General features: G+C 48.4%; 3 protein-coding genes, 3 long non-coding RNA genes and 1 other non-coding gene across 30 annotated transcripts; 4 read left to right on the forward strand and 3 right to left on the reverse strand.

The window, feature by feature from the left end:
* The first annotated feature begins 1,812 nt into the window (after positions 1 to 1,812).
* EXOG (exo/endonuclease G) lies at positions 1,813 to 28,185 on the forward strand. 7 transcript variants are annotated; one of them, XR_015150922.1, is made up of 10 exons: positions 1,813 to 2,083; positions 5,308 to 5,457; positions 7,915 to 8,054; positions 9,740 to 9,816; positions 11,819 to 11,933; positions 23,018 to 23,498; positions 23,938 to 25,146; positions 25,799 to 25,994; positions 26,166 to 26,244; positions 26,337 to 28,185. XR_015150922.1 is itself a non-coding variant. In XM_086365950.1 (6 exons), the coding sequence occupies exons 1-6, from the start codon at positions 1,921 to 1,923 to the stop codon at positions 23,477 to 23,479; spliced, it is 1,107 nt and encodes a 368-aa protein (XP_086222076.1). In that variant the 5' UTR covers positions 1,813 to 1,920; the 3' UTR covers positions 23,480 to 28,185. The 7 variants fall into 7 exon arrangements, 2 of the variants coding, with proteins under 2 accessions (XP_086222076.1, XP_086222077.1); XR_015150921.1 differs by having other exon boundaries at positions 23,018 to 25,146; XR_015150920.1 differs by having other exon boundaries at positions 25,799 to 26,244.
* Positions 28,186 to 67,795: 39,610 nt separating this feature from the next.
* Positions 67,796 to 83,673, reverse strand: LOC147348044 (uncharacterized). Of its 8 annotated transcripts, none has more exons than XR_015150928.1 (5): positions 81,524 to 83,673; positions 74,295 to 74,391; positions 72,477 to 72,685; positions 69,989 to 70,020; positions 67,796 to 69,579 (listed from the first exon to the last, which is right to left on the reverse strand). It is a non-coding gene; the product is annotated as an uncharacterized LOC147348044 (long non-coding RNA). The 8 variants fall into 8 exon arrangements; XR_015150929.1 differs by having other exon boundaries at positions 81,406 to 83,673; XR_015150930.1 differs by lacking the exon at positions 81,524 to 83,673 and adding an exon at positions 81,306 to 81,514.
* On the reverse strand, positions 70,034 to 72,470 carry LOC147348045 (endogenous retrovirus group K member 7 Gag polyprotein-like). The gene has a single exon (XM_086365952.1). The coding sequence runs from the start codon at positions 72,404 to 72,406 to the stop codon at positions 71,342 to 71,344; it is 1,065 nt and encodes a 354-aa protein (XP_086222078.1). The 5' UTR covers positions 72,407 to 72,470; the 3' UTR covers positions 70,034 to 71,341.
* LOC147348046 (uncharacterized) lies at positions 78,223 to 81,213 on the forward strand. Its single transcript, XR_015150931.1, has 2 exons — positions 78,223 to 78,536; positions 78,899 to 81,213. It is a non-coding gene; the product is annotated as an uncharacterized LOC147348046 (long non-coding RNA).
* A 10,167-nt stretch (positions 83,674 to 93,840) lies between the features above and the next one.
* On the forward strand, positions 93,841 to 94,868 carry LOC147348047 (uncharacterized). The gene is made up of 2 exons (XR_015150932.1): positions 93,841 to 94,389; positions 94,482 to 94,868. It is a non-coding gene; the product is annotated as an uncharacterized LOC147348047 (long non-coding RNA).
* Positions 94,869 to 108,778: 13,910 nt separating this feature from the next.
* On the reverse strand, positions 108,779 to 216,822 carry SCN5A (sodium voltage-gated channel alpha subunit 5). 11 transcript variants are annotated; one of them, XM_086365959.1, is made up of 28 exons: positions 216,662 to 216,822; positions 199,482 to 199,807; positions 196,694 to 196,812; positions 187,849 to 187,938; positions 186,395 to 186,523; positions 179,536 to 179,627; positions 176,118 to 176,357; positions 174,667 to 174,730; positions 173,366 to 173,507; positions 172,677 to 172,874; positions 171,433 to 171,612; positions 170,441 to 170,812; positions 164,786 to 164,918; positions 163,604 to 163,842; positions 153,078 to 153,251; positions 151,419 to 151,775; positions 145,862 to 146,302; positions 144,320 to 144,478; positions 141,356 to 141,476; positions 140,340 to 140,494; positions 130,218 to 130,391; positions 126,322 to 126,444; positions 123,967 to 124,248; positions 121,278 to 121,331; positions 120,536 to 120,673; positions 119,798 to 119,902; positions 118,165 to 118,435; positions 108,779 to 112,334 (listed from the first exon to the last, which is right to left on the reverse strand). In XM_086365959.1, exons 2-28 carry the CDS (start codon positions 199,752 to 199,754, stop codon positions 111,094 to 111,096), a joined length of 6,066 nt encoding a protein of 2,021 aa, XP_086222085.1. In that variant the 5' UTR covers positions 199,755 to 199,807; positions 216,662 to 216,822; the 3' UTR covers positions 108,779 to 111,093. The 11 variants fall into 11 exon arrangements, with proteins under 11 accessions (XP_086222085.1, XP_086222090.1, XP_086222081.1 ...); XM_086365964.1 differs by having other exon boundaries at positions 108,779 to 108,936; positions 144,320 to 144,481; XM_086365955.1 differs by having other exon boundaries at positions 144,320 to 144,481.
* LOC147348049 (U6 spliceosomal RNA) lies at positions 211,102 to 211,208 on the forward strand. Its single transcript, XR_015152019.1, has one exon. It is a non-coding gene; the product is annotated as a U6 spliceosomal RNA (small nuclear RNA).
* Positions 216,823 to 239,915: the final 23,093 nt, after the last annotated feature.

The raw sequence follows: 239,915 nt of genomic DNA on the forward strand, positions 1-239,915 counted from the left end.
TAAGTGTTAGGAAGTTCACCTTTTATCCGTGAGTGTCCTTAATCATGAGAAGGAGAGGAAGACAAAAGGCCAATAATGTTTTTGAATAAAGACCTTGGTGCTAACAACATTGGAAGTTTGGACTGCAGGGGCCATCTGGTTGCTTTCTCTTCAGCAAAGGAATTTTTTTCAGTTAAAAAGAAATGGAAATACAAACCAGTTCATAAAAGCAGGCTTGCCCACATGAGCAAGAAGAAGGCTCAGGGGCCATTCAGCCTGCCTCCCCTCCTTCCCTGACTTCTGAAGCACCCCTATGGAATACTAAAGTTTCCCTAATGACAGTTTTAAAACTACTAGTCCTTCATTTTAAAGGTAGGCCAACAGGCTCAGAGGCGGTACCCTACCCAGAGTCAGGCAATCTTTACTTCTAATTCTTGACTCTTGGGACCCAATATGGGGTCCCACCATTGTTTCCAAGTTCAGGATGTAGACGAGGAGAAGTCACCCACCATTCCCCTCTCTAGTGCTTAGCTCAGTGTATGGCATTCGGGAGGGCCTTGAGAAATACCTCTTAAGTGAATGTGTATATTTTGTAAATTCTGATGGAAGCAGCTTTGAAACCTGCAGATAACTAATGCTGCCTGGTTGTATTTGTCTGGATTCTTGACTGCAGATGCCAGACACCACTGAACAAAAGGGGGCTTTGCTGGAAGGATCCTGGGACAAGTGGCCAGCCCAGCTCTGGGTAAAGGCAGGATATGTCTGAACTTCTTCAGGGGCCTTGGAAACGGGGTTTGGCATCACAGACCTTCACCTGTCTCAGCATTTGCTCCCCTTGCGTTCTGTGCAAAACCAGATGCATCTGCTCTTTGACTACTTAGCAGGAAAAAAAGGCCTTAGGTGCCAGAGTTCCACTTGTCACAACTTTGCTACCTGGAGAAAGTTCCAGGTTCAAAATCCTTAGGAACACTCTGGTTGACCTAGCTAAACCAGTTAGTGTCAGAGGCCCAGGGGATGATACAAAATGACTTCATGACAGGTACTCCTGGGAGGAGGCATGGAGTCATGAAACTCAAAACAGTGTCTACATTGAAGTTAGCAATGGCTTCCTGCTTAGTGAACTAAGTCCACATGAATGCTAGAGATTATGCTGCAAAATGAAGACCTATTTGTGAGTGGGAGTGTATAAAACATCCTTTTTTAGACAGCAAGCATTCAGCAATCTGGATTTCATATAGAAAGCAGAGCTAAATAACAAATTGTAAATATTAACAGGGCATTTAACAACATGCCTCAGGTTCTTCTCAACACACTATATGCTTAATCTTTGATCCTCACAAGAACCCTAGGGGCTAAGAAGTATTATTATTATTCTTGTTCAAAAGAGGAAGCAGGTGGAAAGTGGGTGAGTGGGGATCCAAAACCCTGTGCTGTGATTGAGTCCTGAACTACCATGGAGTACTGTCTTGTCAAGAAACTCCTTAGGAGGTGCAAAGCTGCCTTTGGAAGTTAGGATTTGTGTACCACGCGACTTCAAAGCCACGTATCATGAACACACCTAATGTGGCACAGGGTTTAGAATCAGATCTGAGTTGGAATCTCGGTTCTTAGGACCTTACTGTAAGCATGTGCAAGTGGTGTACTCACCTATTAAGTGGGACTAAAAGGATTGTATGTGCACACACTGAGACCTCACGGCGTCATGCCTTCACGCATCACCCGGTCCAAGTGGACGAGGTGGAGCCTGCGTGTGCCTGGGCTTCCAGGTCGGTCACCAGAGGGCGCGAGCTTGCGCTCCAGCCCCCGGCGTCCGGGAGAGCCTCCGTGCCAGGCGACTCGAGGTGGCGCATGCGTGTCTGGGCGCCGTGATTGCGATTGGCTTTAAAGCGGCCGACCTGGAGCGTGCATGCGCTGCGGCAAAAGGCTAGCGTCTCGGGCAAGATGGCTGCTAAAAGTTTTGCTTCCCGTCTCCGTGGGTCCCGGCGCTTTTTGAGTGGCTTCGTGGCCGGAGCTGTCGCGGGCGCTGCAAGCACTGGGCTCGTGGTCGTGCAGTTCCTCTGGAGTCGGGATGCTGAGCCAGCGGTGGTGGTGAGGGAGCCGGACGGTGAGTGTGTGGGCCCCCAGATCTCGGGTCCCGGCTACTGCCTCGGCCGGGAGCCGTAACCATGGACGCGCGCTGTCGCTACTCGCCCAGCCCTTGGTCATCCGCTGTCCAGTCTCTCGGTTCTGCCTCCTCCCCACGGCGCGTTTCACCTGCCGGCTCCGTGTACTCCTTCCCGCTGGGGTCTACTATCCCCCAAGTACTGATCCCCACACGTGGTTTTCACTATCTTCTGTCCTCCCTTCGATTGTTAGCTCCATAAGCGCTCGGACCGTGTTTAAGTTTTGTTCTCCACCGTATACACGGCCCAGTACCTGGTACATAATTGGCGTCTAGTAAGTATAGATGAATGAACGAAGGACCCCATAGTTTTAACACAAGGGTCGCAAAGATCCGGGATCTAATGGCTGATGATCCGAGGTGGAGCTCATGTAATAATAATAGAAATAAAGTGCACACTAAATGTAATGAGCTTGAATCATCCTGAAACCATAGGCCCACCCCCGAGTCCTTGAGAAAATTGTCTTTCAGGAAACCAGTCCCTGATGCCAAAAAGGTTGGGGAGCGCTGTTTTAGCAGATCCCGGAGCTGTCCTCCTTTGATCATTGTTTAAATGAAGAACATCTGCTAGCCTTCTTCAAGGCAAGTAAATCTGCAAGTTACCAGGTGTACCTTATGTTTAACAAAGTAGATGAGCTCATGCTCATTTCTGTCTCCAACATGTACATTTCATTTGCTCCTTCTGACACTTGGCATTTAGCGAGAGGGCTACTCTGGTGAGGTGAAGCCTGGAGAGGGCATCGAAAGAGGGTTATTTGGAAACGGACTCCCTGTCCAGTGGGTGTTTAGTTTCTCCCACTAGGAAAAGCCGGTTTTACCACTGTCCTGCTGCAGCATACATCTCTGCCTCAGTACCAGCACATTGAGGAAGCGTGTCAGTAAGGTGGTCTTTTTGTTGTTGTTGTTGTTTGGGTTTTTGGCTTTTTTTTTTTTTTTGGCTGCGAGGCATGTGGGATGTTAGTTCCCTGACCCTAGATTGAACCAGCACCTCCTGCATTGGATGCCTGGAGTCTTAACCACTGGACTGCCAGGGAAGTCCCTGAATGAGGGTCTTAAAAAAAAAAAAAATTAAAAAATTAAGTCTATATGCTTTTGTCCCCACATTAACTCTTAAAGCATGGTGAATAGGTAGGCTGTCTCCCATTCAGTTATATCGATGACAGGAGTTTTTCTTGAGCACACTGCATTGTGTGGTGCAGAGATTTGAAAATTCGATGTGAAAGCCCAGTAAAATCGGATTCTTATTTAACAGTTAATGAAATAGCTACAGTTTCAGATCAGATCAGTCGCTCAGTCGTGTCCGACTCTTTGCGACCCCGTGATCGCAGCACGCCAGGCCTCCCTGTCCATCACCAACTCCCGGAGTTCGCTCAGACTCACGTCCATCGAGTCAGTGATGCCATCCAGCCATCTCATCCTCTGTTGTCCCCTTCTCCTCCTGCCCCCATTCCCTCCTAGCATCAGAGTCCTTTCCAACGAGTCAACTCTTTGCATGAGGTGGCCAAAGTACTGGAGTTTCAGCTTTAGCATCATTCCTTCCAAAGAAATCCCAGGGCTGATCTCCTTTAGAATGGACTGGTTGGATCTCCTTGCAGTCCAAGGGACTCTCAAGAGTCTTCTCCAACACCACAATTCAAAAGCATCAATTCTTCGGCGCTCAGCCTTCTTCACAGTCCAACTCTCACATCCATACATGACCACAGGAAAAACCATAGCCTTGACTAGACGAACCTTTGTTGGCAAAGTAATGTCTCTGCTTTTGAACATGCTATCTAGGTTGGTCATAACTTTCCTTCCAAAGAGTAAGCGTCTTTTAATTTCATGGCTGCAGTCACCATCTGCAGTGATTTTGGAGCCCAGAAAAATAAAGTCTGACACTGTTTCCCCATCTATTTCCCATGAAGTGGTGGGACCGGATGCCATGATCTTCGTTTTCTGAATGTTGAGCTTTAAGCCAACTTTTTCAGTCTCCACTTTCACTTTCATCAAGAGGCTTTTTAGTTCCTCTTCACTTTCTGCCATAAGGGTGGTGTCATCTGCATATCTGAGGTTATTGATATTTCTCCCAGCAATCTTGATTCCAGCTTGTGCTTCTTCCAGTCCAGCGTTTCTCATGATGTACTTTGCATATAAGTTAAATAAACAGGGTGATAATATACAGCCTTGACGAACTCCTTTTCCTATTTGGAACCAGTCTGTTGTTCCATGTCCAGTTCTAACTGTTGCTTCCTGACCTGCATACAAATTTCTCAAGAGGCAGATCAGGTGATCTGGTATTCCCATCTCTTTCAGAATTTTCCACAGTTTATTGTGATCCACACAGTCAAAGGCTTTGGCATAGTCAGTAAAGCAGAAATAGATGTTTTTCTGGAACTCTCTTGCTTTTTCCATGATCCAGCGGATGTTGGCAATTTGATCTCTGGTTCCTCTGCCTTTTCTAAAACCAGCTTGGACATCAGGAAGTTCATAGTTCACATATTGCTGAAGCCTGGCTTGGAGAATTTTGAGCGTTACTTTACTAGCGTGTGAGATGAGTGCAATTGTGCGGTAGTTTGAGCATTCTTTGGCATTGCCTTTCTTTGGGATTGGAATGAAAACTGACCTTTTCCAGTCCTGTGGCCACTGCTGAGTTTTCCAAATTTGCTGGCATATTGAGTGCAGCACTTTCACAGCATCATCTTTCAGGATTTGGAATAGCTCAACTGGAATTCCATCACCTCCACTAACTTTGTTCGTAGTGATGCTTTCTAAGGCCCACTTGACTTCACATTCCAGGATGTCTGGCTCTAGGTCAGTGATCACACCATCGTGATTGTCTGGGTCATGAAGATCTTTTTTGTACAGTTCTTCTGTGTATTCTTGCCATCTCTTCTTAATATCTTCTGCTTCTGTTAGGTCCATACCATTTCTGTCCTTTATTGAGCTCATCTTTGCATGAAATGTTCCTTTGGTATCTCTTTCGTAGCTTGGCTAGAATTCTGCGATTGATTTTAGGCCAAACTAGTATTTTGCTTACTCTCTTCTTTGCCTTGTAAGTAATTGCAAAAATTAGATCACCTGATTAATGTTATGGTCGAGCCAGTCCTTTGTCTTACCCCCTTCATTATTATTTTTTGTTTCTAATAAAATTCACTAACTGTTATGTTTGCACCCTTTCTCATTTTTAGGTTCTTCGGAAAAGGCTGTCTTGGAACAATTTGGATTCCCTTTAGCTGGAACAGAGACAAGGTGTTACACTAACCATGCCTTGTCTTATGATCAATCAAAGCGGGTGCCTAGATGGGTTCTTGAACATATATCCAAGAGCAAGATAACGGGTAGGTGGTTAGAAGCAAAGGTATTGATGAAAGATGTTTCCAAATTGAGAACAAGGAGGGTTATGAATAATTTCAACCCTTTCTACATTACTGCACTTGTAGAAAATGTTTGTATGGCTTACTAGATAAATGGACCCTGCCTGGCTGTCTCAGGGGTTGAGAGGATCTGTATCTTGACACATGAATTGGAGGCTTTGTCACAAATGTGGCTGCTGTGAGCACCACTCATTCATAACCTCCACACATATCTTCAAATGCCTGCCAAGTGCCTGGCACTGTGCTGGGCCTTGGGGTTCTCTCGGTGACCAGAGTAGATGGTCTCTACCCCCAGGACACTTTGGGTCAGGGAGCGGGTGTGTTGACCTATCAAATACTCATGACCGTGTAGTTACACTTGGCAATAACTGTTCTGGAGGAAAAGCGATTGCAAGTTGGGTTTGTGCAATTAAGGAACAATAGAGAAGATGATGAGAGATTATAACAGGAGAACCTGATGCTGCTTAGCGAGGCTTCTCTGAGAAAGTGGCCTGAAGAGTGGATGGCAGTGAGCTGGGTGGGTAGCGGGATGCGGAGAAGAGCATTCCAGACAGGGAAGGAGAAGCACAGTTGCCTCTCCAGAGGCCTCCATGTGAAGAGTGTTGTTCCACTGGGGACCTAAAAGAAGGCCAGCCTGGCTGTCGCGAGGGGGAACGTGATTGGAGATTGCAGAGGCAGGCAGGTGCGTGCATCTGTCCACATGTCCTCGTGTCTCGATGCACTCCTGTGATTAGGATGGCCAGATTTTGCTGTTTATGGTTAGAGTGAGTTTTAGGGAGCCTTTCCAGTTTACACTCCCACTATCACTCTCTGTCCTACTTGTTGTCACACTCCCACCATTCCTCTGTGTTTGTTACCAGGGTTAATTAACCCTCACTTTGAGGGTTAGTATTTTGTGATTTATTCTTTCTTTGTGAATTTTGCTTTACCATTTTCAATGGGGATATTCTGTTTTGAATTTTGTAGGAAATTTTTGTTTTAAGACTATTTGTCAAGAGTTGTTTTATTCCCATTCTGTTATTTGCCTTTTAATTTGCTATATGACCCACAAATTATTTCTCCATTGCTGTATACTGCATACTGTGTTTAAATATATTAAAATGAGCATGTGCCTTCGTAAAGTACACATTAACCTGCAGGATAGCAGGAGGATTGGAATATGCATGGCCTCCCTGGTAGCTCAGTTGGTAAAATATCCAATTATTCAATTCCTGGGTTGAGAAGATCCCCTGGAGAAGGAATAGGCTACCCACCCCAGTATTCTTGGGCTTCCCTTGTGGCTCAGCTGGTAAAAAAATCCACCTGCAATGCAGGAGACCTGGGTTCAATCCCTGGGTTGGAAGATCCCCTGGAGAGGGGAAAGGCTACCCACTTCAGTATTCTTGCCTGGAGAATTCCATGGACTGTATTGTATAGTCAGTGGGGTCCCAGAGTCAGACATGACTGAGCAACTTTCACTTTCACTTTGAAATATGCTTACTGCTAGAAGAGAACTGATGTAAGTGTAAACTTTATCATAGCAAGTGAAATTGATTATCAATTTAAAAAGTTATTTATTTGGCTGCCCCGGGCCTTAGTTGCTGCACACGAGATCTTTAGCTGTGGCATATGTCATCTAGGTACGTGACCAGGGATTGAACCTGGGCTCCATGCTTTGGGAGCGTGGAGTCTTCACTGCTGGACCACCAGGGAAGTCCCTGATTATAAACTTACATCAAGAGAAACTCACTTGATTTAGTCTCAAGTCTGATAAATTTCCTTTAAATACAGCAGTTTGCCCAAGATGGGATTTCAGCTTTACTAATTTTATCTTGTGCTTAAGTTATTATTTTCAGAGGTATGTAAGAAAAAGCACTGTGTTGCATACTGTTAATCATATGAGCTCTATGGTTTTGATGAGGTGAAATAGAGCTAATTAATATTATTTGAGAACAGGAAGCAATATACCTGTGATTTCCTTGATTTTAGTGTGAAGTATTTGTTTTACAGTTTTTGTAATGACAGGCTAAGTTATTTAGATTAACTCTCCTGCCGAAAACAAGAAATGTTATTAGCAGTATATAGAAAAAAATCACTTAAAAAAAAAAATATATATGAAGAACCTATATGATGGTAGAGCTTTGCCAGACCAATATTTGGGGGAATGCCTGAATCCAGAGAGGGTCAGAGTGGCCCTGGTAAACTAAAGCCATATTGCTTTTGTTTCTGTAGCCTTATGGGGTGAGGGGGACTGAAGGCAAGACTTAGTTCTTGCTAAACTCAAATGAAGTATCTGAACTATCCCAGGAACTTGAGACGTGCCTGCGATCACTAAGGATTGATACTACGTACCAACTGCTCAAAGAGATAGCAGCTGGCAGCTTGCCTTAGAGAATCTTGAGAGATATTTGTGCACTTACATTGTGTGTCTTTTTTCTTCAGGTGCTGCAGACAGAAAACATTGTAAATTCAAGCCGGATCCCAACATCCCTCCAGCCTTCAGCGCCTTCAACGAGGACTATATTGGCAGTGGGTGGTCACGAGGCCACATGGCTCCAGCAGGAAATAACAAATTCTCAACTGTAGGCATATTTTTCAGGAGGGATGGGAACATGGGGCTGGTATTATGTGTTTCCTGGGACTTGGAAATTAACATAAGACCCAAACCCTAACCCTTGAGAATTTTCTTATTTTCTCCCTGATTACACTTCTTTTCTTTGCTCAGATGCTCAAGCATTTTTAAAGGGGTGGAGTGACGAACATTAAAAGCTATGCAAAAGGGAATTGGAAAGCCAATATGAGCTTAAACGACTCACTCATTTTTATCTCGAAAAATTTCAGACCTGTAGAAAAGTTGAAAAGAGAGCACAGCAAAAATATTTTGACTTGGAGAAGAGTTGAAGATAGTACATAAAATGCATCTTGATACGTTTACTTTATGTATGAATTTTCTTAAACCATGGACAGTAAATTGCAGACATGGTAACACTTCATGCCTAGGTAGATTGTTTGGGAGATTATATTATCTGAGGATGAAGATATTTGAATATATATCAAGTTGTATCATTATCCTAAGAAATGTTTGCAGATGTGTTTTTGTACAATAATATCTAGTATACAGTTCACATTCAGATTTGCCAAATTGTCCCAATTATGTCATTTACAACTTTTTTAAAAACAATTCAGGATCTAATCATGAGTCACATATTACATTTAGTTGTCACGTCTCTAGCCTCTTTTAGTTTAGGATACTTTTTCTGCCAAAAAAGGGGAGAAATGACTTCTCTGACGTTGAGATTTATTACATGAATTGTTGGTGATTATTGTCTTTAAGATAGTGACTCTCAACCTTGGATACTCATTATAAGAAGCTGGGGAAGTCTTAAAAAAATCCTGGTACCCAGACTGTAACCAGAGCAGGTAAATCAGGAATTCTAGGGCGTGGGACCCAAGCATCCGTTTTTTTCAAGCTCCGTAGGTTATGTCAGCATGCATGCAAGCCTGAGAGCCACTTTTTGAAGACCAAGTATTTGGTGACCTTGGCAGTTAGTGTAGGTCAATGAAAAGAAACCTGGCCAGAGCCTTGGGCGTGCAGGCCAGAAATGGGAGGCGAATGAACACATGAAGAAGTGTTGGTTGCTCAGTCGTGTCTGACTCTGCAGCCCCATGGACCCGCCAGACTCGTCTGTCCGTGAAAGTCTCCAGGCAAGAGTACTGGCATGGGTAGCCATTCCCTTCTCCAGGGGATCTTCCCCACCCAGGGATCCAACCTGGATCTCCCGCATCGCAGCAGATTCTTTACTGTCTGAACCACCAGGGAGCCTGAAAGAACACACAGTGGCCGGAAATTCAGAAGAACAGGACTTTTTTGGTACTGCTTTTGAACTAATGTGTTTGTACCATACTACTTAAATACTGCTGTGTTCCCGAAAGCTGACCTTGGTTGAAAAACTCTTTGCCAGAGGCTTAACACTAGAATTTACCTTTTAGCCATATGTTGGAAATTTTTTGCTCATGTAGTCGACATTACATGTATGAATTTAATAAATTGTGAAGTAAGGTAGCACGCCAAACGACTTCTTTTGCTACAGTCCTTATTCTGATAATAATCATTGAGCTTTCTGTCGTGGAGCAGTTGTGGCTTTCATTTATCTAAACAAATAGCGGCTGTAATTGCCTGGAGCTAAGGTTTGACTAAGGAACTGGTAGTCTGTCTCAGAGGGGAAGGCATTTCAGCGCATGTTCCTGTTTTTATTTCTTTCCACAGAAAGCCATGGCCGAAACCTTTTACCTCTCTAATATTGTGCCTCAGAATTTTGATAATAATGCTGGATATTGGAACAGGTGAGCAGGGAGAGTTTTTAAAATGTGATTTTCTGGGACATGAGGGATATGACAAGGAGAATGCGTGCCTGAGCTGTTCCTGTCTTTTGTTTTTCAAATGCTAACAATACTGAAGATAAATGCTTTGGGCTAGTTTGCTTTGCTGGATTTGGGCATGGTTTTCTATGGAAGTATAGACAGCAATCCATAGCCAGCCATTTTGGTCTTGTTTCCACTGATCACAAGTCTGGAAGAAAGTAGTGAAAACATTCCCGAGGCAGTGGAGCGCTGTGCATTGGGCACAGGACTCTGTATTTTGCTCTGTTTGTACTTAAAGATTTGCTGAGCTTTTTGAGAAACACACCTTTGAACGTAACCATTACCAGTCTTTGATAGAAGCTGTCCACAGCAATCCCTTCTTATCTGTGGTTTTGCTTTCTGCTGTTTCATTTGTTCACCACCAGCCGCAGTCCAAAAACATTAAGTGGAAAATTCCAGAAATAAATGATAAGTTTTGTTTATTTATTTGAAATTAATTTTCTTAAGTTTTAAATTGGCGCCTTGCCCAGTAACCCGATAAAACCTAGTGCTTCCCGGGCTTCCCTGGTGATCAGTGGTTGGGAGTCCGCCTGCCAGTGCAGGGAACACGGGCTTGATCCCTGCTCAGGAAGGGTTCCACGTGCCGTGGGGGACGAAGCCCACGTGCCACAGCTGTTGAGTCTGAGCTCGAGAGCCTGCTTGCTGCAACTAGAGAAAGCCCATGCACAGCACTGAAGACCCAGCGCAGCCACATAAATTAATTACAGTTTTTTTTAAAAGATAAAAAATATCTAGTATCTTCTGCCTTGTCCTGCCCGGGATGTGAATCTTCCCTTTGTCCAGTGTGTCCCACCTGTTGGTCAGTAACCATCTCGCTTTCATAGTGCTTGTATTCACATTACTTACTCATGGCCCCAAAATGCAAGAGTAGTGATGGTGGCAACTGGGATTGGCTGGAGAGACGCTGTAAAGTGCTTCCCGTAAGTGAAAAGGTAAAAGTTGTTGACTTAAAGAAAAAAAATTGTATGCTGAAATTGCTCTGATGTAAGAAGGCATCTTTTTATCTATGAAATTGTGAAGAAAAACAAAACTTGTGCTGGTTTTGCTGTTGCATCTCAAGCTGCATAAATTACAGCCACTAAGCATGATAAGGGCTTGGTTTCGATGGATGGATTTGTACAGTAAGGTATTTTGAGAGAGACTACACCCATATAACTTTTATTATAGCATATTGTTATAATTGTTCTATTTTATTATTATTATATATAATCTCTTACCATGTTTAGTTTATAAATATAAACTTTATTGTGGATATATGTGTATAGGAAAAAACAGTATATATAGGATTTGGTACTGTCTGCAATTTCAGGAATTCACTGAGGGTCTTGGCATGTATTCTCTGGATGAGGAACTATTGTATAAAATCATCTGGGCGTTCTCTATTTTTCAGATGCTTTCGTTCAGTTCTGTTAGGGAGTTTTAAGTATTTAAAACTAATACTAATATTTCATTTTACACTAGTAATATTTCACGCTACTAATATTTCATTTCTATTAATACAGTGTGACAGTGTTTAAGAAATGCTAGGATAAACCTGATCGTCCTACAGTAGATGTAGTTACATAAAAAAATATCAATTTGTTGAAATGATACATAATTCTTGAATAAAGTTTGAGAACTACTGGCATAGAAGAATAAGGGAGGAAGCAAAACAAAATTTCAGTCATAAACTGTATGTTGAATGGACACACAGGAAAATGTAGATAGTTGTATAAATGCATGTGTTTAAGTTTTTGCATACAGCAAACTGGGAAGAACATTGCTTATTTATTTGCTTCTTAGTGTTTTAGGCCATATTCACTGTTTACATTGATTTCTGTAATTCAGTATTCTTGTTACCTCTCCCAAGGACTTGATACGGTTTGCTTCTTTTCTACATCCAGGTATGAGACTGTCACGTATCTTTTTGCTTTCTGTTTTTCAGAATAGAAATGTACTGTCGAGAACTGACAGAGCGGTTTGAGGATGTTTGGATAGTATCTGGACCGCTGACCTTACCTCAGACTGGAAGTGATGGAAAGAAAACAGTTAGTTACCAGGTAGGAACATGTTTTACAATTCAGGCTTATGTGCGTGAGATTATAAACATTCTGTATTGTACTTTTTAGAATTATTATTTTTAAAAATATTTATTTATTTGACTGCACTAGCCTTAGTTGCCGCATGCAGGCTATCTAGTTGCGGCAGGCAGGATCCAGTTCCCTGACCAGGGACTGAACCTCCCTGCCTTGGGAGCTCAGAGTCTTAGCCACTGGACACCAGGGAAGTCTCTGTATGCAACTTTTTAGTTTCATTTATTCACAAGGATTTATTGAGCAGTTGGAGTGATAGCCATAGAGGATATAATGATGGCTTACAAAGCAACCATTGACTTCAAGAATTGCACAGTTTAGACAAGGAGACAGACATGTTATCAGCTAATTATGTTGCAGTGTGAGCTGATGTATACATGCATAGAGGAAGTGGTCTCAGAAAGAAGTGACCAATCCTGTTTGCAGGGGTCAGGAAGACTTCACAGAGGAGGGGATTTATTTATTTATTTTTTTGGCCTGTGGGATCTTAGTTCCCTGCCCCGGGATTGAACCCTAGCCCCTTCATTGGAAGCACAGTCTTAACCACTGGACCGCCAAGGAAGTCCCCCGAGGAGGCGATTTTTGAGCTAGATCTTGATGGAGGAATAACAGTGAGCAGAGTCAGGAGGGGAGCATGGGAACTCCAGAAGATGGAGCGGTGTGAGCTCAGAACACTTAGGATCAACAGCAGAGTTGTGGGATTTAGGTATTGTTATAGATACAGGCTGGACTCAAGCAGGTAGGGTGAGGAGAAATAGAGAAGGACAGGAAAGAGTAATCACGAATTCAGTTTTTGGGGTGAAGAAGAGGGAAGCTTTCAGGAAGACATCCAGCTTGCAGTTATTAATAGTTGAACACGTGCTCAGGCACTCAGTCGTGTCGGTCTCTTTGTGACCCCGTGGACTGCAGCCCACCAGGCTCTTCTGTTCATGGATTTCCCAGGCAAGAATACTGGAGTGGGTTTCCATTTCCTTCTCCAGGGGATCTTCTCAACCCAGGGATGGAACGTCTCCTGCAGCTCCTACACTATAGGCAGATTCTTTACCATTGAGCCAACCTGGGAAGCCCAGTTAGTTGAATAAATAGGAGGAAAAGCTTTTCTTTTTAGATGCTTGGATTTTTTTAAAAAACAAGTGAAAAAAAAATTTTTTTAACATGCATGATATTTGAGAACTTTATGGATTAAAGGAAAGGGAGAATGAAGATATATGACAGTATGATTAGTGGTGTGAGAGAGGTAGCCGCGCCTGTTGATGGGTAAGATGAAGGATTCTGCCAAGAGGGTGGCTGGGTTGATGTACTGTGAGACGTACCGAGTGCCCAGGAACGAAGTGGGGTAAGGAGGAATAAGAGAAGTGGTCGAGGAAGTAAACAGAGATTGAAGGACTTCCTGGAAAGTCAAAGAGTGGGTGTGTTTGGAGGGAACAGGTGTTTAGTAAATGCCGCCTGTTAGGTTACATAGGTTACATAGTTACTAAGGGGGTCTGTGATAAAACTGAATGAGCTGAGAAACAGAGTTAGGAAAATTACAACTTTAGGGTATATTCTGTCCCCCATGACTGGCTTGTGATCACCCTGTCTGGCTCTGAGGAGCAGTGATGGTGGGTCTTTAAGGCGTCCACAGAGGTGCTCACACACTCAGTGTTCCAGAAGTGCTTGTGGGAGTGAAGGACCGGCAGCAGAGACTTCCTGATGAGCTGCCTCATGGCGTGTCACACTGGGAAGGACACAGTGGCACTGCTGTGGCATTTCTGCCAAGATGCGTACTGTTGAGTGTCATCACTCAGCAGTAGTAGGCAAACCCCAACTCAGGGGCATGCCATGAAATAGCTGACGGGCATTCTTCAAAAAATGTTAGTGTCGTCCAAGACAGAGGCATGTCCTCAAAGACAGAGGCTTGAGAAATTAACCGTTCGAGATTAATGGAGACTAAAGAATTGCTACTTTTGAACTGTAGTGTTGGAGAAGACTCTTGAGAGTCCCTTGGACTGCAAGGAGATCCAACCAGTCCATCCTAAAAGAGATCAGCCCTGGGTGTTCACTGGAAAGAGTGATGCTGAAGCTGAAACTCCAGTACTTTGGCCACCTCTTGTGAAGAGTTGACTCATTGGAAAAGACTCTGATGCTGGGAGGGATTGGGGGCAGGAGGAGAAGGGGACGACAGAGGATGAGATGGCTGGATGGCATTACTGACTCAATGGACATGGGTTTGAGTGAACTCCGGGAGATGGTGATGGACAGGGAGCCCTGGCGTGCTGCGATTCATGGGGTCACAAAGAGTCGGACACGACTGAGCGACTGAACTGAACTGAAAGACTAAAATACATGAAATAAAATGCATTGTGTTATCTTAGATCAGATCCTAGATCCGAAAAACAAAAGTTGCTGAATAAGACTTTATTTGGACAATTGGTTACATTTGAGGTCTGTAGATAATTTTATTTTATCAGTATTAAATTTACTGACTTTGATTATTATACTGTAATTATGTAAGTGAATGTCTTTGCTCTTAAGAAATACAAAAGATTCAGGGAAAAAAACATAGAAAAAGGTTGAGTGATAAACGAAATTGGGCAGAATGTTCAGAATTGATGAATCCAGGTGAAGGGTGTACAAGTGTTCCACATGCCATCCTTACACATTTAAAATTTGCAATTCAGAATGAAGCAAATGTATATACCTCTTTAGTATATCTTTTGTATACCGAATTCTGTTACTCTGGGTTATATAAAATTAACTACTAAAAAGACTTAACCTTGCTTTTCCTACTAAATAGTCGATCAGTGAATGCCATACAGGCGTGTATAGGTATTCTCAAAGAGAGTTTTAGAAGAGACCTGTCAGCTCTTCTGACCCTGATTAGCATCATGGTGACGAATGTGTGAGGGCAGTCATGGTGCGCTTCTTGAAGGGTGTACTCTGAGTAACAGTCTTGTTTTTTTGTTTAAAGCATTATCGGTCTTAGGCCTTCTCTTTCAGACTGTGGGCCTCTGAACCTGTAACATTAGTTTTCCATGTCTGTAGTAATTGATAGGACCTATTCATGTTCACACTGGCAAATCTTTTAATTCAGCAAATCTTTAAGTACTTGTTACATGGGAGGCATGTACATGGAATTGTAAACGACATGCTTTGCCGGGGTCCAGCCCTGGCTGATCCAGGGTATTCGAAGGAGAGACGGCCTAGGCGACTATTTATATGTTAATTAGAGATATAAAAAGTAATAGAATGAGGATAGCTCAGTAGGAAAATTCAGTGGAGAAAAGAGGCTGAGTAGCTTGGTTTACGCGGAAAATCAATATAACCCGTGACACCAGGTTAGCTCTGACCACGGAGGCCACAGGCGCCTTCTCGAATAGCGGAAGGTGCCCCACCTTAGACACCTTCTCGAGTGGGTCTTAGAAGCCCAGGCAAATAAATGGTCGCAGAGGATATCCGCGCTCCAGATGGAGACTCAGCTGGAAGTTAAGGGGAAGAATGACATGGGGAGACCAAGCGCTGGTGAGCAAGGCCCGTAGCTTTATTTTCAACAGGGGCTTATATACCCTAAGTTACACATAGAGGATAATAGGGGATGCAAAGTCAGCAGTCTTTGACCCTTATCAAAAACCAGGGTTTCTTTCCTGCAAATTTATCGTATACAAATGGTTTGGGTGATTTACATCATCTTCTGGCCAGAAGGCCTATTAACATTTTATGACTCTTGACAAGGACTTATCAACAAAGACTTATTTTCTCTAAGAGTAATTATTTTAAGGTTTGGCGCCATCTTCCGAAGATAAAATTGCATTCCTATAGGGTGGATGTGTAATGGGTTTACAACAAAGGAAAGAATTTATTACCTTAAGGGTCTAAAGTTACTAACACCAAGGCCACTACTTATTTTTTCTATATACCAACTATATTAATTAATACATATTCAAGGATACAATTCAGGGGATGTGAAAACTTGGCAACAAACATTGGTTCATCAATGAAATCTTTTACTAGTTTTATTCTGACAGTTTCTAACTCTCTGAGAGGCTATTTGAATATCTTAAGCTTCCCTTGCCTTTTGAGGCTGGGAGACTGTAAACAATCGTATGCATAGCTGAGGAGTCCGGGTAAACTTGTCAGTTAGAGAGCCATCTGAGGGGTTTGGATTTAAACACTCCTAATTGCCCAGGAACTTTATTAATTGGAGCTGTAAGTTAACTCTTTGACAGAGAGAGTGAGATGGTGGTGGGGGACAGCCCCCAGTAAAGTCAGAGGTAAGAGCACAAAGCAATAAAGTAGGCAGACTCTGGTTTTTTGGGGGCAGATGCTCGAGAATATCCGGGGGGACTCCTGAGGCTCGATCCCGCCTTTGCGTATATCGAGCCTCCTTCCTCATGACCTTTGTCACGAGTGGAATGCCTCACCGGCTCCCGGCAATGCTTCAAACTGTGTTCTTGGATACTCTTCCCCTTCTTTCCTCTCTTTCACATCGTGGAAGTCATCTCTCTCTCTCTCTCTATGTCTTTGAGTCAACAACTTTCATCAGTTCCTTTACTTAATAACTTGTACTCGGGTTTTGCTGAAGCTGTGAACAGCTGCTCTGTTGTGGAGGCCTCCCACAATATTACAGGGCATGGCAGGTGTATTCTTAACCGCTGGACTGCCAGGGAAGCCCAGCATCGTTTTTCAGATCAAACTTGACTGCAGGTGGAATTTTACCTTTAAAAATCTTTAGTGTATTTTTTAGCATGAAAAACTATGATCCGTTAGTAAATTAAATTGGAAAAATTGTCTCAGAGCTCACCATTTTAAGAATTGAGTTGGGACAGCAAGAGAGACACTGATGTATAGAACAGTCTTATGGACTCTGTGGGAGAGGGAGAGGGTGGGGAGATTTGGGAGAATGGCATTGAAACATGTATAATATCATGTATGAAACGAGTTGCCAGTCCAGGTTCGATGCAGGATACTGGATGCTTGGGGCTGGTGCAATGGGATGACCCAGAGGGATGGTATGGGGAGGGAGGAGGGAGGAGGGTTCAGGATGGGGAACACATGTATACCTGTGGCGGATTCATTTCAATATTTGGCAAAAACCAATACAATATTGTAAAGTTTAAAAATAAAATAAAATTTAAAAAAAAGAATTGAGTTGGGCTAAAAATATATGTATGCATATAAATCTACGCGCATATGAACTTGGGCGACTTTGGCTAAGGAAAACAGACATGGGAGGCAAAGCTAGGCAAGGGGAAGAGGGAGGAAAAAGTAGGATGTGTGCTAAGAAACAGTATGTCCCTCAGACAGTTGGATTAGAGCACTTGTGTAGGGAAGAAGGCAAAAATGAAAGGGTAAACAAGGCCCTGCTGTTTACAGTTCCCAACAGGGAACTGTATTAAATATCTTGTAATGACTGTAATGGAGTAGAATCTGAAAAAGAATACCTATGTGTGTGTGTATACAAAACTAAATGACTTTGCTGTATACCTGCAGCAAATACATTATAAATCAATTACACTTCAAAAAGAGTTTTTTGGGGGAAAAAAAAAAAGATTTGCAGCAGGTGCAAATGCTCAACTTGAATGCCCAACTAAAAATTCAGGTTATTTTCTGGCAATTTGTAATAAAACTATTATGGATAAAGCCATGTCCTTAAGAGATGCTAAGAAAGGGCACGTGGCATTGCCCAGCCCTTGAAGTGGGTCTGTTCCTCTCAAGGAATAAATACATATTTGAATCATGGATCCTATTTCCCAGGGAATGCTTTGCACTTATGTATGACAGTTCATGATTTGTTTTCTTAAATCTGTCTATTTAGTATTTCCTTCTTGTTTACAACTATACTCTGAACCTTATTTTAGTAGAATATAGCTAATAAAAATGACATATTTGTTTACTTTTCTATCTAGTGGTGAAGCTTTTGTGTATCTAGTATGTGCACTTTGGAGGAAGTGGAGCAGATGAACTGGGATTTATCAAGGGCCTTGTATACCTCCCAGTATGTATGTGGCTTTGTTCATGCTATCCTGGTCCGTCCTTGCAAACAGCTATTACAAACAGGTAGTGATTATCTTCTTTTATTGGAGGAAATTGAGGTTTCAAGGGGTCACATCCAAGTGACATTGCTAGTAATTGTCAAGGGGTAAATCCAAACATGGGTCTCTCTCCTTGTATGAGAATTGCCCGTCATTCACAGTGTTGTTCTTTAAGCTCTCGAAAGTCTCCAGTGAAGGGATGGTTCTGCTCTTCATATGTAGAAACTTAAGGCCAGGAGGTAAAACATGGTGTGGATGGAGAGCAGTTACAAGTGACAGTTGCTGGCGTGCAAAGATAAGAGCAGAAAATGGGCCAAGAGGAGGGTTCCTTCTAGCCAGGCAGAAATGTCTGCTGGAATATGTAGGAAAGAACTGCAGCGTCATAGGACCGGAGCGAACATGAGCCCGCGGGAAGATGAGAGGCAGTGATTTTATCAGAAGTGAGTCATCTGACAGCTCTGATCACAATCACCCCCTTTAATATTATAGCTTAGGTCAGCCACGTGCCTGTTTCAAGAAGAGATGGAATCCAGGCAAATGAAACATACCTGAAGATTCCAGCCTGAACATTATAATTGTCCTGGCAAGAAAGTGAGCTTCAGATTTGACGGCTCGGCAGTGGTGGGGTTGTCCTGTGAGAAGTACTTAGTAGTCTTTTTTCCTTCTACAGCATTATCCAAACTTCCACTAATTCCAGAAGGGGAAGGAAATTAAAAATAATGCCTCCAGGGATTTCGAGGCCATCAGCTGTTGTGATCAGCAATTATTTTTTTAAATCTCCTATTTCATCTTTATGTAGTCTTAATTTCTATATCTATTTAATTGGAATCAACTCTTGTATTGGATGAATATTTCCTTATGGAACTTCCCTGGGTGGATCCAATGGTTAAGACTCCCAAGTTTCCAATACAGGGGGCAGGGGTTCAATCCCTGGTCGGGGAACTAGTATCCTGCATGCCATGTGATGAGGCCAAAATAAATAAATAATAAAGTCTTGGGAACTTCCTGGTGGTCTAGTAGTTAGGGCTCCGTGCTTTCACTGCTACAGGCTGGGGTCAAAAAGTAAATAAAAATAATAGTCTTATTAAAAAAGCAAGCAAATCTATAGATATATATATTTCCTTATCCCCATCCTAAATCACTCAGTAGAAGTGACCGTCTGGGCAGATGTGCTTGTTTCACTGGCTTGGCATCTCCCGCCCCCTCCCAGGGCGGGTGCCCAGTGTGAGAAGGACCGTCTCCCGAGGTTTGAGTGTCCGTAGAGGCTTCACAGGTGGCACATGGGGCGGCCACACCCCTGTTGACGCCCTCACTTGTCCCTCTGTTCGCTCAGGTCAGGATTTCCTGTTTATCACACCATCACGGTCTCTTTCACTTGATTAGTCTGACTTTATTTTAAGGGCTTCATCTCTTGATGTGTCTAACAGTTTTATTTTTGGAATATCTTTTTATTGTCTTACCAAGGGAGTGTAACCAGATACGTTACATCTGTCTGAGTCTTGCAGGCACATGTTTTTTTCCTCTTGATGCTGCGTATATGACACGACAGAGAGCGGGTTTAGCCTGGGTGTGTGTGTGTGGCCAGTCTCTCTGGCACGGAGTCAGCATGAAGGCCCAGCTTTGAGTGTGAGGAGTTAGTTGGGGGTGAGACAGGGGAAGCAAATTGTCATCTCTGTCTCTTGGGTGGGAAGAAACAAGCTCAGGCCAGCAGGTATGGAAGCTTATCTCAGGTCGTGAGCGAGTGCCAGCTTTATGATTGTTATATGTATTGTATTTTCTCGTCACTCCCGGTTGATTTCCAGTTTTCATTACAGCCTTGACACAAGTTCAGTGCTTTTTGGTAATTTAACAGCAGCAAGAATTTCCTTTGTAAAATATTTTTATACCTAAATATTATATGAAAAGGACTATTGCTGATTTACTGATAAATCGGTTAAGCCCTTGGGTCCTTTGGCATCATTTATGTCCAGCCTCCTTTCTTCTGAATCCCTTTTGTCCACCTTGAACTGGCCTCATCTTGCTTAATCCCACATTTCCCCTGTCCCGGTGCAGAACCATCTTTTGTGCCAAATGCAGTTTCATTCCTGTCTCTCGAATGATGTCTGGTACAAAAATAACTTTTCACATAGGCCTTGCAGATTTCAAAATCCTTTTGTCAACTAATGTGTCTTTGTGTCTACGGAACTATTCAGAGATGGACTGCTTGGGGATCATTACTAGCCATTTTATGAATGAAAAAAGAAGATACCGTGGCTGTGACTTGCAACTTAGTGCAAAGCCTTAGGTCTCTGGGGTTTCAATTTGCTGAACTATTCTGTTTTGGTGCCCTGTTTTCTAGAAACATATTCTGAAAGTCTTCCAATTTTCCTGAAAATAGGAAGAATTTATGTTGTAGGTTGAGTTGTCTACAAAGAAGTTTTAAAATATTTTAGGGTTTGTTTTTTTTTTTTAAGTTTTAAATGCAATGAAGAAATGAGTTTTCTGAATTTCCAAATAATACTGGTTCCTGTATTAGGCAGCTTAAAGATGTTTACTTTCTGAGAACAAAGCAGACTGAATCAGCAGATAGTGAGTGGCTAAGTTTCTATTTTTCTATTTCTGTGAAGAATATCTTACTCCCCTTTTGTTGAAATACTGCAAGAAGATCACGGGTGGAAGAGTCACACTTTGTGGTTCTTAGAAGGAATTCCTGTGTCCATGCAGTTTCTGAAAAGCAGTATTGGAGGTTCCCTAGGTGTGTGAGTGTTTTTGAAAATCTAATAGAAATGGTAGATTTCCATGAGGTTAAACAATGAATCTTAAAATGTCAAGCTTCTTTACTTTTGCCTAGAATTTAATGAACCGGGGTTATTAGAAACCCTGGTTGGCAGCACACAGGCTTGACCTACTAATTATTTTTGAGAGTTGTCATTTGTGTGTGTAAACAAAGAGTCCATGAGGAGAGAAAATATTCAAGCGACTGGTCTTGAAGGCTCATCATAGTGGCATTCTGAGGTCTGCGCTGCAGTGATGGAGATGTCCACCAGGTGGCACCAAGGATTTGCTTAACTGTTGGCTCCCAGCTTGAAGGCCATTTAGACTCCCCTCCCTGTAAACCCTGGCGCAGCTGCTGCCCTGCCCTCAGTTCTGGTTCCTGACTTCCTCTGCACCCACGCCCTTAGCTCAGGCCTTGATGCTCTATTGATATCTCACCACATTCTGCCTGCAGTGAAAACTGTGGGTGTTGACTTCTCCCCGCCATGGGACGCTTCTGAGAGCAGCGCGAGCTGTATTTACTTACTTTCAGCCTTATTCCTTTAGTATTTCCAGCGTGCCGGGCACAGCGCCTGAGTTGCATTCTTGAGTGAACATCTCTTGGTGATCTGTGCGCTCGTTGTGCACCCCATCGGGTTCACTTCGGTGTGTTTTTTGGCCTGTGAGGAACACGCGTAAATGACTTGTTGGAGGGGGTCACGTAGGCTGTGCAGTTCCGTGAACCTTACTCTAAACCGCACCCTGACCAACCGCTTGCACTAACTTCCAGGACAGCTAGTTAGAGATCACTCCTCTGGGTGGGTCTTCCCCGCACCCCTGTGGTGGGTCATGGTGGGGCCCTCCCTGCGTGCTAGGCAGCAGATGGCCTGAGTCGTTGGGCTGTGCCGCGTGGGTAGGAGCTGGGGAAGGCAGAAGCGAACCCTCTCCGGCTCTGGTCCCTCTGTCTTATCTGGGCTGCCGGCGGGGCCTGCCCAAGCTGGCGGTTTGGGTCTGGAAGGGAGGCCTCTTAGAGGGCGGGCGGGCCTGGGAGGACCGGGGCCAGCACAGCATGCCGTTGTGGCATCGCGTCATTTTATTGGAGGCCATTAAGGAAACGGATGCTCACTTTTTCTTTTGCAGAAAACAGATAATGGCTCTTAGGCCAATTGGAAGGAAATCTGAACAGGTTTCCTAACAGTGTTACTTCATTATTACAGCCAGCCCGCACAGGCGACCAAGTTGTCTGCAGGCCTGAACCGGGCTCTGGCTGCTTCATCGTGTGGAGACCTTTACAAAGTGTTAAATTTGATGACACATTCAGGAGTTGTGTGTTTGATGGCAGATGCGAGTGTGCAGAGCTCTGAGCAGACGGCGTTTACATTTACCTAATGTAATTTTTAAAATGAGCCGCAGTCTAGGTGACACTGGAGATAGCGATCCTGATGTGGTCTGTCTGGCTGCTTCTTGAAAGGCTGTTTAGCTCCCTAGTGAATTTGATAAACTAGGCCATATTTTTATTTCTAGAGCTGGGAGTTCCTGAGCTGGCAGTTTTGACTATTGAATGTTAGCACCGAAAGTTCTGATTATGAGACAGAGAAGGCAACGGCTTTTCTTGTCCATTGAAACACCCAGGACTCACTCCTGGCATTCCTTTGTCCTACAAAGAGAGCAGAGAATGGGAGCCCTGGTCTTTGGTGTGACCTTACTTTAAAGATGATCAGAATCTACCTGTTAAATGCTCATCTTCTCTGAGAATCTGTCTTGGTTTATTATTACCTTTGGCAGTTGAATTGAAATCCATTGGGATGGGGTGGAGTAGCTTGTTAAGTGCATTTTTGGAATTGCATCTGGAAGTCTTTTCAGGAAATATTTGGGACTTGCTTCCCTGGTAGCTCAGAGGGTAAAGAATCCACCTCAATGTGGGAGACCTGGGTTGGGAGGAGGGCATGGCAACCCACTTCATTATTCTTGCCTGGAGAATCCCATAGACACAGGAGCCTGGCGGGCTACAGTCCATGGGGTCTCAAGGAGTCGGACACAATGAGTGACTAAGAACAGTACAGTGCAAATTGGGCTTCCCAACTGCCATTAGTGGTAAAGAACCTGCCTGCCAGTGCAGGAGACATGAGTGACCTGGGTTCAATCCCTGGGTCGCAGGGCAACCCACTCCAGTATTCTTGCCTGGAGAATCCCATGGACGGAGGAGCCTGGCAGGCTGCAGTCCGTGGGGCTGCAAAGAGTAGGACATGACTGAAGTGACTTAGCAGTGCACATTAGCATCGCTGATACAGCTGCTTTGTTCCCTAGGTGATCGGCGAGGACAACGTGGCAGTGCCCTCCCACCTGTACAAGGTGATCCTGGCACGCAGAAGCGCGGGGTCTGCTGAGCCCCTGGCCCTTGGGGCCTTCGTGGTGCCCAACAAGGCCATTGGCTTCCAGCCCCAATTGAGTGAGTTCCAGGTGAGCCTGCAGGACCTGGAGAAGCTGTCGGGACTGGTGTTTTTCCCGCATCTGGATAGAACTAGTGACATCAGGAACATCTGCTCGGTGGACACCTGTAAGCTCCTGGACTTCCGGGAGTTCACCCTGTACCTGAGCACAAGAAAGGTAGAGGGGGCCCGATCGGTAGTCAGACTGGAAAAGGTCCTGGAAAACCTTCGGAACGCGGGCATCGAGCCCGACGAGTACTTCATGACTCGCTACGAGAAGAAACTGGAAGAACTCCGAGCTCAGGAGCGGTCAGGCGTCCTGGAGGAAAAGCCCTCGTAGTTCTCTCAGAAGCGTGAACGTAAGGAAGTGGGTGTGGCCTCTTCGGGATACTGTATTTTAGCGACTCTGTTCTTAAAATGGTGGAATCCTAAATTTCAGACCAAATTTCTCCCCAAAAGGTGAAAGATGTCAGATTTTTCGGTTGGCATAGTATTTGACACAGGAAGTGATTATATAAGGAAACTGTTAGCACCTGCCGATCATGGGCTGGTCCTGTGTCAGGCTAACCGGAGGGCTGTGTCTGCTGATGTGTCCCTTAGGAGGTACTGGGTGTGAAGGTGTTACACTTTCTGTCTCCAAGTCGTACAGGGTCTTTGTATCTGCTCAGCCTTCTTGGAGCCCAGTATTATTTATATGTTTTTGTTAATTAGATGTGGGTTGGTCTAACGCCTCTAGAGTTGGTCTAACGCCTCTATGCATTATCCTGGCCACATGCATTGTATATTTCTTTCTCGTAGCTCCTCTCGTGGACCCGCTGTTTCTCCTCTTCTGCCATGTAGAAGCACCCAGCACCTGCATTTTCTGCTCACTTAGTGGGTCGTGTATACAAAGCTCATTGCTTTCCATGTATTATCCCACAACTACCCTCTGAGGGAAACGGCACTGTCCTCATCTTACCCGTGAGGAAGCTGAGGCTTGGAGAGCTTAAGTGTTTTGCCCAAAGTTCATCTTCCCAAAGAAGTAATCCACGAGGAGCGAGGCACCCCACGTGGGGTATGTTGAAGTCATCTCTGACACAGAGGCTTTGACTCAGAAAGACGGTCTTCCACGGGTGTCTGTGAGCCTGAGGCCCGCTTGGTGAGAGCGTCTGGTTTCTTGTCTGCCGTCCAGCCAGAGAGACTTGAATGTCCTCTGACTTGAACCCTCCTTAGTTCTTTGGGAAGAAGTAGTCACAGTGATTAAATGGAGAGGTCAGTGCTTTCTGGGGTTTATCAGAGCCCTACTTGCCTTCAGAAATGCGGTTCTAGTGACCGGCTGGTGCCAAATCCATGGGTTTGTTGCTTTCCAGATGGGCCTTTTGTCCCATAGGTTGAGGAACCTAAGAAGGGTCTGTGCCTGCAGAGTCACCAGCTTGTGACCTGCTCACCTTTGTCTTGCTTGTCTACGTGGATGGCAGCGGGCAGGTGGTTGGGCCAAAGACCCGAAGACAGCCAGCTCTAGGGGAGGCAGTGGCTGTGTTTCTGAGCCAGGTCTCCAGTTTGGGATTTGCGTGGGATCCTCTCATGGGCTGTCATCAGCGTAGGCAGTAAAATATCTTAAAATATCATACAGGCACTTGTCTGACTGTGTCCCATCACTGCTGTCTTTCCAAGTGGTGTTACCAGAACAGTTTTCTTGGTGTTGATGTGTTTATCTCTAGCAGAAATGCCAAAACGTTAAGATAAAGGCACAAGGGATTTCCCTGGTGGTTGAGAGGTTAAGGATCTGCCTGCCAGTGCAGGGGACACGAGCTCAATCCCTGATCTTGGAAGATCCCACGTGCCACGGAGCAGCTAGGCCCATGCACGCCACAGCGTGAGCCTGAGCGCCTAGAGCCCGAGCTCTGCAAGGAGAGGCCCCCGCAGCAAGCAGCCTGTACACGGCAATGAAGAGCAGCCCCCTCTCACCGCAGCAAAGGCTCAGCACAGCCCAAAATAAATAAAATTACGTTTAAGGAAAAGATAAAGGTAAGATGGTAATGGTAGATCTTGTTCTGCTTTCTTTGGGTAAAAAAGAAAGAAGTTGGGAAGGAGGGTCAGAATGCCCCAGCCTGATTAATACCGGCCTCTCTTAACACACTGTTCCCCATTAGCTTGTGCCTGTCTTTTTCTTCTCAGGGAGAAAAAGCCAAAATGTCACTGTGGAACCAAAAAAGAAATCTGTTACTTTCTCTCCTTATCGGAGAGGTGATACAATCTGGGTGTTTCTCCAGGAGCCCAAGGGTGGCTCTGGGGCAGAGGTCCTGCTGCCCTTCAGGGGCGAGCCCCATCTGATGTCCCCAGGCCCCCGCGGGCATTTCTGTCAGACGGGGCGTTATTCCCATGCCATTCTCGCTCCTCTGTCTTCACCTGGATGGTAGAGAATCTTGATTTTTAGATCCGTCAAGTGTTCTAACGCATTTTATAACGTAATTAGAAAATGTTAGAAATTTTCTAATTAGAAAATTAGTCATTAGAAAACGTGTTAGAAAATGCTACCTGGTTGTTGTGGAACATAGAGATAGCTACTCATACTAAATATATATATATATAAGTGTGCCGTCTCCCAGTCCTCACTATCGTATACAAAAGTTGTGTGGGCATACAAGTGATGCCTGAATTGTTGTCTCCACACTTCCAGTAAGTCCCTTCAAGACAAACTTTGAAACGGAAGCACTGTGTAGATAGAGCTCAGGACGTTCCTCTGAATCGGATCACTTCCGCCTCCTCCCGTGGGACGTCTGAGAACTGGGGCTCAGACGCAGCAGAGCCGTAGGCCAGGTGTCTCCACCTCACTACTGCCCTGAGCCGATCCCTGTCCAGCACTCCTCGGTCCTGTGAGTTTTTGGGCTCCTGTACCTGGGACTCTGCCTTCCACCCCAATGTACCCAGGGAGCCCCGGGTGCTGCCGGGGAGAAGGACCAGGCTGGGGGCTCTGCTGCTGAGAGCCCGCCTGGGGGTGAGGGGCTCCCTACTCTCTCCACTCACAGTGACATCTTTATTTCGAGGCTTCGGGCTCTCTGGTCTGTGCACTGAGACTGTGTCACCAGTATCGTGTGGCAGGGGGACCTCACACAAGTGGCCAAGGTAGGATGGGCATGCGAGCCCCTTAAACCCCTGCCAGCGCTTCTGGCCTCAGGCCTCAGTCTTCCAACTGGAAACCTCTGTCCGACCTTCAGGACTTAGACTGGAGCCCAGCAGGAGAGGCAGAGTGTGATCTGGAGGGAGCGGCTTCCTGCGGGGCCGGGTGCAGCCTGCAGCCCTGCTCTAGGAGTGACCGTGAGTGCCCACAGGCTCCCTGGCCTCATCCTCCTGAGCCCCTGTCGGTCACTGGTGTCAGCATGACGCACCTCGAATTTCCCGTCAGCGCCTGTCCCCACCCAGGGCCTGCTGTTGTGTTGCCCGCTCACTCCCCCATCCACCTGGTCTACCCTTCCCCTTCATGGGCCCCTGGTCTCCTCCTCGAACCTCTGATTCATTCTGGTGGAGCTGGTGAGGGGTGGCCTCGTATCGGCTGTGGAGCTCCTGCTCTTGCCTGCCTCTAGGCCCGCTGTGCTGGATGTTGTCATGGAGACGACCTATCACAGGATACCATAGGCCCCCCACCTCTAGGGACCAACCCTTAGGTCACAGAGCTGACGAGAGGCACTGCACTCTGTATAATTTGGGGCAAGGGAGATTGGATGCTTGGTTGGTGGTTGGTGGGGCTTCTTTTTCGTGTTCCTAAACTTTACTGGTCTGCCCTGAAACCACAGTACCTTTAGGGGTCACTGTAACATAATACATTTGAGTTAATTTCAGGCCTTCAGAGAAGTTGCAAGTACAGTGAATGTCCTCTCCCTCGATACTGTCTTATTTGCGTTCTTTTCTTGAACCATTTAAAATTGTATTAAAAAAATAAGTTGTAGACACAGGACTGTGTCTTTTTTAATTGAAGCATAGTTGAGTTACAGTGTTGCATTAATTTGTACTATACAGCTGAGTAATTCAGTTACATATATATATATTTTCTATTATAGTTCATCATAGATACTTAATACAGTTCTCTGTGCTATGCGGTAGGATTTGTTTATCCATTCTGTATATAATAGCTTACATCTGCTAACCCCAGCCTCCTCCCCGCTGGCAGCCACAGGTCTGTTCCCCACGGCCGTGAGTCTGTTTCTGTCTCATAGGCTTTTTTGTGTTGCATTTTAGATTCCACTTAAAAATGACCTCATGTGGTGTTTGTTTTCTCATTCTGATGTATTTCACTTAGTATAATAATCTCTGGTTGCATCCACGGTGCTGCTTGTGGCATTATTTTGTTCTTTTTTATGACTGAGCAGTAAGTACTCTGTTCGATACATGCACCACGTCTTCTTTACCCCTTGCTCTGCTGATGGACATGTAGGTTGCTTCTGTGTCTTGGCTGTTGTGAATAGTGCTGAATGGAACACTAGGGTGCGTGTATTGTTTCAAAGTTTGGTTTTCTCTGGTATGGTGTGCCTTTGGTTTTGCCAGCGAGTGTTTGACACACATGGCAAGCACATCTTCATTTTGATTCCATCTGACAGCCTCCTAGGGAAAATTCTGGCAGACTGGGCAATCTATGAACCTGCAAATAAGGGAAAGAGAACTAACGCCATGTGGTCATATGTGGTCACAGTATTCTTTAGGTGGAGAAAATTGGTTGAAAGTGTTTTGAAATTCCAAAACTGATCCTTTTTGCATGTACAATTAGAGAAAACTGGCTTGATAAAAATACTTTTTTTCAGAACACTGACCCTGAGAGAACAAAAATATTCTTAGCAGAAAGTAAACTCTTACCGTGCCCTTGAAGTACAAACACAGCCCACTTTGCCTGGGACTTCAGCCTTGAGTTTTAATTGGTAGAACTTCAAGTCAAAGGGGGGGAAAAAGGAGAGAAGAAAAAGATCCTTTTAAAATCAAACGTGCAAATTTGACTATTGTGACTGTTATTCATAAACTGATAAATTTAAGTGCAGTGACTGAGTCAAGAAATACAAAAAGATTTAAAAAAAATGAGATCTGTCTGGATGTATTTATGTCAGAGTATGCGTCTGAATAATGTTGCTGAAGTTAATTTGTACATGAGCTCTAATTGGCTTAAAGAAAAGTGTTTACAAATGAAATCTGCAATTACCTGCTTTTGCAAGAGGGAAACTAAGGATAGTTGTGTTCATTAGACTCATGTCTTATACCACTTTGAGAAAAGAAATTGTAGTTAGAAAAAATGCCTGTTTTTAGAGGTTACAGAATATGTTCTTAAGTTTGCTGACACCAGTATGACAGACAGTTCACAATTGCTTGCTTGCTTGTTCTCACTAGAGAGGAAGGGTTTTTTTAGGGGTTGAAAATTATAATATGATTTTAAAGCTACTAAAATGGGAAGGGAACCATTTCGGTGTTTAAAGCATGTACGAGATGCATTACCAGCTAAAGAAGGTATAAGGACTGGAGATTTTTTTTTTTTTGAGGGAAAAATATGATGATGATAATTTTGTCCTACAAGTTAGTGGTTGTTTCTGGATGGAAAAAATAAGGGAAGAATTAATACGAATCCAGAAAGTGATAAAAAGGGTTGTGAAAAGGGTACTTCAAGAAAAGAGTTTTCTGTGTTGTTAAGATTGATCTCTGTTATAGCACAGAAATGGTTTACTCCTAAGTCAGGGAATTTAAAATTAATAAACAGTAGCTGTAAAGTAAAAAACTCAGGGCCGTGGGACATCCAAGAGGGCCACTCGGCTTTTCCTGGCTCCCCAACAAACCTCATCTTCATCCAGTGGGTTATAGCTTTCCATCCTGCAGGACAATCCTGTCACAACGAAGAGGAGGAGGTTAGAAAATGTGTCTCGCACTCGGAGTATAGTTTCTGCAAGTTCCAGTGACCAACACACTCACTCCACAGGACAGATCATATAGTCCTTAAAAACGTCACAGACTTTTTGAAATGATCACTGTCAGTAGCGTCCTCAGTCACCAGGCAAGGTCAACAAAACGAATGAGAAAACCGGACTCAAACAGAACAAAGATGAATTATCTGAGATTAAGTGAACTGCTCAATATGATTGTGATTTTTACAACTTGTCTGACATACTTCGGGCTACTAATCATTGTTTTTCAGATAAAAGCTCCTTTTCTCTTGTGATTTACAACAATATGGTAATTTACACCTATGGGTAAAATTAAAATATTTTTGTTTTGTCTCTACCTGGTTTCTCCAGAAATTGGAGGAACTCTTAGGTTCTGAGCAACCTTATCAGGTGAATGAAAAAAACTCCCTTGTCATGTGTAGGAATCTAGAGATTATTGGGACCTGGAAAAAAGACAGTGTACTCAGTCTATAGGTATCACAGGCAGAATCTGAAGGCAAGCCACTGGCATGGCTTTCCTGGCCTTGAGAGGCCTTCAGAAGTTCAATGTGAGATTCCTACTGAAAAGTTCCAGTGCAACCAATTTTAAAGAGCCCAGGGACTTACCTGGTGGTCCAGTGGTTAAGACTGTGTGCTTCCAATGCAGGAAGCATGGGTTCAATCCCTGGTCGGGACTAGGATGTCACAAGCCACACAGTGCAGCATAATAAATAAATACAAGCCCATATAAGCAATTAAGTGTATATAAGCAATCAGGCCACGTTTATTGAGACCAGACTGACTTTGAACAAATCAGCCTTAATTAGTCTGGGTTTAGTAAAAATGAAGATAATCTAGAGAGAAAAAAATGATATTGCAGTTTTATACACGTGTTGATGTTGCAGTTATGTGTTTACTGAGGCTTTGTATTTATTATCTATGTCCAAAATGGCTCTTTATTGCTATATTAGTACACAGTTTATTGGAACTAGTAAAAGGGTGTTTTAAGCATGTTTCCAAAGCCAGTCACAGTCCTCTCTCTCTGGATGAAGATCAGATGCCGTGTGACCTACAGCTAAGGGATTATGTGCACTGGAAAAGACACGGCCAAAAGGGTAAGCCAGAGTAAAGGACCCTGGTCAGGCACTTTTTTTTTTTTTTAGGAATAGATCTGTTTATTGTACTGTGAAAATGGTCTTGATACATGTGAGAAACATTATATACTTTGAGGACGCATTCAAAACTGTTAAGACAAAAGACAAACTATAATTTTAAAATCTTGATTTAAGGGAAAGGCTATAAATTATTGGCTGGAATGCATTCAGCATGAACTCAGATTCTATATAACACAAAGCACAAAAAGAGTACAAAAGATGTTGGAGTCCAGTAAGCCCATACCTAGATTTTAACTGTAAAGCTGCAAAGACTTTTTTGTTTATTCTTATATACTATTTTTCTCCTGAGACAAGTTGATTTTATCTCCAAGACTTAAGGCCATTCCCTGACTCTCTGCACGGATTCTTATGTGGCCAGTAACAGGGGCACTCTTAACTAGCATCTGTACGACAAGAATGAAGGACACTGACTTGAGTTTGCACTTTGCATTTAAGAAGGGCCTACAGAAAAGCTTGCTGACCCCAGATGACACCCGCACCAAGGTGAAAAGACGACAGCGGCGGAAGAACAGCCGACCTGAACAGCTGACCCAGGCCTGTAAGAACCGCCCAGCTCACTCAGCCGCACTGTCCACCAAATGTTGTCTCCCTATCAGAACGGACAGTTACTGTTTTACTTCTGACCCCAGTATTCAGGATGAAAAGAAAAGTCTCTAGTGAAGATGCCACAGAGTCTAACTGTTCAATCGGTGCCTGTTTTCTGTGCACTGCCAAAAGCGTGCGTGCAGTGCCTGTGTGACAATTAAGTGATAAAGTGCACAGCCTGCAAAGCACTTCCCCAATAGCACAGCTCTGAGCTTGTTTGTGATATCTGATTCATTCTCCCCGAGTGGAGAACTAGGCAGGAAAAAAAAAAAGGCTTAGCACCAAGGGACATAAGTGGACCCAGAGCAGGCAACTGAGCCACCCTGGCAGCGTCGGAGAAATGTCGTGCTTTATCAGTGGTGTTTATGGAAACATCTGCAATCGAATGGGGAACATGCTGAAAGACATTTTCACATGTTGAGGTATGGGGACATCATTCTGGCTTGCACAGGATTGAATTTGAACTTGGGGTGATCAAAACAGCCTGTTTGTGGCCTGTTAAACATGCATTGTACATCTGCTTTAGCCATTTAAAAAACTTACATTAAAATGAAATAACTGTGGTTCAGACATCCAAAGTGGGAACTAGCTGGCCATAATGGACATGGGTTCAGACACATTTCTATACTCCTGGAAACTTTATCAGACTTAAGGATATCATCAGCCATTTTCAAAACAGTATATCCACTGCCAGATACAACCTTATGGTTTCAAAGTCTTATAATCATAAAAGCTTTCTCCTGCTTTAAAAACAGTAATAACAAACGAGAAAGCTCAAGCTACCGTGTATGTGGTGCTCAGTCGCTCTGTTGTGTCCCACTCTTTGCGACCCCGTGGATGGTAACCTGCCAGGCTCCACTGTCCATGGAATTTTCCAGGCAAGAATACTGCGGTGGGTTGCCATTTCTTTCTCCAGGAGATCTTCGAACCTGTAGCTCCTGCATTAGCAGGCAGATTCTTTATTGCTGTGCCACCTGGGAAGCCCAAGCTCAAGCTATAGCCTCCTAGGAAAAGGTGACTTGGTTACTAAATATAGGTAAAAAGGAAACACTTTAAAAATTATTTTCTTATTTGACAACTAAAATAGGGCTCTTTTGAAAAACACTGCCAAGGTGTACTTTAACCATTGTCTTCATGGTATTGTCATCCAGTTGCTAAGTCACGTCCGAATTTTCGTGACCCCACCAACTGCAGCATGCCAGACTCCTCTTTCACTGTCTCTTGGAGTTTGCTCAAATTCACGGCCATTGAATCAGTGATATTCTCTAACCATTTAATTTTCTGTTGACCTCTTCTCCTTTTGCCTTCAATCTTTGCCAGCATCAGGGTCTTTTCCAGTGAGTAGGCTCTACGCATCAGGTGGGCCAAAGTATTGGCCCATCAGTCCTTCCAATGAATACTCAGGGTTGATTTCTTGTAGGATTGACTGGTTTGATCGCGTTGCATTTCAAGGAACTCTCAAGAGTCTTCTCCAGAACCACAATTCGAAAGCATCAATTTTTTGGTGTTTGGCCTTCTTTATGGTCTCACTCTCATATCGTACATGACTACTGGAAAAATCGTAGCTTTGATTATATGGACCTTTGTCAGCAAAGTGATGTCTCTGGTTTTTTAGTATGCTATCTAGGTTTGTCATAGCTTACCTTCCAAGGAGCAAACATCTTTTAATTTCATGGCTGCAGTCACTGTCTGCAGTGATCTTCATTGTAAAACATCTAATAGTTTCCAAATGTTTGTCTAGGTGATATGGCAAAGCAATTTAAAAGAGAGTTAATATTTTCTTAACACAAAATAGTGATGCTGAGCTTGGAAATCAAGATTATTTCCAACTCTGTGTCCATTCCCTAATTAGGCAGGATTATTCCCCTCTTCCAACAACACAAGAGAAGACTCTACACATGGACATCACCAGATGGTCAACACCAAAATCAGACTGATTATATTCTTTGCAGCCAAAGATGGAGAAGCTCTATACAGTCAGCAAAAACAAGACCGGGAGCTGACTGTGGTTCAGATCATGAACTCCTTATTGCCAAATTCAGGCTAAAATTGAAGAAAGTGGGGAAAACCACTAGACCATTCAGGTATGACCTAAATCAAATCCCTTATGACTATACAGTGAAGTGAGAAATAGATTTAAGGGACTAGATCTGATAGACAGAGTGCCTGATGAACTATGGACAGAGGTTCACGACATTGTACAGGAGACAGGAATCAAGACAACCCCCAAGAAAAAGAAGTGCAAAAAAGCAAAATGGCTGTCTGAGAAGGCCTTACAAATAGCTGTGAAAAGAAGAGAAGCGAAAAGCAAAGGAGAAAAGGAAAGATATACCCATTTGAATGCAGAGTTCCAAAGACTAGCCAGAAGAGATAAGAAAGCCTTCCTCAGCAATCAGTGAATTCTCCAAGCCAGGCTTTAGCAATACGTGAACTGTGAACTTCCAGATATTCAAGCTAGTTTTAGAAAAGGCAGAGGAACCAGAGATCAAATTGCCAACATCTGCTGGATCATCGAAAAAGCAAGAGAGTTCCAGAAAAACATTTATTTCTGCTTTATTGACTATGTCAAAGCCTTTGACTGTGTGTATCACAATAAACTGGAAAATTCTGAAAGAGATGGGAACACCAGACCACCTGACCTGCCTGTTGAGAAACCTGTATGCAGGTCAGGAAGCAACAGTTAGACTAAACATGGAACAACAGACTGGTTCCAAATAGGAAAAGGAGTACGTCAAGGCTGTATATTGTCACTCTGCTTATTTAACTTATATGCAGAGTACATCATGAGAAATGCTGGGCTGAAGGAAGCACAAGCTGGAATCAAATTGCCGGGAGAAATATCAGTAACCTCAGATATGCAGATGACACCACCCTTATGGCAGAAAGTGAAGAAGAACTAAAGAGCCTCTCGATGAAAGTGAAAAAGTTGTCTTAAAGCTCAACATTCAGAAAACTAAGATCATGGCATCCGGTCCCATCACTTCATGGGAAATAGATGGGGAAACCGTGGAAACAGTGGCTGACTTTATTTTTCTGGGCTCCAAAATCACTGCAGATGGTGATTGTAACCATGAAATTAAAAGATACTCTTTGGAAGGTAAGTTATGACCAACCTAGATAGGATATTAAAAAGCAGAGACATTACTTTGCCAACAAAGGTCCATCTAGTCAAGGCTATGGTTTTTCCAGTGGTCATGTATGGATGTGAGAGTTGGACTGTGAAGAAAGCTGAGCACCAAAGAATTGATGCTTTTGAACTGTGGTGTTGGAGAAGACTCTTGAGAGTCTCTTGCATTGCAAGGAGATCAGTCCTGAGTATTCATAGGAAGGACTAATGTTGAAGCTGAAACTCCGATTCTTTGGCCACCTGATGCGAAGAGCTGACTCATTTGAAAAGACCCTGATGCTGGGAAAGATTGAGGGCAGGAGGAGAAGGGGACGACAGATGAGATGGTTTGCTGCTAACTAATCCGAGACTTGTCTGTGAGCTGTTCACGCCAGCTCCTTGGATGGTATAAAACTCCCTACCCTCTCCAGTGTGGATCATACGGTCTTGAGGACATGAGCCTGCTGTGGCCCCCTTTGCCAGGCAAAGCAATAAAAGCTGCTCTTTTGTGCTTCACCCAATACTCTTGTCTTCTCCCTTCCATTCCATATGAGTGAGTGGATGCTAGGTTTCAACAACAGTATGATTCACTTAGAAATCATCTAAGTTGCTGCAAAAGCATGATTTCACTCTGTTTTCTGGTTAATACTCCATACAAATATGTAATTTTTTTTTTTCTGTGGAAGGACAGGTCATTTACATTGTTATGTTTCTTTGAGTAGAAACAACTTGATTCAGTTATGTATACACATGTTTCTTTTTTAGATTGTACTCCCATGTGGCTGAGGACAGAGTGTTGAGTAGAAGTTCCTGTCCTATCCAGTAATGCCTGATTCATTATCCATTCTGTCATATTTACATACATTCATGTATATGTATTATAGTTATGTGTGATATGTATAGTATATATATGACACTAATATGTGTGTTTTAATCCCAACCTAGTAAGTTCTGTGTATCCAGATATGTATTGCTCTACCTATATTTATATCTGTATCTATGTCACTGTCTATAGATTTCTCTATATATCTGTATTTATATCTGTATATTAGTATCTATATCTTTCTATCCAACTATGTTTCCAATTGTCCAGCTCTCTATCTATATCTATCTTTCTATATAGATATCTATAGATCTATGTCTGTATCTCTATATTCAGCCATCAGTTTTTCTGTATTTGTGTCTCTGTCAGTCTCTCCAGCTGCCCACAGATCTCTCTCTGTGTCTGTATTGTTGTTTAAGTTGCTAAGTTGTGTCTGACTCTTTGGCAACCTTGTGGACTGTAGCCCGCCAGGCTCCTCTGTCCTTGGGATTTCCCTGGCAAGAATGCTGGAGTGGGTTGCCATTTCCTTCTCCCTATATTTTTATCTGTATCTTCCTTTCCAGCTATCTCTGCTCTCTCTGTTTATATACACACACACCCAGCTATCTATATATCTGTGTCAATCTCTACGTTTATTTCTATCTACTGAATACATATCTGTTAATGTAGATGAATAAGCTGGAAGGGCTTTGGGACGTCGCCTGTCTCCACGTCTCCTGGTGCTGGCGTGCCAGTTCTGGTCGCCTGCTTTCCAGTCCCCTTGCCATCCTCCCAGTGCCGCGTCAGCCGAGTCCTTTGGCAGGACCTGGCATGTGTGTGGGGGGTGAAGGGTACCGGCGAAGAGATGACGACTCTCAACCCTTGGCCCTCTGTGTTCCTTCTCTCTACTCTACACTCAGGATCCCAGCTTCGCCTGGGGCTCCGCGTGCCCCGCTTCCCAGGAGGAGGCATCAAGGATGTCGCCACCTTTGGGAGCCACTGTTGGGAAGCCATTGCCTCAGGGGATCTCCTGGGCCAAGGCCTGCGGGGTTCTACATGATGCCGGCCCTAGGGCCCTAGATAAAGCACCTGAGGTTGCTAAGACAAAAAGAAGAACAACAGGGCTGAACTGCACAAGCCAAGTGCCATCAAGAGGGAAATTTTCCTCACACTTAAAAATCAGCAGGAAAAAAAAAGTCGCTGGAGATTTGTCAGCATCATTACCCCTTAGAGAAATGGAAACCAAAACTGCAGTGAGGTCTCCTCTAGCACTGGTCAGCAGGCAGTCTCGAAACGATAAGGGGTCGAGTTGGGGGAGGATGAGAGGGAATCCCCGTTTCCAAGTAGAAGGAAGGCAGACGGCTAAACACCACTCGAAAACACAGTACGCCACATCATTTCAAAACTCGAAAGACAGCTAACCACGGGGTCCTGGAATCCCTTTCCAGGGACTACATCTGGAGAAAACTATCCTTCCTACAGACACGTGCACCCCAACGTGGCTTGCACCGCCACTGACAGTAACCACGGGCGGAATGCAAAAATGTCCATCGTGCACGTGAATGGACTCGAGCAATGCCTCAGGTGTGTGAAGGGCCGTGACTCAGCAAAGAGGGAAGAAAAACATGAGGCCAGGAGTGGATGGACCTGCAGAGGATCACAGGGACCCACGGAAGTCACACTGAGTCGAATTCCATATGCTACCGCTTCTAGGTGGAATCTCAAATAAATACAAATGGACTAGTCTCCCAGACTTGGAAAATACACCTAGAGTAACCTGCAGGAGATCTGGGGTGGCGGGGGAAGAAATAACCAAAGTGGCAGGGATTCAAATACATAAAGTTACACTGACATAGACCGAGAAAGAAAGACGTGGCTGGATACATACAGAGCTGGGGGGAGAGTGCAATCGACTCTAGCCTACCAGGCTCCTCCATCCATGGAATTTTCCAGGCAAGAGTACTGGAGTAGGTTGCCATTTCCTTCTCCAGGGGATCATCCTGACCCAGGAATCGAACCTAGGTCTCCCGCATTGCAGGCAGATGCCACCAGGGAAGACCTAAATTTTATTTTTTGGTCATGCCACAAAGCATGTGGGATTAGTTTCACACCCCCTGCATTAGAAGCCAGAGTCTTAACCACTGGGCAACCAGGGAAGTCCCGATAGTTAATACATTGATGTATACATTAGTACTTCCTAGCAGGATATAAGGATACCAGGATAGAGTGATGTAGACACAAATATGAATACAGATGCAAAGATATCTAGCTATGTGGGCGGAGAGAGACTTCCCAAGAGAGTCATGCATACACAGCTGGCAGAGAGATCATAGATACAAATCCAGAGTGATCCATAAAGAGAGAGCTGCATCTACAGAGCACGTGGACCAATAAATATATGGGAAGAGATAGTGTATAGAAATAGATATCAATACAGATTGACAGACTGACATGTAGCTGGCTGGAGAGAGAGAGGTACAGTGGAGATAAATACATAAACGTGGATAGACAGGTGGGTACCTGCAAGGAGACAGTTCACATATATAGGTGTAGATACAGAACAGAGCTGGGCCAAAAGTAGCCAGAGAGATGTAAATATCGACTGAGATATATATCAACGCATAGATCTATGGAGAGCTAAAAGAGATTAGAGCTACAATCAGAGAAGAGAAACTTGTGTCTATTAAAAGCAAGAGAGGTCTAGTTAGAACTTAAGATGGAAAGTTAGAGCTGGAACACTGGGGAGCTGACGAAATAGATGTACACACGGATAAATACATATATCGAGAGCTGGACCGAGAGTTCAAAAGAGAAGATTTATCAGGTATATAGACAGATAGATACAGAGCCGGCCGGGTGAATGTGGACATCAGTGTACAGAGACAGCCGGGTAGAGAGACAGCAGCAGAGACATCAACACAAAGGCACACACACTGGACGGTACAGGTAGGATCCCAGATAGATCTGGAGACAGCTGCAGAGAGAAACAGAGCGAGAAACAGAGAGAGGGGTGGATAGCGCCATACCTGGAAAGCTGGATAGCAAGAGAGCTGCATGATAATTTGTAAAGAGGAATCTAGGGATACAGGAGAGAGGTACAAGGGCAGCATAATGAACCGGGGCATACTGCAAACAACAGAGAACTCAACACTCTCAAGCTACAGGAAAGGGGATGTTCAGAAACATAGACTGGGGTACATGCCGAAGCGAATCCAGTGGCGGCACCCCTCAAAAGAGCACAACGGTACAAAGACTACTCCAGTCCCCAGTAAACAGGCCATGAATAGCAGAAAATGAGTACAGCCGTCTACTCTGTAGCCCTCACGAGACAGGCTGAGCTGGGCGGTGGGCCATCCCGGGGGCCGAGCAGGCGTGGATCTCATATCAGCTGGGCAGGAGGTGTATGCCAAGGAGCCCTCCCTTGGGTCTCGCGGTCCTGGCCCCCTCTGCACGGGACAACAGTGTGGGGATCCTCGGGGCCCCCCACGCCTACACCAGCAGGCCTGTGGTCCTCAACACACGGCGCACACTCCAGGCTGGAAGGGCCTCGGGACGGCACCCTGTCCACGTCTCCTGTCGCTAGGCGTACCAATTCTGGCCTCCTCCTTTCCAGTCACCTCCCCATCCTCCCGTGACAGCTTCAGCAGGGCCCTCTGGCAGGACCTGGAATGTGTGTGTGCGCGCGGGGAGGGGTGAAGGGTAATGTTGAAGAGATAATGACTCTCAACCCTTGGCCCTCTGGTTTCTCTCTCTCTGCACTCTACCTCCCAGGACCCCAGCTGTGACTAGGGCTCAGCGTGCCCGGGTTTCCAGGAGGCGGCATCAAGAAATGTCGCCTCCTTGTGGCCATGTTTGGGAACTACAGTTGGAAAGCCCGTGCCTCACGGCATCTTCTGGGCAAAGGCCTGCGGAGTTCTACATGCTCCCAGAGCTAGATAACAGCCTGAGTTTTGTAAGACAAAATGCAGGAAGAATGGCCAAATTTTAGAAGCTGTTTTCCACCAAGAGCATAATATGTTCACACTAAAAAACAAAACAAAACAAAAGCACCCCTGGGTATTTTTTTCAACATCATCTCTTAGAGAAATGGAAACCCAAAGGGATAGTGAGGTATCATCTAGCCCTGGTCAACATGCAGTCTACGAGAAATAAATGGTCGGGGGGATGGAGAAAACGGAACCATTATTTTTCTTCATAAAGGGGATGCAGATGGCTAAAAGCCACTCAAAAAAAGCAATAAGCAGCTTCTTTTCAAAACTGAAAACATAGCAACCAGGAGATACTGAAATACATTTCTGGGGCTGTATCTGGAGAAAACTGTTCTTCCAAATGGCACATGCACCCCAACGTTCCATGCTCTGCTGTTTACAAGAAGCAAGGCATGAAACCTAGGAAAAAGTCCTTGGACGCATGCATATACGTCGACAGTGAGGACTGGGTGTACATGTGCAATGGATGTTACTCAGCTGAAAGGTAAGAGTGAAGCCTCCCAGTAGAGGCGACATTGCCACACTGCAGAAGACCACACTGATCCACGTATTCACGGGAAGACCAGCTCTGAGATCGAATCCAACATGAATACAAATGATCTACTTTATTAAACAGCAACCTACTCCCAGACTTAGGAAACAAACTTAGAGTTACCTAAGGGAAGTGTGGGCCTTGGGGGTTAGGTAATCTAAGTGGTAGGAATTAAAACATACACAGATACAGTTACATAGATAAATAAAGAGATACCTGAATAGCTGGGTAATACGTAGCTGGAAAGATAGATACAGAGGAGGATATATAGATAGCTATGTATGTAGTTACTGATATACAGACAGATGAGTATATCTGCATATAGATAGATGTATACAGAGACAGATATAATTATACAGCTTAATGTATTAATTGCAGCAGATAGTAATTATGGTAGATACATCTATACATAGCTTGAACGATATGGATATAAAGAGGGATAGACAGATAAAGAGATGGCTGGATATATAGAGATTGGATAGATAGACATATATGCTGTTATTATTCAGTCCCCCAGGTGTTTCTGACCCTGTGACCCTGTGGACTGCAGCACACCAGCCCTCTCTGTCTCTCACCATCTCCTGAAGTTTGCCCAAGTTCCTGTCTGTTGCATCAGTGATCCCATCCAGCCATCTCATCCTCTGATACTCTCTTCACCTTCTGCCCTCAATCTTTCTCAGCATCACGGGCTTTTCGAATGAGTTGGCTGTTCCCATCTGATGCCCCAAATACCAGAGTTTCAGCTTTATCATCAGTCCTTCTAATAAGTATTCAGGGTTGATTTCCCTTAAGATTGATATATATGTGTGTATGTATGTGTGTGTATATATATATATATATATAAAATATATGACATGTATATGTCATATATACAAGACATATAAATATACATAAAGAGATAGGTGGTGGGTAGATATATATTTATAGATAGATCTATAGACAACTGCATAGACAGAACATAACCAGAAATAAGTAGATAAACTGACAGTTTGATAGCTGTAAACAGTTGGATCTAAAGATAGAGTATAGAGAGATAGCTGAGCATACAGATAGCTGGACAGACACAAATATGCGTGTGTGCTCACTCGCTCAGCCATGTCCGACTCTTTGCAACCCTATAGACTGTAGCCCACCAGGCTTCTCTCCTCCTGGGATTTCCCAGGCAAGTATGCTGGCGTGGGTTCCCATTTCCTCTTGCTTGGGAAGTTTGCAACACAGGGATTGATCCTGCACCTTCCACGGCTCTTGCACTGGCAGGCGGATTCTTTACTGCTGAGCTACCTGGCAAGCCCATAGACATAAATACACATATATAGATAGATTAATAGATACATGTTGGGCTTTCCTGGTGGCTCAGTGGTAAATAATGTGGCTGCCAGTGGAGGAGATGCGGGTTCAATCTCTGGATCGGGAATATCCCCTGGAGAAGGAAATGACAACCCACTCCAGTATTGTTGTCTGGGAAACCTCAGGGACAGAGTAGCTTGGCTGACTACAGTCCATGGGATGGCAAGGAGTGGGACACCAGCTTTGTGACTGAACAAGAACAAATAAATAGCTTGAGTTGTAAATATATAAAGACAGAAAGATACCTGGATATATAGAAAGCTGTATAATAAAAATAGGGAGAAAGATAGATAGCTAGACAGTTGGATAAATTGATACTTAGATATATATCAGTTCAGTTCAGTTGCTCAGTCGTGTCTGACTCTTTGCGACCCCATGAATCACAGCACGCCAGGACTCCCTGTCCATCACCAACTCCCGGAGTTCACCCAGACTCACGTCCATAGAGTCAGTGATGCCATCCACCCATCTCATCTTCTGTCGTCCCCTTCTCCTCCTGCCCCCAATCCCTCCCAGCATCAGAGTCTTTTCCAATGAATCAACTCTTTGCATGAGGTGGCCAAAGTAAGGGAGTTTCAGCTTTAGCATCATTCCTTCCAAAGAAATCCCAGGGCTGATCATAGGTATAAATAATTGTTGTTGTTTAGTCGCTAAGTAGTGTCTGACTCTTTGTGACCCCATGGAGTATAGTCTGCCAGACTCCTCTTTGCATGGGATTTCCCAGGCAAGAATACTGCAGTGGGTTGTCATTTCCTTCTCCAGGGGATATTCCCAATCCAGGGATGTAACCTGCATCTCTACTGTATTGCAGTTGGATTTTTTACCACTGAGTTACCTGGGAAGCCCCATAGATATAAATATACATGAAAAAATACATAGATAGCTGGATAGATATAGTATAAATATATATATGTAAATAGATGTATAGTTACATAGGTAGATAGCTGGATAGATATAAATATAGACAGTTGTATACAGAAATAGCTGGATATTAATAGATAGAAATATAGCAAAATAGACAGTGGTTAGTGTGTGTGCCTTAGTTGCTCAGTCATCTGATTCTTTGTGACCCCATTGACTGTAGCCTGCCAGGCTCCTCTGTCCATGGAATTCAATATACATAGATACATTGATAGATCTATAGACAGCTAGATAGAGAGATATAAATACAAATAGGTAGATACAACTAGATAGATATACAGTTGGATAGCTGATACTTAGGTAGCCTGGATAATAAGATATATAGGTAGATAGCAAGACTGAGAGATAGAACAAAAGTGTAATGAACCAGGACTTACTGGATACAACAGGAAGCTCCTCAACCATCTGTCTTAAGCTATACTGAAAAAGAATCATAATAGATAAATGTATATATGAATCAAGTTGCTATAGACCTCAAACAAACATAACATTGTAAATGAATTATATGCTAATAGAAAATAAAAATTATATGAGAAGAAAATGAATACAAATGCCTACTCTAGAGCCCCCAGGCCTGGCAGTCTGAGAGTGTCACATCCCTGGGGCTGGGGCAGGCATGGATCCCAAGGATGGACCGTCACGTTGCTTAAGGTGGTGGGGAGGATGTGTAAGCAAATGAGCCCTCTCCTGTTGGATCTAGAGTACCTGGTTCCCTCTGCATGGGGCAGTCATCTTCAGATCCAGCAGGGCTCTCCTGCAGTCACACCAAGCCTATTTTTTCCCCCCAAAATGGTGCATACTCTGGGTCAGAAGAGCTCTGAAAAGTCATCCTGTCTCCACATCTCCTGGTGGTGGCCTTCCCACCTCTAGCCTCCTACTTAATCATTTCACCATCCTACCACAACAGTCTCAGCCTAGCACTCTGGTAGGACTTGGGATATGTCTGGAGGGTGAAGGGTAATGAGTAGGAAGTAATGACCTTCGACCCTTGGCTGTTTGTTTTTCCTGTTTATCACTGTACACTCTACAACCCACGGATAGGACTTTGGCTATGATGAGGCTTGTCCTTGTTACCAGAATGGGGCATGAAGAAATGCTGCCCCCTTGAGGCCATTTGCCAGAACAACAAATTTTAATGTGGTTTTTATGGACACTTCACAGGGCTTGGGCTTTCCTGGTGGCTCAAATGGTAAATATATGCAAATGTAATGGCAGAAAGTGAAGAGAAGCTAAAGAGCCTCTAGATAAAGGTGAAAGAGGAGAGTGAAAAAGCTGGCTTAAAACTCAACATTCAAAAAACGAAGATAATGGCATCCGGTCCCATCACTTCATGGCAAACAGATGGGGAAAAGTGGAAACAGTGTCAGATTTCATTTTCTAGGGCTCCAAAATCAATGTGGATGGTGACCTCAGCCATGAAATTAAAAGACATTTGCTCCTTGGAAGAAAAGCTATGACAAACCTAGACAGCATGTTAAAAAGCAGAGACATCACTTTGCCGACAAAGGTCCGTCTAGTCAAAGCTATGGTTTTTCTAGTAGTCATGTATGGATGTGATAGTTGGGCCACAAAGAAGGCTGAGCACCAAAGAATTGATGCTTTCAAACTGTGGTGCTGAAGAAGACTCTTGATAGTCCCTTGGACAGCAAGGAGATCAAACAAGTTCAATCCTAAAGGAAATCAGCTCTGAATATTCATTGGAAAGACCGGTGCTGAAGCTGAGGCTCTAATACTTTGGCCACCTGATGCAAAGAGCCAACTCATTGGAAAAGACACTGATGCTGGGAAAGACTGAGGCATGAGGAGAAGAGGGCAACAGAGGATGAGATAGTTCGATGGCATCACCGATTAATGGATGAGTTTGACCTAACCCAGGGAGATAGTGAAGGACAGGGAAGCCTGGTGTGCTGCAGTTCATGGGGTTGCAAAGAGTCAGACACAACTTAGAGACTGAACAACAAATGGTAAAGAATCTGCCTGCAGTGCAGGAGACCTGGGTACAGTCCCTGGGTTGGGAAGATCCCCTGGAGAAGGGACTGGCCACCCACTCCAGTATTCTTGCCTAGAGAATCTCATGGACAGAGGAGCCTGGCAGGCCCCAGTCCATGGGATCGCAGAGTTGGACATGCCTGAGCCATGAACACTTTTTTATGGGCTCTCTTGATGACCTTGGCCATCAAGAAACATCATGTGATATGTAATAATAAAAAGAAAAGTAATAAGAAAAATAAGAAGAAGAAGAAGAAAAATAATTCAAAACTGGGCCAAATTTCTGTTGCTTATTTCAAGAGGTAAAATTTATTCTTTTAAAAACATGGGAGGGGGGTGGAGAAGGAAATGGCAACCCACTCCAGTATTCTTGCCTGGAAAAGTCCATGGACAGAGGAGCCTGGCAGGCTGCAGTCCATGGGGTTACATGACTAAGCATGTGTGCGTGAGGGTGGAGGGTGACGGGTTGGTAGCAATAAACTGGTAGAACTAAAAAATAAATAAAAATAAAAACATGGGTGGGAAAAAGCAGCTGAAAAGATCATCATTTAGGTAATTCCTAGAAATGCAAACCAAAACTGTAAGGAGGGACTTCCCTGGTGGAACAGTGGTTGAGAACCTGCCCATGCAAAGCAATGAAGACCCAGCACAGTCAAAAAGAGAAATAAGTAAATATAATCAAATAATTTAAAAAAATCAAATTCTGCCGCCTGCAACAACATGGCCTGGCCTAGAATGTATTATACCTAGTGAAATCAGTTAGAGAAACACTCTATGTTCTCACGTGTAGAGTCTAAAAAAATGGAAGAAAGAAATGTACATAACAAAACAGCTCAGAGAGAACAAAGTAATGGTTACCACGGGGAGAACGAAGCAGGGAGGGAAAGATAATTGGTACCCTATGCAGAAAATCCCCTTCATGGATCACAGCCTCGTCGAGGTGAAGTGGCTTGTAAACTCAGTGAAGCTATGAGCCATGCCGTGCGGGGCCATCCAAGATGAACAGGTCATAGTGAAGAGTTCTGGCAAAATGTGGTCCATAGGAGGAGGACATGGAAACTCACCTTGGACTGCAAGGAAATCAAACCAGTTAATCCGGACTGTTCGCTGGGAGCACTGGTGCTCCAGGACTCGGGCCACCCGATTTGAACAACTGACTCACTGGAAAAGACCCTGATGCTGGGAAGGGCTGAAGGCAGGAGGAGAAGGCGGTGGCAGAGGATGAGATGGGTGGATGGCATCACCGACTCAGTGGACGTGAATCTGAGCAAACTCCGGGAATTAGTGAAGGACAGGGAAGCCTGGTGTGCTGCAGTCCACGGGGTTGCACGGAGTCAGACACGGCTTAGTGACCAAACAACAACAAACGTAGAAAAGAAACACACATGGAGTTCAGCAAGGTCCCAGGAGACAAAATCAATACACAGAAATCACTCGCATTCCTATACACTGACAATCAGAAAGAGAGATTAAGGGATCAATCCCAGTTACCACTGCAACAAAAACAATTAAGTATCTAGGATAAACTCACCTAAGGAGACAAAAGAACTGTCCACAGAAAATTACAATACACTGATGAAAGAAATCAAAGATGATATAAGCAGATGGAGAGAGATTCCATGTTCCTGGGTAGGAAGAATCAATATTGTGAAAATGACTATATTACCAAATGCAATCTACGGATTCAGTGCGATCCCTATCAAATTACCAGTGGCATTTTTCACAGAACGAGAACAAAAAATTTCACAGTTCATATGGAAACACAAAAGACCCCGAATAACCAAAGCAGTCTTGAGAAAGAAGAATGGAGCTGGAGGAATCAACCTTCCTGACTTCAGATTGTACTACAATGCTACAGTCATCAAGACAGTATGGTACTGGCACAAAAACAGAAATATAGACCAATGGAACAAGATAGAAAACCCAGAAATAAACCCACGCACCTATGGGTACCTTATTTTTGACAAAGGAGGCAAGAGTATACAGTGGGACAAGACAGCCTCTGCAATAAATGTGTTGGGAAAACTGGACAACTACATGTAAAAGAATGAAATCAGAACAATTCTAATACCATACACAAAGATAAACTCAAAATGGATTAAAGACCTAAATGTAGGACCAGAAACTATAAAATTCTTAGAGGAAAACATAGGCAGAACACTTGACATAAATCAAAGCAAGATCCTCTATGTAGATCAGAAATAGAGTAACAGAAATAAAAACAAAAGTAAACAAGCGGGACCTGATTAAACTTAAAAGCTTTTGCACAGCAAAGGAAACTATAAGCAAGGTGAAAAGACAACCCTCAGACTGGGAGAAAATAATAGCAAATGGAACAACTGACAGAGGATTAATTTCCAAAATATACAAGCAGCTCATACAACTCAATGCCAGAAAAACAAACCACCCAATCAAAAAGTGGGGAAAAGACCTAAACAGACATTTCTCCAAAGAAGACATACAGATGGCCAACAAACACATGAAAAGATGCTCAGCATCACTCATTATCAGAGAAATGCAATTCAAAACTATAATGAGATGTCACCTCACACCGGTCAGAATGGCCCTCATCAAAAAGTCTACACACAGTAAATGCTGGAGAGGGTGTGGAGAAAAGGGAACGCTCTTGCACTGTTGGTAGGAATGTAAATTGATACAGCCACTATGGAAGACGGTATGGAGATTCCTTAAAAAACTAGGAATAAAAGCACCATATGACCCAACAATCCCACTCCTAAGCATATACCCTGAGGAAACCAAAACTGAAAAAGACACCTGTATCCCACTGTTCATTGCAGCACTATTTACAATAGCTAGACCATGGACGCAACCCAGATGCCCATCGACAGATGAATGGATAAAGAAGTTGTGGCACATATACACAATGGGATATTACTCGGCCATAAAAAGGAACACATTTGAGTCAGTTCTGATGAGGTGGATGAACTTAGAACCTATTATACAGAGTGAAGTGAGTCAGAAAAAGAAAGATAAATATCGTAGTCTAATGCATCTATGCAAAATCTAGAAAAATGGTGCTGAAGAATTTATTTACAGGGCAGCAATGGAGAAACAGACAGAGAGTAGACTTACAGACATGGGGAGAGGGAAGGAGAGGGTGAGACATATGGAAAGAGTAACATGGAAACTTACATTACCATGTGTAAAATAGACAGCCAACAGGAATTTTCTGTATGGCTCGGGAAACTCAAACAGGGGCTCTGTATCAACCTAGAGGGGTGGGATGGGGGGAGATGGAAGGGACGTTCGAAACGAAGGGGACATATGTGTACCTATGGCTGATTCATGTTGAGGTTAGAAAACAACAAAATTCTGTAAAGCAATTATCCTTCAATAAAAAGGTAAATTTTAAAAAAAGAAAATAAACACACATGGATATATTATACAACATGGAAATATGACCACTATTTTGTAGTAACTAAGAGGGGCATAATGTATAAAAGTACTAAAATTTTGTACCATTGAGACTAATGTAATATTACAAATGACATATACTTCAATTTAAATAATCCATAGGGTGGCTGAATGGATTCACAAAAATCAATTACATACTGTGTACAGGAGATTTGTGTAAATTTTAAGGCCATGTATAGGATAAAACTGAATAACTGGAAAAAAGATATTCCATGCAAATGATACTTGCCTCACTATTATAAGGCAAAGAAGACTTAAACCTCTCAAAGAAATGAAGGTTATCATATAATCATAAAGGGACTAATTCATCAAGCGATTATGTATGTAACCAACATACATATATTGTATCCTACATAAATATGTATGTATCCAACATTGGAGCATCTCAGCATATAAAGGAAATATGAACACTGTGAAAGGGAAAACATGGAGAAATAAAATAATGGTAAGAAATGTCAGTACCCAACTTTCAACACTGTATAGATCACCCAGGCAGAATACCCACCCAGAAGCACAGAACTTGAATACGCACTTGATATCACGTGACCGTAACAGACGTTTACAGTACATCACACTCAACGGCAGCAAGATTTTCATCCTTCTCAAGTATTCATAGAGCATTTCCCAGGATAGATTAAATGTTATACCACAAAAGAAATCTTCAAAAATCTAAGAAGATTGAAATCATGTCAAGCATCATCTCCTACCACAATGGTTCGAAACGGAAACTCAAGAAGAACAATTAAAAATTCAAGGACACTTAGCAATTTGAACAACAAGCTCTGAACAGCCACTGCACACGAGACTAAATCCCTAGGGGACATCCCTGGTGGTCCAGTGGCTACGACTCTGTGCTTCCAGTGCAGGGGGCCCGGGTTAGATCCTACGCACCGCGACTAAAAATCCCGTGTGCTACAACCAGGACTTGGCAGAGTCAAATTAATAAATATTTTAAAAGAATAAAGCAATAGAGAAATAAAAACTACATATCTTAAAGCAGACAAAATTGGAAATGCTAGTATCTAAGCTCATGGTGTACAGGTAAAACAATTCAAAGAGTTATGTTTACAGTGTTAAGTGCATATATTTAAAAAAAAAAAAAAAAAAAAGCTCTTGAGAGGCGATCAAGAAGAGAAGAGTAGGAAGATACTGAGCTCACCTCCTGCCACAGACACATCAAAATCACAATAATTTACCCAGAAATTATCTCTGAAATGACCTGAAGACTAGCAGAGAAATTCTCCACAACTTCAAGTATAAGGAAGGAGAAACCACAGGTAGGACAGGAGGGTTGGAATCACAGTCTAATGGTACCCACACCTCCAGCACAGTGACTCCCGACTGGAAGGTGTCACAGCCGCATGAGGGGGCCAGGGTCTGAGGCCTCCATCAGGCTGCTCAGCCCAGCACAGCAGGTCTGACTCTGAGAACCTGCCGGGCTCATGTTCCAGAGAGCCGGAGGCTAAGGGAAACTGAGACTCTGCTCTCAGGGGACACCATACAAACTCTCCCCCGTCCTCAGTCCCCGCTCAGAACCAGCAGTTTCAAAGACACCGGGGTCAGACCTACTTGCTCAACTCAAGAGAGCTTCTTGGGGAAGGTGAGAGGCAGCTGGGACTCCTGCTAGGGACTGAGACGTTGGTGGGCAACATTTCGGTCTTCCCTCGACCTGGGGTATACCCTGGCGTACCCCAGCTGCCAGCATGCCTACGGCCCTTCTGCACCACAAGGCCTCACACCCAGACGCACTGGCGGCCTGGCTGATCCCCTCTGCACCTGAAGCCCCACACACCACCGCCCATAATCCCACAAAATGCAGGACCTCCTGCCAGTTTAGGCCGGGGTGCAACGCCGCCTACCAGCCGGCCCACAGTAGCTGGCCCCGCCACGCAGCCCACAGAGGGGTCGCCCCTGGGCGCCTGCAGGTGCTGGCCAGGGAATGTGCTGCTGGGCCCTCCAGGCATCTCCTGGGTAAGGCCACTTCTCCAAGACCGGGAAGTGGAATGAACAGAACCTAATGAAGAGAAGTGCACAGAGAATCAGGACACGTAAGGAAACAGAGGAATCTGTTACGAATGTGGTAACAAGATACAACATCAGAAAAAGAACTAGATAAAACAGAGATAAGTGTTCTACCAAAAAAAAAAAAGTGTTCAAGGTAATGATTATAGAGATGCTCATCCAAGTCAGGAGAAGAATAGATGGACAGAGTGAGAACTTCAGAGAGTAATAAAATATAATAAAGAACCAAACAGCTGGAAAATACAGTAACTGAGATCAACACACACACACACGAGGGAAGCAACATTAGCTGATGTGATACAGGAGAACAGTGATCTGGAGGACAGAGAAGTGAAAATCACCCAAGCTCAATAGCAAGAAGAAAAAAGAATGGACAAATAGAAAGTGGGACCTCTGAGACAACATCGGGAAATATCAACATGAGCATTATAGGGATCCAGAAAGAAGAGAAGAGAGAAACGGGCAGGGTGAAAGTGAAATCGCTCAGTCCCGTCTGACCCCCAGCAACCCCATGGACTGCAGCCCACCAGGCTCCTCCGTCCATGGGATTCTCCAGGCAAGAGTGCGGGAGTGGGGTGCCACCGCCCTCTCCTAATCAGAAGGTATAATAACTGATAACTCTCCAAATCCAGGGAAGGAAGCACAGAGTCCCCATCAAGGTGAAGGGGTCCACACCAAGACATTTTAAAGGGTCAAAAATTAAAGATAAAGAGGGATCATGGATGTAGTGAAATAAAAGCAACTAGTTATGTGTAAGGTATTCCCCTAAGACTGTCAGCTGACTTATCAGCAGACGTCGCAGACCAGGAGGGAATAATAGGGTATATTCAATGTTCTAAAAAGAAAAAAGCCTACAATAAGGACACTCTACCAGCAAGATTATGATTCACAATTGAAAGAGAGATCAGGAGTTTCCCAGACTAGCAAAAGCTAAATGAGTTCATCACTAATAAAACAGCCTTACAAGAAATTGAAAGCAATTTACTTCAGCTTAAAAGAAGTGTCACTAATCAGTAACAAAAAAACACACAAAAGTAAAAAAATCTCCCTGGAAAAGGTATACGTATATTAAGGGTAGTAGATCAAACACTTATTAAGCTTCTGTAAAGAATAAAAGACAAAAATAGTATTTTTTTTTTAAAAGAAAGGGCCCAAGTAAACCGGAAATGAAAGAGATAAAGTTATAAGACACCACAGTACGACGAAGAGATTACTACAAACAGTTATATACCAACAAAATGGACAACCCAGAAGGAGTGAATAAATTCCTAGAAACATAAATCTTCTAAGATTGAATCAGGAATAAATAAAAATAGAAACAGAGCAATTATTAGAAATGAAATTGAGTAATCAAAAAATTCCCAATAAACAAAAGTCCAGGACTGGGTGACTTCACTGATAAATTTCTGTCAAACATTTAAAGGAACGTTAACATCTATCCTTCTCAAACTATTCCCCCCAACCTGAAGAAAGAGTGTTTTCAAACTTATTTTCTGAGGCCAGCGTCACCCACAGATGAAAACCAGAGAAGGACCCTATTAAAAAAAAGGAAATCACAGGTCAATATCAGTCATGAACACAGATGCAAAAACCCTTAACAAAACAGTAGGTAACTGAATTCAACAATACATTAAAAGAACCATACACCATGATCAAATGGGGTTTAGCTCACCAATGCAGGAATGTTTCAATATATGCAAACCAACAAGTGACCCACCAGATTAACAGAACAAAGGATAAAAATCATATGATGATCTTCCTCCAGCAAAAGTATTTGGCAAACTTCTGTATCAACAAAATTCAAAATGTGATTTATGACAAAAACTCTCAGTGTGGGCATAAAGGCAACGTAACTTTTATACTAAAGGGTGTGTATGACAAATCAGAGCTACTATCATACTCAGTGGTGAAAAGCTGAAAGAAATTCCTCTAAGAACAGGAGCAAGACAAGCATGCCTACTCTCAGCACTTTTATTCAACACAGTATTAACAGTGCTAGTCACAGCGAAAAAATAAAAATAAAAACTTGGATCTAATTTCTAAAGGAAGTAAAACTGTCACCACTTGCAGATGACATGATAACATGTAGAGAAAACCCTAAAGATTTCACCAAATAATTAGCATAAATAAATTCAGTAAACTTGAAATATACACAAATATAACAGAAAAAGTTATTTTTCTCTGTACTAATAACAAACTATCAGAGAACTTAAGAAAGAAACATGTGATTGTATCAAAAATAATAAAATACCTCAGAATAATTTTAACTGCAGAGGTGAAAGATTTATATACTCCAGAATAAATTTAACCGCAGAGGTGAAAGATTTATATACTCCAAGTATAAGACATTGATAAAGGAAATTAAAGGTGACAAATAAATGAAAAGGTATCATATCCCATGCTCTTGGATTGGAAAAATTACTCTTTTTAAAAGAGCCTTATTACTCAAAGCAATGTACAGATTTAAAGCAACCCCAATTAAAATACCCATGACACTTTTCACAGAACTACGACAAATGATCCTAAAATAAATACAGAACCACAAAATACCCACAATGCCAAAGCAATCCTGAGGATAAAGACCCAAGCTGGGGACAGCACGCTCCCAACTGTGTGAATGCAGCCAAACAGGCCTCTTGCTTTCTTGCCCCATCCAGTGTGCTCAATTACGAGTTAGTTTCATGCCTGGGGGCTGGGAAGAAGACTCACAGGATTCTCCAAAGACACTAATGTGGCACAGATGCTACTAACTGTGTCACGGACTCCTTCAGGAAGCCCATCCATGAGTCAACAGGGATGCTTCACTCAGACAGCCTCCAAACTGGACAGAGGGCACCCTCGGCATTCAGCACAGCTTACCACCACAAATCCTCACGGTTTGGTGGTTGGTTCACCATGTGCGCTCCCCACCAAGGCCCTGAGAGCAAGCTTTGGGCAACAGCTTGAGAACACACACAGAAAGCTGGGTCACCTCTGCAGGACAGAGGCAGACCATACATTTCTGCAGTAGCACCATCCTTAGGAGAAGAAAAAAGGGGCTGTCAGCACCCAGCCTATTGTGTTGCAAGATCAAAAGATGGTATATAAGCGCAAGAACTCTGCCAAAAGATGTGATAAGAATGTGAAACAGGTTTATCCATAAAGGCCTAAGAAAGCCGAGAAAGCCCTCTCTAATTCTAGAGGGCTGACAGAGGGTGTTTCCTTCCTGAAGACAATCAGTAAACCCTGAAGCAGGTGGCTGCTACTTGGGAAGTGAATATAGTAGCACAAACACCCCAGGAACATTAAAAAAAACAAAAGTAATCTAACAATACTAAATGACTTCACAAGTCTTCCAGTTATCAACCCCAAAGACTTAGAAATCTTCAATCTACCTAATTAATAAGTTTAAAAAGCTGTTACAGGAGATCTCAGTAAGCTACAAGGAAAGACAGAAAGAGAGTTCTGCTACTGCTAAGTCACTTTAGTCGTGTCTGACTCCGTGTGACCCCGTAGACGGCAGCCCACCAGGCTCCCCTGGCCCTGGGATTCTCCAGGCAAGAACACTGGAGTGGGTTGCCATTTCCTTCTCCAATGCATGGAAGTGAAAAGTGAAAGTGAAGTCGCTCAGTCGTATCCGACTCTTAGCGACCCCATAGACTGCAGCCTACCAGGCTCCTCCATCCATGGGATTTTCCAGGCAAGAGTACTGGAGTGGAGTGCCATTGCCTTCTCCAACAGAAAGAGAGTTCAATGAAGTCAGAAAAAAAAAAAAAAAAGGAAGAAAAGAGCAGAAAAACATAACAGGCAAAAACTGTAAAAAAGAACCAAAAACCAGTCTGGAGCTAAAATGAATGAAATGAAAAATGTCAGAGAAAAGTGGATTACTTATAGCATTTTGACAAATATGCAGGTAAAATGAGGTATTTTGTGAAATAAAAAACATAAAAGGAGAATAAAAGAACAGAACGCTTACAGGCATGCAAAGATAAGTTTCTGTCAGCATAAAATGGACTGTTTTAACTATGGGATGTTTTCTGTATGCCCTACGGTAGCCACAAAGCAAAAAGCTCTTTAGCAGAATCACAAACAGTAAAAAAAAAAAAAAAAAAAGCAAGCATAGCATACCAACTTGGTAAACTACTGATTTACAGAAATAGACAGGCACAGAGGGGGGAAAGAAACAATGGAGTAACAAAACAGTCAGAAAGCAATTGATAACATGTCAGTCTAAGTCCATACATGTCTAAAATCACTCTAAATGTAAACAGATTGAGTTCACAAATCAAAGCCACAGAGTGGCGGGCTGGATAAATAAGGCCTAATTATAGTCTGCATATAAGACACTCATTTCAGCTCGAAGAACACAAATAGGCTCAAAGTAAAGGGATGGATGACTGTATTTCATGCGAGTGGAAGCCAAATAACGTGGAGGCAGCCACACTCACATCACATAAAACAGACTTAAAGTCAAAACCAACAGCAAGACACAAAGAAGCTGATTTTATAATGATACAAGGATTAATACTTCAAGAAGATATAAATGAAAAGTCAGCCCTCAGGATGGGAGAGAATATTTGCAAATGAAGCAACTGACAAGGGATTAATCTCCAAAATATACAAACAGCTCATGCAGCTCAATTAAAAAAAATCCAATCAAAAATTGGGTGGAAGATCTAAATAGACATTTCTCCAAAGACATATGGATAGCTAAAAAGCACAAGATGCTCAACATTATTAATTATTAAAGAAATACTAGTCAAAACTATTCAGTACAATGAGGTATCACTTCATACCAGTCAGAATGCCCATCATCAAAAAATCTACAAACAGTAAATGCTGGGTAGGGTGTGGAGAAAAAGGAACCCTCCCACACTGTTGGTGGGAATGTAAACTGGTACAGCCACTTCTGAGAACAGTAAGGAGGTTCCTTAAAAAATGAAAAATGGAGCTACCATCAGTTCAGTTCAGTTGTGCAGTCATGTCCGACTCTTTGTGACCCCATCCCCTGCAGCACGCCAGGCCTCCCTATCCATCACCAACCCCCAGAGTTTACCCAAACTCGTGTCCATTGAGTCGGTGATGCCATCCAACCATTTCATCCTCTGTCATCCCGTTCTCTTCCCGCCTTCGATCTTTCCCAGCATCAGAGCTACCATATCCAGCAATTCCACTCCTGGGTATATATCCAGGGAAAATCATAACTTAAAGAGACACATGCACCCCAATGTTCATAGCAGCACTATTTGCAATAGCTGGGACATGGAAGCAACCTAAATGTCCATCAACAGGGGAATGGATAAAGAAGATTCAGTATGTACTGTGGAGTCCCATATTGAGGTCACAGGTATGAGGCCACAGATGCGGAGCCCAGCACTGTTATCTCTGGAACTGACTGAACTCTACAGCAACCATTGCTAAGAGCTCCCCTATAGTCCTTACCGACCAGTTCCCTGACCCCATATTAGGTAAAAATACCCATCCTGGTACTCACCCAAAAGTGCCCTAACCAGTCACCTAATGCCTCACTTTCAGCAAGAATTTTCTGTCTTGAGGCTATAATACTTGGCTACTGGCCCACAAAAGGGCTTCCCTGGTGGCTCAGATGGTAAAGAATCTACCCGCAATGTTCAGTCCCTAGGTTGGGAAGATCCCCTGGAGAAGGGAATGGCAATCCACTCCAGTATTCTTGACTGGAGAATTCCATGGACAGAGGATCCTGGTGGGCTACAGTCCATGGGGTCGAAAAGAGTCAGACACAACTGAGCGTCTTTCACCCAAGTTCAAGCCCAGGAAAGCGTTGGCTCTCCTTTGAGCCTGCCGACCGTTTATCCCCTTCCCCCTCTCTAGTCTCCCTTTGGTAGGTGCTCCCTGATCTGTCAGGAAGTCGGCCTGACTGTGCTTGCAGTGCCCACATTATCTCTGATATTTGTGCTTAATAAACAAGCTCCTTTCTGAAATACTCCATGTCTGGAGATTCTTTCCCAACCCTCGCACAGACCACAACACATATATACAATGAAACATTACTCAGCCATAAAAAAGAATGAAATAATGCCATTTGCAGCAACATGGATAGAACTAGAGACTGTCATACTGAGTGAAGTCAGAGAAAGGCAAATATCATATCACTTATGTGTGGAATCTTAAAAAAAAAAAAGGGTACAAATGAACTTATCTACAAAACAGAATTACAGATGTAGAAATCAAACATCCTTACTGAGATTAGGGTGGGGGAGGGATAAATTGGGAAATTGGGAATGACCTATATGCTGCTAAGTCACTTCAGTCGTGTCCGACTCTGTGCGACCCCATAGACGGCAGCCCACCAGGCTCCTCCGTCCGAGGGATTTTCCAGGCAAGAGTACTGGAGTGGGGTGCCACTGCCTTCTCCTGGGAATGACCTATACACACTATAATATGTAAAATAGATTACTAAGGACCAACTGTATAGCATAGGGAAATCTATTCAGTAGTCCATAATGGCCTATAAGAGAAAAGAATCTAAAAAAGAATGGATATATGCAGATGTATAATTGATTGCTGTACACCTGAAGCTAATATAACATTGTAAATCAACTAGATTAGAAAAAAAAATAAGATCAAATTATATGCTGCCTATCAGAGACTGACTTCAGTGTTAAAAACACAAATTAGGCTCAAAGTGAAGCTTTAGAACAAGACATGCCACACAAGTGGAAACTAAAGGAAAGCAGTGGTAGTGAGAGTCACACCAGACAAAACAGAGTCTCAGCCAAAAGCTGCAACAAGAAAAAAAATTAAGGTCATTATATGATAGGAGAAGGGCAAGATGGCAGAGTAGAAGGATGTGTGTTCATCTTCTCCTGCGAGAACTCCAAAATTCAACTCGCTGCTGAACAACCATCAACAGAATGTTGCATCCCACCAAAAAGAGATACCCCACATCCAAGGGCAAAGAGAAGCCCCAGCAAGAAGGTAGGAGGGGCGAAATCGCCTTTAGACTCAAACCCCATACCCACCAGAGATGCTCAGAGGGCTCAGACAAAACACCAGGATCCAGAGACCGCCTCCCTGCCAGAGACTGAGCCAGACCTGTGTTTGAGTCTACTACTGTGGGGAAGAATCCCTTAGAAGAAATGGAGTAGCCATCATAGTCAACAAGAGAGTCCAAAATGGAGTACTTGGGTGTAATCTCAAAAATGACAGAATGATCTCTGTTCGTTTCCCAGGCAAACCATTCAATATCACAGTAATGCAAGCCTATGCCCCAATCACTAATGCTGAAGAAGCTGAACGGTTCAATGAAGACCTACAAGACCTTCTAGAATTAATACCCAAAAAAGATCTCCTTTTCATCATGCTGCTGCTGCTGCTAAGTCACTTCAGTCGTGTCTGACTGTGTGACCCCATAGACGGCAGCCACCAGGCTCCGCCATCCCTGGGATTCTCCAGGCAAGAACACTGGAATGGGTTGCCATTTCCTTCTCCAATGCATGAAAGTGAAAAGTGAAAAGTGAAGTCGCTCAGTCGTGTCCCACTCTTAGCAACCCCATGGACTGCAGCCTACCAGGCTCCTCCATCCATGGGATTTTCCAGGCAAAGTACTGGAGTGGGGTGCCATTGCCTTCTCTGCCTTTTCATCATAGGGGACTGGAATGCAAAAGTAGGCAGTCAAGAGGTACCTGGAGTAACAGGCAAATTCGGCCTTGGAGTACAGAATGAAGAGGGCAAAGGCTAACAGAGTTTTGCCAAGAGAATGCACTGGTCATAGCAAACACCCTCTTCCAACAACACAAGAGAAGACTCTACATATGGACACCACCAGATGGTCAATACGAAAATCAGACTGATTATATTCTTTGCAGGCGAAGATGGAGAAGCTTTATGCAGTCAGCAAAAACAAGACTGGGAGCTGAATGTGGCTCAGATCATGAAATCCTTACTGCCAAATTCAGATTTAAATTGAAGAAAGTAGGGAAAACCACTCGACCAATTCAGGCATGACCTAAATCAAATCCCTTACAATTATACAGTGAAAGTGACACATAGCTTCAAGGGATTACATCTGACAGACAGAGTGCCTGAAGAACTATGGACAGAGGTTCGTGACACTGTACAGAAGGCAGGGGTCAAGACCTTCCCCAAGAAAAATGCAAAAGGACAAAATGGTTGTCTGAGGATGCCTTACAAATAGCTGAGAAGAGAAGCGAAAGGCAAAGGAGAAAAAGAAAGAGATACCCATCTGAATGCAGAGTTCAAAGAATAGCAAGGAGAGATAAGAAAGCCTTCCTCAGTGATCAACGCAAAGAAATAGAGGACAACCGTAGAATGGGAAAGACTAGAGATCTCTTCAAGAAAATTAGAGATACCAAGGGAACATTTCATGCAAAGATGGGCACAATAAAGGACAGGAATGGTATGGACCTAACAGAAGCAGAAGATATTAAGAGGAGGTGGTAACAATACACAGAAGAACTGTACAAAAAAGATCTTCATGACCAAGATAACCATGATGGTGTGATCACTTACCTAGAGCCAGACATCCTGGAATGCAAAGTGAAGTGGACCTTAGGAAGCATCATTACAAACAAAGCTAGTGAAGGTGATGGAATTCCAGTTGAGCTCTTTCAAATCCTAAAAGATGATGCTGTGAAAGTGCTGCACACAATATGCCAGCAAATTTGAAAAACTCTGCAGTGGCCACAGGACTGGAAAAGGTCAGTTTTCATTCCAAAACCAAAGAAGGGCAATGCCAAAGAATGTTCAAACTACTGCACAATTGCACTCATCTCACATGCTAGCAAAGTAATGCTCAAAATTCTCCAAGCCAGGCTTCAACAATATGTGAACTGTGAACTTCCAAATGTTCAAGATGGACTTAGAAAAGGCAGAGGAATCAGAAATCAAATTGCCGACATCCACTGGATCATCATAAAAGCAAGAGAATACCAGAAAAACATCTACTTCTGCTTTATTGATTATGCCAAATCCTTTGACTGTGTAGCTCACAACTGCAGAAAATTCATTTTAAGAGATGGGAATACCAGACTACCTTACCTGCCTCCTGAGAAATCTTGGTGCCAGTTAAGAAGCAACAGTTAGAAGCGGACATGGAACAACAGACTGGTTCCAAATCGGGAAAGGAGTACGTCAAGGCTGTATATTGTCACCCTGCTTATGTACCTTATATGCAGAGTTCAGTTCAGTCACGTCCAACTCTTTGCGACCACATGAACCACAGCACACCAGGCCTCCCTGTCCATCACCAACTCCCGTTCACCCAAACCCATGTCCATTGAGTCAATGATGCCATCCAACCATCTCATCCTCTGTCTTCCCCTTCTCCTCCTGCCTTCAATCTTTGCCAGCATCAGGGTCTTTTCAATGAGTCAGCTCTTTGCATCAGGTGGCCAAAGTACTGGAGTTTCAACTTCAACATCAGTCTTTCCAATGAACACCCAGGACTGATCCCCTTTAGGATGGACTGGTTGGATCTCCTTGCAGTCCAAGGGACTCTCAAGAGTCTTGTCCAACACCACAGTTCAAAAGCATCAATTATTCGGTGCTCAGCTTTCTTTATAGTTTAACCTCAGATACGCAAATGACACCACCCTTATGGCAGAAAATGAAAAGGAACTGAAGAACCTCTTGATGAAAGTGAAGGAGGAGAGTGAAAAAGTTGGCTTAAAACTCAACATTCAGAAAATTAAGATCATGGCATCTGGTCCCATCACTTTATGGGAAATAAACGGGGAAACAATGGAAACAGTGACAGACTTTATTTTCTTGGGCTCCAAAATCACTGAAGATGGTGACTGCAGCCATGAAATTAAGACACTTGCTCCTTGGAAGAAAAGCTATGACAAACCAAGACAGCATATTAAAAAGCAGAGACATTAGTTTGCCGACAAAGGTCCATCTAGTCAAAGCTATGGTTTTTCCAGTGGTCATCTATGGATGTGAGAGTTGGACCATAAAGAAAGCTGAACATTGAAGAATTGATGCTTTTGAACTGTGGTGTTGGAGAAGACTCTTGAGAGCCCCCTGGACTGCAAGGTGATCAAACCAGTGAATCCTAAAGGAAATCAGTCCTGAATATTCATCAGAAGGACTGATGCTGAAGTTGATGAAGTTTGGCCACCTGATGTGAAGAACTGACTCATTTGAAAAGACCCTGATACTGGGAAAGACTGAAGGCAGGAGGAGAAGGGGACGACAGAGGATGAGATGGCTGGATGGCATCACCGACTTGATGGACATGAGTTTGAGTGAACTCCAGGAGTTGGTGATGGACAGGGAGGCCTGGCGTGCTGCAGTCCATGGGGTCGCAGAGAGTCAGACGTGACTGAGTGACTGAACTGAACTGAAATAATGATAATGTTGTCAATTCATCAAGATGACAAACAAATAAATATGCACTCACCAGTGTTACTGTGTTAAGCAAATACTAACAGATTTGAAGAGAGACATAGAGAAGAGAAAAAAAGTGTTTGGATCTTTAATACCCAACTTTCCACAGTGCACAGATCATTCAGAAAGTACATCAGTAAGGGAGTACTAAACTTGAATTATACGTTAGACCAAATGGACTTAACAGGCGAAAACACAGCAGTGCATCCAATAGCAGCAAAATTCTTCTCAACTGCTTGTTGAACATTCTCCAGGACAGATCAAGTAATGTCCTGAACATTCTCCAGGACAGATCAAGTAATGTCCTGAACATTCTCCAGGACAGATCATGGCTCATTAAACAAATCTTAGCAAATTTAAGAAGACTGATATCATACTAATTATTAGTGAGTCTGTTATATATTTATGTGTGTGTGTGTGTGTGTGTATACACACACACACATTTTTTCCATTATGGTTTATCATAGGATAGTGAGTATAATTCTCTGTGCTATACAGTACAACCTTGCTGTTTATCTATTCTATACATAAAAGCTTACATTTGCTAACCCCAACCTCCCACTCTATCCTGCCCTGAACCCCTCCTCCTTGGCAACCACCAGTCAGTTCTGCACGTCCGTGATTCTGTTTCTGGTTCATATACAGGTTCATTTCTGTCATATTTTAGGTCTCACATATAAGTGATATCATATAGCATCTGTCTTCCTCTTTCTGACTTGCTTACTCACATACTAACCACAATGGCAAGAAACCAGAAATGAACAACAGGACAGAGACTAGAAAGTTTACAAATATGTAAAAACTAAACAACATTATCTTAAAAAATCTATAGACCAAGTAAAAAGTTAAAAAAGAAAAAGATTGAATCATGAAGAAGTAAAACAATCTGAACAGATCAATTTACTATTACGGACACTGAAATAGTGCTCAGAAATCTCCCAGCAAATAATACCAGGACTATATGGCTTCACTGGTGATTTCTACCAAGCTTTTTTCCCCTCTATCAAACGTTTACAGAACAATTCACACTAATTATTTTCACCTGGGTAAATCTTGTCACTCTGTGGATGATACACTTTACATTTTACAAATACACTAGGGGACACATATGCACAATATCAAAAATGTTAGAGCTCTTGGTTCTGAATCTTTGAGGTCTTTGAAAATATTTATCAGTTGAGTTCAAACGTATTTCAGAAATTTAACATGACTGAGCATACATTAAAAATATGATTCTTTTTTAAAAATTTTATTTTTTTAAATTTTATTTTATTTTTAAACTTTACAAATTGTATTAGTTTTGCCAAATATCAAAATGAATCCGCCACAGGTATACATGTGTTCCCCATCCTGAACCCTCCTCCCTCCTCCCTCCCCATACCATCCCTCTGGGTCGTCCCAGTGCACTAGCCCCAAGCATCCAGTATCGTGCATCGAGCCTGGACTGGCAACTCGTTTCATACATGATATTATACATTTTTCAATGCCATTCTCCCAAATCTTCCCACCCTCTCCCTCTGCAACAGAGTCCATAAGACTGTTCTATACATCAGTGTCTCTTTTGCTGTCTCGTACACAGGGTTATTGTTAGCATCTTTCTAAATTCCATATATATGCATTAGTATACTGTATTGGTGTTTTTCTTTCTGCCTTACTTCACTCTGTATAATAGGCTCCAGTTTCATCCACCTCATTAGAACTGATTCAAATGTATTCTTTTTAATGGCTGAGTAATACTCCATTGTGTGTATGTACCACAGCTTTCTTATCCATTCATCTGCTGATGGACATCTAGGTTGCTTCCATGTCCTGGCTATTATAAACAGTGCTGCGATGAACATTGGGGTACACGTGTCTCTTTCCCTTCTGGTTTCCTCAGTGTGTATGCCCAGCAGTGGGATTGCTGGATCATAAGGCAGTTCTATTTCCAGTTTTTTAAGGAATCTCCACACTGTTCTCCATAGTGGCTGTACTAGTTTGCATTCCCACCAACAGTGTAAGAGGGTTCCCTTTTCTCCACACCCTCTCCAGCATTTATTGCTTGTAGACTTTTGGATCGCAGCCATTCTGACTGGTGTGAAATGGTACCTCATAGTGGTTTTGATTTGCATTTCTCTGATAATGAGTGATGTTGAGCATCTTTTCATGTGTTTGTTAGCCATCTGTATGTCTTCTTTGGAGAAATGTCTGTTTAGTTCTTTGGCCCATTTTTTGATTGGGTCATTTATTTTTCTGGAGTTGAGCTGTAGGAGTTGCTTGTATATTTTTGAGATCAGTTGTTTGTCAGTTGCTTCATTTGCTATTATTTTTTCCCATTCTGAAGGCTGCCTTTTCACCTTGCTAATAGTTTCCTTTGATGTGCAGAAGCTTTTAAGTTTAATTATGTCCCATTTGTTTATTTTTGCTTTTATTTCCAATATTCTGGGAGGTGGGTCATAGAGGATCCTGCTGTGATGTATGTCAGAGAGTGTTTTGCCTATGTTCTCCTCTAAAAAATATGATTCTTGTAAACTGTTTAGAACATACAAAGAAGTAATAAGGAAGAATATTGTCTGTTACGAGAGTGTGGAGAGTAATGGAAACCTACAGGAACAAGCCTGGATTGATTATAAGCTCCGCTTGAAAAGCCAGTGTCTTTAATAAGCAGAGGTGACTGTTCATCTTGTTTGCAGTGAAGTTGTTTGCATTGCAGTTTTGGTTGAAAATAAACCAATGGCAACAATGGAGGGTGGATTAGCATTTTGTTCTGGGAATGGACAGAAGCCTTTAAAAATGATGTTGTGAATACATACTGATAATTCACAAAGGAAACTGTGATCTGTGTTAATAAAGCATATTATAATTGAATCAGTGATCAGCATTTTTTGTTTATTGTGTGTCTATGTGTGTGGTATGAATTGTGGTGCAACTCACATATTTATATTTTCCCAATTCTCTGAAGTACACTGGTTAAGAGAAAAATTTGACAAAAGCTTATCTACTTTTTCAAATATTCTTTGAGAATAAAAAATCTTTAAAATTTTTTTATTTTTAAAAATTAAAAAAATTTAATAGAATTTTAAAGGTTACTTCCCATTTACGGTTATAAAATATTGCTATTTCCCCCATTTTGTAGACTATACCCTTGAGCCTGTCTTTTTTTTTTGGCTGTGCTGGGGCTTAGTTGCAGCATGTGGGATCTAGTTTCCTACCAGGGATCAAACTTGGGCCTCCTGCACTGGAAGCATGGGAGTCTTAGCCACTGGATCACCGGGCAAGTCCCCCTCGAGCCTGTCTTACAGCCAACATTGTGCACCCCCACTCTGCAACCCCTACACTGCACCTCCCACCTCCCTCCTGGTCACCACTGGTTTGTTCTCTGTATCTGTGAGTTTGCTTTTTTTTCCTCTAGCTATAGTCACTCATTTGTTATATTTTTCAAACAGTATTTGCCTTACTTCACTTAGCACAATGCCCTCCAAGGCCATCCATGTTGCTACAAACGGCAAAATTTCATTTTTTTCACTGTTAGGTAGTATTACATTGTGTGTGTGTGTGTGGTGTGTGTGTGTGTGTGTGGTGTGTGTGTGTGTGTGTGTGTGAATACACATCTTCCTTATCCATTCATCTGTTGATGGACACTTAGGTTGCTTATATATCTTGGCAATTGTCAGTACTGCTAGTGTAAACACTGGGGTACATCATCTTTTTGAAATAGTGTTTTGGCTTTTTCTTCAATATATATCCAGGAGTGGAATCACTAGGTCATACAGTAATTCTATTTTTAACTTTTTTGAAACTTTAGTATATCCCAATAAGCCTCTCATACTCCACATGCCAGTATATTTAAAATTTTAAGTGATTTTTAAAACAGCCTTTTAAAACAATGTTTTTTGGCTGCATGGGTTGCAGGACCTTAGTACCCCGCCAGGGACTGAACCTGGTTCACAGCAGTGAAGGCGCTGAGTCCTAATCACTGGACTGCCAGGAAATTCCCAGACCAATTAGACTTTAAAATAAGGACATTTAAAACAGACAGAGGAAGACACTACATAATGATCAAAGGATCAATCCAAGAAGAAAATACAACAGTTTTAAGTATTTATGCACCCAAGATAGGAGCACCAAAATACATAAAGCAAGTATTAACTAACATAAGGGAGAAATTGACAGTAACAATAAAAGTAGGGACCTTTGACACCTCACTGATAACACTGGACAGGTCATCCAGACAGAAGATCAATGAGGAAACACTGGCCTTAAATGACACATCACACCAGAAGGATATACACTTCTATCTATATATTTAGATATAGATATGCAGTCACTCAGTTGCATCCAATTCTTTGCAACCCCATGGCAGTAGCCCACCAGGCTCCTCTGCCCATGGAATTTCCCAGGGAAGAATACTGGAGTGGGTTGCCACTTTTCGCCTCCAGGAGATTTTCCCTACCCAGCAATTGAACCTGTGTCTCCTACATTGCAGGCAGATTCTTTACCTGCTAAGTCATCAGAGAATACCATATTTAGATGAGCTATTTAAAAAGGCTTCCAAAAAATGAAAGTGCAGGAGCAGATGGCTTCACAAGTGAATTCTGCCAAATATGTAGAGAAGAGTTAATTCCTTTCTTCTCAAACTATTCCCCAAAATTGCAGGGGAAATTGCAGAGTCAGGAATTATAGTTCAGTTCAGTTCAGTCGCTCAGTCGCGTCCAACTCTTTGCGACCCCATGAATCACAGCATGCCAGGCCTCCCTGTCCATCACCAACTCCCGGAGTTCACTCAGACTCACGTCCATCGAGTCAGTGATGCCATCCAGCCATCTCATCCTCTGTCATCACCTTCTCCTCCTGCCCCCAATCCCTCCCAGCATCAGAGTCTTTTCCAATGAGTCAACTCTTCGCATGAGGTGGCCAAAGTACTGGAGTTTCAGCTTTAGCATCATTCCTTCCAAAGAACACCCAGGATTGATCTCCTTTGGAATGGACTGGTTGGATCTCCTTGCAGTCCAAGGGACTCTCGAGAGTCTTTTCCAACACCACAGTTCAAAAGCATCAATTCTTCGGCACTCAGCTTTCTTCACAGACCAACTCTCACATCCATACATGACTACTGGAAAAACCATAGCCTTGACTAGAAGGACCTTTGTTGGCAAAGTAATGTTTCTGCTTTTGAATATGCTACTAGGTTGGTTATAACTTTCCTTCCAAGGAGTAAGCATCTTTTAATTTCATGGCTGCAATAACCATACACAGTGATTCTGGAGCCCCCCAAAAATAAAGTCTGACACTGTTTCCACTGTTCCCCCATCTATTTCCCATGAAGTGATGGGACCAGATGCCATGATCTTCGTTTTCTGAATGTTGAGCTTTTAGCCAACTTTTTCACTCTCCTCTTTCACTTTCATCAAGAGGCTTTTTAGTTCCTCTTCACTTTCTGCCATAAAGGTGGTGTCATGGGGGAAATGGTGCAGGAGACTTGGTAACTGAGGACTGGAACATTTGAGGGCATTAGGCACACAAGACATGAGAAATGGGCAGAAGTCCCTGGAATGACGAGAGGACAAAGGGCAAAGGAGAAGGAGGAAACAAAGGATAAAAGGCTTGGGAGAGCAGAAGGGGAGGAGGGCTGGGCTGAGAGTTTGGGATCAGGGGATAGAGGCTTCATGGAGATGAAGGTCTGAAATGCACAGGATGGGTGTGGGAGAGCAGTAAAGAGGCTGAGAAGGGAAAGCCTTAGTTCTAGAGATATCTAAAGGTCACAGGCAGAGAGAGTGAGGTCACCATGAGGAGCAGAGAATGAAGGAGGAGAGGGAAAGAGGCGGGTGATGGCAGTTGCAGCGGGTAGATTGGGGGTCACTAATTTTTTCTATTTACTAATCCCATGATTTGCATTTGAATCATAACCTGTGAACAGTTTCTAGTTTTAGACCTTGAGGTAATAACCTTTCTGACATAAAATACTTGTGATGATCCTTTCAACTGAATATACTGTAAAAGATTAGAGAACCAATGAGTCCACAGGGACACAGTATTTCTTCTTTCCTTCAGGGACACCAGGTGCAAGGTGTGACCACGGAAGCACGACACAGAGACCACCAGAAGGAAATGGGTCCTGCTGAGCACCTGAATGGTCCTGGAAGTGGACTCTCTCTTGGAAGCTGCAGACAAGAACCTATGCCTCATGAGCCCCCTCCTCACTGACCTTCTAAGACCCGAAACAGAAAGCCCAGCCAAGACTGCTAGATTTCTAACTTATGAACTGTAGAATGTTCTTTAAACTGTGAAATGTGTGGTCGTATCTTAAGGTAGTGATAGAAAATTACAGAGGAACAAGTTTAATTATAAAGTAATACACATTATGAATAATAAAATCAAGTAAAAATGTCCATAAATTAACCACCCCCCCCAGAGGTAGTAAAATGTTATCTCCAGATTTCTAGTCGCTACTAAATGTACCCTTCTTGCTATGCAATTTCCATGTGTCACAAACTGCTTTTGAATTTGTATAGTGCACATCCACCCATATACCACTGCTAAAATACTACGTACATGGTTCAACATTGACATATTGTCAAATCAAACTTTCTGTCAATGAAATCGCTTTCCTTTACCAATGATATTTGAAGGTGATACTTTTGCACCAGTAGCAATGGATCTCCTGCATTCCCAAACAGCGTCTTATTCCATGGTAATTACGAATAAAACGACTTAACCAAAACACTTCGTAATATGCATTTACATAGCTGCACATGTTCTTTTTCCTGCTGTCACAGACGTGGATCCTTGGTTTCTACACATGTGGCTTATCTGGTGAAATTGCTGCACCAACATGCCCGTGCATTTCTGTGTTAGGTGGACAACTGCTAAATTACCTTGCAAATGGATGAGAAGTGTAATATTCTGCCTACTGAGTTCCCACTGTTAAAAGTGATTAAACAAGGAGGCCACTAGGCTGAAGTGACTCTCATGCTTCGGTAGCCTATTTAAGCACACAAAACTTAATATCGAGTCAAGGCATGTTAACCTGAGAACATAAATTAAGAACAGCCAATCACACCCAGCCAACTAGGCTTTCCAAGACCAAGGTGGCTGGGTAAGATACAATCAAATAGTATCCTTGCTTTCATTTGGCATCTTCTCTAGAAAAACCGGACTTCCCTGGTGGCTCAGACAGTAAAGCATCTGCCTACAATGCGGGAGACCCGGGTTCATTCCGTGGGTCGGAAAGATCTCCTGGAGAAGGCAATGGCACCCCGCTCCAGTACTCTTGCCTGGAAAATCCCATGGACATAGGAGCCTGGTAGGCTACAGTCCATGGGGTCGCAAAGAGTTGGACACGACTGAGCGACTTCACTTTCCACTTTCCTTTCCTAGACAAACCTGTCCCCTAGTTCCTGCAGATAAAGTGCTCTTAACCACCTTTGATTTGATGCTGCTGGAACTGAAAAGAAGTAGGTTCAGATTAACTCTTGAAAACCTGAAATGGGCAGAAATCAGTATTCTAACACACAGTGCTGCATTTCACAGGGAGCACACGCCTCTAGTCCCTGAACACCTCGCTGAGGGGCACGGGGGGCCGAGGACCCTCAGTGCAGTCTCTTCCCACTCTTCCTGGCCCCCCTCGCTCATGCCAACCTCTCCCCAGCACCTCTGTGCCCTACGATCAGAGACTTCGCCCTTGATGGTAACATCACTCCGCCTGCCTTACCCGTCTCCCACCACATGCCGAACAGCGCACGGAGGACTTCCGGCACACGCCAGCCCCTCCCAGGGCCAAGACATCCCGCCCTGGGCGCAAGACCACCAGTCCCGAATCCCACTGTAATGAGGCCCACACACCTCAGCCTGCAGTTCAGGCAAGCTGGTATCGCAGCATGCAGCACAGACCACTTCTCACTCTGATCTGTGGTTACCCCACCTAGGGTTTTCCCTTTTTGCCTTTTCTTTATCTCAAACCTCCACACAGGCACACACAGGGAATCCAGGTGGAACTCACGGTGACTTGAATCTAGTAACTCTAACAATGCATCTGCTCCAAGAGCAGACTGGAATCAGGGGCGCTGGTCACCCAGGATCAGTCCCACCTCCTGAGTAGCCCATTTGATGCCTCAGATCTCTGTTTCTCATTTGAGGCTTAACATTCGGGCACAGAGTTTCCATCCAGAATATAGTCCCTCTTCCAAAATCAGACTTGCAGAACCTAATAGGAAATGTCAGTTCAGATTCCGTTTAAAGTGATCACTTAAACGACCAAAAAAGGAAAAACTGTCCTGCCATGGCTCCGCCCCCATTCCTTGGTCACCCTTCTCAGAGCAGCTCAGAGACCAGAGCTCCTGGCAACTCTGCCACCTTTGTGAATGGATCTGGCACTTCCAGTTTTTGATGCTCAGACTCAGTTAAGGAGAGCAAAGGACTTGAAATTTGGTGGGTGGGTTTTATCTTTATTATCTGCCGGAGCCAGCCGGCAAAGTCAATCAGGTCCCGAGAACATGCATGACGCGGCTGAGAAAGAATACTACAGCAAAGATGGGGTCGAGAGGATCAGACACGTCTTCACAAAGGGAAGCGGTCTGACCACGACTTTATTCAGCATCTTATATTTATACAGGAGAGCAAGAGAAAAACAAGACAGTTAGCATTTTTCTTGGCTGACCTATACATCTTACAAAAAGTCACAAGAAATCTTGAGAGCATGGGAATGGCACCCTGTTATTATTTCTTACACCAGATAACATTTCCTTGTGTGTGAGAAGTTTGTCCAGAACTCCAGGTGTCTGCAGTTAATAGTCGCCTAATCTCTGGGGTGGCGGGACAGAGAGCTATGTTTGCAAGCAAACCCTCAAAGACTGAGGCAGCTCCCAGGGCTGTGTCCTTTAGATAAAGGACCCCGTTCTCATGGGCAGCTCCCCGCATCTCCCCCTTTCTTTTTATATAGGCGCACGCTTATGTTCCTTTAACCTCAGACAATTTCCGTAGATGGAAGCCTTTATCACCCATAGATCATCAATCAGTTTTTTAATTAGACAAGGTGCAAGAAATAAAACAGTTAAAATGATTAAGAATAGTCCTCCTATGGCTGCTCCCAAGTGCCAAATACTATTGATGGTAGGTACATGTCGAAAAAGTTCTTTAACAAAAGACTCAGCTCTTTTTGCAACATCCAAATCAGGTCTGGGCACATTTTCAATGTTCATTATTTCCTGATGTAGATGCAGTAAATCTAAGGAAATATTTTCATTATGCCAAATACCTTCTAAATGAGCTTTCACCTTATCCCAAGCAGTTACACTACTATTATATTTTTTTGGGGTAACACAGATCCATCGAAAATCGGCATGACATTGTACCTGTAATCTCAACTTTATACCTTGAACCTCTTTGCCTAAAAATCTTATAACATCATAAAGGGCATTCAATTGGTCCTCTAGCTTTTTATCAATATCTTCTTGAGTCCCCGGGGTAAAGGATACATTTTGTGCCAGATTATCAACAAAAGTTGCAGTTTGCACTGATTGTGCCAGGGACAGGGCTGCAGTAATCGAGGAGGCAATAAGGGTTACCAAAGCTACAAATCCCAGAATTATTAACCCTATTCCCCTGTGATAACGCATTAAAGCAACCTCTATTTCTCTCCAAAGCTCAAGTCCTTTTTCATCACACCAAGACCCATTAATCTTTACAGGAATCATAACAAAAGCAGGCTATCTTAAGACTAGAACCCTAGTTTGATTAGTAATTCCCCTGACACAGTTAGTCAAAGTACAATTGTTACAAGTTACATTATAATTTCGTGACCCAAGTTGTATATTGATAGATCCTACTAATAAAACATAAGGGTGAGGTACACATGCTCGAGGGTACCTCATGGTGAGATTCCATAAATAACCGTGTCTCACTTTCGATCCCACCTGAAGGTAGGAACCCTCACATCCAAGGGCGGCAGCTAGTTTCCAGATTTCTGTTTGGAACACTTTAGAGCCACCCAAGTTCCAAATACGGGATGCAAACTTTCTATTATCTTGTGCTCCAGGGTTTCTGTTCGAATCTGGAGACCAGTCCCACAATGATTCATTTGTCCCAAATATGTTATAAACCGTGGCAGTCTCATTTCGACACAGTTTCCATGGTGCAGCAGTGACTCTTCCCCTTGTTCCAAAGTCGCAGAAAGGGATATCTAAAGGACCAGTTCCACTACGACGTTGAGGAATTCCAGATTCTTTCGTTACTCCAGGAATATATAGGCGCCAACCATTGTCATAATCAGCATATCCTGACTCCCCAACAAAAAGGCATCCTGTGGAATTAAAATATCTAGACAGACAGATAGGTAAACGATCAAACACTCCATGATAAGAGAAATTAACTTGATTAGGAATAATATGTTTATCTGAAAACCCCCCCAAAGCCACAGTATCATTAGTATAAATGGGAATGGACTGATCCTCCCAGCCCACCGGTTGGAGAAGGGGAGGGTCGGGAAAATAAGCCCAGTAAGCATTTGAATCTTCTTCAGAATGTGCAGTATTAATCTGATTTAAGGTAATTAATAAGGTTATCAGAAAGCTTAAAGGCGATATCGGATCGCCCTGCACAGCAACACGATTCTGTGCCTCTTGCATCAATGCCTGGAGTTGTTGCCGAGATGGTAATTCATCATGCTCTTGAATCGTCAATCTCCTCATCTGGTTTACTAGAGATTGTCTCCACCGTGCGTACCAACCTTTCTGGCAGCCATCGCGGCGCTTTGGCATCCTGTGGGAAAACACAAACATGCCCTCGTCCCCAAATTATTACAGGATCTGGTCCATACCATTTTCCCACAAGCGGGTCTTTCCAAAAGACTTTAGGTCTTATTGTTTGCGCATCAAAGTTCCAAAATCGCTGTGCTGCTGAACAGCCATGTATATCCAATTGTAAAAAATTTAGAACAAATAAAGCATGATTTAGAGAGTTGGAGGGGGTACTGACATACAATTCCCCCTTCTTTAGTTTTTGCAATTGATGTTTGAGAGTTTGATATGCCCGTTCAATAATGCCTTGACCTTGAGGATTATAAGGGATACCTGTTTTATGTGAGATAGACAACTGCGTACAAAATAGTTGAAAATTTTTTCCAGTGTATCCTGGACCATTGTCTGTTTTTATGGTCTTAGGGGTTCCCATCACAGCAAAACATTTAATGCAATGAGCTATACAATGTTTGCTAGCTTCTCTGGATTGTAGAGAGGCATGTAAAAAGCCAGAGAAGGTGTCAATAGTAACATGAACAAATTTTTGTTTACCAAATTCAGGAATATGGGTAATATCCATTTGCCATATGTCGTTTGGCAACAATACTCGGGGATTAACTCCATAATAGGGTCGCTAAAAAATTGAGGACATGTTTGACATTGCTTAACAATCTGTCTGGCAGCGTCTCGAGTAATGCCAAATTGAAGTCTTAAGCTATTGCTGTTTTGATGGTGTAAGCTGTGGGAAGTTTTTGCCGTTTGTTCCAATGAAGGAAATATCATACGTGTAGCTTCGTCAGCCAAAGCATTGCCTCGTGCTAAAGGTCCAGGAAGTCCAGAGAGAGCATGAATATGACCAAAATAGCATTTATTAACTCTGGAGCAAATTAAATGTTGTATATCACAAAAAAGAGTTTGGATAGTAGAATTCAGGATACCAATAAGTGGAACAGTCTCAATACTGTTTAAGGCTCTTATGATATATTAACTGTAGGAATATAAATTAAATGGAGCAGAGATTTGTAATAGAGCCTGAAAAACGGCAAACAGTTCTACTTCTTGAGCAGACTTATAATTAGTATGCCAGGCGGCAGTATTGTCCTGTATAATCAAACTAGCTATTCCATTAGAAGAGCCATCAGTAAATACAGTTAGGGCGTTGGCAAGGGGCTGAGAAACAACGATTTTGGGGAAGAGAAATTGGTGATAGTGAGCAAATTGCAAAATTTTATCCGAGGGATAATGATTATCAAGCCGTCCACTAAAACCAGCTAAGGCAATAACCCAATTGTCGTGGTGTTCAGTCCCTGTCACCGATTGATATCCGCTGTGATCCCACACTGCTAAGCAAACTCAGATTTCCATAGTAAATAATCTCCTCCAGATAGACAAGCCCGAGCAACCTGTTTCCAATCATTAGGTGGCAGATTTTGATTTCCTAAAGCCTCTATAATAGCCTGAGTAAACGGCGCAGTTGGGCCGTATTGTGCACAAGCCATTTTTAACTCTTTTAGTTGCTTAAAGGGTAGCGGTTCATAATACCTCTGCTGTTGGGCATTTTCAAATACTGGATAGATTCCTGAAAACCCGGGAATATGTTCTCCTTCATCATTAGCTCGCTTAATCGCTTGTTGAAGAAGAGATAATAATATCTCACTTCTAGTTTTTATGTTTTCACTGGGCAAAGAAGCAGGGATAGATATAAGCTCTCGCAGTTCTACGAAAGGCAGACGTGGGTCGAGCCCAGCAAGAACCGAGGGAGGATATGCTGGAGGCGCAGGCTGGCTGGAGTGGGAGTCTCCCTGTGCATCCTTTTTTACTGCTATAACAATTTTCTGAATTAAATTCTCCAGCTGTTCTTTGAAAAGCCCTGAATGCTTTAATTCCCCTTTTCCTGAGGGGGGTTGCATGCTAACCATCATCTCCCAAGGCATATCCTCTCTATGGTACTGAGCCGCTTGTTCATTTAACTCTTCCTGTTCATCAGAGCTTAACACAGCATCACTCCCTCCAGCCTTACAAGCTGTTCCCTCAGGCACGGCATAAAGCGGCTCAGGCAGAGGGGCGGAAGGCTCTGCAACTTCGGGTTCTGTGGAATCCTGGAGGGCCGTTTGAATCTTATGTCCCTCATGTTCAGGATCCAGACAGTCTCTTATGAGGGTCCACAAAGAAAAAGCATCCACAGGGACACGATTGGGACCATGTAAGGAATAATATGTCTGCAATTGTTTTCCTACTTTTTTCCAAGTTTCCAGACTAACTGTTCCTTCCTCTGGGAACCAAGGACAAACTTCTTCTACAAAAAGTAAAAACTTCTCTAGCTGTAACTTATTTACATGAATTCCCCTGCCTTTTAACATAGTTTTCAACGTATGTACAAATAACTGGCGGCTATTGCCTTGTCCCATGACTTACTACTCTCGACAATAACACTCCCTGCCCCTTACTTCAAATAATTAGGAATTCCTCGTTACTTACCTCAATCCTGACGGGCAGCGGCTGTCCTCACGCTCCGATTCTCAAGTCCCTGTTCGGGCGCCACCTGCCAGAGCCAGCCGGCAAAGTCGATCAGGTCCTGAGAGTGTGCACGACGTGGCTGAGAAAGAATACTACAGCAAAGATGGGGTCGAGAGGATCAGACACGTCTTCACAAAGGGAAGCGGTCTGACCACGACTTTATTCAGCATCTTATACAGGAAAGCAAGAGAAAAACAAGACAGTTAGCATTTTTCTTGGCTGACCTATACATCTTACAAAAAGTCACAAGAAATCTTGAGAGCATGGGAATGGCACCCTGTTATTATTTCTTACACCAGATAACATTTCCTTGTGCGTGAGAAGTTTGTCCAGAACTCCAGGTGTCTGCAGTTAATAGTCGCCTAATCTCTGGGGTGGCGGGACAGAGAGCTATGTTTGCAAGCAAACCCTCAAGGACTGAGGCAGCTCCCAGGGCTGTGTCCTTTAGATAAAGGACCCCGTTCTCACAGGCGGCTCCCTGGAATTATCCATAATATGGAAAGAGAAGAAACAAAGATAATCTCTACTCCCATGAAGGCAAGCCTGACCTCTAAGTCCTCCTGGTAAAGATGAACACAGAACACCCAGTCCCCAACACTGAAGACCCCATCCCCAACACTGAAGCCTCCATCCCCAGAAGATTACAACAATCAAGTCTCGTAATGTGTGGATCTTAGCACAGTGTCTTTAACACATATGTGTGAGCACGAAGTAAATCCTCATGAAACATTCCTTTCATGAATGCATACATGTTGTTCCCCCACTGTTCAGACTCCACTGCTTTCTCTAGTCCCTACTCATTTTGCAAGTGGTGAGCAGAGAATGTCATCTTTCCAGAAGTTGGTGGTGGGTCTTCACTGGGAGCAGCACTATTTGTGTTCAGATAGGGTGACTGTGTGTAAGGCACTCAGGCACTGTTCTTGATTTCTCTAGATTAATGCTGCTGGGAATGAGGTCTGGGGGAAGCAACTTCATTGATTGCTCAAATTGCAAATTAATGACCCAGACTTGGAGAGTCATAACCTCTGAGTATTAGGCCCCTATTACTGTTTTTAATGGGATTCAAAAGTGATTCATAGAGATGGGAGATTCTGAGCAACATTCACCAAAGTCATTTTCACCTTTGACTCTCCATTGGGATCATTTCTGTTATTTTTAGAACTCTACAGTCCTCTGTGTTACATCCCCAGAGCTTCTGTCAATTAGTCCTACGTAAGGCCCAGGATCAATGATATCTTAAAGAAGTGGCCCAGGTTACTCTATTGTGACGCTGGGTAAACACTGGGAGGCTCCCAGATTCATTTCTGAGGACCCAGTGGAGGGTGTGGGTGCTGGGGAGGCCTGCTCGGCACAGACGTGAATGGGGGACTGTCAGTCTGCCTCACGCTCCCGGTGTCGTAGTGGAACATTCAGGTGTCTCTAGGAGACGAGGACAAACTCACACAAACTCCATAAAGGAACTCTGTAAACGCACAGGTTTTCCCAGGCCCCCAAAAGCAACGGAGGAAGAGCTAGAACATCCCTGCTGGGCGTGGGGAAGCCTCTGGTTCTCACTCCGATTGCCATGGAGATCATCGGAGCAAAAGGAAACCCTTAGAGGATTTAGGAGCATGGGAGTGGAGCAGGAGAGGGACCTCTGTGACAGCGGGACACAGAGGCCTGGACTTCTCAAAGGAATCCCCAGTGAAGCAGAGCCGCCCAAACCACACTTTAGGCCTCGGCTCCTCCTTCACCTTCGGACATCACCTCTGTGCGATCTGCTTATTCATCCCCACCTACCTGGGTGCATGACTGTTGTCTCCTTTTCTTCACATCCCAGAGCTCTTCTTGGCTCAAAAAAAGGTGACCAGGTTCAGCTTAGAGACAGCAAGACCCCCTTATTAAAAAAAAAAAAAAAAAAAGGGAACATATTACTCATCCTGGAGTTTCTACAATATCCAACCCAGTAGTGTTCAGTAGTGGAGAAGGCAGTGGTATCCCACTGCAGTACTCCTGCCTGGGATCCCAGGGACGGAGGAGCCTGGTGGGCTGCAGTCCATGGGGTCGCTAAGAGTCGGACACGACTGAAGCGACTTAGCAGCAGCAGCAGTGTTCAGTAGAGATGACACTATGTAACCAGCAAGAGTTAATTTTAAATTTACACTGGATCTGCTTCAGTGACTTTAACTCTTTTTTATTGTAAACGTACATAATTGCCTGCCCCAGGGAGATAACCGGAGCTGCCCACCTGTGAAGGACTGTAAGGAAGTGCAACTAACACATTCCCCTGCCTGAGGCTTGCCGTTCTAGGAGACATTTGCAAGGGTTTAATAGTCTTTTTACGTGGTTTCCTCACCTCCCCCTATCTCCAATCCATAAATAACCTAGCAACCAGGCCCTGAGAAGATGGTTATTACAAGGCACTAGCCTGCCATCTTCTCTGTCAGCCAGCTCCCGAATAAAGTCCCTTCTTGATCCCAACACCTCTGAGTAGAGTGAGCCTGGACTCTGGTAACAGCTGTAAGTTATACAAAATGACTTCACCAAATAGTATTTCCTGACAGCCTCTTTAAAACACTTAGGAAGCATTTCTCATTTGCAGATCCTTAACTCTACTTCCAAGTACTACTCAATCAAAAGTAAGGAATGGTTATTTGATTTTAAGATGTGGGCAACAATATCTTATTTTATTTTAAATATCTAGAATGACCACTCATCTAGAGCGAAAGATGCAGATCGGCTCAAGAAATCAGGACAAGATGAAACATCATGATTTTTTTTTCGCATCAACAAATTGTTATTTTCTTGAAATGATTTCATTTTTAATTTGTGATTATATTACAGCATTTTAAGATACTTAAATATATACTGCTGCTACTGCTAAGTCACTTCAGTTGTGTCCAACTCTGTGCGACCCCATAGACGGCAGCCCACCAGGCTCCCCCATCCCTGGGATTCTCCAGGCAAGAACATGGAGTGGGTTGCCATTTCCTTCTCCAATGCATGAAAGTGAAAGGTGAAACTGAAGTCGCTCAGTCGTGTCCAACTCTTAGTGACCCCATGGACTGTAGCCCACCAGGCTCCTCCATCCATGGGATTTTCCAGGCAAGAGTACTGGAGTGGGGTGCCATACAGAACTTTTTTTTTTTTCCCCTGGAGAAACAAAAAGAAACAAGAAAATAACTGTGAAACAGTAATGGAATTGAAGGAAATTTACACGGATTTCCCTGGTGGTCCGGTGGCTAAGACCCCGCTCTCCCAATACAGGCGGCTGATGTTCAATCTAGTCAGGCAACTGGATTCCATATGTAACTAAGTGTTCGCGTGGTGCAAGGAAGACCCAGCACAGCCCAAATAAAAAAATACATAAATGTATAAATAAATAAAATTTTTAAATTAGAAAAAGGAAATTTATAGAACACTTAATAACAAAAGCCTGAACAAAGATGAGAGGCTTCATTTTCCAAAGGAATCTCCAGGCAAGGGAAATGAAGTAGAGAAAGACAATTCCCATGAAACGCGATGGTTCATGCACAGTTCTCAGTAGACCCCTCCAAGACCCTGTTAATGGTAATTGGAAAATTATTATCTTTTCAGTTGAGGAATCTAGCCAACTGCCCCTGATTCAAGTGAACAAAATTAACATCAGCTGTGCTGGGACAAATTGCTATTAGCTGCCTGCATGCAGGACTCATCGCCATTGTTGGGACAGTTTTGCAAAATAAAAAAGTGAATGAAAACATTAACCCTTGAAACATTAATCTGCTTATGAGAACAGGGTTAACAGCTCATTTAAAATCACATGTAACTCTCAAGTCCTGTACTGTCGTGTATTTTGAATAGAAAGTCTTTCCTTGAGGCAACTGAGAGCTCTCTTTGGTTTTTAGAACTCTGTGTTATTTCTAGGCCATACAGCAATCAGCTTTATCGGAGCATTTTCATTATCCTTGTCTATATAGACCAGGAGTCCCCAGCCTCTAGGATCTGATGCCTAATTATTTGAGGTGGAACTGATAGAATAATAATAGAAATAAAGTGCAGGATAAACGTAAAGCACTTGACCCATCCGGAAACCACCCCCTGTCCCCGATCCATGGAAAAATGGTCTTCCATGAAATCAGTTCCTGGTGCCAAAAAAAGGTTGGGAACCAATGATGTAGACTGATGCTGAATCCAAACAGGACCTAGATATTACATATTCTCCTTCTTCACTGATGTCCCACGACCTACCCTTATATTCAGCAGGCATCTTCTGTATTAACGCATCCCCAAGTTAATAAGAAAAAAGAACATTTTCAACATGTGCACATCAGTAACTCATGGCAGGAATTTGTCATGCTCTAAAGGGAGCCTGTGGAGAAGGCAATGGCACCCCTCTCCAGTACTCTTGCCTGGAAAATCCCATGGACGGAGGAGCCTGGTGGGCTGCAGTCCATGGGGTCGCTAAGAGTTGGGCACGACTGAGCGACTTCACTTTCACTTCTCACTTTCATGCATCGGAGAAGGAAATGGCAACCCACTCCAGTGTTCTTGCCTGGAGAATCCCAGGGACGGGGGAGCCTGGTGGGCTGCCGTCTATGGGGTCGCACAGAGTCGGACACAACTGAAGCGACTTAGCAGCAGCAGCAGCAAAGGGAGCCTGTATGGAGAAAATGGAGAGAAGACAGTGGGATATCCTAAAGACCTAACCTTGGCTATCATTAGGAGGAAAAAAAGTATCAAAAATAAATGTTAGGCAGGACCACCAGAGATACAGAAGTAAATGTTTACAAGGTCTGAATACGTGGGACTTCAGCAAGAAAAGAGGGCACAGCTGCTGATCTGAGTCACAAATTTTATCTGAGAAGCTACCATTTCTTCCTCTTTCTCCTCCATTTCTAAGTTTCTTTCTCAGATGCTATTATATAGAGAAATCACACCTGTACATCTTTGAAGGCATTATCAGCACAGCATTTTCACCTGCTACCTATACACTCAGGAGGCCTGTGAAGTGCAGAAAGACCACACTGCTCTGTCCTTTGCCACGTGGCATATTCAGGAGAAACGAGCTTCTATAGGGAGACCACAAGGTAACGTTCTCCTTCCCCGTTTTCATATGCCCTTCCGTCTCACGGTCCACTATGCTGCCACAGCAATGGGGAGGGTGGGGAGCACTGACCTGGCCCACCCACACAGACTCTGTTACCTTGAATCAAAGGTTATCAAGCAAAGGTTACTCAAGTCTCACACCACGATACGACAGCCCTCCTGCATAATCCTGGTTTCATCTGGGAATTGCCTGGAAAACGTAATTAGTATTCTATATAGATTATGTTGGTCACCTAAGACTATGTTATACAATTTTGTGAATCAAATACAATATTGAACGTCAACTATGTGTGTGTGTTAGTCACTCAAATTGTGTCCAACTCTGTGACCCTATAGACCGTAGCCAGCCAGGCTCCTATGTTCCTGGGGTTCTCCAGTCAAGAAGACTGGAATGGGTTGCCATTTCCTTCTCCAGGGGTTCTTCCTGACCCAGATTGGAACCTGTGTCTCCTGCATGGCAGAGAGATTCTTTGCCACTGAGTCACACGGGAAGCCAAATGTCAACTATATTTTTTAAAAAATGTACTCTCGCCCAGACCAATAGACAGAATCTGAGAGGAGTCACAGGAGATAGTAGTAATTAAAACTCACCTAGTCATCTTTACTAGTAAGCCTAGGGTTAAAAGCACTTATGCAAATCTTGCCTCTCAAACTTGAATATGCATACAAAGCAGTCCGCATCCAAGGAAGAAACTGATGCTGCAGGTTTGGAGTGGGGCCCATCAACTGGCATCTTTAACAAGCTTCTTCCTTGTGTCTGCTGCTCGCCTAGACCGTTTTGAGTAGCAGTGGAGCAAGCAGGCACACCACACCTCAGCCATGACCACCAAATACCCTGTCTCAGGACAACTACTGTCGTCGCCACCAAAGACCACCATTTCACGTCTTGAAGGCTCACACGCCTGGCTGGCACTTTAGGGCATACGGAAGCCTAATGAAGGCTGTAACACCTGAGTAAGTTTCTGCTTGGAACACATGTATATCGTCATCAGGGCAATGACTACTGAGTCTCCACCGTGTGTTTGCAGTAGGTTATAATGCGCTGTTTTGGACATCTCACAGTTGTTATTAGAGTTAACCGTTATGATACCCGAGGGTTTGGGCATTAGGAGTCTCACAATAACCATGATGATGTAGGTAGAGACTCACCTATTTTTCTGTTTCTCTATCATTGACTTTTATTTTTAATATTTGCATACAATAGAGACTACCTACAGATGGCTGGAGGAATACAGAAAGGAAGGCTATCTTAGTTCAGAGTTGTTTTTAGAAATTTATTATTTTGTGTTTACTTTTACTCTTTTCTTTTCTAATAGTGAAGGAGGAAACAGAACAGGGCCAGACAGTGGACTTTGAGCTGTATGCCCTGTATCTGGAAACGACATACCAACTGGAAACCAGACCCCGCTGCCACCGCCCCCCCCCCGCCCCGCCCCCCACACCTGCCCATGGGAGAGCCCCAGGGCTTGTACCTAGACTCTCTGCCGCCTAAAACAATACCCTAATTATCTGTGTAACCCGAATAGAATCATACATTCTATTATGCTTACTGGGGTATGATCACAGGACTATTGATAATTGTCCACTGTTATTAATTGACCACCTAGGCTTAAGGCATATGAATCACAGGGGAACTTTGATTGTGTCTTTCTTTTCCTTTCTTCAGACTAGTTTCAGAGAATTTGGGGAGGTGGGTTTTAGCACGTACACTTAGGGTATATAAGGTTTTCATAAAAACTGGTCGGGGTCCTTGGCTAAGAGGAGACTCTGCCTTGGGCCTGCCGGTGTAATAAACTGCACTCCGCTATCTGCATTGTCCTTCTGAGTGAGTTTGTTTCCCGAAACACGTGGCTACAACAATATGGTACAAGATTTAAGTTCTTAAGTAAAAGCCAATTAGCTTTCCTGACTAGGTGTATTTTTTATACTTCCATAACTCAAAGGACATGAGTTTGAGCAAGTTCCAGGAGTGGGTGATGAAAGGGAAGCCTGGCGAGCTGCAGTCCATGGGGACGCAAAGAGCAACACGGGACACGACTGAGCGACTGAACTGCAGCTATACAGGGTAATTTTTATTCCTCTATGTTCTCACTAAAATTTGACGTGACCCATTTTTGGTTTATTTTTTAATTTAGGCACCCAGAAATTTGAGGTGCATCTTTTTCTGTTTCCCTGGTCTAGCATAAAGAAAATGTGACATATTTATACACACACACACACATATATTTCACTCAGTCTTACAAAAAGAGACATCCTTCCACTTCAGACAATGTGAATGAAACGGAAAAACATTACTCTAAGCTGAAAAAGCGAACGCAGAAAGGAAAATAGTGTGTCCTCTCAATTTTGTGTAGAATCTACTAAAGTCTAATTCACAGACCAGCAGGCTGTCTGGCCACTGAGGCACTTGCCAGGCTGGAAATGCCCCCAACACATGCTGTAGTCAGACCTCTGCCCCCTTTGTGAGGCGTGCCGAGAGTCAGAGCCGCCTGGTAACCAACAACCATTACTCTGGGCATCGCCTTGTTGTTCACCACTCATGCCCCATCTCAGAGCCTGCAAGTCTTACCTGGGAGCCGCAGTTGCGTTCCGCCGGCGCTCCTGCGCCCTCTTGCGGCCATCCTCTCTAACGACCACTCCCATCCCTTCCTCCTGACAGCCCAGGCCCAGGGGCTTGCTTGGCCTTGGGCACCTTCCAGCCTGATTTCGTTCCTCTTCTCCCTCTAAGAGCAACGAAGTCTCTACATAGGGGCGTATTTCTCTCTCAAAGTCTGCCGAAGCACTCACTCACCTCTCCCTTCTCCACCACACTACTCCGTTCACCCTTCCGCCTCCACCTCTGGAACCCACGGGGCAGCACTTCTTAAGTTCCAGCCCCCAGCCTCCCTCCAGCCTGGATTCTTCCCGGAGCCCGGAAAGTTCTGGGGCTGGAAGCCAGGCTTCCAGGTCGCTGGTTGCGGGATCATACAGGGAAGGCGAGGAAAGGATGGGGAACTGGAACTTTCAAGCCCATCCACCTCCTTCCAGTGGAAGGAGGAAGGCATCATTTTAATAGTACTTTTCATGGGTCAGCCTGCTCCCCCACGCTATGGTGATTAATACTTGAGGCGGCAGGGACGACCTCTTAACTATCTCCCTCGATTCCGCCAGAAAGGTCCGGGGCGTCTGTGATACCGCTGGTCCCGACCTCTTTTCTGGGCGGAGGCCAGCGCTCCAGGGGTCCCTTTAGTCCAATCCCCGCTCCCCTGCCCTCGGTACTTGCATCTCAGAGAGGAAGGAGCGCAGAGAGATTTGGCTGAATCCAGGGACCTGCTAGCCTAGGGATGAATTTTAAGCCAGAACGTCCCAAGACGCAAGTGGAGTGAAGTGAAAGTTACTCAGTCGTGTCCGACTCTTTGCGACCCCATGGAAAGTCCATGGAAGTCTCCAGGCCAGGATACTGGAGTGGGTAGCCTTTCCCTTGGCCGGCGGATCTTCCCAACCCAGGGATCGAACCCAGGTCTCCCGTAATGCAGGCTGATTCTTTACCAGCTGAGCCACAAGGGAAGCCAAGACGCAATTAAAAGTTATTAGAACCTCCTGTAAGAGGGGGAGGGGAGGTTAGGAGGCTGAGGCCCACCGCAACGAGTCCAGCCTCGGAGGACCCCCGCACAGCCTCCCCCGACCCCCAGCTTTCCCGCCTTCAGGAAGAGGGGCGCTGCGACTTCAGCCCGGACTCTGCACCTGCCGCTCCCCAACTCCAGTTAGGACGCGCAAGTTGGCCCTCTCCCCACCCCGGGAGGCCCGAGTCAGCCGGGCGGAGGGTACCGGCGACAGGACGGACCGAAGTTCCCCCGGAGACGCCGCGCGTAGCTCTTCCTAAACAGCAGCAGCGACTGCGAGCGACCCCGCGCGCCGCGCGCAGCAGCCGGGGACGCGCCGCAGGGGCCGGACCCACTTACCCGGCGCGCGGCCCCGAGGGCTGACGGGTTTTGGCCGGAGCGGTGAGGCTTTGGGTGGGGTCGGGGGTCGGGGTGTGGGTCAGAGTCACGCCCTCCCCCTCTTCGTTTCCGGGGCGGTGAAGCGACGAGAAGCCGAGACGCGAACTGAGGCTCGGCGAGGATCCCCGGGGGGCGGGGCCGCGTGGCCTCGGGTCAGGCGCCCCAGCCTAACTGCCTTCAGGTGTCCCGAGGACGGTTGACCGCAGTGTCCTGGGATTTAGGTGTTGCTCCATCCTGGATGACACTTATGGTACAAAAGAGTATGGACGGCTCAGAAGCGGGTTGAAGATTTCTATCACAATAGGTAGGACAGGGGGCCGAATTAATAGACGGCTTTGTATTCCTTGAAAGCATCTTGTCGGCTTTAGTTTTTAGACATTGGGAAGTCATAGGTTTTTAAAGCATGGGTGACTTGATTTGTGGGTTTTGTCAGGAAGTATTCTGGCAGCGCTGTGTAGAGTGGTAGGGGAGGAAGCCGGTGCTTGCAGGAGAGGTCTGAGACATGAGTGCAGAAGTCCACGTGAGGACCCACGCGGGACTGAACCCATGCACGTGGAGTGACCGAGGAGAGAGGAAGCATGAATTTCGTTTTGGGGTGAGGAAGAGGGAAAATTTTAGGAGGGCATCCCGATTGCACTTAGTTGATTAAATGGGAAGGAAAGCTTTTCTTTTAGACGCTTGGCTTTTTTTTTTTTTTTTTTAAGGTGAAGTTTTTTACATGCAAGATTTTTGAGATCTTTATGGACCAAAGGAAAGGGAGATGAACACGGGAGAATAGTTGGTGGTGTGGAACTGCGGACAGCTCCAATTGATGTCTAAGATTGAGGATTCTCCCAAGATGGTGGCTGAGTTGATGTACTGTGGGAAAGAAAGACTTTCTGGAAAGTCCAAGAGGTGTATTTGGGAGTAAATGCTGCTTAGGTTACATAGTTACTTAACAGGATCTGTGATAAGACGGAATGACCTGAGAAACAGAGTTAGGAAAACAAGAACAATTTTAGGGCATATTCTGTCACACTTGACTGGCTTTTTCTCAGCCTGTTTGGCTCTGATGAGCAGTGATGTGTGTCTCCAAGGTGTTCACAGGGGTACTCACACCCTCAGAACATTCCAGGCGTTCTTGTAGGAGTGAGAAAGTGGTAAGAGTGTTAGTATTCTAAGCAGATTAATCTCTCTCCTCTGATCAACTTGCAGATTTTAGTATTTTTTGTAATATTAGAAGAAAAATGGCTTAAAGTTCCCTGCTGCTGCTGCTGCTAAGTCGCTTCAGTCGTGTCCAACTCTGTGCAACCCCAGAGACGGCAGCCCACCAGGCTGCCCCGTCCCTGGGATTCTCCAGGCAAGAACACTGGAGTGGGTTGCCATTTCCTTCTCCTAGACTCACTTATTTTTCAAATACTTACTATTCTGGAGCTTTGGTAAATCCTCTTCACTCTCACCTTTGGAAAATAGGCTCTCCCAGCTTTCACTTCTACACCTTAGTGAGCAAATTACAATTTTGTGTGTGCGCTGTTTTCATAAAATTTGTATGACTAGCTTCCTGTGTAGTAGAAGCAAAACATATACAAAGTTTAAAAGGGAAAATTAACCAGTAATTAAGAGCATTTCATAAAACAGCTTTTTGTGTGTGTGTGAATATTTCTCTTAAATGTGTTTTGAGCAAATGCTGTCATGGAAAGTGTGTTGTTTTTCTTAACCTGGCTATAATTTGTATGATCTATCCGCTGAAAGGGCCTAGAAGCAGTGGTAGGCTATTAGCAATGAGTGTACCTTGAGACAAGATCTTGGTTTCTAAAAAAAAATCTCCTGCTGAAAGGGCCTGGCACTTGCAGAAATGGCTGATTCCAGGGCTGGTGAGGGAAAGTACATGCTGGAACATCTTGTGCCAGAAAGCAAGAAAGCGGTCAAACAAATGGCGAGGGCATGTCAAAGCGATGCAGGAATCAGGTTTATGGAGTTCTAATTTAACGTGTCTGGAACTACTGGATATCAAAATAAAATGGATTATAGACCTCTTAAATAGGAATCCATATTTTAATATGTAAGTCAATACATGGGTGTAGGAGAAGCTTCTGCTTACTGTCAACTAATAAGTTTGTTAGCATGAAAGAGAAAAATCATTTTGTAGCCGTTAATGGCAGTAAGTGTTTCAGACAGTCATCAGTGGTTGTTAAAGCTGGAAAGTGACATTTTATGAGGAATAGGCATTTACATAGTCCAAAAGATTTCCTCCACAAATTACCTATTGATAACAAAGCAAGAAATGATAACTTCACAGTGGAGAAACTGCCCTTTAACCGAGTGATCAAGGTTAATATTAAATGTGTGGGACTTACTGATAAACTGTACCTCCTGGTGTGATGCATTAAAGTGAAGTGAAACTCGCTCAGTTGTGTCCAACTCTTTGTGACCCCATGGACTACGGTCCGTGGAATTCTCCAGGCCAAAATGCTGGAGTGAGTAGCCTATCCCTTCTCCAGGGGATCTTCCCGACCCAGGAATTGAACTGGGGTCTCCTGCATTGCAGGTGGATTCTTTACCAACTGAACTATCAGGGAAGCCCATGATGCATTAAGGAGGATACAATATCATTTCTATGATATTTCTGCCCCAGATGCATAATGCTGAGTCTCATCATGCGGAAGTATTAGGCAGACCTCAACTGAGGAATGTTCCATGAAATAGCCAACTTAGAGCCTTCAAAAATGTCAGTGTCCTCAAAGACAGAGGCCGAGAAATTAGTTCCACATTAATGAAGACTAAAAACTAAAGACTCAAATACATGAAAATAAAATGCCTTGTGTTATCTTAGGTCAGATCCTGGATCAGGAATACAAAAGTTGCTATATAAGACTTTATTTGGATAACTGGTAACATTTGAGGTCTATAGATTAGATAATTATATTTTATCAGTGTTAAATTTCCTGATTTTGATCATGGTACTGTGATTATACAAGTGAATGTCTCTGCTCTTAGGAAAGAGATCCCGAAGGTTATCTTACGACTTATTTTTAAAAGGTTTAGAGAGAGAGAGAGAGAAAGCAATAAAGTGTATTGGGCAAAGTGTTAAGAGTTGGTGAATCTGGGTGAACGGTATGCAGGTGTTCTATGCCAGCCGTACACATTTTAAATTTGCAATTAATTCAAAATAAAACATGTATATTTGTACCTTTCAGTGTATCTTGTCTATGCCAGAATTCTTATTACACTGGAATGTATAAAACTAACCATTAAAAAGACTTAACCTTGCTTCTCCTGAAGAGTCAATCAGTGAATGCTATTCAGACATGTTCAAGTAGCCTTGAAGAGAGTTTCAAAACAGACCTGTCCGCTCTTCTCCATGTAATTCGTGTCAGGATGATGAATGTGTGAGGGCAGTCAAGATAAGCTTCCTGAGGAGTATACTTTGAGTAACAGTCCTTTTTTTATTTTAAAGCATTATCAGTCTTTTCTTTCACATTCTGAGCCTCTGAACCTATATCGTTAGTTTTCCATACCTATATTAATTGATAGGACCTATTCATGTTCGGGCTTCCCTGGTGGCTCAGTGGCAAAGAATCCACCTGCAATGCAGGAGACACAAGAGACACAGGTTCGATCCCTGAGTCGGGAAGATCCCCTGGAGGAGGGCATGGCAGCCCATTCCAGTATTCTTGCCTGGAGAATCCCATGGACAGAGGAGCCTGGTGGGCTGCAGTCCATGGGGTTGGATGCGACGGAAGTGACTGAGCACACGCTCATGTTCACACTGGCAAATCTTTAATTCAACAAATTTTTAAGTACTTGTCAAATGGGAGGAATAAATGACATGCTGCAAATGATGTTCTTGGTTGCCTTTTCCTTCTTCCCTCTATTTCACCTGGTGGGAGTCATCTCTCTCTCTCTCTCAATTTCTTTGAATCCAAAACCTTTATCAATTCTTTTACTTAATAGCTTGTACTCAGATTTTGCTGAAGCTCTGAACTCCTGCAGAATCGCTGAGGACTCCGCTACGTTTCTCTGCACTTCCTGCTTTCTGGTATGACGGGATGTTCCAGACTCAACGTATGCAAACTCTGGAATCAGCCATTTCTCTTGGGTCTTTTTAACTAGGATTGGTGTTTAGAAACCCAGATCTGGACAAGTTGATTCTTGAGTACTCAGTCTGCCGTATGGCTTCTCACCTGTGTTCACCACATTTATTTTTAGCCTTTTATAGTGAGTGAAGAGAGCCCTCAAGAACACAGTATGTGAATTTTATTGCTTTTAGTGGCTCACTGTTCAGAAGACCTTTTTTCTCCACCTTCAATATTCCTGTGCTTTTTGAGAAGGAGATTTATAGATATTGGTTGTAAAGGAGGCAGATAACTCTGTGTATAATGTATGAGGACATAAAGTTGAATGTTGATAGGAATATATATCTACTATGGGTATGTAGTTTTTCATCTTTCTTAGAATAATATCAAAGGGACATCAACTTTTATATATGTATTTATATTTTTCACTCAATTTCTATTATAGCTTTTGTTAGATTTGGCAACATTTTTCAGATCAAACTTGACTTCAGGTGGAATTTTGAATTTAAAAATCTTTAGCATATCTGTTAGCATGAAAGCATAATAAAAAGCTATTTTAATAAGTTAAATTGGAAAAAAGGTCTTAGAGCTTGCTAATTGAATTTAGTTGAGTAAAAAATATTATATGTATATGTACAAACATCTACATGTAGAAACTTGGGTGAATTTGGTTAAGGAAAACAGAAATGGGAGGCAAAGGCAGGCAAGGGGAGGAGGCAGGATGTGTGCTGAGAAGCAGCCCCACGGACAGTTGGCTCAGAGCACTTGTAAAGGGAAGGAGATGAAAATAAAAGAAGAGGATAAACAATAAGGGCCTCCTGTATGGCACACGGAGCTATATCACATATTTTGTAATAACCATAATGGAATATAATCTGAAAAGGAATATATATATGTATATATATAAAACTAAATGACTTTGCCATACACCTGAAATGAATACAACATTAAAAGTCAACTATATTTCAATAAAAAGTTGCTTTGAAAAAAGGGGGGAAGGTTTGCACCAGATGCTAGAAACCTTGAATGCACTGCTAAAAATTCAGGTTATTTTCTAGCAATTCATAATGAAATCATTGTTAGTAAAATCGTGTCCTTTAGTGATGCTGACAAAGAGGACATGGCATCGCAGACCCAAGGTGGGTCTGTTCCTCTCAAGGAATGAATTTGTATTTGAATCATGAATTCCTGTTTCCAAGGGGATGCATGTAATTACATGTGGCAATTCAGAAAGCCTGAGAAGTGCTCGTGTTTTGTCTTCTGAAATCCGTCCATTTAGTATTTGCTTCTTGTTTACAACTATACTTTGAACCTTACTTTAGGAGAATGTGGCTAATAAAAATAAGGTATTTATTTACTTTTCTATCTAGGTAATGAAGTATATATGCGTGTACTTTGGAGGAAGTGGAGCAGATGAACGGGGATTTATCAAGGGCCTTGTTTACCTCCCAGTATGTATGTGGCTTTGTTCATGCTATCCCAGTCCGTCCTTGCAAACAGCTCTTACAAACAGGTAGTGATTCTCTTGTTTTAAAGGAAGGAGATTGAGGTTTTGAGGGGTCATGTTCAAGTGACATTGCTAGTAATTGTCAAGGGGGAAATCTAAATGTGGGTCTCTCTTCTTGTATGAGAATTGCTCATCATTCACAGCGTTGTTCTTTAAGCTCTCATAAATCTCCAGTGAAGGGATGGTTCTGCTCTTCATATGTAGAAACTTAAGGCCAGGAGGTAAAACATGGTGTGGATGGAGAGCAGTTACAAGTGACAGTTGCTGGCGTGCAAAAATGAGAGCAGAAAATGGGCCAAGAGGAGGATTCCTTCTAGCCAGGCAGAAATGTCTGCTGGAATATGTAGGAAAGAACTGCAGCGTCATAGGACCGGAGCGAACATGAGCCCGCGGGAAGATGAGAGGCAGTGATTTTATCAGAAGTGAGTCATCTGACAGCTCTAATCACAATCACCCCCTTTATTATAGCTTAGGTCAGCCATGTGCCTGTTTCAAGAAGAGATAGAATCCAGGCAAATGAAACATACCTGAAGATTCCAGCCTGAACATTATAATTGTCCTGGCAAGAAAGTGAGCTTCAGATTGGATGGCTCAGCAGTGGGGGTGGTGGTCCTATTAGAAGTGCTTACCTGTCTGTGTTTTCCTTCTACGGCGTTATTTTCCAAACTTCCACTAATTCCAGGAGGGGGAAGAAAGGGAAAGTATGCCTCCTGGGATCTTGAGGCTTCAGCTGAAGAGATCAGGAATTTTTTTTTTGAAATCTCCTGTTTTATCTTTAGACAGTCTTCATTTCCATATCTGTTTCACTTGAAATCCATTATTTTATTGGTTAAACATTTCCTTATCCCCCTCCTAAATCACTCAGTAGAAGTGACCATCTGGGCAGATGTACTTGTTTCACTGGCTTGGCATCTCCCGCCCCCTCCTAGGGCGGGTGCCCAGTGTGAGAAGGACCATCTCCCAGGGTTTGAGTGTCCGTAGAGGCTTCACGGGTAGCACACGGGGCGGCCACACCCCTGTTGACTCCCCACCCCTGTGACTCCCTCCCTTCTTGTCCCTCAGGTGGGGATTCCCCATTTATCACACCGTCACGGTCTCTTTCTTTCACTTGATTGGCATGAGTTTATTTTAAGGGCTTCATCTCTTGATGTGTCCAATCGCTTTATTTTTGGAGTGTCTTTTTTTATGTCTTGCTAGAGGAACATAACCAAATACCTAAGTGAGTCTTGCAGGTACCTATTTTAGCCTCAGCCTGTGTCGCTTGTGGCCAGTCTCTCTGGCCCTGCATCAGCATGAAGGCCCAGCTACATGTGTGTGGAGCTGGGGGTTAGATGGGGGGACAAATTGTCATCTCTGTCTCTTGGGTGGGAAGAAACAAGCTCAGGCCCTCATGTACAAAACCTGATTTCAGGTTGTGAGGGAGTGCCAGATTCATGATTGTTGTATGTATTGTATTTTCTCTCCTGGTTGATTTCCAGTTTTCGTTACAGCCTTGACAAGAGTGCAGTGGTTTTTGGTAATTTGACAGCAGCAAGGATTTCCTTTGTAAAGTATTTTTATACCTAAATATTATATGAAAAGGATTGTTGCTGATTTACTGATACTAAAGACTTGGTTCATGTTAAGCCCTTGGTCCTTTGTTGAGGGCATCATTTGTGTCCAACTTGTTTTCTTCTGAAACCCTTTTGTCTACCTTGAACTGGTCTCATCTTGCTTAATTCTGTGTTTTCCCACAGGAAACTGTCCCTCTGCAGAGCTATCGTTTGTACCAAATGCAATTGCATTCCTGTCTTTTGAATGACATTTGCTACAAAAATAGCTCTTCACATAGGCCTTGCAGATTTCTAAGTTTTTTTTTTATTTTAACTAACGGCTCTTTGTGTCTTCAGAATTATTCTATGAGAGGGATGATTTGGGGATTGTTATTACCTGTTTTATGAATGAAAAAGGAGATACTGGTGGCTGTGATTTGCAACTTAGTGCAAAGCCTCAGGTCTCTGGGGTTTCAATCTGGTGAACCATTCTGCTTCAGTACCCTAGTTTCTAGAAACATTTTCTGAAAGTCTTCCAATTTTCCTGAAAGTGGGAAGAATTTGTTATGTAGATTGAGTTATCTGCAGAAAAGAGAGCTCTAAAATATTTCAGGTTTTTTTGGTAAGTTTTAAAATCAGGGAGGAAAAAGAGTTTTCTGAATTTCCAAGTAGGACTGGTTCCTACATTAGATAGATTAAAGATGTTTACTTCCTGTGAAAAAAGAGGACTGAATCAGAGAAGATAGTGAGTGACTAAGTGTTCATTTTTCTCTTTATTTCTGGGGATAGTATTTTATCCCTCTTAATTGAAATATTGTGAGAAGGTCATGGTGGAAGAGTCACACTTTGTGATTCCTGGTAGGAATTTCTATGTCTCCGAGATTTCTAAAAAGTAGTATTGGAGGTCCTTTAGCTATGTCAACAGTTTTAAAAAATCTAATAGAAATGGTTCATTTCCATGAGGTAAAGCAATGAATCTTGAGATGTCAAGCTTCTTTACTTTTGGGTGGAATTTAATGAACCTGATTATAAGCCCTGTTTGGCAACACATGGATATGAACAATTAATTATTTTTGAGAATTGTCATTTGTAGACGAAGAGTCCACGAGGAGAGAAAATATTCAAGTGGCTGGTCTCAAAGGCTTCTAGAATAGAATGGGAGTCTGAGGTTTGTGCCGCAGTGACAGAGGATGTCCACCAGGTGGCACCAAGGATTTGCCTATCCGTTGGCTCCCGGCTAGTTAATGCCTGGAATACCTGAAGCCCATTTAAACTTCTCCCTGCTACCCGCTCCCCGCTCCCCACCCCGCCCCCCACCCCCGCCCCCCGCCCCCGCCCCCCGCCCCTGAGTTGTAAACCCTGCGCAGCTGCTGCCCTGCCCTCAGTTCTGGTTCCTGACTTCCTCTGCACCCACGACCTCAGCGCAGGCATTGATGCTCTATTGATACCTCACCACATTCTACCTGCAGTGAAAACTGTGGGTGTTGACTTCTCCCCGCCATGAGACGCTTCTTGAGAGCAGCGCGAGCTTTATTTACTTTCAGCCTTATTCCTTTAGTATTTCCAGCGTGCCGGGCACAGCGCCTCTGAGTTGCATTCTTGAGTGAACATCTCTTGGTGATCTGTGCGCTCGTTGTGCACCCCATCGGGTTCACTTCGGTGTGTTTTTTGGTCTGTGAGGAACACGCGTAAATGACTTGTTGGAGGGGGTCACGTAGGCTGTGCAGTTCCATAAACCTTATTGTAAACCCAACTTCCAGAACAGCTAGTTAGAGATCACTCCTCTGGGTGGGTCTTCCCCGCACCCCTGTGGTGGGTCATGGTGGGGCCCTCCCTGCGTGCTAGGCAGCAAATGGCCTGAGTCGTTGGGCTGTGCCGCGTGGGTAGGAGCTGGGGAAGGCAGAAGCGAACCCTCTCCGGCTCTGGTCCCTCTGTCTTATCTGGGCTCCCGGCGGGGCCTGCCCAAGCTGGCGGTTTGGGTCTGGAAGGGAGGCCTCTTAGAGGGCGGGCGGGCCTGGGAGGACCGGGGCCAGCACAGCATGCCGTTGTGGCATCGCGTCATTTTATTGGAGGCCATTAAGGAAATGGATGCTCACTTTTTCTTTTGCAGAAAACAGATAATGGCTCTTAGGCCAATTGGAAGGAAATCTGAACAGGTTTCCTAACAGTGTTACTTCATTATTACAGCCAGCCCGCACAGGCGACCAAGTTGTCTCCAGCTCTGGCTGCTTTGTTGTGTGGAGACCTTTCCAAAGTGTTAGATTTGATGACACATTCAGGAGTTGTGTGTTTGATGGCAGACGTGAGTGTGCAGAGCTCTGAGCAGACGGCGTTTACATTTACCTAATGTAATTTAAAAAATGAGCCGCAGTCTAGGTGACACTGGAGATAGCGATCCTGATGTGGTCTGTCTGGCTGCTTCTTGAAAGGCTGTTTAGCTCCCTAGTGAATTTGATAAACCGAGGCCGTATTTTTATTTCTAGTGATGGGAGTTCCCAAGCTGGCGGTTCTGACCTTTGAATGTTTAGAGCACCAGAAGTTCTGATTGTGAGACAAAGAGAAGGCCCTGGCTTTTCTTAAAAAACCCAGGGGACTTACCTGGCGGCCCAGTGGTTAAGACTCTGTGCTTCCAGTGCCGGGGGCACAGGTTTGACCCCTGAGCATGGTACCCACACGCCTCGTAGTGTGGCAAAACCCAAAACAAAACCAACCCAGGACTCACTCCTGGCATTCCTTTGTCCTACAAACAGAGCAGAGGATGGGACCCCTTCTCTTTGGGGTGACCTTACTTTAAAAACAATAAGAATTCCATGGTTAATGCTCATCTTCTCTGGGAATCTGTGTTTTGGTTTCTTATTACCTTTGGCAGGTGAATTTAAATCCGTTGGGATGCATGTCCCTTATCGTACAGGAAGGTGTTATGTTTTCTGTCTCCAAATCATGTATTTACTCAGCTTTCTTGGAACCCAATATTGTGTTTTCTGTAATTAGGACTTGAGTTGGTCTAACGCCTCTATGCATTATCCTGACCACGTGTTGTATATTTCTTTCTCGTTGCTCCTCTCGTGGACCCGCTGTTTCTCCTCTTCTGCCATGTAGAAGCCCCCAGAACCTGCATTTTCTGCTCACTTAGTGAGTCGTGTATACAAAGCTCATTGCTTTCCATGTGTTATCCCACAACTACCCTCTAAGGGAAACGGCACTGTCCTCATCTTACCCATGAGGAAGCTGAGGCTTGGAGAGCTTAAGTGTTTTGCCCAAAGTTCATCTTCCCAAAGAAGTAATCCACGAGGAACGAGGCACCCCACGTGGGGTATGTTGAAGTCATCTCTGACACAGAGGCTTTGACTCAGAAAGACGTTCTTCCGTGGGTGTCTGTGAGCCTGGGGCCCGCTTGGTGAGAGCGTCTGGTTTCTTGTCTGCCGTCCAGCCAGAGACTTGAATGTCCTCTGACTTGAACCCTCCTTAGTTCTTTGGGAAGAAACAGTCACAGGGGGACTTTCCTGGTGGTCCAGTGGTTAAGAATCTGCCTGCCAGTGAAGGGGACATGGATTCGATCCCTGGTCCAGGAGGATTCTGCAGACCTAGGAGCAACTAAGCCTGTGAGCCACAACTGTTGAGCCTGCGTGCTGCAGCTGCTGAGCCTGTGCCCCTGGAGCCGGCGCTCCACAGCAAGAGAAGCCGCCGCAATGAGAAGCCTGCGCACCGCAGCTGGGGGGCAGCCCCCACGCCCCAGCTAGAGAGAGCCCGCGTGGCAGCAAAGACCCAGTGCGGCAAAAGTAAATTAAAAACAAGAAACGGTCATTGAAGGTGAGAGGTCAGTGCTTTCCGGGGTTATCAGAGTCCCTACTTGCCTTCAGAAATGTGGCTCTTCTAGTGACCAATCCATGCGTGTCGCTTGCTTTCCAGGTGGGCCTTTTGTTCCAGAGGTTGAGGAACCTAAGAAGGGTCTGTGCCTGCACAGTCACCAGCCCTCACCTTGGGCCTGTCTGTCTACCTGGATGGCATAGGATGGCTGGTTGGGCCAAAGACCCCAAAACTGTTAGCTCCGAGGGAAGCAGAGGCTGTGTTTCTGAGCCAAGTCTCTAGTTTGGGTTTACGTGGAATCCTTTCATGGGCTGTCATCAGGGTAGGAAGTAAAAATATCTTCAAATAGGATGTAGAGTGTAGGGACTTGTCTGTGTCCCATCACTGCTGTCGTTCCAAGTGGTATTACCAGAACAATTTTCATGGTGTTTTGTGTTTGTCTCGTTTGTCTCTAACAGAAATGCCAGGGCTTGAGATAAAGTTAAGATGGTAATGACTGGCCTGATTCTCCCAATCGTTAAAAAAGAAGGAAGCTGGTGGGGTCAGAACACCGCAGCCTGATGATAATGGCCTCTTCATCACACCGTTCCCCATTAGCTTGTGCCAGTCTTTTTTCTTCTCAGGGAGAAACAGCCAAAATGTCACTGTGACCAAACCCCCCACCCCCAGAAAAACACCTGTTACTTTCTCTCCTTGTTGGAGAGGGGACAGAGGGGTCTGGGTGTTTCTCCAGGAGCCCGAGGGTGGCTCTGGGGGGAGGTCTTACCACCCATCTTCGGAGGCGAGCCCCCGTCTGCTGTCCCCTGAGCCTGTCACTGTGCTGTCCCCTGACCTGAATTTCCAGCAAGTGTGTGGTTATCCCCGTACTGTTTCCACTCCCGCATCTCCACCTGGATGGTTGAGAATCTTGATTTTTAGATCAGTAAATTACAGTCCTTTTTAAAAGATTTTTTTTTTTTTCTAATGTGGACCATTTTTAAAGTCTTTATTGAATTTGTTAGAACATTGTTTCTGTTTTAGTGTTTTGGCCACGAGGCACGTGGAATCTTAGCTCCCAACCAGGGGCTGAACACACACTCGCTGCCTTGGAAGGCCACTTCTTAACCACTGGGCCACCAGGGAAGTCAGTAAAGGGTCTTAACGTATTTTTAGTTCCTGTAAAAATGCTACCTGGTCAAGGTGAAAAATAGAGATAACTACATATAATTTTAAAAAATGCAGTCTCCCAATCCTCATTTTTATATGTAAAAGCTTTGTTGGTGTATGACAGGTAATGCTTGAATTTTTATCTCAGCACTTCCGTTAAGGGTCAGAGGGTAAAGAATCTGCCTGCAATGTAGGAGACCCAGGTTCAATCCCTGGGTCAGGAAGATCCCCTGGAGTAGGAAATGGCAACCCACTCCAGTATTCTTGCCTGGAGAATCCCATGGACACGGAGCCTGATGAACTACGGTCCATAGAGTCACAAAGAGTTGGACACAACTGAGCTAACACCAAGACAGACTTTCCAGTGTAAGCACTGCATAGAGCTCAGGACGTTCCTCTGAATCGGATCACTTCCGCCTCCTCCCGTGGGACGTCTGAGAACTGGGGCTCAGACACAGCAGAGCCGTAGGCCAGGCGTCTCCACCTCACTACTGCCCTGAGCCGATCCCCGTCCAGCACTCCTCGGTCCTGTGAGTTTTTGGGCTCCTGTACCTGGGACTCTGCCTTCCGCCCCGATGTACCCAGGGAGCCCCTGGTGCTGCCGGGAAGAAGGACCAGGCTGGGGGCTCTGCTGCTGAGAGCCCGCCTGGGGGTGAGGGGCTCCCTACTCTCTCCACTCACAGTGACATCTTTATTTCGAGGCTTCGGGCTCTCTGGTCTGTGCACTGAGACTGTGTCACCAGTATCGTGTGGCAGGGGGACCTCACACAAGTGGCCAAGGTAGGATGGGCGTGCGAGCCCCTTAAACCCCTGCCAGCGCTTCTGGCCTCGGGCCTCGATCTTCCAACTGGAAACCTCCGTCCGTCCTTCAGGACTTAGACTGGAGCCCAGCAGGAGAGGCAGAGTGTGATCTGGAGGGAGTGGCTTCCTGCGGGGCCGGGTGCAGCCTGCAGCCCTGCTCTAGGAGTGACTGTAAGTGCCCACGGGCTCCCTGGCCTCATCCTCCTGAGCCCCTGTCGGTCACTGGTGTCAGCATGACACACCTCGAATTTCCCGTCAGTGCCTGTCCCCACCCAGGGCCTGCTGTTGTGTTGCCTGCTCACGCCCCCGTCCACCTTGTCTGCCCTTCCCCTTCATGGGCCCCTGGTCTCCTCCTCGAACCTCTGATTCATTCTGGTGGAGCTGGTGAGGGGTGGCCTCGTATCGGCTGTGGAGCTCCTGCTCTTGCCTGCCTCCAGCCTCCATCCGGCCGCTGTGCTGGATGTTGTCATGGAGACAACCTATCACGGGATGCCATAGGCATCCAGGGACCGACCCTTAGGTCAGAGGGCTGACAGATGCCCTGCACTCTATAATTTGGGGCAGAGGAAATGGGGTAGTTGGATGGGCTTTTCTTCTGTGCTCATGAACTTGACAGTTTGGCCAAGGGCCAGTCTACCCTGAGCGCACAGCACCTCTAGGGGTCACTGAGCTAATGCCACACTGCTGGGACCCGGCCCCAACACGGAGCTTCAGTCAGCAGGCTGGGTGGGATGGAGGGACCCTTTGTCCAGTGCGCCTCGTGTTTGGCTCACATCAGAGTAGCTCAGGAGGCTTAACTTTTCCTCCCAGTTTTATTTTGAATAATTTCAAGCCTTCGGAAAAGTTGAAAGTGCATTGAAAGCCCTCTCCCTCTATATTGCATCTCCTTTGTGTTCTTCTTTTCTTGAACTACCTAAAATTAACTCATTGTCTAAAAAAAAAGTAAGTTGTAGACATAGCACTTCACTTGTGTTGTTGTTTTTTATTTTTTAATTGAAGTATAGTTGATTTATAATGTTGTGTTAATTTCTGCTGTACGGCAAAGTGATTCAGTTTTATATATATATATATATATATATGAAAAGTGAAAGTAAAGTCGCTCAGTCGTGTCCGACTCTTCGCAACCCCGTGGACTGTAGCCCACCAGGCTTCTCCATCCATGGGATTTTCCAGGCAAGAGTACTGGAGTGGGTTGCCATTTCCTTCTCCAGGGGATCTTCCAGACCCAGGGATTGAACCTGGGTCTCCCGCATTGTAGACAGACGCTTTACCGTCTGAGCCACCAGGGAAGTCTATATATATACACACACATCCTTTTTAAATATTCTTTTCTGGTATGGCTTTTCATAGGACATTGCGTATAGCTCTCTGTGCTATACAGTAGGGCCTTGTTTATCCACTCTCTATATAAAAGCTGACATCTGCTAAGTCTAACGTCCCACTCCATCCCTCCCTCAAAACCCTCTTCCTGGGAAACCGCAAGTCTGTACTCCGTCCGTGAGTCTGTTTCTTTTTCACAGTTCGTTTGTGTCATATTTTAGCTGCCACATGTAAATAATATCACGTGGTACTCGTCTTTCTCTTGGCCTCACTTAGTATGATAATCGCTAATGACATCCATGTTGCTGCGAGTGGCGTGGTTTCACACTTTGCTATGGCTGGATAATACTCCATTGGATATATGCACCACATCTTCTTTATCCATTCCTCTGTCCGTGGACATGTAAGTTGCTTCCATGCCTTCGTTATTGTGAATAATGCACAGCACTTCACTTTTTAATACTTCAGCCTGAATTACCCAGGGAAAAAAAGCCCCTATACCCAAAATAAGTATTATCCCCTCTAAGAACATTATCAAGAACTCAATATCGTCTAATAACAATCTCAATGAGAGATTTTCCTGCATGTTCCCAAAATATTTGTTATACTTTTGAAGCATCAATTTCAATCCAGGTTCATATATTTTGTTGTTATGTCTAATCTCCCTATCTTGAATAGTCCACCTAGTGAGCTTCAAAAAATACAGTAAATTCTCCAAATCCATACTTGAAGAAGATTTTGATTCAGTATCTAAAGGTCTTCCCTGGTGGCTCAGTGGTAAAGAATCTGCCTGCAATGCAGGAGACCTGGATTTGATACCTAGGTCAGGAAGATCCCCTGGAGGAGGGCACAGTGACCCACTCCAATATTCTTGCCTGGAGAAGTCCATGGACAGAGGCGCCTGGTGGGCTGTAGTCCATAGGGTCGCAAAGAGTCGGACACAACTGAAGCGACCTAGCACACACACTCGCACTCTGAAACAGGGAGGTGGCCCACTCACCTCGGTGCACACATGCATGTGAAGCTAAAATCTATTTTGTGAACAAGCAACACTGGTGATCCTGATGAGCATCCAGGGTTTGGAACCAGACTGGGCCCTCCTTTACTCCCACCCTCCCATTATGCACATGGCCGCTAGACAGGAGTGTTCTGGCAAGAAGAAGGTCTTTGAGCTTGACCTTGTGAGCATCCTGGTAGCTCAGCTGGTGAAAACTCCACCTGCAGTGCAGGAGACCATGGTTCGATCGTTGGGTCAGGAAGACCCCCTGGAGAAGGGATAGGCTACCCATTCTAGTATTCTTGGGCTTCCCTAGTAGCCCAGCTGATAAAGAATGTGCCTGCGATGTGGGAAACCTGGGTTCCATCCCTGGGTTGGGAAGATCCTGTGGAGAAGGGAAAGGCTACCCACTCCAGTATTCAGGCCTGGAGAATTCCATGGAAGGAGTTAATCAAGGCTGTATATTGTCACCCTGTTTACTTAACTTATATGCAGAGTACATCATGAAAAACCCTGGACTGGAAGAAGCACAAGCTGGAATCAAGATTGCCGGGAGAAATATCAATAACCTCAGATATGCAAATGACACCACCCTTATGGCAGAAAGTGAAGAGAAACTAAAAAGCCTCTTGATGAAAGTGAAAGTGGAGAGTGAAAAAGTTGGTTTAAAGCTCGACATTCAGAAAACGAAGATCATGGCATCCAGTCCCACCACTTCATGGGAAATAGATGGGGAAACAGTGGAAACAGTGTCAGACTTTATTTTTGGGGGCTCCAAAATCACTACAGATGGTGACTGCAGCCATGAAATTAAAAGACGCTTACTCCTTGGAAGGAAAGTTAAGACCAACCTAGATAGCATATTCAAAAGCAGAGACATTACTTTGCCAACAAAGGTTCGTCTAGTCAAGGCTATGGTTTTTCCTGTGGTCATGAATGGATGTGAGAGTTGGACTGTGAAGAAGGCTGAGTGCCGAAGAATTGATGCTTTTGAACTGTGGTGTTGGAGCAGACTCTTGAGAGTCCCTTGGACTGCAAGGAGATCCAACCAGTCCATTCTAAAGGAGATCAGCCCTGGGATTTCTTTGGAAGGAATGATGCTAAAGCTGAAACTCCAGTACTTTGGCCACCTCATGTGAAGAGTTGACTCATTGGGAAAGACTGATGCTGGGAGGGACTGGGGGCAGGAGGAGAAGGGGACGACAGAGGATGAGATGGCTGGATGGCATCACTGACTCGATGGACGTGAGTCTGAGTGAACTCTGGGAGTTGGTGATGGACAGGGAGGCCTGGCGTGCTGTGATTCATGGGGTCACAAAGAGTCGGACATGACTGAGCGACAGATCTGATCTGATCTGATAGTCCATGGGGTCGAAAAGAGCTGGACACGACTGAGCGACTTTGATTTTGTGAATATCAAGGAAGAACTTTCTCCTATGCCTTTGGGCCCCCAGGTGTCCAATTTTCTTTGTAGAAGAGCTTCATAACATTAAGACAAAACCTTCCTTGTAACTCTGCCTATCAATGACAGACCCTAACAGCTGTTCTGGGCTGCACAGACCTGGTGGGTACCCACTCTCACCTGATAGCCCTTTAGAGATGAGGAGCTCCTAGAGACATCTGTGCATCTCATGGGGATTCATGGATTTCAGACCCTTCAGCATTATTTCACATGCCCTCCCGGTGGACAGCCACATCTGGGGAAAGATTTTAGGGTGAGGTGATAGCAATGCTGAATCAAGTGAGGGGATTGACACCCTCCTTTTCTCACAATACCACTGGTTCATGTGGAACTCACTGTAACTGGCAGCTTCATGTCTTTTCCACATGATCTACCGTCACATCTCTTCCCGTCATGTGCTTACATAGTCAATTTTTGGAACACAAATGTGGCATTATACATATATATGCCCAACTGTTAAGATTCTATTTTCTTATAGTTCCTGCCCATCTTCAGGTGAGTTCTCATTCTTTATGATCCTGACTTGACCATCTGACATGTTAGCTACGTCTCCCAGCTCTAAGATCGCAGATTGGATAAACAAGCCTTCAACGTGTCCCTTGAAAACAGTGAAGCAGACAGAGCCAAGGAGGGTCCTTTTGGTAAAAATTTCATTTTACACAGCAATCTCCTTCACACACTCACCCAGCAAGTTTCATGTGATAATAATGGGCTCTGGTATTTTCAGAACTTCTGTTCATTTCTCTTCTATATCTTAAAAAAAACAAAATTAAACTAAATTGACTGCATAATGCAAAAACAGGTATTAATGATAATTTGCTGCTAGTAGTGAAGAGCCTGCCTGCCAATGCAGGAGACATAAGAGATGTGGGTTCGATTCCTGGGTCGAGAAGATTCCCTAGAGAAGGAAATGGCAACCCACTCCAGTATTCTTGATTCTTGACTGGAGAATCCCATGGACAGAGGAGCCTGTGGGCTACAGTCCATAGGGTTGCAAAGAGTCAGACACGACTGAAGTGACTTGGCACACACGCTCGCACTCTGAAACAGGGAGGTGGCCCACTCCGCTCTGGGTGCACACAGCATAGCTGGGTCAGTGCTTTGGACCCAGGGAGGCACACTTGGCTGCCCAACCGTCTTCCCCCCATCTAACATTTGACCTCCACCCCATAAGGCCAGCATCTGCCTCCAATGCAGGAGACCTGGGTTCCATCCCTGGGTTGGGAAGATCCCCTGGAGAAGGAAATGGTAACCCACTCCAGTATTCTTGCCTGGAGAATCCCATGGACAGAGAAGCCTGGTAGGCTACAGTCCACGGGGTCGCAGAGTTGGACATGACTGAGCGACTTCACTTTCCCTTTCCCTAAGGCCGTTGCAGTTATTTTACTTTGCTTCATAATCCAGTCATTCATCATTGACTCGCTTTAGCTCTCCAAGGCCTCTTAACTTCCTAGAGGCAGGCAGATTGTGGAGGTGGCTCTTTTCTGGGGCCTCTAGAGGGTTCTGTAAATAGCATGTGCCCAGGACTTGTTGTGGAGTTACCAGCAAGTTATCCTGCTTGATTCCCGGCGTGTTCCCTGTCCCTGGGAGGGAACCCAGGAAGGCTGGAGACTAGGACCTGGCTGGTGGGCCGATCCCCCTGCAGGAACCAGTTGGACCAGCTGACCGTGAGACCGGCCATGACAAAGGCTTCTCAGAGGGGACAGCAAAGCACGTGCGTTGGCCTTTAGGCTCCAGCCAGGGCCCAGGCTGTGTGCCAGTGGGCGGGCTGCTGTGTGCGGAGCAGAGCAGGGCCCTGTGTCTGGGATGTCTGGGTGCCCAGCACTGCTTCTGGCCACTGCAGCTCTCAGGGCGCTCTCCCTGCTCACTCTTCATCAGGCTCTGCCAGGTCTGGTCCTGAAGCTGCCTTTCCCAGTGGGAGCTTGGGAGCAAGGGGGTGCCAGTGGGAGTGTGCTGAGCAGAGTTTTTGTGTGTTTGGCCCAGGGAGAAGCTGAGTTAATTTAGGTCTTCCAGCTGTGTGCAAGTGTGGAGCCCTGCCCTCTCCCCTGCCCCCAGCCAGGATCTTGGGATTATTTCCAACCTCTCCCTCCCCCAGCCTCAGTTCCTTGAAAAGCACAAGATGGACCACCCTCCCTCTGCTGATGCCAGGGCTCCTTTCTGCACAAATGTCTCCTAAGGCTGTGGGGGTAGGGACAGTGGCGGACAGGGGCCTTGAATTTGCCAGGCCTTCCCCATACCTGCAAGACCTTGGCCCAGTCAGGGGCCCACCTTAGCCCATGAGGTGAAGTGAAAGTCACCCAGTCATGTCCGACTCTTTGTGAGCCCATGGACTGTAGCCCACCAGACTTCTCTGTCCATGAGGATTCTCCAGGCAAGAAAACTTGTGTAGGTAGCCTTTCCCTTCTCCAGGGGAATCTTCCCATCCAGGGATTAAACCCAGATCTCCCACATTGCAGGCAGGTTCTTTAACATCTGAGCCACCAGGGAAGGCCATCAGGTAGGACACAGGTTTTCATTCCCACCACCTTTCATGATGGGCCCCTGACTTCTACCCCGGCCTCCTGATTTCTGGGCAGTGGGTCCCCTCTCACCTCTCTGCATCCCCCAGCCCCCAGCCCCCACACTGCAGAGGAGGCCTTCAACCTCGCCATCATTGCCATTCAGACACAGGCTGAGACCTTGGATCTTCTCCAAGGTCAGTGGAGTCCAGGACAATATGGCGTGTCTGTGTCCTCACTCCCCATATGAGGCTGAAACTTGAACGGCCTGGGTTCTTCAGGGACAAGCGTGCCCCTCACTGCTCCTTCACTGTGGCCCCAGGACCCTGCCTCCAGGGTCCCAGGCGGAGGCTCGAACCCTCACCTGCCCTGGTCCAGAGTCAGAGCCTAGCTCTGCTCCTTTGCCTGCTTGCAGTATGATTTCAGGTGAGTGAGATCTGCCTGGTCCCCTAGGTGGAACGAGGACCAGAAACCCTCCAGGGTCGCTCGGCAGCCAGTGTTCTGACTGTCCAGGGCAGGGCTCTGCTTCTCAAAGGCAGCCTGCAGAGGGGGCTTGGCGGGAGGTGGGTGGGGGCAGCCTGGAGGCCCCGGGGATGCACGGGCTGGGGGGCCTCAGAGGAGGTGCGAATGAGGGAGGCAGAGCAGGCCGGTGCGGACAGCTCTGTCCCAGCGCTATCTCCCGTCCCCGACACCCTCTCCACACCCGGGCGCCGATAAGCGGGTGTGAGCCACGGCCGCCATGTGACAGGCCCTTCAGCGGGGAGGGGATGGGGGTGTCCATCCACCGCTGAGCCTGGACGGCAGCGGCCTCCTCCCCCTCCCCTCGTCCCTGGCGGGCTGGACAGGCCTGGGCAGCCCCTCCCACCCCTGCCTGGAGACTGTCCTGGGCAGCGAGGCCCCGCCTGCTGGGTGCGGGGAGCAGACCTCCCTCCGTCCTTTCTGGCAGAAAGCCCAGGAGGACGGCCGCCCCTGCCCAACTGCTCCTGCAGTGACCTCATCCCCACACCCCATCTCCTGCAGTACGCATGGCCACCAGCTTTCAGTCATCCCCCACCCCCCTACCAGCTCTGACTTTGGGGCCAGCATTCCAAAGGGGCCTCCTCCTTTCCTCCATGGCCCCAGGCAGTGATCATCGCCAGCAGGCCAAGGCCAGAAACCCTTCACTTCCGGGTGGTGGGCCAGGGGTCAGGGAGGAAGAGAACCAGAGCTTGGAGCTCTCTGGATGGGGAATGGAAAGGCCAACCGTCTGGGCTAGAGGCTGCACGGACCCTCTGGGAAAGGGGGTCTTTGTCCCCTACGCCTAAGGCACTCAACTCGGAGCTTCCTCCTGCTTTCTCAGAGTCTTGCTGATATGTTCAGAGCTGGAGGTTGTTTTGATTCTCAGGCTGTGGCCTGCTGCATCCGGCAGCCTGTCCATGTGCATTCAGGCGTAAGAGTGTGGGGTCCTCTGTGCTCCCGTCCCTGGGTTCCGTTTTCAGCCTCTGCACGGCTTGTGCATCTTCAGGGCCCACAGTCTAAGGGTGCTTGGCGTCACATCCCAGCTCTGCCATCCTAACTGGTCTGGGCCTCAGTTTCCCCATCTCCATGACAACAGGGATGTTAGTATCGCATACATTGTAGGACTCTTGCAAATATCAAGTGAGTTACAAAGTATTTGGACAAGGCCTGGCATACAGCATGCACCATGGGGTTTTGGCCATTATTATCATTTGCGTAAATTTTACTTTAATTTCACTTATATCCTTTATGCTGAGTCACCAGTTATTTATGTTTTGCTCATTTATTTTGTAATTCTCTCTACATATACGTGTCTAGTATACTGTATATATAGTATATATGTATATATATAATGTATTATATATAGTATATTTAATATATTTTATACAATATGTATATACTACATATACAATATATTAGGTATATAATATACTATAAATAGTGTATATTTATACTGTATATATTCTATATATACAGTATATATTCTATATTGTAATATACTATGCACAGTACACACATTTCTTTATCTGAATCACTAGAGAGTAAGTTGAAGACATGATGCCTTTTTACTCCTAAATACTTGAGAGTATATTGATGAGGATAAGGATATTCTTTTGCAAAACCACAACACAGTTAACAAAACTAGAAAATGTGTTATTTAATCCTTAGGCTATATTCAAATTTCGTTCATTGTCTCAGTCTTATCTTCTATTTGTTTATTTATTCCTTTTCGAGTCACCTGTTGCATTTAGCTGCCATGTCCCTTTGATCTCCTTTAATCTGGAGGAATTCTTCAGCCTTTCCTTGTATTACTTGAACCTGATGTTTCTGAAGAGTTGAGGCCAGTTATTCTGTAGAATGCTGTTCCTCAAATGCTGTTTGCTGTTTCCTCGTGACTACTTTCAGGTTATGCGTTTTCGGTAAGATTACCACATAGGTTATGATGTGTCCCTCTGAGAATCACATGGGGAGCCATGCAATGTACATTTTCTCATTTGTTAGAAATGTTGTCTTCGATCAGTGGTTTAGGAGGTGAGCACCAAATTCGCCCTCCCCACTGTTAAATTAAGAAAGCTATAAAAAGCAATGGTTGGAGGATACTTTGAGACTATGTTGCTCATCAAACTTTTACATTAATTTTCATCCACTGATGATTTGTTACTCCCTTACTAACTGGCCCATCCAAACTGCCCGCTGTGTGTTTTGATGTGTATCTATCCACCTAAGAACTCTCTTACTTTCCAGGATGGTCCAGGGCTCATCTTGTATTTTTTCTCTACTCTAACAGTGAATCAGCCGTTTCACCAAGGAATCCTCTTTCCTTTGAATGGAATGGTATTTGTAATCTTTGTAAACAGTATTTGTTTATGTGGCTGTGCTGGGTCTTAGTTGCAGCATGTGCACTCTTAGTTGGGTCATGTGGGACCTAGTTCCCTGACCAGGGATCAAACCCAGGCCCCCTGCATCGGGAGTTCAGAGTCTGAGCCTCTGGACCATCAGGGAAGTCCCCAGAATAGTATTTAGAAAGCAAGACTCGGGCGCTACATGAGCTCATTGATACCAGTGTATTATTGTTTCTAGTTGGCATTTTATCGTCTGTTCATTTGGATGCAATGGTGGGAGCAACGCCAAACAAACAGCAGCTTGGAGATGGGAGGGGCAAGGTGGGCTGGATAGGGTCCCTCCCCTCTCTGGCTGGCTGAGTCCTCCCCGCCTTCTCTGTCCTTCTCTCCCTCTTCATCATGACCTCATGTCCTCTTTCTTAGTCAGAATTCCTCTGGAGATTCCAGCTGTGGGAACCTCTGAAACCAGCTCCCCAGCTACGTGTGTGATACCAGAGGCAGGCAACTGCGCGACCTTTGTGTGTGAACAGTCAAAGGCAAAGATAATTTACGAGAAAGTTTTTGCTGAGAACAATCTGGTGACAGGGTGATTGGGGAAGACACATTTGGAAGATTTCCACCTGGAAACATTCCTTCTTCCTGCACGAAAAGCACACAGCCTGTGCTGAGGTTAGGGCTGGGGTGCTATTGGAGGTCTGCTCTCCAGATAAGCCTCCGCCAGGCTCGGGAGACCAGCAGGAATGGTTATACGCCTAGCACAGCCCACTCGCCACGTCCACAGGGAGCAGGTAGAAAGAAAGTACCTGGAGTCCAGTGAAGGCCACTTGGCTGGCTTTGTTAGTTACGCAAACGTTGGGTGAGTGGGTCTCCCCAGTCCCCCACTTGAAGTTAGTTAACTGTTTTGAGACAAGATCCAAGGCTTCCTCTCTCTGAAATCTGAGGTATACAAAGCTGGCCTCTGGCGGAACTGCATCAGGTCACAGCAGGACCCAGTATCCACCTGCTGCTTCCTGAGACGGGAAGGGAAGGAGGCTGCGGTGGGGTGGAGTGGCCACAGTAAAGGCCCTGGGCCAGGGGCTTCTGAAACGAAATGACTGGGGAAGCAGAAGTCGGTGGTGGTGGCAGGGCTCCCCTGTGTTTCATGTGGGGAAGGCTGGCTTCAGGGTGGAGTGAGGCCACTTTTGGGAGGTGCTGAACTGGGCTTGTGCTCTTGACTGGAGACTGTGATTATTTATCCACAGAACTGTCCCCTAGAGAAGAGTCAAAGTGGGTTCACCCCTTCAGCTCTCCATGTCTTTGAGGAATGGTACTGCCTTCGGGTGGGCTTCCCAAGTGGCTCAGCAGTAGAGAATCTGCCGACAATGCAGGAGACGTGGGTTACGTGGGTTCAATCCCTGGATCGGGAAGATTCCCTGGAGAAGGAAATGGCAACCCACTCCAGTATTCTTGCCTGGGAAATCCCAGGGACAGAGGAACTGGCGGACTACAGTCCATGGGGTTGCAAAGAGTTGGACCTGACTTAGTGACTGAACAACATCAACGCCTTTTGGTAGCCTGGACCCTGCAAGGTATCCAGGTCTCCTCAACAGTGAAATGGCAGTGCTGTCAGACCTCAGCCCCTATTTCGTTTTATAAACAATTCAAGCAGAGAGTGAAGATCCCTCAAAAAAAAAAAAAGTAAAAAAGAGAGGAACTGGATATGTCACTAAATTCTTGACTAGTTGATAGAAAACATTAAGTCCGTTCTCTGAGTGAGCTGGGGGCCACTGGGGTTCTGTGTGAAGCAGCAGCCTGAGCCAACAGCATGACTTTTGATAGACCCCTCTGGCTGCTGTGTTGAGAATGGTCTGGACCCAGGACCAAGCAGGAGGCCTTTGGGAAATTCCATGCGAGGCCATGGTGGCTCAGACCAGCAACGGCGGCCGTGCAGGTGTTGAGAAGTGGTCAGGCTTGGGATGCATTCTGAAGGCAGAGCCAACAGGATTTCCTGGGATTGGATGTGGAGTGAGAGAGAGAGAGAGAGGAGGCGGAGAGGACGCCAGCTGGAACCGAGTAGCTGGATCTCCAGCCGGACACCCCCGTGGAGGCTGCTGACTGGTTTTGCCTGTCCCTTGGGGGCCTGTGGCTGAAGTCAGGACAGAGACCTGCGGTGGGGGGTGCGGAGGGGAGTGGAGGGGCTCGGCCTGCTCCTGGCTCTGGGGCTCAGGGCTGCACATACTGATTATTCCATTACCCCTCATTTATTGGCCTTATTGGCTTTTGTCATTTCCTCATTGTCTCCTGTCTGGAGGGAAGACTATAAACGTGATGGATTGATACAGGATACAGGAGGCCCAATTATCTCCATCGAGCCGGCCTCTCCTCTTGGTCAAGCCCTCCCTGCCCTCTTGTCCTTGTAGAACCTTCCTCAGCCCCGCACACAGAAGCAGCCTGGCCCCTGGCTGTCCAGGAAGTGCAGCCCGAGAGGGTGAGTGGCAGACAGATGGTCCCCAGGAGACATGGCTCCAAGAGCAAATCCTGAAGGCAGACTCAGCCCACGGCGGCCAGACACAGGACGGTGGGGCGGGAGGCCAGGATGGACCGCTGCCGCTCGCCCGCATCCGGGGAAGGGGGCTCTGCTGCAACTTGCATGCCTCTCTGGAACCCGAGCCGGCTCATGCCTCCACGGAGGCTGGGGTGATGGGCCTTTTCTCTCCGGCAGCAGGTGCCTGGCAGCTGACCGTGGATGCCAGCCCCGTGAGCTGGCATGGGAGGAAGTGCTTGTCAGAGTGGTGATTGTACGTGTTGGGCTTGGGCCGGCCCAGCCCCCTCCCCTGCCATTTACACTGACTTGGGACACCCACAGGAGAGAGGTGCCTCAGGTGGGGCCTCTTGGGATTCCCCCCGGACAGAGCTTGGCAGCTGCCAGGCTTTGAGTGTCATTTCTAAACCAAGTCCCTTGCCCCAACCTCTGGTCTGTCTGTCTCCCCCTATCCCGAGGATCGTGGTCCAGGGTGGTTGGGACAGGAAGCCTGAGGTTCAGTATTAGGATTTCAGGCATCTCCCTGTGAGCACATCTGCCCCCTCATCAACATGGACACTGGCTACTGTGCCTTGAGTGTACCCTGTGTGTGAATCTGCCCATGCCCCTCCATGTAGGTGACCTCCTTCCAGAAGAACAAGGAATGGAAGGTAGAAATGTGGCTGAGAAACAGGGCCAAGGGTCTCATAGGACAGAAAGGTAGGAAGGGTTCAAACGGAGGAGAGGGTCCAGGTGAACCCCGTGGACACTGAACAGCTGGGTTGATGGGGTGTCTCTTGTTTTAACGCTCCTGGGGTTCTATCTGTGTCGGGCACGGGCAGGGCTGGAGAGGGTGGTATGGGGGTGCTGGCTTGGCCTTCCCCAGCCCTTAGGGAGCACATACACAGAGGACAGTGTGCTGGAGGGGTGTACAGTCCCGGGGCACCCCCAGCCCATGAGAGGTGGCCTTTGGCATCTCCTGGCTCTCGGCCGCTGCCCACTCCATCTCCACCTGTAGGAGTGAGTGCCTGGCTGTCTCCCTGACCCTCCCAGCCTCTGGGCACCAAATCCCACGGCCGTCAGGGCTGAGGCGGAAGAGCGGCCGGCACGGGGCAGGGAGCTGCCAGGGCCACGGCCCCAGGGTGAGAGCTGACGTCTGTCCAGGAGCATCTCTGTCCCTGCCAAGGGCTGAGATCCCGGGCTGCATGCCTTCCCTCTGACACAGAAGCCGGCGTCCGTCCCTCATGGAGCCTGGACCCCTGCCTTGCCCCAGAGCGGCCGGGTGACAGCTGCGGTGGTGCAGTGACTGCAAGGCCCCCTCTTGCCTCCCTCTGGACCAGTCTGCACCTCTTCTGTTGGAGGGACAGGTGATTTACAGTGTTGCGTTAGTTTATTGTTTCAGGTGTACAGCAAAGTGATTCAGTTATACGTGTACATACATCCATTGTTTTTCAGATTCTTTGCTCGTATAGGTTAATATAGAGTATTGAGCAGAGTTCCTACGCTACAGCAGTTCCCTGTGGATAAACTATTTTATATATCGTAGTGTGCTGTGCCGAGTCACTCAGTCATGCCTGCCTCTTTGCGACCCTATGGACTGTAGCCCACCAGGCTCCTCTGTCCATGGGGATTCTCCAGGCAAGGATACTGGAGTGGGTTGCCATGGCCCTCCTCCAGGGGATCTTCCCAACCCAAGGATCAAACCCGGGTTCCCCACATTGCAGGTGGATTCTTTACCGTCTGAGCCACCAGCGAAGCCCAGTAGTCTGTATTAATCCTCAATTTATCCCTCCCCACCCCCACCTTTCCCCTTTGGTGACCATAAGTTTGTTTTCCAAGTGAGGACTGGGCCCCCCCGGGGCTGAGAAAACTCAGGTGGGCCAGTGACAGGGATCTGAGTGCGGCTCTGGGATCCGGGTGGAGGTCTGTAAGCCAGCTGCTCTGGCGGTGGCTGTGGAGCACAGTGCTGCCAGGGCCGGGCCGCAGGCCAGCGTGGGGGGGCAGAGGCAGCAGGCGGAGAGGGGCTGTGAGCCACCACAGCAGGGCTACTGGGGGAGCCCAGGGGCTTGGCAGGAAGAGGCTGAACGGACCCACGGGTACCCACGGGCAAAGAAGGGGTCATGGGGCTCCTGGAAGAGTACATCCCCAGGGCTGGGAGACCACTGGGAGAAGGCCCCACAAGCCTGAAGATGCTGCGTGGTGCCTGTCCAGCCACCCCATCTCTGACTGTCACGGGACTGGACATGCTCAGAAGGAAGCCAAGGTAGTGTTTACAACACAGGGCGGCTGAAGGCTGCTGTTTCACCAGGACTGAGTGGAAAAGCCCCAGGAAGCTAAGGTGGTATTTACAACACAGGGTGGCTGAAGGCTGCTGTTTCACCAGGACTGAGTGGAAAAGCCCCAGGAAGCTAAGGTGGTATTTACAACACAGGGTGGCTGAAGGCTGCTGTTTCACCAGGACTGAGTGGAAAAGCCCCAGGGCTGGCCTGGTTTTCATCTGGGGCCAAGGAAGTTATCTCCACTGAATAAAGTTGAAGGGGACAGGGAGAGGCAAAAACAAAGGCTGGATTTGATGACATTGGGGCCGTGTCTCTTCAGACACCATCTTTACAGGCATCTGTTCCCCCCCAAATATATGTGTGTGTGTGTGTGTGTGCGCAACTTAATTATTTTTCTGTACACCAGAAATGAACACAATATTATCAATTTGTAAATCAACTCTACTTAAAAAAAAATGGACAGAGTCCAGACCAGGTCATGTAAGCCATTTATTGGTTTGTTTTAAAAATATGTATCTTATTTATGCACGAAGTTTGGTGCGAAGTGCTTGGGTAGTTCCGACAACGGCTGGCACTTGGTGCTTGTCCCTCCCTCCTGTGTCCTCCCCTCCTGCTGGTCACTGTGCAGTTCTGGAAAAAAAGCAATGAGAGACACGCTAAAAGCTAAGGAGTTGGCTTCGCTCGGCCCTGCCCTTGGCCACACGGTCTGCAGTCAGTGGCCGGCCCTGGCACCTGCCTCGGGCTCCTGGGCTGTCCCCACACACACAACCCCGGTCTCCTTCCGGTCAGCTGGGCCTGCAGCCCGGCCGGCCTGCCCACTGCCTCCCCGCCCACGCAGGGTGCCAGGTGTTGCGGAGGGCATACACCTCTCCAAGCCTTGAGAGCACAGCACAGAGAGCTACAAAAATAAGATTTCCACTCAGAGAAGTGGTGCTGGGATAGTTAAAACCACGTCCCACGCCGACTTCCAGGGAACATGAGAGAAGGGAAAGCACTGGGGGCGGCGGGCGGCTGGGGCTGCCACCAAGGGAACTCAAGTGACAAGAAGAAACGTTAATACTTGACTCGCCGCTGGCGGTTCCCCCTCAGCTCCCCACGGCTCCCCCCGACGGCTCGGCGAGGTAGGTTAGGACAGCCAGCTTCTGGCTTCCGGGGCTGCCCCGAGAGGCGGCCTGTGAGGTGGCCGCCGGGTGGAGGGCGGCTTTGCTGGAGAGTGGACTTGGCAGCCGAGCCCCTGCCTGCACAGCCTCCACCAGCCACCACTGTCCCTCTCAGGGTGACAGTTCTCTACGTTGAAAGATTTGCATATGCTCAGTAGGATTGTCAGCAGCTGAAGAGGCCCTGTGGCAGGGTGGGGGGTGGGGTGGGGAGGGTGGTGGTAATTGGACTAGAAAAAAGTATTTTTCCCTGAAAAGGCCTGCTCACAAGACCCATGGGCAGCCTGGACCCTGCCCCAGGAGGTCCCGTGTGTGGTGTTCCCGGGACCCTGGGCTGAGCAGGGGGGCGCTGGTCCAGGGTCACTCGACTCCCTTTCCCAGGAGACCTGGGGTCCATTCCCCTCCTAGGGCCCTGGGACTGGGCTGAGCATCCTGCAGCCCCTTCCCTGCACAGGGCCTGGGCAGCCCTCCCCACTCCCCGTGCTTTCGCAGCTGGAGAGGAGCTGGGGTCCACATAGGCACCCCCTCAGCCCCGGGCAGAGGCAGAAAGGTCTGGAGAGAGAGCCTGGGTGATGACAGTAGATTCCATTCTCCAGGCGGGCTGGGGGGTACCATGCTGGGGGCTGTGGAGTGGGTTCTTCACCCCAACCCCATGGGCTCAGCCTTCTCTTCCTGGCCTGTGGGGCAGGGCCAGCCAGGCTGGACAGCGCGGACAAGCTGGGTGGCAGGACATATGTGCCTCCCTCAGGCCCTTCCCTTAATGTTAATACTCGAACAGAGGCCACGCTCTACAGGGAAGAAAGGCAACGTCAGTGCCAAGGACCAGCCCTGGGAGCCAGGCCACTCTCTTCTGGAAGCTTGTATTTATAGGCCTGACTCCAGGGTGGCCTGCATAAACATACAGGGGGGAAATGGGGCAATGAGTGAGCCCTGGCTGACAATAATCCCACCTGTGGGGGACTGGGGGGAAAGGCCGGTCACCTCGCTCGCCTCGGGGAGTCCAGGCCACATGTGGCTTGTGTCTGGCCTCTGTGAGTGTGAGAGTGTGCGCATGTGTGTATGGGAAGGGGTTCAGCCCTCCTGGCACCTCAGCCCAAGCGGCAGGGGACCCCCTTTCTGCCCCTAGGCAGTGAAGGCCCGTGGGACCCACACCGGATCTCACTTTTGCATTGACAGCAGAGCCGCAGCAGCTCCACAGACACTCTTGTTCAGAGTTAGGAAGAGGCAGTGTGAATCGCTGCCAATCCATCCATAAAAAAAAAAAAGTTCTTTGCTCAAGTAAAAAAATATCAAATATAATAAATTTATGAAAGCCCATTCACAACATACACAGTCTCGGTTTCGCATTTTGCCTCAGCAGCTGGGATGGAGGTGGTGGTCAGAGCCCCAGAGCGTTGCCGGACCAGACCCAGCCCCCAGGACTGGTAACCCCAGACAGACAGCTCGGCCAAGTGCTTCCAGCCATCAGCGCGGTGCACAGGACTCTGCCTTGTCGGTCCACGGGGCCGAGGCTCCTCTCTCACTCCCGAAGCCCAAAGCAAAGGTCGGACGGCCCAGCGGCTGCTGGGCTGGGGCTGCCTTTGGGTTTGCCGCGATGCTCTGCGCTGGCGCCCCCCTCCCTGGGCTGCGCTCACACGATTGACTCACGGTCCCTGTCGGGGGTTGGGGGGAAGTCGGCGAGATCCTCGCTTGGGCTGTAGTCAGACGCCCGCACCTGGGGGTTGTCGCTGGTGGCCCTGGTGACGCTGTCATAGGAGGGCGGGAAGGACGTGGAGGAGACGGAGGAGCTGGAGGGCGGGCCGGGGCGGCGGGAGAAGTTCTCGTTCATCATGTAGGCGATAAGGCCCTCCTGCTCGGGGGCGTCCTCCTCCGAGAGGCCGCTGCTGCCCGCCTGCTGGCGGTAGAGGAAGGAGGCGTGCTTGACGGAGCGCTGCAGCAGGTGCCGGCGGAAGGCCCGCTGGATGATCGTGGCCGACACCTCCTCGTGCTTCCGCCGCAGCGTGGTGGTGATGGGCTCGTAGGAGATCTTGGACGGGTTGGCCGCCATGAACTTCTCCTCCATCTGGATCTTCAGGGCGTCCATCTCCCCAGATTCGCCCAGGACCCTCTTGGTGAAGGCAAAGAGGATGTCCATGCAGTGGATGCGGTCTCCGCTCACCATGGGCAGGTCCATATTGATGAGGCTTATCTGGTTGGGCTTGGGGATCCGGAGTGGCTCTGACAGGGCGTCGGCGAAGTCAGACAGGGCCAAATACTCGATGAACTGGGTGGCCTCCGGGTCGAACTTCTCCCAGATCTCGTAGAACATGTCGAAGTCATCCTCACTCAGGGGCTCCGTGCTCTCCTCCGTGGCCACGCTGAAGTTCTCCAGGATGATGGCGATGTACATGTTGACCACAATGAGGAAGGAGATGATGATGTAGGTGGTGAAGAAGAGGATGCCCACCGCGGGGCTCCCGCAGTTGCCCCGGGAGCCGTTGCTGTTGGGCAGGTTGGGGTCGCAGTAGGGGGGCCCCGTGTTGAGGATGGGGCTGAGGAGCCCATCCCAGCCCGCCGACGTGGTGATCTGGAAGAGGCACAGCATGCTGTTGGCAAAGGTCTGGAAGTTGAACATGTCGTCGATGCCAGCCTCCCACTTGACGTAGGCGAAGTTGGCCATGCCGAAGATGGAGTAGATGAACATGACGAGGAAGAGCAGCAGCCCGATGTTGAAGAGCGCGGGCAGGGACATCATGAGGGCGAAGAGCAGCGTGCGGATGCCCTTGGCCCCGCGGATCAGCCTGAGGATGCGGCCGATGCGGGCCAGGCGGATGACGCGGAAGAGAGTCGGGGAGAAGAAGTACTTCTGGATGATGTCTGAGAGCACAGTGCCTGTGGGAAACAACGGAGACTGTGGCCACTGGTGGCATCACTGTCCTCCCTCCAGCCCAGCCTCGCTGGGAGGGGTCTCTGCACAAGCAAGGAGCCTGGGAGTGGAGGCCTGGGTCACCTGGGGCCTGTAAGGACCCTGCCTCCACCCACCTGAGTCTCCAATTCTGCATTTATGGTCCAGAAAAGGACCCACAGTTCCTGCATCCTTTGCAAAGTGCCTTCTCAGCCCTCCGCTCCTTAGTCTCCTGAGCCTACCTGCACATACGAGGCCCATTATCCAGACTGTGGTTCAGGGGCCTCAGCAGACCTGCTCAGCATCCCTGATAGCCTAGCTTGGACCAGAACTCTAGAACTTTTAGCTCCTTGCTGCTCAGAGTGTGGTCTGCGGACCAACAGCCTTGGGATTTCCGGGGCACTTATCAGAAATGCAGATCTCAGCTCTGCACCCACACCCCTTGTGTTTTAACAAGTCCAGGTGGTCCGTGTGCACACTGAAATACAAGAGGCACCGACCAGGCAATTGGCACACTCCTCACACCTCACCTGTCACAAGTCAGCCTCTCCGAGGTGCTTCCTGTGACCTTCCCACCCCTGCTAGCTGCCAGGCCTGCCCACTCTGTCTCTACTGACTACTCTGAGTTTGGAGTTTCAAGGAGCATGGATGTAAGTTATAGAAGAAAGAATGGAATATACTTGCCTTGTATTGGCCCAAGTGAACTTTCCAGACTTCTCATATATTAGGTTGGTGCAAAAGAAATGGTGGTTTTTGCATTGTTGAAATCTGCTGTTTGATATTGGAATACATTTTAAATAAATGTAGCTAGGTTCTACATCACTTTAGTGTGCATTTCTCGCTTTATGTTTTTGTTTTTTTGTTTTGCTAATGACTTATTACTTGCTGTTTATTTTATATTTATTTTAGACTATGGAGATGATGTTAGGCAAAAAACGAGTTTGAGCAATTTTCTTTTTTGAGTTCAAAATGGGTTGTAAAACAGCACAGATAACTTGCAACATCAACAACACATTTGGCCCAGGAGCTGATAACAAATGCACAGGGCAGGGGTGGTTCAAGGAGTTTTACAAAGGACACGAGAGCCTTGAAGATGAGGAGCACAGTGGCTGGCTATTGGAAGTTGACAACAACCAACTGAGAGGATCATTGAAGCTGATCCTCTTACATGAGAAGTTGCCAAAACTCAACGTTGACCATTCTACAGTCTTTCAGCATTTGAAGCAAATTGGAAAGGTGAAAAGGCTTGATAAGTGGGTACCTCTTAAGCTGACCGCAAATCAAAAAAAGCATCCTTTTGAAAAGTCATTTTCTCTTATTGTATGCAACAACAACGAGCCATTTCTTAATCAGATTGTGACATGCGATGAAAAGTGGATTATATACCATGACCAGTGATGACCAGCTCAGTGGCTGGAAAAAGAAGAAACTCCAAAGCACTCCTCCAAGCCAAACTTATACCAAAAAAGATCATGGTCACTGTTTGGAGGTCTGCTGCCCATCTGATCCACTACAGCTTTTGGAATCCCTGTGAAACCATTACCTATGAGAAGTATGCGCAGCTGATCGGCGAGATGCACTGAAAACTGCAGCACTGACAGCCAGCACTGCTCACCAGAAAGGCCCAGTGCTTCTCCGTGACACGTTCGACACACATTGAACAACCAACACTTCAGAATTCGAACGATTTGGGCTATGAAGTTTTGCCTCATCTGCCGTATTCACCTGACCTCTCGCCAACCCCCTATCACTTCTTCAAGCATCTTGACAACTTTTTGCAGGGAAAACGCTTCCACAACCTGCAGGAAGCAGAAAATGCTTTCCAAGAGTTCATCGAATCCAAAAGCATGGATTTTTGTGCTATAGGAATAAACACTTATTGGCAAAAATGGGTTGATTGTAATGGCTCCTATGTTGATGAATAAAGATGTGTCTGAGCCTAGTAATAATGGTTTAGAATTCACGGTCCAAAACCGAATTACTTTTGTACCAACCTAATGATAATGTCACTCACGAACATGTGTCAAGTGTTCACTGTCAATAAAGCACTGGGCTGAGCAATTCACACATCCATTTACCCCTTCCAGTTACCCTAGGAGGGAAGCGGATACTATCATCCTCCTTTTCCAGAAGAGGAAACTGAGAGGTGAGGTAACTTATCCAAGTTGCCACCTAGTCAGTGAGAAGTGGGGATTTGACTCAGACGCTCTGGCTCCAAGTTGAGCTGTTAACCATGCCTCTCTGGTACACAAGCTCTGGAACCAGTAGTTCCTGAATATAGTCTACACTTCCTGGAATCTTGGAGACTGTCCCTCAGGGCTCCGTTCCAGCTCCTGACACCTGCTTTACAGAGAAGCTCCTCTCTAGCCCCACCAGGCATGGCCTCACCCTCATCCCTGCCTGAGACCTCCTGGAGCATTTCCTGAGCCCACTTCTAGCTTCTAAGCATCTGTGCATCACTATAGCCACAGCAGCCCCTCTCTTGGCCCCTGCCTTTCCCTCTGAGTCACTGAAGAGGCTATACATGGAAGAAAGATGAAAGCCAGTTATCCCATGGCAGAAGTCTGTGGGGGCAGGGTCCAGATTGGGCTCTGAACACAAGTGACAAAAGAAAGTACTGATAAATTGGACTTAAAACCTCTGTGCTCCAAGAGGTGACAACCAAGAAAGTGAAAAGACAACCTACAGAATGGGAGAAAACATCGCAAATCTTGTATCTGATAAGGGACTAGCCTCTGGAATATATAAAGAATTCTTACAACTCAATAAAAACACAAATACGTCAATTAAAAAATCAAGCAAAGGATTGGAACAGACATTCCTCCAAGATACTTCTCCTGTTATATACCAAGATATGCCAAGGAAAATGACCAATAAACATATGAACAGATGTTCATCATCATTAGTCATCAGGGAAATGCAAAGCAAAACCTCAATGAGATGTCACTCCATACCAGTTAGCAAGGCTGTAATTAAAATATACAGACAGGAACAAGTGTTGGTGAGGATACGGAGTAACTGCAACCCTCCTACACTGAATTTGGGGTTGTAACGTGGTGCGGTCACTTTGGAAAATAGTTTGGCAGTCCCTCAAAATTTTAGATTAGTGGCTGCCAGGGGGTGGCTGGCTGTGACTGTGAAAGTTGCTCAGTCATGTCCAGCTCTTTCCAACTCCATGGACTATACAGTCCATGGCATTCTCCAGGCCAGAATACTGGAGTGGGTAGCCTTTCCCTTCTCCAGGGGATCTTCACAACCCAGGGATTGAACCCAGGTCTCCTGCACTGTGGGCAGATTCTTTACCAGTTGAGCCACAAGGGAAGTCCAAGAATACTGGAGTGGGTAGCCTGTCCCTTCTCCAGTGGATCTACCCGACCCAGGGATTGAAGCAGGGTCTCCTGAATTGCAGGCGGATTCTTTACCAGCTGAGCTGCCAGAGGGCAGGGAGAGGGAAAATGGTGAGCTCAGTGGGTGCAGAGTCTCTCTTGGGGGTAAGGAAAATATTCTAAAATTAGAGCGTAATAATGGTTGCACAGGCATACACTCTCAACGTAAGACCAGAAACTCCTAGAGGAGAACATAGGCAAAACACTCTCTGACATACATCACAGCAGGATCCTCTATGACACACCTCCCAGAATATTGGAAATAAAAGCAAAAATAAACAAATGGGACCTAATTAACCTTAAAAGCTTCTGCACATCAAAGGAAACTATTAGCAAGGTGAAAAGACAGCCTTCAGAATGGGAAAAAATAATAGCAAATGAAGCAACAGACAAACAACTAATCTCAAAAATATATAAGCAACTCCTACAGCTCAACTCCAGAAAAATAAATGACCCAATCAAAAAATGGGCCAAAGAACTAAATAGACATTTCTCCAAAGAAGACATACAGATGGCTAACAAACACATGAAAAGATGCTCAACATCACTCATTATCAGAGAAATGCAAATCAAAACCACTATGAGGTACCATTTCACACCAGTCAGAATGGCTGCGATCCAAAAGTCTACAAATAATAAATGTTGGAGAGGGTGTGGAGAAAAGGGAACCCTCTTACACTGTTGGTGGGAATGCAAACTAGTACAGCCACTATGGAGAACAGTGTGGAGATTCCTTAAAAAACTGGAAATAGAACTGCCTTATGATCCAGCAATCCCACTGCTAGGCATACACACTGAGGAAACCAGAAGGGAAAGAGACACGTGTACCCCAATGTTCATCGCAGCACTGTTTATAATAGCCAGGACATGGAAGCAACCTAGATGTCCATCAGCAGATGAATGGATAAGAAAGCAGTGGTACATATACACAATGGAGTATTACTCAGCCATTAAAAAGAATACATTTGAATCAGTTCTAATGAGGTGGATGAAACTGGAGCCTATTATACAGAGTGAAGTAAGCCAGAAGGAAAAACATCAATACAGTATATTAACGCATATATATGGAATCTAGAAAGATGGTAACAATAACCCGGTGTATGAGACAGCAAAAGAGACACTGATGTATAGAACAGTCTTATGGACTCTGTGGGGGAGGGAGAGGGTGGGAAGATTTGGGAGAATGACATTGAAACATGTAAAATATCATGTAAGAAACGAGTTGCCAGTCCAGGTTCGATGCACGATACTGGATGCTTGGGGCTAGTGCACTGGGACGACCCAGAGGGATGGTATGGGGAGGGAGGAGGGAGGAGGGTTCAGAATGGGGAACACGTGTATACCTGTGGTGGATTCATTTTGATATTTGGCAAAACTAATACAATTATGTAAAGTTTAAAAATAAAATAAAATTAAAAAAAAAAGAAAGGGTGGGTTTTGTGTTATGTAAAGTATATTTTAATAAAACTGTTCTTTAAAGAAGGAATTTGGGCTCTGAGGTCAAACAGATATGGGCGTGTGCTCTGTTCTCAATGTTTCTGCCTCTCCCTAAATTCGTATGTTAAAATTACCCCTCTCAAAGATGATGGTATTTGGAAGTGGGGCCTTGGGAGGGGCTTAATTTCATGAGGGTGGAGCCCGAATGAATGGGCTTAGTGCCCTTATAGAAGAGGTTCAGGGAGCTCCCTAGCCCCTTCCAGTTTGCGAGGACACAGCAAGAAGGTGTGGGTTATGAACCGGGAAAAGGACCCTCAGCAGGAAACCCACCATGCGGCGCTTTCCTCTTGGACTTCCAGCACCCAGATCTGTGAGAAGTAGATTTCTGTTGTTTATGAGTTACCCAGTCTGCTACTTCTGTCGTATCAGCCTGAGTAGGCTATGTGTGATTCCTATCTCAGCTTCTCCCTAGCTGAACGATTTCCCTGCCTTGGTGCTGACTTTATATGGTGAATTGCATGAGGCAAGTGATGTCTGAGAAGCCTGGCACACACCAGGGTGTGCTCCGTGGTATGTGCAGGTGGCAATTCTCAACTCCAGAAGGTCCATCTCCAGGGTTAAATGTCTACTTCAGAGGGCCACCTGCCTCCCAACTCTGGAGACTCTTCCTTGGGCTTGAAGGCTTTCCTTTGGGAAGGCAGGGAACCCCCACAGGCCCCATTCCCTTTCCAAGACTCACCCTCAAAGTTCTCCAAACAGAGAGCTGTGTTCCAGGGTCTCAGGGAGGGTGGGACCAGGAGGGGGTGTTGGGTCCTCTACCAAGCTGGCCCCTTGGCCTGAGTGGCCTTCCCAGATGTGTGTGTGTGTGATTGTGGGGGGTGGGGGTAGGAAGGACTGTAGGGAGTGAAGAATTCAGGACGCTGGTGTACTTGGCATGGAGCACAGATCAGGGGCCAGGGGAGGCCTTCTCTGCCCAGCTGACGTGCATACCCACCTACGATGGAGAGGATGACAACCACGAAGTCGAAGATGTTCCAGCTGTTGGTGAAGTAATAGTGGCGCAGGGCAACCATCTTGAAGATACACTCGGCTGTGAAGATGCCCACGAACAGCAGGTTGATCTTGGCCAAGATGTTGACCTTCTCGGGGCTCTGGTCGTCTGTCTCCACCATCATGGTCACCATGTTTAAGCAGATGAGAAACATGATGGTGACGTCGAAGGCCTGCTTGGTCACAATGTCGAATATGAAGCCCTGGTACTTGTTCTGAAAGGAAGGGCAAAGGAAGGGCTCAGCAGGGGCCTCAGACAGGCTAGCAGGCCTCCTTTGCTGCCCCTCAGCTCAGACCACCCACCCTCCGACTCCACCCTCTGGGGCAGGGGCGTCCAGTGCTCACAGACTGCCACGGGGAGAGGAAAAAGGCAGGATGCTGGACAGTCTGGCTCCCTGCTGAAAGCTCCCTGGGCTTCCAGGCCCAGCCCCGGGCTCCTTGTCCCAGACACCATCTCTCATGGCGCCCCTTGTTCGTCAAGCTTCTCTTTTTGTTCCCACTGTCTGAAGGCTCAAGGTCAGATCTAATGTTCAGCTCTAGAAACTGTCTCAGCCCTCAGGTTAACAAAATTTCTCCATTCTTTCTGTGTGATTTATTTATTCCATTGAATCTGTATATGTGTCTTGAATTGCAAGATTATTTTGGGGAAAGTGTAAGTCGCTCAATCACGTCTGACTCTTTGCGACCTCATGAACTGTAGCCCGCCAGACTCCTCTGTCCATGGGATTCTCCAGGCAAGACTACTGGAATGGGTTGCCATGTTCTTCTCTAGGGGATATTCCCAACCCAGGGGTTGAACCCCGGTCTCCCGCATTGCAGGCAGATTCTTTACCATCTGATCCACCAGGGGAGCCCCATTTTGGGGAAGAGAGATGATTATAAACAATTGAAAACACACACACACTGCTAACCTAGACCAGAGCATGGAGAACAGGAAAGAGTCAGATGACATGGATGAATTGGATGCAAAAACTGGGGCTGCCACCTACAAGCTAATGATTTAGGTACCATCATCTGCATAACCTAGGCTGCCCTGGTGGCAGTCTGCAGGGTCACAAAGAGTCAGACATGACTGAGTGACTAACACTTTCACCTGAGTTACCTAAGTATTGCCCCCATCCTGCTCCAGTACACACACACACATACACACACATGGGTGTGTGTTGGCCTGATTTGGCCAAGGGAGTCAGCCTAGCAGAGCACTCAGCAGGCCCCACCCACCTGGGGACTCTATGGCTCAGGGAGTTACAAGGATGAGGTCACACAGGGTCTGCCTAGCCCTCCCTGGGGAAAGCCTGCAGTGCTATAGGGGAGGAGGGGCCTCACTCAGAGGTTCCTGTGGGAGGGGATCATCCCTGGGCTCCCACAGCTGTCTCATGCCTTCCCCTGTACCTCCATGAGACTGAGGCCCCTGTGCATGATTGGAGGTCCCTCCTTCCCTGGGCAGGCCAAAGGCCCCAGGTTGCACCAAAAGACTGTGAAGAGGTTCCGATAGCTGGTCTTGTGGTATGGGGGCTTCCCAGGGCCCTCTTTGGGCAGATCTTCCCCACGCCCACCGAATTGAGAGCCTGGCTCACCAGGGGCCGTGGGATGGGCTTCTGGGGCTTCTTGGAGCCCAGCTTCTTCATGGCGTTGTAGTACTTCTTCTGCTCCTCTGTCATGAAGATGTCCTGGCCCCCTAAGTGCAGAGACACAGGCACCAGCCTCATCTGGGGGTTCTCAGGGACCTCCTTGGTGAGGTTGCCAGGGTGGCCCTTCTCCTCACTGCCTCTCCTGGGGGAGAAAAGTATGCCTTATCCTACATCAGAGAGTCCCCCTCAACCACCACCCTGGACCTGCTTCTCCAGGGTGCCTTTCCCCATTCACCTTGAGCTCTCTCTGACTTTGGGACTTGCAAATGCAGCCCCGCCTCCATCCTCTCCCCTGCCCGGCTCAGCCACCCTGGAAGTTCCCTCTGCCCACCTGGCTTGCCTGCCACCCAATCGTAGCTTCTATGATGGAACTCTGGGAAGACCTAGGCCTCTGTGCAGTGGCTCCCCAGCCCCACCCCCATGATCCCTGATCATGGGCCAGGTGAATAGTCCCAACTCTCACCCCAGCTCCTCTCAGGAGCCTCATCTCTCAGACTAGGGGCCCCTTGTTACACACTTACGGGCCTAAGCAGGTCACATTATGGATACACCCCTCTCCCACCCCAGCCCGATGGGAGCTTAGTCCCCAACAGGAAGGAGGAATGGGGCCAGGAGCCAGAGAGGCTGCCCGGTGCCTGGCACCCAGCCCTGCCCTGCAGCCTGGTGGGCCCGTGCTCTACGTATCTTTTTCTTCTGCTGGTTGAAGTTGTCAATGATGACACCGATGAACAGGTTCAGGGTGAAGAAAGACCCAAAGATGATGAAGATGACAAAATAGATATACATGTAGAGGTTGTATTCCCACTGGGGCTGCTCCTCGTACTAGAGGGGAGAAAGCAGACAGGAGGTCAGGCAGGCAGGAACGGGGGATGGGCTGGCCGGGTGTGTCAGAGGAAGGTCACCACCCGGGGTGTGTGTCTGCGTGCGTATTGGCGTTGAGGAGGGTGGGTGGTGGCAGGTGAGGAGGGCAGGCACGCCGGGCTCAGCGCTGGCGCTGTGTTCCTGTGTGGCTCCCGCCCCTGGGCCACTGGGAGGTTTGAGTATATGGGGGTGTCTCGCAGCATTCAGCTGTCCATGTGATATGGTGGCTGGTGTATGTCTGTGGGGCGGGGACAGGACCACAGAGAAACTTGATTGGGTCTCTGTTGCTCCCACCCCACCCTCCAGAGGTAGAATTTTTGTTCAACTAAATTACAGTGAATGCAATTCACAAGATATCTGAGAATCTGGGGAGTCCCTGGGAGACCATACAGCCATGTCCCAGGGGAAGCCAAGGGCATTCCAGAGAGGCTCAACTCTGGGCTGACACAAGAGACCTGGCCCTTATGGGATGCAGACCCTGTTTCCGTGGCAGCTAAGCAGCTGGGAACCTTGGGTGCTTGGAACCTTGACTGATTCAAGGAGAGAGACCAGTGTGACAACCTACCCCCCTGGAGTCTACAGCTGCATACATGATGTCCATCCAGCCTTTAAATGTTGCCTGGAAGAAAGAGACAAGAGTAAGGAAATTTAATTCTGCATCTATGGAGCTACTCCGGGCTCCTATCTGGACAGATGGGACCAGGAAGTAACCTCCCACTAGAAGCAGGCAGCCTGCTCCACCCTTTCAGCGGTGTCCAAGTGGCTGGGCAGTTGGGGAAAGGCCTTCTTGTTCAGGGCTGAGGCGGAGGGGAAGCCAGCCAAGCAGACACTCCAGGAAGGTCACTTAGTGGGGGAATAAGCATTCTGATGTTGGCCAAGAGACTACCCTTCAGATCTGCATTCATTTCAGATTCTAAAATGACACAGAGGCCTACAGGGGTGTCAGGAACACAGAGCGGGCACTGGGGTTCCCTGCTCTGCTTTAAGGCCGGCCTCAGTGCTGACCTGGTCCTCTCTGTCATAAGCCTTGGGGCTTCTGCTCCACAGCTTTCCAAGGACATCCCTCAAGAATCCTAATGTTCCCTCACACTTAAGGGGGTTCTTTTGCTAGTGGTGTGTTGGCAAATGACTAACAACAAATGGCTTTCCAGAAGGAAAAATAAAAGCCCTGATTGGGCTTCCCTGGTGGCTCAGTGGTGAAGAATTCGCCTGCCAATGCAGGAGACACGGGTCCGATTCCTGACCCAGGAAGATCCCATATGCCGAGGAGCAACTAAGCCCGTTTGCCACAGCTATTGAACCTGTGCTCTAGAGCCCAGGAGCCACAGCTACGGAAGCCCTTGAACCCTAGAGGCTGTGCTCTGCAACAAGAGAAGCCGATGGGAAGCCCACACACGGCAACTAGAGAAAAACCCGGGCAGCAATGGAGACCCAGCACAGCCAAAAGTAAATACCATAAAATTATACATAAAAAAAAGCCCTGACTGTGTGTGCCAACTTCTCTGTGTAAACATTCCCATCACGGCCAAACTCAAGTTGCCAAAGTGTCGTTACTGAACTCAGTGCTGGGAAGAGATGCACAGGACCACAGCATTGCAGTGTTTCCATGGTATAACTATAATAGGCGTGTGTAACCTCAAGAGCATAGATGATAACAAGCGGTAATGGTAAGTTTTTATTTTGTTTCAATATCGTTGAGTTAATTACAAGTTTATAAATCTAATTTTTAATAATGGCTCACAGAATAGCGGAAAATATAACAACCGGCTCTTGCGAGTCCACACTCGCTGGTTCTGGCATGGCAGGAAAGAGGAGGCCGAACAGGACAGGGTCCTGGCGCCGGTTGCATGGATGGCCCCAGTCTGGGCTGCTAGGATGATTCAGAGCTGAGGGACATGCTTGGTGGTGAGACTGACTACCTAGCAGATCTCATTGGTATCCTTGGCACAATCCTATTGTGTCCTAAGCCTCTTCAGGGTGTAAACTGGTCTACACAGATTTCCTACATCTGAGAGTTTTTATGAGTCAGGGAGGGTGGATGGGGAAACCAAAGCAGCCATAGAGAAGGCAACTGCTTCAGCTTCCTGTGCCATGGGGCCTCACCCGCACAGAGGCCTGGAGATGCGGTGGGACCTGCTGGGGACCACCCAAGGTTATGAAGTGCCCGTGACCGGATTCTTTCTAGCCACTGTGCGGGTGTGTCTGCAACGGCAGGCAGCTCTCAGACTACAACGGGGGCTTTCCTTCCAAGTGTTGACATTCAGAAGGGAAGGCTTTCTGGGTTGGGCTCTAATCCTGTTCCCCATGAAGTATTTCAGACACTCTGGAGCAAGCTACTCCTGGGATTTAAGAGATGGGTGGAGTTGCTTCCCTGGTGGCTCAGCAGTAAAGAACCCACCTGCCAATGCAGAAAATGTGCAGGAGGCTAAGATTTGATCCCTGGGTCAGGAAGATCCCCTGATGAAGGAAATGGCAACCCACTCCAGTAATCTTGCCTAGGAAATCCCATGGACAGAGGAGCCTGGTGGGCTACAGTCCACGGGGTCACAAAGAGTCGGACACGACTGAGCAACTAAACAACAAACAACAATGGAGGTGTGAGGGGAAGTGTGAGTTCCCCTCTGCTCAGCACTAGAGACAGGTGTCTGGGCTTTGCACTGGGACAAGAAGAAAAAGCTGCAGCTTTACGTGTTACAGTTCTGTTTGCGGTTCTGCTGTCAAGGCTATTTGTATGCTGTGCGTTAGAGTCACTGAAGCCATCGTCCTCACAAATCAATAGAAACTTTGGTAGGGCCGTGAGTGTTTGAACATCCTGCACATTAAAGATGAAAGTAAACATATTCTTTTAAACAAGGCAGGAGGAATCACCCCCTTGTATAACGAGGGGCGGCCAGAGTCACAATTTTGCTAACGGTTCAGTCCCTGGGTGTCTGTGGTCATTCACGTGCAACCTGTGCTATCGCACTGCCAAACTGACAGTGTGAGGAGTCAACCTGACTGCTGGCTGCAGAGCTGGGTAAAATGCCCCAGTGTGGAGTCCCACGCCATATTTGGAGAGTGTAGCATCTTCCTTAGAAAGGAACATCTGGCACCTTCCCAAACAGACAAGAAGTCTCTGGAGAATCCTGACCCTCTTGTGAGGATCCAGAGTGGCCCCGCTGTCCCCCTCCTGCCCACAGCCTCGGGGAAGGGACCTGTTGCTGGACAACCAGGGAAAGGAAGGCAGCCCCCCCACCGCCCGCCGCAGGACTCACCACCTGCAGAAGGGCCAGGTACCCGGCCCCCACGTTGTCAAAGTTGACCTTCACCTTGGTCCAGTACAATTCGCCAGTCACGTTGAAAGACTCACAGTCGCTCTTGTTGTTCACGATGGTATAGTTCAAGGGCAGGTCTCCCTCGGTCTGGTTGATGCATCTCCCAAACTTCCCCGCGAAGAGGTTCACGCCCATGATGCTGAAGATGAGCCAGAAGATGAGGCAGACGAGGAGGACGTTCATGATGGATGGGATGGCGCCCACCAGGGCGTTAACCACAACCTCAAGTGGGCAGAGAACAGACTCAGTTTCTGGGGGTGCTCAGAATGCACCCCCTTTGTAAGATGCCCCCCAAACCTACTGAACTCCCTGGGTGTAGGTCCTTGCGGGGGTACGGGTGGGGAACATTTCCTGTCAACAAGAAAGAACAGTCCATGGCTGGAAGCTCTGGTGGGCAGTGAGAGAGAGCACACGTGCCTTCTGCTCTGCATCCCACACTCACACAGCTCAGAGCCCTCTGTCTTATCCTTCATAGCACTGCCCGGAATCCATGACCTTCAAACTTAACTTTCAACACAGTCTCTGCTAGATAGTATGCCAGAAATCTGATGGGGAAGAAAGGGTCTCTGGAGACACATTATCTGGGCTGAGTTTCTGGTTCATTTTGGGGCTGCTGCTCCTGAGATGGATGGGTGTTCTCCCGCAAAGCGTGCCCAGGGGCTCTCTGGGTGGTGCGTGTGGAGGGTGCTCAGGGCTGGCGGGGCGGTGTGCACGCACTGGGCCTCTGCCTGCTCCAGGGAGCGGCCCTCTGACCCTGTGGAGCCACAGCCCCGTGCTCTCTTCATTTAAATTCACAGCACCCAGGAGAGGCATCCTTGGCAAAAAGCACTGGGGACTTCACTCCAGGGAGGGACCTAGTCCCCAGCTGTCTGTGAGCCAGGAACATGTTTGCCACACAAACTGGAGGCGGAGCTGGCGTGGGGCTGTGTGGTGGGTATGGTGCCAGGACGGGTCATGCTGACACGTGCAGAGGAAGTGGGAGGGGGGTGCCCCTGGCCCAGCATGCAATGAACATGGGAACAGGGTGGAAACCAACTCTCGCACTTGCCTTTGGCTGGCTTTGTAGCCAGTAGCCACAGCAGAGGCGATCCTGGTAACTAGTGTCTCCCCCATGTCCCCGCGCCCCAGAACCAAGTGTTTTTTTCTCCCATTGGACATTTGGGAGCATCTAACTTAGGTCGGATTATTCACTTGTGAGTGGCTTCCCACCAGAAATAAGCAGTTTGTTTCTCCATGGATCAGGGATGTGGGTGAAGTTCAAAGCCATCAACCGAATGGGGCTGCAGAGTGGTGTCTTCTGGGTCAGTGAGAGACACACAGAGCTGTCTGCTAAAGTCACAACAGAACCATGCACATTTCGTACAAACAATAAAAAACTCAATAAAACTCATACTGTTATGCTGCTGCTGCTGCTAAGTCACTTCAGTCATGCCCGACTCTGTGCGACCCCATAGACAGCAGCCCACCAGGCTCCCCCGTCCCTGGGATTCTCCAGGCAAGAACACTGGAGTGGGTTGCCATTTCCTTCTCCAATGCATGAAAGTGAAAAGTGAAAGTGAAGTCGCTCAGTCGTGCCCGACTCTTCGCGACACCATGGACTGCAGCCTACCAGGCTCCTCCATCCATGGGATTTTCCAGGCAAGAGTACTGGAGTGGGTTGCCATTGTTATAAAAAACAATAAAATACTCAAACACATAGGCTTGTTTTCTTGCTATATATCACGGGTAATGTTTTTTCTTGCTGGGCTTTTAAATTTGCCTTAAATGTGCACATTCTTTGGTAGAACTTAGTGACTGGAAAAAAGGCAGAGCTCTCTGCACTTAGAAAATAGTGCCAAAGAGTTTACTAAGCAAATCAAACTGCTCTCTGATCGGTAGGACTACAACTGGCTGCTTGCTTGCTTGCTTTATCCTTACTAGCCCTGCCCTACTGCCCATCCTAGAGGGGAGGCAACCTGTGTCTGTCAGGAGGCGGGGGACACAGACGGGCACAAGGAGCCAGGGCACACAGACACAAGGCCCTATGGGAGAGCAGAAACTGAAGGGGCCCGGGCTGGCGGGGCTGGGCTGCAGCTGAGACACCCGTGGTCCAGCCCTTGCTTCCTTTCCTTTGTCCAGTGCTCTCTGGCCCTCGTGGAGCCCACAGGGCTGGGGCATCGGGCCTGGGGGGAGATTCTTACAGCTCTCCACCTCCGGGCACCTCTAAGCCCAGCCGTACCTCCTGGAGATCTCACACGTTTGCAGCAGGTCAGCAAGTGAGTCTGGGGGTCCCCTTTACGGAGCCACCCCTCTTACCCTCATGCCCTCAAATCGTGACAGGGCTCGCAGGGGTCTGAGCGCACGCAAGGTCCGCAGTGACTTGATGGGGCCCATCTCAGCAAAGCCCAGGGCGTTGGCCACCAGGCTGATCAGCGAGACCTGTGGGAGACAGGGCGGTGAGGCCATGAGGCCAGCTTGAGACTGGTAGCGGGGCTCTTGGCCTACCGAACTCAGGCTGGGTTCAGTGAGAGAGCCAGCAGGCCTCCCCGTGTCCAGGCTTTATGATTTCCGGCTGGATCGTCTTCACAGGCTGTCCTGTGCTGGGTCAGCCTTGCCCTGGCCCAAGAGGCTGGGGACAAGGCCAGGCGTGTCCCAGCTTTCAGGCCTTCACCACGGACGGGCCTGCGGTGTGCACTTCACACACATGTCTGTGATAGCTCCACTCACCCCAGGCCTTGGAATGCATCTCCCCATTCTACAGATGAGAAAATGGAGTTCCAAAGCCACCTGCTAGTGTGGAAGAGCAGGGCCACAAAGCCTGGGTGGCTTTAGGTCCCCGTGTGCTTTCCTTCAAATCAGATTCTTGGGCTGGCCCATCCCCTCCCCCAGAGTAAACTCTCTGGGGGAAGAAGGACCATCCTGAGTTGAATGAGAGCAGACAGACCATCCTGGGGCATTTCCTCAAGGCTGAACCTTGCAACATTCTATCATCTTCACGGAAGAGAGGCTCAGATGGAGCCCCTGTGGACTGCTCTCTGCTTCCTCTGCCCTGCCCCCACTGGGACATTTCTACCCCTCGGACTTTATCCTTCTAAAGCTCCATGGGCATCCAATCCCTTCTTATGTCACTGCTGGCCAGTGATCACAGGTTGGAAGTGGCCTCCTGCCTGACCTCGCTGGCTATCACCATTACCGCCATCCGGGCTCTGAGGGCAGCCTGGGGGTGGTGAGGGGCCATGGGGAGTGGGGGGTAGGTGTGACCCCCATAGCCTGCTCCAGGCTTGGAAGTGCAGGTTGGGAGAAGGCTGGGCAGAAGAGCTTGGAGGAGCTGCCTCCTCCAAGGACTCCCAGGATGGACTTCTGTGCTGCCCCGACTCACCCCTCGAGGATGCTGGTCCCCACTCTGGAGAGGACGAGGGGCCTCTCTCAGGGACCTGCTGCTGAGGCCAGGGTCCCAGGGACCAGGTCTGGCCAGGCTCCCTAGCTAGTCCCCAGCAGGCCGCCCTTGTCTGTTCCTTCCCAAGCTTGCCCCAACTTTCCACCTGATCTCAGCTGATGGCAGCTCCATCCTTCCAGCTGCCCAAGCCACAAGCCTTGGCATCATCCCTGCCTTCTCTGTCTCACACACCCGACATCCAACCCATCAGGATTTCCTGTTGGCTCTGCCTTCAAAATACCTCAGAAGACCAAATATTTCTCACCACTTCCACTGCCGCCATCCTGGCCAGGCCACCGTCATCTCTCCCCTGGATTACTGCCACGGCCTCCCAACCTTCCCCCTGCTTGCACTTCCCCTCCCCTGGACAGGGTGATCCTTTCATAATGGGTCAGATGATGTCATTCTTCTGTCCAAAGCCCTCCAGCACCTCCCATTTCATTCTAAATAAAGGCCCATGGCTTTTCAAAGGCTGCATGCGTTCTACCCCATGCAGTCTGGCCTCAACTCCTGCACTTCCAGTCCCCTCCTCTGCTCCAGCCACTCTGCGCTCCTTGTGGTTCCTCGTGTCCCAGGCACTCTCCCACCACAGGACCTGTGCACTGCTGCTCCAACCTCTGCTTGGAATGTTCTGCAGACGTCTGCCTGGCTAGCCCCAACTTCCTTCAAACATCACCACAGTTGGCCTACTTTCAGCCAGCTTGTTTAAGTTGTCATCTGGGTCTTCTCTTCTCTCTGAGTCCGGGCCCTCCTAATCCCCTTCCCTTTCCACTTCTTTTTCTCCATGTGTACATCACCAGGGTAATATATAAAGCCGGCTCATGTATTATGCTTCTGGTTCCCAGTCACCTTTCTCCACGCAGGCAGCGACTTTGTCTATTTTGTTCCCTGAGGTCCGCAGCGTCTGCTCTAGCACCTGCATATAGTAGATGCTCGGCAGTTTTTAAAAACTGCATGAATTGAACATGGAAACACCTTTCTCCAGATCTTGAGGCCTGAAGTACACCATTTCCATGGGGTGTGGGAATGGGGTCAGGGGGCACGGCCAGTGTCAGGAAAGCTGGATTCCAGCACTACTTCCTTCTTTTTCTTGGGCCAGGCCCTTCTCCGCTGGGACCCTCAGTTTTCCTCTCCACAGGCTGATTCTCCAATCTTGGGAATTTCAGGCCCTGAGGCCTGGCCTCAGCTAAGTTTTCCAAGGTGGCAGCGGGTGGGAGGCGGGTGGGAGGGGTGTGGGCTTCCCCAGACATCTTTGCAGACTCTATCTGGCCTGCCCTGGGGAAGTCAGTCCCATGAAGCTGCAGGAACAGGTGGGTGAGGGGGCCAGGGCGGAGCTGCCAGGCTCCCAGGGCTTCCCACAGCCCCTTAGCAGGGAGGCCCCACGGTCCTTTCCGTCACCTCAGGGAGGCTCTGAGGGCCCCAGGCTATAAGCACACCCAGAGCCCCTCCCTGACTGCCACCCCAGCACCCTTTACCCCAGCATTGACATCTTTTCAGCCGCTTGTGGTGGCTTGGAGTCACCTGTGAGGAGGCCCACCCATGAGGCTCTGTGTCCACACGCGTACTCTAGCTCAGGGGGCCACTCAAGCTTGACCTCCCACCAAGGCCTGACCCTGGCCAGGTCCACTGGCCGTCGAGCCCCGCCTTGGGCCTCTGGGGCTGCTGTAAGGACTGAGCACAGGCCTAAGCTACAACTCTAGGAAGCACAGCCCCTGCAGGTGGGCAGAGCCTGATACCAAGCCCAGAAGCCATGGGCGTCTTCTGGAAAGCTTTTCCCAGCTTGCACATCCTGACCCACATTCTGTTGTGGGAGAAGCACCACAGCCAGATGGTAAGCCCTCACTTGGGCCCTTCGCCGTGTTCCCTCTGCCCTCAGGGAGCACAGATCCAAGGCTGCCCCGCACCCTGAGCCTCAATTCTCCCCCCGTCACCCTCTGGTTACTCTCCCACTTGACTGTACTCAGGAGCCCCGCAAGACCCCCAACTCACCCTGCTTGCACCCAACAAGGTTCCGGGGCCTGGGGAGCTGTGGGGAAGGGGCTGCATTCCATCTGCCCACCGGGTGCCCAGAGGACATGCCAGCCTCCTACCCCAGGCCCCTCTGGACACATCAGAGACTGGCACGGCCTGCCAGCTACCAGATGACCCAGGGAAGCTGGCCGGAACCCCTCACCCAGCCCATGTTCATGGCTTTCCTCCTCACAGGTGACTCCATCCCGACTCATCCTCCCCATTGTGGTACCTTCTACCTGAGCCAGGACGACCTCCCACCTGCCCAGCACCCCTTCCCCAACCCCATGCCCTCTGGCCTTTGGTTCACTTCATCCCCTCTCATGTGTAGACACGTAGGCTCTTAACTGGCCATGTGTGTAGTGGTCCTGACGGACACTTCACAAGGTGCCGTGGTGAGGGCTGTAATACAGGCTCATCAGCACCCGACTTCTGGCAGTCCTGAGAGGGTGAGAACTCACTCCCGCCCTGGCTCACAGCCCTGCCAGGACTGTATGCACTGACCCCCACAGTGAGTCCAGTTTCTCCCAGGAGCAGGGCCTAGACTTCCCTGTGTCCCTGGCTGGGGGTTCTGATTGCCTCCCTTCTGTGACCTCAGACTCAGATCTCCTGCCCCTCCGCCTGCCTTGCAGCACAGCCAAGAGCCTCCACGTCAGCCTGTGGAACTCCCGCCACCTGTCCTGTCCTCCGATCCCTCAGCCTCAGTTCCTTCTCCCACTGGCAAAGGGCTCCCCCTCCCCTCTCTTCCCTCAGGGGCCACACTCACGTCCACGATGAGGAAATCAAGCCAGCACCAGGCGTTGGTGAAGTACTTCTTGAAGCCGTAGGCCACCCACTTGAGGAGCATCTCCAGCACGAAGACGTAGGTGAACATCTTGTCGGCGTACTCCAGCAGGACCTTGATGGTCTTCCGTTCCTCCAGGTAGATGTCCTCAAAGGCCTGCAGACCAGGGTGGGCAAGGCAGACATGGCGTCCTGACCCAGCCGGTCCCAGCCTACATGAGCCTTCATCCCTGACAGCATCCCTCCCCCAGGAGGCCAGGGCGGAGGAGGCTGCACAGTGGAGGGGCTTCCGCGGCATGCTCTCTGAGCCCCGTGGGCACCACTGCTGGGTCAGGAAATGGTGTTACGTGGTGTATGGACAACAAGGAAGAATGTGCAGTGAGAATGCTTCCACCTTCACTTTGAAGAGCAAGTCTCAGTTCAGGGCTAGTGCATCCATCATGAAGATCTCTCTAAAACAGCTCACAGCCTATTGTCGGAAACAGCACACATCTATCTCCCCCTGCCCACCCCACTGTGTTTTTACTGTCTTCACTTTGGGCACTTACCTACTTTTCATAGGAAACAATATTGGTTTCCAATGACAACAATCATTCAAAGTTTCCCTTTACAATAAATTTATTCAAACAAACAAAAAACCAGTGAGTGTTTATATTTAATGCAAAATTGCACAGAAGTGATAGTGAAGGCAGTCTGTAGATATGAAGATTAGGAAACACAGGACTAGACAAAGTCAGACCTTCTGCAATCGTCAGAATCTGGGAGTCAGTCTGTCTAACAAGCTAGCTGTTGGTCTTTCCCCACCTCCTCACTCCTGCCTCAACCCAAATCCCTGGGCTGAGAGAGACTCGAATGGCCTCTGCTGCCCTCTTCCAACTCCAGGCTTCCGATATGTATCTGCCCCTCCCCCAGGATGTGCTCTGAGGCTCCCAGTCTAGGCAACTGAACGCGTCACTGAGGGCCCTGGGGAGTGCCTCCGTCTTTCGCTCTGGGCCTCCCTGTGCGACTGCAGGGCCTCTGTGAGCTGCAGTGATCCAGGGGCCCAAGCCATCAGCAGTGCCCAAGGACGCACTGCCCAGGCGACACGTGGTTAACCTGGTCTGTGTAGGTGGGACAAAAGGATAATTCAGGTCCCCAGGTGGGGTTTGCGGATTCTTCAAGATAAAAAGCAGGCATTTTTTTTTCTGATTATAAAAATATGTGTCTTTGATAAAAAAATGAAATAATACAGAAATTATAAAAAAGAGAATAAACAACAATAACAACAACCTCCATTCCCACAAATAACCCAATCGAAAAATGGGCAGAAGACATAAATAGACATTTCTCCAAAGAAGACATACAGATGGCTAGCAAATACATGAAAATATGCTCAACATCACTCATTATTAGAGAAATGCAAATTAAAACTACAGTGAGGTACCACCTCACGCCAATCAGAATGGCCATCATTAAAAAGTGTACCAATAACAAATGCTGGAGAGAGTATGGAGAAAAGGAAACCATCCTACACGCTTGGTGGAACTGTAAGTTGGCGCAGCCACTGTGGAAAAGAATGCAGAGGTTCCTCAGAAAACCAAAAATAGAACTGTCATACGATCCAGCAATCCCACTCCTGGGCAAAGACCCAGACAAAACTCTAACTCAAAAAGGTAAATGTACCCTCTATGTTCATAGCAGCGCTATTCACAACAGCCAAGACATGGAAACAAAAATGTCCATCAACAGACGAATGGATAAAGAAGATGTGGTGCATATTTACAATGGAATATTAGACCGAAAAAGGAATGAAATTGGGTCATTTGTAGTGATGTGGATGGACCTTAAGTCTGTCATACACAATGAAGTAAATCAGAAAAACAAATACCAAGTATTAACGATATATATGGAATCTAGAAAAATGGTGCAGGGCAATACTCTTTGTAGGGCAGTAACAGAGATGCAGACGTAGAGAATGGACATGTGGAAAAGGTGGTGGTGGGGACAAGGGAAGGGTGGAACAAACTGGGAGACATATACACATACATGGCATTGACATATATACATACATGGCATTGACATATACACATACATGGCATTGACATATACACATACATGGCATTGACATATATACATACATGGCATGGACATATATACACTACCATGTGTGAAACAGCTAGCCAAAGCAGTCTTAAGAAAGAAAAACAGCTGGTGCAATCAAGCTCCCTGACTTCAGCCTACATTACAAAGCTACAGAAATCAAAACAGTATGGTACTAGCACCACAAAAATAGGAATATAGATCAATAGAACAAGACAGCCCAGGAATAAGCTCACACACCTCTGGTCAATTAATCTACAACAAAAGAGGCAATACTATACAATGGAGAAAAGACAGTCTCTTCCATAAGTGATGCTGGGAAACTGGACAGCTACATGTCAAAGAACGAAATTTAGAACATTCTCTAACACGATACACAAAAATAAACTAAAAATGTATTAAATACCTAAATGTAAGATCAGATACTTTAAAACTTTTAGAGGAAAACATAGGCAGAACACTCTTTGACATAAATCGTGGCAATATATTTTTGGATCCACCTTTTAGAGTAATGAGAATAAAACAAAAACAAACAAATAGGACCTAATTATACACAAAAGGATTTGCACAGCAAAGGAAACCATAAACAAAGCCAAAAGGCAACCCACAGGATAGGAGAAAATATTTGCAAACAAAGTGACCAACAAGGGATTCATCTCCAAAATATACAAACAGCTCATTCAACTCAATATGCCCCCTGAAATAGACACTTCCAAACAAAGCACACATATGGCCAGAACGCACGTGAAAGGGTGCTCCACATCACTAATTATTAGAGTAACGCGAATAGAAACCACAGTGAAACCAGCATCAATCACCTCACACTGTTAGAATGGCCATTACCAAAAAGCCTACAAACGATAAATGCTGGAGAGGGTGTGGAAAAAAGGGAACCCTCCCACACTGTTGGTGGGAATATAAATTGGTACAACAACTATGTATTCAGTATTGAGGTTACTTAAAAAGTAAAAGCTAATCCAGCAATTCCACTCTTGGGCATATAGCTGAAGAAAACTATAATTTGAAAAGATGCAAGCACCCCGATGTTCACCACAGCACTATTTACAACAGCCAAGACATGGAAACGACCTAAATGTTAACTGACAGAGGAATACATATACACAATGGAATATTACTCAGCCATAAAAAAGAATAAAAATTCCATTTGCCTCATGGATGGGCCATGGAGATTATCACAGTAGGTTAAGGCAGAGAAAGACAAATATCATATGTTATCACTTAAATGTGGAATCTAAAAAAAAAAAACAACAAAATGATACAAATGAATTATTTATAAAACAGAAACAGATTCAGACACAAAAAACAAACTTATGGTTGCCAAAGGGAAAGGTAGGGGGGGTGCATAAATTAGGAGTTTGGGATTAACATGTACATACTATTCTATATAAAACAGATAATCAACAAGAACCAGCTGTATAGCACAGGGAACTCTACTCAATATTCTGTAATAAGCTATATGAGAAGAGAATCTGAAAAAGAATATGGATATATGTATATTTAGAGCTGAATCACTTTGCTGTACATCTGAAACTAACACAACATTATAAATGAACTATATTCCAATATAAAATAAAAATTTAATTTAAAAAAGACTACAAAAAGTTAAAAACAAAAAGAATGAGGTACACATGTAAAAGAAAGTAAAAGAAAGCCCTTGCCTATTCCAAAGGCCAGAAAAAAATGACCTTTCTTTTCTATTTCTTTCCTTCTTGTTTCATTGTTTTGCATCATAATTTAAAAAATCTAATATATTTTGGTAAGGAGTAAATATCTATTTTAATATTTTTTCTAGAGTGACTCGTCAAGTTTCCTAACACTTTATTAAAGAACCCACTCTAAATCCACAGAGTAGAAGTCAACACTACAATCTGCTGCTGCTGCTGCTAAGTCACTTCAGTCGTGTTTGACTCTGTGCGACCCCATAGACGGCAGCCCACCAGGCTCCCCGTCCCTGAGATTCTCCAGGCAAGAACACTGGAGTGGGTTGCCATTTCCTTCTCCAATGCGTGAAAGTAAAAAGTGAAAGTGAAGTCGCTCAGTCGTGTCCAACCCTCAGTGATCCCATGGACTGCAGCCTACTAGGCTCCTCCATCCATGGGATTTTCCAGGCAAGAGTACTGGAGTGGGGTGCCATTGCCTTCTCTGATAATCTACTACACTTCTATATTTGCTTACGACTTCTGTGTGGTTCCATTGCTCTCCTGGTCGATTCCTGAATTAGTGTCACACAAATTTTCCTAGTCACTTTTCATAATTTTTAAGATACATTTAAACAACGTTTTGTCAAATTCCCTTTAAAATATTAGAAATTTATTACTGCATTGAGTTTATCAACTGTTTTAGGAACTAATTCAGTCTTTCTGCTCAAGGCTGGAGTATATTTGTAGTGTGTTTATCTGTTTGTCTTCCTTTACACTCCAAAGGAAAGTTTAATAGTTTTCTTCATGTATCTGTTATACATTTCATGTTATATTTATTCTCAGTTATTTTATGGTTACAATGCCTGGCATCTAAGGACTATTGGAGAAATGTTACTTGTGACTAAATGTTTCTATTACAACAGCAACAATTATTTGTACATTTGTTTTATAACTAGCCATATTATATGGCTATGCTATGCTATGCTAAGTCGCTTCAGTCGTGTCTGACTCTGTGCGACCCCACAGACGGAAGCCCACCAGGCTCCCCTGTCCCTGGGATTCTCCAGGCAAGAACACTGGAGTGGGTTGCCATTTCCTTCTCCAATGCATGAAAGTGAAAAGTGAAAAGTGAAAGTGAAGTCGCCTAGTCGTGTCCGACTCTTAGCGACCCCATGGACTGCAGCCTACCAGGCTCCTCCGTCCATGGGATTTTCCAGGCAAGAGTACTGGAGTGGGGTGCCATTGCCTTCTCGGATTATATGGCTATATATATTATATTATATTATACGGAGAAGGCAATGGCAATTCACTCTAGTACTCTTGCCTGGAGAATCCCAGGGACAGGGGAGCCTGGTGGGCTGCCGTCTATGGGGTCGCACAGAGTCGGACACGACTGAAGCAACTTAGCAGCAGCAGCAGCATATTATATTATATATAATGGCTATACATATATATAATATTATATATTATATATAGCTATATATATTATATATTATATATAGCTATATATATTATATATATAATATTGCCATATTATATTATATTATATGGCTAGTTATAAAACAAATGTACAAATAATTGTTGCTGTTGTAATAGAAACATTTAGTCACAAGTAACATTTCTCCAATAGTCCTTAGATGCCAGGCATTGTAACCATAAAATAACTGAGAATAAATATAACATGAAATGTATAATAGATATATGAAGAAAACTATTAAACTTTCCTTTGGAGTGTAAAGGAAGACAAACAGATAAACACACTACAAATATACTCGAGCCTTCGAAAAAGCAAGAGAGTTCCAGAAAAACATCTACTTCTGCTTTATTGACTATGCCAAAGCCTTTGACTGTGTGGATCACAATAAACTGTGGAAAATTCTGAAAGAGATAGGAATACCAGACCACCTGACCTGCCTCTTGAGAAACCTGTATGCAGGTCAGGAAGCAACAGTTAGAACTGGACATGGAACAACAGACTGGTTCCAAATAGGAAAAGGAGTACGCCAAGGCTGTATATTGTCATCCTGCTTATTTAACTTATATGCAGAGTACATCATGAGAAACGCTGGGCTGGAAGAAGCACAAGCTGGAATCAAGATTGCGAGGAGAAATATCAATAATCTCAGATATGCAGATGACACCATCCTTATGGCAGAAAGTGAAGAGGAACCAAAAAGCCTCTTGATGAAAGTGTAAGTGGAGAGTGAAAAAGTTGGCTTAAAGCTCAACATTCAGAAAACGAAGATCATGGCATCGGGTCTCATCACTTCATGGGAAACAGATGGGGAAACAGTGGAAACAGTGTCAGACTTTATTTTTTTGGGCTCCAAAATCACTGCAGATGGTGACTGCAGCCATGAAATTAAAAGATGCTTACTCCTTGGAAGAAAAGTTATGATCAACCTAGATAGCATATTCAAAAGCAGAGGTCAACAAAGGTCCGTCTAGTCAAGGCTATGGTTTTTCCAGTGGTCATGTATGGATGTGACAGTTGGACTGTGAAGAAGGCTGAGCGCCGAAGAATTGATGCTTTTGAACTGTGGTGTTGGAGAAGACTCTTGAGAGTCCCTTGGACTGCAAGGAGATCCAACCAGTCCATTCTGAAGGAGATCAGCCCTGGGATTTCTTTAAAAGGAATGATGCTAAAGCTGAAACTCCAGTACTTTGGCCACCTGATGTGAAGAGTTGACTCATTGGAAAAGACCCTGATGCTGGGAGGGATTGGGGGCAGGAGGAGAAGGGGACAACAGAGGATGAGATGGCTGGATGGCATCACTGACTCAATGGACGTGAGTCTGGGTGAACTCCGGGAGTTGGTGATGGACAGGGGGGCCTGGCGTGCTGCGATTCATGGGGTCGCAAAGAGTCGGAGACGACTGAGGGACTGAACTGAACTGAATGAGTGTTAAATTTTCTCTAAGCAACCATTATCTACAAGTAATGATATGCTTGTATTATTTTAAACTCATTTTATACTTGATTCTATTAACTTCAGTTCTTCTATTTTCCTATTTTTATGCTGCATGTTTGGTTTTCTTGATTAACTGCACTGGCTAGTCCTTCAAAGTCATTATTAAATAATGAAAAACAGCTAAAAGGTAGTTAAATTATCTTTTTTTATCCTTGACTTTAATAAAATGTTTCTAGTGCTTTACTTACTACTAATGATGATGTAGAAGTTAACTTGAAATTAAGTTTTTCATTAAGTAAAGGAAATCTATTTTATTTCTATTTTTACCAAAGTTTTAAAAATCAAGCATTCACTGAGATAATTATATGGCTTTTCATCTTTGTCTGATTCATGTAAATAGATTTCCTAACAGGGCATCCTTCTGACTTTTTAGGATATACCTCGCTGTGACTCATTTAATCTTTTAAATATTTTACTGAATCATATTTGCATGTATTTTAATATTTTTGCATCACTACTCACAAGTATAGAGTATGAAAACTAGTGTGTTGTTTTACTTTTGGTAATACTTAAGGTTTTTAAAAATCAGCACTGTTAGCTTTCATAAAAATAATTTATAGATTTTCCATCTGTTTTTCATACTCCAGAAGATTTTTAAATAGAATTTAAATTATTTTCTTCCTTGAAAATATGAAAGAATCCACTCTTGGAGATGTAAGAGATTAGATAAGCTAGTGGTTTATTGATCACTTTAATTTCTCAAGGAATCAGCTTTGGAATTTTATCAATTTTACTGTTTATTTTCTAATTCATTAATTTGTGTTTTTATTATTTCCTTTGCTTTCTTTACAATTATTTTGTTGTTATATTTCTAATTTCTTGAGTTAATAAATTTATTCTTTCTATTTAACAAGGAAAATGTTTAAGTCTATGAATTTTAGTCATTACAGCTTTGGCTATATCCCACATAAAGTATTAGCAATATTGTTACTTTCTAGTTTCTTCACCTGCCCCAAGTCAAAGTTTTTTCTCTACCTCTATTTTTCCTTTCTTATTTTTTTAGATATCAGGAGGACAAAACTGGTTGAATCATAATCTTTGATGACACACCCCCATATTTGGTTCATGAATAGTTTCTTTACTTCTTTCAGTTCAGTCGCCCAGTCGTGTCTGACTCTTCGCGACCCCGTTGGACCTTCTTTTTTTATCTGAAGATTTTCACCTTGAGTTCAACATTTGTTTGTTTAACATTAACAAACAAAAGCACTTTGATTTTTGTTGTCCTTATTTACACTTTCCTGCTATATCTTACTATTTCACTTTTAATATTTCCGAGTCACAGAGTTTCAGGGTTGTACTTTGAGAACACACGGCTGTAGTTTTTTGTTTTTTTTCTGATCCACTTAGAATCCTTTCCTTTTAAAATGATGAATTTTATCCAATTACATTTATTAATAAAACACATGTCTGATCTTGTCTTTGCCATATTATTTTGTTTCCTGATTTAATGCTTCCTGGTTCCTTCTTTTCTCCATATCTTTTTTGCTGTAAAATCTGTGTTCTCAAAAGAAATTTTTTTTCCCTTCAGCAATTTCAAAGTGATACATAGTCTGCTTTCTGTTAAACAAGTTTATAACTTTAAATAACACACTCTGACTTATTTTTCTCAATATATCATTGATGTGGTTTTTTTTTTTAAACAGTGCTTGGCTGTCTACCCTGATGAGATTCACCATTTGCTTGCCAAAACACCTCCTCACTTATGCCAGGCTGAGCTTTTCCTCCACAGCCCAGACTAAATGGCTCTGGCTGCCCTTGTTTGTGGCTGTTTAAAAACAAAACTCGTTAACATATTGTCAAATCCTCCTTCTCTGAAGCCTACAGAGATTTGGCTCTAGCCGATGGTAAAACAGCATGTAGCCAGCAAGCAGCGGCTCCAGGCCCACTCTGGAACAGCGACAGGATAGTACAGGGTGGGCGGGAGGCCCAGAGGTTTAGAAGTGACAGCCGCAGTGTCTCCCCGTGGCTGGCCCCAGAGGAGGCAGCATGTGGACTGTGTTAGTTGCTTGGTCGTGTCCGACTCTTTGCGACCCCATGGGCTGTAGCCCGCCAGGCTTCTCTATCCATGGAATTCTCCAGGCAAGAATACTGCAGTGGGTAGCCATACCCTTCTCCAGAGGAACTTCCCAACCCAGGGATCGAACCCTGGTCTCCTGCCTTGCAGGCAGATTCTTTACCATTTGAGCTACAGGGAAGTCTCAAAGGCAGCAGCAGCATGAGCTGGAGGCAAACAGCCTGGGATCAGAGTAGCCCTCTCACTCTCCCTATCTATAGTCCAAAGCACTCCTTGTTAGTTGCTCATTCATGGGGCTCTCATCTCCCCAACAATACTGGGTTCTTGCTCCTTCTGGGCTAGTGAAGTTTCTGTTTCCTCTGCCTTCTTGATCACCCCTCTCCCTGTTCACAAGTACCTTTCACAACTCTCTCCTTCTAGAAGGGCTCCAAGAGATGAGTAGGGTGCTTGGGAACCAGTTGGGGCATCTCCAGAGGCCCTCGCTGTTCCTCCTGGTCTCACCAAACCTCCCTGTTTTCCGTAGTCCAGCTCCATCTGCTTCCTCTAAGGAGTCTTCCTGATTGTTCTAGTTCCCCCTGACCTTCCATCACTCTGAATCACCTACTCCATTCTTTTTCTCCTCTCTCTGGAGCTGATCTCTGACTATCTCAAACCTGCTGAATCTAGTTTCCCCAACTAGACTAGGAGTCCCTGAGGCCAGAGCCGGGGTCTCTTCCTCCTATTGCCCCTCCACGCATCACAGGACCAGTAGATACAAGGAGAGCTTAGTAAAGATCTATTGAACAAATGGAAAGTCAAGACAAAGGACTTAGAATCTGACTCTCTGGGCTCAAATGCCACATCTGCTGCTTGTGAATGGTGGGGCTTTGGACAAGTTACTTAATGTTTCAACAAAGGGTTGCTATGGGGATTAAATGTGATAATGTGTGAACTACATAGCTTGGCCTCTAGCCCTAGAAGACATGGAAGGAGTGGAGCTACCAGTGTACGATAGCCTGCATTAACTGCACTGAACCAGTCTGATGGCATGTCTGATGCTGTGTGCAGGTGGGTATGTCACCAGGGCTTAGGTGTAGGTGGTTGGTGACCTGAGATTATGCCAGCTGTACACTGGGATCTGGGAAAATCACTTCCCTTTGTGGAACAAGGAAGCCTGGACAGATGACCTCTGCCATGATCCCTTTCTGCTCTGACCTCTGTATGTGCTGTGGGTGTTGACAGTTTGTGAGTTGGTCCTCATTTGGGGCCCTGGGGGGTTTCATTTTCAGCAGAGGGCTCTGCCCCAGTTTCTAACCTGGCTTTCCAGCTGGAGATGTCCTTTCTCTGCCTACCCCTTCTACTTCATGCCCCCCTGCCCACCCTCTACCCCCAGGAGGGTACCAGTGCGCCACTGCTGAGCAGGATCATGAAGATGATGAACGTCTCGAACCAGCTGTGCTCCACGATGCGGTAGCAGGTCTTGCGCAGCCTCCACCAGACCTTCCCGTGGGCCTGTGTGGTGTCCACGGTGCAGCAGGGACAGCGGCGGACACAGCCTGTGGGGGAGGGAGAGGGCTCAGACCCAGCCCGGCACCTGCGAACACCCACATCTGATAGCAGGAAGTTGGACACTTGAAAGGATGACTGAAAGTGGTTACAATGATGGATAATGAACTGGGCCACGTTGGGGGCGGGGCCACGGTGGGGGGTGACGACCATGTGAACTGCCCTCAGGAGGCTGCAGGCGGCAGGTACTCCATGCAGAGGGTGGATGGACTAGGCTACCAGTAAGTAGATGAAGGGCCTGGCAGGTCTGGGCCGGGCTCCAGCTTGTCCCGGGCTCACCCGGGCAACTCATCCCCTGGGGGAATGTTCCAGAATCCCCTGGGGTGCTCGGTCCCTGGACTTTCTCCATGTTTGCAGTTTCTGAGCCTTGGGAAGGGCAGACTTCTCACTGACAGTCCTAAAGGGTGTGCCACATGGAAGACAAACCCTCATTTTATCCCCGGCTGCCCTCCAAATATACCATGGATTCATAAAAGCTCCAGATGCTGTCACCAACATGGCCACATGTCACACCCACCTTGAATGTTTACAGAGGGCCTACTACGTGCCAAGCACTGTGCCACAGCCTGAGGGGATGGGGGAATTAGACCAGTCCCTGCTGCTATGGGGGCCCCCAGTCATACCACCACGCCACAAACGCAGCCGACCCACATCGGTCCAGCCAAACACATCTGAAGGCACACCTGCCGTAACTCACGTCACGGGCAGGTGGGGAGGCCCCCAGGGTCTTGAGGAATAGGGAAAGAATAACAGGCATCCGGGTCAGAGCGGGATGTGATACAGCAGCTGTGGGTCCTCCTGCCCCTCTGCGCAGGGCTGAGGCTGGGCCGTAGTGCCAGCCGGGGCCGTACCTTCAGTGAAGCAGTCCTCTGGATCTTTGACATCCTCTCCGAGGTCAGGGATCTGCTCCAGGAGGTCAGCAGTGTTGGTCATATCTGCCGTGCTCCCCTCAGAGTAACTGTCTTCGGGAAGCTGCAGGCAGGATTGTAAGGTGGGGAGGGTGAGCGCATGAGTGTGGGCTCTGTAGCAGCCTCCAGCCTGGGGCTCCCACAGTGGAGGTGCCTAGGCCATCCCCTCCACAGCACACCTGGGGAATCTGAGCCCAGTGGGGTGGGAACCTGCCACAAAGGTCATTGAGGCTGGGCCTTAGGGCCCCTGGATCTGTGATTCTGGGCTGCTGGTGTCTAGAGCAGGGGTGCAGGGGTGGGACAAGGGTTCTGGGAAAACCCCAGGAATGGGGAAGGCATCCAGGTGGAAGTGAAACAGGCACGAGGAGCAACAGGGACACACACTGGGATGTGGACACAGTGGCAGCCCAGCACACACGCAGGAAACAGGCAGGCCACGCCCAGAACAGTCAGCGCCAGGGTCAGAGGCACACACAGGCACCGGGTCAGACATGCAAAGAGCAGGCCAGGGACCCCAGCCCACATTTCTCACTCAGTTCATACGGGTGCCGGTGTGAGGCATACAGCCTAGAGCAAGAAGGTGCCGGAACTTTCCCTGCCTGGTCACGCGGGCTTCTGTGGCCCTGATCCCGCATAACCTGATGACGACGGGTATGTACCACTGCCCTAGGAGCACCTGTGTGTGTCACATGTGGGCACCTGTACAGGTGTGCTGTAGTTCTGCCCAGTTCCCCTCTTTGGGCCAGTGCACCTGTCTCCAGCTGCTGCGAATACTGTTTAGCCGACCCCGTCTCCAGAAAAGTGTCTTTAGCCAGGGACCTGCCATCCTTGGAAATAGCTTGGGGGTTACAACCCAAGTCCAGGGTGGCTGACACCCAGTGACTGACTGATATGGAAGAGACCCGGCTGAGGCTGGAGTCCAGCCAGCATAACATCTGGAGCTGCTTCTTTTGCCTTAGCCTGCTTTTCTCACTTCCTTATGGGTCTCTCCTGAGGGCACCTTCTCAATGAATCATTTGCACAGGAAGCCGGGCTCTGGCTCTGCCTCTGGGAATCCACCTTAATGACAAGTATGGCAGGGAAGAGGGTTCTGGGGAGGAGGGCAGCCTTCATTTGCTTCAGATCACATCTACAACACCCAGCTCAGTTGTCCACCTCATGCTGCTGAGGCTCCGCTCCTCTGAGGAGAGCTGGTTTGAGTTCTTGGGCAGCCTTGGCTCTCAAAGCTGCCTTCTTTTCTCTTCCTTCCACAACTCGGTCCACTGCTGTCTCAAAGTCCTCTTTAACCTTGAGACTGGCCGTAAGGAGTAACTGGATCCTGGTGAAAATGTAGAGAGTGCCCCTGCGTGCAGGGTGGCTTCTGTGGCTCTGAGGGTCGCGTCCTCACTCCAGCTTCGTTGTGCAGTGCTGAGCTGGGAAAGTCACAGTTGAGGGACTTTGTGTGCCTTTTCTTTTCAGACACTAGAGCTTTCACGTGTGACGACAAGTTCTCAGGATTTCCCGGGCAAGTGAGATGAGGAGTCCTTCTCCTAGGAAAGTCCCAGCCCACCTGGCTGTCTCCTCATTTCCACTGGGACTTGATCTGAAGAGGTGATGAAGGTACCAGACTTGCTCAAAGGTCAGCATTCCAGTACGGGAGCCCCTTCTGTCCATGACCTTCTGTCCCTCCCGTGTCTTCCTGTTCCCCCTGCCTTGGTGTATCAGACTGTCCAGGAGGACAAGTGTGACATGTACAGTCAGGGCAATGATTCCATTAGGCCCTTGTACTCCCAAACTGGCCGTGAAAACAAAGCTTCCCATGGGCCCATCCCATGAAAGGAACGAGACAAAGGAGAAATGTTGTCTTGGAGCAAGTCACAGCTGCCGGACTGAGGCTGAGGTCAGGCTGCAGGACAAGGGCCCTGGGCATGGTCTCTGAGCACATGACCTCCACCTTCCTGGGTGCTTGGCAGAGCAGGGGTGGCGTGTAGCCAGTAGCGCCACAGTCCAGTTAGCTCAGGGGCTGCAAACCCAAATGCTTACGGGGCCAGGCAGGTGATGGAATGAAGGCAGGCAGGTGAGATCTGGCCAATCGCAGCATTCTGGCCAGTCAAGGGGGCGGTTACATTCTTCAGCAGGGAGGCTCTTCTTCCAATGTTTTTTTTCAAGAGAAGCCAGAATGCAGACTTTTTACAGAAAAGCCTCTGGATTTTAAATGTTGGTCATTGTTATTTTGTTGTTCAGTAGGTCAGTTGTGTCTGACTCTTTGTGACCCCATGGACTGCAGCACACCAGGCTTCCCTGTCCTTCACCATCTCCTGGAGCTTGCTCAAACTCATATCCATTGAGTCAGTGATGCCATCCAACCATCTCATCCTCTGTCATCCCCTTCTCCTGCCTTCAATCTTTCCCAGCATCAGGGTCTTTTCCAATGAGTCGGCTCTTCGTATCAGTGGCCAAAGTATTGGTAATGAGCTCAAATTAAAACTCTTTTGTGTCCAGAACAAATTCCCCTGACAGGCCTTGTATTCGCCGCCTCAGCTTCCATCCAGGTGAGAAGCGGCTAGTGGCTCGAGTGTTGAGAGCCTGTGCTCAGAGCTCCCCCAGTCCCCCAGGATGGGCTGACTCACAGGACAGACTTTTGCCAACAGGACCAAAGCACAGGAACCCAGTGAGGAAGGGGTGAACACGCAGGGGTTTGGGGTTAGTCCTGTGGCGTGCTCCTGGGGGGCTGCTTCCTAATTTCCGCATGGCTCTGGGCCCCAAGCCATCCCTTCCCTGTCTGGGGCCACTCCGCAAACAGGTCTCCCACACTGGCTGTGACAGCGGCTGTGGCTCCCACCAGAAGGTTGGTGTCTGGGGGCCTCTCACAGCCTCCAGCCCCAGCGGCAGTGCCCCATTGGCTTCAGGGACAAAGGTGTGCGTTACCTCACTGCACCCTGGGGCGGGGGCCTCTGCTCGCCGCTGCTGCCGCAAGTCTGCCTGAACCTCACTGGCCTCGGCCCCAGAGGAGGTGGTCTCCGACACCTGGCTCCAGACCCTCGGCTCTGGGAGGGCCTCTGGGCTGCCGGACGCCGGCTGGGATTCCTGCTGAAGAGACCCCCCCCAGCTTATGAGCTACCCAGCCAGTGTTTCTAGGATCCTGGCTCTGCTTCACTACTCTCTTCATGAGGCATCATCTCCCTGAAGACCCCTCCCTCAGGCATTCATTCTAAGGCTGACGAAAGCTCCTGAGAGGACCAGGCAAAGGGCCTAAAGCTAAACAAAGCCCCTGGCCTGGCTGGCACAAATCTCCCCTCCTCTCGCTTCTTGAAGGGTGTCAGTGCGCCATGATGCCCAGCTCCCAGGTGCTGGCAGCTCCACTTAGGAAGGACAGGCTTTCCCAGGAGTTCCCATGGCAGCTCAGCTTGCTTACACACACACACACACCACACACACACACACCACACACACACACACACGTCTCAGGGCCAACAGGCTCAAGAGAAGGAGAAGAGGAAAAGCAGGGACAGCCGGAATCCCACTCCTGTGCTGGAAGCATCCTGGAACTAATTCCAAGCCGCAGTTCTGGCAACACCAACCCTTCCCCTCCCCCAACTGACTCTGTGGCTGTCCTGCCGCCTGCCTGAAAGGGCAGGAGCTGGCCTCAGGGACCACAGGAAGGCAGGAGTTTGTGGAATCAAGCCTGGAGCCACAGATCAAATTCCGTGCAGGGGAGCAGCTGCTCTTCTCAGCCAGACCCACCCAGTGCAGGCCCCAGGGAGGTGGCCAGCGTGGGCCCAACGAAACTGAGACCCAGTCCTCACTGTCTGACCAAGGACCTTGGGACAAGCCACCTGAGCTGGGCTCAGGCCGTGAGAACACTGAGGGAGCCGGGGTGGGGGTGGGGTGTACAGTCCTTTTTGTTCAGACTCCAGTCCTAAGTGTTAAAAATAACAGGTTGGGAGATAAGATAGTGCTGTCTCTGACACCTGCCATCTTAGGGATGCTTATTTTTAAACCTTAGAATGAGCTCTGGGCCTCGGGGGAGGGGAAGGGGCAGTGGCGGGGTCAGGAGGCCGCTCTCCCCCACTCACCAAGACATTCCGCCTTGTTAGTCTTGGAGGGGATAAGGTCAGGGTTGGGTCTGGGAGCCAGGCTTCCTGGCTCTGTCCTAGACCTGTGAGGAACTCCTAGCAAGTCTGTCTCTCTTGTCGTGCCTCGGTTTCCCTCTCTGAACAACTGGCTGCCTGTGTCCAGCCAGGGGATGAATGATAGACAGCGGTCCCTTGAAGATGCCCTCCTGGGCTGGGCTGGGGAGAGAGGGTTGACGGCTGGCCTCAGCATGCCTCCAAGAGGCTGGTTCTGGGGGGGTGACCTGTGTTCCCCCTCCAGGCCAATCCCTACTGGGGCAACTGCTCCAAGTGAAGCTGGGTCCCCTGGACAGGAGGTGGTGCTCATGCACACGAGGGCCAGGGTTTGGGGGCTCACCTGCTTGCTGGACTCTTCCTCTGTGCTTAGGCTGTTCTCCTCATCCTCCTCGGGGTCATCCGTGTCTGACTCGGCCACGGCGATGGGCACACACACAGGCTCAGCATCCCCAGGTGCGCCCTGACCTGGCCGCTGACCTTCCTCAAACCGCGTCTCCTTGCGGGCTGGGGGCGCCTTCTCGCTCTCTGGTTGGGGTGGGGGGCTGGAGGTGGCGATACAGCCTGGCAGCTGGCCCTGGGAGGCGAGGGCCGCGGGCTTCTGAGGCGGCCGCTGCAGGAGCACGCAGCAGAAGTCCCAGGTGGTCCGCTTGATGAAGCGCAGGCCTCGCTGGATGCGGGCCAGAGCCAGCTGGAGGTTGTTCATCTCCCCATCCTCGTCGGGAGCTGTGAGGTTGTCTGCGCTGAAGGAGCTGAGCAGTAAAGCCAGGAAGAGGTTCAGGACCTGTGGAGACAACGCCAAGCCCTGGGCGCTCAGGACGGAGAACACTTGAGGAGGGCCAGAAGCAAAGAGTGCAAGGCTTGGACCGTGGGGCCTCATTCTAAGCTCTCACTCCCTTCAATATAAAGAGTTTAGCTCTAAAAGGAAAGGCGAGCTCTCATCCTGAGGTAGGAGATACACAGGCCCCGGACTGAGCAGCTGCAGCTGGTCTCCTGCTGATGCTTCGAGATGGGAGACCAGCGGGAGCGCTGGGTCCTGATTGGGTGTGTTCTCATGGGTTTCCCGGGCCAACACGTGTGCAGAGAAGGCCCTCAATCTAAGGGGAGGACAAAAGGAGTGAGAATAGGCCAGCTAGAATCCATCTTGGCTGAGAGATGCATGTCCACACTAGGAACAGATAGGGAGATGACTGGCTAGAAAAAAACACAACAGTGGAAACTGCCCGATTTAAGCAACCTAAACTGCTCCCTCCTAACTTGCCTGTCTGCTCTTCCACATGTACTTTGCTTCTAATAAACGCTTTTATCTTTTTCACAGTCTTGGTCTCTTTGCTGAATCCTTTCTTCAAAGAAGAACCGAGGTCCTTCTTCCAGCTTTTCACCACCAGAATCAACCCCTCCTCCCAAGGGTTCAGATAGTCTGAATTGAGGGCGTGCAACACCAATGGGTGTTGGTGCACATTCTATGGGAGAACCGTGGGTTCCTCTGATGTCAAAGCCTGCAGATATTGCCATGCTGTCTTGGGAGTAATGGGGGGCCCTGTAGGCATGGCGAAGGCTTCCCTAGTGGCTCAGCAGTAAAGAACCTGCCTGCGGTACAGGCGACAGGGGTTCGATCTATGGGTTGGGAATATCCCGTAGAGGAGGGCATTGCAACCCACTCCAGTATTCTTGCGTGGAAAATCCCATGGACAGAGGAGCCTGGCGGGCTACAGTCCATGGGGTCGCAAAGAGTCAGACATGACTGAAGCAACTTAGCATGTACACAGCAGTCATGGTGAGCACAGGACTGCTCCCTGGGAAGTGGGATCCAAGCTGGGAGTACCAGGGAAAAGACAGCCTCCCACCCAGAAGCAACCCAGAGCATCCATTCATCGGCCCACCCATCCATCGCTCATCTGCTGTTGGGGACCTCCTGGGAAGGGGCCTGTGTGTCTGTTGGTGAAGGAGGGACAGTGATGTGCCTCTAAGTTCCCCACTGAAGCTAGTTCCCCACTCAAACATCTGGGGGCTCCTGCTGTGCAGCACACTCCACCAGTGTCCCCAGATGTTACTATGCTCCCCAGGTGAAGGACATGGGAACTGAGCACGGAAGAGGGCGATGGCAGGAGAAGAGGCCAGGTGGCAGCTCTGGGGACTGACTGCAGGGTCAAGCCACTGAGAGGGGGTTGCTGTGTCCAGGTGCTGAAGGGTGCTTGGGTGGGTGCTTGTAACACTATACAGCTGGGATGGAGTAGAGAGACCTGGGGCTGGTGCCAGGGGCCAGCCTTGGCTCCAATGCCCATACGCTGCAGGGAGTCAGAGGAGGGGCTGAGATCTCAGAGGGTCCAGAAGACACAGACTTACTATTATGGATTTGAGACCCCTAAGGAGGGGTTGCAAAATCCTCCTGTCTTTGGATGGTTCTTGACTACTGCTTGTTGCTAAGTGAAGTGAAGCGAAGTCACTCAGTCGTGTCCGACTCTTTGCGACCCCATGGACTGTAGCCTACCAGGCTCCTCTGTCCATGGACTGTAGCCTACCAGGCTCCTCTGTCCATGGGATTTTCCAGGCAATAGTCCTGGAGTGGACTGCCATTTCTTCTCCAGGGGATCTTCCCAACCCAGGGATAGAACCCGGGTCTCCCACATTGTAGACAGACGCTTTACCACTGAGCCACCAGGGAAGTCCATTAGCTTGTTGCTAAACCATCCTGCAAGTCTGAAGCTTTAGTTTTGGTTAAAAAAGCGAACTTCTGTTGAGTGACAAGGGACTGGGCTTGGGTCTTGGGGAGGGTAACTGAAGATGGCAGCGGGCTTGCTCCACACAGGGGGCAGACTGGCTCCCGGGCACCACCAGGCCGATGGGCTAGAGAAGCAACCTCCCCCACCTTGGGCTTGTTCTTCCCCCACAGCCACTCCCAGAAAGGAGTCCAGTCAGATGGGGGCCTCTACATCAGGGTGGTGTGTGAAGGTGGACACCCAATCTGAATCTTTCCTGCCCTGGCTTCTTACAAGCCCCTGAGACACGTCTGTCAGCAAGCTGGGAAGGAGAATTCTGACGAAGGCAGTGGGCAGGATTGGCGTGCCGGGCCTCAGAAACCTGCCTTTGGTTTCGGAAGTAACACTCATTCATGTGGACAGTATGGAAAGGTTAAGAAGTGGGCTCTCCTGTCCTATATCCACAGAGAGATGATCGCTTGTGACACCTGGCAGCCTTTTTTTTTTTTTTTAATGCCATCACTGGAGGGGTGAGGCATGTGATGGGATTCAGAGCTGCTGTCTACACTGACCCCTGGCCAGGCCCCTGGCCTCTGTCCACACTGGCCTGGGCCTGACCTGCCTCTGTTCCTGGTAGCCCACCCTGGATACGCCCACCACAGCCCTTGCTCACGCCTGGCTTAATATCTGATCACCAGGCATCCAGGGCCAGGCTGGGGGTGGGGCAGGGGGTGCCTGGGCAGCCTCGTCTGCCCACAGAGTGTGCCAGGGCCTTCCTTGCCGCCGGCTTCGGAAGTTCGGCGGCTTCCGGTGCTTTCCCCGTCAATCACACGCTGCTGCTCCCTGGCCCCTGCCTGATCATCACTTCCCATTTCAATGGCAATCTTGCTTCCACCCACGCCCGGCAGCGGCCCAATTCCTGAGGCGGCCAGGGAGGGGTCTGCGTGGGCTGCGTTTGCTTCCCTCCTCCAGCAGCCTCTAATCTTCTCATCCCCAGGCAGATCCGCTTGGAAATCGCAGGCTGCGTGTGCGTGAGAGCAGCTCAGCGTGGCCCTGGGCTAAGAGCTCTGTGCACTCACATCCTCCTCGGAACACACAAGAGTCTGCTGGGCCGGGGGCTGAGTGAGGGGCACCCCGAGTGGCCGCGGCGTGTTTGAAGGGATGGGAGGGGGTTGCGGGGCCAGCCAAAGAAAGAGCTGGACTCCATGGGCACTGAGCACCCTGCTTCCTCTCTGAGCTCCATCCTTGGAGACCTAGGGAGATGGACCTCAACTCAGACTGAGCCCACCCTGGCCTGCTTAGGGCCTGTGGGAGGAGAAAGCAGCAGGTCTGAGAAGCGCTTAGGAATCTGCAGCCCATGGTACTCACATCACCCAAAGCCTCCCTGTGTGCTGTGGAGCCTGCAGTGCCCACACCAGAGGCAGCGGGAGCCAGACCCTGCAGCTGTGACGGTGGGACGTGTGTGGGCCCCTGTACACCCAGGAAGAAGGCTGCATGTCCACAGCGGACACTGACTTCTCCCTGAACCACTGACCCTCTCAACCTTGCTTCTTCCAAAGGCTCCATCTCTGGCATTTAGATTTTGATCTCTCTCAACTCCAAAAATTTCCCACGTTGTAAAGACACAAGGCAAGATGCACTCGCTCTGGGACAGACAGGTGACCAAGAGGGCAAAGACCTGGCTCCTTCTGACGGGGCAGCAGGGCCTCTCACCACAGCGACCCAGGGTGACATGCAGGGCTCCCTCAGGCCCCACCTCCTGGACCAGCACCTGCCTGCACCTGTGCTTTGCTTAACCTGCTTCTTCCCTCTCTAGCAGCGCTTGTCCATCAGGTCAGCAGCAAGTCCCCTCTACCAGAAAGGCCTCCTTGATTTCCCTAGCTGAAAGGGATCAGTACCCATGGTCTCCCCCTTAATGGCTCTGATCATTCTGACCAGCCTCATTCAGGCCTGTTTGAACTGTCCACCTGCTCACTCTCTCAAGGTAGCGAGGAAAGTCAGGGCCACATTCACCTCTGTATACCCAACAGCATCTGGCACAATATTTTGCATGTACCAGGGGCTCAGCAAATGTTTGTTAAGCTGAATTGAATCAGGTGATAAATCAGACAGTGAACAGCTAATAAAGTAATGAGTAGCTGAGCAAATAATTAATTAATGGATATAAACTGAACACATAAAGAATAAATAGGTAAATAGATAGGTAAATGAATGAATGAGCAAATAAAGAGTGATGTGGATGAATGGATAGCTTAATGAGTGATAACTGGCTGGATAAATGAGTAGATGGATGGGATTGACGAATGAATGAATAGATGAGCGGACTGATAGATGGATGTAGAGATGGATGAATGAGCAGAGGGATAGATGAGTGACTGGACAGATGAGTGATGGATGAGTGAATGGATGGATTCGTGGGTGAGTGAATGGATGTGTAGATAGATGGACAAATGGATGGATGAACAGGTGCACGTGTGTGTGAATAAATGGGGATTGATAGATGGATAGTTGATGGATAGATGAACGGATGGGTAAGAGAATGAGTAGATGGGGTTGATGGGTGGATGGCTGGGTGAGGGGATAGATAAATGGATAGGCAGATTGGTAACTTAATAGATTGATAGAGACAGACGTAGACAGATGGACGGGTGGGTTATTGATGAGTGGATAGATAGCTGGATAGGTAGAGTGGATGGATGAGTAGAGAGATGAAAAGAATGAATGGGTAATAGATACATGAATGGATGGGTAAATGGGTGAATGAATGAATATTGCTGTTGTTGTTCAGTTGCTAAGTCATGTCTGTCTTTTGTGACCACATGGGCTATAGCCCACCAGGCTCTCTGTCCATAGAATTTCCCAGGCAAGTATACTGGAGTGGGTTGCCATTTCCTTCTCCAGGGGATCCTTCCTACCCAGGGATCGATTGTGTGTCTCCTGCATTAGCAGGCAGATTCTTTACCACTGAGCCACCAAGGAAGCCCATGAATGAATGAATAGGTGGAAGGATGGGTAAACAAGTGAATGGATGGATGAGATTGATGGGTGGATGGGTGAGTTGATAGATGACTGACGGAGGGAGTGGATGGATGGAAGGAAGGGTAAGTGAATGGACAGATGGATGACTGGGTGGATGGGTAGCTAGGCAGATGAATGGACGGGTAGGTGAGAGAGTATGAGAGAGGCCTCTGGCCAACTTACCACGAGGTTACCAATGACCATAACAAGCAGGAAGACCAGCAGGCATAGTGACTGCCCAGACACCTCCATGCAGTCCCACATGGTCTCGATCCACTCTCCACAGAGGATGCGGAAGATGATGAGGAAGGCATGGAAGAAGTCCATCATGTGCCAGCGGGGCAGGAGGCCCGAGTCACTGATGCGGTGCCTCAGCTCTGAGTAGTTCTTGCCAAAGAGCTGCATGCCCACCACAGCGAAGATGAACACAATGATGGCCAGCACCAGCGTCAGGTTGCCTAGCGCGCCCACTGAGTTCCCAATGATCTTGATGAGTGTGTTCAGGGTGGGCCAGGACTTGGCCAGCTTGAAGACCCGAAGCTAGGGAGGGAGGGGTCCTTGTGAGGGCCTCTGGCTCCCACTGCCCATGGACACCCTCACGCCCCTAGCTCCTGCCTGAAAACCCAGGGCTCCCTTGGAGGTCACCAACACCTGTTTCTCCCCTTTTTCCAAGAGCACACATTACTGTTTCTCTCCAGAGCCTGAGGGTAGTTTTCACTGCACTCTGATCTGGGAGTCAGGCCGACAGCTCCAGACTCCTCTCCCCAGCCACCCCTTCTAATTGTCCCTGCATCAGCCTGTTACTCACCTTGGTCTCACTTCTAGGAACCACCCAGTAGATTCCCCTATCATGGAATGTCCCTTTTCCAGACCTTTCCTCATCAGGGGTCCTTCCAGGCAGGCTCAAACCATCCCAGACTTGCCCAGTCAACTCTATACTTCCCTCCTCTCAGTCATCATAGAGAAAGGTAGCCAGTGCCTAGCATTTATTGAACACCTACTGTGTCAGGCCTTATGCTTGGATCAGCTAATTAGGAACTCCAAATAACTACATGAGGGTGGCACTGTTATTACCTTATTTGACAGATGAAGAGGCCTGGAGTAACTTGTCTAAATCCCTTGGATCTTGGCAGTGCAGTTGGGATTAGAATCCACAGCCTGGGCTTTCTCTTTTGCCCCAACCATTCTGCTTTCCTAGCCCAAGTTGAAGCCACCTCCTCCAGAAAGCCTTCCCTGACCTACTTCAGGCCCCATGCCTGGACCTCTGAGACAGTGTGAATGAACTCAGAGAATGGTCCACAGACTCATGGCTATGACATTATCTGAGACCTGCTGAATCCACATTGGAACTTTAGCAAGATTGCCAGGCAATTTGTCTGCACAGTAAAGTTTCAAAAATGCAGATTCTAAAACCAGCAGGTAGAGCCCCAGGTGAGCTGTCAGGAGACTTGGCTCCACCTGTTACCTGCCATGTGGCTTTGGAAAACTGTTTCACCTCTTTCAGACCTAGTCTCCTCATGTGTAGGATGGGAATGCAGTAACACTAGCTCCTCTCCTGAGATACTGTGAGGACTAAACGGGGCATGCTGAACCATAAAGGGCTTTGCAAATTATCAGGATGGATACTACCCCAAATGCCCCTCTGGAGGGAGGGATAGCTCCCCTGCCCACCTCTGTGTCCCCCACATTGCCCATACTAGCCTAGGCTGTACCTAGCGAATGGCTTCTGGGTGAACGTATGAAAGATCAGAGCAGGGGTGACTGAGTGATGGCCTCAGAGAGGGCATGCCTCAGTGGTCCCAGGCCCCCACCCACCCACCCCTGCCAGGCCCAGCCGGGTACCAGGCGGAAGGAGCGAAGCACCGACAGATTGCCCATGCGGGACAGGCCCAGCTCCATGAGGCTGAGGATGACGATGATGCTGTCAAAGATGTTCCAGCCCTGCTGGAAGTAGTAGTAGGGGTCCAAGGCAATGATCTTGAAGGTCATCTCTGCTGTGAAGATTCCTGTGAAGACCTGGGAAGGAGTGGGAATGAGGAGTTCCCAACATTTAGGCTGGAAAGAGCCTCTGGCAGCAGGGTCTCCCTACCTCCTGACTCTTGCTCCGGGAGGGTCCCCCTCCAGGGCTGCCAGCTCTGACTGTGCCCAGAATCCCAGTGGGTGCTTGCTCGGCCCTGGCCCACTTCCTTGGGGACACCTCCAACCCGATAACTCCAGCCAACTCTGCTGTTTCCCAGACATGACCCACCAGCCTGGGCCTCAAAAACAACCGAGCCCACTGACGGCTAAAGACTGACGGCTCTGGGAGGCACCTGGGATCAGGGGAGGCTGGGGTGGACCTCGACACCACCCAGCTCCAGACTTGTTCAAGCCCATGTTGCCACAGGAAATTTTCCCTGCTTCACACACACCAAATTCACACATTTCCACAAACACTCATGCTTCCACGGCTCAGCACCTTCGCCCATGCTGTTCCCACTTCCTCCCTGTCCATGTGATGACTTTTCTCAATGTAACAACAATCAGCCACCATTTCTTGAGGCTTGACTATGTGCCTAGAGCTGGGCTAGAATGCTTAGAATAAGTCATTTATTTTAACCTGCCTAACAACCCGGCAAGAAAAGTAGCATTAAGCCCATTTTACAGGTAAGGAAATTGAGGCACTGAGAAGTTAAGTAATATGCTTGGAGTCAAGTAGCTCATAAATTTGAGAACCAGGAGAAGAACACTATGGCAATGTTTTTAATAGGGACAAAAGAATGCCCATCACAAGGAAATGGTTAAACTATTTATGGCTCATCTGTACAGTAGAATATCCCACAACTATTTTTCTTACAGGAAAAAAAAAAAAAAAACGATGCTGTCGGAGAAGGAAATGGCAACCCACTCCAGTGTTCTTGCCTGGAGAATCCCAGGGACGGTGAGCATGGTGGGCTGATGTCTATGGGGCTGCACAGAGTCGGACATGACTGAAGCGACTTAGCAGCAGCAGCAGCAGATGTTTAATTAGTATGAAAGGACAGTCACAAGGTGTTATGTTTCAAAAGTAAGTTTATAATGTGTACAGTATGATCCCATTATAGACATAAGCCAAGGTTAGAGAGTTTTGTTGTTGTTCAGTCACTCAGTAGTGTCTGATTCTTTGCAACCCCATGAATGCAGCACGTCAGGCTTCCCTGTCCTTCACCATCTCCCAGACTTTGCTCAAACTCATGTCCATTGAATCAGTGATGCCATCCCACCATCTCATTCTCTGTCATCTGCTTCTCTTCCTGCTTTCAATCTTTCCCAGCATCAGGGTCTTTTCCAGTGAGTTGGCTCTTCATATCAGGTGGCCAAAGTATTGGAGCTTCTGCTTCAGCATCAGTTCTTATAATGAATATTCAGGGTTGATTTCCTTTAGAGTTGACTGGTTGGATCTCCTTGCTGTCCAAGGGTCTCTCAAAAGTCTTCTCCAGCACCACAGTTTGAAGGCCTCAATTCTTCAGCTCTCAGTCTTTTTTATTGTCCAGCTCTCACATCCTTACATGACTATTGGAAAAACCATAGCTTTGACTAGACAGACCTTTGCAGGCAAAATCTTCCCACTTCATCGGAAGCCACTATTAGGGCTCAGGGCTCTGTGAACCATCTGCTGGGAGTCAGGGGAGGTGGGTGCCCACACTCACAGCCTGTCTGTCAGATCCCAGTGAGCTTGTAAAACACGAAGAGCTGTTTGTATCTGAAGCCCCTGCTGGGGCTGGATATCTCAGCAGTCATAATAAATGAGGCCAAAGAGAACAATAACCACCCTCTCACCCACTTGACATCCTTGAACTCTAACTCTTATAAACAGCCTATGGAGTTATTATTCTCCCCATTTTACATATGAGGACACTCAAGGCTCAGAGAGATGGAGAAACTGGCCCAAGATTCCCCCAAGGCAGACCCAGCTCTGGAACGCAGGTCTGGCTGCTGTTCTCTGCACATCTTAAACTATCCAGCTTTGCTCTCATGCCCTTACAATGCCAGTGATGATCCCTGGTCCAATTCATTTCTTATTATAAATTTCTGGAAACGGAATTGCACAGTCAACAAGCACTTTCAGAGATTCTGACACCTGGGTGCTAAATGATCCTCAGAGATAGGTTTTAAGCAATTCCATGAACCACATGGGAAAACTGTTTTCCCCATAAAGATGCTAATTCCTGTCTCACTCACCTCTCCAGTCCAACAGGACAAAGGCTGTTTTTTATTGTTGTTTTGTTGGACATTTCTTCAATGTTTTAAATTTCTCCTTTTGTAAAGTTGCCTCTTCATATCCTTTACTTATTTTCCTGTTAGGGTGTTTGCCTTTTTTGGGGTGTTGTTCATAAATAAATGTACTTTATGCCTTGCAATAAACGCACTGTATACATTGCGATTTTCTTATAATATTGGTGCAAATACAGAAAAACAGACTAGAGCTACAGAATTAAGAACTCAGAAATAGGAAACGCATATTTGGAGACTTGATAAATAACAGAGATGGAATTTTAAATCAGGAAGAAAAGGACAGACTATTCAGTAAACGATGCTGAGAAGAATGGTTACCTCTATGGAGGAAAATGAGTTTAGATTCCTACCCCACACTATATTCATTAATTAGTTGCAGGGAAATGGATTCAATACCCAAATACAATAAACATTTAAACCTTCTAGAATAAAAATGGGGGGAAATATTTAAAATTTGGAGGTTGGGAAGGCTTTCTCTAACACCACAGAAAGTTTGTACCATGAAAGAAAAGATTGCTAAATTTACATACATTAAAATTTATATCTGTATAATAAGTGATGCGGTAAACACAGTGAAATCGCTACCACAAACTGGAAATTGAAGTTAGGAAAAGTATCTAACTGGAAAGACATGGAATCCAGAATATATACTGAATGCTTACACATCCGTACGGAGAAGAGGGACAACTCAGTGGCAAAAACACAACCACAAGAATGGATGGCGGAAATGACAGAAGAGGACCTTCAGATGGTTATAAACAAACGACACACAGAGAATGCAAATTAAATCAACACTGAGTTACTATTTCTCACCCATAAGAGAATCAAAAATAAATTTCTCTGTGTTGGCAACGACATGAAACAGTGGGAACTCACACTCTGTAAGAGCGTGGATTTGGTGCAGCCCTTTCAGGGAACAGTTGTACAGTATCTGGGAAGTCACAGCTGCGCATACCCCAAGCTGTAACAATGTCAGATATGTATAGTCTTAAGAAAGTCTCCCTGTCTGTGCAAGGAGGCACGTCCAAGGAAGCTCTCTTCGCTGCATCGTTAGTCACAGGAAGGGCTTCCCTGGTGGCTCAGATGGTAAAGCTAAGAAGCCTTGTAGGCTACAGTCCATGGGGTCGCAAAGAGTCGGACACGACTGAGTGACTGCACCTCACTTCTAGAGGAACATAGCCAAATACCTAACCGAGTCTTGCAGGTACCTATTTGGGCTTCCCTGGTGGCTCAGATGGTAAAGTGTCTGCCTGCAATGCGGGATACCCGGGTTCAGTCCCTGGGTTGAGAAGATCCCCTGGAGAAGGAAATGGCAACCCACTCCACAGAACTACATTGACTCCAAGGTAATTGCTATCATGCATGTTTCTAAGTATTTTTGCCTGGTTTTAAGGTTTATATAAAGGGGCCATGCCCTATGTATTCTTTTTTTTTGTAAGTTCCTTTTATTCTTCACATCATGTTTATGAGATTTATCCATATTGAAAGATATATATGCATTCCTTCTAATTGTGCATAGTGTTTCACCGCATGGAAATACCACAACATATTTTATACACGGGAGGGTAAGCTCTGGCTTCCCCAGGAGCTCAGCGATAAAGAATCCGCCTGCAATGTGGGAGACGCGGGTTTGAAACCTCGGTCGGGAAGACCCCCTGGAGGAGGGCACGGCAACCCACTCCAGTATTCTTGCCTGGAGAATCCCCATGGACAGAGGAGCCTGGCAGGCTACAGTCCATAGGGTCGCAGAAGAGTCGGACACGACTGAAGCAGCTTAGCATGCACACACACAGGGTAAGCTCCTCACCTAATTCCTTAATTTGTCTTGACAGACTTTACTTTTCCATATGAATTACAGGACTGCCTTGTCAAATCCCATGGGTAAAAAGTATGTTAGGATTTTTATCAGAATTACACCAAGCATCTGGGTGTAATTTGATCAGAACTGATATTTCTATAATATTCAGACTTTCATCCATGAAAATGGCATATTGCTGCACTAAATTAACTGTTTTTCAATGCTTTTATAATTTTTCATATCAAATTTATAATCTTCTGCTACGTTTATTCCTATATTCCTCAGTTTTTATTGCTATTGTGTTAACTTATAAATTCCTCTCTCCAAATGATCACTCATGGTGTCTTGGAGCAGAATTAATTTTAATATATTGAGCCTGTACCTACCAGCATTGCTGAACTCTCTTACTAGTTCTAATATTCCTTCTGTAGATTTTCTTGGATTATTTCTCTAGACAACAACATAATCTAGAAAATAACATTGGATCTGTTTTCCTTCCTTCTTCCTTCTTTTTCTTCTCTTACTACACTGATAAGGGCTCCAGTATAACTTGGACTGGAAGCAGGCAGACGGAAACAAAGCTCGAGCTGTGGCGCAGCTGTGTAAGCCACTAGCAAAGAGCACGGGCTCTAGAAACAAAAGGCTTGGATTTAATCTTGGGTCTTTCACTTCCTGGCTGTGTGACCACTCTGCCTGTTACCTTATCAGTAAAATGTTGTTTTTGTTTAATCGCTGCGTCGTGTCCGATTCTTTTGCGACCCCATGGACTGTATCCTGCCAGGCCCTCTGTCCATGGGATTTCCCAGACAAGAATACTGGAGTGGGGCACCATTTTCTTCTCCAGGGGATCTTCCTGACCCAGGGATTGAACCCGTGTGCCCTGCATTGGCAGGCGGCTTCTTTACCACCGAGCCACTTGGGAAGCCCCATCAGTAAAATAGGGGTAATAATAATAGCATTTCCCTTACTGGTTGTTATAAAAAATTAGGTGTTCAACAAGTGTTAACTATGCTTATTAGAGTCTCTTTGTGTGTTAATTTTTTTTTCTCTTTTTTAAAAAAATTTTTTTTTCTAATTTTATTTTATTTTTAAACTTTACATAATTGTATTAGTTTTGCCAAATATCAAAATGAATCTGCCACAGGTATACATGTGTTCCCCATCCTGAACCCTCCTCCCTCCTCCCTCCCCATACCATCCCTCTGGGTCGTCCCAGTGCATTAGCCCCAAGCATCCAGTATCATGCATCGAACCTGGACTGGCAACTCGTTTCTTACATGATATTTTACATGTTTCAATGCCATTCTCCCAAATCTTCCCACCCTCTCCCTCTCCCACAGAGTCCATAAGACTGTTCTATACATATCAGTGTCTCTTTTGCTGTCTCGTACACCGGGTTATTGTTACCATCTTTCTAAATTCCATATATATGCGTTAGTATACTGTATTTATGTTTTTCCTTCTGGCTTACTTCACTCTGTATAATAGGCTCCAGTTTCATCCACCTCATTAGAACTGATTCAAATGTATTCTTTTTAATGGCTGAGTAATACTCCATTGTGTATATGTACCACTGCTTTCTTATCCATTCATCTGCTGATGGACATCTAGGTTGCTTTCATGTCCTGGCTATTATAAACAGTGCTGCGATGAACATTGGGGTACACGTGTCTCTTTCCCTTCTGGTTTCCTCAGTGTGTATGCCCAGCAGTGGGATTGCTGGATCATAAGGCAGTTCTATTTCCAGTTTTTTAAGGAATCTCCACACTGTTCTCCATAGTGGCTGTACTAGTTTGCATTCCCACCAACAGTGTAAGAGGGTTCCCTTTTCTCCACACCCTCTCCAGCATTTATTATTTGTAGACTTTTGGATCGCAGCCATTCTGACTGGTGTGAAATGGTACCTCATAGTGGTTTTGATTTGCATTTCTCTGATAATGAGTGATGTTGAGCATCTTTTCATGTGTTTGTTAGCCATGTGTATGTCTTCTTTGGAGAAATGTCTATTTAGTTCTTTGGCCCATTTTTTGATTGGGTCGTTTATTTTTCTGGAGTTGAGCTGTAGGAGTTGCTTGTATATTTTTGAGATTAGTTGTTTGTCAGTTGCTTCATTTGCTATTATTTTCTCCCATTCTGAAGGCTGTCTTTTCACCTTGCTAATAGTTTCCTTTGATGTGCAGAAGCTTTTAAGGTTAATTAGGTCCCATTTGTTTATTTTTGCTTTTATTTCCAATATTCTGGGAGGTGGGTCATAGAGGATCCTGCTGTGATATATGTTGGAGAGTGTCAGGGTTAGTAGAAGGAAAGAAATCTTAAAAATTAGAGCAGAAATAAATGCAAAAGAAACAAAAGAGACCATAGCAAAAATCAACAAAACTAAAAGCTGGTTCTTTGAAAGGATAAATAAAATTGACAAACCATTAGCCAGATTCATCAAGAAACAAAGGGAGAAAAATCAAATCAACAAAATTAGAAACGAAAATGGAGAGATCACAACAGACAACACAGAAATACAAAGGATCATAAGAGACTACTATCAACAATTATATGCCAATAAAATGGACAACGTGGAAGAAATGGACAAATTCTTAGAAAAGTACAACTTTCCAAAACCGGACCAGGAAGAAATAGAAAATCTTAACAGACCCATCACAAGCACGGAAATTGAAACTGTAATCAAAAATCTTCCAGCAAACAAAAGCCCCGGTCCAGACGGCTTCACAGCTGAATTCTACCAAAAATTTAGAGAAGAGCTAACACCTATCCTGCTCAAACTCTTCCAGAAAATTGCAGAGGAAGGTAAACTTCCAAACTCATTCTATGAGGCCACCATCACCCTAATACCAAAACCTGACAAAGATCCCACAAAAAAAGAAAACTACAGGCCAATATCACTGATGAACATAGATGCAAAAATCCTTAACAAAATTCGAGCAATCAGAATCCAACAACACATTAAAAAGATCATACACCATGATCAAGTGGGCTTTATCCCAGGGATGCAAGGATTCTTCAATATCCGCAAATCAATCAATGTAATACACCACATTAACAAATTGAAAAATAAAAACCATATGATTATCTCAATAGATGCAGAGAAAGCCTTTGACAAAATTCAACATCCATTTATGATAAAAACTCTCCAGAAAGCAGGAATAGAAGGAACATACCTCAACATAATAAAAGCTATATATGACAAACCCACAGCAAACATTATCCTCAATGGTGAAAAATTGAAAGCATTTCCTCTAAAGTCAGGAACAAGACAAGGGTGCCCACTTTCACCATTACTATTCAACATAGTTTTGGAAGTTTTGGCCACAGCAATCAGAGCAGAAAAAGAAATAAAAGGAATCCAAATTGGAAAAGAAGAAGTAAAACTCTCACTATTTGCAGATGACATGATCCTCTACATAGAAAACCCTAAAGATTCCACCAGAAAATTACTAGAAATAATCAATGACTATAGTAAAGTTGCAGGATATAAAATCAACATACAGAAATCCCTTGCATTCCTATACACTAATAATGAGAAAACAGAAAGAGAAATTAAGGAAACAATTCCATTCACCATTGCAATGGAAAGAATAAAATACTTAGGAATATATCTACCTAAAGAAACTAAAGACCTATATATAGAAAACTATAAAACACTGGTGAAAGAAATCAAAGAGGACACTAATAGATGGAGAAATATACCATGTTCATGGATTGGAAGAATCAATATAGTGAAAATGAGTATACTACCCAAAGCAATTTATAGCTTCAACGCAATCCCTATCAAGCTACCAACAGTATTCTTCACAGAGCTAGAACAAATAATTTCACAATTTGTATGGAAATACAAAAAACCTCGAATAGCCAAAGCGACCTTGAGAAAGAAGAATGGAACTGGAGGAATCAACCTACCTGACTTCAGGCTCTCCTACAAAGCCACAGTTATCAAGACAGTATGGTACTGGCACAAAGACAGAAACATAGATCAATGGAATAAAATAGAAAGCCCAGAGATAAATCCACGCACATATGGACACCTTATCTGTGTGTTAATTTTTTAAGCAGGTTCCAGGAACAGTCAGGTATAAATTCAAACTCCAAATCTGTATAAAGCCAAATTCACAGACACAAGCTCCCAAGGCTCACTTTTTTTCAGCCCCTCTCTCCAGCCCTGACTGAGACTGACAACCTTCCTTCTTTATCATTTCCCAGGGCCAGCGTGTGAATTTTTTTTAGTTCACCACTGTATTGAATGTAGGGTCATATTCCTATGGGGCTACTCGGTTCCAAACCCTACTTGCACTGCCCCAAACACAAGTCTTGTCTCTGCATGATCACTGAAATCCAAGCCCCCCAAATTACTCGATCAGCACCCATCCCACCCTCTAAAGCAACTACAGAACGATTTCCCACATTTACTGCTACAGTTTTTAAGTCCCTCTTTGTTTTCGGCACTTGGGGATTTTTGTTCTGTTTCCTTTTCATGAACTTTGCTATGTGTGTCAAAGAATATTTGCTATATTTTGCCATAATTTGCTATAATTTTGCTATATTTTTAATTGTTTTGGAGTTGGAGACATCTCAGGTTTTCTTCTCCACAGTATTGCTAAAAGCAGGCATTTCATTTGCCTTTTACCTTTGTTTACATAATGGGCTAGTTAAATCTATCAATCTTCTCCTTTATGGAATTTGTCTTCAGCGACATGCTTAGAAAGGCTCTTTTCACACCAAGGTTATTTACCCATGCGTATTTTTGTGGTTTTGTTTCTTTACATTGAATATTTAAACCATCTAGAATATTAATATTAACTGCAAGACAATTAAAATCTTACATACTAACAATAAAGCTATCCAAACAGGAAAGAAGAGCTGTAATCCAACGACATGACCTATTACTAATAATCTAACCACAAGTTTAACACAATCACAATTCAATCACAACTTAGTGGTCCAGGGAAGCCACCTGTGCTCTTCATCACCTTGACGAATGGCTCCGTCCAACCCAATGGTCACATTCCATTAAAATTGCATTCAGCTGAAACCCTACATAACCACCACTTGCAGACCGACCAACACAAGGCCGGCACAATAGTGCAATGAGACTCTTACAGACTGAGAGCTAGCTTTTCCTTCTGTTTGTATACAGAAGGAAAGAAAAGTAGAACCACAGCAAAACAGACTCACATTTGTGAAAAAATGTCAACAGACCCTGTAGAGAATTACCTAGAGCTCTGGATATGGAAAGTAATAAGGGAAAATGATCTTCACACTCCACAGTGTAGGAGACCTGCCCGCCCGTGGGGGCCACTGTGGAGCTGGGACTGAGACAGACTGGGCTGGGTCTGCAAGAGGAGACAGCTTGGACTGAATGAGCCCTCTGCCCACTCAACCTCAGCAATGACCCCAGGAGCTCCTTCCAGAAGCCAGTGGGCTCTCTGCAGCTCTGCCCTGGGATCTGCTGCAGAAGGACCAGCAGGACCCTGTCCCCTGGGGTCAGGAGACAAGAGCCACACGCCAGTCCAGTATGTCACCTCTCTGGCCTCAGTTTTCCATGTTTAGGGTGAAGAGCTAGGACTTGATTTGGTGTCAAGAGAAAAAAATCAGAATTAGAACTGACACATTCTGACTTCCAGGGATAGTCTCTTCAACAACAACAACAAAGATAATAACCACAGCTATCATTTGAGTGCTTATTGTTTATCAAACTCTGAGCCAAGCACATTACACACATTATCTTATTCAATCCTCATTAGCTTCCTGAGTTTGATATTGTCATACTAATTTTACATTTATTACATTCAGCAAATACTTACTGTACCAATTACTGAGACTAAGTAATTTGCTTGAGGTCATATAGTAAGACTGAGTCAGAATTCAAATCTGTCTCTGTCTGATTTAGTCACTCACTCATTCACCCAGTCATCCATCCATCCATCTCTGTGTCCTTCCCTTCCTCCTTTCTCTCCATCCCACCATCCATCCATCCTTTCCCTAAGAGAACTGCCTCTTTTTGGCATATTCTCCTCCTCCATTACTGCCACGCCCCATGTCCCCACACATCAGGATCCCCTCAACTCACTTTTGTTTTCTAGCCTTTGGGCATCTTTATCCCTAACTCTCTTTCCCAAATACATCGCCCAGCTCCTTGAAAGCTGATCCTGAGGCTCCTACCAGAACGTCTTCCATAAAGATGCCTATCTTCAGAAGACCCTTTTGTGCTCTGAGTCCCTCCTCCCTCACCCACGAGGGCTGTGGCAGCTGGCCAAGAGCCCTTCACACCACAATGCCCATTTGAGAATTAGCTGCCAGCGGCACTTACCAGGTTTCCGACCTGCAGCATCTCCTCAAATTCGGTCGTCATGTTGTAGTGCTCCAGTGCCATGAAGAGCGTGTTAAGCACGATGCACATGGTGATGGTGAGGTCAGCAAATGGGTCCATGACCATGAACTTCACTTTCTGTTTAATGGACATCCACAGCGGGCAGCACTCCCAGATCAGGTAGTGCTGGGCAAAACGGATCCAGCACGGTGGACACCTGCGCTGAGACTCCTCCAGCTCTGGGGGCAGGGAGTGGGGAGAGCCAGTGAGCTGGCTTGTTTCTGTTGACTGTGTCACATAACTTTCCAGAAAAGCTGTATGACGTTCTCAGCAGATGACAGGGCTGCTGCATAACAGGGGGACAGAAAGCAGGCCAGGGAAGGCTAAGGGGAAGAGGGGCCTGTGTCCTGACTTCTTACTCTTGGAGTGTGGGAAAAGAGGGCCACAGGGACAGAAAGCCAGCATGGGTATGGGGAAAATGGGGACAAGACAGATAAGGACAGGTGTGGGCTCTCTGGAAACAACACTCCCACATAGATGTGGGGCCCCTCGGGGGAGGACAGGCAGAGACAACATCTGAGATGGGCAAGTGCAGATATAAGGACACTCAGGACCCAAGAGGTAGGAACAGATGTGGATATCTGGGACATGTCAGGAGAGACGTGGGGGTGGGGGTGGTGCCTGGGACAGGAGTCATATGGGGCAGGAGGGAACAAATCAGGGGGCTGGTACCAAGCTCAGGATGAATGAGATGTGGCGTTGCCTAAAGTGGGACTAGCTGAGACAGATGTGGGATGCTTGGACTAGCCTGGGCTAGATGGGGAATGATGGGGAATAGGCTAGAACAGGTATGTTTGGGGTGGGACGGCCCCAGCAGACCTGGGGATACTCGGCAGAGGACAGGATGAGACCAGTGATCACCTGGGATGGGGCAGGGCAGCTGCAAGGACATTTGGAAGAAACACAGGCATGACTCCTGAGGATGCCCAGGACAAAACAAGCTGGCACAGATGAAAAGACACTCAGGACAGGCGACAGAGACTGAAAAGTCTGGGACAGCTGTGGGGATGTCCAAGGCAGGCTCAGCAGCTAGGGCGAGCCTGGCTCCGGTCTGGGTAATGGTTCAGACCAGAAGCGGGGGGGTGGGGGAGGGCAGTGTTTGGATGACGCCGGGGTGCTGACCTTCCAGGGCACTGGTGAGGACGCTCACTGCACTGAGGGCTCGCTGCCGCTCTCCTGGCTCCTCGAAGCCGTCTACACACGGAGCCTGGGGCGTCAGCGTCTGGGGCCTGCCCGGCTCCTCCGATGGTGTGGTCTGGGTGTAACCGAGAGATCTGCATCAGCCTGGGGATGGACGGGGGTCCACCTGGACCTGGGGCAGGTGCCCCAGACTCAGGCTGGGGAGGTCCCAGGGGGCCACCATAGGGGTCTTGACGTGACACCGGGCTCTGCTCCCAGCTCCCTCCCAGTTAACACTTCCCCTCTCGCCAGTCGTTATCCCCTTTGTTTTCTTTTCCTGCACATCTCTCATTAGTGGTGATTCCTGGGTGGGAAACGACATGTACTGAGTTCTTTAACCAGATGCTCTCATATACATTAGTACATGTGAAAACGATCTGGGAGTCTTAATTGATCCCAACCTCCCTTGAGGCATGAGCATACAGAAGCTGAAAAAAAAAATATGTACCATGCTCTAAGGTGACATTAATAGAAGCATAAAGCACAATGCTTTGACATAGCTAGTCGGAGCTTTTGTGGAGGTAACTTAGCTGTATCTACTAAGAAAATTTTCAGTTGGCTCTGAGTTCCTTGCCTAATAATTGAACTTCATAAATAATTATACACGTGCAATCAAAAATATGCAACGCCGCTCACTGCAGCACTGTCCCTAATACCATAAAGACAAAACAACTGATCAATAGGAAGAATGTTAAAATCAGTTATGGATACAATCCAACTCTGGCCTCTGACACAGACAGTAAGGAGAGCAAGGCTGTTGCATGAGTGTTCCCATGGGAGCACTTCCAGGACCGTTTGATGAGAAAACAGGAAAAAGATCTGGAAGATAACACACTAAATTGTTAAAGTGGCTGTATCCGGGGAGTGGGACTGTGTGGGGAGGGCAGGGCCTTTGACTTCTGCACAGTTAGATTTGTTTTCAACAAGCTTGCACCAATTTTGTAAGTAAAAGAACCAGGCCTGTGAATGGAGACAGCATGAGTCCTGATGAAAAGAGGGGCAAAACATACATTCCCTGGGCTTACTCAGAACCTCCCACAGAACCAAGCGGGGCCCACAGAGGCTTCATGTCGGCATGGCCATAGTCTGTGAGGCCAAGGTGGGGCTGATGAAGGCACTGGGCTCTTCAGCGTGCAAGAGTGAGGCACTATAATCTCTGTGGGTCAGAAGGAAGATGGGGGTCAGGGCCTGGGGTGGGGTAATACATTGATCTGGGCTCAAGTTAAGGTCAGCTTTTGTGATCCGTGGAATTGCCCTAAAGTGTTGCCTAGGGAGGTAGTGAGCTCCCAGTCAGGGAAGTCTTCAAGCAGAGGTGCCTGAGAGGGATACATAGCTGGTGGAGCAGTAGTACCCTGGGTCCAGTACATCCACAAATCAGGCCAGCTTAACTCACAAACATGTCTTAAATTTTCCCAACTTCTCTCTTCTACCATCTGTGATAGTTTGGGTTTTCATTCAGCAAATTTTACTCTTTCCTCTCCCACTGTGACTGAAGCAAAATTCCCTGTCCTGTTGGTGACACGCTTGCTTTTGGCCAAGGGAACGTCAGTGGACATGCTGTGAACAGAAGCTTTGATTGTCCTTGTGCCATTCACCTTGTGTTCCAGCAATCCTCCAGGAAAAGAGCTTCCCCAAGCAGCTGCCACCCTTTCGGCTCAGGACAAGCACAAGGGGAGCATCCCTGAGCCTAATCTATAGTATGGAGCCAGCCACGTGCAGTCTGAGGCACAGCTGCCTGGCCAAGGTCAACCTAGACCAGGCTAACCATGGTCAGCCTGCAGAGAGGTGAGCGTGAGTTCTCACTTGCTGTTAGCCGTTGGCTTTGGGGGTAGTTTGTTTCGCAGCAGTATTGTGGAAATGACTAGTACGCTGTTCTAGGGCATGCTCTCATCATCTCTTTTCCAAAAATACTACAACAGCCTCCTAACTGGCCTCTTCTCTCTCCTCTATTCTCTACACAGCTGAAAAAGATACCCTTGAAAAGTAAATCAGTTCCTGATAATCCTTTGAATAACAACTCTCCCCCGTCTTATTCATAGCACATCTAAACTTCTCTATAGCTTACAAGGCCCTGCACAGTCTAGACCCTAACTGCTCCAACTCATTTTCTATTCCTGGTTCCGCCACACCGAGCCCTGCCCAGCCCTCTCATCCCTTAAACATGTCAAGCTTATTTCCTTCAATGCCTTTACACTTTCCGTTCCCTCTGCCTAAAGCTCTATTCTTCGACATACGTGTGGCTGGCTCCCTAAAGTCTTCTACTGGCCAATTTTAATGTTACCTTCACGGGGAGGACTTCCCCGTGTATTCTAACTAATAGCTCCCCATTCCCAGCCCTCCCCCTAGCGACTTTCTATCACATGACCATTATTGGTCCCTAGAAATATTGATCAGTTTACTGTCTTCCTGACTATGATGCCAACTCCACGAGGTCAGAGCTCTTGTCTGTTCTGTCCATATCCTTGGTGCCTTAAACACTGGTTGGCATTCAACACAGAGGGTTGGTCCTGGGTAGATGTTGGATGGATGGATAAACACATGGCAGCCAGGGGCCTGGGTTAAACTCTAGCTCTGTCCTTGAGATGATGTGGGGGTGGGGGAGGAAGGAAGGAGATGAATCTATTCAAGGTGCCTCTAACACCCCCTCTGCCTTTGGGGCCAGGCACATATTCAGATATCAAGCAAAGCAAACCTTCACCCTCTGCTCCCAATTAAAGCCAGCTGTCGGTCGGGTCAGCTCTCTCCCTGTTGATGAAGCACCCACTATGTGCCCGACACTGTGCCTTTTTTTCAGACTAGAAATGGGCAGGAGTATCGCCAGGGGCCCGGCAGACACAGGGAAGGCCTCCTCAGGGGACGACAGCCCGCTAATCTCTTTAACTTTTCAAATAACCCCCTTGGCCTGCTAATCCCTTTAAGGTTACAAATGGGCCCCACCGAAGTGAGAATGGGTGAAGTCAGAGTTCCTGGTAATGAAGTGTTTGAACTTGGATTCCTCCCGACATGTGCTGTACAATGAGATGATTTTCTCCCTAATGAGATTAGGAAATTCTATTAGTGCTCCAGCTGCTGACCTGATTCCACAAGGCTGAGGCTCCAGGGCTGGACCTGCGGCCCTGGAAATCTGTGTTCCTGGGAAGTTGGACACCCCACCCTCCAAGTGATGGCCAGGGGCCTCCCCAGACCCACCCAGAAGCTATGGTCTCCCCCAGTGTGTTCCCAGGACCCTCTCCTTGACTCCCCACTCCAGAGCAGTGTGAGGGCCCCAGGTGCTCGGGGGGTGCTCCTGGAGTTGTCACACCTTCTTGCTCTCTAATAACAATAATAGCTAATAGTAATGATTCCTCGAACATGAGGCAAGTACTGGTCTAAGCACCAGACAGGTTTTAACTCTTTCAGTCCTTGCCACAACTTTTTTTTTTTTAATGCTCTATGATTCCATTTATATAACATACAAAAAAACAGGCCAAATGAAATTCTGGTGTTAGACGCTGGGATAATGGTTAACTTTGGGTGGGAAGGAGGGAGGAAACTGGGAAGAGGGATGCTGGGGGAGCACCTGAGGTGCTGGCCAAGTTTTTACTTCTGCATCGGATGGTACATGCTTGGCTCACCACAACCTGCTGATGTGGATATTAATTTTATTTCTACTTAACAAGTGATGGGGTTTCCCTTGTAGCTCAGTCGGTAAAGAATCTGCCTGTAATGCAGGACAGCCCGGTTTGATTTCTGGATTGGGAAGATTCCCTGGAGGAGGAAATGGCAACCCACTCCAGTATTATTGCCTGGAGAATACCATGGACAGAGGAGCCTGGCAGGTTATAGTCCATGGGGTCGCAAGAGTCGGATACGACTTGCGACTAAACCATCACCACCAGCAGGTGAGGACACGGAGGCACAGAGAAATTCGTTAACCCGTGCAGAGTCCCACAGCTGCAGCACCTATCTGAGCTGGAGCAACAGTCTCTCTCTCCAGCCTGCCTCCACCTTTCTGCTCAGATTTCCCTGTCTTGTCCCGCTTCCTCAGAAAGTCTGCCCTTCTCCACCTCCTGCCGGCCTCAGGGTCTGAGCCGCACATTTGCCCTTCTCCTGGGTGGGCTGCTCCGAGGCCTTTGTTGGGGGACAGCGGTCAGCAAGGGCACTTGATGACCGGCTGGGCGGTCACCAGCCTGTCATGGGATCGGCTGACTGAGTGATCAAAGCTCTGACTAGCTCTAACTATCTGGCACCTCCATCCCCGTCACCTCTCTGACAGTCGCTCCAACACCTCTCCCCTTCACTCCCTGGTTTCCTGCACCCTGCCCTCATGGTGTGTCCTCCCATATGGGAGGCATGCTTCTGCCTCAGGGTCTTGGCACTTGCTGTTCTTTGGGCCTAGAACATGCTTCCCCCAGATGATGCAAAGACAGTCCGTTACTACGTCGTTATCACCACATCAACACATGTGTGCATGTCCTGAGTACTTTATGCACATTAGCCCTTCATCCTGACGTCAATCCTGAGGTGGGTATTTTATTTATTTTTGGCCAAACCGTGCAGCATGAGGACCTTAGTCCCCCCAGCAGGAACCAAACTCATTCCCCCTGCAATGGAAGCCTGCGGTCTTAACCACTGGACCACCGGGGAAGTCCCTGAGGTGGCTGTTTTAAATCCATTTTACAGGCAAGAGATCTGAGGCGCAGAGAAATAAAAGAACTTGCTCACAGCCATCCAGCTGGTAAGTGATAAGGCGAGATTCAAATCCAGTTTGTCTCTAGAATCTGAGTGCTAACCTGTCTGCCATAACCCCCTCCACTTGCCTCCATTAAGTTGTTGTTTTAATACCCTGCAGTAAGGAGGTTTCCCTTTCTCTCTTTCCTACTTTTGTTCTTCCATAATACTTAGAGTTTGGGTCAGTATTCCCCAACATTTACCGGTTTGTAAAGCTCTGAAATACTTCAAACTTGATGAGGTTCTTGTTGCCCAGAACCTAGGAAATGTCCCCTTGCCACTCTGGCCCTTCTCCAGACTGCCTAGGGTCCACAGCCCTCCCGGGCCCACCCCGGGCACACACAGGGCCTCCAGAGCACCGGTCTTGCCACTGCAGTGTCTCAGTGCCTGGCTAGTTGCTAAATGTTTAACTCTCATCCCTGTTTATCACCATTATATGCACATATTCGTTCGTTTGTTGTTTAGTCGCTAAGTCATGTCCGACTCTTTCGCGACCCCATGGACTGTAGCCCACCAGGCTCCTCTGTCCATGGAATTGTCCAGGCAAGAACACTGGAGTGGGTTGCCATTTCCTCCTCCAAGGGATCTTCCCGACCCAGGTCTCCTGCTTTGGCAGGCAGATTCTTTACCACTGAGCCATCAGGGAAGCCCTGATATGCATATATATATATATTTTTTTTTTTTTTTCTTCTTTTTCTTTCTTGATTTGTGTCTGTCTGGAAAGTCTAGGAAGGAGAGATTTTTTTTTTTTTTGGTAGGCTTATTTATCCTCGAGCCCAGCACACAGTAGGTGCTCAGTAAATACTTGGCAAGTACTTTTAGACCTGGCTGTGGTGAGCAGTCTGGGAGATGGCATGTGCCTGGTGCTGCGCCGTGGGGCGGGCTCACCGTGTCCGGGGGGCGCTCCAGCTTCATAGGGTGGAGGAGGTGACTCCCTGGGGAGGTGGCCTCGGGGTCTCCTGCCCCCAGCAAGGAGACCACCCCGTTACAGTCCACAGTGCTGTTCCTTTTGCCGTTGAGCACGTGGCCGGGAGTTGAGGTTCCGGGACTGGGCTGTCCCAGGGTACTAGGCCGCCGCAGGGGCCAAGGCACCAGCAGTGATGTGCGGTGGCTCTCACTGTCCCCGGCGGTGCTGTTTTCATCGTCCGCAAAATCTGTCTCGGAGCCCAGGTCCCGTCGGCGGAAGGTGAAAATGCTCCCGTGGCTGGAGCGCGGCTTCATGGAGGTCCTGCTGAGGCCATGGGTGATGCTGAAACGATTCTGAAGGCACGGAGAGAGGACATGGCTGGGACAGCGTTTCACGTGCTCCCGGCCTGTCACTCACGGTATCGGCCCCGGCTCAACTTGGAGCACTGAGGGCTTCTGTCTGCCACATAGGAACCGAGGGGGCTGAACTAGGGGTGCTCCGAGGAGGGGTGCAGATTACAGGCAATCCTGCATTTTCTGGGGTCTCTGCTCACCTGAGGCCTGGGCTCCTGGGGCTCTGAGACTGAAGCTCATATGGGAAAGAAGCAGCAGAAGGCTCCTGATGGTATAGACAGGCCTGGCCCGAGCAGGACCTCGGCAATCAGCCACATCCCTTGCTCATCTGGGCATGTCTGTGAGCTCCTACCAATCCACATGATGGGGGTGCCCCCAACTCCAGTGCTGGGACTTAGCTGAGGTTGGGGATACGCTAACACCCAAACCTACCCTATCCCTCTGCCCAGGGCTTCTCCACTCTAAGAGTGGCCATGGGAAACAGGAGGGACTGGGAGGGGGCTCAAGGAATATTTTCCTTGGGGAGCAACCATGGGGGCTCTGACAGCACTAGGCTTAGCATGATGGCTTTTGGATGCCAGATCCATCCTGAAAGGGGCAGAGCTGCAGCTGGGGGTTACCACTGCTCGGGGACCATCCTCTGAGTCGGACTTGGGGAACTTGTCGTCCCCACACTCTTCCGTCCCTGAAGACATTCGTTTTCTTCTCTTGCTCCTTCTCTCGTGGGTGGTTACTGGGGCCAATGGGGACATCTCCAAGGAGCTGCGGGACACGGTGTCCACACCCCTGATGGCGAGGGCCTGAAAAATGGTGGTAGAAGGGGTGTCATGGTCATGGAGACAGGGTGCAGACTCAAGCCAAGGTAGGCCAGGCAACTATCAGCACCTTGGTTTTCCCCAACAGTAAGTGCACTTGCCCACTCACCCCAAAAGGGGGGCATTATGGAGAGGTGTGCACAGACAGACCCAGGATGTTTCGAGAAACATCCAGATCCAGGGAGGAGGAGAGTAGTGGCGAAAGTGGACAGCTCATGAAAGAGTAGAGTGTTGGGCAGGTGCGACTGGGGGTGTTGATGAGCAGAAGTGACAGAACTAGAGGGCAGGGGATCTTCTAGAAGGTTTGGCTGGCCAAAATGGGTGCTGGAGGAGGTGGAATAGGGCAGTTTGTGGATGTCCTTGGCCTGGCTTCTAAAAGGTTTGTTCTGCAGTTAGCTGCCAGCACCCATGTGTGGGACTGTGGGGACAGCCACGGCAGCATTACCAGTCCTCATTTGCTGAGCCTGAGCCTTTGACCTTGGATCTTCCTATCCCAACAGAAGGTATCCCTTGACCAGGATAAACTATGTCTATGGACACAAGATTCTCTTTTACCCAGCATGCACTGGGCTCACAGTGACCGCTTTTAGCCTGGAGCCACCACCTTTATCCACCTGGCACCACTTCATCCGGAAGAGACCATGGTCATAGGGAAGAGCTTTCCCCCAGCAGGCACCATCCTCATAAGGCCCACCTTCACTCAGCAGGCACCACTTACACCCACCTCATGAACAGGCTCTGTCTTCACTCAGCAGCTAACAAATTTTTATTCAGCAGACACCACATTCACAGGAAATATCTATACCCACCAGACACTTGCTTTATCCAGCAGGTACCAGCTTTACCCAGCATGCATCACTTACAGCCACCAGCTGTACCCAACATGCATCATACCTCCAGACACTGGTTTTGCACAGCAGGTACCAGCTTTACCCAACATGCATCACACCCCCAGATACCAGTATGACCCAGCAGGTATCACGCTTGTAGGCACCCATGGTCAGGTGAAGGCTTGGTCTGGAGGTTCCTTGGCTGCACTGCTCACTCACCTCCTGCTCTTTCTTGAGCAACTCCATGGCTTCCTGGAATCGCTTTTCCTTCTCCTCTGTCTCTGCGATGGTGGCTTGGTTTTGCTCCTCGTAGGCCATGGCGACCACAGCCAGGATCAAGTTCACCAAGTAGAAGGAGCCCAGGAAGATGACCAGCATGAAGAAGATCATGTAGATCTTCCCTGCAGACCTCAGGGTCTGGAGGAGCAAGGGGGCAGAGGTCATCTTCACTGGGGCTCCATCTGGGTCATGGGCGTAAATTCCAAGTTGCCCAGCCTGGCTGTGCCAGGGGTTCAAACGGCCACAGCATGGAGAGGCAGTAGAACATGTCCCGCCTAAAGACAGAAGCATCTTAACCTACAGAGAGGGACCTACATACATCGAGCGGTGCCCCACTCGTGGGAGGAGGCAGAATGCTCCAGTTGACAGAGCAAGTATTGCATCACGTAGGGTGAACTAGCGTCCCACTCACAGAGCACAGAGTGTCTTATACAGAGGGCTGGGTCCTTGGTCACAACAGAAGGCAAGTTTCTCTGCCTGCTGAGCCCCGCCCCTCAAGAGCCCTCTGTCCCCACTCTGTTCTGGCCAGTGGGGAAGCTGCTGGGGCCGCCTGTAGCTAGTCACTTCTGCAGCCTGGGCCCTGCTGCTGGGCGCTCAGCCCATCCTGGCGGCCTTGCGCACCCACGTACCTGCTGGTAGAGGCGCTCCCAGCAGTCCTGCGTCATCAGTCGGAAGAGTGCGAGGAAGGCCCAGGCGAAGGAGTCGAAGCTGGTGTAGCCATGGTCAGGGTTCTCGCCTGCCTTCAGGCACCTGTAGCCCTCGGGACATGTCCTGTGGCCAGACGCACCAACTCTGTTCCACGCTGTGAGAGGGCCTCTGTCCCCGAGACTCTAGTTCCACACAGCGGGGTCCTGCCTTCCTGATTTTTCACACTGTGCCTCCCACCCGGGACAGGCTTCTCCTTTTCTCTTCATCTGTCTGCTGCCAGGCCTAAATCCAGCTCCCTCTGTCCACACGACATGCCATCCCAGCTGGTGTCTGCATTGCTTCTCCCCTCGCAGAGGAAGTGTCCAGGGCCTGGCTCAGGTTTCCTCCCTGCCTGCCCACCCCAGGGGAGCTGGGCACAGGGCAGACACTCAGGGGGAGCACTGAGGCTGAGCTGAATAGGCCAGACCCGGGCAAAAGCCAGACCATGGGGTTGCGGGACGACTCCGGGCTGTACAGACTGGGGCCCAGCCATGTCTGGAGGGGACAGTCTCTCTCCCAAAAGGGAGCACTGGGCTGGAGCCATGAGTGGACTGTGAGACAGGATGGGGACAAGGGAAACTTGGCAAGTAGGAGGATGCAACCAAGGGGCCTCTGCGCCTTGCTGATGTGCTAAATTAAGAAAAGAAGACTTTCTCTTTGGCAACAAGAAGGGCTCTGGAACTCCACAGTCAGACGAGCAGGCCTACCGCCCCGCAGAGCACTCCCCTCGGTAAGCCTGTGTGGCCCTGCGGAGCAGTTACCCTGCCCGAGGTGCAGGCGCACACAGGGCCCCAGAAGATGCACGTGGCACCGGGCGTCTCTGGGAGCCACACCCCGCTTGCCCTGGAGGAGAGTCTAGGCCACCAGGGGAGGCCATGCTTACTCTTAACCTGATGGACAGTTCAAGACAGAGAAAGCGAAGACTGGAGGGGGAGGGTGCCACCCTGGGGGGCTTTGGGAAGGGAATGGAGCCAGGGTTGGACTGGTGGGGGGCCCTGCGGTGCTTCCTGGGTCCTCTCTTCAGCATTCTGTCTGCCCTCCCTACAGAGGTGAGCCCCCTTCTCTTTCTTTACCTCTCCCGGCTGTCTCCCTGTGGGGGTGGGGGGAATCTTCCAGAGACCTGGCTGGGAAGAGAACCAGGGAAAGGTCTTGCTGTCCCTGGCATCAAGGGCATAAACAGAAAGCACTGGAAGGAGAGTCCCCTGGCTGGGTGAGGTGGCCCTGGGGGGTGGGTGGTACATACCCAGCGTCGGAGCTGTTCCCACACAGTAACACGTCAGAGGTGCCATTCTTGAGTAGGTAATTTTCTGGAAGAGAAGCATCTGATAAGGAGGGGCGTGTGGGGTCCAGACTCCTGGGGTTTCCAACTTACATCCTGGATGTGGGGAGGGGTACAGAGGCACCACTGGGTGTCTTCCGTCTGCTTCTCTGCTCCGGCCCTGACCTCTGCCCTCTGGCTAGGTTTGAGGCAATGCTGGCTGCTTCTCTGGCCTTCTGCTTGCTCCTCCTCAGACAGTCACCTGTCAGTGTCCCCAGTGGACTCAGGAAGTCCCCACAGGGAACTTCTACACCTGCTCCAATCACTCAGAGGCCAACCTCGGTCATGAGAGGCCACGAACTAGGAGGCAGGGGTCTGTTCAGACTGGGCTAAGGTTGGACCAGGTAAGACATGGGACACCAATCCCGTCGCCTCCACTCTGAGGCCATCTATCAGTCCCCCTCCCGCCCCACTACCTGCCTCGGTCTTAGGCAGCAGTTTTCCAAGACCAGCAGCATCAAGCATCAACTGGGAGAAAGGCAACTTTCCAGGGATACCAACTCAGAAACTCAGGAGGTGGGGCCCAGCAGTCTGTGTTTCCCGGAACCTTCCCAGTGACTCTTGCATGCATGAAAGTTTTGGAACTGCTGCTACATGGCCACAGCTGCATCACAAGCAGATTCACTCACAGAGTTTCCATCTATTTCATTTTTCCAAAGTGGACTGCTGGTGTAGGTTAGAGGCCTTGACTTCAGAATGGCCCTTGGGGCCCTTGTAGACGAGCACATGGCCTTGTACCACCATCTACCATCAACCTTTGGTCCAGACTGATGGCTCTAGACAAGGGGGGTTCTGGCCATCAGCCTGGAGGATGGAAGTGTAACCCACACGGCAGTGAGACAACCTGAGGGGCCCACATGGCTTTGCAGCATCACAGAGCTTGTCCTGGGCTGCACACGGATGGAATTAACATCCTGACAAGGATCACTGACCTCAAGTGACAAAGCCCATGCCAGGCAGTTGGGGTCTCCACTCTGAAGCCTCAAAAACTGTCCCAGCTCTGTTCCCCGACCCCTTCCCAAGAGAAAACCCTCCCCCTGCAGGCAGGCTGGTTTCTTCACCATTCCTGACCCTGCAAACGTGGTAACTGCTGTTCTCCTATCTATCTCTCCATCCTCCTGCTCTTCAAGGGTCATCTCCCCATGCAGCCTGAGAACTCAGTGCTAAGACTGCTCTTCTGCCGTCCTCTCTCCCGGAGCCCCAGAGGGCAGGGGCGGGGATCCCTGACACCCAGCCAGGTCTCTAGGGGGGCGGGTAGGGCTTGGATGTCCCCGGAAGGAGACCTGTATGGGAGATGCCCGGCCCTGGGTGGGAGATGCCCAGCTCTGGTGGGGGTGTCAGAACACTGCCAGGGGGCCACAGAGCCAAGTCGGCACCTGGGTCGTTGAGGTAGTCGTCCAGCGATGCCCAGATCAGGCCGTCGGCCTCCACGGAGGCATTGGTGCTGTTGGTGCCGTTGAGCACCGTGAAGTTGCGGACGCACTTGTGCCTCAGGTTGCCCATGAAGAGCTGAAGGCCGATGAGGGCGAAGACGCTGAGGCAGAAGACCGTGAGGACCATCACATCGGCCAGCTTCTTCACAGACTGGATCAGGGCCCCCACGATGGTCTTCAGGCCTGGGGGAGGCAGGCAGAGCGCGGGGTCACCTGTGGTGCCACACCCCCTGCCCCAGTGAGCAGGGGCCGGGCCTGAGGGGCGCTGGGCTGGGCGGGCGATCATGAGGTGTGGGCACAGGAGGGAGGCCTCTCTTGGGTTTTTCAGACCAAAGCTCCCCCCTTCCTCTGCTGCCGAGATTCTGTCCTGATCCCCTGCAGCGGGAGCCCAGCCTGGAGTGCCTCTGTGTGTCTTCAGAGGGGCCTCGTTCTCTTTGCTCTCCCATAGCCAGATACCTGATATAAGCACGGACAGTGCTGTTTCCTTGAAGGAGAAAACACTTGAAGCCTGTCCCTCTCTCACTGGTCCCTTTAAATGTGGTCCCTGGGAAGGAGACAGAGGGCCAGGCCCATTGCAGGGCAATGGAGAGCCTTGGCCTTGACCCTGAGATGGGAAGAGACACAGCCATTCTCAGCAGGGGAACGTGTAAGCCAGGCAGGTGTGTGTGGGGGTGTGGGATCCGGCAAGGCTGTGGTGGGGGATGTCCCAAGGAGCCTGTTCTGCCTCAGGTCACACTTTTTGGGAAAGGCTCAGGGGCGCCTGTTTTGTGTTTTCCTCCTCTGCCCTGTGCCCTGGGGACTCGTCCCCGTCCATCCTGCTCCCCAAAGCTGAAAGGCCTGATGTGTTAGTTGCACGGCCCGTTCCCTGCAGAAGCCAGCACGTGTGGACGCCTTTGGTGTGACACTTGGCTGCGGGCCTGTGGCAAGTTCACAAGTTCGAGCAGAGCATAGGCAGCGAGGGAGCTTTTCTGCCAGCAGCGGGGACTCACCCCCTCCACCCCTCCTCCCCAGCCCTCCATCAAAGCGGCCAGATCTCAGATTAAGCCCCATCCATCCATCGTCCAGCCGGTTAATGTGTTAGGAGCACCCGTGTGGCAGTGCCCATGACTCAGAGACAAGGAGGCAGCGATGGGCAAACACGGGAGAGGGGAGAGGAAGTCCTCCCCACAGTGCCAGCAACGCTGCTGCCAGCCCAGGGCTCGGAGGCACTCAGCGTCCTCTGGGAAATCGTCCTGGCAGATGTTGGCAACTGCCTGGGCAGTGAGTGGACCTCGAAGGGGTCTGGGCCCGGAGTAGTGGTGGTGGTGGTGATGGGATTCACGAGCCCTCTGTAGTCCGGGACTATGCTTCATTTCTAGCAGAGCTTCTGGGACCCTGTGGTGGGCGTCTGGTTCTCCTCGCCATGCCCACTGAAAGAGGCACGGGGAAGGGGGCAAAGTGAGCGGCAGTGGGCAGCAGCTCACATTTCCAAACTGGACTCTGCCTCCACAGCATCTTTGGCCTAAAGCACTCAGTTCAAGGCTCTGAACACCTCCTAGTCTATGGAGACAGTGTTCTTGGGGACAGTCAGTTGGCGACCCATCCCTTTAACCACTTCTCAGATTGATGAGAGTCCACTTCTGGCCAGGAGGATTCCAACCAGGGACAGGGGTTCTCTCTGAAAAGACCCAGGAAGGGATGGGTCCTGGCGGATCAAATGGGAAAGTCTCCCTCCACTGAAGCTCTAACAGGCTGGCTGTTAGAAACCAACCATTCCGATTCCTTTCCATTTTAAAGCAAAGGAGACTGAGGTCTGGAGAGAGCCACGGCTATTAAGCCTCAGCGCAGGGGACAGCTCCTCCAGGGAGACTTCCGTAATGCTGACCACAGCATTTTCCTGATGCTCACTTTCAGGAGCTGCTGTCTGGCAGCTTTGAAGAGATCCAGTGGGGCTGGGCTGGGAATGGCGGGCTCCCTCTCCTTTAACCCGAGACGGAGAAACAGTTTCCTGTCACCCTTTTGTAATAAAACAAACTGGGGCATGCCTTTTCTTAATGGCTCTGGTCAGTGTGCTTTCCTACCTTCGCCGGGTATGTGCTATAAAGTCCCCAGGGCCCTAGAGGACAGACCCTGAAGTATCTGAGGATGTGTGTGTACCAAGGCCAATGACACCTGTTACGACGGTGGGGTGGGGGAGGCTTCATGGGAGTTGGAGCAGCCTGTCCCACTCACTATGAGCTCTTAGCATGCCTGGGCCACTTGTGGGGAGTGTGGGGGCAAGTTGCTCCTGTGCTCAGCCCATGGTGGGATCAGAGCCAGAAAGAGCATTCTGAGGCTCAGTGTGAAGTCAGCATGAGTAGGGGCTCCCCTTATATGATAAATGAGCCCCACCAGGGGAGGCCGAACTTCAGGGAGCTCAGACCAGGGCCCCTGGCTCCCTGGAGGCAGCAACAGCCAAAAGCAGGCCAAGGGCCCAGGACCCATCTGCTTTCCAAATCAGGAGTGGATACCACCATCTGGTTCTGCCGTCTCTCCAGATCGGTGGCATACAAACTGTTTTCAGCTGCCTGCTCAAAAGAAGCACCTGCTCCAGTTCTGAGTGTGGACATGCTGGGAGGCGCCTCTGGGCTCTGACAGCGTCAGAAGTCTTAGAGAACGTTCCTAGATGGATGGGGTTGACTGGCTTTCTGGAGAGGCCACCGGGGCCTTAGCCGCTTTCCCGGGGACAATTGCCAACATGTTGTCAAGGAGAATTTCTTCCCGAGGCTACCATGCACGGTTTGCTAAACGTCTACCGCACGTGCAGCGAGGGCTGTTAGACGCCAAGGCCCGGCGGCGCCTGTCCACAGAGTACGCTCTGATCACAGAATGGGGCGCGAGTGCCAGCTGTGCGTGTATCACCCAGGGGGCTCAGGGCAGGGACGGGGCGCTCAGCCACCAAAGGCCACGCCCATGCTGTCTTTCTGGGCTCTGGGTGTGGTTTCCCTGCAAATAGCTCTTTTAGTGTCCTGATCGCAGGACGATGCTTCAAGGGGAAGCAACACACACATAAACTTTGACCTCTTCCGATGGTTGAGTTCAGTTTGGGAAAGCAATCACTGTCCTGGGGAGAATTTGGGTTCAACCCAGGACCTTCCATGGTGTACTCTGGGCCCCCGGGGGTCTGTGGTGCTGGGCTTTGCTGGGGTGGGTCTGGAGCCCCTTTGAAGCACCGAGGGGACAACCGTGTCCACTGCCGATAGCCCCCACATCCGAGCTCTGGGAAAGGTACTCTGGGGACAGGCACATTCGGGGGGACCTTCCCGAGGGTCGCCTTGGCCCCCAGGTGGCTGGAAAGGCCCGAGCGAACCCCTCCAGCCTTGGCGTTTAACCTGATTTTCACCTGAAATGACTGATATAGTTTTCAGGGCCCGGAGGACTCGGAAGGTACGTAAAGCTGAGACATTGCCCAGGTCCACAAATTCAGTGGTGTATCTGTAACAGGGGAAATTCACACACAAGAGTGACAACACACCAGGAGGACACACGTCGGGGCGGGGGTGGGGGAGACAGAGAGAGAGTCACTTGTAGCTGAGATCCGGGAGCAAAGCTGAGCATCTTACCTGGGATAACTGAAATAGTTTTTAGAGCTCTCAGGACTCTGAAAGTTCGAAGAGCCGACAAATTGCCTAGTTTTATATTTTCTGATACATACCTGCAGAATCAAACCACAGTTATTGGGAATTACAAAGCAGCAGCTCAGCCCACCCTCCCCGACCAGCCCTCTCTCTTCTCCCGCTCCCACGGGAAGGGCTGGGCATGACCCGCAGCCTCCCCCAGGTCTTTTTCCTGCTCTCATCCCTCCTGCCATGGGGACCTCAGCGAGGATGCCTTAAGAGTGTCCACAGGGCAAGCTCCCAGGCAACTCTCTTGGTGACGGCGCTAGGAGGCGGCTACTCTGCCACATGCTCCATGCCACTGGAGACTGACGCCTGGCCACATGGTGGGGTCTGGGGCTGGGGACATGGCCAAGAGGGAGACTCCATTTTCCAGGGGGAAAGTGATAAAGGAAGCAAGCGGCTGTCTGGCCCCAGTTGTGCCATGTGTCTTCTGCAGTGTCATGGCTCATGCCTTGAAGCTCTGACCTGTGGGACTCAGAAGCCCTAGAGACCACTGTAGAGGCATGGCTGGATGTCTGAAGTTAGTCTGCTTGCTCCTTCCAACCACAGATCTCTGTGCATGGGCTGGTTCAGGACTCCCTGAAGTCAGAAGGTGGCGGTGACCTGAGAACTCAGAGGAAGAAGACTTCCCAAGAGGATGCTTTGGAAGGCGAGATGGGAGGTTGCCCAGATAGTGAGCTCTTTGACTACAGGCAATGGCCAACAAAAGAAGAGGAAAAAAGCAGGTTGTGGAGTCCTAGGGATGTGCCAACCCCTCTCCCATGAGGCCACCTCTGTCTTGGTGTCCCCTTCCGATGGGTCTCCATGGGAGGAATCATCTTGGGAAGTAAGCAGCCCGCCTGGGGATATGTCCTGCTCAGGCCCGAGTAGTGTTTAGCTGGGCTGAGTGGCCATGGGCCCAACTTGGACAACAGATTCCATAGCCCCAGAAGGAAGGTGTCAGTCTCCGGGGGGCTGGGCCCACCCAAGCAGAGCACAAGGACATGCGTGGATGGGTCCCATGACCAGGCTGTCTGAGCATGGATGGATAGTGTGTGCCCGGGGCCGTCGGGAGAGTGGCAAGTGACTGGTGATATTTAATCAAAGGTTTCACATCCAAGGTGTCTGACATTTAACCGAAGGTGTCTGATGTTTGACAAAGAACAGCGGACTCTGGATGGCTCACGTGTAACCAAGTGTGTCCGACCCGGTGTCTGAGTGACATCAGCCCAGCGACGCTGGGTGAGTGTCGAGGGTGGGTTGACAGGGCTGATGGACTCACTCTGCCAGTCAGGGTGGCCCTCCAGGCCCTTCCACTCTGCTTAGAGCTTCTGCATGTGCCTTCAAGCTCTGGGGGTCTGCAGGGAGGGATGTGGCAGGCTGCGCCAGGGACTCAGTGTCCTGAGGTTGGTCGGGTCCGCCTGACCAGCGCTGACACCAGCTTCCTGTCCGTCGACTCACGGGCTCCTCCATCCTCATGGGGCTCTGTGGACCAAGCCTGCTCCCTCCTCACTCTCCATATCCCTTCAGGGATAGGAAGTCAGCAGACTCATTCTCAGTAGAGCTTTCCTTCTGTCTGTACCAGGTCCTTTCTATGGTGTGGTTTCCATTTCTTCCACTGGACTCACGGCAGCCTGCAAATCTTTCTTGGTTGCAATAGTCAGATACAGCCCTGGCTCCCGATGGGAGGTGAACATCACCTCATCTGTTGATTCGGTTGAAGCTCCCTCTCCACTTTGGATGGCTAGTCCACTTTCTGTGAGGGCTCTGACCCTCAGGCCTCAGAGGGTCGCACATTCTCCTCTCAGGCTTGGACTCTGTCCTGATGAGGTGTGGCCATGGGACTGTCAGGATGAACCTGCACCACTGCCAACGTCACTGTTACATGGAAGCCACCGTTCCGGCCTGCAGGTGGCTCTGGGTCCATTTTCTGCGGCTACTCCAGTGGGTGTGCCCCAGAACTGGGCTTTCTTGCTGAGGACACTGGCTTCAAGGCTGAGTCTCCTGGGTATAGGGAATGGGCAGAGAGCTGTGCCAGAGAGGGGGCCAACTCCTTCAGTCTCTTGTCCCTTCCAGACCCTGCCTGTTCCCTCGGGTCTCCAGGGAAGCCCTGCCCATGTCCTGCTTGGATTTAGCCAGTCTGTGCCCGTCCCAGTGTAGACCCTGCCTCCCCCACCCCTTAAGGGTCCCTAGCATCAGCAGTGCTTGCCCTCTAGTCAGCACCTGCTGGGCACAGGGAAGCCAAAACCCCAAGGGGTGTGCTCCCCATAGCCTTCAAGGCCAGTGGCGTGGCTGAGAATGGGGCGGGGCCAGCGGCCAAAATACTGAGGAGGAAGAAGCCTGGAAGGCGGGGTGCAGGGCAGGGTGAGGGCAAGGTGTGTCTGTGAGCACGTCTGTGACACGGGGGGCTATTGCCTCTTTTACTCGACCCAGAACCTGGTGCCTGACTACTTCCCATCTCGGGGCCCTAGACCCTCACCGAAGCCTCTTCTGGGGCCCTGGAGTACGGCAAGGCAGGAGAGACCCTATATCTAGCAAAGGGGCAGCTTCAACAGTGCCCCAGAGCCGGGTGGAGCAGAGATCTGTGCCGCCCAGATGCTCCATCGAGCCATTCTACTCTTTCTGCGGGGGCCGAGCCTCAGGGCAGGGGCAGACAGCTGGGGTGGGATCACGGGCCCTGACACAGAAAGAGCAGACGGTGGTGGGTGAGAGTTCTACCCCATCACACCAGCCCCAGTGCGAGAGGCTTTTGGAAGCTGAGGAGCCACGAGGAGGGCAGAGCCCGGCTTTGCTCCTGCTCAGCCCCCATCTGGTCAGGCGGCCCTCCCATTCCAGGCAGACGGCCCCTCCTGGGCTGCAAGGCAGAGGTACAGCCGGCACGTTAGCTGCTGCGGTGATTGCCACCCTCTCCTCTCTGCCCTCCCTGCCTTCCCTTCCAGGTTTGGTTTCCATAACAACCCCAGAAGGTGGGAGGCAGCTGGTAATGCCCAGCTGAAAGGGGGGCCACAGGAAGAGCTCCGGCTGGAGGGTTGCAAGTGGAGCCTGACAGGCTTCCTGGCACCCTCCTCTGACCCTCCACTCTAAAGTGGGTGGGACTGGGGATCAGGTGCAAGCCTAAGTCAGAAACATCAGATTAGGGGTGCTTCTCAAGGTTACGAGTTAGGAGACCTGGTTTGAGTCCCTGTGTTGCTGCTGATTCATCCTACAATTTGAGGCAAGGGGTAGGCTCTCTTTGAGCCTCAGTTTCTCCATCATCAAAACGGAGGGGAGGTGGGGGAATGTCAGTGAACAGAGCTTTCCTGCCACTCTGATTATTCTAGGAGCCCCACATTACTGAATCACTTTGGTTATAGCAGAATGCTTTTCACTGCATCACCACAGCAGTAATTCATTGTTTTCGCAAAGCAGGAGCACCGTCAATTGAAGTGCTGGGCCAGTCTAGCCCAGAGAGCAAATCTGGCATTCCAACGGGCCCGGCAGCTCCAGGGGAAGTGAGCGGGCCATTTCTTGTGAGACATTCAGAAACGTGGAAACAGTCTGGTCGCCGTGGAGGTTCGCTCTGCTTTTTCAGCCCAGGGTCAGTGTAGAATGAGGGCAGGAGGCCTTGGTGAGCAAGGCACTCCTGCTCTGCGATTCTGAATGAAGAGAGTAGTTTCCCTTGGGGTTCCGTGGAGGGGGTGGGCGCTGACCTGGATCCTCTCACGAGCCAGGACAGGAGGACTTCCTAAGAGCTAGATGGAGAGGACTCGGAGCACCGCCCAGAGCCACGGGCTGAAGACAAGGCAAAGCCTGGCTCCTGACATCAGACAAGGGGCCCAGGGTTCTGGGTGTGTTGTTGCAATAACCCAGTTCTCTGCTCAGGCTCCAGGATAGGAAGGTAGGGAAGGCTCAGGCAGACGCGGTACCCTCCTCCTGTGACTTCAGGCCCTCAGGGGTCTGTGGATCACCGCCCACCTCCCGCAGGGCACCTGAGAGCCTGGGCCTGGGGATCCTACTCCACTCTCATCAGTCGTGGCTCAGACACAGAGAACGCTACCTCCCTTCTCACACCTGGGACTCGCCTCCCAGCTCTGTGTTCTCAGTTGATGACCCTGCTTCTTACCACAGAGAAAACAGAAGCAATCAGGAGAGAAAGTCCTTCTCTCATCATCGGATCTATCAATCCACCCCCACTGCCCCTGGGAATTCTGTCTTCCCTGCTCTTATGGCCAACACTCCCCCCAGACCCTGGATTCCTGACCCCTCGGGGCCAGCTCAAGGGCTTTGGTCCTGCAGTTGGCCCCTTTCCACCATCACCAACTTGCCCTCTCTCCTGGATCGTTCCCATCAACCTGCACAGATGCTCCCTTCTTTAAGGGTTTTCCCTTCACCCATCCTCCCCTCTGATCACCATCCTACCTTGGGTCCTCTTTTAGAGTAAACCCCACAGACCAGATGGGTACACTTGCCCTGCTCCACTCTCTTCCCACCCTGCCTTGAGCCCTCTCTAATCAGCTGTGTCCCCCATCATGTCAAGGTCAAAGTCATCTGCCCTTTTTACGTTGTTGACTCCAACAGTGCAGCTCAGTTCTCACGAGCCTCCTTGTGGTTCCTTTCGAGTCACGTCCCCTCGCTGGCTTTCAGGACACTGCTCTCTCCTGGTTTTCCTCAGCCTTCCCCGGGGGTTCCTTCCAGTCTCTTTGCTCCATCCTCCTTCTTCCTGACTTCAGGATGTCGGAGCGTCCCAGGGTACAGTCCCCAGGCGGCTTCCCATCCCTGGCGACTCTCCCAGATGATCTCATCCGGTCTCCTGGCTTTAAATACCATCCGTATCCCGATGGCTTCTAAATTTATACCTCCGAGTGGACCTCTTTCCTGAACTCCAGGCTGGAAGATCCAGTTGCTGACTCGGTATCTCACCCTGGATGCTTTCAGACTTAATATATTCCACACCGGATATTCGAGTCTTCTCCTCCCTGCGTTCTCCAGGCCGACACATGGTCACACCGGCCACCCAGCTGCTCAAGCCAAGAGCTGCCTCGAGGCCTCCTGTCAGCCCTACTTTCAAACACCCCCAGGATCTGAGCATATCTCACACTTTCTCCACTGGAACCCTGGTCCCAGCCGCCACCCTCTCTCTCCTGGCCCCCAATACAGCCTCTGTGCTTACCCTTCCCCAGAGTCGCACCCACAGAGCAGCCAGGGCCACCTCCTCGAAGGTAAAGCAGAGTGCGTCCCTCCCTGCTTTTAACCCCCATCAGCTCTCATCACACTTGGCTCTTTTCTCGGCCTGTAGGTTTGAAGTCTGTCTCCCACAGCCCAGGGCTCTTGCCCTTGTTTGCTCTGTCTAGGCCTAAATCGACACTGGATTCCGGGTGACTGGTAGCCCCCTCCGAGCCTCGGTTTCCCCACCTATAAAAGGGTGGGCTGGAGTCAGCTGACCAGTATCGTGCCTAGAAATGGGGGCTCTGCTGCCTGTTCTGACCGGAAGACAGAGAGCACCCCATCATCAAGGTCCAGCCTCTCTCTTTCCCTCTCTCCTCCACTGCATAGCTGAGCTCAGAGCCACTCACATCTAAGGGCCAATAAAGACTTCGTCATGAACAGGCCGATTTAGTCAATCTGAGAAACCTAGAAAGCGGCAGCGGAACTGCACGTCGGATAACACCCAGCTCCACACCACCCCTTCACCAGCGGGGAAAGTGAGGCTCGAAAGGGCAGGGAGTATAACCCTCACCGGCTCTGCTGTTGCCAAGGTGCAGCACCCAGCCCTGCACCCACTGGGCTCTCCACACACATCAGTCTTTCGGAATGGGTTTGATGGCTAAGCCCCTGACCACGACTCCTGCATGACAGGCCTGCCCTGATCCCTCCAGCCTGCCAGAACCCAGCCTCCGTTGTCTGAGCTATCCAGAGCGGCATGCCTCAATCCAGCCCCTGGGCAAGAGGTCTCCTCCCAGGCAAGGAAGTGCGGCTTCAGCCGGTGGAGCAGCAGGCCTAGGGTCGCACTTGCTCACTGCGTCCCCGGCGTCAGTCTGCTCATCTGTAAACTGGAGATAAGGAACCTCAATCCCGTCTACCTCTCTGGCTGGTGTGAGGACCTAGTGGATCATATCGGTGACTAGGGGTCTCGCAATGTGCCAGACGTGGGGTCTGTGAATGGAGATTGAAGCCACGCCAGGGTGCCTGGCAGGAGCTCCTGGGGATGTCTGGCCACTCCTCTGGGCTCCTTTGATCTCTCTTCTGCAGTTTAAGTCACCTTGGAGTCCAGGTCACTTTTCATAGTGGTCCAGAGATTTCAGGTTGTAACACTGGTTTCCCTTGACGGAAAGCACAGAGGATGCGAAACCTGAATCTTAATGAAGCCCCTTGAGCACAAGGCTGCCACGGAGCCACAGATGAGCCAGTGGCCCTGAGCCCTAAGGAAGCCTGAGCTACCCTGAACCCGTCTCTCCCCACCAGGATGAGCCAAGGGCCTCCGTGCCGTCTTCCACCTCCACAGCAGGAAAGCGCGTTGCTCTGCAGCCACCTGTGGAGCTGGCGTGGCCTCAGCCTGGGGCCAGGAGTGGCGCCCTCGCCCCTCAGTGTGGCCTCTCCCAGAAAGCGCAGCCACAAGGTACTTACGCCATGATGATCACGCTGAAGTCCAGCCAGTTCCACGGGTCCCGAAGGAAGGTGAACGCGTGCAGGCAGAAGCCTCGAGCCAGAATCTTGACCAGAGACTCAAAGGTGTAGATGGCAGTGAAGGTGTACCTGGGGAGGAGAGATCAGCGGGGGGGTGAAGCCTGTAGGCCAGTTGGCATGAGCCCTGTGCATCTTTCCCCCTCGGCGAGGGCCCTCAGACCAGGCTCTCTGCAAAGCCCCCCGGGCAGAGCTGGAGTTGGGAGTTGGAGCTTTGTTCCAAAAACCTGGTCGGCTAATGCATCATCCCGTTTACTCAGCATCGTGCACAGGCCTCCCACATTCCCGTGTGAACTCTCTATCTTCTCTCAGTTGTCTTGATGTAAGAAGACCCTTCACCTGTCTCCTCACCGCAGCCCTGGGGGTTGAGGTACCCTCTGTGGCCACTGTCGGGCTGTCAGGACACTCAGAGCCATGGCCCCGCGCTTCTGTTTGTGGATTCTCAGTGGACAGCCTGGTCTATCGTCAACCACCTGTGGGTAGGTGGGTACAGGGGTCTGCCTTGGCTTTGAAAGCGGGTTGATGTTCTAACACCTGGGACTAGAAGACGGCTGTTCTCCGAGCTTGGGGCCAGCGGAGCAACCCCAAAGGCTCAGATGCCGGGGCTGCGGCCCACAGGGCCAGACGAGGAAAGGGCCACGGCCCTGCTGGTCTCCGGGTCTTAGCAGCTGGATGCGGAGCGCAGCGTCAGTGATGCTGCCGGGCCCTGTGTGAACGAGGCAAGCCACCTAGGGAAGAGAGGCTTCCCCAGCCTTTTGGTGGTCCCCTGAAAACAAGAGCCAAATGCACCAGGGGTGCTGGGTCCTCTTAGAGCCCATAGGGCAGGTACTTTCATCTGGGAAGGAAGAACCAGGCAGCTTTCTAAAACTGGTTATAGGAAGTAGGATCTAGGGAAAAGAGACAGCAGCGTGTGGTGCTGAGCTAGGGAGAGCCGGGGGCCCTTTCGCAGTGCCCACTCCCCCTAGCTGCACAGTTTGAAGGGGTTACTTCTCCAGTTCTCTCTCATCTGTCAAACGGGCCCAGCGGCCATACCTGCCCTACTGGGTTGTCGTGAGGGTCACGGGACATGATGCTTACAGTTCTAGGACAGTGCCTGGTGCGCACCAAGCGTTCATTCAATTATTAATTAGTATTGCCTCTGTGCATTCTCCAAAACCATCAGGTGGGTCAGGGAGAAAGCCCTCTTTTTGCCAACCCAGAGAGCTTCCTCTCCTGACGACACAAATCAAAGCACAAATTTGGCAGGACTGGAAGCAGCAAGAGAGGGAAGGGCTGGGCCAAGGGCGCCCCAGGTGGGTGAGTCGTGGGTCTCTGCTCATGTGACCTTGAGGCCAGGAGTCTCGAAAGGGAAAGGCAGAGGGGGCAGGGCCTGCTGGAGAGGCCCTGGGGATACTCACTCGACATATTTGGTCCAGGGCGGAGGGTCGTGCTGGGCCATGAACACGCAGTTGGTCAGAATGGTACACATGATGAGCATGCTGAAGAGCGTGGCGCAATGTCAAGGAAGGTCGCCTGCAGGGGGCCAACCGGCCGCCACCACCAGCGGGCCCCACCCCTGGGCCCCACCCCACCAGGCCAAGGCTGCTAGGTGGACGAGACGAGGGCTCCCAGGAGACACACCGGGGCTCTGCCCAGTCCTTGCCAATCCCTCCCCTCTGAGGCTGCACACCTGCCCTGCTCCACGGCCTCTGACAGGGACCAGACCCTTGAATTTGAGCTATTAGCAGAGTCCTTTGTAGGGCCCATCCTAGAGGGATGGATGGAAGGAAGGAACCTCCCAGACCTCAGAGGTTTTTACCTTTATAAACGGCTGCTCAGAGGCCACTGTTTTGGGGGGAGGGAAGCCACGATGGCAGGGCTCTGAGTGCCCTCCTCCACTTCTATGGGAGTGGCCCAGGCTGACCTTTGAATCAGGACTTCTGCCAAAACCTATATGCCTTGTCAGGACACACTGTCCTGGGGGGAAGCAGGAGACGGGTTCTCTGGCTGTTGCTTCTTTTGCACAGGCTTTTCTCTCTTGGCCTCTGCTCCACCTGGTACCCTGCTTCTCTCCTTCAAGGAGCTCCTCAGGGTGGTCTGCCCTGACTCCTTGCTTATTGCATCCCCAGGGCACCGGGCACCCCTCTGTTAGCATGTCTGCCTCCCTGAATGACAGCTTCCCTCTGTTCCCACCAGAAGGGGAGCTCTTTAAATGCCACGACTGTGTCTTGGGCAGCCTTGGGCACTTGGCCTCGAACCGAACTGCTCCAGGCCTTGTCTGATCCCTGACTCCTTGGCTCCAAGTCCCAGACGCTGCTTCAGACTGGATGAAGCTCTGCCTGACCGCCATGGCCTCTCTCACCTCTACCAGGACTGCAGAGGAACAAAGGCCAGACCCTGGGCCTCCTGTGGGCGGGGACACCCTAGGGTCCCGGCCCAGAACAAGGACACTCTGCTGCCCTCAGGAATCCTCTCCCGAGTCTGACTGAGGAAACGGCTTCCCACCCCTGCAGCTGCTCCCACGGTCACCATCTTGCCATGGCATGGTCCTGCAGGGTGATTCACATGGACGCCCCAGGTGCTGCAGTAACTGAACTCCGGGGGCCTGCCTTTTCCCTCCCCATCACAGTTCCACCCTTTCCCATGGCCTGCCCAACCTCAGGCCCAATGCGGAGTCCAGTGCAGTCAGACTGGAGAGGGGGCTGAGCTAGCGTTTTGATTTCTGGAAGAGGGCTGGCCCAGCGGGGGAGAGAGGTGGGATGTCTTCCACACCTCCAGTGCTTCTTGGAGAGAATCCAGGGAATCAGGCAATAGCATGTTAGATCCAGCCTGCAGCTTTATAGCGAATTCTCCAATTTCTCATCTGAGATGACAGGGGTCAGATTTGGAGACCCTCACCCCTAGTTAAAACAGGGTTCAGTTCAGTTCAGTTACTCAGTTGTGTCCGATTCTTTGCGACCCCATGGACTGTAGAACATCAGGCTTCCTTGTCCATCACCAACTCCCGGAGCTTGCTCAAACTCATGTCCATTGAGTTGGTGATGCCATCCAACCATCTCATCCTCTGTCATCCCCTTCTCCTCCTGCTCTCAATCTTTCCCAGCATCAGGGTCTTTTCCAATGAGTCAGTTCTTCACATCAGGTGGCCAAAGTATTGGAGTTTCAGCTTCAGCATCAGTCCTTCCAATGAATATTCTGGACTGACTTCCTTTAGGATTGACTGGTTGGATCTCTTTGCAGTCCAAGGGACTCTCAAGAGTCTTCTTCAATATCACAGTTCAAAAGCATCAATTCTTTGGCACTCAGCTTTCTTTATAGTCCAACTCTCACATCCATACATGACCACTGGAAAGTCATATGACTACTGGAAAGCTGGTAGCTCAGCTCAGAGGCCAGAACTGCAAGGAGCCTTGATTTCTCCCCAGCTAGGGGGCACCTCCCAGACACTGGGGTCCTTCCCTCAGCTTGGTATCTGTCCCTCCCTCTGCCTGGGGGAGGGTCTCCACCACTGGGCCTAGCTCCTTCTCCAGCATTCAAGGGCAGATTAGATAACCATCTCAATAGCCCTTCTCCCCTACACACACACACACACACACACACACACACACACACACACATTCCTCACACCCTGGCTCCCTGCCAAGGCTTTCCTCACTGGGCAGGGAGTTAACAAGCTCCCTTAACCGGCCTTTGTTCATCCCCAAAGGTCCATTGCTTAACTGTCTACTGAGGATCAGATGACTCCTGAAATATGAAGGTAATGATGCTAACCACAAGTATTTATTGAGCCCTTCCTAGGTGCCAGGCTCTGCTGTCTGCACCCATTGACTATTTCTCTCCTCCCAAGAATGCAGGAGGTGGAGACTTCTTCCCCATTCTAGAGATGAGGAGACTGAGGCACAAAGAGGTTACCTTGAAGGATACTCTAGTAGGTAGAGAAATGCCCCCCAGCAAAGACAATCACGTCCTAATCCCTGGAAACTATAACCGTTCATGTAGATGGCAAAGGGGACTTTGCAGATGTGATTGAATTAAGGATCGGGTGATTATCCTGGATTATCTGGGTGGGCCCAATGTCATCACAGGGTCCTTATAAAAGAGGACCAGCAGGCGTCAGCATGATGTTCGTGAGAAAGACTCCACCAGCTGTTGCTGACTTTGGAAATGGAAGGAGGCCAGAGCCGAGGATTTTCCGCAGCCCCTGGAAAACAGAAAAACCTAGAAAACGGATTCTGTCTGTGAACCTCCAGAAAGAACTTCGGCCCTGTGGATACCTTGTTTTTAGCCCAGTGAGATCTTTTTTGGACTTCTGACCTCCAGAACCATAAGACGACAAGTCTGCATTGTTTCAAGCTGCTAAGTCTCTGGTAATTTGTTGTAGCAGCTGCAAAAAATGACTGTGGGTCCAACCCTGGTCAATAGCAGAGCCCAGATCTGAGACCTGGCCGTCCTGATGCAGGCTCCACTCTGAACTCCGCTGCAGCCTCACCATCTCTGCACAATGACAGCAAAGTCCCCTGGTCCCTTCCCTCACCTCCAAACTGAAGGGCCTGTGGGAATCACATTGTTTCAGGCCCTCAGTCACCAAGTGGGAGTGCCATCCCACACTTGGACTCTGACACCCACAGGCACGCTGAAAACCATGGGGTGAAGAGCTCTGTAAAGTGTGTGCAGACAGCCACCCAGGAAGACGAACTGAATTATTTGTCATTTTTAAGAACCCACCTCACGTGAGCATAAGGGCGTGGCTCTGTGTGGGGGACAGGGAGACCTCCAAGCCATTGAACTGCTTCAAGATAGGAGATTATGAAAAATCAGACTGGTCTCCAGTGAGGCTGGGCAGGAAGGCTTCCTGGAGGAGGCATTCACATAGGCTCTGGAGGCTGGTTAGGGTTCCTCCAGCAAACAGCCCAGCTGGTCCTGGGGAAGCTCAGGACTAGAGAGATGCCTGTCTGAGGAACCGAGCCTCTCCCCGCTGTGGTCATAGCACTCACGGCTCTCATCAGCGTGGAGAAAAGGCTGGTTGGCAGACAGCAGCAGTGTGGACAGGCTGCCTTGGACCAGAGGACTCAGCTGGACACAGACAGAGGTGAACTGCAGTCTGACATCAAGACTTAGGGAAGAGCCAGAGCGGACAGCCCTTCTGAGCCCTGCCAGCCACGGCCTGCGCTGCACAGGGGGAAAGGAAAGGCGCCATCTGAATGAATTTTGGCTTCTCCAGACTCAGCAATGCCCTAGCGTGAGTTGCCGAGACTCCAGTCTCTGCCACTTGACTGCTCAAAACCCTGCCTGGCTCTCCAGTTCTTGAGGACGGCCCTGCCGTTACTCTCAGTCGTTGTTGGGTAGGTGTGTGAGCGTGTGACCTTTTCCTACATAGACTGAGCCTCTCGTCCACGTGACTCTGCCCAAGCATCCCTGAGTTCCCATGGAGCCACCACACAGCCAATACCAGAGAGAGAAGCCAGGCACGCTCCCGGCCGGAGCGCACCTGTTTGCGCTGCCTGGTGGCTGCAGGCCGATGGCTGGGCGGGTTTCGTGCGTGGGCAGCGGCAGAGGCCAGCTCTCCAGGGCTGAGCCGAGCCGAACATCTTCAATCCTGTCATGTCATTGTCCCTAAACACCCACTCCCAGCCTCGTAATTAAAATGCCAGCAAGGACTGCCAGCCTGGGTTGTGGGGAATGCCTGAAACTGGGGCCGCCTGTCTTCAGATGCTAAGGAGTCAAAAAACTCCCAATGAGAAGGGAATTAACAGTAGGCATATTTTCATATATTTGTTCTATTAAATGAACACACACACCACACACACACACACACACACACACACACGGTTTGATTGCCCATTTGAATCTAGAAGAACGTGGGAGGATTTTGTGAACATATCCTGTGCACCCAGAAAGGCAAAATGCTGCTCGCCATGAATGTGCAGCGTCTCTGAATGTGACTGCAGTGGAATTTGGAGTTCTGTTGGTTTCTTTTATTTAATCCTGGCAGGAACACATTCTGCAGGATTATAACAAAAATACATCGGGAAAAAAAGTTCTCCATGCCCATATTTACTTTTTAGGCAACTTCCCAGGGACGCACTGCGAGCATGGAGCCCAGAGCAAAGCTGAACAGAGTTATCGTGCGCTTGCGAGCCGGTCCCTGGGAATGCCTGGATTGTCACAAGTGAGAGGAATTTCTTTCTGGAGAGCAGGGCCTGTGTTCCTGCCCGCTTTCAAGTAGTCTTTGTCCTTACTGCCCTTTCCAAAGGGCCTGGCACAAAACTTTGCACATTGGGGGCTGAGATGTTTGAATATCTGTAGAAATGTAAGCCAGAGAAAGCGATGGCACCCGACTCCCGTACTCTTGCCTGGAAAATCCCATGGACGGAGGAGCCTGGTAGGCTGCAGTCCATGGGGTCGCAAACAGTCGGAAACGACTGAGCGACTTCACTTTCAGTTTTTACTTTCATGCATTGGAGAAGGAAATGGCAACCCACTCCAGTGTTCTTGCCTGGAGAATCCCAGGGACGGCGGAACCTGGTGGGCTGCTGTCTATGGGGTCGCACAGAGTCGGACACAACTGAAGCGACTTAGCAGCAGCAGCAGCAGGAATGTAAGCAGATAATTAGCTTCAGTTTTGCAACATGAAAAAGTTACTAAAGATCTGTGGCACAGCAATGTCAGCATGACTGTTCTGGACACTTAAGAATGGTTAAGATGGTCAATTTTATATGTTTTATACCACACAAAATGTGTGTGTGTGCTCAATCACTTCAGTCCTGTCTGACTCTCTGTTACCCTATGGACTGTAGCCCACCAGGTTCCGCTGTCCATGAAGATTCTCCAGCCAAGAATACTGGAGTGGGTTGCCATTTCCTTCTCCAGGGGATCTTCCCAACCCAGGGATCGATCCCACATCTCCTGTGTCTCTTGCACTGCAGGGGATTCTTTACTGCTGAGCCACCAGGGAAGCCAGCGCACGTGTGTGTATACATATGTATATTCTGTGTTATTCTTAGTCACTCAGTCATGTCCGACTCTTTGTGACCCCATGGACTGTAGCCCACCAGGCTCCTCTGTCCTTGGGGATTCTCCAGCCAAGAATACTGGAGTGGGTTGCCATGCCCTCCTCCAGGGGATCTTCCCAACTCAGGGACTGAACCCAGGTCCCGCATTGTAGGTGGATTCTTAACCATCTGAGTCACCAGGGAAGCTCAAGAATACTGGAGTGAGTAGCTTATCCCTTCTCTAGGGTATCTTCCCCACCCAGGAATAGAATCAGGGTCTTTGGCATTGCAGGTGGATTCTTTACCAGCTGAGCTACCAGGGAAGCCTATCTATATATAGTCATATATCTCTATCTATCTATCTATCTATCTATACAGAGAGAGAGAGAGAGGAAACTTTTGTAATTCAAGACTTGAAATCTGTATGCTTTAGAAATGCATGGTGACTGCTGATTGGCATGGGACTCCTTCTTCATGATAAAAATGTTTTGGAATTAGAGAGTGGTAATGGTTGCACAGCCTTATGAATATACTGTACTGAATATAAGTGTACTGAACTGTACACTTAAAATGGTAAATTTTATGGTATGTGAATTTTATCTTGATTGAAAAATGCATGAAGAACTTGTAGATTTGAGGCCTCACACTGGTGGTTCTGGTCTGGAAGGGGCTAGGAGTCTTCATTTTTAGCAAACTTCCCTGGTGCCACTCAGACTGACATTTAGAAGTGACTGCCTTTGAGCAGTGAGTGCACAAATCATAGTTGTTGTTTATCGCTGTCGTGCCTGACCCTTTGCAACCCCATGGACTGTAGCCTGCCAGGCTCCTCCGTCCATGGGCTTTCCCAAGCAAGATTACTGGAAGTGAGTTGCCACTTCCCTCTCCAGGAGATCTTCCTGATCCAGGGATTGAACCCACATCTTCTGCACTGGCAGGCGGATTCTTTACCAGTGAGCCACCAGGGAAGCTACAAATCACGGAGACTTTCCTAAAACACAGGTTCTGGACCCGAGATTCAGTAGTTCCTGTAAGATCCTTGTGATGCTGCTGCTGATGATCAGCATACCCCACTTTGAGGGCAAGACCCAAGGACACAGAAGGGCTGCTCCCCAACCGCACAATCCAGGCCCCTCCTCTCCCTCAGTGCCTCCCGAGCCCGCTAGGGGGCGCTGTGGGAGGCCCGCCGTGCGCTTCCATCCCCGGGTAGCAGAGCATCAAGGAGCCTCCCAGAGCCATCAAGAGCCCAGCGCAGGGCCTCCCAGATGCTGAGCCTCTCCCTGGGGCAGCTGCCCTGGGAGACAAGGTCCACATCAGGGTCCTCAGGGCCGGTCCTGCCAGGCAGAACCAGCTCCTCGCAGCCTGAGAGCCACCACTTCTGGTGGCCCCTCTGGCCAGGCTGGGGACTCTGTTGGCCCTGCTCCCCCTGGCTCACCTGCCTCCCTGGCCTCAGCCGCCCCGTGGCCCAGCCTTGCAGGAACCCCGGGGCTGCAGGTGCATCCCCAGGGGCTGAGCTGACTGCTAAACAGAGCTGGTTGGTTAGATACCTGGAGGAGAAGCCCCAGGTGGGAGCCAGAGCGTGCTTTCAGTGAGGCCACGCCCTCGCAGTGAGTCCAGAGAGAGGCTCAGAGCAAGAAGAAGGCTGGCCTTTCCTCCTACTGCACTGCTCTCACCAGGCTATGCCCACACGCCAGCAAAATGACAACTCCTCATGTGGTTGTCTAATCACTCTTGGGCGGGGGGGTGGGGTGCTGTAAAATTCCCAAGGGGGCAAGGACAGGGACTTATCCAGTTTGATAAGCACCCCAGAGTGCCAGGCAAAGTGTGTAGCACCTACAGGGAGCTTGGGAATGGCTCAAAATTAAATCCAGAACCACCCATGCCTCACAAAGTAGGATGCAGCTGTGAATAGTAAGCTGCTCCATGAACACAGTCCCTCCCCACAGTGTCTGCCCACCTTGGAGACCACCCTTCTGATGCCACAGTTACGGCCTAAAAAGGGGGGAGCGGTGTTCCCTGGATGTACACGTCTCAGGATCCCCAGGAGACAGGTCAGAGCAAGCTGGAGGGGGCCAGAGAGCATCTGCATGCAAAAAACGAATGGGCCCTAAGGCCCTCTGAGTGGTCCCGGGTTTGGGATCAGCGCTGGGTCACAGGTGGGCAGACCATGGAGCCAGGAATGGGCACCTCTCATCCCTGCCTGGATAGGAAAGGCCCCCTGAGTAGTCAGCATTCGGTTACTCAGTTCCTCACTGGACAGCCATTTTCACCAAGCCTCCTGCCCTGCCCAGAGGCCTTGGCCTTCCAACCAGAAGGGGAACAGAGAGGAAACTTTAGGGAGCTCCCTTGGGCCCAACCTGCCAACCCCACAACTAATCACACTGCTGAGCCCAGCAGTGTTGATCAATTAACAGCCAAGCCAGCTGCAGCTAAAGCAAAGCTGCCCAGGCCCTCACGCTGAAACACAGGCACCTCTGACTCCATGGCCAGACACCCGCCCTCCCCAAGAGGCTCTGCATGTGGGATCCCTTTTCTGAAATCCAAAGAACAGCCATTTCCCTGTTCCATGCTCGGTCTGAATGGGATCCTTCTAGGACCCAAAGACCAGTACCCATCCCTCATCGCACCACAGCCCACCCATCGGTCTCCTCCACAGCCTGAAGCTTTTTCAGGCTGTGGTTTACATAATTTAATGCTAACCAGAGTTCTTTGAGATACTCTGAAACTGCAAACGTTTTGTCAACACCTAATCAAAAAGCAAGTGTTGCCTCCCTCGAAAGAGGCCCACGTATGACTAAACCAGAGGCCTCCTGATTGGGAAGCAGTTTCTCCTTGGCTGAGCCCTGGTGACCTGCCGGAGGTCCCTGCCAGTGGGTGGGGAGGTGCAGGGCATGGCAGGGCTGTGGGGGGGCTGCAATTCGAAGGGGACAGGGGGAGCCAAGACCAGAATCAGGGGACACTGACCGGCCTCATTTCTTCTGCTTTCCTTGGTAGCTCAGCTTCTAGGACGCTTCTCTCCTGAAGAATCAGCTGAATCTCCCAAGTCTTCATGTGTCCACTATCCCCCAGGATCTTGTTAAAATGCAGATGCCGAATCGGCAGGTCTTGGGGTGGGGTCTGAGAGACTGATGTCCAATCGGCTCCCAGGTGACGACTGTGTGCTTGCTTGTTTGAGGACTGACCAGGAATCAACATCGCCCTTAGTCCTAAATGCCCTGTCCACCCTCTTCCCCTGGGTGGGGCCCACCCAGCAGGGATCGATCGCAAAGGATATGAATGCACCAAGATCTTCACAGCCACTCTCCGGATGGGGTGGAAGGGGCTGAGGACATGCAAGGCGTTGGTGGCGCTGAACCGGAAGATGGTCTTGCCTTTGTTCAGGACGATGAAGGTCTGCGGACAGAGAGCCACTTTAGGTAGGGTGGCAGCCCTAGGTCCTTATGGAGGAGCTCCTGGGGGGCAGGTGTGGGCTCAGAGGTCTAGAACTCTGGCAGAGGGGTAGGGTGAGAGGAAGAGGAGAGGGCCTGACAGAGTGGTGGGGGTACCAGGAGCTGGCAGGTGAGTGGATCCTCGTATGGTCACCCATGGCTGGGCTGGGACAAGAGCAAGTTCTGGGGATTGTCAGGTTGGGTAGATTTAGTTTCGTTTCAGTGAGAAGGGGCCTTTCATGATCCTAGCTGAGCTGTTATCATAGCAGAGGCCAGGACCCAGCTGATGCCCCCCTGGTTCCCCTCTCCCTCTGACCCCTCTGTGCTTCCCCACCGGGCCCACCGAAGACTGAGGGTGCGAAGAGGGAGCTGGGTCAGCAGGGACAACCAAAGAGGGATGAGGAAAATGCAGAACTCAGCCCAGGAGACAGAAACTTTCCCTGGGACCCTGTCTCCTAGAGTCCAGACAGATGGCAGCCCCAGCTGACACCAGAGGCCATGACCTGGTGTCTTCCTCACTAGGGTCATGTGTTGCCCAGGGTAAACCTGCTCTTCACGCTTCTGGAAGATTCTATCTACACAGCACAGTGAGGCATGGGAGTGGACAGTGGGTGTTGGAGGCTGCGCCATAGCACATGGAGTGGGCATCTGCGTCCAGTGCCGTCTTTGAGGACAGCAGTCCATCCCCGTTGGCTACAGCAGGCACTGCTGAGGTGGCAAGGCCTGGGGCTGGGCTTCTCCCAGGGCTGAGCTGGTGAGATAAGGTTCTATTTAATCTGGGCTAGGGAGACAAGCTGTCCAGAAAGATCGGGACTGAAAGTTCTGCTGTGGCACCTGCGTCACCCCATGGGGTTGCAGGCAGTGTGACCAGGGGTCAGCAAGGCAAGACAGGAGGTTAGAGACCAGAATCCTACCTGGGGCCACTGCTCAAGTGTCCCCGGTCACAGGGACAGGAGAGTGTCCCTGACTGCTCCCGGGCTGAGCTGCCACCAGCCCCCAAAGCCCAGCCCAGCTCTGGCCCACTCTCAGTTGGGTCCCTTTGCCATGACTCCAGTCTGCGAACTCCGACCCCATCACCACTTTGATGCACCACTCAAACCATGACTTGTCCCAGACGTGGCCTTAACCCCAGCCCTAATTCCAGCTCTGACCAGCCAGGACCTAGGCCCACCCACCCTGACTAATCCCAATATAGCTAGAGCCCTCACCTTCACCCAGCCTGAGTCACCTGAATTGGGGGGTGGGGAGTGAGGCCAAATTCACGGTCTCTTCGCCCACATGTGCGCATAGCCTGGGTGGGCTTGACCTCCACCCATGCACACGTGCGTGCACAGGGGGAGACAGCTGCGCATCACTCCCACTCGCAGACCCCTGGTCTCCTGGATGCAGTCTCAGCGCATAGTGACACACCGCTCAGGCGCCTGGTAACACTGACACACACTCAGGAACACCAGGTGCTGGCCCTGCCCTGGAAATGCCAGCCTGTCAGCCCTCAGTGCCTCCTCAGCCCGGGCACTGACAGCAGGGATGTGGGCAGGACCCGTCTTGCTTGGCACCCAGCCTTCTGGGGAGAGGCCTCCACCAAATTGAAACCCACCTTCCCCTGGCCATGTAGCCCAAAGTGTGGGCAGCTGGGGTGGGGACTCAGGCCTCTGCAGGAGCCCTGTGTGCCCGAGGTCTGGCCGGGTGCAGGCGGCACACGGTCCTGAGAGGTGAGGACAGCGCAGGGGCCCCAGATGGGGGAATTTATCTCCTGGGTAGAAATTCATGCTGGAGGAAGCTTGAGTTACCCCATCCAAGTGGCCAAAGGACTTCCCTGGTGGCTCTGACAGTAGAAGAATCTGCCTGCAGTGTGGGAGACCCAGGTTTAGTCCCTGGGTCGGGAAGATCCCCTGGAGAACAGAATGGCAACCCACTCTGGTATTCTTGCCTAGAGAATCCCATGGACAGAGGAACCTAGCGGGCTACAGTTGTGGAGTCGGACACGGCCGTGACTAAGACACACAAACAGTGGGCCAAAGTCCATTCCTCTCCCCACACTCTGAAGGGACAATGGCAGAGCCACCGGCTTCCCACTCCTTTCAGATTTCCCACGAGCCCTCACAGTCCCATCACCAGCCCACAAGGCCCAGATGCTGCCGCTGTGGCCCCCAAGCCGTGATGGCACAGCCAATGCCCAGCAAATTCTCTGGGGTGGGGGGCGGAGGCTACACGCTGTCCCTGCTTGGGGGAGGGATCCCATGCTGTGCTCTGGGTCCAAAACTCAACTCAGGACAGGACTCAGGGCCCGACTCTGACTGACATACACACCACAGGATCAGGAGTCCTCCAGGGGTGGAAATCTGACCACAGATTATCCCCTGAGTAGATGCTCCACCAGGAGGCAAGATTTCCAGAGTGGCTGCCTGCTCTTCCTTAACAGCACTGAACCATCTCAGGCTGCATAATTCTGGGCTTTTTTTCTGGAACTCCAAAGTTAAGGTGATTGGAATATAGATTACTAATGACTCACTTCCCCGAGGCCCAAGGGAGCCAGCCCCAAAGAGAGCCCCGTATGGAGGTGAGACCCTCTCCCTGTCTGCCTGGTCGACTGAGATGCTGCGGGGAGGCGGGGTGGGAGTGGGTGGCAGTCACCTTTTGAGTGCTATAGAAGGGGTCCAGGTCCTCCAGGGGCTCCCCGATGAGCTCTCGGGGTGGGTTGCCGTAGAGATCCGGCAGCTTTTTGGAGGCCTGCAGGTCCAGCTGGGGCCGGGGCGCCTCCTCCTCGGGCAGCCCGTCGCGGCTCTCCTGCGAGGCGGCCGAGCTCCGGGCCTGCTTCTCTGCCATGCGCTTCTCGATGGCTGCCAGAGACTCCCGGGTGAACCTGCGGAAGCTGCTGGTGCCCCGAGGTAACAGGAAGGCTGCCATCTTCTCATCCTGCTTCTGGGGCACAGGCTGTCCTCACGCTGCCTGAAGGGAAGCTGAAAGACACGCAGACATGGGGCTGAGGCTGCATCCGGGGCCAGGGGGCGGGGTGGTCAGACCTGGGGGGAGCGGCTGGGCTTGGTGGAGGAAGAACCCACATCCTTGCAGAGATGCCCCCCACCTCTCCAGAGGCATGCCCGGCAGATGCCGACCCGGGGAAACCCGGAATCCTCTGGGCTGCGGGGAATGCACGGGGATCTGCAGGAGGGGCACTTGTCCCTTCCCCATCCCAAGGAGCAACTTTGAAAGCAAGTACACACGAGAAACTGGGTCACCAGTGACCCTTCATTCTACCCTATTCAATACAAAAGGAAACCCTCACACCTGTGGGTTTCCTGACCAAGCCCACTTTGACACACTTCTCACAACTGGTGCCCCCCCAACACCCTGGGCTGAGGGGGACACTCCACGGGAAGGGGCAGGAAAGGGGCTGGTCATCTTTTTATCCTAGATCTCTGGCAGGGCTGGTCCTGAACGCACGAGTGAGGGAATGAATGGTGACTACGTAGGTGAGGGGCAGGTGCATTAGAAGGTACCTGATGCTGCCCTTCCTCTCATTTGCCTCCTCTACAGGACACCCTGGGACCCTAAGAGGGTGATCAGAGGCCTCCCGGGCCAATGTACGAACTCTGGGCTTCTTTTCCAGGCAGCTCTCTGGCCTGAGTGGTGGGACCAGAGGGCGGGGGACAGTCTGTCTGGTCTTCCCACCGTGTACCTGTGCAGGGGAGGGTACCCAGACTTCACCTGGGGCACGGAGGTGCCAACATCTGGCAATGGCTGGGGCATCTGGATCTGCTGACCGAGGCCCAGGAAAGTCCTGCAGGTTTGGGGAAACAGCTGGGTAACAATTTGGCAGCTGCCATCCAGATGTTGGCAACCTGGCGTACACAGCTGCCTCAGAGGCCACCCCCCAGAGCATCTCAAGGAAATCCCCGAGGGAGACAGCCTTCCAGAGATGGGAAATGCTGACGGAGCATCCCAGACTCCCCCACGCCTCCACTCGCTCCCCTCCCCCTGAGTCTGAACAAACCCTGAGAGATAGCAGAACCAGAAAATGGTGACCCCGCCTCCGCTGGGACGTCCAGCCAGGCGCCCACGAGTGATGCCATACAGGGAGAATGTGGCCCCCAGTGGCCTCAGATGATCCAGGACCTGGTGTGAACAGGCTCTGACTCTGACACGGAGCCTGGAGAATGTGTGCCCGACTGCCCCACCAAAACAGGATGTGGTCAGCCCAGCTCCCCAGTGGGACACCTCAGCCAATGGGAGGGGAAGGCCGTGTTGCTAATTACCACATCAAACCCAGGCAGGGCCGGGCACCTGTTGGAGGTCTCTGCCAGGACAAAATCCCTTTCCGTCAAAGATCGGCTTGGCCTTGATCTGACTCCTGACACACGTCACTGCTGACCCCAACGAGCAGCCGCCACCCTGACCCCTGCGCATACCCCGCCGAGGGCTGGGGCCTCGAGCACCGCGAAGTAGGCACCTGGCCAGGTGACAGGTAAACAGTGAGCAAGCACAGCCAGGTCTCAAAAGGGCGCCCCTGGTGCCAGGGGCGCCATGGCGCGGAATGTGTGAAGGGAAGCCAGAGGAGAGAGGTCCCAGGACGCTGTCAGAGCCACCCGTGCTTCAGCCTCTTGCGCTTCTCTTTCCCTCCAGTAAAGTTAAAGGAACATCCTTGTTGAAAACAGCAGGTGAAGGAGTAGGTCTCCCTTTAATCAAAGGCTGTCCCTCTCTACCTCCATCTTTGCATGCACAAAGACAGGCAACTGTAATACTTATCACCAAATGTGAATGGTGATTTTTTTTCCCCCAGGCTGGGAATTCAGGTAATTTTAAACTTTCTTCTTTGTGCTCTTCTTCAGTTTTTGAATTATTTATGATGATTTTGTGTTACTTTTACAAATACAATAAACTCATTATTCTTTTTTATTTTTTTTTTTAAAGAAGAAGCCAGCCTGGATGCCAGTAGCCCCTTCCTTGCAGGGCAATCCTCTTCACTCTGAGCAATCACTAGCCCCGTAAATCAGGAAACCTCCTCTTTTGCTTGGAATTATTTCCTAAAAATAGTGTTCTCTGTCTCACTGTATCCATCTGTGTCCATATGCCTGCAAGGTTTCTGGAGACACGTGGACGCCCATGGACCTACGGAGTCTTTACTGGTACATACCCATGCATGTGTGTGTGTGTGTGCGTGCAAGCCTGCACCTGCATATGCATCTGTTCCAGTAAAAGTGTTTGTAAAATGTGTACTGAAATCAACTTTTCATACAGATTGGTGCCCATATCCTAAGTGTACACACGTGGATGAATTTCCACAAACTGAACTCACCCAGTATCTAGCATCCAGGTTGGGAAATAGGTAATTTCCAGTTCCTCTGAAATAGGTAATTTCTAGTTCCCCTTCACTCCCCAACTGAATAACCATTCTTCTGACTGCTAACAGTCAGGAGACCAGCTCTGTCTCTGCAGTTCAGAGGCACCTAACAGACCTCTTGGAGTGATGGGAAAAAAATTCAGGGGAGGGGATTGCCTCTCATTCTCAAATTACCTACCTGAAATCTAACAAATTCTCTACCTGAAACTTAACATCTCCTTCCATTATGAATGTAGGCAGCAAAACGGAAGGGCCAGCATTACCGGTGACCAACAGAAATGCAGCTATTTCCCTGTCCCATGACAGGGGCTGCAATATCTCAAATGTCATTAATGCCATGGCTACTTTAAAACTGGGGCTTCCCAGGTGGTTCAGTGGTAAAGAATTCACCTGCAATGCAAGAGACGCGGGTTCGATTCCTGGGTCGGGAAGATCCCCTGGAGGAGGATATGGCAAATCCACTCCAGTATTCTTGCTTGGGCAATCCCATAGACAGTAAGCCTGATGGGCTACAGTCCATGGGGTTGCAAAGAGTCAGACACGACTGAGCAACTGAGCATGCACATGTATTAGAACCATTGTTAGATATTATCTAATAAAGTAATCATGAAGCCCCAACAATGGGGCCCTGGGTCCTGGGAAGGGTCTTTCCGCAGCTGGCTTCCAGCAGGGAACCAAACCCCTGGGGCTTGGTGGTTTGTGAAACCAGATTCCAGAGGAAGTTCCCGGCTCCCCAGCAGCAGGGCAGCTTCAGGTTCCAAAGTAAACCTGCCATGAGCGTGCTTTGTCTCTGGGTCCCCACAGGTGGCCCACTGTGGGCGGGTGGGATCCGTTTTCTCCCTTGTTCTCCGCTGCCTGCACCTGGCTCTGGCCCTGCCCTTCCCTCAGAAGCTCGGGGCCCACGCCCTGCTGAGGCTGAGGCTGAGACTAGCTGAGCCCTGGCTGCAAGCTTTCCAGTGACAGCGGGGTAAGGAGACGTCGGTGTAGATCTGAGGACACTCCAGACTCCATACCCTTCTGGCATAGGTGCACAGGCCCTCAGCTTTGTGGGAAGAACCCACCTCTGGCTGGGGAAGTACAGGGGGCCTCTGTCTCTCACAACTCCATCATGTGGGGGAGCCGGTCCCAGATTTGATTCAAAGATCACACAAAGATCATACTCTTCTAGATGCCAGCATTTCATGACTCTCACTCTCACCCAGGACAGCCTCTCCATCTGCACAACTTCTCCACTGGCAACAGTCTCTCCACCTGCACCAGTCTCTCTACTTGAACCAGTCTCTCCATTTTGGACTGCCAGGAGATCAAATCAGTCAATCCTAAAGGAAATCAATCCTGATATTCATTGGAAGGACTGAAGCCGAAGCTCCAATACTTTGGCCACCTTATGCAAAGAGCCGACTCAATTGGAAAAGACCCTGATGCTGGGAAAGACTGAAGGCAAGAGGAGAAGGGGATGACGACAAAGGATGAGATGGTTGGACGGCACCACCAAGTCAATGGACATGAGTTTGAGCAAACTCTGGGAGATGGTAAAGGACAGGGAGGCCTGCCTTGCTGTAGTTCACGGGGTCTCAAAGAGTCGGACACGACTGAGCGGCTAAACAATAACAACTCCGTTTATACCAGCTTCTCCATTTGTACCAAATTCTCCATCTGCACCAGCATCTTCACCTGCCCTCTAGGCTGGGTCAGCTTCTTCCAGCTGATCCCTCTTCCTGGGCCAGTTTCCCCTGTTCTGTCACTTAAGCTCTAAGGAGCCCTTACTCCATCCTGTCCCAAGTCCATCAGTTGATTACCACATGCATCTCTCCCTAAGTTCTGCCGGCTCCTGCGAGTTCTTGGGAGCAAACGGTGAGCCCTCCTTTTCAAACCGGCTCCTCCTGACATCGTCTCCTCGGACACTGGCCACAATCCCCCAACTCCACCAAACATCAGACCTCCATCTCCACAGCCACTGCCCTGGGATGGGCTTCCTGGCTCCAACTGGGACTAGTCTTGAGCCCACTGCCACCGCCTCCTCCCTCGTTCCTTCCACCTGCCATGTGCGGCTCCCACCACTCCCTGGCTCAGACATTCCCAGCACTGCCGCTGGCCTGTGCTGGCCTGTGCTGGGCTGAGTCGCTGCAGGCTCCTCTCACTGCCCCACCTCCTCCAGGAGACCCTCTCTGACTGCCCCCGCCCACACTGACGTCCCTCCTCTGGGCCAGGAGGCTGAGGCCGCATCCCGTCCTGGATCCCTTTCTGGCCTCAGCTGCCCTCTGACAGTTGGTGGAGTGGGTCTGGTCTCCCCAGACATGTTGGAAACCTCTTCTGAGGACAAGGGTCCCTCCTCTGAGTCACTAGCCTGTAGGTACAGGAATTCACATCTGGGTGGAGATGCTGTAGGGGGAGAGTATTGACTGTTCACACCAGAAACTCGACCTCCCTAGACTGTCTCATCTTTTTACATCTTCCTGAAAGAAGATTTGCTGAATGCACAGGGCACACAGCTGGTGCTCAGTCAGTGGTGGTGGTTATGATGCCGGGACATGGGACACGACAGCCTGGCAGCCCGCGGTGCAGCCGCATAACGTCGAGGTGGAGGAGGGACACGCAGACATCCCGGGCATCAGCACTGAAATTCCTGAATCCCCAAATGCCCTTCAGTCCTGGGAAAATTAGGCCAGCTGGCCGTTCCCTGTGGTGAGGAGGGACCCGACTCCAGCCTAACCCCTCCTTGCAGCCCCTTCCTGCCCACGCTCCTCCCGGATCCTGAAGGCAGTTCCTGAGTCACTTCTGGCATTTTGGTCACCTTGGAATTGGAGCCTCTGGAACACAACAGGCAAAGAATATTCTTTGCCATGTAAATTTATGCAAAGCACTCTGTGGAAGTGGTTCCCTGGCTTCCTAGAAAATCTCCGCTGGCTTCCTTGGCTCTGGGCGCCTCCTTCCTGCCCTGCAGCCCAGGTGACCTCAGGATGGAGCACCCATTGCCCTGGGCACTGGCTTCACCCCTGATCTACCCCTGCCCCCTCAGTCCCGGGGGCTCAGGGAGCTCAGGAAGTAGGAGCTCACTCCCCATAGGCAGAGGTAAGGGTACCAGGAGCCACTTCATTTCTTCCTTGAGGAGAATCCGTTGGAACTAATCAATACCTCAACACATAGACTCATTTTATTAACTGAATGACTCAGTGAACATTTAATCAGCACCCACTGTACACAGCCCTACAAATTATTTCTTAGAATACTCTTCTTCCTCAGATGATGGATTCCAAATCAACAGATGTAATGACAGGAAAGGGAGAAGAGTCACCAGCAAATAGACTGTGGTAGCTTGTAAGGATACTTCCACTGGGTATTGTTGAGACTGGCATGAGGAGATGCCCTGGGCCAGAGAACCCAGACTTGTGCCCAGGTCTGCTTGCCTCTCTGTCTCTGAAAGACTTGCAAGTCCAATGCGGGACAGCGGCAAAGTCAGGGCTGTGGCTCGGAAGCAAGACGGCCTGTGCGATCCTGGGTCCTGGCCACTTGTGTGTTCTTGGGCAACCATCAATTGATGGTTCTCTACCTCACTTTTCCCACAGGTAAAACAGGGTTAATAACAGTACCTATTTCATGGGGCTGTTCTGAGGCATAAGTATATTAACATTTGCACATGCTCAGCACATGTGTCATTTGCTATAATCATTGTGGTTATCGTTGCCATTCTTTTTTCTCTCAAGAAGTCCAGCTCAGAAGACCCTTCTCTAAAAAACCTTCTGGTGGCCCACACCTGTCCTCCCTGCCTGGCTGGTCCTTCCCTTCCCTGTGTTCCTGGCATACTGCATTCCCATATTTGGCTTTATCACAATTTGCTTCCACATCTGCCTCTCCCTCTCCCAAAGCACAGTCTGGCCCCCAAGAGGAGCCTATAAGGGCCTGGTGAATGAAGGAGTATATGCGTGAATGAACAAGTGCCAGCTTAACCTTCCTATTCCCCAGCCACTAACCACACCGTGACCTTGGACAATGTTATTACCACCCACCTCATCCTTTCTGGACCTCAGTTTCCCCAGCCATGAGCTGAGGTGGGTCAGCCCAGCAGCGTCACCTGCTAATTACCTGCCTGGGAGTAACTTCACACAACAATCCTAGGACGAAGGGAGGTTATTATGCCCATTTTACAGATGGGAGACCTGCTGCCACCATCCGTGGTGAAGCCAGGCCCGTGAGACTAACCACTGCACGACACTGCCTCCCGCCTCTGCCGGCACGGAGAGCAAGGAGGAAGGGTCAGGGTTACCTGCGGCCTGCCCCTCTGGACTGAGCATGTCTGTGATCCTGGCTCCAAAGCTAAGAGCCAGCCCATCAGCCTCCATGGAGGCTGATCCTCCTCCAGCGCAGCCCAGCTGGCCAGGACCACGCCCAGGCGCCCATGCACGGCCAGGGAGACCTGGCTGATTTCTGCCCCTGCCCAGAGTCGGCATTTTCTCTGACAGCAATTTTCTCTCCACCTCAGGCTTGTGGAGCTGCTTGGTACCAGGGCGAAGCCACCCCGACCCGAGGCTCGTGAGCACCTGGCATGTGGCTGGTGCCCGTCCAGATGTGCTGTTGTTACATCCACACCAGCGCGGAAAGCTGCTTGTCACGATAAAGAAAGCCAACTATTTCATTATTAACTTTAAAACATCGATTGCAACTTAAACTCATCATATTTTGCATATATGTACTGGGGGAAGTAAAACATATTAAAATTAATTTCACTTGTTTACTCTTGAAAATGTGGCTACTAGAACATTTTTAATTGCCTCTGGGACTTCGCATTTGTAGCTCGAATTATATCTCTATTGGGTGGCACTGTCTTAGAGTTCCAGCCACTGGACCCTAAACCCTTACAGAACTCCACCTGCTTCGGGGCTGGGCCTCTGGCTGGCCTGGGGGTGGGGGAGGGGAGGGAGCAGAAAATGAAGGGGAGGAGGGATGGAGGGGCGGGGGATGGGTGGGAAGCGAGCCATCCTCAGCGGACTAGAAAGTGGCCACCCGGGTTTCTGGTCTTGGCTGTGGGTGGCTGTGCTGGCTCCAGCCACAGGTTGGGATGGGAGGGGGCGGCGGGAAGGGGAGGGGTCAACAGCGTGTTTCGGGCCAGCCCTCCTGCCCAGGCAATTATCTGCACAGTCCTGGCTCTCCCAGGGTAACAGCTTGGACAAAGGCTCAGCGGGGGTGTCAGCTGGTGCTCGTGGCCTGTGCATTCAGGTCCCTGCTCCCAGATCAAAGGCACATTGGTACGTCCTTGTGCGCACAGGGGCTTCAGCTAACCGGCTCCCTGCAGGCTCCATTCCTTTGAGGCTGCACAGGCATTAACCCTGTCCACTCTGGAGCCGGGTCCTTGGGAAGTGGGGAGCCGTGTCACGAAGGGGCTTTCCTTCCCCAGCCGCCCTCCCAGCCCCCAGCAATCTGGGGAAGTCCTGCAGAATCATCCTCATCTCTCTCTGAGGTGAACACGCCCACCCCAGAAGCCGGGGATGCCCTCATTTACATGCATTTGCATCTCATTTATTCCAACACTCAGGCAGAAGCTGAGGCTAATTCAGCTGACAGCAAAACCTCACTGGCTTGCTCTGCTCAAGTGATTCCCCAGGCAGGGAAGAAAAGGGGATCCTTGAGACCAGGCCCCCTTCTGGACTGGGAGCTGTGGGCAGAGCTCAGGTCCAAAGGGGCACTTCGGAGCCAAGCCCTGGATTCAGCCCAAGCCTCCTGCCTTTTCGTCCGGCTTCCCCGCAGTAAGGGTGGGGCCTGGGGGCTAGGAAGTGGCAGGTCATCTCATCTGAGTGTTCCGTGGTGTTTCGGTGGCAGGTCAGAGGAAGTGCAAACCCTCCACTGGGCACACGGCACCCCCTTGCCCCAAGCTCAAGTCTCCTCCTCCCGCTCCCCTCCAATGCCCATGACTAAGGATCTATAATGTGCTGAGCAGCTCTGAGCTGTCAGTCAAGGCCCAGCACTGCCTCTGGCTCTGGGTCTCCTAGGTGGAGACCTGGATCATCCACTATTCAGAGACCAGAAGTTGGAGAGCTGGCTCAGTCACCCTGGGCACTTCGGCCCCAGACCCTGTGGCAGCTATACACACACAATACATACAGCCGGGCCAGAAAGGTGCCCCACTGTGGCTCAGGAAACGCCCTCCAGGCATAGAGGTGCCCCCGAGATAGCAATCAGCATCCCAAGTCTTTCTCTGACCCGGTTCCTTCCAACTCACTTTCATCAATCCCTGGGTCAAAAAAAGCCTCCACAGGGGAACTGTGTACAGATGCCATGGCAACCGAGGCATTTATGGGGGCACCTACTGTGTGCACTGAAGAAGACACAAATCCCCCAGAGAAACCTAGGAGTCCCCAGAGGGAGAAGCCAATCCACTAATCCACAAAGTTCACGCCACAAAACTGTCCAGAACACAGCAGAGCCAAATGTGCGACCCTTGAGTCTTAACACTCTTTTAAACTGAGGCATAATATACACCTAAAAATGCACAGATTTTAGGTGTACGGTTGGTTGAGTTTTAACAAATGTGTATATATGCCTGTGTAACTACTGGGGCTTCCCAGGTGGCGCTAGTGGTAAAGAATCTTTCTCCACCGCAGGAGACCTGGGTTTGATCCCTTGGTCAGGAAGATCTCTTGGAGAAGGAAATGGCAACCCACTCCAGGACTTTTGCCTGGAGAATCCCACGAACAGAGGAGCCTGGCGGGCTACAGTCTATAGAGTCATAAAGTCAGACACGACTGAAGAGAGTTAGCAGGCATGCTCATGTAACTACTACCCCAATTAAGATAGCTCCCCACTGTCCCTTTCCAGTCAACTTCTCTGACTTCTATCACTGCAGATTAGCTTTGCCTGTTCTAGAACCTCTCATACATGGAATCACAACGTATGGGCTCTTGTGTGTTGTGTTCTTGCTTAACATAATGCTTTTGAGACTTATACATTTTATTTGCTGGTGAGTGCCATTTAAATTTGGAGAAGGCAATGGCACCCCACTCCAGTACTTTTGCCTAGACAATCCCATGGACGGAGGAGCCTGGTAGGCTGCAGTCCGTGGGGTCGCTAGAGTCAGACACGACTGAGCGACTTCACTTTCACTTTTCACTTTCATGCATTGGAGAAGGAAATGGCAACCCACTCCAGTGTTCTTGCCTGGAGAATCCCAGGGACGGGGAAGCCTGGTGTGGCCGTCTATGGGTTCGCACAGAGTCGGACACGACTGAAGCGACTTAGCAGCAGTAGCAGCAGCAGCCATTTAAATTACTTGTGCAATTCACAGGAACACAAGTGACCCATCTGGGGACAAGTACTTAATTCAATCATAAAGCACAGGGCTGGAAGGGACCCGAAGTCCAGCCGTCTCTGGGGACGATCGGCCCCGGGGGATTCTTATGGAGTTTTTTTTTTTTTTTCTTCTTCCCTCAGACATTTCCCGAAATGGAAGCTCAGCAATTATACATATAATAGGCACCCAGGCCCAGCAAGCGAGTGGGGGCTTTCCCCTGCATTTCTAGTTTCATTATCAACTAGCTGTCGCTTTATGTAACTGGCAGTCTGCACTGCCCGTGACCCAGCACGGTGGCAGGGTTGGCACCGGAATGGGCTTCTGAGCTCCTGGGCCTTCCCCTGCTCAAGTCTGGCCATGGTGGGCAGGCCTCTGTTGCTTACCCTCTCTGTACCGCTACACCAGTTGGGTGTCCCATGGGTGGGGCCCTGGGCCCTAAAGGGAATGGGCCCAGGGCTGGGATTTTTCCCAGGAAGAGGCCCAGAAGCAGGCAGCAGTGCTGGGCAGCAGAGAGCAGGCACCTTGGCTCTTAGAGGCTCTCTGGACCACTTCCCTGCTCTCAGCCCAGGTCGATGAGGCTGGGGCTTTGATGGCCACGCGAGAGGTATTGACTGGGATGGGCTGGTCCCTCCCATGGCCTGATCTCCCCCTGCCCCCATCTTAGATCCTCCTGGGTACCTCCCAGTCCAGATGGAGGGATGCTAATGTAGCCTGAGAACTGAGTTGGTACTTCAAGCCAGATTACCCTGCCCCCCATCCTGCTGTCCCTATTAAAATTGCCTCCTGAGCCAGGTTCTTCCTTCACACAGGCCTTCGAGGAATCAATACCAGCCAGAAAGGTGTTTACTACCCTCCTGATGCCAGCAAGAGCCTTTCTACTGTTCAAAATCCATTCCCAGAAAGCCCGGGGACTGCCTGGGCAAGGCCTGGGTGGGGCCAGGGAGACACCGCTCTAGGCCTAGTGCCAGCTGCGTGCCCCTGTGACCTTGAGTCTAGGGGGCAACCAGCAGCGGCCCTGGCCTCCTGGGGCTCTCAGGAGGGAAGTGAATGCCCTTGGAGATGACGGGCAGTGGGATCTCCAAGTGGGTGAGGCATCTTCTCCAGCCCACACAGACTCCGGGAGAGTACCTTTGTCCTTCTACTCAGCTAATATCTCTGTGGGGACGTGACTTTCCACTGTCTCCCTGGGAGATTTAATCAGAAGAAATGAAGAGGAGAGAAAGAGAAAGAACTCCAGCCTCAGATCATAAAGATTCTTCCGAAAACAGGCTGAAAACTTGACCTGCTCTCTTTTGCCTCTCCAAATGCTGTGCGCTTTCCATGGCTGGGCTCCCATTCCACCTTCTCCAGGCAGCCTCCCCTGGCTGTTCCTGGCCACACTGACCTCCGGCTGGAGAGACTAAGCTCCCAACTCCAGCCTCGCATTTACTCCTGGGCAGACCTCTCTCTGGCTTGTGGGAGAACCGGGGAGGCCCTGAGGTCCTTTTCTGCTCTCCCAGAGTAGTAAACAGAGTGAGGAATGAACAAGAGATGGACAGGCTGTCCCACCAGACTCTGGTTTCGACAATCACAATGAAATATTCTGCTGGGCCTGGGGCACACCAGGTACTCCTCCAGAAAACAGAGTTGGAGTGCTTGCTTAGGCAGCACATATACTAAAATTGGAATGCTACAGAGAAAATTAGCATGGCCCCTGCCCAAGGATGACACCCAAATTCATGAAGCGTTCCTTTTTTTTTTTTTAGAAAACAGAGTTGGAGATGGATAGACTATGGACGTCCAAGCTCCCCACACCAAGGCTGTGGTGACTCTGCAGAGATGGGTGAAGCGGGCCTGCCAGGAGAGGTGATATCACTTTCAGAGTCCGTGAATCAGATGGCTCCAACACTCTGCCAGCTGTGGTGGCTGCCCCCAAAAAGCCTAGTCCTGGATTTCCTCCACCATTTAAGGGCCCCAGGTCCCAGGAATTGACTTGGGGTCTCTATAAATAGCACCCATCCCATATTGATCATCTTAAAAACACACAGTATGTTCCAGGCCCAGAGAGAGGAGAAAAGTCTAAATATAGTGTCATCCCCAGGAACTGCTGCCTGTCCGAGGTGAGTGGTATAAGCAGCACATAAGCAAAGGGGTGGTCTGAGGGGGCTGAGAACTGGGAGGGCAGGGGGTATAGACACAAGGGACCTCTCCATCCCCACACCAGTCCCTCTGCTCCAGCACAGCAGCCAACCCTGCTCAGAAGTTTGGTCCTGCCCCAGGCCTTTGCACTGGGAGTCTTCTCTTTACAAGACACTCTTGCCCCAGATCTCCTCGGGATTGCTTCTTTCGTGTTATTCAGGTCTCAGTTTAGTCTCCTCCTTCACGATGCCTTCCCTGACCAGCCTGTCTAGAGTCACTCCCATCTCTCCACCACCTCATCCTGTTTTATTTCCTTTATAGCACTGGTTGGGCTTCCCTGGTGGCTCAGATGGTAAAGAATCTGCCTGCAATGCAGGAGACCTGGGTTCGATCCTTGGGTTGGGAAGATCCCCTGGAAAAGGGAATGACTCCCCACTCCAGTATTCTCGCCTAGAGAATTCCACAGACAGAGGAGCCTGGCGGGCTCCATAGGGTCACAAAAAATCAGACACAACTGTACGACTAACCCATAGGATTGCAAAGAATTGGACACGACTGAGTGACTAACACACACACACAGCACTGGTCAAAATCTAAAATTCTCCTTGGTGTCTATTTGTTTCATGGCACCCAGCCTGTCTTTTCCAACAGTATGTAAATTTTATGAGAGCAGGTATTATATCTGAGTTGTACAGCTTCTAGAAGGTTCCCTGGCAGAGATTATGTGTTGGACACCCAAACCAGGTGCTCTCCAACCACCTAAGGCTGAATTCAGCCTCAGACCACCACCACAGGCAAGTCTGGGCTGGCAGAGGGCAGTGGGCATCGAAGCCCGGGCTCACTTTGAAGCCCCACCCTCCTGTGACTGTGCCTGCACCGTCCAGCCTCTCTCCACGGGCTGCCCTGGCTTCATCTTCTTGACCCTGTCTCCTTTGTGCATTTAGCCATAGGACTTTTGGCCCAGCCCCTCTACTTCTGGAAACCTGCTCTTGACAACCTCATCTTATCCCCCAGACATCAGCTTTCTGGAACGCTTTTCTCTCCTCAGAGCAAATCTTCCTCTTCTTCCTGCCCCTCGCCCCCAGCAGGAATCACAGTTCCTGCCATCAAAATCACCCTCTCAGAGCTGCATGGGCAGAGTCACTTCACCCTAGGCCTTCCTGACCAGCCCACTGGACAAACCAGAGCATCCGAGAACACCATGGGCACGCTTTCACCTTACAGATCTCCCGCCCTCCCTGGGAGGGAGAGGCATCTTCCCCATAAGCTCGCGCATGTGGACATACCGCACGGACACATGCCTGCCCGTCCACCCCAGGCCCTCCTACAGCACCCCCTTGAGCCCACCTCCCCCTGGCCAGCTCCCCTCTATCTCCTCCCTCTTAAACCATCAAACTCTTTGAAAGAGCTGTCTACACATGCTCTCTGCACGTCCTCACCTTCTGCTTGCTCCTTAACCTACTCCAGACTGAAATTCCATTCTCACCAATTCATTCATTCATTCATTCAACAACACACCCAGCACCACATTCGGTGAGTGTCAAGAGGGAAATTTCTGTGGTCAAGGTCACCAGCACACTCACAGTCGCTCAATCCAATGGACACTCATTTTAAAATTATGCATTCTTTTTCATCTATCCACGAGCTTCTCAGAATGTATCTTAACTCTCCCTGGCAGAATCAGGAGACTCCCGGGACATGTGCCCTCCGTGCTTTCTGTGACACCTCCCACTGCTGGCTCTCCTCCCACCTCTCTGACTGCTCCATCCCAGCCTCCTCTGCAGACTTCTCCAGCCTCAACTGTTGCAGTGTCTCAGGGCTCTCTGGACTCAACTCTTTTCTCCCACCCTCTTCTCCACATTAGGATTGCCCTGGTGCTTCCAAAACTACTGATGCCTGGGCCTCACCTCTAAGTCGAATGAACTAAAATTTCTGGGGGTGGAGCCTGGGCATAGATTGATTTTGTTTAAAAAGCTTTCAAAGTGATGCTAATATCATCAGGGTTGAGAACCACTGGTCTGCATTCTCACTGAACAAAATATAATTAATACTGCCATGGCCCCAATGACCAGCCTCTGCGGATGATTCAAAGTTTCTGCCTCCAGCCCAAATCTCCTTCCTAGACCCTCGACCTTTCCCTCCAACTGACTGTAGGGTGTTGGCATCTCCCTGGAAATACTACAGATTCAGATCAGGACCCTGAAACATTCATCACCTTCTCCTTGGTTCTACATCAAGCTGATCAACCCAGATTCCACTCGTCCATCCTCCCCTCACAGTGTGATACGGCAGCAGTGAACCTCACTAGTGAGCAACTGAAGCTAGGGGTGGGAGAGGGCATATCCCTTAACAGGGAAGGAAGTGGGACACCACAAGTTCTGTCGCCTGTGGTCATCTCCCTGTCCCTGTCCTTCAGCTGAAAAACTTTTGGCGGAGCCCATGGTCTGCACTGGACAGGTAGTACAATGCAAAGCTGTTAGACTGACACCTGGGCTCACACTCAAGTCCCGCTACTTGGTAGATGTGTGATGGTGCGCACGTTACTTAACCTTTCTGGGCCTTTAGTTTCACCATCTACAAATTGGTCCTTATTATGGTCTCTGCCTCCAGGGTTGATTCAACGATTCAGCAAGATGAGTCTTATAAAGTGCTTAGTGCTGTGCCTGGCTGGCAGAAAGCACTCAGTGAATGTTCGCTATTTTTAGTACCATTACTGAGGATAAATTCCCAATTCCTGAGCGGAGCTCACAAGGGCCCCCGTGACTGTGACCTTGGCTTTAGCTTCCACTCTTCTCTTCCTCATACCATGGGACCCGTCGGGTCACTGAACAATTGTACTGTTTCACATCTCTATGCTTTTGTACCTGCTAGACGTGATGGCTAGGCTGCACCTTCCCCACCTAGAAAACTCCTATTCATCCTTCAAAATCCAGCAGGAAAGTTATTTTTGTTAGATAGATACCCTTGACTTTCCTGGCCAAAGATAATCACTCCTCTTTTGAGTGGAGTGGGGATACACTTCTACGGCTGCACACTTTTCCAATAAGCTTCCCAAGGGTCAGCAGGAATCAGCTTCCTATGAAGAGAACCGAGACTGCTGTTTACCACTGTCCCATGTTGGCCCCAGAACTCCCTTCTCCTTGGATTCCCTAAACACCAGCTCTTGTGCTCCCCAATTCCCAGCCCTCTCTGGCACTCCCCACCACTACACCGAGTTCCATCTTCATGTTGAGTGAGTCAATCCTGGAAATCTTCCAGAGGACCTTCAAGCACCACAGAGTCACTACCAAGTCCCCCAAAGGCATAGCAGCTGGCTGTACCACACTGGGCTGAATGCTGGCTCTTGGCACCCCAGGGCCAGTTCCCTTTCTGCTCAGATTCTCTGGGATCAGTCCTAGGTCAATTCAGCTCTCAGAAAGTAGATCTCAAGGCATCTTCACCCTGAGTGGGGCCCCCAATCCACTGACTTCTCAGGTGACCTTGTATTAGTCCTTGACCCACTCTCAGCCTCAGTTTCTCCCCACCCTGGCATGACGTGGTGATGATGATAGGGTTGGATTAAAAATTCACTGAGGCTCATTTCAGCACAGGACTGGACATTCTGGTATAAAAGCTATGTTCCCGACTCTGGCAGTTCTCTGACCCGACCCGACCCTCACTCCTGTGACTGCAGCAATGCTTGAGCTATCAGCCCATGCCACTCTCAACCCACCTCCCAGCTCCATTACCGCCCACTCTCCTGCACCTGCCCAGTTCTAAGGGGGAAAGGCTGATGGCAGCAGTAGGGGCCTGGGCTTCTGATGGCGGGGCCTCTGCCACTCAGGGACCCTCTGGATCCTGAAAGGCTGTGGGAATCAGGGAGAGGGGAGACGTGCTGCTGCATGATGGGCTCATATGCAGCATCCACATGATGCTGTCTAAGCTGTCTGTGGAGGTGCCTGGGGTCTCAGCAGGATGGGAGGAGACAGCTGGGGGAATGGAATACCAGCCCAGAACCCCAAGAGGAGACTGATCCCATCACTCCCACTGGTCTTAAGCACTAAGGAGAGAAGATGACTCCTGCCACAACCTCGGCCATGGCTTCCGGATTCGGCTGTGCGCTGACCTCCAACAGGTGTTTGCAAGGCGGGCCTAAGGCCAGCGCCTGGTCCCCAGCATTCCCCTCACCACGAGCACTCTCCACATATCCAGCCCCCACAAGGTTAGGAACCTCTGCTTCCTCCCAGGGCTCCACCAAAGGCGATCAAATAACAAGTAGAAAACGGCCTTCGGTCAGGGCGCTTGGATCTGCCCCGTCAGAGCGAAGAGGGCAAAGAACTCGCCCGATCCCAGCGCACAGTCTCCCCTGGAGAGAGCCCACGGAGATCCCTCCGCAGCCAGGGCTCACAGAGACCAGATGTGTCCCCGTTAGGGCGTCAAGAGGGCACAGAGCTCTCTTTATGTTCGGAGCGCGCAGAGACAGGACACACGACATACATCTTTTCCTTTCGGGGTCCACAGAGATCTATCCCCGGTCAGGACACGCAGAGATCTCACCCCAGAGAGGACAGCCCCGGCGGACTGCTCTATAGGGCCCAGAGAAAGGAGGGTGCATGGCCCCTTCATTCCCAGCCCTGCTCGGTCAGTTCCCCCGCTCTCTGGAGTCACACTCACTGCGCTCCTAGTCGCTGTTCTGACCTTGGGGTCTCCGGCCTCCGGAATCCGGGTCCCAATCCCAGACCCTCCCCGAGTCTGCGCCAGGATCGGCCGGGAAGCCGGGGCCGCAGCTCCCCCTCCCCCGGCCCTCGACAGCGAACTGGGAAACCCGGAAGGAAAGGGAAGGGGAGGGGGCGCGCGCCGGCTAGAGACGCCCCCCTTCCCGGGGATACCCTCCAGCCAGGCTGCTCTGCGCCCCTTCCTCTCCCTCCCCTGCCCTCGGGGGCAGAGATGGGGGAGGGAGCCTGCCGGTGGACCCGGGGCTGGGGAGGGGGCGCGCAGGGGTTGGAGGCTCCAACCCTAGGGGAGGAAAGTTGGGCGGCGGCAGGCAGAGGGGATTCCGCCGGGCCGGGGCTGCTGGAGGAGGCGCTCGCTCACCTGCTGGTCCCCCGGCCCGGGTCCCGGGATGGGCGACAGCGGCTCGGCACGGACTGGCTCGGCGCGGGGCTCCGGGCACCGGGCGCAGGCTCAGCGGCCCCGGGGGCGCGATCCCCGCATCCCACGGGCGCCGCCGCCGTCTCGGCGCCGCCGCTCGGCTCGGGCTCCGGGGCTCGGCGGGCGGCGCGGGCTCGGGCTGGGGGCGGGGTCGGGGGCGGGCCCCGCCTGGGCTCGGCCTGGGGCTTGGGGCCCCAGGCTGGCTCCGCCCCAGAGCGACGCGCCCCGGACTCCGCACGTGGCGCTCCGCCCGCTCTCAGGGTGAAGTCCTGGGCACCCGCCGGGGCGCACACCCCCGCGTTGACCTGGGGGCGCCCCGCCACAGAAAGCGCCCCACGCGGACACGACAGACGCGCGCAGACCCGGCACACGCGGGGGTACACACATAGCCACCCGGAGACGCTTTCCTACAGCCACCTACGCCTACGCGGACAGGCAAACACCCTGGCACACGCGGGGTACACACTCACACATGCTCACTGACTCGGCGACCCTACCACAGCCCTCACCTCTGTGGACACGGACAAACACTGACATTCGCAGACACCTGCTCTCATAGACACACAGACACCCACACGGACACAGGCAGACACATCACTGACACACACAGATACCGAGGCAGACATACTGTGACAAACTCAGGGACACCTGCGTGACTCAGAGACACATATCCACTGACACACTGACACAGAGACACACGCATAGAAAACCACAGTCTCCTAGAGACACATGCACACACACAGCACAGAAGTCTGCACAATGGTGGACACTTTCATACTGACACATTGGTACTGACAGAAACACCCAGACCAGAAACAGCCAACACAACAGACACAACCAACACGGGGACACCCACACTGAAACATACACACTCACTTCACCCTGTTGATCTACAGGAAACTTACACCTTGACACACCCGTAGGCACTCACCTGCTGGCACTGGGACAGACTGTCTCTCACACACGGATGCAGAGACCCGCACAGTGACTGGTACAGTCATTCACACACACAGGCTGACCCACAGGGAGACATACCCGGGAACACACATCCTTCTTTAAAAGAAACAGGCCACCAGTTTTTGCCCACAGGCCAGAAACATCTTTGGAAGGGACGGGCTATTGCCCAGAGTCAACACAGGAGCACACACATAAAAACACACACAGAGATACACAGCCTTTGTCTTCTTCCCCAGCAGCCTTCTAATCTCTCCTGACATTTTTTTCAACGTTCCTAAATGTAAATAGCGCTTTCAGAGGGCACCCAGGTGCTGTGTTTGGCAGTTTGGAAGCTGTGACTTGCCTCTCCATTTTCGGGATCTTGGAGACATCACCAGGGGGCCATCCTCCATTTGGGACCTGGGTGTGGCGCTCCAGGGATCACTGGGTGCCTTACCTATATACTGAGGAGCTATCTGTCCCTACAGAAGGTCAGTCTGTAGGAAAGTTCAGGACACAGGACCCTTTCTGGCCAGGGGTCTGATAGGGTGGCTGGCGCCAGATAAACCACATTCCCGCCTCCTGCTTCTGGTCCCCTGATGGGTCTCAGGTAGGCCAGCATCTCCCACTAGCGGCCAGAGAGGGAAGTGCAGGCAATGTCAATTTTTAGCACCACCTGACCCCATGCCTCTTAGGTGGGAGGAGAGGGCAGCAGAACCTAGGTTCTCCCTGAGGTTTTCCACCAGGCTTCTGGAGCCCCAGAATGAAGATTCAAACTTGCAAACGAACTCGGGCCAAGAAGGAGACTCAGAACGGAGGCTGATGTGGGGGGGGGGCGGGGCGGGCTCAGAGAGACTCTGTGCTCCATCTACATCTAGCAGAGGTGGGCTTCTCACACTCCTTATGGTGGGCACCTGGATTTTGCTCACAGGAGAGGTATGCACCCCAGATTTAAACAAGGGCAAAGAAGCTCATTAGAAGGAGGAAGAAAAGCTCTGATTCGGTTCGGATTCAGAGATTCAGCAAACACATCTGGTGGTCTGAGAGTGGCGGCAGAGGGCAGGAAAGGTTAATGGACCAGAGACAGGGCACCTCCCACAAGGAGCCCTTGTCAAGATCTGGGAGACTCCCTTCTCTTTGCCAGACCCCATTTAATGAAAGCTGGAACATCCAAGGTTTTAAAAACTGTTGCCTTTTTTCTGCTCTTCCCCCTAGCTGAGGTTCACAGTTGGGTTAAGCGCTTTGTGCATCCACAGAGGATTCCTTTCCCTCCTGTATTACTTCCTTTTATTTCTCCTCCCTGCTACCACCACCTTGCTGTCAGCTCCCTCCCCACACAGGGGCCCTTCCTTATAGGCAGGTCTTTAAATATGTACACATCTTTGTAAAATATGCAGTATTGTTGTTTGTGCCTATGGATTTTCATATGTGTGTTTACTGCCCCAGCAATTTTGTTGTTGTTGTTTTACTTCTATTGAAACTACATATGGAAAAGTGCACAAATCCGAAGTGTTCAGTGCAAGAGTTGTTTAACCCTGTTAGTTGAACCCATCCCTATAGCCAGCACACAGGTCAAGAAACTAAACGGCAACGGCACCCAGACCTCCCCTTCCTGCCCTCTTCCTGTCACCAGCACTTCTCCCCTGGGATTAACTACTACATTCACAGCCAACTCCCTAGGTTAGTTTTGTCCAGTTCTGATATTTATTTAACTAGCATCAGATAGTACAAATGCTTGTGTCTGGTTCTTCTGATTAGGTTTGTGAGCCTCATCCCTGTGGCTGCTTGTAGTCATATATATAGTTCATTTGTCCTCATTGCATAGAGTTCCACTGTGTGAATACCCCACACTTTATTTATCTACCCTTTGGCTGACGGGCATTGGTGATTCTAGCTGGGGGTTACGACGACGAGCACTGCTATGACCGTGCCGGGGTGTGAATTTCAGTGGCCATCTGTGTGCATTTCTGCCAGGGGCATACCCGGGAGTGGCGTTGCTGGGCCACGGGAGGGAGTGTGCTCACTTTTAGGAGGCACGGCCAAATAGTTTTCCAAAGTGGTTCTACCAACATACTCCACCAGTGGTGAATGTATAGAGAATTCTGGTTCATCTGCATCCTCTAGCACTTGGTATTTTTGTCTTTTTCATTTTAGCCACTTGAGTGGGTGGGAAGAGGTTTCATATTGTGGTTTTAATTGGCATTCCCCTGATGACTAATGAAACAGAGCGTTTTTCATGGTTTATTGGCCATTTGTGTGTATGTGCTTTCCATTTATATAAAATGGGCATTGTTCTAACTTTCATTCTTTTTCTTATGTTTCTCCCTTAGTGCTGTGATTTTGAGCTCTATCCATGTTTTGGTGTGGGCAGCTAGTTCTTGGCTTCTGATAGCTGCAGTGTTCTGTGTTATGCACCCACCAAGTTTTATTTATCCAGTCCCCTTGAGAGGGATGCTAGGTAGGGTTGAGGATGGAAGAGTAGTAACTGGCTTGTGTTTCTGTTGGCTTCATTCTGCTGATGCCTGAGGCGGGGTGGGGGGAGGTGAAGAAGCAAGCTGATTCAGGATTCAGAATCCACTGGCACTGAGCACCAGGCATCTTAGAAGGTGGAGGTGCAGGTTGGGGCTAAAAACAGGAGGTGTGGGGAAAACCGCACACAAAAACCCACAGCCCCAGGCAGATGCCTCCTCCCTACCTCCCCAAGCTAAGGGCCGGTCCTTCCCCATCTACTCGACTACCTCTGGCTCTGGGGGCGGGCATCTGGCAGGAGTGGGAAAACTTCCTGTGAGTAAAGGGATCTACTGAGAGCTCTGGTTCTCTCTGCAGGTGCCATAACTCTGGCAAAAGACTGAGGAATTCTGCGTTGAGAAAATGACCAGCCCAAGAGAAAAGACCTCTGATCCTGGGCACCTACCCAGTCTTGTCCACTGGAAGCCCTGCCGCCTGGGAGCTGTGCTCCCTCCACGTGCATTGCCATCTTATTTCTCCTTTGTCGGTCTCCCCTCTGGAGGCTGGACAAGCTGAGTATTTGCCTGTCCAATTTTCCCTGTAGCTGGGGCTGGCCACGTGATTCTTGAACGGCCTGGAGTCATAAGCAAAGCTTTGCTGGGAAAGGGCGGATTCTGGGAAAGCAGTTCCTCTCCTGATAAAAGAGGACAGGAACAGTGGGGTGAGCTGTCTTCCTTCTTCCCCTTCCTCCTGCCTTGAATGAGGGCACGATGCTTGGAGCTGATGAAGCCATCACGTGGCCATGCAGGGAAGGCCAGGAGATTTGGAGGGTTGGCCCCAATGACCATGATCCTCAGAGCCCCCCACTTCGTACTTTCTTTCACCCCTTGTGCAAACAGACGAAACCAGATTCTCTGTCATTTGCAACCAGGTTGTGTTGGATGGGGAGGAGTCTGGAAACCCGGGTGCTCTTAATACAAACTGTATACCAGCTCTCTTGTTTTTGGCCTCACCTCGCCTCCCCACTTCCAGAGGTACCCACTGTCTGAGTTCCAGAAATGTCCTGGGGTTTTGAGGTGGAGGAGTTCTTTGCACTCCTTGGCACACGTCCCTCGGTGGGCTCTTTGAATTCAACCTTCGCCGCTCTGAAGTCAGTTACCATTCAAACTTTCAACAAGTTGTCATCATATCTACTGTTGCTTCCTCTTCCAGACGTTTTGTCCTTGTAGGGAGGGTTTATGTCTTTTAAAATTGTTTCGGTATAATTTTAGTGAAATTTTAAGAGTTGTCTTCAGTCCACTATATTTTGAAGGAAGTCCTCCATATCAGTTTCTCCTCTAGGTAAGTTTAAGTAGCAATCACATGGTACCCTTGTGGGTTGTCAGTGTTCTCCTCGGAAGGGGCTTTGCTCATGGTCAAGGCCAAGGACACGTGTGCTAAGTCGCTCAGTCATGTCTGACACTTTGCATCTCCATGGACTGCAGCCCACCAGGCTCCTCTGTCCATGGGGATTCTCCAGGCAAGAATACTGGAGTGGCTTGCCGTTCCCTTCTCCAGGGGGTCTTCCCAACCCAGGGATCGAACCCAGGTCTACCACATTGCAGGGAGATTCTTTACCGTCTTAGCCACCAGGGAAGCCCAAGAATACAGGAGTGGGTAGCCTATCCCTTCTCCAGGGGATCTTCCTGATCCAGAAATCGAACTGGGGTCTCCTGCATTGCAGGCAGATTCTTTACCAGCTGAGCTACCAGGGGATGGTGACCTGATGCCCCCTTTATACCTAGATGAAGGACAGGCTAACACTTATTGAGGGACCATTGCCAGCTGGGACCTGCTGTGTCCTACATGCACCTTCAGCCCTAGTCACACCCAGCCCCTTACCTCTGCCAGCTCCCAGCACAAATGATGCCGGTCTTCAAATGAAGAGCCACCCCTTCCTCCAGACACTCGACTGCCATCTGCTGGAGAGTTGAGAGAAAATAGACGTAAATCTCTGATGGCTAAGAATGTGCATTTTGCCCCCAAATTGTGTGAAGCACAGCTGTATGTGGCTGACTGCTCCTGCCTTCACCTCGACCATCTCTTCCTCATAAACTGTCGTCCCTCACACATCAGCTCTGACCAGTGTAGTGAACTAGAGATCCAGGCTTGGAGGGTGGGAAGCTCAGATGGGATCAATTACTATTGTCCACGTGAACTCGGATGACACATATAACCTTTCCAGACTTTACTCATATACAGAGTGGAATAACTATATCCCCACCTGACTGAGTCGTTGAGAGGATCAAATGAAATAACACGTGAGAACTACAATAAATATTTTACAGGCTGAACTTGTTGGCATTTGTACTGACTGAAGCCTGTTCACCCTTTGCCTTCAGTTGGGTTCCCTAGAAACACTCTGAGATGGAGGTTTTCATGTATGAGGTTTCTAGGGAGCGGACTGGGGTTCAACGTCCGTGAGGATGTGAGGGAGCAGTGTTGGGCAGAGGAGACGTTGATCTCCAATGCAGCTGCAACAGAGGCTTCAGCCAAAGGCCACAGGAGACTCTGGAGCGGGGTGATCCCGTGAAGCTGTCCCCAGTTGAGACTGGGGAGAGTGAGCAACCTTTTCTACCTGAACTTCAGTCATCGGTGGTATCATGGTGAGGCAGCTCCTGCAAGGCAGGGGCAGTGCTCAGAGTGGGTGCAGCTTTGAGCTGTCAGCAGCCATACTCCTGGCAGCTGGAGGGATAACAGTACCTCGATCCGAAGAGGGGCTCTTGGCGGTTTTCCGCAGCATCCCCCTTCCCTGGGTCGTATATGTGGGGGAGGGTGTTGGTCTCAGCAGATGTGATATGGCAGGTGTTGGAAAAGAGCCAAAGATGGATTCTGTGCACAGAAGAACCATCCGGGGTCTGGATTTTGTAGAATAAGAAGCACTAGCCTGCTGTGGCCAGGGTCAGATCTCCCGGGCTTCATTTCTTCCACTCAGCTGCCCTTGCTCCCAGCTTCGCCTGTGTGAAGCATATTCCATAGGCGCATCCCAGGTCCACATAGGGCAGCCTGCTTCCTGTTCTGTCCCACTCCACAAAGGACACGTGGTCACCCCGAGTCCTGCCACCTTCGTGACTGTGACGTGGTTGCCCTGTGCCATAGCTTGTATCAGCACAGTCGTGGATTCGAGGAAGAGGTTCAGTAGGAGAGACTCGAGGCCGGGAACCAGAGTCTGGGCTCCTGAGTGCAGCCCACAGATGTGCTTGTGGGAGGGGATGTTGAGGGCAGTTCAGTGCGTCTGACAGTTTGTGGTGCTACAAATGTCTTTAGGGAGGACATGCACTGTCCTCTTTGGTTCCCACCATTTCTTTCTCTATCATGTTTTACGTTGTATTATGCATTATAATACAATATATAATACAATATTATAATATAATATATAATACAATACAAGAAGAGGGTTCTCCTCTTCTGGATGAGGGCCCAGCACCCCACGAGGACTCCGGAGCACCCCATGTGGTCACGTGAACGAGGATCAGAAGTAGGTGGGTGCTGATGGGAGGGATGGAAATTCTGGGCTCCAGGTAGGGAAGCGGTTCGGGGCAGGAATGGAATTGAGGCTGATGGAGGGTGAGGCTGGTTACAGGGGAGCTGGGGAGCTGTGCTCAGAGCTAGAGGCCCCCGCCAGATGGGCACCGTGCTTAGTCACAGAGCTCCTATCACAGTTTGATTTTTCTGCCTTCGTGAAGCATTTTTTATTGAAACGCATAACTTGAGTGAATCTCAAATGTGTCACGCTTGGTGAAGGGAGTCAGCCTCAAGAGGTTACATATACTGAAAGATTCCATCTATACGGCATTCTGGAGAAGGCAAAATTAAAAGAACAGGAAGCAGATGTGCGGTTGCCGGGGGCTGGTGTGGAGGGAGGTGTAGCGTTGGAGGGCAGCACGAGGGAGGGAGCGTTTCAAGGTCTGGGTCGTGACCGTGGTGGTGGTTACACGACTCTGCACTTGACAGAAACTCAGAACTGTACACTAAAAAGGATGAGTTTTCCTGAATGTAAATTAAAATATAAATACAAAATTTAAAAAGAAAAAAGGAGGCATCTTTACCTTTTTGAACAGGAGTGGTATTTCCTTCAGGAATGTGTGAGTGTGTGGGTGTGGGTGCGGGTGTGTGTGGAAGAGAAAGAAGAGGTGTGTGTGGTTCTTGAAGAGACAATGGTCAGAGCCGCTGTTCCGAGCCCCAGAGAGCTGGAGAACAGGGTCTGTGGACTGCAGGCATTCAATCTCCACTGCTCTGTATGTGAGCTTGAACCGAAGGCTCTGGTTGCCCAGAAACAGGGGTTGTGGACTTTAAAACGAAAGCCTGGATTTTTTTTTTTTTGGTTTGTTTGTTGGTTCTTTTTTTTTTTTTTTTCCCCAGACACTTCCTCCCTAGTGCTGCCATGGTAGTGAGCAAGGGAGGGAGCCAGTGAGTGAGTCCTGGCTCCACACCTAGAGAACCTCTGAGCTTTCTCAGCTCCTGCCCCTCTCCAGCATCCACAGCGTCCTAAGAGTAAAAGCCTCACAGATACAGAAAGAGAATATGGGGTCAGCAGCCCCAATGACTCAAGCCCTGGTGCTGGGCAGACCAACTCCCAGAATCCTCTGGGCCTCAGTTTCCCCGTCTCTAAGACAAAAAGCCTGTGGGGATTATGATATTCTCTGACATTTCGCAAGAGTGCTGTAGCAATGAAGGAAGGAAGCCCACAAGGCCACAGGCACCCAAGGAAGGACTCTGTCCACACGCTGACATGTGTCCTGGGGCGCCATGGCTGGCAGATCACCCAACCCCCTCTCCCCCACCTCCACACTCCTGAGAGAAGAGGGTGAGCCAGGGTGCCCAGGCCTGACAAGAGACTTCAGAAGACTTTGTAGGGAAATTGGTTTTTTCACTGCAAGTCATTGCTTTGGGCCAGAAAATGCTCAGAACTGGCAGCAGCTGACAAAAGCCGCCTCTTGTCTGCGAGTATATCAGCTTTTGAAGAGATAAGAGGCAGGGGCTGGAGTGCAGGCTTCTCAAGAGAAGGCTGACAGGAGAACAGAGGAGCTGCCTCCCACTCTCGCCCGCTCATAGCATCGGGGCTGCGGGGCGGGGACATCAACCATGCCAGCTCCATCACTGCTCTCAAGGGAGGGGATGGTCCCGGGACAAGGAGTGGCCTGCCTCAGGCCTGCAAGTGGCAGTGGCTGTTGTTGCTGGGGTCCCTATGGGTGACTCTGGGGCCCTGGCATCTTCAATGTGCACCGTGGGAGTATGGAGCTGCTCTGGACTCGTAATTTCTGAGAGGTGCAGAGAACAGGATCCCTGAGGCCCCCATACTGGAAAGGAGTGTCAGGAATCAGATCAGCCTTGCTTCCCAGGGAGCTTGGCTTCAGCTTTTAGCTATCTGCATCTCCAAGCTGAAGCTAGAAGTCCTTATCACTTATTTAGATAGAGAGTAATTTAGTATAAAGATTGTTAATGAGGTATTAAGTTGTCAATTAGGTAACTGAAAAGGTGGAAAGAGAACCCTTTCCATGGTGGGTGGTGTGCCATTCCCTGAGGGTGCAGCCAAAGCTGTGTGCATAGTTAGAGTGGAGGACCAGAACCTAGAAGGGATTGTGTTCTTGTTAAAATTTAGTCACGTGGAAACACCTAGTCATGAGGGGGGCTGTGAGAAAATACATGTGGGCAACTTCCACTCATGCCTTCAGAAAGAAAGAATGCGCCCTCCCCTTTCCCACTTCCTACTGGCTAGAATATGGGTACAGCAGTGGGAGTCAGGAAAGCCCTCTTGAACCATGAGATAAAAGCTTCATGGTGAAGTTGTCAGAGTAGCTCAATAGAAGGATGGTTCTGGAGCTGCTTTTCAGTCCTAGACTTCTCATCTGGACTTTTATGTGACAGAGTAATGAACCTCTGACTGTCTAAGCCTCTGCTATAGGAGCCAATGCTATATTCAGTCCATATTAACTGATACAGAATAAAGCATTTGGCAAAACCCAACACCTATTCATGATACAACCTCTCACTCGGTTAGGAATAGAGGGAAACTTCCTCAACTTGAGAAAGAGAATCCATAAAAAACCTACAACTGAGATCATATTTAATGGTGAAAAACAGGATATTTTCCCTCTAAGACTGGGAAGCAAGGCAAGGATGACTATTCTCATCAGTCTTATTCACCACAGTACTGGAAGTTCTAGCCAGGCAAGAAGAAAAAGAAGTAAAAGCATACACATTAAAAAGAAAGAAAGCTCCCTATCTGCAGATAACATAATCTATTAGAAAATCCCAAGGAATCTGCAAAAGCAAACTCCTATAACTAACCGATGAGTTGAAGCAAGATCCCAGGATACAAGATCAACACACAAAATATAATTACATTTCTATATACTACCAGTGAGCTGAAATTAAAACACAACTATCATTATAATTACTCCAAGGAAAATGAAATACTTACATGTAAAGCTAGTAAAACATGTATAGGATCTAAATGCTAAAAATTATAACATGTGAATTTTAAAAATTCAGGAATATCTAAATAAATAGAGATACATACCATGTTAATAAATTGTAAGACTCATTATAGTGACTATGTCAATTCTTCCCAAATTAACCTACAGAGTTATTGCAATTTTTGTCAAAAATCTCAGCAATAGTTTTTGTAGACATTGACAAGTTTATTCTAAATTCTATATGGAAAGGCCCAGGATTTACAATAGCCAAAATAATTTTGAAAATAAAAAGTGGGAGGAATCACTCTCCTCAATGTTCAGGCTTACTACATATCCACAGCAATCAAGACAGTGGAGCACCGGTGAGGGGCTAAGCACAAAAATCCCTGGAATGGAAGACAGAACTCAGAAAAAACCCACACAAAATGTCCAGCTGATTTTTGACAGAGGTGCAAAAGCAATTCAATAGAGTAAGGATGAAAGTGAAGTGAAACTTGCTCAGTCATGTCTGACTCTTTGTGACCCCATGGACTATACAGTCCATGGAATTCTCCATGCCAGAGTACTGGAGTGGGGAGTCTTTCCCTTCTCCAGGGAATCTTCACAACCCAGGGATCAAACCCAGGTCTCCTGTTTTGCAGGCGGATTGCAGGGAAGCCCAAGACTTTTGAATAAGTGGTGTAGGAGCAACTGGATATCTCTAGGCAAAAATATGAACCGAAACCCAAACCTCAAAGTTAACTCGAAATAGATCACATACTTAAATGTAAATGTAAAACTAAAAAACTTTTAGAAAAATATGAAGGTGAAAGATTTCAGGACTTAAACCTGACATAAAAAACATGATCCATAAAAGGAAAACTTGGCCAATTGCATCTCACCAAAATTAAGAAACTTTTGCTCTGCAAAAGATACTGTTAAAAGTATGAAAAGACAAGCTGCAGTCAGGGATAAGATAGTTGCAGCTCACGTACCTGACAAAGGACTCCTATCTAGAATATACACAAAATTCTCTAATCTCAACAGTAACACTAACCCAAACAATAAAATTGAAAAATGGACCAAAGACATGAACAGATGTTTCACTGCAGAGGATTTACAGATGACAAATAAGGACATGAAAAGATGTTCAACACCCTCAACCACCAGGTAATGGGTCAATGAGGGTTTGCTTGTGGAACTGTCCTTTTCTGCTTTCCTCTTTATTTTAAAGTTAGAATAAAAATTAGCAAGAAAGAAATTCTATCCAAACTAAATAAATCAACAAACAAGAGTTAAGTGAGTGGCGTCTACACCGTTGTTCAGTCAAGTTTTGCCGTGAAGGAGAGCAGGGAGATGGGCAGGAGGAAGACCCAGGAGGAGGGGGAAGGAGGTGCGTGTGTCTTAAGGTGGGGGATAAAGAACATATTTGAAGGCTGATGGGAATGAAGACACTGACGATGAAGAAGGAGGGTGGATGAGGACGTATGTGGTCCGGAGCACAGACTGACTTTTGATTTCAGCAGAAACGTTTTTCCATTTTAGGAGGAGAGAACACAGAGAATACACTCACTGAGGCGGGTGAATTGGTCTATTTGCTGGTGGGAAGTTGTCTGATAACTTTATTCTTTCAATGAAGTGTAAAAGGATGTTAAATTGTAAGTGTTGATTGAGACACCAAAATATAATACATCAGACATGTTAAAGTAAGGTGCTAGAGCAAGATGCAAATTTTTGAAGAGATACTGACATGACTCTTAAAACCCCACCTACACTGCGGGTGCAGGAGGAAGGCTGTCAGGATGATGATGGAAGGGTTTTTCGAGGTCCAGGTGAGAAAGGGCCACCTGAATCCTGGGTGAGTCTTCCAGGATTCCTTGGGGCTGCTGCTGCTGCTGCTAAGTAGCTTCAGTCGTGTCCGACTCTGTGCGACCCCACGGACGGCAGCCCACCAGGCTCCACTGTCCCTGGGATTCTCCAGGCAAGAACACTGGAGTGGGTTGCCATTTCCTTCTCCAATGCATGAAAGTGAAAAGTGAAAGTGAAACCGCTCAGTCGTGTCCAACCCTCAGCGACCCCGTGGACTGCAGCCTTCCAGGCTCCTCCGTCCATAGGATTTTCCAGGTAAGAGTACTGGAGTGGGGTGCCATCGCCTTCTCCGTCCTTGGGGCTAGAGGAATCCTGAAACCATGGATCACCTATATATGCTATGAGATATGCTTTTTTTTCCCTGGAAGTCCTGCAACTACCCTAAAAGTTAAATGTATTGTTGAACAGACCTATGCCAACACTTCAGAGACAGAGGAGACAAGATGGCAGAGTAGAAGGATTTGAGCTTACTGTCTCTCTCGAAAACACCAAAATCACAACTAACTGCTGAACAGCTATTGACAAAAAAGACTTGAACCTACCAAAAAAGATATTATACATTCGAAGTTAAAGAAGAAGCCACAACGAGATGGTAAGATGGGAGCTTTTGGTATATAATCAAATTCCATATCCACGGTCTCCCACAAACTGGTACGTAATTCTGTCACAGAGGTTCTCCCATAGGAGTGAGAGTTCTGAACCCCACGTCAGGCTCCCCAGCCTGGGGTCTGGCATAGGGAGGAGGAGCCCCCAGAGCATGTGGCTTTGAAGGCCAGCAGAGCTTGAGTGCAGGAGCTGCTCAGGACTGGGAGAAACAGAGACTCCACTGCTGGAGGGCACACACGAGATGCCACAGCACTGGGACTCGGGGCAGGGCAGTGACTCTGGAGGAGCCTGGGCCAGACTGACCTGCGTGTCTTGGTGGGTCTCCTGGGAAGGTGGGGGGCAGCTGTAGCTCTCACTGGGGGACTCACTATTCGCCTCAGCGAATAGTCCTCTCTGCAAGCTCTCCCGAAGGCTGCCCTTTTGGTGCCAAGACTTGACCCCACCCAATAGCCCGCAAGCTACGGTATTGGGACCTGTCAGGCCAAACAGCCAATGGGTGGAATGCAGGCCCACCCACCAGCAGCCAGTCTGCCCACAGCCACCTCTAAACACACACACCCCTTTACGTGGCCTTGCCCACCAGAAAGACAAACCCAGCTCTAGGGGACAGGCAACCGGCCCTCCCACCAGGAAGCCTGCACAAGCCCCTGGACCAACCCCACCCACCTGAGGGCAGACACCAGAAGTGAGAGGAGCTATAGCCCTGCAGCCTGCAGAACGGAGACCGCAAACACAGAAAGTTAGACACCGTAAAATATATATATTCAGAGGAAGGAACAAGGTGAAATCCAGAAGAAAACTAAGTGAAGTGGAGATAGGCAATCTGCCTGAAGGTGGAAGGATCTTTAAGGATGATTCTTGATGGGAGGGGCAAGAGTGGGCTGAGACAGTGTACAGAGACCCATGCCCACATCCACTGGCGAGGTATTGTGGGTGGGGTGCCTGCCTTTATATCTGAACCCTGTGAGGAGGATTTTAAGAGGCCAGCTTTGGGATCCTTGCAAATGGGAGATGCAGCAGTTGGTGTTTGCTCCTGCCTGGGACATTAATCAGCTAAAAGTGGGCTGTCCTAGCTGTTGGCAGAGAAGCTGAAGGAGAGGTGGCTTTGTTGTGATGGAGATGCCCTCCCAGAATTTGGCAGACTGTTTGTCAGACCTGTGACTGTTCCCAGGCATCAGATGTGGGGTATGAGAGAGAGAGAGAAAGAGAGTGAGTCTATGAATCTATCAGGGCCCCTCAGCAGACAGCACCTGGGGGTGGACCACCTCAGGGCTTCTCAGGGCTACAGAAGGAAGTGAGTAGGAGGATGAGCTGGAGGGGAGGGTATTACTCCAAACAAAGGACCTGCAGGTGAGAGATCTCCAGGAATCAGAGCTTTTATGAATTCACAAAAACTCCCAGAGAGTTATCTTTAAATGTTGGCTTGGCTCAGAAACGGGGAGAATCTTCCAGTGCCCTTCTCTCTCCAACCGTCAAACCCTGTTGGAATCAGAGACAGCACCTAGGAGAGCAGGAGGGAGAAAGCAATCAACACGACCAACACCCCTTCCCAGGAAGCCGGCAGCCTGCTGCAGCCCGCCTTAGCCAAGGAGGAGGGAGAGCCAGAACCTTGAATGAAGTTGGAAACTTTGGCTGTTACACAGGACTGACACGCTAAATACCATGTCAACTGGGGACTTAAAGTGACCAACGGACTTCTTATTACATAAGAGTAGTTAGAAAAGTTCTGGGATAATCCAAGATTTCATTCAGAAGTGTTACAACTTGTATCCCCAAGAGCAAATGCAGATAGTCAATAGGTGCTTGGAAAGATGTTCAATATCGTTAATAGTCAAGGAAATGCAAATCAAAACCACAATGAGATATCATCACACTCCTGTCAGAATGGCTGTCATCAAAAAGAACACAAAAATTGTTGGCGAGGATGTCGAGAAAAGGGGACTCTCGTACACTGTTGCTGGGGTTGTAAAGTGATGCAACCACTGTGGAAAACAGTACGGAGGTTTCTCAAAAAACTAAAAGTAGAACTCCTATATGACCCAGCAATTCCACTTCTAGGTATGTATGTGAAAAAGAAAAAACACATATTCAAAAACATGCATGTACTCAGTGTTCACAGCAACATTATTTACAAATGCCAAGATATGGGAGCAACCCAAGTCTCTATCAACAGGTGAATGGATAAAGAAGATGTGGTGTGTGTGTGAGCATGCACACACACACACACACGTACATTTGGACAACTACTCAGCCATAAGAAAAGGAATGAAATTTTCTCATTTGGAGCAACATGAAAGGTTATTATGCTATGTGAAAGAAGTCAGACAAAGACTGTGTAATATCTCTCATCTATGGAGTCTAAAAATTACAACAAATTAGTGAACCTAACAAAAAAGAAGAAGACTCACCAGATATAGAAAACAAACTCGTGGTTACCAGTAGAGAGAGCTAAGGGAAGAGGGGAAATATTAGGGTGGGGGATTAAGAGGTGCAAACTATTATGTATAAAATAAAGTATAAGGATATATTGTACAACACAGGGGATATAGGCAATATCTTATAGTAAATACAAATGGAGGATAAACCCTTAAAATTTTTGAATCACTATATTTTATACCTGTAACATATAATATTGTGCATCAACTACACTTCAATAAAACATAAAAATTTACGAAATGGTGAGTGGCAAAAATGAAGCTGCATCACTGAATAGGGAAGGAAGAGTTGGGAGCACAGACTGAGAATGAATGAGGGGGAGAAGTTAGGGGTTAGAAGGGTTGGAGATTTGAGAAGAGACACAAAAGTGTCATTTTGGTGAGTAGGAAAATGAACTTTTTAGGGAAATGCAACAGGGTCATTGGAAAATATTTGGAGCTCATCTAAGGTTTGTGGTTATGAAACTGAAGTAAGGCCAGCAACTGTCTGGAGTAGGAGCAGAGAGGGTAGAGATTTGGGTTTAAGTGGAGTGAAAGTGAAAGTGAAGTCACTCAGTCGTGTCCGACTCTTTGCGACCCCATGGACTGTAGCCTACCAGGCTCCTCCGACCATGGGATTTTCCAGGCAAGAATACTGGAGTGGGTTGCCATTTCCTTCTCCAGGGAATCTTCCTGACCCAGGGATTGAACCCTGGTCTCCCGCGTTTAGGCAGACTGTTTACCGTCTGAGCCACCAGGGAAGTCTGTTTAAGGTTTTACTGGACATGTAGGATTCAAGGGGAGGGTGGCAAAAGATTTGAAAGTGTTTTGAAGCATGTGATTATCAGGCTAGACCACGACATCAGAGTGGGCAAGGGGAGAGTGGGAGTGATGAAAAGGCAAAGGATGGAAGACCTACAGCCTTTGGAGAATTATATTTCAGTGGCTGGATGGCATCACTGACTCGATGGATGTAAGTCTGAGTGAACTCCGGGAGTTGGTGATGGACAGGGAGGGCTGACTTGCTGTAATTCATGGGCTCGCAAAGAGTCAGACACGACTGAGCGACTGAACTGAACTGAATAAGGTAAGTGTACTGGTGAGGGGATAGTTGGCCAAAGTATAAGATTGGTGTTGTTGATAGTGATGACAAGGTTCAGGATAGACCACTGTCTCAGTAGAGAATGCAGGGTGAGGGATATGATCACTGGATCTGAGAAACCTGTGTATTGGGCCAATCACTCTGGAACTGAGGACAGGAATAGGGTTGTGGACAGTGAGCAGAGGCTGTGGCATGGCTGAGTGGTGGAGAATAACCTCCGGCTGATGATATTGCTGACAATACTCCAGAGTTCAGTGGATGAATTAGAAGCAGTAGTCATGGGACGAAACCCAGATGAGGCCAGAAAGGTGTCAGGATGCAAAATTAACTCTTGGCTTTATGCAAGCGCAAGATCAGCACTTGAAAATGAGCAATTTCCTGAAATTTTCTGCCCGGGACACCTTGCTTTCCTCACTCTAGTCCCCGCCCTAGTAGACGGTACTAGAAGAGAAGGGACCAACCCTGCAGGAGTGGAGGGAGGTAAGCTTCCTCCTCTGTACTGATCTGGAAAATATAAAAATTATTGTGTGGAGTCTTCTTGAATGGGGCCTCTGCTTCAGAGCAATCCATGATGACCGTGGGGACTAAGGGAGGAGGTGTTGCTAGATCTAACCAGAAAACATCTCTTATGGTCCAAGATAGCTTGTAAGATGTGGTGGGAAACTGAAACTCAAGCTTGTAATTAAACTTTTATTCATTATAGAACAATTTTGAAGCAGAGGCAAGGATCTACTTGGTTTTAGGACAGTTATCACCAAAATCAAATCTTCAATAGTGCTTGAGAGCACTATTGAATAGGGGATAGGAGTTTTAACCATCTCATCAGTCAGAAGCAGCTGGGTGATGGGTAGAGAGCTACGAGAAGAGATGACAATCTCACTTCTGGGTGGGACCCTTTGCACACCTCATATAACCTTGGGGAAGTGATTCCTTTCCTGCAGACCTTGGTCCAGCAGCAATATATAAAAAGCCTGCAGATGGAATGATGGATGTGTGGACAGCATGAGAAAACAGCTTCCTAACTCTGAGCAGGGGGCTATCTGGGAGTTTGTCTTAATTTGTATTCCCCCAAATCAGGAGCTGAGACAAGGATTTGGGTGTGTGTGTTAGTCACTCAGTCGTGTCTGACTCTGCGACTCCATGGACTGTAGCCCGCCATGCTCCTCCTTCCATGGGATTCTCTAGGCAAGAATACTGGAGTGCGTTGCTTAGGAGGCAGGTTTATTTCCAAGGTTATTCCAGGAGGCAAAAGTAAAGAAGCAGAGAGAGAATTAGCTAAGGAAGGGAGAAACTCCCCTCAAAGCTGGTTAGGGCTGTGGGCAACTGGGCAGGGCAGGGTCAGGGTGAGACCAGTGAGTCACCTAAGTAGAAAGGTAAGGAGGTCCTTACTTTCAGGATTGCAAAAGACTGGCCCTACATGAGGACTCGGACTTTCTATCGATTCTCCAAGAAACTTGATTCAGAATTGTTCCTCCACAGCTTGGGAGGTTAGGATATTAATTTATCTTCCAAATCCTGCATTCTTGCATTGGTTGAGGACTGTCCTTGAGGTTGTCAACATCTCCCCTTCCCTCTGCACTTCTGGGCTGCAATGTCTGTGTGGGGAAAAGTGGCTTTGGAGAAGGCCCTGAAGACCAAAAGCTGCAGAGTTCTATTCAAAGTCAGATGAGGCAAGGGATGTGGTGTGGGGCACAAACAGGACCCGCTACAGAGGCAACAGTTAGAACCAGACACGGAACAATGAACTAGTTCCAAATTGGGAAAGGAGTACATCAAGGCTACATATTGTCACCTTGCTTATTTAACTTAAATGCACAGTACATAGTGGAGAAGGCAATGGCAACCCACTCCAGTACTCTTGCCTGGCAAATCCCATGGACGGAGGAGCCTGGTAGGCTTCAGTCCATGGGGTCCCTAGGAGTCGGACACAACTGAAGCGACTTAGCAGCAGCATCAGAGTACATAGTGAGAAATGCTGGACTGGATGAAGCACAAGCTGGAATCAAGACTGCTGGGAGACATATCAATAACCTCAGATATACAGATGATGCCACCCTTATGGAAGAAAGCAAAGAGGAACTAAAGAGCCTCTTGATGAAGGTGAAAGAGGAGAGTGAAAAAGCTGGCTTAAAACTGAACATTCAAAAAAAGAAGACCAGCATCCAGTCCTATCACTTCCTGGCAAATAGATGGGGAAACAATGGAAACAGTGACAGACTGTATTTTCCTGAGCTCCAAAATCACTGCAGATGGTGACTGCTACCATGAAATAAAAGTTACTTGCTCCTTGGAAGAAAAGCTATGACAAACTTAGACAGCATATTAAAAATCAGAGATGTTACTTTGCCAACAAAGGTCCATCTAGTCAAAGTTATGGTTTTTCCAGTAGTCATGTATGGATGTGAGAGCTGGACCATAAAGAAGGCTGAGTGCCAGAGAACTGGTGCTTTTGAACTGTGGTGTTGGAGGAGACTTTTGAGAGTCCCTTGGACTGCAAGGAGATCCAACCAGTCCATCCTAAAGGAAATCAATCCTGAATATTCATTGGTAGGACTGATGCTGAAGCTGAAGCTCCAATACTTTGGCCACCTAATGCGAAGAACTGACTCATTGGAAAAGACCCCGATACTGGGAAAGATTGAGGGCAGGAGGAGAAGGGGATGACAGAGGATGAGATGGTTGGATGGCATCACTGACTCAATGGATATGCGTTTGAGTAAGCTCCAGGAGTTGGTGATGGACAGGGAAGCCTGGCATGCTGCAGTCCATGGAGTCGCAGAGTCTGATGCGACTGAGCAACTGGACAACAATCACAGTGGAGTCGAAATGGTAGGATCCAAGTGTGGCCTCCCACAGTGGACTTTGGAGGAGCTGCCTTCTATTCTGACCCTCAAAGTGCTGGTCGTGTCCAGAGAGGACCCCATGTATGGTGAGATGTTCCTTTGCACATGAAGCATGGTGCTTCCCACCCAACACGTACTCGGTGGGGGTTGGGTGCAGCGTGGTACTATGTGAGGACACCCTGGGATGCAGAGCGGCAGAATGGGTTCTCTCATTTTCTCCCCCTTTCTCTTTCTGCTTCTTTCAGTGGGCAGAGAGGGCATTTTTATCTCTGTTAACCCTCCTTGGTGAGGAATCTTTATTTCTGCTGTAGAGACAAAGAAGGTTGTTCAGAGAAGTTATGATATGTAAGCAAGAGAAGGTCTGGAATCAAAGTGGGACCTCTGGCCTCATCCAGAACTTGGTCCGGAGCACCAAATTACTTAGCTGATGAGTTGAGTATTTCTGTGTGGATCATTTGCAGACATCTTCAGCTTCCAAGTGGTGCTGGGGCTCCCTGTTCTAACTACAAGAAGCATCATTATTCAACAGGCATATACACACACATGCCTTTATGTTACTTTGTAATGTGATTAAGTCTGTAAGCAAGAGCAGCTGCATTTCTAATAATCAATTAACTCAGTTCTGCTCAGGGAAAAATAAAGTAATGAGTCTTCTTCATGCATACCCCTTTAGAATTTGTTCTTTGCACAATGAATCATATTGACCAAGCTTTGCTGTGGTTGTTGGTTCGACTGGTGTTTTAAAGGGCCAACAGGAGCCATGAACTTTCCTTGGTATAGATTCGATGCCCACAGGCAAATCCAGCTTTTCTCTGCCTGAACTCACTTGGATAATAAGTCATCTGGGGCTTCTCAGGGGAAGATGCTTGAAATATATTTCCACTTCAGGCAATGCTGCTGCTGCTAAGTCGCTTCAGTCGTGTCCGACTCTGTGCGACCCCATAGACGGCAGCCCACCAGGCTCCCCCATCCCTGGGATTCTCCAGGCAAGAACACTGGAGTGGGTTGCCATTTCCTTCTCCAAAGCATGAAAGTGAAAAGTGAAAGTGAAGTCTCTGAGTCGTGTCCGACTCTTCGCGACCCCATGGACTGCAGCCCACCAGGCTCCTCCGTCCATGGGATTTTCCAGGCAAGAGTACTGGGGTGGGGTGCCATTGCCTTCTCCGACTTCAGGCAATATATGAGTGATTTTCTAGAGACAGAGTAACATTGCTGATATTTGGGTCCTAGGGAGCATTTATCTGGAGGAAAAGGACTGGGAACTGTCACCAGAGATGTAGATGGAAGCTGGCACCCTTGTCCATGGTGTGGGGGGGCAGAAGGTCGGGTGGCGCGGGCGGGGGGGGGGGGGCGGGGAACATTCTTTTTGAGTAGATTTGGTGACCAGTGGTCAATGTACATGAGACACTCACAAATCCATACTTCAGGTCCCCATTTGGCACAACCCCATCCTTAATCTCTCCCCCCGAATTCAAAATTTCTGTAACCTGTCACTGTTACCAGAGAGATCTTTAGAAAGCATGAATTTAACTCTTAGGTTGAATACTCCCCGGGCATTTTTGTCTGCCTAGCCTTCTTTTTCTATGCTGGAGCTATCAATCAAAATTCCCCTCCCTTTTCTTGCTGGAGGTGGGCCAATCAGATGCTCTCTCCTTGAAATCTGAATCCTAACTGGACGCTAACCAAAAAAAGAAAAGTAGATACTGATTGGTCCTGACCCCATGAAGCGATTGTCTATTGGTGCCTAATACCCAGAAACCTGCCTAGCCCTGGCTGCTTTCCTTGCTGTGCTCAGCTTTTTAGTTCCATTCTGAGTTTTCCTGCAGTCATCCAGTACATTTTATGCTGGGATGGGTTTCTGTTGCTTGTAACCAAATAACTCCTACCGACATAGAAATTGATGCATGGAGATGGGTGTTATTATTAATAGACCTTAAAGTGTGGCATTGGTTAAGATGAACTAGGCTAGCACTGAGAATCTCCCATCCCCCTGGTCTAAATCTAGAAATTTCTGTCATGCTGTAACCTGTAATCACTGGAGACTCAGACCACCTACCTCATGCAGCAGGAGTTGAAGGACCTTGATAGAAAGATCTGTAGAATTTGGAAAGGTGTGGGCTACTTCTCGCAGGTTTAGTAAAGGTACACACACACAAAACAAACTTTGCCTCAACTGGCTGATATGAAAACAGAAAGGGAGGCCTTTTCTAACACTGGCCAGCAGCCCAAGATCTTATAATCATGCCTTGGAGAGTGAAAAAAATCCAGCTTTCTGTCCCCAGCTAATATTGGTGGAGAAGAGGCAGGGAGAACTGGAAACAGTGGTGTGCTAGAGCCAGCTCATACTGACTCAAGTCGACATCGCTTCCCAAGTCTGCCTTCAGGGATGTCACATCGGTAGCTTGACATGGGCCGCGGTGGGAGTGTTTACATCAGATAAAACAGAAAATGCTACAAATAAGTGATTTCTTTTTACTCCTGAAGATCTAACTGTTTAATATTTACCAGCATACTGATGATTGGAAAATTAGAGACAGAGCTAAGAATGGAGCTGGGAGAAGCCTAACACTCTCCCCTCCTCCCACCTCCTTCAAAGGATCCCATCCCTGTGCTCTTACCAGGCAAAGGAGATTATTACTCCAATCTAAAGAGCTGCCAATGGAATACAGACTGGGATAGGGGAAGGTAAGCTTCCTCTGTACCTCTCCACCCAAGCCAATTTTTTTGTTAACAATATCTCTGTATGGTGGCTGCCTGCAGTCAGGATGCACGCAATTCAGCTGAGGGATGAAGAAGGGCAAATCATCTATTGCTAAAAGGCAGTAATGTCCAGTCCCAATTTTAGATTGAAAGACCATAACCCGACAAGATCTAATGAGTTGGCAAAATGCAAGAGATAGAAATCATACTAGTGCTTTGAGGGAGTTGTATTGCCGCAGAAACTTCAGTCCAGGGAAATAATGGCCCGTGATTGCTCAAACCTTAAGACAGCATGCAGGGCTCACTGATAACCAACAGAAAGTACAATATGCTGTCCGTTCCTTAGGAGAAATTGCTTCCCGGTGCTCCTGTCTCGAGGGAGTAGGAGAGAGGATGAGGAAGGCTCCCAGAGGCAGGACCAAGAAATCATTCCACTGTCAAGGCCAGCAGTACATGCTCCGGGTACACTGTGGGCTGGCACTTCTGGATCTGGTTTCTCTTTTTCTTAATAGAGATTGTTATTGAAGTTAACATATTTATCCTATACTATTGTCTATGTGAGGGCTTCCCAAGTGGTGCCAGGGGTAAAGAAGCTGCCTGCCAATGCAGGAGACATAAGAGACACAGGTTCGATCCCTGGGTTGGGAAAATTCCCTGGAGGAGGGCATGGCAACCCACTCCAGTATTCTTGCCTGGAGAATCCCATGGACAGCGGAGCCTGGTAGGCTATGGTCCATGCTGCTGCTGCTGCTGCTAAGTCACTTCAGTCATGTCCGACTCTGTGCGACCCCATTGATGGCAGCCACCAGGCTCCCCCGTCCCTGGGATTCTCCAGGCAAGAACACTGGAGTGGGCTGCCAGTGCCTTCTCCACTAAGGTCCATAGGGCGGCAAAACGCTGGACACGAATGAAACAACTTAACAAGCACGCCTCGTCTGTGTGATGGCTAGCCTTTGGAGACTGGGCCAAAAGGAGCTAACTTTGGACTGTTTAAGAAGAACAAAGTTAGACTAATAGTGTTAATTTACTTTGACATTGTTCTCAGTGCTGGGGATACATCCATGAGCAAGTAGAGTCCATGCCTTCACAGGGCTTACATCCTAGTGGGGAAGACAGGCAATGAGCAAGTACATATATAACATCTCAGAGGGTGGTAAATGCTGGATTGGGCTGGTAATTAGATGGGTTGGCAAGGGAAGAACGGAAGAAAGTGTGGGAGTGCGCAATGTGGATACAATGGCTGAAGGAAAAGCAAGTTCCAAGGGTTTTGTCCTGAGGCAAGACTATGCCCAGTGTATTTAAGGAAAAGTGAGGAAGTGTGGCTGAAGCATTGAGAGTTGGGCTGAAGATGAGGTCAGAGAGGAATAAGGGTCAGATTATGTAAAACATGCTAATAACATTTACTTGGAGAACATAGAAGCCACGGGTGGATTTTGAGCTCCGGCGGCTGTTTGAGAATAGACTGCTGGGGACAAGAGTGGAAATGGGGGACCAGTTGGAAGGCTATTGAAATAATACTTGTGAGAGAGAATGGCTCCTTGAATAAGTCGGTAATTGAAAGTTTCCTTTCTCTAGAATTTCCTTTTCTGTTACCTAAGATAGAACTCCTAATCCTTTTAAAAATCAGCTCAGATAATCCAAGTCCAAGATAGAAATACCACAATTCAAAGCAGCAGATAGTAAATACTTCTGGGAAAAGGGAGGAGAATTCAACCCAAGATATTAAAAAAATTTAACTTGTGAGCTGTATACACACAGAAAAGTGCATTAGATATATATGTTTAACTTGACACATATGGTGTCAATGGTTATAAAGACAATACTTGTAAAGAGAACCAGCTA

Source organism: Bos grunniens, chromosome 22, assembly GCF_055505025.1.
Source record: "Bos grunniens cultivar Pamir isolate PY7600 chromosome 22, Bosgru_T2T1.0, whole genome shotgun sequence".
Classification (NCBI taxonomy): domain Eukaryota; kingdom Metazoa; phylum Chordata; class Mammalia; order Artiodactyla; family Bovidae; genus Bos; species Bos grunniens.

What these genes read in the sequence shown, in the direction of transcription:
- EXOG (XM_086365950.1), top strand. Translation starts at nt 1,921, where the DNA reads ATGGCTGCTAAAAGTTTTGCTTCCCGTCTCCGTGGGTCCCGGCGCTTT. An exon ending in GAAATAACAAATTCTCAACT is followed by an intron (nt 8,055 to 9,739) that starts GTAGGCATATTT and finishes TTCTTTCCACAG; the next exon opens with AAAGCCATGGCCGAAACCTT. An exon ending in AGAAAACAGTTAGTTACCAG is followed by an intron (nt 11,934 to 23,017) that starts GTAGGAACATGT and finishes TTTGTTCCCTAG; the next exon opens with GTGATCGGCGAGGACAACGT.
- LOC147348045 (XM_086365952.1), bottom strand. Translation starts at nt 72,406, where the DNA reads ATGGGACAAGGCAATAGCCGCCAGTTATTTGTACATACGTTGAAAACT.
- SCN5A (XM_086365955.1), bottom strand. Translation starts at nt 199,754, where the DNA reads ATGGCAGCCTTCCTGTTACCTCGGGGCACCAGCAGCTTCCGCAGGTTC. An exon ending in TTGATTTCCTCATCGTGGAC is followed by an intron (nt 126,445 to 130,217) that starts GTGAGTGTGGCC and finishes TGTCTCCCACAG; the next exon opens with GTCTCGCTGATCAGCCTGGT. An exon ending in TCAACCAGCAGAAGAAAAAG is followed by an intron (nt 119,903 to 120,535) that starts ATACGTAGAGCA and finishes GTGTCTCTGCAC; the next exon opens with TTAGGGGGCCAGGACATCTT.